This window comes from Cotesia glomerata, linkage group LG1, assembly GCF_020080835.1.
Source record: "Cotesia glomerata isolate CgM1 linkage group LG1, MPM_Cglom_v2.3, whole genome shotgun sequence".
NCBI classification, from domain to species: domain Eukaryota; kingdom Metazoa; phylum Arthropoda; class Insecta; order Hymenoptera; family Braconidae; genus Cotesia; species Cotesia glomerata.
This window is the reverse complement of record NC_058158.1, coordinates 36,984,655-37,228,447: the sequence shown is the minus strand read 5'-3', so window position 1 is coordinate 37,228,447 and position 243,793 is coordinate 36,984,655. Positions and strand designations below refer to the sequence as shown.

General features: G+C 30.9%; 3 protein-coding genes and 1 long non-coding RNA gene across 7 annotated transcripts in view; 1 reads left to right on the top strand and 3 right to left on the bottom strand.

Moving 5' to 3' along the window:
• Positions 1-251: 251 nt before the first annotated feature.
• Positions 252-45,614, bottom strand: LOC123262718. The gene is made up of 8 exons (XM_044725082.1): positions 44,105-45,614; positions 23,107-24,144; positions 8,676-8,957; positions 7,686-7,846; positions 7,189-7,435; positions 6,603-6,718; positions 2,500-2,640; positions 252-2,281 (listed from the first exon to the last, which is right to left on the bottom strand). Exons 1-8 carry the CDS (start codon positions 44,244-44,246, stop codon positions 1,304-1,306), a joined length of 3,105 nt encoding a protein of 1,034 aa, XP_044581017.1. The 5' UTR covers positions 44,247-45,614; the 3' UTR covers positions 252-1,303.
• Positions 45,615-50,155: 4,541 nt separating this feature from the next.
• On the bottom strand, positions 50,156-126,105 carry LOC123261850 (POU domain, class 2, transcription factor 1-like). Its single transcript, XM_044723710.1, has 9 exons — positions 125,391-126,105; positions 106,349-106,381; positions 80,501-80,728; positions 65,970-66,026; positions 54,169-54,305; positions 53,097-53,435; positions 51,295-51,611; positions 50,914-51,210; positions 50,156-50,539 (listed from the first exon to the last, which is right to left on the bottom strand). Exons 1-9 carry the CDS (start codon positions 126,007-126,009, stop codon positions 50,290-50,292), a joined length of 2,277 nt encoding a protein of 758 aa, XP_044579645.1. The 5' UTR covers positions 126,010-126,105; the 3' UTR covers positions 50,156-50,289.
• A 69,905-nt stretch (positions 126,106-196,010) lies between these two features.
• The window catches only part of LOC123259294, a 54,276-nt gene continuing 6,493 nt past the window's right edge, over positions 196,011-243,793 (bottom strand). For all 4 annotated transcript variants that reach the window (XR_006508210.1, XR_006508211.1, XR_006508208.1 and 1 more), the window contains 5 exons: positions 209,138-209,384; positions 204,442-204,492; positions 203,126-203,377; positions 197,777-197,932; positions 196,011-196,394 (listed from right to left, as the gene is read on the bottom strand). This is a non-coding gene — a long non-coding RNA (uncharacterized LOC123259294). The remainder of the gene's footprint in view (positions 196,395-197,776; positions 197,933-203,125; positions 203,378-204,441; positions 204,493-209,137; positions 209,385-243,793) is intronic.
• On the top strand, positions 236,678-237,944 carry LOC123259284 (mitochondrial pyruvate carrier 1-like). Its single transcript, XM_044719649.1, has 4 exons — positions 236,678-236,931; positions 237,021-237,121; positions 237,195-237,369; positions 237,450-237,944. The coding sequence occupies exons 1-3, from the start codon at positions 236,876-236,878 to the stop codon at positions 237,344-237,346; spliced, it is 309 nt and encodes a 102-aa protein (XP_044575584.1). The 5' UTR covers positions 236,678-236,875; the 3' UTR covers positions 237,347-237,369; positions 237,450-237,944.

Below are 243,793 nucleotides of genomic sequence, written 5' to 3'. Positions count from 1 at the left end.
TATAATTTATTATTTTTTTTTTTTGTCACAATTTAAATAATCGGGTTTTTGTTTTATTTATTGTTATTATTATTAATACAATATTAGTGTAATTACTTCTCAATAAAAAAATTGAGATCAACATTAAATTATCTTGTTTCTTCATATATTTTTTGATTGACAGACTGTTGTAGTAATATCGAAAAATTTCATTATACAAATCACTGGGTCTTAAATATTTGTGTTATAAAAATTTTCACAGTCATTAAAATTTAAATAATTTATTTTATTTATTATGAAAACTATTATTTTACTCATCGCGGTGATTTTATTATCTAAAAAAAAAAAAAAAAAGAAATAAATCTTAAAAACTTATAATTTAAAAAGTTCTGCCTCCGGGACAGCGATATGTATTTGTCTACACAATAATATATATCTATTAATATTAATATAAATATAATAAATAATCAAATTTATTAGACTCTATATATTTAAAAAAATAAAAAAAACGTGGCAGTGATGACTCGATGTTTAAAAGTCGTCGGATTGACGACTAGAAAAAAAAAAAAAAAAAAAGAATAATTAAAAACGATCAAGTTAAGTGAACTGTGCGTAGAGTTTAGTTGCTTTTGATAGAAAATCAATTATTCCTGAGTCTTCAATTATCCGCATTTTGTCTTGGGCACCTTCAAAAGGTAACAAAGCCTGGATGATTACGTTGAAAATGCTGCCGGCAGCTAAATCCCCCCTAGAAAGGTATTGACACACCAATCTCTCTTGTGAATGATCCACTCTCAGTTGAACCGGTAAACCAAACGAATCGATCGACTCCCGTTGGCCCATCACCATTGATTCCCGGTGAACTTTGTGTTCCAGTACTTTTTTTTTTAGGTATTGTCCGTTTAATTATCCTAGTAGGCCAAGTACGATAAAAATTATCCTGAGAACAGCGTTTAAGAAGGCAACAAGGCATCGTAGCGCGTAAATTACTTAACTGGGAATGCTGAACGTTGCACCCGCAGTGGCGCCAAGTATTTATCGGCGTTTGAAATTCTTCCGGTGGTTTGAGTATCAGCAGATCCTCGGCAGGTTCCAACGTACCATTTACACCAAGACTTTGCCCTTCGAGAGGCAATGCGGGGGTAAACGTGGATCAAGAAGTCATCAGCTGCTCCAAGGGGTACTTAAACTTTGTAAAGCACGTATCGTTTTCGTCGAGCGAGCTCTGTGTGCCGACGTTTATCAGAGGTACTCGCCCAGAGATATTGTATGACACACGGGGATGGCGTCTCTTGTACGGCTCCCAATCCCCAGCTTCCCGTCGTCAGTGAGTCGCAATAACGTCGGGGGCGCTTTTGGTGCTTTCTATGCTAAAAGGCCTCTTTTGGTCAATCTCGATGATCGCTTCTGCGCGATACCGCGGGTCCGAGAGCGGGCATTTCGGCGTGTCCGAGTGTTGAGAGCTGTTGGTTGGATTGGAGGAGCCGCGACCGGACCCATAGAGACTTCCGTACCTCTCGCCAGATCCGATGGTCGGCTGCCGGGAGAGAATCGGTTCTTTGAAACCAGGTGGTGCGCGTTCTGGTTTCGGACTCTGGTATCTGTGGTAGCTCGGGTACTCGGACTCTGTGGCTAGTTCCGTCGACTGAATCGGGGGCGAGTAGCTTTCGTGCTCGTGAAATGACCATCCTGGGGGAGCGGGTATCGGGGTGTTGTGTCTTGAACAAATAATTCCGTTGGTAACGTGACCTCGAGAATCTGAATTACAAATGGAGCAGGGCTCAGACGGAAAACGTGATCTTGGAGTGCTTGAGAGACTTTGCTTGGGGCTTTGCGAAGATAACTGACCTTGTGAGGGCTTACGAGAGGCAGACGTACCTAGCCCGTTTTGAGAGCTACCGCTGCGGTACCCAAAGGTCGAAAAACCCGGAGATACTCGGGGATCGGATATACGGGGATCAAAAAGGCTTTCACGGGTTTGACAAGAACTGTCGCACATTTCTGGCTCGTCGTTGGATTCTTGCAAACGTTCTTGCGTTGCGTTACTCATGTTATTACTCTGATGAATGTCGTTTATCTCGACACCGGCGTAGTTGATTTCTAGGACGTGTTCTTTAGTAGTGTAGTCGTGGGCTATCAGTGTTGCACCTGTTACCAGCTCTTTGCTTGGTTCTTGGATCTCCAGACTCGGTGATTTGCTATCACGCTGATGGATATCTGTTTGAGATTGGGACAAAGGACACGGCGTTGCTTTCCGACCGATTTCATCCAGCCGATTTTCCCGAGACATCCGAATATGCTCCTGTAACAGATTATTAACTCTTTTTAACTGTTAATATTTTTATTGTCAAAAATATTAGTCCAGATAAGAAATGAAAGTTGTTTTTATGGGTAGTTAAATTTTTGCGGTATTTAAAATTTTAATGCCTTTTATCCTGTATAATGATGATGTTATATGAAAAAATAAACCCAATAAAGTACAATTTTATGGAATAAAATTTATGTCAGGGAAAAACTTACTTTTATTATTCGATGATCACGATGGAGCTTACGAACGCAGTTGAATATAAAGGAAAAACACATCCCAAACATTATTAACGAGAATATTACAAGGATTATTATAATTCTCGTTGAGTCAAAGGCAATTGAACTTTTGTTAGGCTGAAACATGACATAAAAGTACTTTTATTAAAAATAGTCACACTATTTAATTTGAAATAATAAATAAAATTTATACATGTGGCTTTAAAATGATTTTAATAAAATATTATTTTTGTTGTCCACCAAACGGCTTTTGTATGGTAAATTTGAATTATTGGCACAAATTACAATTGATATTGGACTTGTTAATTAATGAAGTCTTTTTGCAGTAAAACAATGAAAAGGAAAGATAATTTTTATTTAAAACTTATTCTAAAGTTTAATTTTACTTCATCAGTCAGAACTTTAGGATAAAATAAATCAAATAATTTACTAAAACTATTTATAACTTACTAAAATAGTATTTATCTGAAAAGTGTACACATATTGTTTAATTTAGCTGGTTGTTTCATGAGCAACTCGTACTTAGCGAACAGTAAAAATAAAGGTGAAGAGAATGAAATTTATTTTAAAAAAGATGAAACAACTTTCGTTTTAAATTTATAATGTAGATGTTAATTTAAATAAAAAGCATTCAGACTATCATCTTTCCAGAAAATTGTTTATTATTTTCTTTTAAAAGCGTGAACTTTACGTTTAAATTGATAATTTAGCGGTTTTATAAATTGTTTTGTAATAAATGGACATGAGAGTAGGGTAAATGAATATTCAAATGAAAAATGAATATTAATAGACGAACAAGTGTGAATTAAAAATAAAATTAATTTCTCATTTGAAGAGAAATATCATATGAAAGGCTCACTGTCTAGTTCAGAGTAAGATAACTTTTATTTTGGATCTATACTTGAGGGTTCATATTACCACAATCGAAGTGAGGGCGTTCCTCGAATTTCCCGGACAAGAAGCATAGTTAAACGATAAAGCGGTAGGAATACCTCGATGAAATCATGAGATTTGCTTGGGGTTGAATCGTTATGAGGATTACACTAGTGGCTTCCCTACTTCACTGGGCGTTTCTCTAATGCAGCTATTGCAGCTATGAACCAGAAACGACTACTATGTACTATATATTTCAGACCTAAACCACTGTGTGAATTGTAGAACACGCTCAAAGTATACTAAACCACTAACTGTATTTAAATAATCCAACATTCCCATTTCATTCATTTTACAATATTGATTGAGTACATTACCAGATGTTGATTGTAAAAAAGTTAGTGACAAAGAGTATTATTTTTTGGCTTTTAATGTGACGCAGAAAAATATTTATCTGGAATAAACTCTTGAGAAAACTATTTTGAGTGAGAAAAGCCAAAAGCTGCGGTGTTTCGTGAGCTGTCAGACACTTTTTACTTTATTGTGTCTTTTTGTTTAGTCTATCCCGCTTTATTTATTTTTTATTCAGAGAGTTGATTACAATAGTGCAGGGACTTGAGGCAGTTTGCAAGGCGCTTGACTGAAACAATTCCTATATTCTACTCATGCCAGGGGCATTAACCGCAGTCGTAACCGCATGCCTGCGTTACAACTAGAGTCCATTTGGTCCAGGAAACTAAGACTAGTGACAATCTAAAAATTAAACCTTTCATTAAAAATTCTCTCTTGTTTACTCAAATTATTTTTTTCAGATGCCTGGCTTTAATCCCTTGAAATAATAATTTAATATTAACCGTAATGCAAATCTAGATGAGTCGATTTTCATGTTAAGACCATCAAATCTCAAACGTACAACGAATTAACGTATTCCACTGCTGTGCATTATTAGTTTCAAGCTGGTTTAGAATTTCATACGACAGCAAATCTCACACCGAATTTCTTCCCGTTAATCAATAATTAAGGGATTAATTGTAGTTTCAACAAGATCTCGTCAGTCTGCATCCGCTGTTGTAGGTCATCCTTTATAATCTTTATTAAATAATAATTCGTCCATTAGACACATTTGGATTTAAACTTTAATATTTTATCACTTTTAAATTAAATCCCACATTGAATTTAATTTTTGGATGTCTGAACAATGAAGAGAAATATTTCTTCTACTTAGCTTAACTAACCGGTGAGTTATCAAGATATACATAATTAGGTTGGTGTACTGTAGAAACGCTTATCAAGCCTCATATACCGAGAAGGTATGTCTAATTACATGGCTTTTTGGCATACTAATAGTGCGCCGTGTAATTTTCTAAAGCTTTGTTAATCGACTAGCTAACTTTAAATTACCATAAAGAGTTTAACTTTTTTAATAATAATAATAATTGTAAATATTAAGTCCAGCTGTAACTAGAATGAGGTTTTTTTTTTGTTTTATTTATTATTTGGTGGGCATACTGCGGTACACGGCTCAGACTTTGTTGTTGTTCTTTCGACGTTGTTGTTGCTGTTGTTGTTATTGTTATTGTATTTCTATATATTTGAGTTGTTTGTAATGTAACTTTGACTTGCATCCCGAGGGAAAAGTGAAATATTTACTTGTCGGATAATAGAGGTCTTTTCCCGATAGAATTGTTTGTATTTGTTGTGGCTGTGCTTTAAATCTGCTGTCAGGTATTGTCTTTTTACGATTGGTAATTCTCAGTATTTGTGACATTTACAAATTTTTACTGTCTATCAAATATAAAAAAAAAAAAAAAAAAAAAAAAAATGCGTTAATAATTTAATTTAGTATTTATCTGTAAATTTTTTGACGCAAATAAACGAAATAATCGAAACTGCAAACCATGTGAAGAACCAAAGAAAAGGAAAGAAATTCAAGATTCTTTTCCACTTACTTTGGTACGTGTGAATGAGTGTTTGACGATAGCTCCCGAAGTTTTTTTTTTATTTTCATGCAGCAGCGTTACTGCCGTACGGAAAGAGCTTTGCTGACGGCATTTTCTTTGATGTTAAAATTGAACATTCCGTGGTTGGAATGTTAAAAAAAAAGTTTGCTTCAAAAGTAACCCAATGCGTATTTATTAATAACACAAAATCTAGAAAACTCACTATTTTTTCTGCTCGCTATTGATAAGATTTAATATTCCTGAATATTTTATTCAGCATCACAGAGAAGAAGAATTTTTATTAAACTTTTAAATTATCACCACAGTCTGTTCAGAAGTTTGTTTAATAAAAAATCTTTTTTTTTTTTTTTTTTTTTTTTTTTTGTATGAGTAATCCAACTTGTGCATTACACTGGAAAGAAAATTTATTTGCAATCATCTCTAGCAGTGAATAAATACTCTTTTGCTTCAGATATTTGATTCTTAGGTAAATTTTGAGTTTATTTATTCACCGATTATTTTGAGAATAAAACTTATCGACTTTATCATTTTTTAATTTGAATTTTATTATATAAATTTTTTTTTTAAATACTTAAATAATTTAGAATAAACTGTAAAATCTTTAAGTTAAATAAAATAAAAGTACTTAAATTTAATCTTAACGCGGATTACAAGACTAATGCTTTACTTAATTTTTTATAAAAACTCTAAAGTTTAAATACGGATAAAGATCAATTTTTTTTTTCTCGAGTAATCGAGGGGCGAATTTAAAACTACCGTTGGCTTCACTACAAGACTGAATATAAAATAACAACATTTTATAACTATGAAATCCTTTTCATAAATTCTTATTTATACTTTAAATAAAAGAATTTAACGAGATATGAATTGAGAGAAAGCGAAATTTATTTAAAGAGTTTGTATGTAATACATATAAAATTAATATTCAGTCTTGGCGAACAACGGATTGTTCGGTGTCTTGTTCTGGTAAGTTGCCAAAAGTATGGGTATTGTGTATCGTTAACTTAAAGCTATTATTCGTTGTCAAGCATCTCTACATTCTCTCATGAAACAATCGAGAAATGTGTTTGCACATGGACAGTAACCAACGGGATCATTTGGGACTACCCCGTAATCGTAAATTTATTACACCTGGCTATAAAGTCTTTGCGTAGGCGAGCTATTGATTTAACTCTGGTAATTATTTTATTACATTAAAAGAGTATTTACGAGAGTTGTATTTATTAAAACCATAAAATAACTCACCCCACAGATTGATACATCTTCGTCCCATTTCAGGCGACAGTTTTCTCGCTTATTGCACCGTAAATGTCCAGCGATACATGTTGCGTCATCACAATCATATTCATCATCTTCACACGCTATTGATAAAAAAAAAAGTCATTAATTATTCTATTGATTGGAAAAAGTTATCAATAAATTCAATTTATTTAAATACAATCCTTTCATCTGAAAATCATTAAAATGATTGGGAGTTAATTTCTCTGAAAGCTTTAATGAATTGATGGTCCAAAAAAAAGTTTAATTAATTTGATTAAAAAACGGATGGCTTCAACAGTTAAGCTGCTTACTGAGCCTGATACACAAATAAAATAGTAATCGGCATTGGTCATACTTTTATTTCTCGTTAAACTTTAATTCTGGCTTTAAAAAGAGTTTAATTAGTGGGGGAAATAGTGAAGCCATAAATTAAGTATCATTGAATATATCGACAGTAGATACTATTATACTGTTACAGAAATATATACCAAAAGCTTATAGATGCGAGAGAACAGTGATAATGCTCCAGTATATAGTTAGTTCAGCTCGAACTGAGTAATACAATACTTACATTGGACGTTCGGCTCCTTGTCTCTAATGGCAGTCATGAGGGATTTGAAACTGCTATTGATCGCTTTGATTTCCAAGTAAAATCTCATATACATGACATTCGATTTAGTGTTTACTGTTTCCGCAATACTGCCGCAGAAATTTTTCACCAGCGAGTTCATCTCTGTTTTTTTGTCAAAGATAGAGAGAAAATTTGCGTCGCAGTCGTTTGGTTTTTCCAATTTAAAATACTCGAATGTCATTTGTATCTAAAACATCCATTCAATATTCCAATTTAGTAAAATAATTAGCAAGAGCCACTTTGTGATTCATACGCCTTTAAATTAAATTTGCGTTAGTTGGACTTTCGTGACTAAACTACGGTATAAAATGACAAAATAATATCATTTTTTCATAAGTTATTTCTATCTTTATTTCCCTTGTAATAAGTTTATGCTTTTAATTTATTAATTCTTGATATTTAATAAAAGTTTCGTGTTGTACAACAAACAAACTTACCCGCCATTTCTCTTTAGCCCTGATGATCCACAAGCAGTCCAACGGCACGTTGTTTTTCTGGGCTATTTTTCTCTCTTCTCCAATCAAGGTGTCGTTAATTTCTGCGTCGGCTTGTTCAGTCACGTATTTAATGCAAGGTTCCGGCTCGGGTGGTACTCCGACTGTCAAAATAATCTAGATAAATGATTCTACTTCGATATTTTTATTTATTATTTCTAATTTTCAATTTGCAGTTCTAATCTAACAACTAGATAAATTAATTTGACCAAGCCCATGTGTTTTACTTTTTACTACAAATTATCTGTTTCCAAAATGTCTCATAATTTCTATCCGCCGGAGGTAATTTACATTATTCTGGAGAACAAATTGCTCCAACCATTCGTTAATTACACGTATCAGGACGGCAGTCAATAGCAGGGTGAAATACCGTAAGGCATACAAATTTTAGAGAATAGCTCAGTAATAAAATATTTACAGTCTGGGTACTGTGTGTGACAGAAGAATATATTTAATTAATAAAATACTATTGTTTTTATTCATCTCAATCAGAATGATAATAAAGTTGTTGAAAGCGAGTTTTATCGGTTATCATTATCAGATATTTCATTTAATGTAATAAATTTATCGTTAAAAGCCAATTGTGGAATTGAAAAAAAATGATGATGTTTTTTATTGCAATTCATTTTACTTTTTCGTCTTTAATTACAGTATCAAAAAGTGATTGCAATATTTGGCAAGTTTCAATCAGCTTAAATATGATTTAATGCGCTCGAAATGTTAATTTAATATCTATGAGGATAGAATCCGAGTATTAAATCATCAATTAAATTATATAATAAGACCTTCAAGCTCATAACCAGAATCGATATCAAACTTTAAGAGCAAAACTATCGAAACCGGGTCGGTCATAAAATGCTATAATAACTTTCTAATATTATTATCTTCTCAATCAACAGGTGAAAATATATTTAGAAACAGTTGAATACTCACGATAAGTAGGCCGCGGTACTTGACTCCAAATGGCTTTGAACCCTTTGTATTCGATAGTATCGTCACTATGAAAATGTAGCCAGAGATAACGGGATCTGGATGTAATTTCAGGCGGGAAATTTTTATCACAGTAGTTGCCAACCGGAGTTGAAAATCCGTAGTAGCCGTCTCGTACCTCCAGATAATCAAACGCACACTCTAGTTCCTTGTCATTGGTAGGCATTGGAGCTTCCAGTTCAAAATAATCTCGGAAATCGAGTTTTATTAGCATCCCTTTATCCGCTGTAACATCAAAGAAAATATAAATAGGTGAGTGTTCAATTGTTCTCTCTCTCTCTCTCTCTCTCTCTCTCTCTCTCTCTCTCTCTCTCTATAAACACTCTCTTTATAAGTTTCCGCATTTTGCTACGACCTTCATGGAGCGGTCATTCCAATTGAGTGTAATACGATTGTGGGAAGAACTACCTGACGAGATTGTCAACTCATCTAGTCTCGAAGTGTTCAAAAATAAAATGTTTGACCATCTGTTGAATTTGGATTATTAATTATGTTATTGTAAAGTGACAAATTCTCTGAAAATTACTGTTAGATTCGAAGTGTTCAATTCTCCAACTTTGTTCTTTTATCAGCTGTTTTTAATTAAATAATTTATTGAGTTCGTTAGTTGAATCAGATAAAAATAAATATAAATTTTTATATTAGATTTATATTCTAGTTTATGTACTTATGTAATTTTGCTATTATTACTGTATTTGTAAATCATATTGTATTTAAAATTGCCATTTGGCTTGTGCCTTGGCATTAATAAATTATCAATCAATCAATCTCTCTATCTATTTTGTATCTCTAGTTTATTTAATTGAGAATTTTTAATAATTGCGTAGATAAATTGAAATGTATACTGTGTTCAGGTGATTGTAAATTTAGAAGTTCTAGGTAATGTAATTATAGCTTGAATTATAAATAGTATCAATTTCTCGAGTGGTTCAAGTATATCATAATCTAATGTACAGCCAAATCCAATTAATGGATCAGTTTCATGCCGTTATTTAATCTGCTCAGTAATTATTTTACGTTGTTGATATTAAATCAGGGATATTTAACAACTAATGAAGGGTGTCTGTGGTTTTAAAATAATTACATAAATTTTTAATTTAATTATTCATTAAATAAAATTTTAAACTGTCAGAAGGATGAATTTTTTGTAACCCTACTTGTAAAACAACGTTATTTTGGGGGAAATAAAAGAAAAAGTAAAAAGAACAGCAAAAACTAGTTGTACATTCTCAACTTACAACATGAAAGTTTATTGTAGAATTATTCAACTGACTCTGATCATAAGGATTCGTTTTACCTTTAGTTGGCGTACAACCAGAAATACTATTTCTCTTATAAAGGCAAATGGAATATACATATATAATATGTACTTGATGTAAATACTCTCTAGACAGAAGGGTGCATTGAGCTTTACGTGCTGTCAGAAGGAGAAACCTTGGAGAGATTTCGGTAGCCCCAGCACTAACAGAGGGTTTTGATGCTCCAAGTGATTGACGTATAGCTTGCTTTTCTCCTTTCAGCGAGAATATTACTACAAATACCATTTAAATAGAGTAACCTTCCTCACAAATACGTCTTTGGAATTATTTGTTAACAGTTGCAAATAAATAAGTCCTTGTTAGCGAAACAATTCAAAGCTACCTAATTGTAGAAAATCAAACCCGAAAAGCATGTTAAAGAAATTTATTTGGTTCTACATAAAATATATAAGAAAACAACAATAAGAACGTAACTTTAAAAAGTACTGTCTCGGTAAAATTTGGTTGGAATTAGCGATAAAATAGCTAGACTAGAAGGTAGTAACCAGTACACCGGGAATAGCCTTCTTCTTTTGTGCTCACGATTCAAGATAATTAATGACGCTGCGTATTATCGATAGCACTTGGACAGTTGCCAGGTTCTCTCCTACAAACACATCACTTTTCTCACGGACATTGTGCTTCCAAGTTTACCTCCCTATTCCCGACTTAACTTCTATTCCGTCCGAGCAACTATGATATAACTAAGAATCCGATCCTCGAAAGATATCGCGAGTTAAACGACGCTCGGAAAGCGCGTAGGAGATATCAAAATTTCTTAGACTACGACTTAAATTCCACCGGATGTTTATACTGTTTGCGAGTCATCGTGACAGTACTGAAAATTCTTGGACTTTCAAATAATTTCAGTGTTTCATTCTTTCACCATGCAATAATTTTATTGTTTCTTGTTGACAAAATAACAGTATACATTTAATATTTTTTTTTTGTATCTGTTTTGACAGTGGAATGTTCACAACAACTTAAACATTCTTTTCATAAATTTCAAGTGTATTGAGATTGAGATGCATTAAAAATTTACTCGCCAGATTAGTTCCTAAATTACTAAAAGCAAAATTAGTTCCGAGTACTGCTTTGTAATTGTTACTAAAGTCGACTTTAAGCTAAACTACGAGCTTAAAGTATCGAGGCTTTAATATAAAAGCTTTAAGCTATGTTTAAGTTCAATAATGTACATGAAAAGCTAAAAAGTTTAGCTTACACTATTAATTTCCCTTTTAACTTATTAACAAACTTTAAAATATTCATAAATATGCGAGTATACTTTCTTTGAACATTTTTGAGTTTTTTCCATCGACAGAAAAGTTAATAATAAATATTTCCATTCAAAATCAACGAACATATTTAATTTTCTATAACACAATGATTTTGAAAAAATATAAAAAAATTTAATAGTCATATTTTGCATTGTATATTGTAGAAAATAATGTAAATGATCTTACAATGCTCATTAGTTTATCTAAAATAAAAACATGAACATGCAAATATTCTTGTAAAAATATCAAATTTAGTTTGTACTTGACGAATTATTATTATTATTATTATATTCAATTAATGCGAAAATTCTTTTTCTGGTTGATAAAATAATAATTAAACTATTTCGAATTGATAAATTCTAAAAAATGAGGTATTAAATTAGCTCACAGATGAATAGACTTTATTAATTTATCCAAGATTAAATCTTTTATATAAAATCGAAAGACGTATTATATATTATATGGTATAAACTCTATTGACACCTCTTTGACCGTGCTGATTAAACTCGAGCTTTTTAATATAATCCTCTCAATCTCTTCTTACTGAGAACATTAATAATTTTCAATCCCTGCAATACATATCCTGAGCTTTCTTTTTAAAAAAATATAATTAAATATTATAAGGATGAGAGTGAAGAGAATTAAATAGAACATGACAAGTCTATGATAACTGAATTTACGAACGAAAATTTAGCTCACCGAGTGAAGCATCAATACGCTGCTCTATTCATTGAGAACACACAGGATTCCGTTTGTACAGATGATTCATGGTGATCGTGCGGTACAAACGAGATAGAGCTTTCCGTCATAAGCTCTGTGTTTGATTAATACAATAGAGGAGGCCAGAGTGGTGGGTATTCAAGAAATGTGAGGCAGAAGCATCATTTTTAGATTTAAAATTCAAAATTCCCCTATGTTTTCATTTAACTTTCAAATTTATTTACAATTTTTATTTTTCCATCTCTACCATACAATTTAATATTCAGATTATTATCCAAATATTGATTCTTAATTAACAAATCTACCATGCAAGTTATTCAGCGCAAACTTGTCTCTAAAATATTTAAGAGGTAAAAAGGTAATAATCAATAATTAAACGTCTATCAGCTCCTTTATAGTCTACTATTAGATAAAATTTTTATCGAATATTCATTATCTCTTTATTTTAATAACAAGAGGTAATTTTATTGACACAAATAATGCTAAAAAAATATAAGAATTAAATAAACATTGATATAGATAAAGTTGTACTTGGTTCGGATTAAATGTTAATCAAATGGAATAAGTGGAGGATAGCTTCGGAAATACCAGAGTAAGAGACTGAATCTTGAAACCGTTTCAAGAGGCAGTAAGGTACTCTAAGTACTCACAGTAATTTAACCATCTGCCAAATGGTTACTGAGCGTATCCAAGTGGTTTTTGATGCTCAACCTCAACAGTGATCAACATTTACTTCTTTATATTTCATATATACTCTCATTTATTAGAATACTAGCCGTTACCCACCCGCTTCGCGTGGCGTACAATATACGTGTATTTGTATATCTATATTCACAAATATAGGTATACAAATACATAGAGTGATCATATAATGGTACATGATCATCTATTATGGCTTTTACCTTATATAAAAATTTTTAATTTTTTCTATATTTAATGCCTTCTTATTATCCTTTAGGGATTGAATTTTATAATTTTTTAATTAACGCCCACGCAAGGATTTGTGAGGGTGGCATTTCATAAAATTCATTCTTTACAGCTCAAAAACTCCAAAAAAATCAATCTGGCCAAGTTTCAATCCTTTAGCTGCTATAGATTAAAAGGTACAATTTCTTTTAATTTTACGCCCACGCACGGACATGTGGGGGTAGAATTTAATGAAATTTATTCTTAACAGCTCAAAAACGCCAAAAAAGCATTCTGGCCATGTTTCAAAGTATTAATAGCTATAGATTGAAATTTACGAATTTTTTCTTAATTTGACGCCCACGCACGGGCACGCCAGGGGGGTGGAATGTCACAGAATTCGTTTTTAAAAAATTTCTAAATGTAATTTGAAACATTCTGACCAAGTTTTGAACTATTAAAAGCCATAATTGAAAAATATGAATTTTTTTTCGTGAACACCCCTGTAACCCCCCTTGTGGGTGGAATTTCGTGAAATCCGTTCTTAGCTGACCTCTACTTGGCAAAAGGAATATTCCTGCCAAATTTCAAGTCTCTAGGTCTTATAGTTCCAGAGATATCGTGATGAGTGACTATCTATATCTATAGAAAGTCTTCTATGTATATATTAGATATATAGATTAGCAGCTATTTAAGAAATTTATCTCAATATTATAAAAAACAAAAGTTATTTCATAACACAAATTTTTTTTTATTACATTTTTTTATATTTATTAGATAGTAGTAAGGATCTCTTTTCCATAATCATTAACCAAAAAATAATAATAATATGTCAAGAATTTTTTTATCAATTTAGTGTGTAAACTTTTTTTTTTTGTAAAGCAAATTAGAAAAAATCTAAGAAATGTCAGTTACTGTTTGTTTTCAATTAGAACACCCGGACTGGAATTGTAACGGTAGTAATTGTAATTCCTCAATTTACCTCAGATGTATTTATTGATAATTGGATACATAGAGACATAGAGACTTAAAGACATAGACATACATGGAGTTGAGTTTTGTCGTATAACATAAAGCGTAATTTAACAATGTGTGGAACATATTCTTGAAGCATAGCTCAGAGCATGGTAGTTAGTCAATAGTCACTCGACTATATAGCATAGTTAGAATGCTTTGTATTCGTGTATAGTGATTGTGGTGGTGGTGGTACAGGCTACCCTACATAAGATCTTATAATTTAACGTCAGCGTATAGCCATCGTGAGGGACGTTTGAAAGTTGGATGGAACTCTATTCAAAGACAGACTATATAATGTTCAGATTCCGGAAGATGCCTTCTTTGGCCGCCCAAAAGTTCAACCACAAAACTTGGACGACTTTTGGCAACAAACTACCATATTCCATCGAGACTCTCGTCTCGGAAATTACGTCCTCTGGTCAGTCTTCCGGAGTGATAAGTAGTATTGAAAACTCCCTTCTTCATACAACTAACATTTACTTACTTTACATCGTCTTCAATTTTCGAGATAACAATATCAATTTTATTTAAAAAAAAAATTTCATTTTTTATCTAAAAAGGATTTGAATTTTTGAATAGTAAATTGTTAAAAATGCATTGATGTATCTGTTCTATATATGTATATGTGTATTAAATATATTTGAAACTTTGGTCGCACTAAACTAAAAGCAATTTTTGTGAAACAATAATAATTAAGCTGATTTAATCGTCTAGCGAATGAGTTATTTTCGCCCGATATAAATATAAACTCAATACGGATTATTGCGAATGTAAATAAATAACGAAGATTATTAATAGCGATGATTCATACCCACATTTAAAAATATATAGATGTATTATTCCGGAATATTTATCTTACTCTTGTGAAAATATGTGTTAGTCATTAAACTTTAAATGACATAATAAATTTAATTGACATTTTTTTGAATGGATACATCTAAAACATTTTTCAATTTAATAAAAATTAAAAAGTTTAATTTATTTAATGGCTTGTGTTATTAACGATATTATTTTATTTTAACTTGTATAAAAATAATAACAAACTGAAATAATATGAACGAATTTTAAATTTTTATTTACAATGTTCCCTTGATACGAGAATGTGTTTTTTTTTTTTTTTTTTTTTTTATATTGCTCTCGGGATTACAGTACGTTAGTTGTAATCAGTTTTATGATTTTAATTTTACATACTATTCCTATTATCAAATGTACTTTTGGAATATATTTCTCTTAAAATTAATCGATAATAATTTTTTCGGTAGTAAAAATTCATCTGAATTTAATCAAACACAAATATTTAATGAGTTACAAAATGCATTGTGAGTTAACAAGTAAATTATTAGTAAAAATGAGGCTCAAATTTCATAATGATCAATGATTAACGTCTGCATGAGTTATTAACAATAAAAGTATAGTAATATATAAGCCGGTGATATTTTTTTTTTTTTTTTGAGAATAATTCAAAGCTACTTGAGTATAATGATTCCAGTGAACTGTGATGTCATTAACGAAACTACGAAACTTTCAATGGACGAGTATTATGTCGGTATATATATTTCATACTGGTTATATAACTAAATTAACGATGTACTAAGAGGGAGCAATTAAAAAGTTCCATCAGAGTACAATTAGGGCTCCTTGACCATGAGTCTCATCAAAGAACTCAAGATGACGGAGAACGATCGAGAAACTTCCTCTCAAAGGATTTTGCAAACTACTTTTCATTTCATCGTTATTATATTATGTCAAGTAAAAGGAGATCGACATTACTTAAAGGTACACTTTTAATTTCGTTCCCAATTTTTGTTAAGGATCCACGAACATTTTTTTTTATATGCAGTTTAATTACGTTTTAATAAATTCTGAAATTTGAACTGTGGTAACCCGAGTGTTTAATTAAACAATTTACTTTAAAGGAAATTTAAACATTGATTTTTCTATCTGAATATTGACTCATTTTTTCCACAAAAATAGGTAAAAAATATTTAAAAAAAATTACTGGGTAAAAAAATATTATTAATGATGATGATAGAATACTAACAAACAAAAATTCAAGTGTATCATCCCTTTACGATCAGTGTAAACCATACTACTGAGTGAAAACGGTCCACTCAAGTGGTATTGGATGCATAATTCATACACAGTAAAAAAATTTTCGTAAAATTTAACATAAAATTTTGTGTAGATGATTTTTTTACATAAAATTTATGTTAATTCTACACAAACTGTTTGTATTGATCAATCCATCCATTTCTTAACACACTCAAGTGTTAATTCAAATTAAAACTACACTTTTTTAATGTTACTGGCCAACCAACACAAAATTTATGTTAAAGAATACTCCCATTCGATTAGTAGTATAAATAACACTTTTTAAATGTCAATTAAATATAAAGGCTGTGTTGATGTTTTCTATAGTAACACAAATAATATGTTGAATTTACACAAAGATATGTTAAATTATGACGCCGCTCCGCTTTATTTTGCGCGGGATCTCGGGAGTACAAGCATAGTCACGTAGGGGAGAAGGGGGTCAATTGAACCAAAAAAAGTTTAGTAATTTTTTACTATTCGAATTAAAACTAAATAATAAATTTTTTTTTCTTGGAATGATAGTTTATTAAGTCTACTATCATTATCAATACATAAATTAGTTAATAAACAACGTGAATTTTTAAAAATTATTAATTTATCCAAACGCGTCGAATGGTTCAATTGACCCCCGCTCGGGGGCAATTGAACCACTGCTCGGGTCAATTGAACCAATGACATTTATAACTCAAACCCGAACTTTTAATAAATAACATATTAATTGTTACTTTCTAATATTACTGTTGCACATTTTTAATACACATATATTATATTTAATAAATTAAAAATCGATTTAAAAATAATTTTAATTACAAATTGAGTTTATCAAATTGTTAGGTTATTTCCCTGAGTATTTTTCACGTCGAGTCAAGATGCGCGCGCATGTCCCATGCTTCTCCGTATGGTTCAATCGTCCCCAGGACTGCTAGTTCAATTGACCCCGTATAATTTTAAAACAATTAATAGTAAATAATAAATAAATAAACCATTCTATCACTATAAACAAAGTTGAGGATTATAAAATATAAGTATATACAACTACTATAATTCAAATTTTATCAATTAATTCAAAAATTTAAATATTATTAAACAATTTGTCACCAGCCGAAAAGAAAGTTTGCATGCCTAAAAATAAGAAAATCTCAATTTTTCAAAATTTATCGATCGCAATGATTTCAAATTTTGATCATATCCAAGTTTAACATATTAGAATCTAATTCTAAGAGCATGAAGCGTTTTTTCAATTTTTTCGATTTTTTAAGTCGAGTGGTTCAATTGCCCCGTGGTTCATTTGACCCCTTTCTCCCCTATGCCACACAAGATATTTAGACATGTGAATGTGATAGCCTCAACGTCATTTTAATTTGGTGGATTTTGATTTGTGTCATTACGTGAAATACTTAAATGCAGCGTGAAAAAAAAATTATTTTCCATTAATATATAATTAACGAGTTTATTAATAATTAATAATTAGAAATTAATACATCATTAATCCTATAATCATCTATTGCCACTGACTTGTAGTAAAGTAGCAACTATTGATTAAAATTAATTAATCACTATTTAAAAATTTTGAATTCTTTATTGAGTTCTTTAACTTTGTATTTATGGGAAACAATTTATTTTTTATTCAGAAATTAAAATCTATTTGAATATATATTTAAATTATTAATAAAACTCACAAATTTGACAGCTGATCTGAGTAACACAAAGAAAATGTTAAAATCAACACTTTATTTGTGTTATGGATAACATTTAAGTGTGTAGAAATCCGAGAATCAGCCGATGAAAGTCTTAACATATTTTTGTGTTACTTTTAACACAGAATTATGTTGATTTTATCAATATAAACAGTATGTGTAGAATTAACATAAATTTTGTGTAAAAAAATCATCTACACAAAATTTTATGTTAAATTTTACGAAAATTTTTTTACTGTGTAAAGGACTACTGGATTACAATCGACTGAGTTATATACATCAAAAAATAGAATTGATCGTAAATTGATAACTCACGTGAGATGACAAAAAAATTTAAAATTCGATTAAAAATAAACAAAAGAATAATATGTTATTTTAACTTTGAGAAATTTCTTGCTCTTAAAAGTGCATTTATATGCTGGATTATTGATTCGATGATAAAGTTGAAAAAGCAAAAACTTGTTTGCGAGTTGTAAACTAAAATCCTTAAAAAGTTAAAAGCACGAATGGAAGTTATTGTTTGCACAAGAGACAAAATAAATCAATAATTTAAATAAATATTTCTTGCAGTGTGATTAAAATTTAATTATCATAGTTTAATATTCATGGTAGCATTCACCAGTAGCAATAACACTTACAATTTCACGGTTAATTTACTGTTCGTTACGGCAAAGGTTCGATTCTATCTAAATTTAGGAAAGCTTCAAGCACGTACTAGCCTTAAATATATACGAATCCGATGTGATATCTCTCGAGGATTTCTCCTAACCTCACACCAATCAACCGATCGAAATCGGACCTAATCAAATTCCTTCCGCATTTCTCGTGCACATATATCCACATGCTCCTTCCCGATATATATATATATATATATACATCTTGTTTCCTGTTACTATCCGGATTGTACCATTTATTTTTAAAACTATTTCAATTATACACTAAAAAATATTCTCTCTATTTTTCTTGCGGCTAGATATGTATGCAAAAATTTTTTTTTTTTTTTTTCAATTTATTATTAAATTTCCAATAAATTAAAACGATAGTCCGATTATTTGACCGCTGATTACAATCAATCATTGAGATAAAATTCTGTTTCAAGTAGGTTATATTGGCTCTGCGGGAAATATATTTTCGGTACTTTTTTCCGGCGGCATTAATCATCTTTTTTTTGAATAAATTTTATCACGGTTTTTTCTATTAAGTGAAATATTCCAATCATATTTTACGGCTGAGCAAGCTATTGATATTAAAAATGTTAAAACTTTACATAAGATTTATAAAAAAATTGATTAAAATTTTTTTATCAAAAGTAACATTAAATAAATTCTTCAAAGAGAAATTATAACTTTTTTTTTTTAACAATATTTAATGAGAAACCTTATGATAGTCAAGAGAGCAGATAGTGCGAAAATCGGCAGGTTGTTTTATCCTTTAATGGCTTACTCATCGTACAACACGGAAATGCTGAGCACGTTTCAACATCTCATGATCCGACTTCTCAGTTTCACCCTCTCATTTCTCATGAATTCTTGATACCTATTATCATTGTGAGTTTGAGAGGATTCTGATGATATATTTCCGATGATTATCCAGTTTCCACATTCAATACTTACCCAACTACCCAAACTTTATAAATTTAAGTGATTATTATTCAAACTGACAGTATATTCATACGCTAGATAAGCTGCTAGTTATATTGACCTCGAGACTTGGTAATTTAACAACAACTAGCAGTTAAACTTGCAGTCTGCGATTTATTTGTAGTTGCCAAAAGATTTGCTGAAAGAAGATCGCTCCTATTATAGCTCATCGACCCTGACTTACATTTTAACAATAACTATAAATATTACTACAAGTCTGGTAACAATCACGATGAAAGGTTTCATAGAATTTATATTTATCTGCTTTGATTTTTAAAAATGAATTTATGTCGGAAGATACATTCGATGGGAAACACAAGTATTTAACCGTTAGTTGTGTTATCTATTTTCTTTAGTGCGCGAGTTGCGATGGGGACCGATCGATTGGTGTGCTTTGCTTCTTCGATAGACTACTGCACTGAGAAAAGGTAAGAATAAAAAAAGATAAAATAAAATAAGGGGAAAGAGGATAAGAAAAAGAAAAAAAATAAAAAGAACCGAAGAAGTGATTTACGACTTTCCAGGGAAGCTTGCCAATTTTTTCGGTGACTTTCCTTTAGTCGTACTCTATCTTTATGCGATCAACGAGTGGACCTTGGGGATTAAATTGAGAGAGCTCGGACTAAATTGTCTTGTATGTGCTCTGACCTCTCCAAAATATTGCTTGTTTGTATTTTGAATAATCTCAAAAACAACAACAGTTTCATTTCAAAACACTTACATTATTTTTCTATAATAAACTTTATCAACAAACATCAGTTTTGAATTAATTACAGTATGTCTCTTTAATTAATCTCATTATAATCTGCAATATCACTATCTGCTTCAACTAATCGCTTCAATCACCATGTTATATATTATATATTATATTTGATATATATATATATAATTACGACTTTATGAGGTACTGGTAGTCATGTACAGTTGATTTAACCAGTTAACGTGGTTCATACCGCAATACCTACCTCCAATAATTTTAATATAATATCAAATAAATTGAGTTTATTTGGAAATACTATTTATATCAATTTCATGAGCTTTTGTAAAAATTGAAATACTCGTAGGACCTCTGGAGTTATTACAATATTTTTTTATGGAATCATTTTTGTATCAAATTTAGAATAACAAAAAATATTACTAAAGCTTCAATATTTATTTAGTTTGAAATTATGAATGGTAATATTTTAAGAAGCATAAAATAAAAATTAAAAATAGTATTCTTGAATTTGCAGAGGGATAATACCATTTATTCCTACAGGGTTTAAATTACTCCAAAAACAAACGCAATAAGCAAGAACAAAGCAGTTGCGTCTCGAGGGAAGAAATTAATTGTTTCAACTTGCTAACTTTTACATTCCACCAAAATTAGTTTGTTTTGACTTTTGAACACTGAATTTGGTTAAAGATTATAAAAATTTTGTGTAATAAACTCATTTTATTTTCAAAATATATTAGTGAGCCGAACAAATCTTTGGGCTGCAAGATAGAGATAAGTAAGCTCCACTTTTATTTTTTTACTTACAATTAGAGGAGAACTATTAAACACAGATGAGTTAAAAAAAATTAATGCTGAAGAAAGAAGCTTTTAGGTAAAAATATTCAAGAGCAAAAAATTCATTTTCAAATATTAAAGAAGAGTAGAGTAAATAGCAATGCCAAATAGTTATATATGTATAACCGGGTAGCTCAAATGGTAGAGTAGCTGACATGTCTTCGGAAGGTTCTGGGTTCGAATCCCAATCCGAGCTATCTAATAATTTTTTCTCGCATATTCTATAAACTCACATTAAGATGATTCTCTTCACATTCTTTTCTCAATCCTTTCCTACCAATATCCTGTTACCTGAATGTGGAACGCTTCACGTAATAATTACCGTAACTCCTATTCTTTCCCGCTTCACAGCATTATTTATGTTCGTAAAAATGCTTACCGTAAGATGGACGGTGTGGCTTAATGTATATAAAATAAGCGAAAGGAAATTTAGTATAGACCGGATAGCTCAAATGGTAGAGTAGCCGACATGTCTTCGGAAGGTTCTGGGTTCGAATCCCAGTCCGAGCTATCTAATAATTTTTTCTCGCATATTCTATAAACTCACATTAAGATGACCCTCTCCACATTCCTTTCTCAATCCTTTCCTACCAATATCCTGTTACGTGAACGTGGAACGCTTCACGTAATAATTACCGTAACTCCTATTCTTTCCCGCTTCACAGCATTATTTATGTTTGTAACCATTCGAATCCACTATATATATATACAATCTTGGACTTCAGTAAAAGCTGTATTGATAATATAGTTCGAGATACAAGTAACTACTTGACATTCCGGGGAGATTATTGATTATCAACTCACAGCTTAATGTAAAGTTTAATGTAAAAAATGGAAAGATATTCTGACCTTTGACAGCCAAGTAAAATGCAATAATACGAGCAATATGCTTTCTTAAAGTATTGTAGCAACAGCAGTTCATGTATCGTTATCGATAGACAGTTATGATAACTAAAAAATATTGTTATTGAAGTAATATATTTTTCCGAAATATATATCGATAGCATTAAAAGTAACTTAAGTTTTTTTTTTTTTTTTTTTACGTTGTTTTTGATTTACTTTCTACAAATTACTCGACGAACTTTTCCTGGAATCTTATCGTCATGTCTTCATTATAAGTTTACAGGTCACAAGCTGTAATACTGTCTCATCCTGTACAATTATTTTCAACTGAGAATTTTTTATTAAAATAAAATGAGCAATCTTTTTAGTTACAAGAATTTCCAATATAAAAGTTAATAGAAACTTGTTACTTTATTTCAATTAATAACAGTTGCTGAAGAAAAAAAAAATGTTATAGTAAAATACGCTTTTTACAACAGATTCAAAGCTCGAGTAAAGTAATCGAGCTTGGATAAGTTATCGATTTCTTATGCATCCGGTATGCAAGCTGTGACATCTCTTTGACGGGAATCAATCACCGATCGAAGAATTTTCTTTTATTCACTTACAACGGTAAGTTTTTTTCTTTAACTTTCATGTTTTTCGCTTAACACCGTTCTATTCACACAATAATATATACTCTCGTATTATATTAATACTTCACAAGCTCTATTACAGATATACTACTTTTTTTTCCACATATTATCGGTAAGTCAATTTTTCGCCTATGTGAATACTTAAAGGACTTTAATAACGTATTAACAAAGCATGGATTCTTACAGCCCGGTAAAAAATTTTTAATTAATTTATTGTGTGATATCATTAGCTACTATGATAATATTAACAAGGTAAAACATAAAAACTGTAATTTTTATAAACTTGCCAGGTGATATTGATAAACTTCATTATACGTATTATGTCATGTACGGCGAATATAATAAAGTATAAAAGTTAATTCTCAAATGTATAGGAAAAATTTTTTTAAACTAATAACAAAGTTATAAAATAAAAAAAAAATTGATTTATTTTTGATCTGATAATAACATTCCATTGACCATTAAACTTTGAATTTATTCTCGAGTTAGCGTTTAATCCCAAGTGTAACATTTAGCGGTTGAGCGGTAAACTGAAACGTTAAATGCTAGTGAAATTGAAACACATTCGCTTCGCGGAAAACATGTTATCTGTAGTATGTTTGTGAACATCAGACCGCAGATCGATTTTCGAAAGACAAATATCATTAGATCAGACATTATTCGGTAAGAGTTAAAAGAAGAAAAGAAAAACTCACCCTCGAGAATTCTTACACAGTCTTGGAGTGGTGGATAATTGAGTGGGTAGTTGGGGCTGTAGAACTCTCTTTTGGTTTCATCGCCAATTTCGAACTTGTCACAATTGGTTTCTGTTATGTCCCGCATGTAACGTCGAGGAAGACTGACCGCAGTGCTCGGCAGGGTAGTTTCTGAATTTTTATTCCGGGTCCATCGATTTACCGTTGAATGAATAAACTCATCTTTATCAATGGATCCTGTAGTCACAGAAGTGGAAATAAGTGTCACCTGTTTTACGGAAGCCTCTGATTGAAATCTCAATGGATGGCTGGAGACTATTTCAATGGTGTTTTCGATTTGTGAGTGATTCGTAGAGTCGTCGCTGTCTACAGCTGTGAGGACCAAGTCCATTTGAGTTTTTGAACCGAGCGAAATGGGGCTCACTTGGGTGGTTTCCGCGGTTTCCTCAGCATCGAGAGTCTGTCTGACATTTCCTCGGTGGCCCTCAATTTCTACGGATTTTATTCTCGGAAATTTGCTCTGTCCTAACTCCTGGAATCTCTTGCCCGAGTCGGTGGTCGCAAGGAAACCACTGAGACTCGTTAAACGGGCTTCCTTTCTTTCCGGAGTGGCCAATTGGTTGGGAACTGATTGGAATGAAACTCGATTCGGCAAACCCGGCTTGGTGAATGGGGAAATAGTCGTACCAAGCAAGACTCCATTAGTTTTATCAATTTTTTCCCCCTTCCGGAGCTCCAAAAGATCAATATCGTTTTCCATCTTGCGGTTATCGCTAAGATATGAAGTCCTTTCAGTTATAGCAGTCAATGCATTGATGTGAGCGGACGATATCATTTTTGCTGATGGGATATTGGGACTTGACACTTTCGGACGTTCAACTCTCTTTGGATGATCCTCTTTTTGGACTCCCGTTACTCCTTCCAGTGACTCGAATCTTGTCGATTCCTTGTCCAATGACGCTGTATTTCCTCGACTAACCATGTCACTCTGTTCCGGCTCTTTTGTTCTGTCGGTGCTTCCCGGAGTGACTCTAACAACTGCAAAAGTTCAATATTATTTTATTAGACAATTTTATTTTTTATTATCAAAAGTTTATATTTTAATAATTCATATTCTTTAAATATATCAATAATCTATTGAACTAAATTTTTTTTACTCTTTTAATTATATAAATTATTTAATCGAACATACTAATGTCAATCTCACTCATAAATCTTCTTACAGGATATTATGTACTAAATAAATATATACTGGGGTAATAAAGACGGTTCCATCGAAAGAGTTAATAACTTAGATGATCTCAAAGCTTTTAGCAAAGACGTCGAAGCTGTAGAAGTTAAATAAATATAATGAAAAATAAAAAAAGAAGTAAAACCATTGAGTTAAAAAGATAAACTTATGCGGTGAGAAAAGAAGCACCTTCTTCGAGTTTTTTTTTTAAAGAGATTTAAAGTCAAAAATAATTCAACCCTCTCTAATGTTACAATGAGGTTTATTTATTTGATATTAAATCAGTAAAGGTTGTTAATTTATTTTTTAAAAGAAAAACTTGCAACAAAATAATTCATAGAAAGTAATTTATTTATTTATGAGTGAAGTTTAATCCGAATAAAAAGAGAGTAATATAATTCAACTAGTAGAACAAATTTTCCGAGAGTCTCTGAGAGGATTTTGCAAAATCCGAGAAAACCGAAAAACGTCGAGAACCGCCTACTTGAAGACATAAAAGTGTGGATTTAAACCTGTACTACTTGAATAAATCAGACGGAACGCCATCTAACGTGAGTTTGCAAAGTCTGCAAATCTAGAAACTTTCCCGGTCGTTTTATCTCTGGCTTGGTTGCTTGCTTGCTTGCTTGCTTGTGATGATCCTACTCACTCGCCGTTTCTTTAATTCCACGCCTACGAGCACCAAGTCGTTGACACTTATATGATTAGTATAAAAATAAAAATAAAAATAAACTCAAGTAAAGTATTTGAAATACGATGAGTTAACTCCTGACGAGATAATTATGCAATTTTAATAACAGCATTTTCCACTGAACGTCAAAAAGTTTTTTTTAATTTTTCATATTCTTTACTCGGCATGTTCTTTCAACCGAAAAATAAGTGGTTCATTAACCATTCACCACAGTCTTCCCGTTAATTTTCTTCCTGTCTTAATACCAGTTCTAATGACTTTGATATCTCTGACATTTGTGGTGATTAAACCTCCGACCTCCAACCTCCAACAGTTTGACCTCAATTTTATCATCAAAAAAAATTTTTTTTTTCTTTTTATCATAATTTTTCTCTACCTTGGTTACCTGTTAGCCGCATAAAATAGTGAATGGCATAAAAAGCAAATAGAGTGTAATTTTATAAGGGTATTTTTAATCCTTGTTTCTACAGAAGTAGTCTTTTAATTCAATTAAGAAATTGTTTGCATGTTAAATAAAAAATAAAGTATTTTACCAAGCTATCAGTAAATAAAAAACATTCTACTTTTCAATTAAAAAATAGATGTTACTTTTAAATGATTGCGTTGTTTGAGAGAAAAAGTACAAACAAAAAAATATCCTGTTTACAAGTAAGGTTGACACTAATTAAATTGCACTGTTTTGTCTCCAGCTTTTAAAGAAAACTGTTTTATTAAAATATTATTTAGAGAAAAAAATATACGGTTTACCGCTGAAATATTTTCATTCTCTAAGACTTATGGTCAGAGGAAAAAAATAAAAATTTTTAGAAAGGTTGACATTTCACAAAGACAATGAAATTAATTTTTTTAATTAGCTGACAACTGCTGGCTCTATTTTATTACAATAATTTTACTTCTTTAATATTTTTATACTATAATGTACATTTATGATTTCCAATCCCTTGCTTATAGAAACTCTGTGTTTATTCCTATCCGTGCAGACAGGGATTTTTAAAGCTCCGGAATGTAAGGTAATGGAGAGGAAATTCACTTCCTATATTTTATAGAATTGTATTGTACAATCCAGCTATTTCCTGACATTTTTTATCAATATCAATAAGTAAGCAAATTTCATTTCTTCATTTTCAAGATTAGAGAAAAAAGTATAATTTATTAAATTTATATATAAAGATATAATTATTTTAGACATTAAAAGTATTCCTCAGAGGTATGAATTTTAATTCATTGTGAGCTGGTGGAAAAATACGGCAGAGAAAATAAATAATAAAATAAAAGATGTTCATTACTAATGCAAATGATTTATGTTAAAAAGTATACCCATTTTGGGTGAATTGTGATCGGCTATCAGGCATTAATATTTAACGTAAGTCCCTTGAGAGTTTCAAAAACATTTATTTTACCTTTTCGGAAATAGAGCGCAGGGTTTAATTGTTCGTGTTACATATGATCTCGCGATATTCATTTATAAAAAATACCAGCAGAGTTAAAGATAATGTATTGAATAAATAATTTGAATTGTTGTTATTTTGTAATTCTGGAAAATTTTAATAAAAATAATTTTACAATTAGAAATTAATTTTTAATACAAAAGATTTGAATAAGAAAATTTGCAACTGTGAATGCAAGTAAGCAAAGCTGAGAGAAAAAACTAATAAATTCTTACGGAATTGTCAAGAAGAGTAAGATACTTTTTTTTTTTTAATCTCGGGTAAAAAGTATTCATCCGAGAAAAAACAATAGCGCTTGCGCTAAACCTCGTTAAGATGCAACAATAAATAAATCAATAATATAATTTCGATATAATTATTTGTTAAGTTTTTTTCAGCAATATTACTCCAAAGACCGAAGGATCTTGTATTATAATATTCTGGAGTTTTATACCCGAGTAAAAACAGAATTCCGCCGCACCACCGCCGCACGGCTTTTTAAGCGCCGCACCACCGCTGCACTACAGCCGTGAAAATTTTGGTTATTTTACAAGTGCCGTATCACCGCCGCACCACCGCCGTGACAAGTAAAGAATTTATCTATTCGCCGCACTACCGCCGCACCAGCGCCGTGACAAGTAAATAAATTTCTATTCGCCGCACCACCGCTGCACCACCGCCGCACCATACCACTGTTTGATGGTATATACATTGAAATAATATATTCGTTGATCATTCAAATAGCTTAACTAAATTTTTTAAGTTAAGTATGGCTTGCAGTGCAGTTGGCAATGTTCGAGACTTCCATGCAGACGATCCAGGTTCGAATCCCATCACAGTTCAATTTTTAAAATTCTTTCAGAGTATTTCAATAGGCGTACCGCTTCTGTGCAACCCGAGGACGAAATTAAAAATCTACATCAACAATACGACTAAAAAAATCAATAATTTCGCGGTGCTTTGGCCTGATTTAAAAAAAATTTTTTTTTTTAATATTAGGCATTCGATTAAAAGGAGGTTGATCAATAGGTCTTACATAAAGATTTCTAGACGCATTATTTATTAATTAATTATTGCGTGATAAATGAATTATGATACCATTTTTTGTGAAATTGTAGGTATGATTTAGCATTGGTGCGGCGGTGGTGCAGCGGTAGTGCGGCGATGCTAGGGGGAGTAAATTTTTAGCGTGCGGCGTAATAGTCCGCCAAACGGCGGTCGTGCAGCGGTGGTGCGGCGGTCGAACGAAATTTATTATTTTTCCGTAAAAAATAATAATTTCATTTTTACTCGGGTAGGAAGCACCATGTCTCTAAAACACTTAAGTAATGGACATTTAATTAATTAATTATTGATAAAATTCACGTACTGTTGGAAGATAATTTTTTAGAACGAGAATATTTGACAAATATTGTTTTTAAATAAATAAATAAAAATGTGGACGGTAAAATTCGATGGTAGTTATAAGTACAATGACTTTTAGCCCACAACTCGGTTTTACCCACGAGCTTATCCTGGATTTGCGACTAACCCCAAGCGGCATTTCCACCTTGGGATACTCGGTACCGTCCAAGATGTATATTGTCATGGGCTACCCGTGGTGCTTTTCAAATTTCAGGTAATATTAAATTTTCCCGTGAATACCACAACTTTTTATCAGTTTATGCAATTCCATACTGAAATATATTAATAAAATACCTACATTGACATGGAAAGTTGTAATTAATTTATAAAACTGTCATTAATTTATATATTATTAATTAATGGACGATAAATTTTCATTGGATATAAATTCAGAGAATTTATGATGAAAATATAATTTTTATTTTAGCATTTCTAACTGATTTTGGGTGTGGAAGGAAGTGAAAACCGAAAAGATATAAATATTCGGATGATCGAGTGCAACAGGTTTATGATAATAAGTAACAGATATATATTTCATAAATAAACAAAAAATACGTGCGATAAATCAACAATCGGAAAAGGAAAAAAAAAAGATGGATTGTGTATCATGAAGACAGTTCCGAAAGCGATATATATATATACAGAGGGATGAAGAAATAAAATATTTGTAAAAATAGATAAAATATTATCCATAAATTGACATAACCCTTTAAACATAAAGTAAGTTGAGTGATGTATCCGAAATGTTTGTGGGCTTCTAGCCAGTAAAGTAAATGCTTTGCAAAAGAGGGGTGTAACATTAGATCTCTTCCGGTCGAGCCATCCTGCGGTGAGCTCTCTTCTATCGCTGGGGCTGGTGGCTTTTGCCATTTATCTTTTTCGCTGACTTGACTCGACCCCGTACTGACTCGTCGCTACGATTTATAATCGAGATCTTCTTTGAATATAAAAACTGGAAGAGATACAAAAGTATATCTTATCAAAAAAGTGTATGCCCAACTAGATATTATAATACAGAAAAGAAACACCTCAATTACTAAGTTTTTTGTAAATAAATCAATATTTCATCACAGTGTAATAGGAGAAGCAATTACGCTACAATATTATCTTCTTTAAACAACACTAATAAATTACCAAACTTCTTTTTGCTTTTTAATTTAAACAAAGCTTTTTATTGTTAAATCATCAGAAAAAATTGCCCAAGTGTTACCTTCGTTTAATGACTCGTCAAAGTGGGGTTGACAAATTTTTTTGACTGCTTGAAGACAAAGAAAACTCATTACAGTAGGAATCAAGAGACAAAGGACTTTGTTTTATAATGAAGAATTTTTATTACGTTAAAAATGGAAAAGAATTTTATTTATTTATTTATTTATTTATTTATTATGCCAAGGCTAATTGCCATATGGCAAGCTTTAATACTACAATGATTTTTTATAAAAATAGTTGATACATTGTGGTAACATAATAATGCACTGTGAGTACTATATCTATATTTGATAATAATAATAATAACTATGGTTAATACATATTTTACAAACAAGTTTTATACTCTAAGGCATATGTTAAATTTTAATTATATTTTTTATATTGGATTTTCTTAAAGCAAAAAATATTTTTTTTTAAATAATATATAGTAAAATAAATGCTGAATCCTTCGCATGGAATTAAAATTTTTTATCTATGTCAATACCCTTGTATTATTCATGTATTATTTGTATTAAATCCCAAAAGAGGAAAAATCTGTCTCTAAGTACTTTAGTATCCTTTAAAAATTTATCTAGAAACATACTTTGATGCTCTTTGTTGACTGCGATTTCTTTACATATTTGTGAGGCTACAAATCGTTTGATGTTTCAGTTTATCGCGCTTAACACTGTATTTTTTACTACAGAATTATTGTTAGATATTCTGTCATTGGTTTTCGATCAATAATTCTGTTTCATACAAACTTTAAAATTTTTTTTTATTTTAAAAAACTTTTTTTAATAATAGATATTGGAGTGGAGCAATAGATAAACTAATTGACATGGTTGTCATACAAACGTGCATTTAAGCGCTTGCTTTTATAAACTGTAAGCGTTTCCCTCTCACGATGATATTTAACCGACAGAAATGGAAAAATATGAAAATATACGAGCTACTTGCAATCCTTATCAATCAATGTCAACAAAAATTACTTAGATGTCATGAATTAAAATATTTTTTTATGGAAATTTAATTTTAATGGAAAGAATGATGGCTAGATAATTTATTTTCGAGTGAAAATATTTAATTATATTAGTGGAAATATAACTGAAAATGAATTTTTGATATTTAACAATAATAATAAATCATTATCATATAAATTGAAATTTTATATATTAAATTTGTAAAAAAAAGAGAATTTTGAATGAAAAAAAAATTTTTTTTTTAAAAAGTATAGGCCATAAAAATATAAAATAAAAAATAGCTTTTATAAAAAACCTAATTACTTCGATTCTGCATGCAGTGAAAAAACTTTTATAATTAGTCTACTAATTAAATCGTGAAAATTCATTAATGGCGTGGAATAATAAAAAAAAATTCCCTCTATGGAGACTCGCTGAGAAAAACAAACAAAATTCGCTCTATTTATTGGGAATGAACTATTGGAATTAAAAATAATATTAATCAAGTTCATAATAATAATAATAATTATTATTATTAAAAGTAATATCAATAATTTGGCAAAAGCTCTCAATTAATTTTTAAAATTGATTTATATTATTACGGTCGCAAAGATAGGACAGTATAATATAATATGATAGTTGAGTGACGACACAAAAGTTTGCACTTGAACGATACATAGTTTATGTAAGTGGTCGTTCTCGAACGCTTGAAATCCACTCGAACTGAAGGAGAATTCCAAGAGCTTTCGGGAGTTACCGTAATATGTGGACACATAAAAAAAAAAATAATAATTGATAAGATTTGACAAAATTTATCAACAATTCATTTTTAAAACTTTTTGAAAATTCTAATAAAATAAAACTTGACCACTTAAACTTGATGATGTATGACATCCGTAATTAGTAATTAGTAATTAGTATAATTACTTTCAGCAACTCAGTACGTGAGAGGTAAAGTTGCGGTTACGGGAAATTATATAAGTTATTTAGTCAACGTCAAAGGCAAGTTGTGAACATGACAAAACATGCTCAACCCATCACGTGTGATAGTCATGACGTTAATTTTGTGATGCGTCGCGTAAACGAGGATAATCAGGAAGGTAATTATTTCAGTGTGACACAGAAGCTTCCACTGCTTTCAGTCATTTGTTCTCTGAGTACGCCTTCACCATCTCTTTTGAGGAGCTCGCTGGAGTTCTTGTGCTACTTCTATTCGTATACACTGGTTAGCTAGTATGGTAAGATAGTAAGAAAACAAGACTCGACTGGGTAGGAGAGGATCCATTAAATAGAAGGGTGTACGGGGATGAAGGAGAGAAATCCAGAGACAAGAGCTTCCTCTTCCTCTTCACTAGTTTGTGACTTGATGGACTCTGTGTTATCTCCTCTCAAATAATCACCAGTCATATTTTAACTGCTAATGATGTTTTTTATTTATAAATTCGATAAAATTTCATTTAATCATTTGCGAAGACAGTGAGTAGTTTAAAAAAAAAAAAAAAAAAAAAAAGTATCTAAACACCCACTCGATGAAAACTTTCCAGAATATTTTCATCTCCATTCTCCGGGAGATTGAGAACACGATGCAAGTACTTATTTGTATTCTTTAAAACTGTGCATTGTTGAAAACTTGGGGCTTTGTCTCATCACTTTGTATAGGTAATGTCTAATAACACTTATGTACATCATCTCTTGGAGCCTTAACTTGTTTTTAACTAAAAAAGAGGTGAAAATTTACCACAATGCAACAATACTTGTGAATATAAAAGTAAAAAAGTTTGTTTACTCAAATTTATCAAACACAATGCTTCATTTTATATTTCAATGTACAAAAAATATATTGTATTGCGTTTACAATAATTTGATTCAAATTGACTGATAAAGAAAACACGATAAAAATATGTAAACTCTATCAGTTCACACAGAAGTTTTATACTCAGCGATAGAATTCCCAATTTAAACTTTCTTGCTATACACTTGTAGAGAAAACTAAACTTTTGATTCAACGATGATCGATGAGTGTTTAAACTTTTAGAGGTTTTATCAAATAGCCACTGGCTGCATTAAACTGGATGTACTTTAACAGTTATTAGCTGTACGAAGTACAGAAACTGAATTACCTCTAAAAAATTTACGAGATAATTCTATGCTGAAAACTACAATGCTGTTGGGTACACAGTAAAAAAATTTTTGTAAAATTTAACATAAAATTTTGTGTAGATGATTTTTTTACACAAAATTTATGTTAATTCTACACATACTGTTTGTATTGATGAAATCAACATAATTCTGTGTTAAAAGTAACACAAAAATATGTTAAAACTTTCATTGGCTGATTCTCGGATTTCTACACACTTAAATGTTATCCATAACACAAATAAAGTGTTGATTGTAACTTTTTCTTTGTGTTACTCAGATCAGCTGTCAAATATGTGAGTTTTACTAATAATTTAAATATATATATATATTTTGTGATTAAAAAAAATACATGAGCAATTGAAAATAATAAATTAAAGGAAAAATGCACATGTAGAAAATTAAAAAAACTGTAAGTTTATTTTCTAATAATTTATTAATTTCAATTATTTATTTTTTTATCTAATTCAAAAAAATAAATGAAAATTCAGTTAGCCGACATCTGAAAATTTTTACAATTTTTTAATGAAAAATTATTACAAAAAATTAAAAAAATTTCACTTGTAGAAAATTTGAAGAATTATTCGTGTAATTTTTTAAGTATTTTTAACTTGTAAATAATTTGTCAAAAAAAATCAACATGTCTGCTAGATTCATAATCATAAAATTTATAATTTTTCTTATTTTATTTATTTCCTCATAATTTAAAATTTATTCTGTCTTCTAGATTCACACTAGAAAGGACATTAACCTTGTAATGAATTTTAAGGTTACACAATTCTGTTATCGGATGTTTTAATATAAATTACCCTTTATTTACTTAGTTTTTAATTGCTATACACTACAATTGTATATTTATTAGCTGCATTTAAGTATTTTACGTAATGACACAAATCAAAATCCACCAAATTAAAATGACGTTGAGGCTATCACATTTACATGTCTATCTTGTGTGGCATACGTGACTATATATGAAGAATTCTTTAACATAAATTTTGTGTTGGTTGGCCAGTAACATTAAAAAAGTGTAGTTTTACTTTGAATTAACACTTGAGTGTGTTAAAAAATGGATGGATTGATCAATACAAACCGTTTGTGTAGAATTAACATAAATTTTATGTAAAAAAAACATCTACACAAAATTTTATGTTAAATTTTACGAAAATTTTTCTACTGTGTAATATTTAAACAATTAATGATAAATGAAATTTTTAGTGAGATAAATAATGAAACAATACGTCTTAAAATAGTTTACGGAATTGTCAACTTGTGAGTTTAAAATTATAATTATATCGAAAACATAATTCAATGGAGTATAATTATTTGAACTCGTAGAAAATTGCTGGAGGAAACAGAACGGGGATTTGTAAACTGTAATTAAGCGGGAGATTCATGCGAATATGTTCCCATATTTGCCATAACTTTCACGATTTCGGAGTTTCCTCTCACAGGCTTATTAAAGTTACTCCCCAAAGCGTTTATAGCAAACTATTATGTTTATTTTTTATCACAAATCCAACACGTGTTATTTAATTAAACTGCTAAACTGTGAAATAACATTTTTTTATTACTTTATTGCGCTTTCAGAGTCATATTGCTGCACAAAATTATCAATAAAATAAATCTAAACTATTTAGAGTTTAATTTTATTATATTTTCCCGGATGTACAGTCAAGTAATTCTGCTAACAAAGGCAAGAATATTACAAAAGCATTAAACCACAACTGTTAGTTTCCCTTCCAGGTTTCTCACTTTATATTGACACTCGAGCGTCAGCGTTGTGGTTGAGAATAGTTACAGAACTTGTATTAATTTTATTTTTCTAAACAATTATAAAAAATTCTTTATGGAGATATTTTATATTTTTCATGGCCGCAAATGGATGGTAAATAAATCAATACGACAGTGGTAAAAGATTACTTCTCTAAGCTCCTGATACTTAAAAGTTTTCTCATTAATAAATAAAGCGGCAAAATATAAAAAATGCTTTTTTTGAATTTAATAAATTATCAAGGGATTAGAGTCCATCAATAGTCGAAGCATAAGTTTGAAAAGCATCAGATGTTCAGCAAAAAACGATATTAAGTTGTGCGATAACGTAAAAAATTTATTTTTTTTTTTGATAATTTAAGATATTTTTTCTGTTTAATAATTTAAATAATTACTCAGTTCTCTGTGAATAAATTATTATGACTGTTGAAAAGTTCCGTGTAGAAGAACAATTACTGTTGTTCGAAAGCACTCCAATTTATAAAGTCTACTCATTGGCTGGTTTTGTATAACCACAGGGTGAAAAATTCACTCTGTTTTCGCCTCTGGCAATTAATTTATGTGTATATTAGTATAAATTTAAATTATTTAAAATTTTTTAGAGCGATTCATTGATGACAAAAAAATTTTAATTAACAAAAAAAAATATTATTTTTTCGGGAAAATTTTTCAAACTACATTTTCAATTAAAACAATTTTTACTCATCAAAATGTACTTATATATTAATGTATAATGTAATATTAATGTGTTTATATTTATCTACATGATCTCGAATGTCGGAATATGGTCGGTAGTAAATACACAAACTAGTGTGCTCAAATGTCCACTTTATGCTCCAATAAACTGTGAAATTTTGATTGAAATCCTCCAATCAAATTTACTCTAGCTCTAGTTTAATGTTTGCGAACATTTATGTTGGAAACATAGCCAACCAAATGGTGTAAAATGCTCTAAAACCCATGAGCATAAATGAAGATCATTAAAATAACTTCTCGAGTATATTTAAAGTAAAATAATGACTAAGAAATTTTCTTATATATGACATAATTTTGTTTTGAAAGCTCACAAAAGATAAAACGATACGAAACGCTTGTTTGTTGCTTTTGTAAGCTAAAATTTAAGCTTACGAGTGAATAAGTACATTGTATAATTGAAGTGAATTGTATGTTATGCGCCTCAAGCTTACGGAAACTGTAAAGATGCATAAGCTAAATAAATTCAAATAGTACATCGAGGTAATTATTTTCAAAATAATTATATAATTCTCGCATAATGTTAGTATAAAAAAGAATATTCAAAAATAAATGCAATTTATTCATCTATTTACTTGAAGTAAATTAAAAAAAAAAGCTCCTGACTGTATTTAATTATCGTTCTTCTTTTAATAATTTTTTACACAGTGATAACTTTTAATTACATAGTCTTGATTAAAGCTCATTTATACAAACTAACCACCCAGAAAAAGTAAAACCTTTCGTGTGGTTACGTATTTTATATTTATCTTTATATAAGATAAATATGAATGGAAGGATAGGTATACTTGATATTTTTATATCTACTATGCGGTATTATGGATGAAAGTAACTCGCTATTTTTATTCATTTGCTTCAATGCTTTTAAATATTCTGCAAACTGTGGAATATTATACATCAACAAATTCTATGCCTTTTTAAAATTATTTTATGGCTCATTTTCTTCAATAAAAATATAATTTTTTAGTTTAAAAAAAATCATGAAATCTTAGTTGTCAATATAAATAGTAATAATTTTTTAAATAATGAAAAAATATTACTTATTTGTTGAAATTTCTCTCAATTTTTCGTTATAATTACTCTTTAAAATAGATGAGAGATTTTGATTTAAATAACAATAATAAAAAAATTTTTTTGATAACATTGATACTACCGAAAGTCTGTACAATAAAAATTAAAACAATGAAACAAATAACATGCAGCTTAATTGTGAAGAGAACAATACATTTGAATGCCTCAAAGATATTAAATAATTAATTAAATTTGTAGTACGCATAGAATAAAAAGCTTTTCATTAATTGAAACAAAAATATTTTTTCTTCTTTTGTTAATAACAATTAAAATAACAATTATACGATTAAATTAAATTAAATACTAACAGCCAATTAGCAGAGAGCGTACATAAAATGTATAGAATATAAAATATCGAAAAATTGTATGGGTATAATTTGTAGTGCAGTTGATGAAAACATTTCTATTATATATAGCTGGTGCGATTGAGTAGAGGTTACAAAACTTTTCCAATTGATAGTTTGGCGGAGCATAGTGGAGCTTAATTCAGTTAAAAACGATTATGAAACTTCAAGACTGATCACATTGAACTAAAATGCTGCTCAAGTGTATAGACTAACAGGAATTTGAGTCTAATGTAGTTTATGCGGTAAATTACACTTTTCCCAGCAGGGTAACGGGTTAATAGTGCCACCTGCATTATCTTGTAAAGCTTTAATTATGTTCCAACATTGTATGGAAAATTATTTCAACCCTCTGGTAATTTAATCTTACAGAAATATAATATTATTGAATAAAAGCCCTAGTTTACGCGATGCTCTGTATCTCGATAAATTTAATAAAGTTTTGCTGCGAACACAACATAGTAATATTAGTATAATAATTGCATTAATTTTCGTGAATCTATGTGGGAAAAATTTGCAACCTTTGTCTCAAATAATAACAGAGAGCATCAATCAAAAATTTTTTGTAGAATTCATAAAAACCGTGAGTGGAAATTAACAATAAAATTCTATAATATGCATAAAAAGATATGTGTGAATAAATTTTAATATTCCGGGCTTTAATATTATTGGAATTCCTAAACATGAGGCTTGACCTGAATGGATATAAGGATAATTTTCTCTAGAGTATATTTATATGAAGGGTTTAATATATTATAGACCGACATTTTTGGATAAACAAAAGCCATACGTGTTTTATAAATATTTGAAGAATTTCAATGTAATATTCACCAGGTTTTAAAATAATATAATATAATTCCGCCGTATTTTTTACGAAGCAGACAGTGAGCTGAAAAAAATCATTTTTTTATAATAATCATGAATGAGGAGCGCGCTGAAGTAAAAAAAAACAACAGACTGGTATTTTTGTTTTGAATTATTTTGATATTTTTTTAGCTTTAACGTAACAATGTAATTGTCGTAGAACTGTAATCTAAAAGTAAGTGAAGCTAGCTTATTAACAGGTTTTTCCAACTGTAAATTTATGCTGTGAGCACTCAACATTCTTTTCCAACTTTTATTTTTTCGCCTTTGTTAATAACACAACCACACGATAGTGTCAAGAGACATGAACCAAGTGAATAAACACTTGGAAGCTTTTATGCTTTTTTTTTTTTTTTTTTTTTTTCCATTTATTTACCGCTACACATTTTATTCGTCGAGTAAGACGGAGCTTTGAGATAAATGATTAAATGGCGTGGTAAGTACACAGTGTAGTTAGTTGTTAGCAATTGGTGTGAATATTAATGTTTGAATGTATGTGAACATTGAAGATAACTCGGTTAAAACAGTCGATCAGTTGCCAAAAATCGCATGAGAATAAGGTCGATTCACTGGTGAGATGGACTAGATAGCTTATGTGACAAAGTGTATGCTTGTATGAATGTAGGTTGACGTATTAATAACATACGTCAGGTTAACTTGTGTGTGCTGCGGTGGTTAGGTAGTAACGTGCAAAGTTGTACTCGATTCGAATGAGAACAAGTCTCCGGAGGATTGCGACGCTTTAAAAACGATAATGAATTTTTAAATAAGCGGCGCTTGCTCTCATTCCTTAATTCTTGACTATCTCAAATGCTTTTTCGTTTTTTTATAAATTATTTAAGTAATAAATAGGAACATTTCTCAGAATGAATGAAAAAATAAATTAAGTTCTTGCACTGGTTTAATGACTGCTGAGCAATAGTTTTTCGTACATGTAAATATCGGCTTCTCTTTAAATACGCCCAAATCCCAGCTATTTGACAACACTAAGCTCGGTTCAACACGCCCGTGCTATGCAAATTGGACGAGTGGCGAACCTCGGAAAACCATACGAATTGCTAAGGGTTAATGACCAAAATAAAAAAAAAATTAGATCGATAACGTGAATAGTTTTAAATGTGAGTAGTATTTATAATTTTTAATAGAACTTATTAAAACTTGTTAATAAAATTGTCGTTTAATTTCCAAGTTCTAATAAATTTGTCTGATGTACTTTAAAATTGGTTTTGTTGGAAATTAATACAGAATAATCCAATTGAATTTTAAATTTCGTTGTCAATTTTCTTCGGTCGTACGTTCATATTTGTGCTCACAATAAAGTACCGAAGATGCAATAAATCAATCGAATTTTTATTTATTTATTTTATGTTTTCTCGGGTAAAACTTTATCGAGTATCGCTGCTTCGATTGAAACTGTTTTTACTATAAATAACAAATTTATGACACAATTTAAAGTTTAACTTTATATAAATAAATAACTTGCAGTGTATTGACTTTCAGAATATAATTCAATCATAACATCATCATTCAGCAACTTCTATCTATTAAGATTGATTGACTACATTTGACATAAGTAATTATCCAAGCAAACAATGATAAGTTGGACACTTGAAATTTAATCTTACATCCACAAGTTCTATCCAGACCAACTATGTTCGTAAACTTTGAACATTTAACCTTCATAGCTTGTCAATTTTCCCAAGTATTCCATATTCATGGTTATTTAGAGCTGTTTCATGTTCCTTGAGTATTCACTAACTTTCATTTTCAATCCTCTTATTTTATTGTTAATTAAAATTGTTTTTAACAAAAAAAATCAATGATAATTAAACTTATAGCTCATAAATTAAATTTTGAGATTGCAAGCTTTGAAAGTTTCCGAGTAATTTGTGTTCTGTAATTATTATTAAGCTCTCTTAAATTAATAACAATAATTGATAGAATCTCTGATAGAAACAGTAATGTGCTTAGAGACTAATTTAAAAGAGATAATTTATCGGTGACGCATTGTATTGATTCAATCAAACACTAATTATTATTGACAGTCGCAGATAATACCATTAATAACAATCGATAGCTACGATTGATTCGAAATTCCTGCGCAGATTAAAGAGCCAGTTGCTATTAAGGGAAGTCTCAGTGACATTTAGTTTAGACAGAAGATATTTTATAATTTTGAAGATTGTGTTTATTTATTTTATTCATCACACTTGATACATTTTTGGGAATCATTGGGGTGAGCGTTATACATGATGATTACACGAGAATAATCATTACAAAATTAATTATCGCAAGCTAATAATTGTTGTTATGCATCAATACATAATGAAGTAATCAAAATAATTTAAATACCAGCACAGTAATAATACAATTATTAAATTAACAAATTTCTGTTACGAGTATGTTCATCTCATCACAAATGCAATTTTCATAAAATAATTTACATGTCATGTAACGTGTAATTATCATAAAAGCATTATGCTTCAAGTAATTATATGTAATTTCAAAGGGTATAAATAATTACAAAAATGTTAACATCATTTATTTTCAATATTATAATAATAGAGCTTACAAATGTCACGTTTCTGTCGTAAAAAACTGCGTAGAAGAATTTCAACAGATAGGAATCTTATTGTTCCCTTTTCTATAGCAATATATTTTTTAATAAATATGTAGTTTATTTTTTATTCGAATATTTGTATAATTGATAAATTTTCATTATAAATATTTATTCTTTTGAAAAAAAAAAAAAAAAAAAAAAACTACTTTCAATCGTTGATTTAAATGAGCCAATTAAAATTAATGAAAATTGTCCAGATATATTGTTTAGATATAACTAAATTATTCTACAAAAGAACCAAAAAGTAAATTGTTTGGTTGGTGCAAAACGTATTGACAATAAATATTATTCAAAGTAAAAAAAAAAAGCTCACAAACTTGTTTATTAAAATCAATATAAAATGAACAGTACGAGCGTGTGCAATGGAAAATAATAGAGCGTAATTATGAATTGTACGTAGGTAAGATTGGATTTCCGCGAGGCAATTAACTGGATGTGTAATTATAAACGAAGGAAGCAAACGGAACGGGGTTGGCTTTGACTGAAGAAAGATTGTGCAAAGTGGAAAAATGGAAAATACCCAAACAAAAATAAGTAAAAAAGCTCGCGGTTGGTTAATTATTTTATTATTGAACAAAGCGTGAGCTAGGGGTATACATATTAAAGAAGTTCCCAGAAGAATAGAGAGAATCTGAAAAAAGTTTTTTTCACCGAGTTTTATGTATTGTTTGATAGTAGTGGGACTATACATATATTTATATATATACACCTATTTATGTATATATCTGTATACCGCAGTCAGCAGCATGGCCACGATAATAAAACACGGAAATAACCTCCCGGCAATGGGGTCTGGTCTTGAGAATGAAATTTACCGGTTGGAAGTGAGTTTTCACCGACGGAAATAAGGGTGTATCGAAATTTTTTTTTTTATTTAGACTTTTGCACCCACAGCGTGACCCCAAATGTTTTTTCGAGGTTCTCCTAAGTCAATTTCAACCATCTGTGTCGATATTCTTTCTCTTGTTTCATTTATTCAAAAGCATTAAGAGAAAATAAATTAAGAAAGCGAACTCGCTCTTGTATTATTATTCACGAGTGATGAAAACCAGGCAACTGGATACACCGGAGAATGAACATTGATGTATAATTTTAAATATTTCTACAAATAGAGTTCCCTTTGCCAACAATTCAAATAAAAAATTTCTTTATTATTTGATCCATGAGCGAAAAATGGAGAAAAAATTTTTTTAAATCACCGAAACCTCGGAAAATGTTTTATTTAACAAGGTACAATATTTTAGGGTGGATAGAAATAAAATTCGTTTGTATAAAAAATCCAGTGAACATTTTTGTTAAATATTGAGAGAATACACGGGAAATATAAAATAAAATTCAGGGAAAAAATTTCTCATACTTTTTTATTTAAAACATTACGTACATTTAGTGAAATTGGAAAATATTTTATTTAACTAAAAAAGTTGAACAAAATTTTAGAGTTCGAACGTTGAACAGCGCGGCAAGTGTGGGACGAATGAGAAAATTATTTCGATTCCGGAAATAGGTTAAGATATTTTCGTCACCAATGTAGCCTGCATCGAGACGACTTTCAAGGGCTTGACTTGTCTCGTGCTGTTTTCTAAAAATCTTCTGTTTCACTATTCTCATTCTAGATACTATTTTCTTTGAATATTTATTTTTTATAAAAAATAATATTACATTGAAACACAAAAAGTTTATTGAAAAAATTGTAACTCGAATAAGCTACACTTTTTTCTGCTGTTGTGTTTTACTTTTTCATACACAGCTTTTGTCTGTTGCTTTAAATAAAATTCAGTCTTTACAATACCAATGCGCACTTGTTACTTGAGTATTTGCAATGTTTACGCCTACTGTTACTCGCATCACCCGTTACTCTGTTGTTTATAATTAATAGAAACACAATATTTGTTTTTTATTATTGGAATACGTGAAAGGTCATGAGTTCACATCCAAAGAGTTAAAAAATGATGAATATTATTTCATAATTTTATTGCAAGGTTAAATAAATACGAAATTCAGTTAGATAGCCTGGAATGCCTGAGCATCTTGGTGGATAACGTATGCATCGGTTACCTCCACCGGTTAAATTCAGTGTTGGTATGTCTCCGGACCCTCTCGTAAGTTCTTGAAATTGCTTCGTATCTGTAGTTTCGGGTCAAAATTTAAATTTACTCAAACAGGAGTGAGAAATATGATGATAATAATAATGTAGGTAAAGTATTATATATTTGATGTTTTTTATTTCACTCGAGGATGAAATAACATTTTCATATTTAAAAGTTTTAAATATTTGGTTTTATTTAATTTAACTGTGCTTCGAATACTTAAAATATCCAGTAAATTATTGCTCATATTTTATTGTCAGAACTAAATTTTACAGATGATAAACGACGATACTTTACATAATTCATGAACACATTTACATCCGGCAGTGTGTGACATAAAAAATAACACACTTTACAGTTTAATTCGTTATTTATCTGTTGTTTCTCCGTTTAGTTTTTTTCCGATGGAAATTATTTTTAAATAAACCCGCCGTAAACTCGGTCATTGTTTGCCGCTAGATAGATAAATCATCTAACCGGCTGGATAACTAAATAATATGTTTACAGTCGAAATTATTGCATGACAAAATTAATTTTGTGTTGGACAGAAACCGATTGGCATGAATACCAAAGAAAGAATCAAATAATTCTCATAAACTGTTTTTGACACCTTTTGATGTGAAAAAATTTTTTCACTAATAAATCGATAATATGTATCGGAAGAGAATTCTCCGTTCAAACTACCAACAATGCTTTTTTAGTAAAAAAATATTTTTTTTAATTTAAACACAAGCTTTTTAACATGATAGCCTTTTGCGTGGACCGAAAGATTTTCCTTTTATTCCTTTATAATTCAATTTTTTGTTTTATCTCTGATTTTAAAAAAAACTATTATAAATTCCTGAACTTTACTGCTACACTGCTTGGAGCTCAATTCATTTTTCGCAGTATGTTTTATCATTCATTCTATTTTTTTATAATAAAATCGTTTTGTGTGAGATGATTTTATGGAAAGTTGAGCATGTGAATCTCTAAAGCTTCAATAAAAATTTTGATTAATAAAATTTAATAAAGATGTAAAAAATGTCTCTTTTTTCACATATGTACAAGATAAAACTCGAATGAGTTCTTTAATCTCAAATTTCATATGCAAAAGCTCGAAAATGAATACTTTATCAGCGTTTGATGTTGATCAATGCTGTGAAATTTATTTCAGAGAAATTTAATACACATTTTTCACGTGTGTTACGAATTGCTCGGGGTGGAAAAAAAAATGTTGTAAGAGTGGCTTTTTTTCAAGAGGAACGGAAAACTAAGACTAAAAGTAGAGTGTTTCATGTATGGACGCGATATCCGAGATAATTTATCCGAACGTCTACATGTAGAATTGGCTACTATACAGAAAAGCCCATTCAGAAGAACAATAAATCTTCTGGAACACAAAGGTTCTGAAAGGCTACCGTCTATTAATCGTCACCATTTTATCTTCACTTTGTGCTATCGAAAAAAATTCTGAAGCCATCTAAAACATTTTATTATTCTATTGTCATGATTTTTAGACTTTTTTACGATCCAGTTAAATATTAATTTATATTCACGTTTTACACTTTTATTTTTCGCCCGAAAATAATTTTTCAGAATACATTATTTGACTTTTACAAATCATTATTATTTAAATAAATTATAAATTGTAAATTTATAAAATATTGTCGGGAGATTCCAAATTTAATAAAATTTAAATTTACAACAATTGAATAAATTTCTATTGTAGTTTTATTGCGATGAAAAATTCTTAAAAGAAACGTACCTGAGAAATTGTATTTTATAATAGAATTTTAAAGTACAAAAGCTTTGTAGTGTATTGTTATGTCAATCAACGATCTTTGGAGTAATAATAATCGTATCAACGTTCGTACTCTTGATTTTTTTGACTTTTTAAAAAATTTTTAAGGATATTTAAAAATTTTATCCATATTTAAATCCTTTATCAATTGTATTTCTCGTAAAATAAAAAAAAATATCATAAATTATAAGCAGGAGCTTTAAAAAAATTTTTTTTTAAATATCGGAAAAACTAAAATAATTATTTCAACTTTGTTTGTATTGGTTCAATAAATAATTGACTGTTGAAAAATTTGATTCTCTCATTTTTGACTAAAAAAAATAAAACTTAGTAAATACAGCGAAATGTCTCCAATATTTAATTTTGATACATTCGAAGCAATAACAAATATTGAAAACAGCTAAATTGGAGGTCGAAATTAAAAAAAAAAAGCCGAAAAAGCTTCAATTTGATCCGTAAAAAAAAGTAAATGAAATTGTATCAATAAAAAGCAATAAATATGAAAATGATTAAGCTTCTGTTTGCATAAAAATATTGGTGTATCTATGTATAATATTTACTAATAGTTAATATTTAATACATAGCTCAGCGTGTGATATAGTCTAAATATAAATATATATAATAGTGTAAGACTTGGTGATATATAGAATTTCAGTATAAGACTTACCGAGCACGAGAAGCAGAAGAACTTGTTGCGGGAGCCGGGCCACCATTGTGGATACCTCTCGTACATTTATGTATTTAAATCGAGTACGCCTGCCGTCTCTCGATTTCACTATCACTATCACAAATGCCCGGGGCAAACACATTCATTTGACGTTGAACCCGGTTAGATTATACTTGTCCACCCCAACCAAAACCTCCCACAGCAAATCTCCTCTACTTGTCAATTTACGATACCAAAATGTTTTTACTAATTTTCGTTAAACGTTTTATCGACCACTATCCTATACATAATACATATTCACTTTAATTATTGTATTTAGTTAATTTTATTTACGGCCAACAGTACTCAATAATTAAAACATCATTTACGTTAATTGTCTCGTTATAACAACTACTCTATTTTATCATATTTTATTTATATTTTTATTTTTTTATAATATACATTGCATGTTAGAAAAGATAATATATCACGTGCATACGTGGAACTTCTTTTTACACCTGAGACTCAATAAAAGGAAAGAAAAATATAATCATGTTCTAGATATCTTGAAAATGGAAAAAAAGTATACACTGCGTTTGAAATATTATATTTTATTTAACGTCAAAATGGAAAAGATTTTCACGATATCTCAATGTCAAATATTGTGTCACATTTTGTAATATATCATATCATATTTAGCAAATCCATGAATTTTATTAAAAATTCCGATCGATTAAATACAATTATTACTTTTTTAATATTTTTATGCTTTGTTATGAAAATAGGAGCTCGTTTAGAGAGACGACACACACCTAGTGGAGAAATAAAAAAAATTTTTCCTTTCCAGGGATACATACGCCCTTTGAATATGTATGATCACGTGCGATCGAGCTTTTGAAACAGTTTGCATGCATTTATTTAAGCTACCAGCGCTTGATGAATTTACGGGAGATTGACAGGTGAGAGGTTGTTAAAAAGTTTCATGATTTTTCGTTTATTAATTTATTTCATGATTTAATTACCGGCGAATAAATTAAATTTATCGTCAGCTTTTATTTCAATAAATACAATTTAAGTTTTTTTATTTTAAGCCAATGGATATTATTTAAATATTCTTATCAAGTGACCCGATAAATATTTCACTTGAGTCCATTTGGCTTAATGCCGAAATTTTTAACGATTTATTTTTATCACTTGGTTCATCGGTCACAATTGTTTCTTCAGCGAGTTTGTCATTTTGCAGAACGATATTTAAGTGTGTAAGTTTCTAGACTTTTCCTTATTACTATTTTTATTGCAATTATTATAACTAACTTACTTAAAAAAACTACAAACTTTAGTCACTTTCTATTTTTAAAAACTGCGTATTTACATGTTTAAAATAATTAAAAACTTTAATAATTATTAAGATATTTGACTGTTAGAAAAATTTATAAATAAACTGAAGCACGTGTTGCAAAATAGTGTTTTAAAGTTATTAAGATACAACACAAAGATATCCGATACAACACTCGCGGAGTCCGGCCGCCGACTGACGAACTGAGCGACGAATGTGCGAACTGAGGATGGACTTAGTAGTACAGCCGCGTTGGTAATCAGACCAACCACCAGGCGCTTGGTTTACACCACTGTATGTATATTTGGATAGTAATTTATTCCATTGAAATTTCTATTCTGCTATCCATCACAATTTTAAGTCAATAATAAATTTATTATACTATTCTAGTGTCGCTCTGAATACACAAGGGGAAATTCGATATTGTGTCAGGACTTTAACTTTTTTGTTCTTGTAAATAAAAAAAATAAAAAAAAAATGTTAATTGACTTTGTAATTGGAAAAATGTTTTTGACGTTTAGTGAGAAATGAAAAACATATTTCAAAGGACAAAAAAAAAAGATAAGTTGACCCGCAGTAATGTTGAAAGCCAATCAGTATAAATCAATTTCTAAATTATTGCAATTAAAATTCGAAAATTTATCCATAATAAAAATACAACTCACGTGAATTAAATCGATATTGACCATAACTATTCACATAACGCCGCTATTTTCGTGTCATTCAATTACTTTTTTACTGGTCTATTCACAGTTTTCAATGCTGAATACTCGGATAAAAAATTGTCATTGTTTTGGTATAAACGAAAAGTTTATTTATTTTGTGATTCAAAAATGATGCTTGAATTTATCATTTGCAGAACTTTGTGATTGTTTTAAGTAAGTTAAGGACACTTGAGAAAGATTGACCATGATATAATTTAAAATTATACGTCGACATTTCAAATATTGAATTTAAAAGCCCATTCAAATTTCATATTGTAAATAACAATGAATCGAATGCTGGTTTGAGAGCTACAATATTACACGTTTGATGGAAAAAGTACGAATGTCACGCGAATGTTTTCCGATGTTGAATAAATATTGGACAATGAAAAAACGTTTTTATTTCTCAGAGTTTTCACATCAAAATTCAATGGAGTAGATCCAGTTTAAAATCACATCGCAATAAAAAAAGTTGATTTAAAAGCAATTATTAAATTCAAATTGAGTGTCTGGTCAATTATATATAAATGCAATCTGGTTAGTTTGGATGTGAGGATTTTTTAAAGGTCATTGACAGAAAAACATTTTTATATTTGCTCAAAAATTTTTTTAGAAAATCTATTCAAGTTTAAATCTACTAAAAAACAGAGTAATCTTGAGGTCCAGTTTTTTCGGTAGTTGGATACCAAGAAGTTGACATCAAATTAATTGAAATTTCCCAACAACCCTCTGAAGAAAATTTCCAGTTATCGGAAAAATTGTTCACTGGAATTAATACGCTTTCTTAGATGACAACCAAGTGTAATAAAGCGCTCTAGCTTACCGACTAGCACTGCAGTCGGAAAAATATCCGTTTGTTCTTCAGCTGGCTCGGTACTCTGTATTTTATTTCTTGTTGATAATAGAGCGTTTATAAATGCTCGATGTACCCTTCAGGTACAACCCTGTTCTGTTAAAAAAGGGGTCTGATGATAACATCCCTTGGAGAAATTTTTATAGAAATTACAATTATATTTTCTCGGGTGTAAATCGTTCTTTGAGAGAATAAATCATTATGAATCTAATATACAGAAAATTATATTTTTCCTTTCTTCATTAATTTATTAATTCTTTTTTTTATTTAATGAATTGAATAACTGAATGAAAAAATGTAGCATCGTTGCTATAAAATATAAATAAAAAAATTTCTCAGTACAATAAAATAAAATGAATGGGTTTTTTTTTTTATAATGATAAAAATGCAATTCTGTTTATAGTATTTTTATTATATAATTACATTAGATCGTACTAGTTTTATATTATTATGATAAATAATTATTAACCACGATGTAACTATATTAACATTAATTATTTACGATTGATATGACTTTATTTATACATCACCATCTCGCTTAAACCAATGTCTAAATAATAAATTGCACGCCTTTAAAGTGCATGCTACTGAAAAATTCAGTGAAACCTTAATTATTTCTTTTTTTACCATCGTACTTTTTAAGTAATAATTTACTACATTAAATTTCTAAAAATTTATTCGATACGTCATCATCATCATCATTATCAAGTAATGCTTATTATTAGTACAAAATATTGTAGTACTCCGAAATAATATTTTTCATTAATTCAGCGACATTAATAGATTTATTTTATATGTTAGGAACTTTACCGTGCTCTTCATACATTATTTAATATTTATGTCGCTAACAGTAAATGACATCAATATTTAAAAAATTATTAATTATAAATACACACATTTTTTTAAATACTCAGTTCTATATTAGCCCTTTGATTCTGTACATTTTCTCATGAAAATATAAAAGTTCTTCCGCTAAAAAACATAATTTGATATTTTTATCAATTAATTTTAAAATAAAAACTTAAAAATTTTTTATTTATTTTTAAAACAACCGACTTTTAAAATTTTTTTGTTAAAACTTATTATAATTCAAAGGGTAAAACAATTTACAGATCTTCAGTCGTAATTCGTTCTTTAAATTTTTAAATATTCGATAATCCGTGAGTACATTTGTTACTTTTTAAGTCTTTAATGTTTTAATTATTGGTACAACTTTTAAAATTTACGCTTAAATGATTTAGTATACCAGAAGTTGATTAATTAATATTATTTTCTAGTCTCTAATTATGATCGACTGATTTTTAATTATCTATCGAACAAATGTTTATTAAAATCAATAATATTTACAAAACTTTAAGGGACGGTGACAACGACGTTGATTAACTTAAAAATATAATTAATTATAAATCAACAAGCTCAATTTTTAACTAAAAATTTTTTTTTTTTTCAATATAACAATTAATAAAAACGAATAAAGGTAAAATAAAGAAAATAAAAACAAATAATAAAATCAAGTATATTTTCTTTTTTATTTTCAATAAATGTAAATTAAAATATAATGAAATAATAATAATATTAATTATAATAAAAACTCAATCAATGAAATAACTAACTAGTACTAATTAATATTTAATTTAACTACAAGCCGTAGCCAATTCTGCCTTTAAAGTTTTAAATTCCTTTTAAACTCTAGGGCAGAAAAAAAATATTACAACACTCGTTAAATATCTACAAGAGAAAATAAAATCTTCAATTTTAAGTTTTTTTTTTTTTTTTTTTTTTTTCTTTCCATATCACGAATTTTGGGATCTATTAGATAATTATCATCAATAAATAAATCTATTCCCTAATCCAGTAATTGGTTAATTATTTAATCAATTAACAAACCAAATACTGTAAGCTTACAATTGATAATTAATAAGATCACTGTTCAAAATTCATTTCCACTTTGAATAAAAATTTTTTAACTTGGTCCACGTCTCTCGAATTCGATTCATACGAAAGTCAAAATATTATTATTTCATATGTAATGTGTCCGCTATAAATAATTAAAAAATGCATCTAAATCATAAATAATAAATTGACTTTAATATTTGAAAAGTCTCAGTAATAATAAAAATTATAAACATAATAATAAATGTATTGATTATTATTAAAAATTCTCATTAATTTTTTTGATTTTGACATTTTTCGTCAATTATCGACTATTTACAATCAAAATAATATTTATGTCTAAATTTATGTAAAATTAAACAGTCGATACATATTCTTAAATTATTATTATTGATATTTACTCGCTACAATTTATATACATTTATTTATATTTATAAATCCATATGCGACTTTTATACATAGAAATAATTAAATATATATTTATATACTTTTTATTGGAATGGGCACATTATTAACTAAACAAAACAATAAATGTTTCCCTTTTCTCACTAGTAAACTCTATCGACAAAAATAAAAAATATTTAATCTAAATAATTATTTATATTTTACAATGTTTTTAAATTTTTTATACGTCACGATAAATCTCCGTCGGTGGATATTCAATAATAAATCAATCTCATTATTAAAATTCAAATTATTTGTCCATGTATATTGTACAGAGTAAATAATTTACCAGAAATAAATAATAATTATTTATAAATAATAGAGATTATCGCGCGTATAAATAATTTATTTGGTAGATAAACTAAAAATAAAAAAAAAATTGTATCGATAGAGTACCTAAAAATGTTTTTAATTTAATTCTTGTCACCGTATTAACGTCACAAGAATCTTTGGAACTGCCTCCCTCGATCCATATTAACAACAGTCATTTATCATAATCAATTTTGTTAAGTTAATTCTATTAATATTACTATAATAATTATTTTTAAATTATTCTAATATTTTTCACTACGTATTTACATCGACCACTATGCGAAGAAAGACTCAAAAGTCTGCACGAGATATTACTTCAATATTGTTTTGATATAAAGTACATTAATGACAGCAAACAGCCCAAATTAAACTTCAAAAATTTCCGATCGAAGTAACGGGAGGAATAAATAAAAAAAAAAAACTTGAGAATTATCAGTTTAATTTTTGATTAATGATAAAACTCGGGAAGATTGCACAAACGTCGCTGGTTCTGCTGATGAAGATTGTGGAATTGGTGATTAGATTGTTGTTGGCGGTGATCATGGTTAAGGTGATGGAAATGATTCTGGGGCTGTTGTGGCTGTTGGGGTTGTTGTTGTTGTTGTTGTTGTTGTTGTTGGTGATGGTAATAAATAGCGTCCCTTTGGTGGGTCGCAGGCTGCTGTCACTCGTGAGATTTGCTATTTAGACTATGATAATTCCCCCCCGCGGATGCCACCAGCGCCAACGGTAAAGGTGAACCAAGAGGCGTCGAGTGAGGGTGTCCTGACATTCCCGACGAGTGGGTGGTTAGTGCCAAGGGGCTTGCAGACATCGAACTCGCCAATGAAGCAAATACCGAGGGCGCCGATGATGGCATTGTCGGACTTCCCATTGCGGCTGTTGGTGGGTTGATCCGTTTTTCTTTTTGTCGCCTGTTTAATTAAATATTCCTCGTTAATTTCTTTCATAATAATAATTACGACGGTCTAATTAGCAATTTGTCTAACTTGTTATTTTTTAGAGGGTGATTTTTTAACTTTTTGATGTAGCAATAATCCAATAATAATAATATAAATATTACATCTCTATTAGGTATTAATGTTATTAAATGGTTTTTTAAAGTGATAATAAATTTTGAACTAATTGTTTTTTTCGTACAAATAGAAGATTCTCTAAAAATGGAGTAAGACAATTTGCTAATTAGAACGTCGATTATAATCATAGGTTGTACTGATAGAAGGATTTGTTATTATTTTAAAAATAATATTCGTCTTTCAGTAAAATAATTTATCTTAAGAATAATTACCTATTGCAAAACCACACTCTGACGACTTCTTTCTCCATGGCTAAACTATCGGCAAGAATAGTGATTTCCTCAGACGTAGGTTTGGGATTTTGCAAAAAAGCCTTCTCCAAAGCGACCCGAACGCTCGTTTCAATAGAGGTCCGTTTTTTCCTTCGTCTTCCGATCGCTTCGGGGGTTGTCATTGGATTCGACAGCGAGTTAGGGTTGTTCAGCGAGTTGTCGGCATCCTCGAGCCATTTTTGTAGCAGAGGTTTTAATTTACACATATTTTTGAACGAGAGATTCAGCGCTTCAAACCTGCAGCCGAAAAAATAATTCTCAACACCTTCCCCAAAAAAAGTATCAATCAAAAAATCAAAAGATCAAAAGTTTGATTCGTACCTTGAGATAGTCGTTTGAGAGAAATCGTTCCCGTAGAGTTTTCCCATGGCAAGACCGACGTCTCCTTGAGTAAAGCCGAGTTTAATACGCCTCTGTTTGAACGTCTTGGCAAATTGCTCCAACTCTTCGAGATCTGTTGTCTCTTCGGGCGACGGATCTAGCCTTGTAGTCGGCGGCTTAACGGCCGGTGGGGTACCAGGTGGCGGCGGAGATCTTTGCTGACTGACATTACGGCCTACAATATTGCTACCTTGTAGTGTCTGCTGTTTTTGCAATGCTTGAAGCTGTTGGGCCGCTTGTGCCACTGCCTGTTGTACCTGTTAACAAGTAAAAATTTGAACTTCTTAGTAATCAATCTTTAAAATTCGGTCTTAAAGGGTCTTAGAGGGTCTTAGAGGGTAGCTACCCCAGTAAGGAATTTAAAGTGAAGGATGCAACGTGTTGGATTGTACTGTTATTATAAACACAATCGATCGTAGGCACAATTATACGCGTGTCGGATAAATCAAGTGTCGGCACGTGAACAGGTAAAAAAAGTTAGCACGTGGGATTGATTTTATGTATATATAATCTAATCCATTGTACCCCTTTCTTATTCACGGTGGGTCTTATTTTGATTTGACTAAACGATTACTATATACCGAGAGTAACATACCCTTGGGTCTTTGGTATGTCGAATATAATATTACAAGTCGCGTGTCTTTTTCTATTCTCATTTTTTATTCTTAACAATAAAACTTGTTGTGGATATAAAAAATATTATTATTAAGATTATTAAGTTAATTTATTTGTTGTTTGTATATTCTACTTGTCTATCTCAACTCTTTATCATCACATTGAACTAGTTTTGATGGTTGATAAGAGATTGTGTCACTAAACATAAAAATTATTTTAGATAACTACTGATTAGATATAGTTTTATTTTTATTACCAGAATATTTGAATGAATTATAAAAATTAATGATAAATTTGTTCTCGAAAAAAGATAAAATAAATATATTTTTTCGAAACTTTCTCAGAAATATTAAATGTAAAATAGTTTTGCAATCTCTAATACCCGGTGGCGAAAATATTTATGGACAGAGTGAAGGAATGTGGTTGTTTGGATCGCGTGTCAAGGATCGTAGGTTAGAAACGATGATGGGTATTCGTCCATTGAGGTCGTGTGTCGCTTTATAACGAACCCGAGACAACGAATATAATTCGGTAAAGGGTTCTTAAAAAAAATATTATATAAATTTGTGATCCTTGCCACGTGTGAGGCAACAAAAGACGACGCAAGGTGATTTTTTGGTTTGAAAAGATACCAATATCTACAGAGATGCTCATTAACAAAAGAGCTATTTCCTTTTGGGTTTAGGTTTCTTTTTTTATTTTTTTATAATTGTTACTTATAAAATTTCTTTTGGGTCTCTAGTGAGTGAAGTGAACCCTATCACTTAGAAGAAACCTTCGTGAAGATTTAAAACGAAAAAGGGATAAAAAATTCTTGTTGAATCTAAACATCGTGACAAACCGTGACGTACAATACCACGGAAATATCTCAATGGTAATCAAAGTGAGTCGTCAGTGAATCCCAGTTAGAGGGATTGGATCTTTTTAACCTAATCTTGAATCTTTAAAAGTCTGGATCAGATAGGTGCGTCTTTGATGGAGGAAAAATATACACATCCATCCAGTGGGATATCTTAATCAGTAGTAATCTTGTAAAGTGCACTACAGAATGAGAAAAAAATGACAAAATGAGGAGTTTGTTGTGCGAATGGGAATGAACTTAAAGAGAACTTAAAGATCGGACAAACCTGATTTTGTAAGAAAAACTGCGCTTGTGCAGGAAGTTGACCCGTCGCCGGATTAGCTTGCTGGAACATTGCGATCTGCTGGAGATGCTGCTGCAGCGATTGCTGGAGCGATTGTTGCTGCTGAAGAGTCGATGCAAGTGCCTGAATTTCTTGGGAGCTTAAAGCGCCCAGAGATCCGTGCATCAGCAACTGCTGGCTGACCAGTTGGGCCGCCAACGCTGCCGGGGAATTTCCAGCACCAGCGTGGCTTCCGGTTAGCTGACTGCTCACCCCGGAACTCGGGGATGATGCACTCCCGCTGGTACCACCACTGCTATTCCGCTGTGACACATCTGTAACCTGATAAATTCAAATCCCGTTAATACACTTAACTTGTTGTGAGAAAATTCAATCCTCCCTTGAGATAAAAATCTCTGTTTAGTTTACTTTGTATTGACTTATGAATTTGTTGATCAAATATTTGATATTTTATTAGTCCCGTTAGTTTCGTACGAAAATTATTGAACGTAAAAAACACTCGATTTTCGAATGAGGGTGTACCAATTTTTTAAACGCCAGATGTTTCGTCTTTTTATAAAATAAAATAAAAACCCAACGAATTCTGGTATCTATTTACTCTATAACTATAACTTGGTCGGTATTTTTCTTACGATTTTATCGAGAACAAGCAAAAGAATAAAGCTTGTTGGGGTAACCAGCAATTAAATAAGTATAATTGTATGCACACGTCATATCAATTATACGTCTACGTCAAGCAAGAAGATTAAAATAAAAGATTGCGTATGTAAGTATACACTTTAACTATAAACTTGTACGATGTTTTTATTTTTTAATTTATAATATTTGTGGTGAGAATTTACTCAAAAGAACAGAGAACCCTGTCCCCATCTGTTCACCAATGATAATTAACCGGTTGAGGTTCACGATCGCACCTGTAGTATTAGCAAGGTGGCGAGAAAATTGTTTTTTTTTTAAGTAAATTGCTATCTACATTTCATCGCAATATGTCGAGTTGTCCACGCACTTTAGCGAATAATTCAACGGATATGCTTTATAAATAAATAAAACCCACCAGATTGAGAGCCCCGCGGTCAGAGTCCATGGAATCGTGGTCCAAGATAGCCTCGTGAGCATCGTGGACGTCACTTGCGATACTCCTGTCATCACCACTGAGATCTGGGGCATCGACATCACCGTGTAAGTCGGCATCTAGAATTAAAAAAAAACATTTTGTTATTTTATTTACAAAAATAAGACATTTTAAGATTAAATTTTTATCAAATTGTCTCGTACAATTATTATTATTCTGGGAACGATATTTATGGCGGTGATAACGAATGGGGGTGGTTGTGGGGGTGCTTGTGGCATGTAGCCGCATATCCGCAAAAATCATCCTCGGGTCTTCGATAAATACCATGTTTAAATCACTGCACTTCGACCCGTCACTGTTCACCTTCGTCACATGGATATTTTTTTCGAGATCCAGCACGACAATTTAGAGTTATCATTTAAAAAAATTAAAACAAAACCAAAAGTCTCTTGTCAGATAAATTAAAAACTAAATCACACCATTTTAATAAATATTAATGGTAGTTAAATATTCACAAGTTAATTTATTAATTATTCAAAGTGAATAAATTTGAATTTTAATTATTCACCGCAAGGGTTACGATGTGCGCGTTAAAAAAATAAAAAACTAAATGGTACCACTTGCGGTCTCGATCCGCGTCGAGGGATCGACGGTGAGTGAATATCAAAGTGACGCAATGTATATTCTAAACTGGAGAATCGGGCCCTTAGGGCAAACAATCCCCACTTAGGGAGCATAAGTCCTCTATTGGAGAATGTTTGAACGAGCTTGCACCCGATTGGCTCTCGGTAGAACCCTTTGGAGGACGAATTATCCCCCTCTACTAAAAAACAACCCTTCGTTACATCAATCATCGTGTCTAGTGACGACCTCCCTCGCCACCTCTTTCGATATTTTGTTGACGGCGTCTCTCTCGGTGCTTTATTCTCAACTTTCGTTGCACTTTTTCATTCTTCTGCTTTCTTCCATGTTATATATATTATACATTATACATTATTATATAACTACACACTACATACCACTACTATGATATTTTTTATTTCAAATTGTAATATGATCCTCGTATAATCGGTTGGAGCCGATTGAACAACCGATGGCGTCAAAAATTTACTACCAACGGTTTTTTTTTTTTTTTTTTTTTTTTTTTTTTTTTTTTTAATTCGCTACCAAACAAATCGATCTTATAATTTTAGTTTTATAAATATCCGTTAGGAACAAAAAATATTCACACCAAAATCTGAATATTTTATTGTATTCATAAATGTCGATGTGAGAAAATCAATATTGCATACAATTACGAGACCCCAACGAAGAGATCACTTATCCCCTCGACGTGAAAAAATTTAAATACTAAATTTAATGTTTGTAAGAAAAAAAACGTACAAAAAAATGCTTATTCAGTACACTACGATAATGCTTGTTGTAGCTTCCCATCCAACGAAATCCTGTGAAAAAACACACGGGAAGCATAAAAGTGAGGCACAGGTAAGCCGTGAGTCGGATAGAGAAAGACCGAGGATAATAATAATAATCATAATAGAAGAAAAAACCCCCGAAGACGCTATTTTTTCAAGCAACGTGCGTTTTCATTCTTCATCATTTTTCTCTGTTCTTCATGGGGACTTATAGTTTTTTTTTTTTTTTTTTTATTCTTCATATATATTTATTTCCTTCAATACCTGACTGACTATGACGCGGATTCTCTTGAAAAATGTAAAAAGCCCAAGACGAGCAGGTAGCCACTAGAAGAAAGGAAAACGCAATAGAGAATCTAGATTGGTGGAATCGCTATAAAATTTTTTTAAGTTGATCAACTGCGATCGGAGATGCGAGCACAATATCTATTCAATAACTATAAGTATGAGTATTTTTTTACTTTTTTATTCTTTTGGGACCCTCGAACAATTTCGCTTTTAATATTAAACGGGCAGGTACACATTACTTTCCTTTTTTACAGCAAATTTGCATCGTTAAAAGTAAGCTAGGGTACGTCGTCATTTTTTATTATTTTTCCTCTTTTTACATCAAAATTACATCTCATCGTGAGAAGATTCCGTGGGACTAAAAGGGGACCAATTTTGGGGTGAATTCGTCGGGTTTTACCATCGCAACGTTTTTTCCGTACCCTTTTCGGGAAAAAAATCACCAATTTTTTAAGTAAAAATCCGTGTGTAAGTATTTAGAATGTGTATAAGTGTAACTGCGACTCTTTGACGTCCCAGGTGTAATAATAATACACCTTTCCAGAACCTATCACCGATAACGCAAGGTTAAAGTGTAACCGTCACTTTTTTGTGAAATCCATGCCTTCTATACCTTTCATTTCACTCCTTTTCTACCCAAAAGACTTAATTCGCGATTTTACCTGGCTAAAAAAAAAAAAAAAAAAAAAAATGAACGTTAACTAAAAGTCTGGGACTGCAACGGCTTTTTCACGGCAGTATCTCAACACCATTATCGAATCCTTCAAGACCGAGAACGGCGTACCCATTAACTGCCATAGGTGCAGTGCTTTCTAACTCTCTTTTACAACCACGTGATACGCCATTTATTATTTTTTTTCCGCTATCCAAGCAAACTAAACTTTTGTAAAAAAAACGCACAAAGAAACCCGGGATTACGCGTTCAGTTCCAAAAACATTTTTTTTTTTTTTACCTGGATTTAAATATTATTCACAAAAAAGTTTGATGACTGAATAAATAATTTTCAGGATTTACATTTTACATTATAAAATATTACGCAACGTGAATTGGAAGCTTATTAGACGATCTGTGCCAGTGACACGGTAACCAGAATATTGACCTGACAATCCATCACCCCCGCATTTACCTATTATTCCCAAAAACCGTGTTCTATTGGTTCTTTCGAATTTCGTCTGGATTTAGGAATAGGGCCGTGGGTCATACAACAGGCAGCTGCCAGGCTATTTCTTTTATCTCTCTCGCACTAAATGCTACGTTGTGACTAGTACATTTGGGATAGATCACGAAGAACAGAATTTTTAGTCGGACCTGACCTTCTGCAATACAATTTAGGGGCATCGTCCAGTCACGCGTGTGCATTTTTTGTCAGGTGATAAAAACCACCTGAAATTCGCCTTCGAATTCTTCCACGTGCGTTAAGTACCTGCACTTTAATTAAAAAACAATTCTTGGAAAATCCGTTTAAAAAAAATCATCACATTTAATAAAAAAAAAAAAAAGCCCCGTGCATTGCTGACAGTGTTAGATCATCAATCGCTTAAACTACAAAAAAAAAGAAAACATCGTTATTTTCACGGTGGATCCTGATTTTGCGGTAACATCCTTCCTATTCTCGGTGAATAACTCCCGTCTACTAGATCTCCAGCATTTTTCTTCCCAAAAGTTTGAGTCTAACTAGAAATCGATTTATTATTGATTTAGAAACGCTCGCCGACGTCATTCATCAGAAAGAACATTTCTAAATGATTTTTGAATACAGGCCATCCCGCATAAACGTTTAGATGTATAAATTAAATAAAATAAAATATTTGAAGGTAAATAAAAATAAAAAAATGATATTTCTTAAGACATACTACACGTGATCTCGCAATAAGAAACATATATCCCAATAGAATGATGCACGATCGCATTAGACCGTGGAGGGTTTTTTTCTTCTTCACATGTATCAACTTGGTCGAATGCCTAAACAGCATCTGCTTCTTCCCCGCGTTGTCGTCATTCTCTGGCTCTCTTATAAATACATACATATACATACATATTACGCAATGGACGAACAAAGAAGACGTTAGACCCACCATACGTTATATACGGGGGAGGTACAGCATAACAACAAATGGCGGGGATCTTCCGCGTTTTATTCGTCGCCTGTCAACCGACTTACGATTTTATTAGGGCCTTACATCATTCGATTATATTATATATTTCTCTTTTTACACTCTTACATTATTATAAACTTCTTCCTTTCAAAATATCAACAGATCTATGCGTGTACCTTTAATATAATAATAATAATAATAATAATATTCTTCAAAAATTGCAATTATTCATTAAAAAAATTCAACAGGGCCTAAACTATTTTTCTAATTAAACTTTTCGGGCCAGATATGGAAGCAGCGACCGAAAGCTGAAGAAACAGAGGACTGAGGTTTCAGAGTGTATAAGGAAGGTGAAGACTGAAGATGAGAATAGAAGGAGAGAAAAAGAGAGTATATAGATACAGGGGAATACGAGCCAATAGTATTGGTATAGCTAACGTGTGTTCTCGTATGTTTTCAGTCTGGAGCTGGTAAAGGGTGAGAAGGGGTGGAGAGTGAGGACTGGTTTAGTTGGCTCGTGGGGTGAGTGCTTAAAACCGTTAGGTTAGTCGCGTGCTGGCTGCTGAAGGCACGTGGCTACTCTTTCGATCTTTATTTTTTTCATCCTCATACTCTTTCTTGCAACACACGCACACACCTCTCGATCCTTGATGTACATCCTTTTTAATTTATATACCACCGGCTATGGCTACTTAATATCTTTATCATTAGAACAAGGGCCCTATCATACTCGTATGACCAAAATAAATAAATAAAGACAAATTTATGGAGCTTTTTGGTGGGTAATGTCGACAGCGCACGAATCAAGACACATGGTTCTGTTATTGGAAGCAAACAGTAGTATAGATAATTTAATATTATGGTGATATTGGAAAGATAACGAAGTATAGTCAATGATGGAGAAAGAGAGAGTGAATTAATATCAAGGCAGATGCACTTTGGCTTCACTTGGAGAACAGTTAGACCTGGGTCTCAATTCTCGATTCTCCGTTGGGGTGATACTGTTATATATACTCTTATATGTTATTTTATTATGGACTAGTATGGATGTATAATAATGAATGTATACAGCCACCGTGTGGTTTAACTATGGTAAACATAAAATTTGTGTACAGTATGGTCTCTAGGAGAGTACAGTTATAAGTTATAGAACTAAAACACGATTTTGTCAGTAGTTTTGTTGGCCTCCGGCCACGTGCTGCAGCTAAATACATAAATAAATATATATAGACACGGTACTCGTATAATGTAAGCGGGTGTATTTAAGGTGTTTAAGAATCACGCAGATGTTTCTGTTCGGGCACATTATGTGTTATATATGTATAGGTAAAGGCAACTTTAAAATAAATCATCGACAGAGATAACGAGTGCCGATATGATGAAGGGTAGACACGATATAATCCCATTATGTATTTTATATTTATTTATGCTAATAAAAAACGTTTAAGATTTTAAAAATTTTGAGGTTTTCAGGAAAAGTTTAAATTGGAGAAGAGTACATATGTCGCTTGGACCTTTTTCACGGTTACGTGGTAAATATTCGATAAGGAAATGAGACTATGCATATAAAAGAAGGCGTTTCCGCTAGAGGGGAAGGTTGCTCTAGTCGAAATTTGCGCCCTCGGGGAGAGAATAGAAACCTATGAAAGAGTCTAGTTTATAGACTGGCCATGAAAGATTTAAAATTTTTTTGGTATTTTAAAAATAGAAAGTGTTTTTAACAGTTAGGTGCTCCGAGCAAAAAACTGTAATTTTTTTTTTTTTTAAATATTAAAATTTATTCTATAAGCTGTAATTATTCAGCAGTTTTTTTTTTCCATAAAGTTTGAAAATATATACTTGAAATAAAGGCAGTGGTATCGATCAGATTCGTTTTCCATATTCTGATGTAACAGCGGATGCATACGGAACGAGAAGAGTGTGCGAATCCGGCGAGTGGAACACGGAGATTATTTGAATATCGTACATTTAACATTCGTCCGGCGTAGTAGAGGCCAGTGATTGTCAGTTTAGTAAGCTAGTCACGTGGCTGGCACGTCATACGACGTCAAACCAACCCCGTGTCCAAGATGCTTACCCCAACTTATTCGGAGCTATTTTAGAGAATACCATCGAGGGTCAGCGAACACTTTACATTCTATTTTCACGCTGTACTGACCCTGAAATAACTGACTGGCTTTTTCTGTCTTTCCTTTCCTCTTTCCCTTTATTTTGCTTATAAGTTTATTGCTACGGCAAAAAAATCCGAAATATATGTCTGTTAATTATTTCTGACGAATTTTATACTAGCTGGTTACGATGCAAGTATGAATAAAAAATGCCAGAGGCTAGGAATCAGGATCCAAGCTGACACCCTATCTAACGGTGTTTCAAACGGCAAATAGGGTTGGTTTGCTATTTTATGCGTGTCACCGCCCCCGCGGTGTTTTCACGGGCCGACGAGCACCCCGGTTTTTTAAAGTGTGGTCTTACAATGAACCCAAGGCTGTTAAGATTCTCAAGCTACTGGTTATAAGAGCTAGAGGGGATGGTAACCGAGTTAAATAACGCTACATTACCGTTCTCAGCGATACAAGACTTGTCCGAGTGTGAAATACCCTCTGGCTTATCAAGAGTACGCACACTTTTTTTTCATCATCAAATCTCCTGCTCAATACCTTCTTTAAATTATTTTTTATTCACTGAATTTTAGCTGAACCTTTTTGAAATAAATTTTCATCAATAAATCCTAACAGCTATTTATTTTGTTTTATATTAATTTAGTCAATGAATTTTTAACTTTGGTGATTTTTTGATGAGTAAAATGTGTCCTTGCTATTCCTGAAGATCCAACCACGATTATTTTGCTGAAATTACGGTCGTCTAGACAGGGATGTGGTTTCTTGTGAAATGACAATTACATAGGACTCCTGAGGCAGCTTCTCTTTATTTCTGTTTCTCTACAACAAATCTCAATGGCCTCCATCACGGTTATATCATATATATATATATATATATATATAGTGGCTTATTACTGAGATTCATACGATTCTCGGTAAAATGTTTCGTCCATTAAAAATTGTATGCCGGTTTTTAAATTTCCATGTATGGATAAATTATTGTAATTGGAATTTTTGCTAAAGTATTACCGGCTTTGTCTAACTATAACAAAAACTACTGTTATTATTTAAAAAGAGGGTCATTTTCATTTTTTATTATTTATTTAAGAATACGAAGAATGAATTATTTTATTTTATATTTTTTATTATCCAATAACAACCGAGTGACATATTATATATTATATATATTATAATAAAAATGTTAAATCATTCCCTGTGAAAGCCAGATAAAACTTAACTACCGTAAAATAATGTATTGTTAAATTAAGAAAAGAATTAAAAATAGTTGACTTGATTTTAAAAATGACTTTTGAGAAATGGTGGATCTGGATCGCGATCCCTTATTGGTATAATAAAAATAAAAAGGGAGGTACTGACTACCGAGTAAGGATCTCTCTACTCATCAGCCTGTTGCAATGATCGTTCCACCCCCTAAAAGCATTTATATGCTGGTGGTAGGATAAAAAACTCGAGGGTTGGTTCCCCTTTTTAGGCGGAAAAAAAAAATTTTTCCATCGAACGTCGCGTGCTAGTAGATAATAGGGTGCTAATTGATTATAAAATAAACCGATGGGGAGTATACACTGATAGAAAAACAATCTTGATTCAAGAAATTTAATTGTCATTAATTTACTTATTTTCAAAAAATAATTTTTATTTGGTATAACAATTGAAGACTATTTAGTTTTTGAAATCTACTTTGATGAATTATTTTAAGTTTTTTAAACGATAATGTTATTTTAATTGAAAAACTTAAATGTATCGATTGAAGATAATATATAGCTCTTAAGCCAAGAAAATCTAAATCAAAACAAGAAATTCTTAAAGCAAAATAATAATTTTTCTTCCAAAATAAATTCTTAGATCAAGAAAATATCTCTTGAGTCAACATAAATTTTCTATCAGTGTATACACCAGATATTATCATAAAAACAATAACTAAATGACAATTAATGTTCCGTCTCCTGTCGTGCAATTGAATAATAAATTTTAGATGTAATTGACTGACTAAACGAAAACAAATTAATTAAATAACATTAACTTTCACCGACGAAATTGAAAATAAATTTTATTCAACGTGAATTATTGTGCTTATATATTATTATTAGTAATGAAAAAGAGGAAAAAAAAATAGCATTGATACCAATACGGCGGAGGCGTTCGATAATTTATTGGACTTCATTTGCCCGCGTTCATATTTACTGGGTCGTTATGAACAATATGGGATCTATTAATATATACGATGGAGTTTCACGAGAATACAAATAAATTAATCTTCTGGTCACAGCAGCGTGTCCATAAATATTGATTATTGAATAAATATATTGTTTAATAAAATAAAGATGAAGATGAAGATAATTAATATTAATTGCCTATAACATCGCCTACACTCGGATCAAGTTAAACTCAATTCAATAAATTAATATCGAATAAAATAAATTGTTTCATTCGATGTTTTTTTTGGGTAATTAAGTTGAGTTAATTAATTAATACCAAGTAAGGATAAGTAATTTCTCATTATGACGAAGATATTAAGTGAAAGATGGGAAAATAAAGAGAGTATACAAGTGTTGGATAAAAGCTTAAGTGAGTAAAGATAATGAATTAATGAGTAAAAGAGGGAGGGAATGTTTAAGAAAAAGAGTAGAGGCCCGGTTTAGTCTTGGATATTTTTTCTTCTTATTTCCTCTGTGGGAACGACACTCCATTGATGGAATCACCAATTGCACAGTTATTGGTTTAATTGCTAATTGCTAGTCCTCTTATTCGTCTTCTTGGCAAATGTAATGGCGCCGCCGCCGCCTACGATATAACATCGAGGATGCTGATGTATGTACACGACACGAATGCTTTCGTCTTTTCCCTTTACTTCATCAACGTCCTTTTGTTCTCACGCTTAACAACTCTTCGTGATAGTTAGATATTTTTTATGTTATTTATAATTTATTTAAAAGCCGTTTGTGCTCAATTATGTATAACTGTTTATATTTAAGTTAAGCTAGAAAAAATTTAGATAATTTATCAAATCATTATCTCTATTGAAGGATATAAATGTTCTTAACTTTATAATATTAATATATTCTTTTTTTCTGTGTGGGAGAAGTTTTAGATCAAGTAAGGAAGAACTTGTGGACGGAAGTGATTGAAGCAGTGAGAATATGTTGTCAATGAAAAACACAAAGTTTCAATAATCACGGTAAATATCTCTTGAATGTCTTGCTATTTGTTATTTTGCTGATCTTCCGAGAATTCGCCAGTATACTCGTTTTCATTTCCCCTTACACAATTAGCAAAATACTTGACTCTTCTTCTTGGATTGTGCAATGAAGTGTCAAGAATGAAGAAATAGATTGAGTAAATAGGGATTAAAAAATGTCGCTAATTTGGATGGAATGATTATAATTTTGAGCGGAGAATGTTGGTGAGGTAATTTATTCTTACATGTGAATACTTTCAAGTTGAGTGGTTGGGATCAGAAAAAGAGGTACTTGGATAAAAAATAGCAAGATGAATAAGTCAATTCTAAGCGGGCCATTGAAAAATTCACAACGAGTGAATTTGAATTCGTTCACCCGCGGGATTTATTCGGGAAAGGTTCGAGAGTAAGTGAGAGTCGATAGAAAAGCGTTCCTGGATTTTTGCGGTGGTTTTAAATTGAGAAAGAGGAGCTGAGGAATGAAATGCAGGAGAGAAAAAGAGGGCTAAGAAATAAAAGAATAAGAAATAAAAAATATAAAATGCTGAAGAACCGAAGAAAGAGCAAACGACATGGCTACTTTAAAACCTATTTGAATGACAAAGTCACCGAAAGTTATTCACTATTCCATTCCAAATTATTTGCATTCTCAATATCCATCCAAAACGGTTTACAATAATTCAAATCGAATTCCTAAAAAATTTAACTTCAATCTTCAATCAAGTAGGATGCATCGCCAGAAATATATACATACCTTTAGTTATGTAAAAAAAAAAAAAAAATTTATTCAATAAACTATCGATGACAAATATCTTTTGTTGTGAGTGATATGGAAAAAAAATGTTTTATTTGAATAAATCGGGGCCGTTTTACGAAATTTACCTAAAGTCGAGCGATCTAACAATAAATTCTCAATTGAATGGACAGGTATGCAGCAGTAAGGACTCTAATAAATCACCTTTAGATCAGAGGATGTATATTCAAAGTAGACGCGAAAAACTTTTGGGTAAATTCCTTCCGTAAGTTAAATAAAGTCATTTTTCATTTTGAAGGAAGAAATTTTTCTTAATATTGGTTGCATATACTTTTGTGAATGTGAGAAAAGTGAAAGGAGGATAGTGCATGGTGAGGCATCCTATCGGAAGTGTGTAAAATTACAGAGACTCGTATAGTATTAATGACTCGTAATGACAAGCTCCTTCTCATTCTCCTTAGGATGTAATTTTTGTTTTATTTGGAATTTTAAGTATTTATTTTATTATTTCTTGAGAGATATTTTTTTTAGCAGCTCAAGCGTTTTATTCGTTTTTAGTGGAGAGGCAAAAGCCCACCAGGAATTGGGATTCACAGAATGAACATTAAAATAAAAATACTAATTGACGAAGGCTGATACTAATAAGACAAACAACGGATTTAATGTTTTAAAGTAAAATACAGGTTGGTAATACTTTGTTCTCATATTTTGTTCCCTTTCTTGTAGAACATTATTCTTATGACGAGATATCGTCGGGTCCAATTGCAGACAGGTCTCGATCTACCTAGTTACGACCGACCGGTTCGAGATTTCCAGAAGAAAGGGTGGGAGTCAGAGAGAACAGAGAGAACAGAATATAACAAATAAAAAACTGGCTATGGATTTTTTGTCTGACTTGAGTCAAGATCCTTTCCAATTTTTTATTTATTTTTTGTTTTTCATTCTCTTACTTTTCAGTCGAACCGTAACAAGGGGGTGAAACGATTTACGCGCCCGAGCACAACCAGTCCTTTTGGTACACGTCGCCCGAGGCTTCGAGCTGTCCTTTCTGCGACTTTTAATGATCTTACAAAGAAAAGACTCCGCCAGGAATAAACTAAAAAAATCCACGATTCACAAAATGACGAAGGATAAACTTTTTAACTTTTCTCTCCTACTCCCACTAAAAATGTCATTGCAACATGCTCCTCTTCTTTACTTTTATCCGATCACTCTTCCATGATTTATTTCGCCTCTCGCCATTTATTTTATTAATTTCTCCTTTTCTTTTCAAAGCCCTCGTAAAAATTGCACCGGATGTAAACTCATCGCGACACCTGTCGGCAGCTTTAGAGCGCAAAAAAACCCAGATAATGATGATGAGACCGTGTAATAATAGAACAGCTAATCCTCGAGCTCTAATTCTACGGAAAATTGATAAGAAAAAATTTTCTTACAGAAATAATCTCTTTCTTTACAGCCAAAATTTCCTGTACGTTTAGCAAAACTGCCTAATTTCCAGCATTTACAGACACTTAAAATTTTTTGGTACGCCAAATTTTACCTTCGGAATTGACGAAACTTTGCAAATAGCATAGAATTATCTGGACGCGGTGATTTACTATTTTTTACGAGATCCTAATTTTTTTTACTTGGTATTTTATATTTTTATCTGCACCTGAAGCTGTGTTGGCTTGAAAATATTTAAGAAAGCAAACATCACTTCTCAGGATAAGTTACAAATGACAAACTGCGCCGCCCTACACAGATGCAACTCAGTTTATGGCTCGGAGTACGTGGAAATAATTAGCCTGACGATAAAAGGGCATCACGAAGGGCCGAATAAATATGCCGCCAGAGGAATTTAACTCAATATTATTTTCATTCATAAATTATAATTCACGTGGGAATTGTTGAATTTAAAGTTTTACGATTAAAAATAAAATTAATCTTACCGTTAATCGATTCTGGAGATTCTACATCTTTGTCGATCCGTCCAAGTGCGTCACTCGCTGCAACAAAAAGTGAATTATTTGATTAGATTAAGATTGAGAAAAGAGCGCAGATGTTTCTTAAAAAACAAAAATAATCGATTGGTATTTAAATGTATACAATCTATTTGACACCCTTGGCCATCAGGAGGAATAGAACGGAAGCAAGAAGATACCTATATAATAGTGGAAATGACCGTAATATGTCACGTGGGGGACTGTAGTGACCCGTAGGGCTACCACCTACTACCCCCTTGGGGGCCACTACTCACTTTGGACTGTATTCAGATAATCCTACCTTTCCTATCGCAGTATATCTTCCGGGACATTTCAATATGTGACTCTTTTTCACTACTATTTAGACCTCCGAGGACTATTTTTCTCTATAAAACCCTCTACTCTTTCCCAATGACATTTCATTATTTGGATATACCTTATTAAACGAGACCGAGTGATTATTCTCACTGAATTGAAAGCAAAAGAACCCCCATGATCCCACCCTGATAATTCAAACAGCTGCGCTGGTTATAATTCCATTGATTAATTATCCTAGTTAATACAATTTAATCTACCCGCATGGTATGCAAAATTATTTTTCTTTTCAACTAAAATTTTGAGGAGAGTAATAATAATAATAATAATAACAATAATGAATATATAAAAATGATATGGATAGAAAAAAGAAATATGAAACGAGGCTTTTAGAAGCGCAGTAAAATATTTGATCAGGAATGACGACATTGGACGATACTCCAATCGATGGTTTATTGGAGTATAGGAAATTCTCAAGAGTGTCGTAAAAAAGATACAGCTGGACGTGGAGCTTCTTTTCCTCGTTTGTGCCCGCAATGTACTGTCCTAAATATCTTTCTCATGATGTGCTAAATATATTGTCCTATCTTTAACTAAAAATGTATTAAACACTCTTATAAACAATATTTTATTTTTTTTTTTTAAATATATTTTAATAAAAAAATTTCTTGTCCTCAATTTTAGTATAGAGTTAAATTAGAAAATTTATTCACAAAAAAAAAAATCATAAATATTGACTGATCGATACCAAGAATATGGAATGCAATTATAGTTATTGGAAATGAGTATTAATAAGCATTCGTGATGTGACTTATTAGATTAGATTATTTATCCGAAATAGCTTTTGAATTGACAACCATGCAATTGCATGTCCGACAAAAGAGTATAACTCATCAGTATTCATAAAGGTCAGCGCATATGCGATCTACTCTTCTAGAAACAACAACAACAACAACAACATCGAAACACCAGGTGTCTTGTGTATGGAAGGTAAAACATACATTTTTCGTAATGCCTATTTAATTCTGTCGATCCAGATTTATTTTACTGCGAGTAATAATAATGTTTATTATTTCTTCAGTTAATCAATGAGTGTATTATTTATTTTCAGGAGGAAGGGAGAAAATAAAACTTAAATATTTGAAAAAGGCAAACAATAAGCGCAGAGTGACCTACCACCGAGTGTAAGCCTGAGTAAACTTTTGCTACGCGAATCAACTAAAATATTAATAATGACATTTGTAAGGGTTTGTGGTTAACTCTGTTGTGGCTGGGTATATTGCATACACATGTACAATATTGTGTGGTATCGGAACGGCCTCGTCGGGCGCGTAACTTATTGTAATCATATCGGGTCTACACCCGAGAGAGATGCTAAATTTTTTTTGCTGGTATACGCGATTGCCATGAATACAAAATGCAACTTTGAATCTGGTTTGCGTGGATGCCAGTTGCCGGACCATCAATTTTTAAAAGCTTAAACCATACGCAACTTGAATGGGCGATGGCTGCTATATATAAAATATATAAAAAGGTTTCATTTTTTTTTCTCTAGGTTTGTTACATAAGAAAATGTTACGTTTTTGAAACAATTAAAAAAAGTTTGAAACAAGATTTTGTTCAATAAATGATGTCATTAAAGTATAAAGAAGGTCTTGGAGAAAAGCGTATTTAAAAAAAAAAATAGAAAATAAAGAAAGAATAGAAAAGTAAAAATAAGAACATTTTCTTGCCGTAAGACATAATGAGTTGAGTTCAGTAAGGAAGTGCGATAATGGCGGCCGTTATGAAGAAATCAACCCCCGACCATTGTAACCTCCCCTACTTTATTCTCTGTTTCCATGGTGACCGCCTTGTTCAACGAACCATCTCCCACCTAAGTCACTAGTACCCAAGAAAGTCGGCGTCTTGAGAGTTGAGAGCTTTCGCATCCCCCCATCGGTCAAAAGGGTTTCTAAATATCACTAATGTCTTTTTTATCCTCCAATTACTAAAGAATAAACTCGATAAGAAATATCATTTTTATAAATTACTTACAATCCCATTTATATATTTTACTTCATCTTTTCCTGTGAAAATATTTCACTAATATCTTTAAATATTATTTTTAATAAGTCTTGATATTAAAATTGTCCTATACAATTTTTTTTATTAAAATTAGTGTTGAAATTTTTCAACAGAGGGCGAATGATCGCCAAATCGTCTCGATATTGGAGAGTTAATTTTAATTATTTATATTATAGAGAACTAATTAGTGGAAATTTATAAATTTGAAATAAAGAAAAAATATATTATAACAAAATAAAGAAAATAAAACACAAATTTATCGATCATTACTGTCTGTTAATCGGACTCAAACGCCGCTAATCCTCGACACGAATAGAACTGATGGATTCCAAAATAATTGCTGTCCAAGCTCGATGGGGTGGTTGCGATCACGCCCTTCGCAGATGGCTGAGACTGTAGTCGTAGAAAAGCGTCATTGTGACTAGAAAATTAAAGAATGAACGCGAAAATAATTGAAGTAAAATAGAATAAAAATACCTCGATGAGTTAAAGAAAAATTATGTGAAATTGATGAGGCTAAATTTCTGGATAAAAATACATGTAATATGCGAAAGGGTTCGGCGTGCCAATCGTTTACGGTCCAGACAAAAAGGGTCTTTTTCACCCTTTTATTAGTTCTCTCTTCTATGATTCGAGCTAGTGTCACCCCCATAGACTCCCATCTTAATACTCTGTCATAATCGTCTGTACCTCCGACATGGCGACAGATTTCTATGTAACTGGCCTCGATCAACACCCCACATGTATTTTTATGACAATTCCAAGTCTATTTTTTATTTTTTTCCTGCTATTATAATAATAAAATATAAATGAAAATAAAATCATTAGGTAATTATTTAATATATTAAATTGCTTTGAGTTTCTGCCCTAAATTTTTTTTATTCAATTATTCCCCCTCTAACGCCTGGCCTGGAGTTTCAATAAATCAGAAAACTGTCCAGCATCTGGACAATATAAAAATTATATTTTTATTAAATATATAAAATTAATGATTGCAATTATCAGAGTTGAATAAAAATAAATAATTGAATAAATATAAATACATTAGTAAATCTTTGGTGTTGGGTAATTTATTAATTATATAGATTAATATGAAAGATATTTAATTATGAAAATATATGTTTAAGTCATGTGAACATTCATAGTTTTATTATTAAATAATGTTTGATATTATTATTATATTATCCACGTGTGCAAGCGCAGCAAGTGAATGAAGCTTATGAAATATGCATTAAATGCAAATGGAGGGCGTGTGTGCCATTAAAAAATAATAACTGAAATTCGCGTTAATTGGCACAATAGACGGATACACTCGATGAGTATATTGCTTGTTTTATTTATTTTATTTACAGTAAATGCAACCATTATATGTTATATTAAACTTTTAAGAGAAGTTTACCAAGTCCTGACAATTAAACTTGATATAAGAGATATAATATAGATCCTGATGCTGCTGTTATACATACATACATACATACATACGTATAAGTAGCCTCTTTCTGGTTGGTTATAATTACGCGTTAATTAAAGAAGTTTGTCGGCAATTAACTTTGTGAATATCATCGCCTCTTGTCACATCGTTCTATCTCTATTTATTATTTAATAACAAACCCGTGAAATACGATAAAGATTATTAAGTTACGGAATTATTTGTCTTTCCAGAAAAATAATTAATTTGTTTTTGTCGTAGGAGGAAACTGTTTGAAGTAATAATAAAGGAAATTATATTTAGAAGCAGATAATTCTTGAAGCAAAAAATAACTTGCCATTGATGGAAAATTTATTATATATCTGAAAGCTCTTGTTGCTTACTCTTATGCTGGCTTTCTTGTAATTAAGTTATAAAAGAATTGCGAGAAACGGAAATAAATGAGTAGAGAGTACAAGCGAGTGTGTGCATGTATGTGTATGTTTGTGAGCATCTCGGTAAAAGAAAAATAAAAGGATGAAAAAAAAGTGCCAGCGGGGGTTGCGAGAAGTGGAAAACAATAAGGGTTGTACTAATTCGTACGATATATTATATCCATCGTGAGTGGTTTTGGCAGAAGGTGAGGGCTTGCTTCGTTGGTTAGTGTCGCAAATGCCTTTTAACAAACTATACACCCTGCACTCGAGGGTTAAATATATGTACAAACAATTTTAATTGTTTTCTTTTTTCTTCTTATAAAGAATAACAACCACAATAAAATATATTGGATTGCATTCGACCGCTCAATAACTCAATAGTATCAAATTAATTAAACTCTAATTGAAAAAGTATACAATTGAAATTCGATTAATTATCTGCAGGCCTGCCTCTGACGTAACAACAATAAAAATATTTTATACAGTAAAAATAAATTGTTAAAAAAAGACCGATTGCATCGTATATAATTTTCCCAGCGTAATAGAGATCGCAAATTTTCACGATTACCTCTTTATATATATATATATATATATATATATATATATATATATATATATATATATATATATATATGTATATATTGTATGTATGTATGTAGTGGACCCGCGTCAGGAGGAAATAAGGTATCCGGTTAACGAGGGCCCCAACTCATAACGCTTAATTAAGGCGCGGCTGGGAGACATGCGGGGTCGCGGAATACTGAGGAGAATATATACACTGGACAGACGGTTAGTCTTGGGGCCTGATCGTGACCGGACTGGGTCCAGGAACGCGGGCAGATCTCTCGATAACGATCTGATAAGCCGCCCTCCCAACGATCGCCACGAGTATCATGCTAAAACGCGTTCACATACGACCGTGATATATGATACAGTCAAGATCAAACCTCTGCTATATTATCCGGCCCCCGCTACATTACATTACATTATAACTATTATATTCTGCTCAAACATTTTTACAAGGGATGATACTCGCTCATTATCACTTACATTTTTTATATATAAATTTTAACTCGATAAATCGATAGCTAATTTTAATTTAGTTGATAAAATAGTCGATTACATTGTGTAAAGCTGACACTTGAGCCATTTTAATAATCCGCTTAAACTATTATTTATCAGCTTACTCCGAAACACTCCAAGTGCGAAAAAAGGAACAAATGTTTTTATAAAATCGATTATATTAAATATAAATTTTTTATTGATTAATTGATTGCTGAAATTAAGAGGGTCTATTCTTATCTTGAATGATAAATTTTGGGTGATAAAAAAAAATAAAACGCGTGAATTTATATAAGAAGAGTTATCGAATAAAAAGCGGCACTTGATCTAATCAAAAGTAAGAGGATGAACAGGAACAATAATGCTGGAGATATTTTTGTCTCGTGTACATAGGGTCGCTAAGTACCCAAGCTATAGACTCTGGACTCTAAATGTATCGTATGTATATATAATACAAATAAAAAAGAGAGTAAAAAATGGCGATTGTACTACTCCCCTTTGCTCCTAAGTAACCCTAATCCATTTGAAACGTTCGTCTAATCAAAATAAGTGGGTGGGTTTTACATTTTAAACCACCATTTTAATTCTCCTAGGAATAATTATAAATATTCTATTGATGTTATACTTAATATAATTCTTTGAATATTTATTACACTACACATAAATTCTGTGAAAAAAAATATCAACTGCCTTTTTGAGAGATGAGGGTCATAAAAATGTGGACATGTCAGTAGCAATTGTCAGATGTCACACATCTTATCACGTAAATATTATAAAATTTTATAATACGGGTATTATTAAAATCACAGAGAATAATTAATTTAAAATTAATAAATTTTTAAATAAAAAACACTTACGTATACGGAACTTTATTTTGGCATCCGCATGCATTTTTTTTTTTACACGAAAGTGACAAATTCCGACCACCATTTGAACGTATTTACAAAACTGTTAATTACACAAGTGTCATAACATTGATTGAAAAAAAAACACACGTGAATTCCATTGTTTACATAACATATAAAATTGAGACAAAAAATAAAAAAATAAAAAACACAAATGGGTAATTAATTAATTAATTATCAATCATTTTGGGAAGTTGAAAAATACACACAGTCCAGAGAGCTAGATATTATTTAGTTTGGAAAAAAGGAAAATACAAAAGAATGTCCAAGTTCGCCAGACGGGGGCAACTTGTCTACTGGTGAGCCAAGAGCTTGTCCGTTCGCGATGGTCAGCATAGCCCCTCTTCTCAGCTGGCCAAGGGTCTCTCTTCTCTCTGCACCCCCGCTTGCCACCCCGGCACCCCCCTTCACGCTATAAGGGTACATACATTATCCGCCCCTCACTCTGATCCTCACCCACATTTCGGTATAGGTATAAATGTAAGTATAAGTTCTATCTACTTCTGAATTATAGAAACGTTATTCCTGCTCTTTTTATTATCATTCTCATCTCTTCGCTCTTATTTTATCTGCTACCTACTGCTAACTTAAGTGAGCTTTTAATTTTACTCAAACTGTTTTGTTGTGAAACTTTACCCACTCTCTATTCTACAAAACTAGAAATCTCCACTCTTTTATTCGGTACTTTTGCTACTACTTTGTTTCTCTAACCTTACTTTTATGCCAGGGTTGCCGATATTCTAAAAAAAAAAAAAAAAAAAAAAAAAAATTAGGTAGACCTAGACAAGGATCAACGAGAAAAGTATTGGTTTAAATTATCCCGAGAATAGAATTTACAAATAAGTAAAACCTTTACATTTATATTTACTAAAACGTATATTTTTGGCCCGCAATATAACTACGAACTGTTAAGTCGTAAAGGAGAGGTTTAAGAACCTCAAACTAAAACCGAGTTTTTATTATCGAGGAAAAAATTCATTTAAATATTTTTTTGTTGTTTGTCAAGGTCCAAGTAGAAGGAATAGAAATAGAAAATTTAAGATAAGATAGTAACCTTTTATTCAAAGTACTTAAAATTTTCTTAAGCCTTTTTTTCAACGGATACAACTTTGCATTAATTTTCCTGTATAAGATTAACAAAAGAATTTTAACTCTGTCATAAATTTCATCTCTAGCAAATAATAATAAAAAAAAATTAATTTATCCAGACAATATATTTACTATTAACATCACATCGTGGTCAATTATTTTTTTACCCTATAATGTTAATCTATAAATTATCTAATTCAGTTAATTAATCAATTGCCTTAATTACACAACTGCCCTCATAGCTATTAATTAACTTTCAACATTAAACAAAAACCCATTTTTATTCTCAGGATTATTTAATTTATTATGTACTACTGTTTCATGTAGCTTGATCCAACTCGTCACCTAATTATCCAATAACACAATTTACCATTTAATACATCGGAGTAAAAATTTATAGAAAAAAAAAAGGAATTCTTTGAATGTTACAGTTTTAATGCTGATGTCAAGCCTCACGGACCCTTAGTGGACCAATAAAGAGGGTGAAGAATCGAGGGTTCGATCAAAAGAGAGGGTGAATTCTGTTAAAACAGGGAAACTGGCACACTGCACCCGGCAATCTTCATTCGACACAGTCTGTTATATACATTATAGCTTTGCAGTAAGTATATTCGCGTGTTCCTCAAATCTCAATAGTCAAATTTCGAGTCTTTGGTCCGAAGTAAATCCTCAAATCATGTATATATCGATTTTTGGTGTCTAATCATCCGCGAAACAGTTATTTAACTTGCACGCGTTCGACCAAATTCGAAATTCAAAATGTAGCCCGAATATTACAAATGTAAATCCATCCAGGATTCAAATAAATGAATAATAATAATGAATGGTGAATTTAGGGCCATACACCCACGCTTAGGGGTCAGCCGGCAATCCCCCTTGTTCATTTTCTACTGTTGGTTCTTCCAACTATTATCCTCGAGCTCACTGCATTTGACCGGAGCATTGTCCAGCGAATTCTCCATTGTAAAATTGAATCATCGGCGTGGGGTGAAAATATATTCAGATGCCCGATGGTCAGTGGTCGTCATTGTTACCTTCCAAACTCTGTATTGGCTCAACTTTTATTTATAAATTGTAAATCCTGATATACATACACACACATATATGTATAACACTTGAGAAGAGATTTTATAAATATAAATATAGTTTTTCAGTACAACTGTTATGCACATGCCGCTGGCCAACTTCCTATTTCTCGGTTATGTGAATTATTGGCTTAATTGTGTACTCTCTTTAATGGCGATGGCTACAAATTTCCGGACGGGAAAAGCTTACTTACTATGCTTCCTCTTTTACAATGCTTCGCCACGCGACTATTATAAAATAAATCATTCATTTCAATTTTATTTCTTCGATTTTTATTGTTGTGTTCGAGTTAGGTTACAAATCAAATTTAAATAATTATTCAAGCTTAAATTTTTCATTATTTTCTATAATTATTTTTTTTAACCAAGTTTTCAATTTTGCAATAACTTTTGTAATTAATCAAAAGATCTATTATCAAATTAGTTACACAGTTATAAAGGGTCAAAAATTCTTTTTACTCTATTCAGAATTTTCACAGTATTACAAAAAAATTTTGAATAGAAAAACCCGACTCAAAATGAGACAACAATTTTTTAAAAGCCTGGAATAAATTGAAACACCGTAAAATATTAGAACTGAGCCAAAAAATTTATTTTTTTTTTAAATTTTTTATCAAATTTAAAAGAATAATCGAATGAAATAAAAATTTGAACGGTTATACAAAAGTACCCAAACAACTTAAAATTGATTATAAGTGAATTTTCAGGTAGAATAGATGAAATATTAAATGTAGGGCGAGAAGAGATTGTTCGGAACAAAAATAGGAAAAACGAGGACCAGGGGTCAAGAAATATTTGTAAGGGGTGCACTGGACTGCATGTTATTGTCCGCTTTCATAACTATATAGTTCAATGTGTGTGATGATATTGCTTTTATAAGTCGTGTGCCATGACTACAGAGGTCGAGTCGTAGGTCAAAGGTCGCTCTTGATGATGACAGAGGGCACTGTATGAGCTTCATCATTCGGTACTTGACATTACCTTGTATATTTATATTATATTTTTCATTCTTTTTTGTCCACCAAAACATTACTCACGTATTTAAATCAAAAGCATTCCTTTCCACAAATTCAACAATCCGGTGTTTGATATTTTAGGGGTTTTTATTTTGCTCGAGCAATATAAAAATCTAAGGCTTTGCAATGTTAATATCTTACAACTGAGGGCACAACAACGGTGTATTATAATAAATATTAAGCAAAACAGCCCGCTTTGAATATATATTAACAAAAGAGTAGTGTAATGAGTTGGTATGAAAGGTTGAGCCTTTTTAAAATCCCCGACAATCCCTTACCTGAATCTAACAACTTAAGATATTTCTAATTCCTCGAGGTCTTGGCTGAATATACAGTGTATGCAAAGTAAAGTACAATCGGTTTACTGGGCAATGAAGCGTTAAACAGAGGGACGTTCATCCACACAAGTCAGCCCAAAAGTACAAAAGTAGTTGTTGAGTGACATGCTAATTTCGGGTTCTCGGGCTGCATTGTATTATTCGACCGCACACAGTTACTTCGTAAGTGTGAGTGACAATAAAATCTATTTAAGACTCTCATTACACTCTAACCCACGTTTTCGATGCGTGCTTAAACACATTGGTATTTTATTTTAAAAAATTACAAAAACTAATTTTCAAAAATTTGAATTTATGGTTAAACATTACGCCCAAAATTATTTGGCAAATTTTAAATTCAAATATCTTCCAAGAAATGTTTTACATATATTAATGAGTCACCATTTAAATTAGCAGTGAACAAACTAAGACCCGATGATTTTCCAAAAACATGAACGAGCGTTAGATGAACAATAGAGAGCAATTTTAGTGAACCAGCTGCCGCTCACTATCTGATTTATCATCCCGTCTATACTCTCTAACTCATTTCGAGTATTCTCTTTATTTTTTTTCTCCACCCACACTTCAAATGTACGGCCGGCGTTTCTCTAAACTCGTCTAACACGGAAAGATAATTAATAATGTTTCCGACTGTGCGAACGAATTAGCCTTTGAAAAAAAAAAAAAAAAAAAAAAAAAAAAAATTAATTATGGAGAAGAAAATTTTGAATCGATAAATTATATTTGTGTTCATTAAAATATTCAGCGTTTGAAAAAATTTTATGCATTATTTAATATTGATTATATTTTACGATGAAATGTGTCGGCGTTTGTTATTGATAGGTATTTAAATAGATAGCGACTTTTATCGTAGTAGAATAGCAGCTACTAACATGAGTAGTGAGTAGTTGTATGTCAAGTACATTAATTGATGCATACGATCATGTTTATTGCACCATAAACGAATCGCTAAACATTAATTACAGTTTGTAATAAAGTATACGCCTGACAAGCTCTTGGCAAAAAATATAATCTTCATTTCCATAAACATATTTCAAACTACGGATAATAATCTTGGACATGTTGGTTTGTAATTTATTTTCTCGCTAACTAGATAACTAGATTAGATGAGAAGTTGAATTAAAAATAATTTTTTAAATGAATATAGAATTTAATTTTATAAATTTAGATAAAAATTATATACCTTTTTTACAAGAATTGACAAAAATTAATTGACTTTAGTTTGTCATCTCAATAAAAATCACCAAAAAAACACACATAGTCTCGATTTAAAAGAATGTCAACCAGTAAAGCTAGTACTAAGCCCTCGGGAGAAAAAACAACTCCCTTAGTTGGCCCTCTTGACATTCCAGCCTCCCTCGCATCCCCCAGGCAATCTTTTAAATTTAAAGTCAAGTATTATAGTTTAAATTGCATTATGCTTTTCTTCTCCCTTGACTTCGATACCGGGCGAACCAGTCGAGAGAAAGCAAGAGAGACTGCGAAAGATAGAGGACGAGAAAAGTGGTAGATGGTAGAGCCCTGAAAGAAGCAGCGTAGGGCGGCTCCTTGTAACCAAGACTCAATCACGCCGTTTAACCTCTGACCCTTAAAACCACGCGCATCCAACTTTACTCTTTTCACCATACATACCAAGCACCGGATACTTGTTGTGTACAGAGACGGAGAACCTAAATGAAAAAGACAAGGATAAAGATGAAGATGAAGAAGCTCCTTCTTCCTTTCTCAATTACCAAACTTAACTGGTTCCTCAGCTTAAGTTAAGGATAACCTCAACCTGAACGTCTTCATCTGCCGGATAAATCGGCAACTAACTGCTAAAGACACTCCAATAATTTATTTAAATATTTCTTGGGGTCTAAATGATGAAAATGTTATTTACGATTGAGTTATCACACTGTCGGGGTTTTTGCTGTTGAAATATCGTTTGAGTCTGAATTGTAAGATTTAAGAGTGTATGGACATTAGAGGGAACGTAAAGTAGAAGATAACTATTAACTGGATAGAGTATGTAGCTGGTTGGGAGGAGGAAAGAGGGAGGAAGGAGATAGCAGATATGAGCTTAAATAAGTTTAAAGCAAGTACCGATAGTAGAGTGTACAGCAAAGCGTAACAGACTCCTTGGCCAGTACATATTACCGGGCTGTTAGAGGGCGGAGTCGGCTGATGAGTTAGCAACGTATTGACTTTATAATAATCACGTTAGCTGGTACACTGAGATATCCATGGTATTACGCGTGAGTACAAATTTATCTACCGGGTGAATTTATATCTGACGTGTTATTTTATTTATTAGATTTAGAAGTACCTAAGACCTTATTTTATTTATAAATTTTATATCTCTTACTTTAAATGCTACTTTGTTTGATGATTAATAGTTTAAGCACTAAAATATTTCAAAGGATTAATTTTGAGTAAATAATTATAATGAAGATGGAAATTAGATAGATTAAATACTTTTATGCCACCCGATAAATTGGTGAAGCTGAGCAGAGGATGCTTCAACGGTTGGCAGAATCCTGACCTCCAATCTCACCTCAATTTGCCTACACGCCAGCATTCCCAACGTCCAAAGTCTAAAGATCAGGCTATCTAAAATTATGATCTTTAAAAATAACTTATTGCGAGAAGAATAACCGTGTATTTTCAACGTACGGGTAATCGATTAAATCTTTTTACATGATTTATTTATTGTTAATTTATTTATAAAACAAAAATAAAATTAAAAAATTATTAATATTTTGTGCCAGTTCTGTTGTGAATTAGATAAGAGGATGTTTGAATTATTTTCAACTTGGATGAAACCTTGGCATTGTTACAAGTATACGATGTAAATCAGAATTCAATTTGGATCATCAGATCGGGACTTGAGATTATTCAACAAAGACTTTCTTCTATTCAATATTTCATTTTCCAGAGCGTTTTATATTCTCGTTAAAAATCAATACTCAATCTATATCTCATGAAAAAATATTTTAATATGATTTATTGTGTCCATATATAATTTTCTGTATATCCTCATATGACTTTTATGCTTCTAATTAATTTAGTACTGTCTTAATAATAAACTCTTAAAATTTTTTTTTTGATAGCCATTAGTGTTAAAAACTTCCGGTAGATGGCGCATGATAGCTTAATCTTCTCGTTATAGAAAAGTTAAGTTTTAAAATATAAATAATTTTTTTTTTTTCCTTATTTTTAAAAGCTTAAAATGTAGCGAATTTTTATATCAGAATATTTTTTCACGGGTTATAAAAAAAAATATATGTATCTGAAATATTTAAAAAGTTATTTTTCTGATGTCCAACTGGTGTTAAAACATAAAGTACTCCCTGATCGATTTAGCGCCAAATGTCACCGTGTTTTACACTCGGCAATAATAGTTGAAATGTATGTACCCAATATTTCAAATGACCCCTTCATTCCAGAATCCGCGTTCACCCTTCGTCTGTCGATTCGGACACTGAGTTTATGAAATCACAGGAAAAAACATAATATAAACTTTCGACATGTGTCTATATTGTCCTTGCAAGATTTTTTTTACAACCAAACCTTGCGGAGATTTATCGGTGATTTTTTTCCGCTGAAAAAAATTTGTTTTTGTAGCGAATCATGCAGAACAATGCACTAAACGATTTGGTGGTTTTTACTAAACATTTTTGATGAACCTTTATTATTTGGTGCAGGACTCGGGTGAAAGGGAGCGAAAGGATATAAAGGATTCAACGAAGTGACCATGCGTGGCCTTAAACAGAGTGGCAATCTTATACAACACGTGGCACGCGCGGCCCCACAGGAACGTCCTTCGCGTGTTCATATTTCAAGTGACCCTCTCTCACAGCATGCTTCCAAAATCGTTCGTCTTCTGTCCAGCGTGTAAATGAGAAACACACATGTGTATCGCTCGCCCATATCGTATAATAATAGTTATGTCTATGATCCTTTAAACACATTTTCTATTTTCCTATCTAATCCTGATAGCTGTTATAAGCCCAAATATAAATTAATATTAAATAATATTGATTTTTAAGTGCACAAAAGATTCAATATAAAATTTGAGTGTATTAAGAGTCGTCAATACATATGTATGTTTGACAATAAAGTAAAAGAAAGTAGTATGTATATAATATACATATGTGGTATGTAGTAGCTAGCAGCGGTGGTATTTATTCAGTGACAGTAGTGTACTCTTGGACACTGGGGATATGGGAAAGGTATCGATCCGCGCCGGAAGCACTGAAGAATCCAAAAAAGGCGGAAGGGCAGATAGAGAGCGAGAGTGTGTGTAATATTGGCGGATGGAAGACGAACGGCTCGATTCATTTGCTTAAATAAACATTGGTTGGACAATGGCCCGGTGAATATCAGACGAGTGCCGCGGATACTGCTTTCTTAACTTATTTTTCGAGAGAAGATGAACCCCAGTATATAAATAGATATAAATACATGTTTATTGGATGTTATGCTGATAAAGAAGGAGCTACTTATATTGTATACTATGTACTGTAGAAAGAGAGCAAAAGATTACTTCGCGGCATGTTTAATGCATCGTTCAGCATTTCCATGTCAAACATCGCTTTGACTCGTGGAATTTAAAACCAGTGGAAACCCGTTGAACGCTATAAACTCACTCCGGACATTCATTCATGTATTCGTATAAGGCCAAAGGAATATTATCCTTGATGGAAAAGCTGCTCTATCTTTATACATGCTATTTATTTTATTTCAACTCTCTAAAAGGTCATTTAAATTTATGATTTAGCATTAAATATTTACCTGGAGAAATACCCTGTTTAGCTTGTAATGAAATGGCAGTCCTGTGATCAGGAGTGGTGACAGGAGCTGCGATTGAAGGTGACAGGTGAGGTTGAGACGTGACACTGCTCGCGGTGGTGGTCATTGCTGCTGCAGTTGTTATTGCACAAATATTTAAAGGTGATGTTCTCTTGAAATTCTGCTGTTCACTTCTCCACGTGCTCTCGGCATCACCCCTCCACACTTTTCCTGAAAAATTAATTAATGACAAATCATTAGTTACAAAAATATCGACAATTAATGCAGAAGAGGCTGTCAAATAATAATAATAGTAATAATAAGTAAAGGGAAAATTCACATTTACGGTGGGGCATGGAATTAGTTTCGGCCTTGGAATATAATATTGACAGATGAAGTAAATGAGAAAAGTGGTGGATGTCTAGATGAGTTATATCAAACGCTAGAAGCTTAATGTAATAACACGCACGCTTTTATATATTGTGAACCTTATGCTGTGAATATGTATGTGAATACATATATAATGTTGCTTGTAGACTCTGGCAAAAATGGTTTTTCTCCCCTACATGCACACAGCCCACGATTTGTAATTAGCAACCAGCATTCCCCTCGTATAGATTTTTCTTCTTTTTCTCCTCTGTCTTTTTCATCTTTTTCTGGGCACCATTGTCAATTTCCCTAGCATCTTTTCTCTCATTTCCCTTAATTTCGGGGAACATTGACCCTCCTTTGGATATGTTGTTTCAAGCTAGTGTCTAATTACTACGGAAACTTCCATTGGCTCTCTTTCTCCGTGCAATGACTAATATACCAAAACCAACTCGGTAAATTTATATTGTATTGATTAATAACTCACGGAATAAATGATTAATTGGCTCATTATTCAAAGAAACAAAGATCGCTTGATTATATTTTTGTTACAATTTATTTAATTCAATGAAAATAATTTGATTAATGATTCGGTTCAAGGTATTGAGTATTATTTTTATTTTTACTTCTTTATTATTTTTATCATCAGCCCCCATGATGCTAATGCTCGTTTTTCCGAGGGTTGCTGTACTGGCTATGTGGGAAAATAAGAATTAGATGAAGAACAAGTGAGAGGGAGTGAGTAGTTTAACTGAAAAAGCGAGAAATGAGAAACAGGAGAGGACGAAATTACGGGGAGGGGTGTAATAAAAGGAGAAGATAAGACTGAGGAGAAAAAGTGGCGATGCCGCTAACTAAGGGTGCGGCTAATCAATATCTTCCATTGACCAAACTATAATGTTAATTTTTTCAAGAACAAATCAAGAGTTTTTATAAAATTCTTTTGATTGGACGGTCATCACTTTTATTGGAAATATCGTCTTAATTTTCTTCCGCAAGTGGGGTGGACCAAAAATGCCTCAGGCTAAATGTGAATCGAGATCTCCGCTTTTTTGGTCCCTGTACGTAACATACGTATGTGTATTTATATTTACAGAAACGACTGAATGGTTCCTTTAATCTCGTGATGTTTGCAAGCCTCACTTCCACCCTCGGTGAATAATTCAGACCTCTTTTGTGTCCCAAGCGATAAAAATCATTGCATTAATTTATTTTTTTGATTTGAACCAATTAAATTTTCCAACGATAAGAATAAGGATAAGAGAAGAATAAGAGCGTAAATAAATAAATAAAGCAGGGCAATATTTTAAAGAGACGAAGAAAAATCCGGCTATTTATTTTGGGCGAGACTGTGTTGCTTAACACCCCTGTAATGTAAGACCTAAATGGGATTGGGTATATAGTGATAGAGCCTACTGGGGTTTTTGCATTCTCGAGGTCCATTCGTCCTCAGTTCGCGTAACTCCATTCACGGGTTTATCACACTGTCCAGATAACAACGATTTACCTAGAGAGAAAGCCATAGGGTAGTCTCGAGATGAGGGGTTGATGAAGATCGGGTCTGTTGGTTGGTTGGTTGGTTGGTTGGTTGGCTAGCTGGTACAACGTACAAGTTAAACTCGGCGACGATAGCCACCTTGCATTCACGAGTATTTCACTTTAACGACCCCCTGGGGAATTGGCTGACCCAGCTCACGGAGACCCTTCACCAGTTCAACCTATAATGGACTTTTACATTACTTATTTGCACCAATAGATAGTCTTTGTGATAATTCCCAACTACTTTTAAATAAAAACTCGCTATTCATCCTGTTTAATGCTTCCTTGCATTGATAAAAAAATAAATTTGACTCTAGAAAAATTCTTTAACCAAAAATATAATTTTAATGATTAAATTAATTTGTTTAATTATTTATTTTGTGGTTCAATTTAAATCAAAGAAAATTATAATAAAAAAATAAATTTATATTTCCATTGTTGTTTGATGATTTCAATTTTAAAGAGTATAAAGTGTATGATAGAAAATTGAAAATTCCTTTTCCTCAGAGCTCTCAAGTCGGTGAAAGGAAAAAAAAAAAAAAAACGAAGTGGAAGGAGAAAGCAAGCGGGATTGGGATAAAACGTTCGATATAAGATTAATAGTAGAAGGCCTGGACTTTGGTCTAAAGATGAGGGTGCTTGTCGATGGTGATTCTTCTTTGAAGGTGGACCCAAGGGTAGTGGCTAAATTGAATCGTGTTTAGGACACAGGAGAAGTCGAGTAGATCCCATACAAGCCCTTTTTATCGCTAGATTGCAACACCTTATGTTTTTTATCTAACTTTACATTATTCAATTCATAAATTATTATTATTATTTTATCAATTTTTAATAATTACTTCCGGACTTTTGTTGTTAAATATTTCATTTGAATCTCGCCGCTATTAATTTATGACAATGAACCGTACTACCGTTTGATTGATAGCTATTTAGAATTTCCAAGTTATTTACCAAGGGCTAGAAGATTATTGAAGAAAGAAGACCGGATGTCGGTTCAGTTTGAAATCTTAATACTCGATTATGATAAGCTCAGAAATTAAATATGTAAAATGATATTTCTTTAATCATTGTTAAATTTAATTAATAAATTTTTCATCGAGGTAAATGAAATTTAATCTGATTGGATTTAAATAAATCAGATAAATTTAATCAGATAGCTTTATTGTTGATAATCATGAATAACTAATTTATTGTTTCATTAACTTAAAAAATACTTCAAAAGGAATAAAGTCCAGCTCCATTGTAGAATTCTTCAGCGCCAATGAAATGTGAATATTAAAATAAATTCAAATGCACAGGGGATGAAGGAGTAAAAAATAAGCGCCTGCGCGAAACGCCCTTTTCAGTACTAACTCTTCATCCCTCGCGTTTAACACCGTCTTTCAAATGACCTAACCAATCTGCATGTGACTCGACTCCATTTTGAAGGCTTTAAAATGCGAGGGGAGGTTTTAAAACCCTTTCATCCCTACTCGCGATTAACATATTTTTTTTTTTTAATTTATTGGTGAGTATGGATGTATGAAAATTCACGAACCACAAGCGGATGTGGAGTATTAATCCCTATAAAATTAAGGATCGATCGAGCAGTTGGAAAAGGGGTAAAAAAGGAAAAAGGGGCAACGGGGAAGTAAGCTTGGGTTTCAAAATTTAAAAATCACAATAGCAGGACACACGTCATCGGCATTTACCCATCCATTTGCTTGCTTCCGAACGAGCATCTGCGTTTGTCTCATCTGTATATATGTGCCTGCCTACATGGACACAATACAAGCTTAAATGGAAGACAAGAGAATGTAGTGCGTGCGGGGTTCGTGCCGCGCACACGCTACCACTACAAATCCTTAGTTGGGACACCCTCTTATACACAACCCCCACAATACATGTGTGTGTGTATAGTATAGCGAGCTGAACTCTCCCCAGTCCCTGAAACTGCGGGGACCACACCCTTCCTTAAACATTTTAAACTTTTCTCCGAGTACATTTTATATTATACGCGACTGTATGACAAAAGCCGTAGTTTGCCTTTACCGTTACGCAATTTTTTTCGTTTCCGTGTAGTGACAGAAGCTTTACACACACACACACACTATATATATCTGACGAAGAGCCAACGTCTCACCCTTTGTTGACGCGCACTTACGATATTACGAACAAGAGAACCAGAGAAAATATGTATTAATAACAATCATACAGGACTAAAAAAGGTTATGGGTAACTTATACTTATATTTGCTCTTGGATTATGCTTTTGAGCGGTACCAGCACTCGAAAATCCTCCAACCATTTTGGTATCACGAATATTCTTTCAAAGAGTTGGAAAATTTTTTTTTAATTTTAAACTTGTTTAAAATTTATTTCAAATTTTAAATTTATCCAAAAAGTTACAAAAAATACTTACTAAAAAATTAAAAATATTTTTTAAACTGTAGCTAGAAAAATAAAAAGTAATAAATGGTATAAGTATACACTTTTCTTAACGAGCAATCAGTTATGGTGATTATTTTACGATGATATTAATTCATGGTTGCAGTTGATGATCTCAAGAGAAGCTATCACGGTTTTTTTGTCCCTAACAACTTTTACGTGCAATATAATAAAATTGGCGAAACATAATAAAGCTATACAGAAAAAAATTGTAATTTTTTCTTTTTTAATAAACTTTTCAAGGGCTACTACTTGATTCGACCATAGAATTACAAATTTAAATAATTTATGTTGTATTTCTTGGTATCAACATGATTTGTACATATGCTGGAAATTATGCATCCACGATGAAACCTAAATACAAATCCACCTTCTACATTGTATGTTAGAAATAGAAATAATAATTCACAGTTTAGATTAACGTGAGACTCATCACGCAAAGAAAAAAAATATTTATTTAACCGCGTTTCTGTCTATTCATTCGTAATCACAATCGGGTAATCACTTACAAACCAGTCTCAGAATAATAAATAATATAACGTTGAGTAGTAAAGCTAGCTTTGACTAATTAATTTGCGCTCTTTAGATATTGTCTTGCTTTATATGATATACATTCATATATATTTATTATTATTATAACTCCTCAAAGATGTTCCCTTATATTCTCACGGAGATTTTCATTTCCTTACTTATTATAATTTATATTCATTAATATTTAAAACTTCCGTCTCATTTTTTTGCCTTTCCTCTTTTCTCCACACGTAGTTTTATCTTAAATTAATCTTTTATACAATCCGATTGTAGATAAAATTATTCATACTGAAAACTCATTCACATATTAGAAAATCTTATTATTTTATTTCGAGTAAAGGAAAAATTTTATTATTTTTATCAACAATTTTTGCACATAATAAATTTAGTGACATAAATATAAAATAAGACAAAACCCCTCGCCCGATACATGTGTAGGTCTTGAGTTTTATGATGATATCAAGGATGAAATTCTATTAGTGAAAAATAAACAAACGAAATAAAAAATGTCAGGTAATAAAAAGCAAACCGGCCATTTTGCGATGCGAAAAGTGAAACAACAGTGTAGTAGGTACATGAAACATGAAGCAATGAAGCAAGTTTGAAATAAACTCGGCACCCTTTGATTCCACCTTGAGTCTTATTGAGTATTGAGTCCCCTCTTGGCTACTGCTGGTCTTCTTTCTCGACGGAGTGATCTTCGCGCTGGTATTACGCGGGGTGTAGCAATACTGGACGTACAGCACACATTGTCGAGACGGATTGCAATGGATGAAAGATACATTGGAAAAAATGTTTAGCGGTTAAAGAGAGTACTGTTGTTTGTTGAGTGAGTACAAGTTTGCCGCTAGGTTGCTGGTGTGGAGGTTTGGGAGGGGTGGATTCGTGTCGCCCGATAACCCGATTGGCGGATGCGCCCGCCAATGCTATTCGCGATAGCTCATGCACAGAGCACAGAGAGCCATCCGTCGAGTGTATGGATGCGTGCAACGTGCAATACAACCAACTTTTAAGTGCGTACTTGTGAGATGAGATGAAATGAGATGATGATCAATAAATAAAATAAAATCCAGATATATACAATGCAATGATCGTCGATCGTCCCGGATGCGAGCCCGAGCCTGGAAATACGAGGGACGCGATGATGATGCTCCGCTCGGACGTCTCGGGACGCGCGGGCGAACAGAACGCATATTCCGATTCCCCGGCGTGCATGCGTAATGCATTATCGGCATCAGGCGAGTCGGACTGCGCCAACCCGGCCCCCGGGGACATCGCGAGAAAAACTGGTAGACCCGAGGACGCGACCAGTCCAGTCCAGTCATCATCTTTCTCTCTTATATTTTAAAACTGCTTCCATTCCCATACTCTTTCCTTCTTCATTCTTATTTATTTTGCTCAGTTTGTGGTCTTTCGTTTTCGAATACACTCGACCTCGTCACACGTCACTCGTGTCATTGGCATCTTCTGATTCTAAGGAATATAATCCAACAGCCATCAATTGGCTTAGAAGAATTATTGCCTCATAAGAATCTCCAAGATTATTCTCCTAAAAATACCTCGCCAATTTTTTTATCCTTCCCGGTATTTAAATTTTCTGTTTTGCAATAAGAATTCATTCTGTTAAATTATATTATAAAACAGAAAAAACGTTGCTTTAAATTTCTGAATAAATGCTACATACCTTTTTAAAAAAAAAAATTATTATACTGATAAAGAAATTAACTTGAAAAAATTTTTAATTCAAAAATAAATGATGAAATTCTTAAAAATATGCTCCAAATTTTTTTTCTCGAATCAAGTTAATTTTTTAGTCACTTGTAGAGCAATAAATTTGCTTGAATTTACAACGCATATCTCAAGCTGGAAGTCGATTCTTAGAATAACTGTCGACTTGATTCTCGATATATTTCCCGCATAATTTTTTATCAGTATTAGAATATACACATAATAAAAAGGACTCGCTCTAACCTGTTGGCTGACGTATAAGCGATGACTAGCGACTAGATAAAACTAATAAGAATGAAATAATAAATAATTCCGGGAATAAGATCTATCGGAAATAAAGTCTGTTAAATTAGCAAAACATAACAATTAATGTTACAAAATATATTTTTTTATTATCAGCAATCATTTAACGAGATTTCCGTGCAGATGCGGAAACGATCGTTGTCGCTGTATATAGCCCAGCTCACGTCGTGTCTCATGCGACGTAAAATTAATTACCGTGACGTTTTGTTATGTCAGGAAAAAGGAAAAAGACGAAAAATGATATGATTCTATAATGTTATATTCTATAATATAATGTAATGTAAGATATACATAATTAATATCTGAGATTTCCCGGACACGCAACCATCGTGTTGTGTTTCTGCATATTCGTAATTATAATTAGAGCTCGAGTTAAGCATCTGATGCTCGCTTGGCGTCATTGTTCTTTTTTTTTTCATGATAACACGGATAGCTTCCATCAAATCCCGGTAATTAACAATATAAAAATAATTTTATTTATCGCCCTTATTTTTTTCGCTTGTTAATATTTTTTATTCAACCATAATTGTTCATCAAATAAACTGTAATTATATTATATTATATTGGGGCCAAAGTGACAGGTTTGATAACGAGAGCACGCCTTGATTTTACATGCCCGAGAGTAAATAGTATTATCGCTGAGTAATATCGAACAAATCAAACAGTGCAACAGGTAAACTTTTAGTATTGATAACCTCGATGTAAGACGTTACATGTAGAATATATAAGAATATATGATTTAAAGGAATTCTTGGTAATATAATATCTACTGTATAATGTAATATTATTTAATTTTTTAGCTTTGAATAAATGAGATGTAGCTATCTGGTTGGCTAAAATAATATTAATTTTAATTTCAATCGAATTGCTAATTTGGCGAGTGGAGTTAAAGCAAACCCGAGTCGTATCGCGAGATATCAATCAATCCCCAAAAGTGGTTACCCGCTCGCTTATACAAAATACAAAGCTTGAGTTTTTCCCTTTGTCGTTGGATATTCTATTGGAACTGTATTTCTGATGGATATCGACGTCGTACTTTTTATATTGCACGATACTTCACTCTCTGGGGATCTTCTAATATATAAAAGGATATCCATTAATCGGACTGTCAAATTTCATACATGAATAATATTTATTTATAATCGTATTCCAGGTTAATTTCGAAAACAATGTTATTTTAATTCTCGGAGATGGCAAATGCAGTTACTGATGAAAAAATTTAATTTATTCAACAGCAAAAATTCTTCAACTAAAGTAAGAGTCAATTTTATTTTACTTTAGCTTTGAATTAATTTTTTTATCACAAAGAATATTAATTCAAATTTTAATGGAAAAAATTATTTACAAATAATAGGAAAAAATCACAGGTAATTGGAATTAATAAATGACAAATTAAACAATCGTATTATTATTATGCAGCGTAATCAAAATGCAGCGTAAAATGAACTCTTGTGTTAGATATATTTTTAAAGTATCTAGGCTGGAGCATGTCACGCCATATTATGCAAGATTAGGGTGGTTAAAACTTGATATCAGGAGAGATTATTTTATAGCTTGTCTTTTTTATAAAGAAATTGTGCTAAATTATCAGCAATTATTTAGGTATAAACTAGAGTTTTTGCCAGTTGCATTGCGGAGAGGAGATGTAAGAAATGATATTCTTAGATTACCTAGATCAAATTGTTGTATGTATGAGCGTTCATTTCTTATTCATGGCATACGTGTCTGGAATTCTTTGCCAGCAAATATTACTACGATAACCAATTTTGAAGAATTTCGCAATGCGTGCTTTAATTACTATACTGAGATTAGAAATTAACAAAATAATAAAACTGATAATATTGTATTGATTATTGCAGCATTTAGCTCTATACATAATTAGCTCTGAATTTAATTAGTTATCTATCATTGGCTATTAACTATTAACTATTGTCTGAAAAATATATAATATGTTTGCTATTATATTTTTCCCCACTTTATGCACTGTATTTAATGTACACTAAATGTTAAAATTATGTAAAATTGATGGTCTTGAGGGAGTCTTGACTCCAAGATCAAATAAAACTTATTTATCTATCTATCTATCTATCTATTATTATTATTATTGCGACGTTATAGAAACTTCGCAATAATAACAATAACATGATTGTTTAATTTGTCATTTATTAATTTCAATTACCTGTGATTTTTTCGTATTATTTTATGATTTTAGATGCGATAAAAAATGGAAATTATTTACAAAGGTATTTTTTGATCAAGAAAAGCATAAATTTGAAAACTACTATAATATTGTAAAAATCAATCGAAAATTGCAAAAGACTCCCTTCTTTTTGTTAATTCGTAGCGTAGCTGGATAAAAACTGTGTGAAAAAGCGTTATTTTAGGGTGAAATCTGACGCTGAGAATTTTTTTATAAACGAGTTCATTCGACCCCAAAATGTCGACAAGGTAATCGAGGACATGGGGTAGCTGTCGCAGTAGAGTAGACGCAATCCCGTCAAAAAAAATACAGAAGCAGGTAAATTTTTTCATGATTTTGGAAGATCACCGTATACATTATAAGCTACTAGAAAAATCTGGATAAAAAACATACCGTAGGGAGAAGAGAGGATGATGCATCCTGCATATTCACTAAATTTTGTAAATCGTCCGCAGGGGGACGGATCGGGGCCCTATCAAAAAAATATAAAACGCTGAAAAAAATGGAAAAAAAACGTCTATTCAATAAAGTAGTTTAATAAAAAACGTGAAGAAGGGTCTCGACAAGGGGTAAGCGTCTGTTTTTCAAGGCAAATCCACCGCGATTCTTTACAAATTTTAAATTTCTAGGTCATGGGAAGGTTTGTCTATGAACCACTCTATGTACTTTACCTCGATCTTGGAAACTGATTTCCTTTATTTCATTTTTTATTCTGTCCATCCAAATACTTGTTTATAAAATTTTAAAAATAAAAATAAAAAACAAAAAAAATTTTATTCGTTTCGATGAATTGATAAATATCTGCAGTAGATTTTTTTATTTTATAATTAATTATTTAATGACATAATTAATTAAAGTAGCGGATTATTTATTATCAGATACCGAGAAATTTATACGGATGAAATTAAAAAAAAAAAAAAAAAAGAAGTTTCTATGAAGTCTTTAGTGATCTTACCATTTGAAGAAACCGGCCTTGTACGGAAGATGTATGTACATATGTATGCGTTAATCCACAGGCATTTTAAGACGCAACATCTATGTATGTACTCTATAAAAATATCTCGAATAAATATACAACAAATCCTCGGTCTCAGTATATCAAGGGGAGCCGGGGGAAGTATGAAGACACGGAAGGCGCCGAAAGAGAATTAGGGGTGGTTTATTTTATATTTTTTTCATTCTATCCATTCTTGTAGATTATAATATGGATTTATAGGTGTGTGGGTGTGTGTAAGAGTATGTAAGAAGAATCATACGTATGTTAGGCGGGGGATGATGAGTGAATGACAGGACAATGAACCTGCTCTGATGCACGCGAGTGCTTTATGACGATTCAATATATCAGGCCACCGCTTGGTTGCACTTTCAATGCATCAAAACTGGCTCGAATTTCTTCGTACGGAAAGATGCCTTTCTTGAGCTGAGCAAGTACGAGTAATGTCGCCTGAAAATACACCACAAAAAATTCAATAAAGACTCCTGAGGCAAAAAGTATAAGGAGGTTCAATTTAGATAAGTTTATCGTGACCTTTCCTTTGGGTGGTTTTTAGTTCAGGAAAAGGAGAGTGATGGCGCCAGCGATCGAAGTTTGAGAGTTTGATTTTAAACTTTGGAAGAAAAATTTTATATTTTTTTAAGAAAATTAATTAATAATTGAAATGATTTTTTTTATGAAATTATTATGAAGAGTAATATGAAATAATGAGACTAATTTTTTTCTCGCATAAATTATACCAAGGATTTCTCGTTAAAAGATTGTTTGCTTTTATTACTCTGACATAAAGATTCCCATTAATGCAATAATCAAGAAAGTATTGAAATAACACAACATTGTTAATATGAATCACTGAATTTTAATTGTTTTTAAAATAATTTTTTTTTCTTTCCAGACAATTAATAAACAGGAATTCTCGCGGACAAATAATGTGGAATGTAACGTAAGTAGTGTCGTTGGAAAATTACAATAAACGTTCAATTAGATTCATCAATCATTCGCAGAGATATTTAACACAAGGACATTGAATTTTTTATATTTTATTTTAATAAAAAGATCCACGTAAAACTTTTTGTATTTTTAAACACTGATTTGGGGTGAGTTAAAAAATGATTCACGAGCGGGGCTAAATGTGCGCAGCTGCTAAGTCATTATCGTTACTCTCAACTCGAAACTCCTAACTCTTGCAGTTACACGTTACAGTATTGAAAAAACGTATAAAAAATTTAAACCCGACATACACCATGGGACATCCCAAGTTGACCATTAAAACTATCTCCGTATCAGTTTGATTGCACATTATTTAAAGTAACGCGTCGTTTTTTCGGCTAAAAAAAATTTTATTATTCTTTAATTTTTTATCGGGTCAATTTATCTTAAATTCATTAACAGTTTGCTTTTTTAAAAATTTATTTCTACATTATTCGAGCAGTGTGAAATAATTGACAATTAAAAAGTAATTAGAACAAAAATAAAAAAAATTAAAGTAGCGATAAAAATATTTAAAAATTAAATAATTATTATAGTTATCAGAAGAATTCGTAGAAGCGAAAAAAAACCCAGAGTTTTTTTTCTGTCAACTTTTATATTAGCCAGGAGCCAAGTGTGTGCAGCGAACACTCGAGTTTAGATCTAGCAGACTACATCCACGATGGGTAATCTAATAAAGGGGTTGCGACCACCACCGCCCTCGCTTCCGTTGCCTTCATTCACTTGGTCGTTCGCGAGCAGACCGAGAGAGAGTGTCTTGTCTGGACTCCCTACACGCCCCGTATGATTCTAAGGCAAATATTACCCTAAAAGATTTCCGTCGAAAAGGACCAATTCGAAGAGCAGAAGGAGGAGGAGACGAGGGTGGAAATACCGATTAAATTACTTTTATTTATTTATTCTTTATCACTAAAATAGCCCGACTACTTTGTCGAGTTAAATTTCTCAATCAAATTACGGTTTATGTTTTTTTATATAAAAGTTAACAGCAGTAGTGTGACAATTGTCATTTAAAATAGCGGACCGGGTGCAGGAGACTGCTGTGGAGTCGAGACTCGGCCAATGGCGAAACACAATCCAGTCTGTGGATTGCCCAGTAAATGCCACAGTACAACACCCTCTGCTCTACAACTTCTTGAGAACTGGGCTCAAGATGTGTAATTGAATTGGCTCCCGCCTTTCCATTTTTTTACTCTCATATTCTTTTATTTCATTTTTCTAGTCTCAATAATTAAAAAAATTTCAACAGTACAATTTTTAAAATGCAAAAAAAAAATATTGGATATTATATTTTAATAAAAATAGAAATAATTTCAATAGAAAAAGGATGGAATCAAATAATGGTTGGATGTATTAGACTAAATGGATTCTGAGGAAAACCTTAACTGGGATCCTTGCTCGGATGAGAAAGAAAGTCGAGAAGTATTAGTAGGAAGAGGGTGAAGAGGATGAGGAGGAAAAGAGGGAGCCATTTACGAAGTGAATGGAAAGAGAGTTCTCCAGCTCCTGATCGAGGTTTTCTTCCTTTTTCGTCTTTCGTCTTTCGTCTCAGAGCCCTGACTACATCGACCGCCAGAGCACTCCGCATTTTAAAGGGAAAATTTCCGTTTGTTCATCCCCTTGTCCCCGAAAACTCTTGTCCCCTTGTCCAGCTTCTTTAGATTATTCTACGACTGGACGCGTGTACCAGCTCGAACGGAAAATAACCGGGCATTTTGCTCCTGGCAGGTTCCGCTATCCACAACACACGAATGCTCTCGGGTAAATTCTTTTTATTTGCTGCCAACCATTTTGTGTGTCCCACCGACGAATTATCCGACCAGAGAAATCTTGTATTCCTTTTCTCAGATCCAAAGAGATAAGATCATTAGCTTATCAAATAATATTAATATTAATTCACTTAATTTAATGACGTAAATCATTGTTTACTTGGATCCTTTATTTGGAAAAATTCAACGTTAAATTTCAATCGGAAGTTTTGTAAAAGGAGGAAAATAAAATTGGTAAAGGGTACTGCTGAAATACGAACGACAGAATATAAACAAACGACTCTTCATCAGACGTTTCAGGCGCTTGTTTGCTTCCGAATTCACTTGTACAAAGAATAAAACGATTGAGAAAAAAAAATAATCTAAAGAAACCAGACGTGATGTCCCTTCTGCAATTCTAGACTTTTCAAGTTTTTCCCTATACTTTTATTTTATTTTATTTATTTTATTTTTTCTCGAGCTTTTCTTTGAACTCCTGCATCTTTTGTTTGTTCAACTCATTTTATCACACGTATACACTAAATCCAAGAGGCGTTAATTTTATTTACTTGAATTATTACATTATGTATTTACTATTTCTGAATTTTCTCAGAAAACTACCTTTTCTTTCCAAGATTATTGAAGATAACTTTTAAATTATTGACTGAATGCTCCGATAATTTTCAATTATTCCAAGCTTGCATTTCAGAGTAAAAAATGAACATATTTATTAAAATTTATCAGTATAATACATTGTAATGGATCCTCGTTACGCACGAGCGCTTAAAAGTGCTTCTGTGAATGATGTAGAGCAATTACATCTATATTTTTTCTTGTTTTTAATTTTACGCCGACATAGTAATTATAACTGCCTCTTTAAAATCGCAACAAAGTAAAGAAATTATCATAATTGTTTGAGGAAAAAAATTATTTAACATCGTATTTGAGACAGCTGCGATTATTTGAACCACACGATAGTTATTTAATTAGATCTTTCATAGAGAGCTTAGGTGTTGAGCATAAATCATATTGAATTAACTTTCCAATAACCCAACGCACTTGTTAAATGTATTTCTACTGTTTTTATCAGCAATGTCATAATAAATATACTGTTACGTAATTATATCTGTTAATCGACGTGATAAAATAATTGAGTTTATAAATACTTGGATTTTTTTTTTGTTAAAATACAAACGCAAAATAATCAAGTTATTTAATTTTAAATTGAAAAATTCCAGATCATTAGTAAATTACTTTGAAAATAAAAGTGATAACAATTATTATTAATTTTTGGTTATTGTCATTAAATTCAATAATAACAATAACAAAATAATCCATACAATTCCATCGATTTTTAAAGCATGAGCAAGTGTTTAGTAGCTTTGTGATAAAGCTCCTGACATATATTCAAGAAGAACCGGGTTCGATTCCCGGCTAGGTTCCGATCCTAATTTTTTTTCAAATTTATTCTTTAATTTTAATAAATTTTAAATGCAGCAACTGTTATTGAGTATGGAAATTTTATTTTCAAAGCACTTGAACAACATATCACAAAACAGACCGCTTTGGCAAGAAACCAATATCAATAATGATAATAATAACAAATAAACTGAAGTGAAATAGAAAATAAAAATACAAGAAATAAGAAAGATTATGTATGCATGAAACCGATTAGTAATTATCGTAATTACAAAAGTTTAAAGGTACTAAATAAATCCAGCACGTGATATCTTAAACTTTGCATGTCTTGGATATTTACTTGGAGTTATTTCTCATAATTTATCCTAATAATTATCTGAATTTCCTCTCAACTCAGCAAACGGAGCAGCTTATTGTTGGAAGATCATTTTAAGAGATACAATATATAATTTGCAAGTAGGCTTGTACGTTATATAGGAGTATTATAAACACTTGAGATCATTCTCACTCTTGGACGTCTCAATAATATAGCAGGATGCCAAAGTACAAGTAGTAAAGCTCTATATTGAGATGGAGAATAACTTTTGAGTGGCCAAGCTCAAGTAAAGGTACTCTTCCTCTCTTTTCGTGATATATGACTCTTAAATCATAAGCTAAAAGAGGAGATGCAACAAACGTTTAACCATAACATCACACATGTTACATGTTATGTACAGCATCCTCCTCCTTGTACCTTTAAGTATCATCCGTACTGCAAACTCTGTACAGCAAACATATCAATCTGAGGGAAGGAATATTCACCTAAATGAATCCACTTATTTCAAAACTCGTCAATCATAATTCGTAATCATTATAAAAAGATAAAAAATATATAAATGTAGCCATTACTAAATGACAGCGTGTCTTTTAATAGTTTTTAAAAATAATCGAAATAATTTTTATTGATTTTTATTTGTCGTCATTATAAATAATTTAGGTAAACCCCGAGCTGAATAACACGCCGTTTTAAAGATAATTTAATTTGATAAAAAATATTTATTCACAATGTTTGAAGAAATTAATCATTTTACTGACTTATGACTACGTTAATTTGAATTATTACATGCTTCAACGGGTAAAATATTATTGTTATTAACTTAATGGAATTAAGCGTGTGAGTAAAAACCTTGTTGTAATTTTAAAATTAATGAGACAAAACAAGATTAATTTTTTATTAAAATTGAATTAAAAATTCTCTTGAACTTAAATAATAATTGTTGATATTTTATATTTGTATTGTAGCTCTGTTATTTAATTTAATGGTATGTCAGAATATAAATATAACAGAGTAGCATTCTTCATAGATTTAATTCCTATTCATTACATTGATATTTACCCTTCAATTAGTTAAAATGTAACACAGTGATTATTATCAGAAAAATACATTGAATAAAAATTGTTCTTGCTTGAAAACAACTCGAGTCATAGAATGTATCTGGGTGAAATAAAAAATATTATCGAGACCATAAATAAAAATTCTCCGAAATGGTGTTTCATTTAGCCCCCGATAGACGGTCCCATATACATACCAGTGGCCAAAGAACAAAGTAATTATATAAAAATAAAATTGATATAATTAAGTATAATAAAATAAAATAAAATAAAATAAAATGAAATGAATAAAGTTAGTATTAATTTAGAGTAAAAATTCATCAAAGGCATTTGATATATAATTATCTTTTTATGGTTTGGAGAGACTATACCATCATTGGACGTTGGACGTGCGTTCAAAAAAGGATTGGACAGCGCAGTTGCGATAAAAGACAAGAAGAACATACAAATATTCTTCCGTTGTTGTGTTGCCCGCCGACGACGTGGCGCGGGCCCACAAGACAAGCCATGAATGTTTAGCGGTACGATTAAAACGTTTCCCGGGCCTGAAATCGCATTGGGACGAATGCCGATCGATCCTTTATCTCCAGCAGAATGCCGAGGACTCACGTTTGATTTATGCCGCGCTCCTCTTTTTACTATTTAGCTCACCAGCAAAGTAATACTCTCGATTGAGAGTTACTCGTTCTCATATCACAAATGATGACACGTTTTTCAAAATCTAATAAATATTATTTCCCATCGTCTATACAGATATCTCTCTAATTATTGGTTAATATCATACTACAATTCTGATTAGTAATTGAATTGAAAATCAAAGTCCAACTCTCAATCTATTTAATAACACACCAGATACAAGATAATCATTATTGTTATACTTTAATTTTTAATTACTTTTAAATAATCTACCAGAGTCGGTTCAAAACGTGATCCAATATCCAATCGAGTGTCAGAGAACGTTAGAAAAATCCTCAACTATTTCTCGAGTCGTTCAGAGCCCCGGTAACTGCAGCTTCGCCATATAATACTCCAGTCTCCAGTCCAGTTACAGAAAGTTCAAGAAAAAAACAAGGAAATAATAATTGAAATAAGAAAAAAGAGTTGAATTCCTTCCTACTAGTTTAAAGACTGGCCGCTTGGCAATGATAGAACCATTTTTAAATTTATATTATTAAGAGAATAAGAAAAATTTTGTGTCCAGGATAGTCATATGACAAAAATCGGTTATTTTAGTGAAATTTAGTGTCATTGCAAAGATCGAGATTTGAATTTGTGCCTTTTCAAGGTTTTATATCATTCTCATCAATAATTAATTAATTATGATGTATTTAGGCTGCATTCGAAAATGCTCTATCTCTAGATACATAATTAAGAAATGACCTTGTATCTCATGAACTATTGACATTTTTAAAAATATAAGCTCATCCTGATGTTACATTCATCAAGACCTTTCATTTAAGTACCCACATCAAATTTTCATATATTTATATATATATTATATATATGAACATATGAAAAATATATCAAAATGCATGAGGGTACTCAAATGAAAGCTCTTGATGAGTGTAACATTGGGATGAGCTTATATTTTCAAAAACGTCAATATTTAAGAAAGTACAGTGCAATATAACATAATTAAAAAACGACCTTGTATCTTAAGAACTATTGAAATTTTTAAAGATATAAACTCATTCCGATGTTACGCTCATTGAGACCTTTCATTTAAGTACCCACATAATTTTTTCATATATTTATATATATTATATATATGTATATATGAAAAATATATAAAAATGCATGTGGCTACTCAAATGAAAGCTCCTGATAAGTGTAACATCGGGATGAGCCTATATTTTTAAAAACGTCAATATTTAAGAAAGTACAGTGCAATTTAACTAGAGTCATTATTCAATAAAGCAAAATTTTGTTTATTTATAGTTCACAAGTCACGGCAATCACATAGTAAGGTTGCTAGTATTTAATAAATTTTATTAGCTGTTAATAAATTATTTTTAGAATTTTGAAAAAAAAATTGAGTGTTTAGGCATTTTTTATAATCTAATAATTTTAATAAAAAAATACAGCAAGTAAAATAAATGATAATGGATTAAAAAATGATTTTATTAACAGTTATTAAATTGTTGCATCAATGTGGAGATTGCGCATTGCCAATAGAGTGGGTGGCCGAGAGGTATCGATGAAAAAGAATCCCGAAGAATGTTAAAAATAAAATATAACAACAATAAATAAATAAAGTAAGGAAGAAAGAAGAGGATAAGAGGATGAGAGAAGCTGATGGAAGCGAGTGGGAGGCAACGCGAGAAATTACCATATAGCAGCGTGACTTGGTACTCTGCACGCCTCATCTGAATAAATATCGTATTATAATTAAAAGAATCGTCAGATTCATAAATCAATGGCTCTTAGTTTATATATCAGAGTTCTCTATAATATGTACCACGCGGCGAAGGGCCCAACCGGCCGCCGTGGGGGGTCTTTCTATGCTAATGGCGCCCTCTCACGAAGATATCGCGCTTTTACCGGCGTTACATGGACGTGAATGTGTGGAAAGACTCGTCTACGTCCGTCCCTGACCTACCCCCGATACCCGATACCCGATACCCGATACCCAACGCTCGATGCTCTCTTGGGTCTTGCTCGGATCTCAGATGTTGCCGACCGCGAACGCTTATCAATTTGTTACGGATACTGTTTGCTAAATCAAATCAAAGGCCCAAGCGGGGGGCAATAAATAATACTGTTTAATATGTGCCTACGTCGAGTAACTCTCGACTCTTTACTCTTTACTCTTTAGTGGCTGTCGTATCTTAGTGGGCCTGATGCTCTCCTCCCTCATCCATCGATGCCTCTTTATTTTTAGCTTTATACACACTCACAACAACATAGCAACACACAACATACATTACACATGCATGTATTAAATTATTATTTTTATATTTTTATTGTTTGTTAATGTTTAAGCGGGTTTTACCGAGCACCGAGCGAGAGTACACGCGTTTACATCCAGACATTATTGGCCTATCGATCATTATACTCCGACGCTTGAGCTTGGCTCACCATTTAATCTATTGGATGTCGATCCTACCAGACACACTGTGAGATGTTGTCTGCGGTAACTGAACTAACGACCCAGCGCTTCTGATTCATTAAATATTTATTTATTTTATTATTCATCTTCAGTGATCTATAATGATAAATATTTATTTATTTTTCAAAAATTCAACATTTTATCTACATTAGCAACCTTGGTCACTATGTGACTGCCGTGAGTTATGAATTATAAATGAATAAAATTTTGCTTTATTAAATGATGACTTTTGTTAAAATGCACTGTATTTTAACAACTATTGACATTTTTAAAGATATAAGCTCATCCTGATGTTACACTCATCAAGACCTTTCATTTAAGTACCCACATCAATTTTTTATATATTTATATATATTATATATATGTATATATCAAAAATATATAAAAATGCATGTGGGTACTCAAATGAAAGATCTTGATGAGTGTAACATCGGGATAAGCTTATATTTTTAAAAATGTCAATAGTTCACAAGATACAAGTTAATTTCTTAATTATGTTAAATTGCACAGTACGTTCTTAAATATTGACTTTTTTAAAGATATAAGCTCATCCCGATGTTACACTCAGCAAGACCTTTCATTTGAGTAGCCACATGCATTTTCATATATTTTTCATATATACATATATACATATAATAAATATAAATATATGAAAAATTGATGTGGGTACTCAAATGAAAGATCTTGATGAGTGTAACATCAGGATGAGCTTATATCTTTAAAAATGTCAATAGTTGACAAGATACAAAGTCATTTTTTAATTATGTATTTAGAGATAGAGAATTTCGAATACACTGGCCACAAAATTTTGCTTATTATCTTAATAATATAGATAATTAATTAACATTTTTAGATTGACAATTTTTACAATACAAAAATGAAATTTTTTTGTAATTTTAATAGAATTTTAAAGATTCATCTGAGAGTTTGGGAACAAAGAAAATGCGCGCGCAGTAGTTTGGATGAGTCGAGCGTATTATAATACATAATAATAAAGAGCGGCGCTGCGAGCGCATCCGGCGATTGGCAGTGTCTGGTAAGCGCACGGGACAAATTAACATGGACCGCGGCGTGATTAACAAAGGACGATACAAATTAGATTAAATCGCCTGAAGCTGGGCGGCATCACCAACTCCGATATAAAGGCGACTCCATTCGTATGATGATACAGCTTGATTAATAGACAAACGTCATGCGATCTTTAAATGTAGTCTGTCGTTACGGACAAATGAAACGTGGCCTATCAATCCTCGAGCAACAATTAGATCTTTTGTGTGCTGTTGTTATTATCGTACTTGCCAATTATTTTTCAGATGATTGGGCATTAAACCGTATTATCATTTTTTCACCAATAACCCGATAAAAAATATCCTTGATTGGATTTTACAAAGCGGTAATTAAATAACTATAAAAATTATAATCATATGTCGGCTCAAATGGATTATACATATATTTAAAACACCGGACACCCGCACAGTGGGAACAGAAGATAAGTCAAGGCCTCAAGAACACACCCCGTACCCACCAGACGAACTATCTGCTCGCTGCATGGACCAGCCGACGATGTATTTAATTATAGATAATTATTAGTTATATATTATAGGTATGATGCATTTCAGATCGACGGCCTGCCGTTTAATTGATCGTCTTTAAGAGCTGATTTGTGGGTCTGTTTCTGCATACATTATGCAATATTAAGCAAGATAAATAAAATAACATTTATATTTTCTAAAATAATATAAAATTAATTACCAAATATAAAATAGATCAAATATTAAATTATAATTTATCCTTTAAGTCTCATAAAAGAGTAACTCAATTAGTAATAAATATTTTTTATATATCACTAGTCATTAAGCCTATATGTCTTATTTCCTACCTTATGTACAGACAATCATTTTGTCTCTATTTACAATTATTTATGTAACTAGAAAACATAATGTTTATTATCGAAACTTTAATTAATCAATTTTTTAAAAAATTTTACTCATTAATGTTTAGCCGTTGCGATGATAACCATTGCCATAGTAACCGTTGCTATGGTAACCGTTGCCAAAATGGTCACCATAGCAACGAAAAGCGACAACAATGAAAACGTCACATCAAATTTTTAATAAAGGATTTTGGGAAGTAAATAAAATAAATAAATGAATAAATTTTAGGAATTAATATAATGAGAATCTCTGTTGATAATAAATAGCCGATTGAGTGAAGCAGATGAGGAGATTATTTAGCGATGGGCAATCGTTCTGCAAGATATCGTTAGGCCCGATCGTCTATTACATTATTATTACACCGGAATATTATTGAGACGTAGTTTCAGCACGTCGAGATCACCGGGCGTATTAAAATCTTAAACTGGCTTATATGCGCGGATAGGATAAAGGATCAGGATCGGAGAATCCAATTCTCTCGTATACTCATCGCTGGTTATGCTATCTATATATAATATAATATAATATACGAAAGCCGCAACCGCATTGACTTTTATAGTTTTTATTTTAATTCTACAAGCCTCATGCCGCCAACTTTAGTCTCAATTCTCTATACCCGATCCTTAAAGATCCTCAAAGATGCAGATCCGACACGAAACATCATTAATAGTCATTTGCCGGATCACCGATTCCTGTAATCGTTTAGTTTGTAAGAGACTCCTTTCTTAGATCTTCCGTCTCTCTCGCATTAATAATGTAACCTCTCTCGCTTCTCAAAGCTCGTTCGTTTTCTTTTTTCAGCTCATTATTAAAACCACAACACACATCCGCGATTTACCGTCTCCGAAATATCTCCCCAAGGGTTAATTTGACTATCGAATTAATCATTCCTCGTCTTGATGTTATTATTGTTGGAGTAAAAAATAAAAAAGTGAGTAATTAAATGCGAAACTTGTATGTATCATTGATTTGTTCTCTCAATTAGGTTAAGCTTAAGGCTGTGCTCCAGATAAATGCGATGGAGAGATTGTCCAACGTTTGGTTTGCGTCGTCATCATCTGTCTGTGGGAATACAAAGACAGCCGACAATTCCATGGCTGTACACTATACATATATATGTGTGTGTATAATAATATAATGCATGTACATGGCATATCAGGGTGCCTACCGAAGGAGCAGGAGCTGAAAAAGTGGCTATGCTAAATAATAGGCCTCCTTCTCGCATAGTTCATTCATGATTCCGGATTCAGTATTCCTTTTAGAGAAGGGCAGACGTTGTCGTGTTCCAATGTATATATACGGCTACTAACTTTATAATATTCCCTCGAGATAAACTCAAGACTTAGCTCCAGACTCTCAAGACTCCAAGCTTGACTCTGAATTTTATTCAGAAAACTACTCCAAGTTTTTCTTTTGTATCAATGCATAGTTTCTGAGACTTGGCCAATATTTATTCTAATAGTTAATTTTTCTTTTTTAATTAAATAATAAAGAAAAAAAATTTTTTTGTTCAATACTAGACTTGCGATAAGGTTCAAAAATATTTATCTCTCGAAATCGTGTGGGCAGTAAAATTACCGAGAGAAAATAACAAAGGAAGGGACGATTTTTTTTTCAGCTATTAGTGTACTCCTATATAGTTTTCCCTTTTTTTTTTTTTTTTTTTTAAATTGAGGGTAAGTGAAGTAGTCTTAATGGCCCGAGTTGGGCGAATGGTCATACGGCCATTACCTTTATTATTCTCGAAAGGCAGGAAATATGACATCGTACCTCGTAACCTCGGTCAGGTAACATTAAAACATTCAGAAGCAAAGAGTGAACGGCTGAATTGAACATTGCTCTCGCGGATAAGATAGTCTTGTTTGTGTTTATGTCTGTAAAATTCTTACTGAAAAAATTTATTTGAAAATAGTAAAGTCGGTTTTTGGTTTTGAAACGAGAAAGAGATAATATATAGATCGATGTTATATAGATTGTAAGATAAAAAGGACGAGATGAAGAAGAGTAAAGAGAAGTCGATAGTTGTATGTCCTTTAGACGACACTGGCGTTAACGTTTTTTCAAAGCTTGTGTATACACATCAGACGTGCTTCAGATGCCAGTCAAGAGTTCTCCGAAGTCGAGAACGAGCAACCGGGCTCTAAAAAAGATAGAATTGTAACGGCTTCAACCACCGGTACTTGCATTTTAATTTTTTATCTAAATTAAGGCTCATGATTATCCGATGTATGTACATATTAAAATCCCTCGGACATATTTTGTTAATTTATCTCGTTTAAAGTCTACAACAACAAATATTCTCACTTCCGTTAGCTTTTTTATCAATACACACGCTATCTCCAAATCAGGTTCACGTTTTATGTAATTCAAAATTTTTATCGATTATAATTAAGAATCCAAACTTGGAATAAAGTGTGATTTTTGATAATCTAATCGTTGAATGTCATCACTCTTGCTATCTTTGTCTATTGTAATAAATAATAACATTTTATTAATATCATTTTATCGAATTCTATGTCGCTTATCATTGTGTTTCGTATTTTTATAAAATAGTTATAATTATAACAGTTTTATTATTATAGTTACTCTGATAAAAAATAACACTTGATTCAAGAGGACAATTATTGAACCAAAAACATTATTTTAAATTGATAATAAAGCTTTAAAAAAATTTATTAAACTCGGAATAAAATGAGAAACTTGATTTTGTAATAAATGAAAATTAAAATAATTCTCATACTTGAAACATATAAATATTTTTCTTGTACCTCTGAAGAAACAATTTTTTTGCGTTAACTTCTAGTTGATGTAATGTTCCCAGCATTCTTCCACTTACACGGTACGGAGCTCTTAAAGAGTCTTGCATAGATAATGAAGCTATAGCAAAAAATAACCGCTAACGGGTTTATATGCACACCATCGAACAAACTTGGAAATTTTTTTCAATCTCATCACCATATTAAACCAAACTATTTTTATCTTTTACTTTTTCTTTTTCTATCTTTCTCTATCCATCTATCCATCATTACATCATTTCCTGTTCACAAATGCTCGCCACGATTATTGTAATTCTAAAACAAAATATATGTATTATAACTTATAACATAACGTCCATCTATAATCAACTCGATACAGAACACTGTGTTTTCAAACTCATTACAATAATTTATTTTATTTTTAATTAATCGAATCAGAATACATAACCGTTAAGTTAACTCGAGCTCATGACCATTAATTAATTAAGCCGCCAACTAATAAATAAATAAATAAATAAATAAATAAATAAATAATAAAAATAAAGTAGAGTTATTATATTTAAGAGTAAGCAAATGAAATGAAAGAAAGAAAGCTAAAAAATAATTGAATGGTTGAAGGTTGATCGGTAATGTCCAGGTGCGAAAGGACGTCACTTCCTCTAATTTCTTGAGTCGATACGTCGTGAATGCAAAGTACCTTGTATGTACTTGTACGATTCTCCTTGTATAAGCCAAAGACCGCCGGGTAGGAAATAAGAGACCCTGCCAGGTAGTCAGATGAGAGAATGATGCTGATGATGGTATTAGTGATATGATGTTCATGTTGATGTTACAGTACACGTGTTGGTGGATGAACAAGATAGAGAGCCTCGGAGGATCAGACCAGAGAGAAAGATAAAGATAAATCATAATAATACACGGAGGAACAAGAGTAAGAGTAAGACGCATAGCAAGTGAGGACGTGAGGAAGAGTAAAGGCTCCAGGCGAGGTCACCCACCGCCCCCACCTAACTCCATACCCTTATTAACCGCCGCCGGGGGCGGGACACGCTGTAATGAGCATCCAAGAGGTGCTCAACTTCAACACGTCCATCCTTAAACATTTCATTCCTGGCTCATTATTGATATTGATATCAAATATAATCTCATCGATGCTCCCAAGACATGATGTTGATGTCTTGTAAATCTGGCCGGATGAATGAGGACACAGGGAATAAGAAAGCAGGCGGTTGTCGAGCAAGACACCCGCTAGATGATCGAGCGATGTTATTTTAAGTTTTCCGTAGGGGGCTGTTGGCTGCCTCTTGCCCTAATCGGCTGTCAGCCCTCCTATGTCGCTTATTTATTCCTCATATCATCATATCTGTATCTAAGCCACAGCCAGATAACCCGCGAGTGAACAGACCCCCTGCAGGCAGCTCCCTTTCCCTTTTTTTACATATAGCTCGACGAATTCATACCCCAGAGCTGAGAGGGTGAATTCAAAACGCTTTACACTCTTATAACTTGGACCTGTTGATTCACCCTAAGGTAGTATACATACTCTAAACCAGAAGTTTGAATTTTTACAAGGGCTTTAACACCCTTTTTGTTGTTCACTACAGACAAGACGCGATTGATGACTTCAGACCACACTCAACGATTTCTTGTTTTATTTTTATTTATTATTGTACCTGCTGCCATTCATTGTATTGTTAATTGTGCTGAGAGTAATTACTAGGTTTAGATACGGTGAAAAGAGCTTCTGGCGAACTGTTATGTCGTCAAGGAACAGTTGATAAAATTCTCAATTGGCAAATTTAATGATAATGACTTTTATATTATTTTTAATAATGAAAATAATAATAAAAACACCACCGGATATAAAGAGAGTTTTTGCAACCCTCTCCGTTCCTCGGTATCTAAATGAAGATGAATCGTTTCTTGGATCATGAGCCGGGAATTCATATCATTCTACAACAGCAAGGACATTTAGTAAGTTAAAAAATGTAAAACGCTAAATGCGCGATGTCAAATGAAATTCGACACAGGAAAGACCTAAATAAAATTTTATAATTCCAGCGTGGTACATTTCCGAGGTAATTTATCATATTCACGCAAATTTTTTAAGAATAATATTTTTTGCCTGGTGGTCGCTCGTTGATGACGATACGCCTCGGATAACTTCATAGAATACGATCGTAAAAAAGAGACTGCAAAGGGGAAACAAAGGACACACCGCTAACGTTTTTACTAACTTTTGAAGCAACTTCAAGGATACATCTCCCTGAGAGAATGTTTCGTAATGGTTATAGTTTGTTATAAACGCTTTTAAATTATATGCATTGTTATACATTTTAATTGTAATTGCTTATTTACTTTTTTTTCCCCGTCTAATTGTCGATAAACAATAAAATTATTTTTTTTTAGCAATAAAATAGGTTTAAAAACTCACCGTAAGATCTATCTACGATAGTATCACAGGAATCTGAAACAAATGATTATTTTTTATTAGTTTTTATTTATAAATTATTATTCAAACTTTCGATGAAATCCCATAAAAATATATTATATTTTATTTTATGATAATTCACATTTTCTGTTTGATAAATTCTTTGAAAAAATAAACTCACTAGTAATAAACAATAATTGTCATGAAATCACAATGAGTTACATGATTTACGAGCGCTATTTTGTTATTATTATTTATTTGCGGTATGCAAAAGTTATATATAAATTTCGTAACCTTATAAATATTAATATAAGTAGGTATTATCGATTAAACAAAGTTATCTAAGCGATTGATACTGGGAATTAATTATTCAGGGAGAATAAGCGTGGTAATTGTTTGATATTTGTTGGGAAAATATTCTGTTGTACTGTAACAAAAGTAAGAACAAGCTAAGAGAAGAAGGTACGCGGTATAGGCACATCAGTTGTCATAAATGCTTGATGAAATCTCCGACAGTGCACAGCGTGCTAATGGCCTCATTAGATATTACAGCACCTGCAGGAGTCGAGGCACGATTAACTCCTCACTCTTTGCATGCACAATTTATTTTGTCAAGTGAAATTTCATTTTATTTATCATCTAAATCAAAACAATATTAATTTATTCAATTTTATTTTTATTTTAATTAATTCATTGATAAAAATTTAATTGACTAAAAATTTTTGAACTAAGCAATCGTTTTTGCTTTGAATTAATTTTACTTAATCAAAAAATTTTTTTTTTCTGTTTATAATAATTTTTTTAATAAAATAAAGAGTTAAATTATTAATATTCTTACCAAAAAATTAATTAAATATGACTTGGTTAAATAAAAAAAAATTTTGATGAATGAATATTTAGTTACATCTTAATATATAAGCAAATATATTTACATATAGGTATACGGTGATATTTAAATATTTTCCGTGAATTGAGAGTGACCACCACGAATCTTAATGTGAAATATACCGGATTGAGAAGTGCGAATAGAGGCCAACGATAGACAATAAATATTAAACAACTTTCCACCTGTCGTCTTACGTTTCACTTCCCTCTACAATAATATATATACTTAACAGCGTACGCGTTTAAACGATTGTTCTTCCTGTATTTCAAATTTAACAATGCAGTGTATATCTATATATCTACAATAATAAAGTTTTGAGGTATAATCGCACGACACTGAGCCGAAATAAAAATTCAGCAGTTCCTGCTTGAAACAACTCGATAAAATAACTGCTTTAAATTCGTTAATGCTTCTTCTAAATAATTAACTTGTGATAACAACGACGCACTAAAACATCGCTTAACCATTTACCTGATAGACCTATAGCCTGTAACTTAATAATTATACGGTCAAAAAAATAAGTTTTATCTTGGTTTTAATTACTGATCGAATGGAAAAAATTATTAAATTAAGGTCATTAGGAACAAAAAAATAGAGAAGAGTAATTAAACAAGAACTATATTTTAAATGGTTGAGGAATTAGATTTTAGAATAATCATTACTATCAACTATCATTTATCGGAATCATTTTTTACTTTTTATCAAGACTGTTTTGACAAAAACAATCGATACATTTGTTATTTTTTAAATAAAATTATCTATGATAAATGATTTTTTTCAATTTAATCCTTCGTCCGAAATATTTTTCAAGTTCCTGATAAAAATCTAAAAATAAATCATTAGTTGGTCATGATCATTATTACCTTTGGTACTATGAAGTTAAAAAATATGAATTAAAAAAATAGTATAGACAAATGAGAAGCGATGAAAAATAAAAATACATCAAATACTTCTCGTGTGAATTGTTTTATTGTCTTGAATTTATAGAACGTCTAATACCTATCTTATAAGCTGTGAAATAACTCGAGGCAATAAATACATCAACATTTTTATTCAATTTACAAATTTGATAAATCATTTATTAAGCTTATTGTTATTATTAAAAATATTTAGACATAAAGTTAATTAATTTAAAATAATTTTCTAGCAGAAAAATAAATTTTGTAAATGAAAAATAAAAAAATTTATTTATAGGGGAGGAGGGGGGGGGGGGGCAAAATGGGGTACTTAAGCAACCGTTATGATTTTAAGGACTTAAATATGCTGATTTTTCTCGTTTTCAGTCGTAATTGAAGGAAAATAATCAAATTTCAAGTTGCTGTAGAAAAAAAATTTTTTTTTTGCGGGCAAAATGGGGTACCCCCTGAAAAAGTGAAAAAAAAATTTCATAATCCGAAAATGAAATGTTGTTAAAAAAATAACATTTTCTTATCGATAAGTCTACGAAAGAACCCAGAGAGATGAACAAATCACCCAAAAAAGAAACATTGTTATAGTTGACGCAATATTAAATTCGCTCACAATTAAATCCAAAAGACTTTAGCTTGCTTTATGTTTAAGCTTCTAAACTCGAGTGAACTCAAGTTCCTTAGGAGTCTTTTTATAGAAGAACCATCTGATATCAGAAGATCTGACAGAATTGCAGCGAAATTTAATAACATTCTTTTCAAAATGCCAAATTTCTCGACTACAATCTACGAGCATTCATTTGTAATCTCTGCAATTCGAATCTGGAAAGAGCTACCCACTGAAGTCATAGAATCACTCAGCCTAGACTCCTTCAAAAATAAAGCTTTTGAATTTTTTGTGAAACTAGAACGAGAAAATGTACTATAAATGTCAAACAGGCCATTTAAAAATTTAAATAAAAAATTTACATTCTAAATTACTAAAGTATCTAATATGTTACCATTGAAAAATTAGCTTTCAAATATTGCTCATTGATTCTATTGTTGTTCTCATTATTATAAATAGTACAGTACTGTTGAATTTTGCAGCTATATTATTAAATCATTCAAAATTATTAACCTCCTTAAAATATGATGATGTTAGTCTTATATATTTAATATTGTTATACGTGTACTTTATTATAAAAATTATGTATATTATTGTCATTCAGCTAGATTGCTTTGACATAAAAATTGAATAAATAAATAAATAAATAAAAATATACTCCTAACAAAAATTGAGGTAGCAAAAAAAATTTTTTAATTTTGTAGTAATTTTTGACGGGTTTCGCTTGAGTAAAAATAATATCAAGATAAAAAAAAAGAGTTCCCTTGAGAAGATTCTAATTTTTGGATCTCCTGGTGAAAAATTTTTCAGACATAGTTCTCACGCAATTCCAAGCAATAACACGAAAAAAAACATTCGTAATTTTTTTGCACTCTCTTTCTTGGTTTAGGGATTCAGGAAAATTTTTTCAAGTTGAATGATCTTGTAGGCCTGAAGATCTTACTTTTTAAATTAAATATCTCACAAGCCTACCAAATGATTTTGAAGAAATTGGCGGTCTCTGACACAGTTTTCTGAGCATTGATAGTTAAATTATGACATCAAAAATTATCCGAGAATAAATTTCGAAGTTATTTGAAAAAAACATTCTTTTAGAATGGTTAGTTTACACAGAAAAAAAGGTTCACTTGAGCCAAGAAAATATTTTTCTTCCTAATTATTTCCTTGAGCGAAAAAAAAAATTTTCTTTTTGACACAAGAAATTTCACTTATTCCAACAAAATTAACTCTCTTGTTTTAAGAAATATGTATCTTGATCCAAGAAAATTTATTTAAGTCAAGAAAATCTTCTTGTTTTGAGAAAATTCAGCCTCTTGCTCCAAAAAATTAAATATAAAGATAGAAGTAAATTTTCATTAATATTTTTATTGATTAACATATCAAATGGGAAGATCAAATAATGTTGAATAATTTTTTTTTCATTTAATATGTATAATTGCACGCTAAAATAATATAAAATGGGTATCAAATATTCAAGACAAAAATTTTCTCAAGGTGAGAAAATTTTTTTCTCAGCTGAAGTAGGTGGCACTGCTTCCCTAAAGTATCTAAAAATGTTGATCAAATGTAAAAATTTATTGCATCAAGTATTTATGATAATTTGAATTAAGAAAAAATTACTTCCACCAAGAATAAAATTTCAAGAAAAATTTTTATTTCGGGCAACACAACTTCAGTCTTTCTTCAGGCACCTGAAAATTTTCTTGAGCCAAGAATTTTGTTCTCCAGTCAAGAAATTTTTCTTTCTGTGTAAGATTTTTCTTTAACACATTAGAGGTTTACACTCACATACACACACGCTGACAGGTATCCTCGTAAGAATATTAAGAACTAGTTCCTAGGACCTTAAATATGTGAAGATCAGATTAGAACTTGATTTTCGAAAACTGTCATGGAACCAATGACTCCCCGATTTTTTTTTTTTTTTAATCATTCATTTGTAAAGCGAGAACTTAAAAATTTAGAAAAAGTAATCGTAGATGTGAAAAAAAATTTATTACGATGCACAATGACGATAAAAATTACTGTAAGAAAAGTTAAAAAAAAAAATTTTTTTTGTTTTTTTAATTAAAAAATTTTTTTTTCTTTTAAATTGTAGGAAATGACGTTAAAATATATTTTAAGAAGTTGAAAGAGCTTTTTGGAAAAAAAAATTTCCTTACGAAATTTTGGGGGTACCCCATTTTGCCCCCTCCCCCCCCCCCCCAACCCTATTACAAATTTAAATTTTGAATTTCGATTAAATTGAACGTTTGATAAAGTGTAAATCGTTTGAGTTTCAATAAGTCGACAAGAGTTGATTACTAAGTAGCCAACACGCATAAGAAGTTGGCCATGACTCGTTTCCCTGATTCAATTTACATACTAGGATAACTTTAATTCACCATTTATTTACAGAGAATTTGAAAAAAATTTTTTTAAAACTCTGATTAATAATTTTTATTTTTCTATGAATCGACCATCAACTAAGATACGCCCCCACGGAAAAAATTTATAATTAGAGTATAAAAAAAATATATTTCATTTTATACACAAAATATATGTGAAATATATTTGAATTATATTCAAAATATACTTGCATATATTTTAAGTATATTTCAAATGTAAGCAAATTATATTCGGTTTACTGAACTTTTGGCCGTTTTTGGTATATGAGAAATATATTTCAAATAAAATTAAAATATATTATTAATATATTTATTATATATGATAAATATAAGTTATGGAATATAATCGAAATATATGAGAAATAAACTCACTGTATGTGAAAAATAAAAGTTGCTAAATATATTCGAATTATAATTTGTTTATATAACAAATATACGAAAATTATATTTGAAATATGTACTAAAATTTTAAATGTCTGAAATTTTTGGATGCACTAGAAACTGACCAGAACCATATATTTTAACTATAATTTCCATATATTTTCATTATACTTTTCATATAAAAAAATTATAATTCGGATATATTTTGAATATATTTTACAGTTTGTATTTTTCATACACAGTAAGTATATTTCTCATATGTTCCGGTTATATTTCATAACTTATATTTATCATATAAAATAAATACATTAATAATATATTTTACTTTTATTTGAAATATATTTCTCATATACCAAAAACGGCCAAAAGTTCAGTAAACCGAATATAATTTGCTTACATTTGAAATATACTTGGAATATATGCAAGTATATTTTGAATATAATTCAAATATATTTCACATATATTTTGGGTATAAAATGAAATACATTTTTTTTATATTCTATTTATAAATTTTTTTCGTGGAGGACGACAATACGTCACTCAATAAAAAATGAATCAGTAAAATAAATTGATAATATTCGATAATGTTTGAAGTAAAAATTGTGAATAAATGAAAAAATGAATGAAGGTTTATCAATAATTTAGAATTAACGCGAATCCTCGAGCTGCGGAAGCGCGTGAATAACTTTGAGAGTGAGTCACTGTTATCTAAGAACGTGTGGGTTTTGCATAAAATATGAGTATAAGCTTTAATAAGTGAGTTTATACGTGTGGTGGGTACAGTTGTTCCGAGTGAGAATTATATAGAGAGCAAATAGCTGAGAGTCGTTTGGCTAAATAAAGACTAAAAGAGTAAGAGTGTATGAGGATGTTGTGCGTGGAAAGGTATAACTATACACACAATTTAAGTGAGTGCAAAAGTGCCAGGAAGAAAAGGAAATGGCAAAAATAAAAGAGGAGCCAGAGATGACTGAGGCTGAAGATGAGGCCTCGGTTGTAAACTCAACGGTTGCCGCCCCGACAAAAAACCCAAATTGCCCGAAATAAGAGTTACGTATTATATAGTAGAGCCAAAGAAAAAGAACCACCGACTCTTTTGCTGCCTAAAAATATTATTATGAATTATAATATAATGATTTTATTATTTTTATATTCCTTGTAAATTAAGGATACATATTTTGCACGATTCATGATGCGAAGCCTAATACGTAGTCTAATTAATTTGCACACCATTTGATAGATCATTTAATGAAGATTAATTCTGTCACTAGTAAAAATCAATTTAAAATAATAGAACTAGAAAAAAATATCAAAATAGTTAAAAGAAAATTCGTGTCAATCAACTCAATTTTCTGTTATAAATATGATAACTTGCGTAAAAATTCATGAATTCAATCAGTTTTTTTTTTGTAATAGCTTGGCATTCCCTTTGCGGAGCCAAGGCATATATATATAGCCAAGCCATAATTTATAGCTAAATTTGTCATTAAAGACAAATTTGGAAACTGGGGAAATAAAGGATAAAGGGGGGGAGGAGGGACCTTACTCAGTAGGAATTTTTCGGTAACCGAAAAAATAATTCAAACAGCCCAGACCGGGACTCGAACCCGGATCATTTGGTTACGCGCCAAAGGCTCTACCAGTTAAGCTATCCGAGACATCGTCCGTAACTACCATTCCGTCACCTAATAAGACCTACCGAGTAATAAACACCACCGTCCATCTTACGGTAAAGAGCCATAATTTATAGCTAAATTTGTCATTAAAGACAAATTTGGAAACTGGGGAATCTATATTGGAGATGGTAATCTTATTTAATGTTGTTTATTTGTTATTAACGAAAAACTAAAATTAATAAAAAAAAATCCGTCTTTAGTGCGCATGATCAGTTTAAAATACCGCGCGAAACTTTAAATGAAAAAATAAATAAAAAAGGAAATTGTATTTAAAAGTATTTAAAAAAAAAAGTAGCAAACAAGAAAAAATAGTAAATTGCAAAAGTAATATTTAAATAAAAAAAAAAATAACATTTAAAATAAAATTAAAAAAAAATATTCTTCCAGAACATTAACTATTTTTTTTTTATTTACCAATCGAATGAGCATTATAAGTCGTGCACTTTTCGATTTACCAAACTTTTTTTTTTTTAATTGGAAAATGTTGAAATGAATTGATTATAAATGAAAAAATTTAGTATGGTAATGTAGGTATTGAGGTGCTGCCAATTATTGTTGCAAATTGCAACAAAGATAAATATTGATAAAGGTTAAAGAAGGATATATTAGTTGGATAGTAAGTGTGTATAAATATAAATGAGTTTCTCGATGATTCATAAAATCTATGTAAGAGTTTGTATACGGCATGGTATGCGCGAGATATCACAATAGCTGAAGCTGAGGAATCAAACTAGCCTATTAAGACTAGCGCTGAATTATAACGTGGTTACAGTACGCGTGTTTAGCTCACCAACATAACAGTCTGAGAGGGAGATTACAATATACAATATACATTTATATTGTTGATTGATAAAGTTGTGTGAGTGTACTAATGTACGAGGTTGTATTTGGTTGTGTGTACACTAGTGGTTGCGACACTACCCGGCGAGCCGAATAAATTATAGCTTATGGCTTTGCAAGAGCAACGTTCTCTCCCTTATATTGTCTCTCTGCTGGCTAGTCATCAAGCCTCGGAGATCATTTGAATATTCTCATCGTAAGTTTATTTTTCTATAAATAGACGGTCTGATCATTTTTATTGATAACTTTTCTAATCAATCATTTATTAATCAAGTTTAATTTAGAAAAAAATGATTTTTAATTTTATTTTAATTATTTTCATGATAAAAATGTAATAGTCTAATTGATGTTGGATAAAATTAATATTAAAAAAGCAATTCTCATAAAAGCGATATCATTTGAGATAATTTTAATTTAATTATTAAATTATGTTTGAATGATAATTATAATTAAGCATGTTAATACTGATGGATAATGGTTTGTATTAAATTTCAGTATACGTAATAATATTTTTTATCTTCCTAATAACTTGATACATAAATCTAATTAACTTATGCGTTAATTATATATATCATTATAATTATAAAATAAGTAATAAAATTATTCCGAGGGAAAAAAAAAAAAAAAAAAAAAAAAAAAAAACAAAATTGACAAAATCCACACTGATAGAAGAATTTGTTTATAGTTAAAAATATTTATTAATATTTAATAAATCATTTATTAAAGACCACTTTTTAGTCCTTAACAAATATTTCTTAGTATTTAAAAAGATTTATTAATATTTAATAAATGAACATCAGATTTATTAAATACAAACAAATCATTTTAAATAAATGATTTATTAAATATTAACAAATATTTTTAACTATAAACAAATCCTTTTATCAATGGAGGATAACAAAGAATTATCGATCGTCATGTCAGGATTCGTCCACCCTCACGTCAATTCCACAAGGACAAATGTATTATGTGAAACCCCTTTAGACCCACAAAACCATATAACATATAACAGAGACACCAGACAGAATTTTCCTGTATAAATTACCACAGCATATTATTTTTCCAGCTTCTTTTGTAATTCCCACGTATTCATCAGACTTTTTCGCCCCCGCACTATTATTCCTGATGTCATTTACTTGCAAGTTGATACATATCACTTCGGCTGAGTGATTCGTGGTTAACAATATCATTAATCTTGTAGCTTTTCTCTTTCTCTCGGATATAATATGCATTAGTGGTTGGATAATTTATTTATTTTATGTATGGAAATATAATATTGGATGAAAATTATGCGAAAAATCGGAATATCAAACATTCTCGCATTTATTTCTCTATAAATTAATGTTAGTCACGCCTACGACTTACAATCGCTTCCCGCATCTCAAGCGGAAGCATAATTCGATATACAAAACATTTGCATGTGTGGATATAATTCCCGTGAAAATTACAAGTGATAACATTGTTGTCTGTTCGCTCTTCTAATAATCCGAAGCAATAAAACAGTCATTTTTCCTGATGGATAAATTATTAAACAATAAAAATAGGCAATAAATATTATCTGTCAGAAAAAAAGGATCAAGTGGCTATAAAATAATAAAAAAAAAAAAAAAACTTAGTATCGCGTGATAAGTGTATAAACGAATTACTTGAGCCGACGAAGCGTTAACAATGCCAGCGCTTTTATAATGACAATCGTCATTTCGGAAGCAAAAGAAAAAAATTCGAGAGTGTGAGAATCCAGCGAATTTTATTCAAACAAAAATAAAGATAAAACAAAATAAATGATGATATAATAGTAATAATAATAATAATGATAAAATAAAAGACGAGTCTTGAGTATGAGATTTTAAGAAATATGTGTTAATGTTAATAGTGTATAGATTAATAAATAGTAGCAATTTAATATTTTAAAAGATGAATAATTATTATAAAGTAGTCTGTCAGCTATAGTAAAACGATATAATATTTAGAGATTTAACTATTTAGAGATTTAAATTACATAATATAATAACAACAATAATCAAAACGCAAGATCCTTTGACTCCCTTAAAAGTTTTAAATCTTAAGAAGAAGCCGGTCCTGGTGAACTAGAATTAAAAAACAATGCGCTCGTGGACTTTGATCGATGGATATAGACGAATCACGTCTGTGAAAGCCAATTAATCCTTTAGTTAAATTAATATTGCTCCGCCTTAACAGGTAATATCATAATAACCAAATAAAATACCTCGTGTATGATACATACATTGCATTACGTCCGTGAACTTTGTGAATTTAATTTATGCGCAATTTTTTTTTTTTTTTTAAGACGTTTTTTTATTTAATACCGACAATTATCGCGCGGCGATAATTACCAGCGATTTCAAAAGTCAATTAAAATTAATATGTAATAACTATTTTTTAAACAGAATGTCTCAATTAAGCGGAGTCTCAATCAAAAATATTTAAAAATAATATTATCGAGGTGTGTGATGTAAAATTTAATAGAGATGATATAAAAATAAAAATGTTTAATATAATAATAATAATAAAGGACTATTATTATTACAAGAGAAGAGTGAAGACGGATGGAAGTAAGACATGTAACTCTCTCTAAGGAGGCATTACACTGTGCTTTATCAAAAGTACTCATCGTGCCGTATCCGGATTCAAATTACGCTTGGTGCTTGCGCTTATGTTTATTTATCCAGTTATTAAAAGTACATTAAGGCCAGACCTTAATTATGCGAGGATGTGGAACACGCATGGCACCCGCTGTTGTTCTTGTTGTTGTTGTTGTTGTATTATAAAACTAAACCCTTACAAGATACAGTTGACTGTCTACATACTCATATTTATGCAAGTGTTTATATTGTTTAACGCCTATAAAAATAAAAGTTAAGAATTAAACCACAAAGAATAATAATGGAAGAGGAGCTCTGTAAATAAATATAAAAGAAATATATTTAATCGAGGTGTTAGCTGCTACCAAATGATATATGCCTACTTCTTATTTCTATTCACTCTTCTCTATTTTACAGATGACTTTTCGACTGTATATTATGCTTCAGTTCTTTTATAACCACCACCGCTCCAAAGAAAGTTACGGAAAGAATTATAAATGTCTATGAGAGACAACAAATGAGATCTTAATTGAGAGCCAGCTCATCACTAATGAAATATTTTATGCTTTCAATTCTTTTTTATATTATTTCTATTATATACTTTGAAAATTTTTTAGGTTATTCAACAAATTATTTTTATTTTTATATTACAAGTTTCAGTTTCTTTTTTGTTTTTTAATTACAGAAATTTTATTTGGAAATGCAGAGTCATTTTGTAATTGCACGTGAAAGTGATGATTTATTTTTTTTATATAAAAAATATTTAAATAATTTATTTAAAAACTTAAAATAAATTTTTTCAATCAATTTAATTAAAATTTTAATAAATACTTTGCACCAAATTGTCATCCGTAATAAAATAAAATAAAAAATTAACTAAACAAATCAATCTGTACCCAGACGATTAAAGATTGAAAGTATTGTATAATCTTATTAATAAATAATTGCGTAACTAATGCACATTTACCACAGTTAATTAATCTCAAGCATTTCCCTGTAATAATACTGAATTCTTCACCTTTTAATTCTAAACTGCAATTGAAATATAGTGTTTATCTGTTTGCTATTAACTATCACTCGGTTTACTCTCCTTTAGATCTTTAACGTTTTTTTAATAATTTTTTTATCTCACTCTAGTTGTACGTAATAAGTCACATCCGTCTGCGTCTGTACGTTACGGCCGTAATAGTTGTGTGAAAAAAGAGCGAGAGTGTTGTGTGTAAAAAAAAAAAAAAAAACATTATTTTCACCGCAGAAAGTAACGACGTCGCGGTTGCGTGAAATTTGCATATCGAGCATGTGGCATGCGACGAGTAGACAGTACAGTGTCCGTATTCGTAATCGTAACAGTAATAGCACATAACAACACCAATACTAATATAAATAAGAAATACTAAATACAAGGTAAAAGGTAGTGGATAGAATAGAGCGTGCCGTGACGCGAGAAAGGAAATTCATGCAGGATGCGCGCATTGTGTATACACTGTCAGGGTAAAACCACAATGACCAGCTACGAGAAATGATCGGTTGTGCGAGAGAGTCAGCTTACAGGCGAACGCTTCCGTACTGTCACGCCAAATTTACTTTCTTTTAGTCTTACCTTTGTTTTTTGTTCAATTAATAAAATATATAACAAGTTATATTGATAACAATTAATTATTTAGTCAATTCAATTTTTTATTTATTAAATATCACTCACTTTCTTTTATATAATTAATTTAACTTTTTAACAGCAATAATATTAAATTTTAATTCTTAATGTTTATATACGAGCTCATTATATCTTTTAGTTGTAGCTTTAATGCAGCAAAAGTGAAATTCACTTATTATATTGTCTAATAAATTATTTATTATCAAACAAATCTAGATTAATATTATTTACATTTTCAAAAGCGTTTAATAAATATTTTCTATTTATTTATTATTCTTATAATTATTAAAATTAAAAAGAAAATTATTTTTTAAATAAAAATTGGAGCAATTTTTTTAGAAATAAAATTCCAGAGAGTACAAAAGAATAAAAAGGTGATGAGTAAAAAAAATAGACAAGTAATGAGTAGCGACAATGGCAAACGGTATAAACTATAAAATTTCTCTTATTATGTAGGTATAAAATTAAAAATAATTTAACCGTTTAAAATAATGGTGGATAAAAAAAGAGTCTTTTGAATTAGTAAAATACTAACACGTAACAATGATCAAATGATTGCCAAATCGTGTTCGAAGGTGTTTCCATGACTCTTGGCCTCGAAGTCTTTTGTTCTCTCGCCTCATTAGGCTAGCTCTTACTTGACTCTGGTATTGGAATGCGAGTGGCAATGAGGAACGTATCAAAAGGGTATACACTGTATTTATATTTATATAAAAGAATTGAATAAAATATATATCCGCAAGGATTAGCTATGAGTTTACTTTTCGCAATAAACTTGGAATCCAAAGTGTTTTCCTGTCCTCACATTCTTAAACAATGACCCAAAGGGTACTGTCGATAAAATATACTATTGTCTATATATATATATATTGTATCAATTTTTCAATACATATCATATATATGTACATACTCAATGCTGAAATATATCGAAGCAAGTCTCACGAGTTAGATTTCGATCTAACATACTCACATGTGCATAATTCCTGTAGTTGGCGCGCAACAACACGCATTTTTATCATATATGACATACCTTTACAACTCGACAGTTTATACAGCACAGAGGATTTTAAATTCTTATTATAATAGAGAGTCCCATAATAACCCATACAAAAAAAATTATTCTTATTAAATTAATATTTTGAAACAAATATAGCTTTATGATAAATTCAATACAAAGTTATTTTAATTCCATGAAATTTGACTCATTGTTTTTATTATAAAGTCATATTTATTTTAAAATTTGAATTTCATTTAAAATCATAATAAATAATTTTTTATTTGCAAAAAAAATTATTCTTATAAATTTTATTATTAAATTAATATTTTGAAGCAAATATGGCTTTATAATGAATTCAATACAAAATTATTTTAATTCCAAAAAATTTTACTAATTGTTTTTATTATAAAGTCATATTTATTTTAAAATTTGAATTTCATTTAAAATCATAATAAATAATTTTTTATTTGCAAAAAAAATTATTCTTATTATAAATTTTATTATTAAATTAATATTTTGAAGCAAATATGGCTTTATAATGAATTCAATACAAAATTATTTTAATTCTATGAAATTTGACTCATTGTTTTCATTATAAAGTCATATTTGTTTCAAAATTTGAATTTCATTTAAAATTTAAAAAAAAACATTAAATTCTACTCACTTTTATTTCCAAGCAATTTTATAAAATAATTAAATTATTTTTACAATAAAATTACTTTTTTAAAAAATATAATTAAGGATAAAATATATCTTACAAATGAAAATTTTTTCCTTACAGGAGAATCATTAAAATAAATTTTGTTCAAATGCATAATAAAATTTTCCTCATTAGTTTCATAATGTCTCTGTAAATTATAACAAGTTGTATGCAACCTAGGGCTTGCAAAAAATATATTTGTGTTCCAGCACAATAACATTGCAAATTACAATAAAAATTTTCCCAACGGCAGCGGTGGTAAAAAATTAATTATCAAATAGGCATTACCTTTATATTTGTATATATAATAAATACAATAAACAAGCATCACTTAGTTACTTACAATAATACGGTGTATGTTATAACGTTAAATAAGTAGCGAGTAGTGAGCAGTGAGCAGTGAGTGTTAGCGATCTTTCTCAACAACGACAGCAAAGCAATCCATTCCCCCCGTTTATAGGATTAGCATGCGATATCCAAATACGGATGGTCGGCTCACCTGCACCATACCTCGGCAGAGCCAACAATCCAATGAATATGGTAATTTTCATCATTTATCCGGTTCGCAAATGCTCACAAGTTTTCCTTGAGGTCCTTGAAATGATATTCACCGCGCTACAACCGAGCCGCAGAACTATACCAATATACAATTATATATAAGATATAATATATCCATACATATGCAACGTACTCATCATTACACTAATGCATACATATTATATACAAACAATTATAAAACATGACAACCAGCTCGAAGCTCCAACGAATATACATATGAGTGTTGGTTATTAAAACTTAACGGGCATATTGTAATAAAGCAAATGGAAATCGTTAATTTACCTATTAAGCGAATTATTCCTTTCTATGCATATACCAAGGCTGCTAAATAATTTTATATTAAATATTATATATCTATAAAGGACTTGATTTTTCTCACGGCGATTTGAAACAAAGTATGAGAACGCATTAAACTAAATTATCTCATAAAATAATTTAATATATAATATAAAGATTATTGAAAATGATAATAGAAGGATAAATGTATGCAGAAATGTATAAGAGATATTGTTGTTGAGGAATCGGGCGCGTGGCAATCTGGTAGGTAAACCCTCTACTCACAATAGTGAGCCCTACATCCTACATGTTCTACATCCTGAATGTTTAAAGAAAGAGTAAAGAGAAAAGTCGGTCGCGTGTCGCGGTGATTTGTCGGATAGGGATTGTGTAGGACTCGGCGATACCAAGGGACAAGGGAGAAGGGTTGCCGTATACCTGGAGCCACCTCTGGCGCCCAAATAGACAATAACACACAGCTCACAAAAGTTTCAGGCACACATATGTATGTAAGAGGAAAGGTTGATGATGAGATGAGGATCCAGAGAAGAAAAGGAGAAGCCAGTTTAGCTTCAGCCAGTAGTTTAACCTGAAAAAAACTAAAATAAAAGGGAGAAAGAGATAAGAGGTCGCCACGTGACCCTATTCGTTTCTTATTGGAATCCGAGGGCAACCTGACCTATCCAAGGTGAGATTTATCCACCGGCTTTACCTGCGTTCTACCAACATGTTACTGTGTCTACACGTTCTTCACAACACACCCACACACCCACACACCACCGCACCACAAATCTTATCTACTCTCTTTTTATCTCACCCTTTTTTCATCCCTGGATTTTCTTTTCTTTTTTTTTTATCACGAGCCACCATCTTTATTTATTTGTTTTCTTGTCGTCATTACCGCGGCTAATCATTTGAGACGTTTTCAAGATCTTAGCCTATGTTGGGTAAAGAAATTTTATATTTTTATTTATTTATTTATCTATATTATTAAGAGAATAAGCGAAAATTTGTATTTATATGATAAAATGGGTTCTTATGGTTAAATTTGGTATCGTTGGAAAGATCTTGACCTAGAGTTGTACCTTTTCAAGGTTTCATATCATTCTCACCCATAGTCAATTTATGATGATAATTATTTAGGCTGCATTAGAAAATACTCTATCTTTAGATACATAATTAAAAAATGACCTTGTATCTTGTGAAATATTGACATTTTTAAAGATATAAGCTCATCCCGATGTTACACTCATCAAAACCTTTCATTTGAGTACCCACATCAATTTTTCATATATTTATATATATATGAATATATGAAAAATATATCAAAATGCATGTGGGTACTTAAATAAGTACAATGCAATTTAATAAAAGTCATTATTTTCTAAAGCAAAATTTTATTTATTTATAGTTTACAAGTCACGGCAGTTACATATAGTGACTGCAAGGTTGCTAGTAAATTATTAATTAAGAAATGCATTAATAAATTTTCTGAAAAATAATTAATATTAATTCCTTGTGCAATATGGGCGCTAAAATTTCGGGAATCAGGAGCAGGTATTACGCAAGAATTCTCAAAAGAAGCCTCGGGTGTTCTGCATAAAGGAGATGTCGTGGTCGTGATATATATTTTAAAATTCTGAGAAATTAGTAACTAACCCCGCTGGCATTCTATAATTCGAGGACGTGACCAAGAGCTTCCGGAATAAAAAAAAAGCAGGCCTTTTGTAGTTTAGTTATAGTTTATGTATATAACCAGGGGGAATATGTAAGTAGGTCGGCGCAGTCTGATTACAGGTTACCTTAATTACCTGGTACGATGGTGGATGATCTATGATGTATCAACCCAAAAGTTGGCTCTATACTCTATACTCTATACTCTATCTAAGGCGCTTTTAAGCATTTTAACATTCGACAAGTCATCTTTTCTTTTTATTTCTACCGAGGCTCTTATGAACTAACCGACCGACGGAAAGGATAGGCAGGATCTGTCTTCTCTCTTTTGTCTTCTTTCTTCAAATATATTTTATAACCAAATAAGAAATACTATTCATCGGCTACACGTGAATCGGGCTCATACTCTTCACTTATATACCGGCAATATTCAAAAATATAAAATAAAACAAACACTTCCGGCAGAATCTTGCTTTACTCGGATGTGTTAATATTACATACCGCGTTATCTTGGACGCAGCCAAGCCTTGGTTTTTCGAGTGACGTGGACGCGAAACGTCAACCCGCGCAGGTCAATAACGTCTTCGTCTTATGTATAGATAGAGAATAATATTAAACATACATTAAAAAATTTATTAAAATTTTAATTTGAATTTTAAGATTGGGTTTATTAAAAATTATAAAATTCAAAAATTGTAAAAATAAAATTTTTTGGTTAAATTAAACAAAAGTTTTTCTTTGTGATTAATGGAAGAATTTTTTAACAAAGTATATAATTTTTTGAAAGGCTAACGAAAACTGTGAAATGAAGACTAAAGATGACTAAGCTTGAAATTAAACCATTAAATGATATTTTAGTTTTTTTATTTTTCGAATCATAGGAATCTATTTGAATTTTTTTTCTTAACATAATATTAAAAATATAGTTTTAATTTAGTCGTATTTGCAAAATCATCATAGACTCATAGACTGTTAGGTATTAAAATCATTTGCTGGATATATATAATACGTGAAAATAAGATGACTAAGCAACGAATATGATTATACCGAATGGTTATTACCATCTTTTATGCTATATCTAGACATATATTAGTAATTATGTTCATTATCTTGTACTATAATATCCTACGCCATTAAAATAATGTTATAATAATTTAAATAGTCGATTGTACCAGTCTCCTACGATGTAATAAGTTGTGTAAAATTATCAAAAAAACAAAAAAAAAAAAAAAAAAAAAAAGAAGAATGTAAATAAATAATAATCTTATTAAAACAATAGAAATTCATATTTAGAATTCAGATGATCTTTACTCAACTTGGAGTCGTTTAAAATAAAACACCGTTCAAACAAACTTAATTACATGATAAACATCATTTATTAGTCATCTAACTATATGCTAGTTTTAAATGTATCACATTTCAGTGTAACAAGACCGCGTGAAAAAAGACATAAATCTTTGCTTAATAAATATCAAAAAAAGGTAAGAAAAAATTTTTAATGACAACGTCCGTCAAAAGATTAAAGAGTTATACTGTTAATACACTTTTGTCACAATGTTAACAATCTGAAACAATAACCGGAAGTTTGTAGAGTATATTTTCTTAATTTTTTTTTTTCGTAAACCAAAATCTAAAAAATCTTAAAAAATTTTCTCCCAACTGTATATTGAAGACAATACAAATAATATAATGACAAGTACAGTAATGATATCATTATTATATTATCTAAATGATGATAATTTCATGTACATTTATAAAATATATATTTAATAGTTGTAGATATCGTATCAGTATTTGCAGTATTTTTAAAATCTTTACAAATGCACAGTAAATTTTAAAAATAAATTATGTATCAATGTTAAAAAAAGATAAATATATGATTAATATTTTTAATAAAATTTTAATCCAGGTCTACGTGTATGTTCTCAGAATAAACATCGATTATTATTTATTTATTTAGTAGGAATGACTATCAACACTTGACTATTTGCTCAATCATATTTGCCTTTATGAGAAAGAGTGAGAAATTTTTTTTCTTTTTATATACTTGGATATTATATTATATTATCCGGCTGATAGCAGCGCGTGTCTTTCGTCAAGCATGAAAAGTTATTATCAGTTTTATTTATATTAGTATATGATTGAAATAATGATTAATAATAATGGACTAAAGTGCTATACAAGTCACACCTTATTAACTTAATTATGAAACCTAATAGATATCGTTATTTCGTTAAGGTTAATGCATATTCTGTAAATGTATTAATTAATATCTTTTTTCGTTATAATGACACCCTTTTAACTATTAAATTTACATTAAACACCCCGAGGCGCCGAATTAAAGCAAGAAAAATAAAAATTACTTATATTTACTGGGCGACAATGAAGTTTAAATATAAATTTGTTTCAATTTTGTTGCTTCAGATTGCTCAATTCCATTTAAATATCAAAAACTAACACCGGAATAATTTAATAATGTTTTTATCATTTAATGGATCACATTAAAATTACTTTACGTAGGTGTCAATCATAATAATAGTACTAATGAACTTTTATTTCTATATCTTAATGAATTTAATTAAAACACTTAATTATGTATTGATTTGATTGAAGTTTTCATTTAAGGAAATACACTTAAAAAAATTATATCATGTTTATTATTATGATAAAATCTTCCAATACGCCAAAATTTTTCGTCAATAATTGGTCAGCATTTCTATTACTTAATTTATTAAATACTAGAAATTTCAATAGCGCGCTACGCGCGCGCCTAAATTTTAACCAATAATGAATCGAGGCCTGTTTTTTGCGAGTTTCGACCTTTGACTAACTTCAAGACTTTCATCTATTTTATAATATAGGATAAAATATGCAATAAAATTAAAATAAAAAAAAACTTACCATTTTCAGCACCCCTCAAAGGACCCGAAGGACTACCACCAGTAGACACTCCCTCATCTTCACTGGCGCTGGTGCTAGCCTCACTGGGGCTGTTACTTCTTCTAGCACTGTTTACAATCTTAACAGCGGCACCCGTGGTATTGTTATTGTCATGCATCTTGCCCTGGAGTCTATCATGAATGGTTTGAACGCGGGAATGGAGCCTCTGCTGCTGCATGGAGCCAACAGAGAAGTCCAGGGGCTGATCAACGTCTGACTGAGCAGGTTGTTGCTGCTGCTGAGTTTGGGATTGCTGCTGAGCGGTTTGAGCCTGAACCTGAGCCTGAAGCCTCTGGACCTGGCTGGGAATGATGCTCTGGACCTGGCTGGGCTGGGAGATGGGAGACATTTCTTGGTCCTGATGAACGCTGCTGGGTGGACTCCACCACTGGTGTCCACTTTGAATGAGCCTCCAGGCGTCGATATTGTTGTTGTTGTTGTTGTTGTTGGTGGGACTGCTGGTCTGCTTGCCCTGGTGCTTTTGCTGGGCTGCCTGCTGCTGTGCCTGGTGCTGCTGGGCGATTGCGACTTCCATCAGGTTGTTGTTCTCCAACAAGTGCATGCTGGGTGTTTGTGTCATCGACGTGGGCAGGACAAACGGACCAAGTGACGAGGGACTGGCGTCGCTCGATGGACGACGGGCTGATTGCAAGGATTGTTGATGCTGTTGCTGCTGGTGCTGCTGCTGCTGCTGCTGCTGCTGTTGGAAGAGCTGGTGCTGCGAACTCGAAGGAACGACAACAGCTGGAGGAATTTGGCGGACGGATCGGGCAGCTTCCGCGACCCACCGGCGCACCGTTTCACTGTCGAGTCCCGCCAGCCCTGCAGACTTTATCTTTGACTGTCCGCCTGGTGATAAACCCTTCTCGGTTATCAGACCGGAAAAAGTCAAGACCCCGGTACCCGCCACCGCGATTCTGGAATCCAAGACCCTGCCGCAAGTAGTCGAGGTAACTGATCCAATTTATTTAACAATGTTCCGTCAATTATCTCTTAAACATTTCTTAAAAGTATCCAATAATATTTCCACTTAGAATAATTACAACCACCAACAATATTTCACGATAAGTTTCAATATCTCAGCACTGTAAAAAAAATAATTTCCGTCACTCACGTCTCACGATAAATAGAAACCTGCACGATCTTCCACGCACTGTCATCCTTTATTGTCATAAATTGAGTACACAACATCACGCGCCAATAATCTTTTAGGAAATACTAAATCAGTCACTTTTAAATAATAAAAATTAGACACAATATAATAATGATAAATCAGCAAAACACACAATAAATAAATAACGACACTAGATTGACGATAGGCAGTGTAGATCTAGATCGGTCTAGACTCGACATTGAGAAGGTAGGTACCACCTGTCATTAAAGCACACTTGTGCCCCGTGTCCCGGCTCCTGACAGGAATCAGGTTGGTTTAGCTCGTTGACTCGATAGCTGCTACCGAAATGACACACACCGCTACCATCAATCTATCCAAGCTTTGGCTCCCAGCCAATAAAATGTTGCTCGCACGCGCGGTGATGACAACACTCACAGAACTCCCCCTTTCTTTCACTAGTTTATTATCACCAGTTCAGTGTGTAACTAATATCTGCCTACGTTTGTTGGTTTTAAATCCCTCCAGTCAGTGTATCACCAGGTGTGACTGATTGATGACGATTATTATGACGTAATTAAAATCTTAGAACCACTGATAACGTCGCTGATAATCTTTGGGTTGGATTAGTTAACTAACAACGGAAGGAAGGAAGGAAGGAAGGAAGGAAGGAAGGAAGGAATTAAGTGAGTGGCTGTATTTATAGTATTGAGTATTGAGTATTAAGTGTTTAGTGTTTAGTATTTAGGATGATAAAGAATGATGATGCAGCGGCGGTGGATAGATGCTGTCGCGTGCATGTGTGCAGCTACACTAGGGTCCAGGCTGCCGGCGGCACACGGACGTTCATCGGGCGTCCAGCAAGCGTCCAAGTGGGGGAGTCGTTAGGTCGCCTGTTCTGTTGGAAAAAGAATAAAAGTGAATCGAGAATATAGGTAGTCCCTGCTGATGCTACGCTATACTACGTCTGGTATTAAACCCCGGCAGGTCCACTCAAGTGGGGACTCGAAGTTGCGTCGGTGGGGAAAATAACAGCCAATGGCAGCCACTCGCGGACTCCTGGAAACGCCTACAGCGAACATTTCGCGACCGCGAGTCACACGCGCTCCTTTTTTCCTCGTGCTGGACTTGCCACGATAGCCACCTTGGACTAAACTAGCTCTGGGACCAACGAGTACTGTCGCTACTCTCATTTACATATCTAAGATACTACCTTCGGCCAATCGTTACTCACTCACTCCCGCTCCCTCATTTATACATTATACACCAGCTTGTGTTTTGAATAATACACTCTCAATAAATATTCTTATCAACTTTCATTTACAAGCTTGAACATTAATTCTTCGGGTTTTGTTGGGAAATCGGCTTCGTAGGTGGGCTCTATCACTCCTCTGATGATAAATATCGTCAAACCATGCAAAAAAAATTTTATAATGAAAAATTTTTTATATAAATAAAAATACTGTCAAATTTTACAAAATTTCTTCTATAAATTAAATAAAAAATTATTTTAAGAATTTTGATGAATTTATTTATTTTTTTTGCATACAAAGCTTTTTAAATTTTTATTTCTAGTTTAAAAAGAAATAAAAAAGGCCACAATAATATCATTAATAATTAATTATATTCATATAAAAGTGTGTTGAGATAATTACTTGACCATAAAGGCCTATTGATGATACCAGCCGATCCCCATAATAAATCCCGCCGACGTTGTCAATTTTTTTCTTCCAAGGGACATCTAATCAAAGTACACCTGTCCCCAAAACCTTTATTAGGATTAAGCAGGTGGCTATAAAATTCTCTGAAGAATACAACAGGCCCAAAGTGCACCTAGAATAACAATATTTACAATCCTGGAAGCGAAAAAAAAAACCTTAATAAAAATTCAGCATGCGCAAAAAGTAAATTTAAAGAAGCTTCTTATTGGTCGTGGAAAATTTGAACCACCCTCGGCTCCCGTGAAGCATAACATGACCCAGAGTCGAGTTGGCTCTTTTTCCAATTTCTTTCTCACCTTATCGCACTATCATATTTCCATAAGAAGCTCGCCTACTCCCCTTGGGTAATATAGGTATAATATACACAATATACTTACGAGGCATTGAGATTTGAATCTGACATGCGCAGTTTCTCCGTAGATTTAAACTAAAAAAAAAGTATTTTAAAGTGGTTTCTATTGGCCATAGAAACAGCGCACATATCCCTACTACAAGAACCTTTTATACGTTGATATTGCGTGTATGTACCTAACCTCTCTTACTCTCCTCATTTTTTTTATTTTTTTATTTTGTCAACTATTTTCTTTCTTATACATACACTTTTTCTCGACCTCCCTTCACCTTTTCGCCATATACTTACAGCTACCCTCTCTATCTCGAGCGAGCTTTCATCCCCCTGAGATGCCCCTACACCTTCCCCCTCCCTTGCCCAGTGACTGACTCCCACGCCAAAGGTTCCACGGAAAGGAGAATACTTCTCGCAGTAGTAGGGCTGGTTTACTACTTTACTTGTCCAAGATAAACCAGGACGGAAAATACAAGAGCGAGGTATTGATTTTAATGACGCACTCCCACTGTATGTCCTCATGCAACACGGCCTGCACAGGAGAATAATATAAACCATCAAGAGCTAATATTATTCACCTAAATTTAATGAGCTTTGTTTTTTACCATCAGACTATTAGATAAGTATTAGTAGGGACGAATAGAGAGAGCCCTTTGACTGAAAAGTGACTCCAAAGGGGACGAAACACTTGTCTGTAAAGCAATCTGAGAGTGACTCTATCGCTATTCAAATAAAAGGTCGGAGGGTTTCTAATCTGAATACAACCCCTTGCACGCGAGCGCTAGACCCTTTTTTATTAATTCCTCAGGTGCCTATTTGCATCGGTACGCCCCGAGCACAGGTGGAACCATCACGGGCCTTTTTTACGATTGATAGGGTTAAGAGCCGGAGGGTGACGGAGCTCGGTATGGTAATTGACGCTACCTGTTTCTCTTGGGGTTTCATATAATGTGCATTTTAAACTGATGGGGTTTAAAGTTACCTTTTTATCTGATTACAGGGAGCTTAATAGCCGGGAAAAATATATAATTTAATACTTTCATGCATACTTCTATCTGATTGATTTGTTTGCTTAATATTTACCAGGGTAATTTTTGTTTAATGTGAATAAATTTTTATATTTATCCTTAGGGTGTTAAATTAAATAATACTGCAAAGTATGATCAAATTTTTCTGAACAAAATTAAATTAAAATTTAAATACGGATCAAGTTGAGGTTTTTTTTTTAAATAAATATCTTTTATAAAAAATATTGTTATTATGGGTGTCTTCAATATAAATATGTTAACTAATACTAATGTGTCTACGCATTTGAATGACTTTTGTAATTTATATAATTTATGCATTGTTTCTATTTAGTGCTACACATCATACTGCTAGATAAATAACTGTAATTACTAAAATATTCATATTACGAAATGTTCAAATTTATATTTTTTTCTTTTCTTTTGTTTGATGAACTAAAGTCATTAGATAGTAATTTAGATAGACTTTGCTTAGAGACAACGTTACTTTTCTTATTTTTACTGTCTTATTATTTTCATATCCATTACTGTTTAAATACTTCTATTATTACTATGTATTCATTTGTATGTAAGGCCCTTAGGGAGCTAAGGCTTCAGGGTCTAAAAATTGGATAAATAAATAAAATAAATAAATAAATAATTAAATTACTTTGATATTATTTATTAAAAAAAATTTTTTTGAATAAAATTTACACTCTACGAGTTTTATTTAATTTAAAAACTAAACAAATTCATAATATAAAGTGTTGTATACATTCTACTGGTACACGATATATACAATACACTTGAAAAAATAGACGAAAATGAAAGTAAAAGACGTTTAAGTGGACCTAACTGGCTTAGGGCAAAAAGTACCGTTGAGGCAATTTCCAAGATCCCGAGTGTTTTTTTAAAAAATTCGGATATTTGAAATTTTTATTCACTCTCATTCTTATTCTCAACTTTTTTTTTTTTTTTTGATTACTGTTCGTAAAAAATGACGAAATGAGTACCATCTCCCCCATGGATTTTATTTTAGTTTTTTTCCTTCAAGTACCAATGAATATTGTACTATTATGCACAAAATTACAGGTTTCCATCCCCTCGAGTACGCGAATAAGAATTGGGAGAAAAGGTGAATATAAAAAAAGTTTTTTTTTTTTATTTCCCTATGATTTTTTTTATTGCATCCACTCAGCGACGATTTTTTAGAAACAGCTGCGTACAATTTCTTCTTCAACAATCGCTTTCCTTACAATACTGTGTGGGTTAAGATTTTTCGGATTCTCAAGTACCCTATTCCTATATATTATTTTTTGTCAACTTTTATGTCGCACTAAAATATACAACAAAAAAAAAATAAATAAATTACTCAAATGAATAACTTAAAATATTATATTATTGTTTATTTGCGTATTATATTGCTTGGTCCTTCTCTCTCATTTCGGGGCGTTTATGACCGGCAGGTATTGTCCGAAAAGTACCGTAATTAAGTGAAATATGCAACGAGGACTAGAGAGCGTCGTTTTTTATTTTCTGTCTATTTTTTACTAAAATACTCTCTTTTTTACGATTCTTATTTGTTTGTTTTCTTTTTTATAAGTAAATATACACTTGTTGGATACTTTAGTACACACGGTTATCATGATTTACAATTTCTGTTACTGTGTCAGGTAGATAAACTTTACTATTGGTCTTTAGAAAGCTCCTCATTACTTGTACTAAACATGACCTTTTAAATAGTGAGTTTTTTAGGTATTTTTTTTTTTTTTTGATTTATTGACGTACAAAACAAATTTTATCACAAATTTAGCCGTCACGTTTCAAAATACTGAATCGAAAATTGCTAATCTTATTTTTCTCGGTAAATATTTTTCACAAGGCAAATTTAAAAAATTAAAAACACATCAGTCAATGTGATAATTGTCAGAAAATTGGACATTTAGTTTGAATAATTTAAAAATTTTTTCGACGTATATCTCTGGTGTTTTATGATGAATAATGTTCTTTGCTGCTAGATTATTCAGAGTACTTAAAATCAAGTGACTGCTCTAGAGTTAATTAATGTATCACAAAGGTCTCGAATATTAAAAGGCATCTGAAAGACTAGCATACTCTATTTTTATAAATAAAAATATTTTATTGAAAAAAATTCCAACAATATTTTCAAAAACAAAATAAAAAAAATAAAATAAATTAAGATACGTTCAATTGTTATTTTTTATTAATAATTGTGATAACTCGTTTGGTTCCTAAAATAATTCCCCATAATTCCCAATGACGAAAAAAATCGAGCGATTAAAAATCGGAATTCCCGCTAATTAAAAAATTGTTTTTTAAAATAATAATTAAATATTTTGATAGTTACATTTAAAGTTCAATCGGAAATTAAAAACAGATATTCGAGCAATTTTAACAGACTTGAGCGTGTAAATGTAGCACAAAAATAAAAAAAAAAATTTAATATCTTATTATTGTTATCATAATAATAAAACAAAAAAGCCTTAAAGGCTTCAAATTAATAGTCTGGTTTTTTACATTAATCATTCAATTTCGTAATAACTAAATAATCAAAGTATATTTTTAATTTCATAATATTTTTATTCTTCAGGGCGTTAAAGTAAAAACTATTAATAGAAATAAATATCTACGGAAAAAATTTTTTTTCCTAAAAAATATTTTTGGGCATTAAATTTTTTTATTTCAGTAAGTCATTAGTCACTACTTAGCTCATTGCTATACTTAACGCTTCATCAAGCAATAATTAACATTAATAAAAAATTTTTATCTATTACTGTCCGACTTAATTAATTATTAATGTCGAGGATAATTAACTAATAACATAATAATAATAATAATAGCAGTTAAAAAAAAAAACTGATAACTTTTCGTCAATTTATCAATAAACTCTAATTACAAATAAAAAACAATAAAAGATCAAATTTAAGCCAGAGTTTCTTTCTTATTGAGAACGTTTATTTTGATCATTATTTAATTCAATTAATTTAATGTCATTGTAGGAAATTATTTTTTTTTTTTTAAGTAAATATTTAATTAATAGGTTTGCTTGTTCCTTTTTTAGACGTTTTAATTTTAAAGACTTATTTTTTTTTTCTGTACTTAATCTTTTCGATTAAAAATCGCTCTTAAGCTTGTTATAATATTTAATTCGCCTACATTTTATTCGTTTATAACAAATGTAATTTTTTTTATTGACTGAGTTCAATAAAACTCAATAAAAATTTAAAAAGTGACGCATTTAGAATTTTTAAATTTATTTTCAAGGCAAAATATTAAAAAAAAAATAATTTAAAGTTTCAAAATTTGTCGTTTAATTATTGAAAGGTCAACTACCTCAAACATAAGCATAAAATCAAATTAAGCCAGCTTATTATACTATTAAAGTAATATTAAATGAAGCATGTTATCAATTAAATAGGGTATTTAATAGCGAAGAGTAATCTTGGAATACGACCAGAGAAAATGAAATTAATTCGAATCTGAGAGTTTGGTGTAACAATTAAACGGTTAAAAAAGGGTTCGGTTAGTTTGAATTGTGGAATAGCTGAATGAAATAATGAGAGGGCGCATTCCTCGCATGCATAATGTTCCGCATGAGACTCTGGAAGAGGCCAGCGTGACCTCCGCCTCTCTTATTTGCACACTTAATGTTTTCCACCCGCGATCTCAATTCTCATTGACTGCAAACTGGCAAACTGCAATCCATCCGAACGATCTTGGCCCCTGTCGCCCCCTCACGGAGCTCCGGCTCGTTGCGGCACTTTATACTCGGATATGCCTTTTATTCGTTGGAATATTCACGGGATTAGGGTAATTGACTGATTACCCCAGGGGTTACAAGAGGACGACATTGCGTGTGTCGAAAACTCCAACTACAATCCACAATTCTACAATTCTGCAATTGCCTCGCCTTAAGGGGACAGTGTGAGTAAAGTTAAAGAGTATTCATCATAATCATAATCATAATGAACATGACTAGGCAAAGCCTTTTTACGTGGGTGCGAAAATATACGTACGCTCGTGTGAGCACGAGCCAACTTAACTTTACTTTACTTTCAGAGCGTAACGATATGTATAAATACATTTGTCATTTTTATCAACTGTCAGGATGTACATGTCGATATGTGCAACCTCTTCAGTGTACATAGATTTTATTTGTTAATTAATTTATTCATATTAATATTACTTCCATGTTGAATTTTTGTGACTTTAAACTAAATTATTTTTATGAAAATTAAGTTAGCCGACACTCAACAATTTTTGATTTTTTTTATTAATTAAGAATGAGAACTAAAAAACTATTTTTAAAAAATTCCACGTACAATTTTTAAAATTTTCTACATGTGAAAATTTTTGTTTTAATTTTTTAAAAATTATTTTTCAATAAAATAAATTATAAAAATTTTCAAATGTCGGCTAATTTAATTTTCATATTATTTGTTTATATTAAATGATCTATTTGGGTTTCATTAACATTTAAAATTGAATTTAATTGTAAACTTTTAATTAATTAAGTAATCTTGTACTGAGTTATATTATATACAAATGCAATTTCTTGAGTAAAGAAAATAAATTATTGGAACAAGAAAATTTTCTAAGGCCAAGAATAATTTCTTAACTCAAGAATTTATTCTCTTGACTCAAGAAAATCATTTTCTTCAAAATGGCATTCTTGGTTCAAGATTTTCGCTTTTGCGTCAAGTTAATTTTTTTATCAGTTTATGTAAACCAATGTATCTTGAATATTGATGGCGCTGAGGGAGCTTAGGTTCCAGAGTCAAATAAAATTTTTTATCTATCTATCTATTTATAAAAATAAAATAAAATAATTATTCAAAATAATTTTTGGATGGTTCAAAATTATTTTCTTGCGTAAAGTTAATTTTTTTTTTTTTAGTGTACAACGACAATAATTCTCTCCTCGATCAGGGCGTTTAGTTTTAAGCTTAAGCACTAATTATACGCAAGATAGATCCAACGAGCACTCACGTTTCTCATGCATATAAATGTATAAAATGTATAAATATAAAAATACAAATGCAAGTGGCATTAAAGATACAGATAGAGTTGAAATGAGTGAATAAGTGTGCTAAAATGCGGCTTGCATCAAAGCGTCGGACTAGTTGAGCCACTTAAAGCCTTGTGTTTTCACATTTGCGTGGCAAAAGTCAGGTTTCCCTTTCCCCTACTCTACATTATATTTTACAGCCTTTATTATCATTCCGTCGAACGTCTTCACGAGAGCATTATTACTAGACAGATGCTTTATAGTCATGAGTAATTACTTTTTAAGTACAATTCGTAGAAGTGAATAATTATAAATTACAAGTTGTTTTTATATTTTTTTTTTTTATTCAATATTCCAGATTATTTATTTTTAAACGTTTATAACTAAACTTCCACTCTCTGCAATCATTGTAATTTATTTCCAGAAAAAATAAATTGTTTTTTTAATTTATTACTGTCACTTGTAATTGTAGTAATGCTGTTGTTGAAAGTTTTTATTTTTATCTTTATTTTTATTTAGGTACGAGATAACTTGAGAAGAATATAAATTTATCGAATAATTAGTGATGCCTGACTGACTTGGTAAATATTTTTCAAATATATACTTAAAATGGTTAAAAGAAAGATATTGAAATTAAAATAGCGTTGTTAAGGCCGATATCAAGTACCGCCAAGAGGAGATAAATATAACCTTAAAGTATATAGCATAAAATTATTGTTAAACTCGAGAAGTTGTTCGCATCAATTGGACTGGAGAGCAAAAACATTGTTATGCCCGAGTGGAATTTAAAGGATAAAGTTTAATAAATTTCTGTGAAAGTATTGACAGTCTAAGTAAAGTGAAGAGTGTTTCCACGAATTAAAACGAGCTAAGAATAAAAAAGTTTTTTTTTTTTTTTTTTTTAAATAATATTAATAATAATAAAAACAACAAACACATAACTATTCGACCCTTAAACTTTGCGTGACGCGTAAGCATCAGACCGTAGCACAAAATGAACTGGATTGGTATCTGTAACTCTTTTGTACATTACCAACATTTAAACTCCACTAATAATATAATCACTTTTTATTTTTCGTATCTTATTTTTTCCCTTTTATTTTACCTCGGTGGTTAAATGAAAAAAATTAACGTGCATTATCTCACGTTTCACTCAGCATTTTTTTATTTATTCTCGCCGGTTTAATGAATCAGTTCAGAAAAAAAAAAGTAAATAAATAAAAAATTTATCTCAGTCATGCCTGGTACGGGATCATAAAAATTATCGAGCATAATAGACAACAGAAATAGCATCTCCTGGCGATTTGTCACGCATTCTTGATCTCACTGACAGTTTTATGCAAATATTATACTTTCCCGAATCGAAAAAAATTATCCCATGATCCCATTGGGCAGTGTAAAAAATATTTTGGCCCCCCAGTTCTTTATGGGCATCTGCATACTTACAAAAATCATATATACAATGACTGTAGGGTGGCGTTACTGTTTTTTTATCACTTTCATTTGAATAGGGGACACATTTGGCCGGTACGCCCTTGGCGCTATAATTTACCGATTTACGGATAAAATAATCCCAAAAGTTGCCTCATTGTTTGGATCGTGAGTATCGAATGAAAGCATCGACGAGTTATTTTTGTTGACTTTAACATTATACATGCACTGATAGAAGAATTTGTTTATAGTTAAAAATACTTGTTAATTAGGGTGCGTCAAAATTTAATCTTCGAAAGCAACCTTTTAAAATTGAAATTTTGAGTTTGGCATTTAACAGGAGCTGTATTTGGAAATTTCCTGATATATTTTGGTGTGTCACAATTTATTTGATATTCACAGAATTTTTTAACAGGAGTTTCGTTTGGCCTAATTTTTAAATTTTTAAATTCCAGAAAAATTGCTTCAACAAAACTCCTGTCAAACAATTATGTGAGCATCAAATAAATCCTGACACATGAAAATATCTCAGGAAATGCCCAAACCTAACTCCTGCTAAAAGCGGAACTCAAAATTCCAATTTTAAAAGGTTGCTTTTAGAGATTAAATTTTGACGCACCCTATTGTTAATATTTAACAAATCATTTATTAGAGACCACTTTTTAGTCCTTAATAAATATTTTTTAGTATTTAAAAAGATTTATTAATATTTAATAAATGAATATCAAATTTCTTAAATACAAACAAATCATTTTAAATACTAAGAAATATTTGTTTAATACTAAAAGTGGTCTCTAATAAATGACTTGGTAACTATTAAAAAATATTATTTAATATACAAATAAATCCTTGTATCATTGTCTGATAAAAAAATAAAAAGGAATAAATATAATTTAAAAAGTGTTTGATGAACTGACAAACTTGTTAATTTTTTCGATCCATTATGATTAATACACGAGTAATATAAAAAGTAAAATAATCGTTGTCAGAATAAAAAGAGGATAGGGGTAAGGTGAGGTCGTTTGTAGAAGCTACGACAACTAAAGGGCGACAGAGGGCGGAAAACTGGTGGAAAAGAGGGTAGCAAACTTTCAGTCATAAAGACTCGTCGGTCAATTCATCTTTCTCATAAATTTTGTGTCAAAATATTGCAATAAATCACCAGAATGACGAGAAATGACCACCAGGAAGATATAGAGTGTAGATGCAACAATAAGAGCGGAGGAAAAGTTAAGTAAAGAAGCTCTAGATCTTCCTTGACCAGTTAAAAGACTGATGGCTGGTACATACATGTTGACGGCGTTTGTAATCCGGAATATTAATCTTGATTTTATTAACTCTTCTTGCAAACATTCCCATCACTCAATAAAAAAAAAGTAGCGTCGTATTAAGCAACACAAAACATTGTATTGTGCTTGTGAGTTTCGTCACAGTAATGTTATTTAAAACACCGTCAATGGGTTTAAAAAGCCGGAATAAAATTTACATCAGCAGCCAGGAGATGGAACTCGACGTATTTTCGATTCTCAATTCGCAAAGCAAACGCAGTGCAAAGCAGCTGAACAATACGGGGTGGTATATGGCCCTCGTAACCATATCTCATTTCATAGCTGAAAAATACTGCTGTGCTTAACGCACAATAATGAAAGCTAAAGCTTCAGCTCCGAAGAGAAAAGAACGGAAGAAAAGATGGGATGAGACGAGATGAGATTCAAGTCCCAGTCTCACAGTGCATGTGTTATGTTGTTATATGTTATATGTTATGTGTTATGTATTATGTGTTAAGACACCGTCGAACTCATGCAATGCGTAGCAGATTCGGTTCTCCAATCTCGAGTTTCTCTGACGCGCCGACGCGCATCGAACTGTCCGTGCAAATTTCAATTTTAACTGCTAATCTGCCAGCTAATAGCCCCCTACTACAAAACTACAAAACTACACAACTACACTACTACTCTCTTTAGTCCTTTCCTTTCTTACTTCTCCTTTTTTGACTCCCTGAGTTTGAGGCCTGCCAATATGCTCATATTCACTCCTGTCCTTCGAGTTTAATTTTATTCTCATAAAACCCACCACTATTGCTATTATAAATAAGTGAGGGCTATTTTCTCTGCTTGGGGCTTCCCAACGGAAATATTTCTACAAAGAATCTTTTCATCTTGAAGGGTGAAGTAACTTGATTTTTAAAAATACTGAAAAGCCTTTTATCCATCAAAAAAATAAAATGTTTCGTTTTATAAACTCAATTATATGGGGAAATTTTTTCTTCTTGCTGAGATAATTATTACTAGCAGCCTTGCAGTCACTATGTGACTGCCGTGACTTATCAACTATAAATGAATAAAATTTTGCTTTATTAAATAATGACTTATGTTAAATTGCACTGTAATTTTTTAACTATTGAAGTTTTTAAAGATATAAAATCATCCCGATGTAATACTTATCAAGAGCTTTCATTTGAGTACCCACATGCATTTTTATATATTTTTCATATATACATATATATAATATATATAAATATATGACAAAATTGATGTGGGTACTTAAATGAAATGTCTTGATAAGTGTAACATCGGGATGAGCTTATATCTTTAAAAATATCAATAGTTCACAAGATACAAGGTTATTTCTTAATTATGTTAATTTGCACTGTACTTTTTTAACTATTGACGTTTTTAAAGATATAAGCTCATCCCGATGTTACTTTCATCAAGAGCTTTCTTTTGAGTACCCACATGCATTTTTATATATTTTTCATACATACATATATATATAATATATATAAATATATGAAAAATCGATGTGGGTACTTAAATGAAAGGTCTTGATGAGTGTAACATCGGAATGAGCTTATATCTTTAAAAATGTCAATATTTCACAAGATACAAGATAATTTCTTAATTATGTATCTAGAGATAGATTATTTTCGAATGTAGCCTAAATACTTATCATCATAAATTGACTATTGGTCAAAATGATACGAAACCATGAAAAAGCACAACTCCAGGCTAAGACTTTTCCAACGATACGAAATTTAACCATAAAAACCCATTTTATCATATAAATACACTGGCCACAAAATTTTGCTTATTCTCTTAATAATGTAGATATTCAGCAATCTTTTATACAAATTGAAATAAAATTCTGTTCGTTTAATGATTTATAAAAAAAAAAATTTCTACAATTAATATTTTTGTAGCTACTAAAAAATTCTTTAAAGTTTGGACCGAAACAAATAAAAAAATAACCGTAAATATTAATAATATTTGTTGAGTTTTATTATAATCAGAGTTCTACCGTCGTGAGGTGAAAATAATTATCCAGATAATTGCAATTACCCGCGAGAAATTGTTTAGTTAATTATATCTAATTGAACACCAGCGACAGCGAACAGTCGACAGCCAACGAAGCGACATTTGTTACACTACAATGACTTTATTGCGCTCGGAATGCCGGCTCGGGCTCCAGTTACATTAATATTTAAAGTAATATACTGTTAGTGTTAGTACGGGTGCATAATGATGTTATAATTGGCATGCTAATTGTCGTAATCTTAACAGCGCTTCAGTCGGTATGAGCTGTGTAGAACAAAGTTTATCGAATAAAAGAACTATGGTAATGAGTTGTGACAGGAAGAGGTTGTTCGTTCATTACATACGATCCTTGTATAATGATATTTACCACGACATCTTTGTCAAGATCGACGAAAAGCAAGTTCAACGTGCGCGCGTGCGTGCGATTCTTTATAAGACTTCCGGTTTTATTTATTACGCCGCACTATGTCATTAAACGTTACAAATTAATAATAAAAAAAAATAAAAATAAACACAATGTATGTTTGTGTATATTTTAACAAGTTTTTCTTAGAAAAGTATATCTAGTGCACGTAAATAAAATCATCGCAGAGTAATTTAAGCAAGATTACGATACAGCCAATTAAAAAAAGTCTAATTGTTTGTTATATTATTTATCCATTAAAGTTATTACCGCAAAGCTTATTTTAAATAAACAACTCAGTGAATGAATATCGACATCCGGATTAATAAAATAATTAAGCATAAAAGTATAAAGAGAGAAAGAAAAAGTGAGCAATCGCGATTTCCTGTCGTACGGTGGATGCCTGAGCCTCGCGCTAAGAACGGCAGGTGCATGAGGTCACTGAGTACCGGCTAATCGCTTATGCACCGTAGCTCTTTTCTCCGACAATAAAATCGTAAAAGATACTTTTATTTGTATATGCGGTGTAGAATCCCTACACCTTGTGACTTAAATGCAATTTTATACGATACGGTGAAGAGTAGGGTCTCCTATATAATACCGGCACATACGCCTCACTGGCCATGCGTGTGGGCGTTGGAATTCATACCATCCGCAATTACGCATCCACTTGGTAAAACCATCTAATTTGCATGTAATTGTGTATGCCTAACGCCAAGATCCGATTGTTAACATAACCAGGGCTAATATTATTTTATTTTATATTTTATTTTACTAAATCATCACAGGGTATTATTATTTAATTATCAATTATCTACAGTAATATTTTCATTATTTAAATAAAGTTATTAAAATTATCTTTCAAATTTTATTTAATTACAGAATTATGAAAGAATTTTTTATAATAAAATTATTAAATAAATATTTACCAAGTATTGTGATTATCAGAATATAAGTCAGTTCAAGACCTATACTCTGCGCAGTAAACTATAATATATGATCTGTCACTGCCATCGACGTTTTAACACTAACAGTTAGTTTATTTGATTTATGCACTGGTAAAAATAGATTTCAACTAGTATTTATTATATTAGCTTGAAAAAAATTTATTATTACACTTTTAATTTTAATTTTAATTTGTTTTGTTAGCTTTATAAGTCAATTGATTTGTACCAGTAAAGTGAGGTTATAAACATCTAATAGTCTGTTACATTGGTATACTGATAATCAGTATACCTAGTTATTGTGAAAATCAGTATACTTATTGCACTGATAGAAGGATTTGTTTATAGTTAAAAATATTTGTTAATATTTAACAAATCATTTATTAGAGACCACTTTTTAGTCCTTAACAAATATTTCTTAGTATTTAAAAAGATTTATTAATATTTAATAAATGAATATCTGATTTATTAAATACAAACAAATCATTTTAAATACTAAGAAATATTTGTTTGATAGATAGATAGATAGATAGATAGAAAAATTTATTTGATCCTAGAGTTCTAAGCTCCTTCAGGACCATCAACAATACATAAATTTTATCATTTACATGTATACATTTGATACAGTGTTTTTAATACAATTTAAATATTTGATATTAAATTATTAAAAGTAAGAACATATTAATTCTTAAAATAATAACATATTAACAGAGAAATAATAACATTAACATTTATTGTAAGAAGAAGTCATAGCAAGCCTGTTGAAATTGTTCGAAATTGTCAATTAATGTAATTTCGGCCGGTAACGAGTTCCAAACTTTTATACCATGAATTAGGAAAGAGTTTTCATAAATTGCACAATTACTTCTTGGCAGACGTAGATAATCATTCCTGACGTCACCTCTCCTTAGCACAATCGGCAGAAATTCTAAATTCGATTTAAATAATTGACAGTAATTTAACTTAATTTCTTTGTAAAATAAACAAGCTATGAAATAATCTCTTCTAACATCAAGTTTTAACCAGCCTAATTTTTTATAATACGGAGTAGTGTGCTCAAATCTCGAAATTTTAAAAATATATCTTATACATGAGTTTATTTTACGCTGCAATCTATGCTGTAATTTGCCTGAGATGTTTGTATAAGCAGCACAGCAGTAATCGAAGATGGGAAAAATCAAGGTCGTAACCAATTTTATGCGTAACTGTTCATTAAAAATTTCATTATTAATTTTTAGTTGCGCTAGCGTTTTCATCGCACGAATACATACGCTTACAACTTGATTCTCCCACGATAGAGTATTATCAATTATCAAACCCAAGTATTTAACTGATTGTACATATGGAATCACATGATTACTGACAATTATATTTTGGGCACTTTTACAAAAATTACTGCTAACTCTCTGCCTACTTCCTAGTATAATAGCACTAGTTTTTGTAGCATTCAATTTCAAGCAATTTAAATTGCACCAATCAACAATTTTTCTATCTCATTATTCAACATAGCAACATATTCATTAATTTGCGATGGGCAACATGAAGCATATATAATTAGATCGTCTGCATAAAATAAATATTTACATTTTAACCGTTTCGCAAGATCAGAAATATATAAAGAATAATTGATACTAAAAAATGGTCTCTAATAAATGATTTGTTAACTATTAACAAATATTTTTTTAATACAAATAAATCCTTCTATCAGTGTGTGATAATCAAAATACCACGTATTCTTAGTAGCACAATACCAAGTATTCTGATTATCAAAAAAAAATATCCTTAGTAGCAAAATACTTTTTTCTCAGTGTATAATAATAATGAAAAATAAAAATTTTTTTTTTTTATACAAAATATATAAGCTGAAATAATTAAAAGAATTCGCGGAATGTATACATAAATTTATGCTCTACATTAGAGCAATGAATATAAAGACAACCGAAGCTTGAAGATTTTCATTAGATGTAAATGAGAATATGCAAGTATGAATACGTTTATTGTGAACGAATGATAATTACAATATGAGCAAGGTAACTGGGAACTTATGTTTAATTATTTAAATAAAGTAATGCCGTGACAGGGATGTTTATTGCAAGTGCAGGCAAATGAGTGAAACTAAACACGCGAGGACAGGGAAAAAATAATAATAAAACGGAATGAGGTGCTGATGGGGTAGCGGCGAAGGGAGAAGAGGGACGAAGAAAGAGAAAGAGCAAGAGCCAGAAGACTCTCTTTGTACTCGGTGTGTAAGTCGGCCCATTAGCATCGCTCACGATCTAACTGATAACAACGTTTTCTTGGAAACGAAACGCTCGTGCGCTACTGGAATACGTGCTTCAACAGTCGAATTTCCTTCATTCTAGTGAACCTCTGCCTCTTCCTCTTCCTCTGGCTCTGCACTAGTATATACACTGTAATGCCAACTTAAACTTTTAAAACTTGGCGAAAGATCGAACGAGTTTTATACATGCGATACTAGTTATGTACCCAGCCATCAGCTGCTTAAACTTAAACTTAACTTTAACCATGTGAATCTATTGAGGATTAAAATTTATTGTCCGATTAAATTCAATCGTTAGTTACCGATCGATTAATTTAAATAATACTTGCACATAAATCGGGAGTTTTCAATGTTAGGACAATAAATCCCGGGTAAGCTATGAAATACTCCAGGTCGTTATAAGTTATAGGATGGAATGTTAGACTGAGAAAGTTCCAAAAATTGGAGTCGAGTGTGCTCGATATATACGCCAGTGTGTAGTTGGGATAAATAATAGTGAAATACGTTTTTAGTTCGCGAGAAAGAGGAAGCGAGAAAATGAGAAAATCAGCTTGAGAGCTGGAGCTTAATGTTCTTAACTCGAGAAAGAATAAGAAGGAGTCTTGAGGACTGAAAGAGAAGCCAGAGTCGTGATGCAATAAAACAGCGCCACCCACTGGGCCCGTCGTTATCTTCCAGGGATCTCTGGCAATGCCTCACTTTACTCTCTGATCCTGAACGGTGCGCCAGGAAGTAGCCCCACGCCGAAGAGGCCGCAGGGTGCATAATGAACTCGTTAATTAACTATCAGGAAGCTACATCGAATCTGATAACTATTTCAGCCACACGACCTACCATCTTACTCTCTGTCTCCATCTTCATCTCCATACTGGAGCATTATTCCTATTTTTTTAGGTACATAGATTTAAATTGAAGTTATAAATTTTATCACCCGTGAAAAAAATTCATATCAGGTACAAATATTAAATTTAAAAATTAATTCTCTTGTTAGGAGACGATTTAGCGATCATTCGCCCTCTGTCGGGACTTTTCAACACTATCTTTAATTTTATAGATTATAAATTTTTTATAGTGGCCATTTATGAAAATATCAGATTTTTTTCACGAGCAAATTTAAATTATAAATTTTATCACTCGTGAAACAAATTTTATATCAGGTAGAAATATTAAATTTAAAACTTAACTCTTTTGTTAGGAGACGATTTAGCGATCATTCGCCCTCTGTCGGAACTTTTCAACACTATCTTTAATTTTATAGATTATAAATTTTTTATAGTGGCCATTTATGAAAATATCAGATTTTTTCACGAGCAGGTATAGTGATTAGATATTTATTGAGAAGAAACACTCGGAACTATCCACAAAATAGATCTTGGAAAGAAGTGTAATATAGAATGAAGAGAAGGGTACGTGCGATGCCCCAAGGCAATATGGTAACTACAACCAAATGACGTCGGGAGCCTCCTGGAACAAAAGCATATTATTAGACATTTACTGAGCGGTACGAGCCACCCGCAACTGGGACAAGATCAGTGGAAAACCCGCAGCGATAAAACAAAATTTAAGATTTGGGAATTATATTGATCTTAAAGTTATTCTAGGCAACACACGTGATGATCTAATCCTATTACCTGGATGTATGTTATTAAACACGTATCAATCAGAGTGGTTCTGATGCGCTTTTAAATACGCCGCTTCTGTTGATTTATTAGGCGCTGGATACTGCTCCGATCTCGGGTAAACGATTGCCTTCGGGGCATTTTACTTTTAGATTTTTTTAATAAAAATTTCCGAGCAAACAAAAAGGCTCTTGTGCTTCCTCTTCACCTTAAATTCATACGCCTCGGGCTCTAGATATATCTCTACCTTTATATGTATCCTCAGCACGGGCTGCTAACCAGCTGTATATTGCATTATTAATTAATTTCGTAGTTATCTAATTAAAATCAATATTCATTACAAGTGTGCGCTTGTTCTTTATAAATATAAATTAATTATCCAGCTTTAGCAAGTGTTATGTACTGTTAATTCGTATATTTGCTATCGCTATTACTTTCCAACTTTAAGCTATTAATAGGTTAGTAATAAATTTCCATATTGGCCTATCCTTTTATAAATATTTTATGTGTATGCCTAAACAATGAGCAAACCCAATTTAAAACTATTTTATTTCCTGGAAAACACAATACGTTACTTTCTACCTGACACATCAATCATTTTAGCTGACATGTAAGCTGTAATTTGGGTAACCCAAACCACAAAACAGCATAGATATATACATACATCTACAACAGCCTTATTCCATAGGCCACATCTTTCTTCCCTTCATTCACCCTTTGTCTCTCTGTTTGCTATTTCGAGCCGTTTATAAATTTGTGGTCTAAAACCTGCATAATTAGAATCCTTCAAAAAATTATTAAAATCGTCCTTGAAGTGTTACCGGCCAGCTGATTTATTGAAGCCTAATTCCTAATTGGTAAACATAATCTACGATACGCATAAAAATTAAAATTAGGCTTGAGACCTTGCCCAAAAACTACATTTAAAATAATAGATCCCAATTATCATTATTTTTAGAAACATTTATTCAAATTTTCGCGGTTAGGCTGAATAATAAGTTGGTGTGGGATTTAGGGAGCTTTGTTGCTAGGCAACGGTTGCTAGGGGGGCGTTACTATTAGGATTGCTTGGCAACGATTGCTAAGGGGAGGAGATTTTTTGTGTTAAATATTATTATATGTTCAATTTTTGCTAAATATATTTATTTATTGAACTGTATTACGAGTTAAAAGGTTGAAAAAAAAATTTAGAGAAGTAACGAGTACCGATATCGATAGATCAAAAGTATCCTTTAAGTGAGGAGCAGCGAGAACTCAATTTATCAAGTTCAAAAACACAATCCCAAAGTGAGGAAGTAGTGATGCCTTAAATGATCTTGATATCGAGCGATTTTATCCGTTTATATGGATAGCCGATCGATAGTACCGAGCGATAGGGAGGTAAGAAGGGCCACTACCTCTGGCTAAAAGTGCTGGCTGCTGAGCAGATTTAAGATTGCAGTTGGATCTGCAATCACAGGACGGGGATCGTGCGATCGTCAGGTGAGAAATATCGAGATCGCACTTGCTAGAACACAATAGTATACTTAATCCTTAAATATTGAGTTAAGATTGCTCGTTGATGTTCACTGGAGAGTCACATCGATCTTTAAACCTGGCTGATCGAATTTTCAAACTAAACCCTTAATTTGATAGATGAAGATCGGTTGATAAATATTAAATGTAATTGCCTTTTGGAAATAATAAAGTCTTCACTTTTCGGCTGGTGGGTTTTAAAGTTAGAAGTTAGAGTCGAAGAATCGGTGGGCAGAGCATCGTAATTTCTGTCGAGTGTTGTGTTCTGATGAATTTATGAATGCTACGGAATATTTGAATGTTGCCAAGAGGGACGTACCATGTCTAGCCAAGCCTGTATCTAAGACTAAAGATTTTAGAGTTGAGTGTGTTGCTCAAGCTTAATATTCTCTTGCCCGGCTTCGACAGGATGTAAATCATTTGAAACTTCTAGCGCCACCCTATAATCACTTGGTTGCGGTTCTGCGTTTTGCTGATCCGTAGAAAACATTTTTGAATTCCGAGATTTACTTTTATTGACTCAGTTCTTCTAATAATTCACTACTTTAATTATTTTCTTCTTATCTATTCTATATTATTAAAAAAATAAGCAAAATTTTATGACCAGTGTATTTGTATGATAAAATGGGTTTTTATGGTTAAATTTGGTATCGTTGGAAAAGTTTTGACCTGGAGTTGTGCTTTTTCATGGTTTTATGTCATTCTTACCAATAGTCAATTTATGATGATAAGTATTTAGGCTGCATTCGAAAATGCTATATCTCTAGATACATAATTAAGAAATGACCTTGTATCTTGTGAAATATTGACATTTTTAAAAATATAAGCTCATCCTGATGTTACACTCATCAAGACCTTTCATTTAAGTACCCACATCAATTTTTCATATATATATATATATATATATATATATATATATATATATATATATATGAAAAATATATAAAAATTGATGTGGGTACTCAAATGAAAGCTCTTGATGAGTGTAACATCGGGATGAGCTTATATATTTAAAAACGTCAATAGTTAAAAAATTACAGTGCAATTTAACAAAAATCATTATTCAATAAATCAAAATTTTATTTATTTATATTTCACCAGTTACGGCAGTCACATAGTGACTGCAAGGTTGCTAGTAAATAAATTATTTTATTTTTAATCAAATTTTCATCGTCAAATTTTCACATTCATTATAATAAAAATCAAAAAAGTCTTTAATGAATATTTGTAATATAAAAATTACAATATTGCTCCAAAGTATAGATCGAGAATAAAAAAAAAATAATTGGCTGGAATACTAGTAATCATAAAATATGAATTTCTTAAAATTACATATGCAAGATCCTTTTTTCTGTGGATTAAAAAAAAGTGTTTTAAAATTAAAGTTTAATGATTATATAGAGATATAAATAAACCTCCACCTGCTGATGCAGAGATTTAAAAAATGCTGATAGTCTTGAGGAACGGTGGAACATATCTGTTGATACAGAGGAAAAGGAGAGGAGGGTTGAGTATAAAGTTCAGCGCTTGAACAAAGTAATACAATAATAGGTGTATACTAATGATACAGGGCCCAGTTGCGCGGGTTAGGCCCACTGAATTCAGTCACGTAGTTGCATTAAACTTAATATAAATAATAGCGGTTTGTGGAGCGTGGAGCGTCCGAGTATCCGAGTATCCGAGTATCCAATACCATCCACCTTCCACCTATCTCCATCTTCTCTCCCGCGCGTTCAAGTCCGCGTTCGATACGAGAAGGACTGTAGAGTGGAGCATAATACACTACACCGCTGATTCCCTCGCCGCATAACCCTTTATATACTTTATATCGAGGCTCCACGTGTGGAGCTATACCAATACACGGAGATAACACTCGCCTCCACTTAATAAGCAGGATCATCCTCGGATCCTGAATCACCGGCAGCCAGCGAGCTCGACCCAACAGCATCCAGTGATCGTCAGTCTTCTTTTATCCTATATTCAACGACCCCTCTTTATCTTTTTTTTTTTTTTATTATTATTCTCCTCCATTTATTTTTACTTTTTTCTTTTATTATTTTTTAGTCATTACCCACTATTGAACTAATTATCTGTATATGATCGAACGGTAAAAATAACCGATACTTTTTAAGTTAAATTAAGCTCGTGATGATTAAATATCACTGAGGGTTTATTTAGTTATTAAAAAATTGCCGGTTGTGGGTTCAAATTAAATTTTTAAATTAATGGTTGAATTAAATAAAATTTTTTAAATTATTTATTAATTGATGCTATTAATTTTTATTTAAAAGGCTATGACTAATACTGGGAGTCTTTTTTCTAGGCCGGCCTCGGGGTGCAAAATAGGATCATCATAATTGTGCCAAACTGTATACTGCAGCATAGAATCACCATATAATTACAATGGTAGTGTAACATGATAATTATGCTTTGGAGTTGCCTTGTGGTTATTTCTAATTGACGAATATTATATTGGATTGCTTTTATTTAAATACATTTTTGTGTAAATCATTTTTCACGAGCTCTCACATACACATAATACCAGTGATTCCGATTTTTGCACCTTGTTATTAACAGATGAACTTTAAAACTTCTGTCAGTCACAAAAATATTATAGTCCTTTTTACTTTTATTACTTCTTGGCATTCTCTATCACAATTATAAAATAATTCACCTCACCAACATTGTAATTATTAATAATCAATCAACATTCCTCATAAAACAATTATAATTAACTATTTTTTACCCTCATAAAATATCAAATCCTGGTAATCAAATACTTGCATGTTTAATTATATATATATATACTCGTTTTTAAATTTTTTAAAAATTACTTGTGTCAAGAATTCCATTTAATTTGTGGAAAAAATTTTTGATAATTATTTACACCCTATTTTTGGCCATATTTAGGTGAAAAATTAATATTTTTTAATTTTACGTTTTTACGGCCAATTTATAATGAAAAATAAATATTTTGATAACTTTTTTGCCTTCAAAAGCTGAGAAAAAATTTTGGCCCTCATATTTTTGGATAAAATTTCTATTTTATCTTTTTTTGATAATTTTTTTTTGGAAAAGTACATAAAAAAACGAACAATTTAAAAAAAAAAGTTGAATATCACAATTTTTTAAAAAATTTGTAAATTTTTATGAAAATTTGTAAAATTTTTTAAAATTGTAGAAATCAATTTTTTTTTTTAAATGTTCACTTTTTTATATATTTTTCAAAAAAAAATATGTCAAAATTTTCTAAAAAAAAATTTTTTTCAAAAAAATGAAAATTAAAACGGTTCCGACTGGTTAATAATTACCAAATTTTTTAAATTAGCGAAAAATAATTCAAATAAAAAAAAATAATTTCTCTGTTACTATTGAACGCTGCTGGGCGATAAGTATCGCATATATAAGCTACCATATCTTCTCCCTCAATACAATACATGTCAAAGAAATACAATATCTTTTCTCTAATATGTTCCCTCAATTACCGTACCCAAATCCAGCAGCCTCGACTCCAGAATCCAAACAACAAATTTTGGAAAAAATAACAAAACCGATTTAAATATTTATTGAGCCGTAATATTTTATCTCTTGGCGTTCATTAATTCCCCAATAATTAATGCCACGTATCAGAGTTATTTTTTTGGTATTGAATCGTCGCCTTGGCTGACTAGATGTTACGTAGGAGATACGATAAGAGAGCGAATAAGAAAGACGCAACCCCTGGACAAGTTAATGAAACGGAAGAAATAACGGCAATCAGCAAAATATAAATGAGGAATGGGGAACTGAATCCCGTTTGCACGTCACGCGCACACCAGTTCATCTATATATATTTTTCTCATTCTTTTACCGTCTTTCTTACTCACTCTTACTTACTTACTTACTTCTGTATGCTTTAATTTTTTTTTTTTTTTATATTTTTACCCTCCTTTTTTCATCATACAGTGGCTCAGTGTGAGGTGAGAAATAAAGTTTAATTATGAGCATGAGAAACTGGATGCTCTCTTGAAGGACATTATCTTACGATGAGAATAATTATGAGCTCCTAAAAATTTCTGATGAGGATGAGACATTCGTGTTTTGTTCTCTAGATATTATAACTATAACTATATTTTTAACTACAACTATAACGGCTCAGTCACGAAATGAATAACGCGTATTTATATATTTATTTATGTCTCACGAAGAAACAATTAAAAAAAATAAAATCGGATTGTTGTAAATTCATTCGTTTGTTATTTTCTTGGAATGGATAATGATATTGTTTAAATAGTGAAAAAAAAAATAATAATAATGTTAAGTAAAATATAAGGAAGCGGTGAGTCAAGTCGAACGCATGCGATTAAATATATTTTTCTCATCAGTGATTATTATTTTCTACGCCACGTATTATATTTTTTTTTTTATCAAAATTTCTCTGAATATTTCGGAAAAAATTGGGAATTTACAAAATTGTTTTTATTTATACACTGAAAGGCAATTTTATTTAATAGTAATAAAAAAGTTTATTTGGACTTGAAAAGAAAACTTATTTAATATTAATAAAATTATATTTCATGTGAATAAAATTTTATTAGTATTTAATAAAATTTTCTTAAATACTAATATATGTTTATTAAAATAACCACGAGCGTTGCTTTCGTTTGCTGTCATTTATACGAATATTAATAATTTATAGCTAAATTTGTCATTAAAAAAAACAAATTTGGGAACTGGGGAAATAAAGGATAAAGGGAGGAGGAGGGACCTTACTCAGTAGGAATTTTTTCGGTAACCGAAAAAATAATTCAGACAGCCCAGACCGGGACTCGAACCCGGATCATTTGGTTACGCGCCAAAGGCTCTACCAGTTAAGCTATGCGAGACATTGTCCGTAACTACCATTCCGTCACCTAATAAGACCTACCGAGAGATTAAGTCATTAAAACAAATATAATCACAAAAAACAAATTGATATTCATCAATTAATTATAATATATTCAAATATATTTTCACAGTAAAATCTTTTAATAAATAAATAATATAAAGATTTTTCAACGAGACATCCTAACCTAACCTACTTGTTTACTTCCTCTTCCCATTTATTAGCCAAAATTAAACGTTTTATTAAATTTTATTACTATTAAATAAAATTATCTCTCAGTGTACAAAAAAAATTTATAGATATAGATTAGCTCATTAAAAACGGACAAAGAGATCGGATCTGGAGTGAAGAAATGAGATCGATTAATAACTCGCGTAAAGGGTTTCTCGCGAGTAGAAAATCCGAAGATTTTCCAGTCACGTTCAACTCAGGCTGAAGTTAATTTACGAAATAAATAATATCTTCTTGCACGGCGAATGGAGGTGCGGGTGGAAGGTAAGAGGCACATTGGTGTATCAGAAGAAAAAGACACTGCGTTACAATACACTTGTAGAGAATAGAATGAAAAGATGAGTGAGCTAAGAGGAAGAAAAGGAAAAGCAGGAGAAAGAAGAAGCCAACAAGGTGGAGAAGACTCATAAAGCTGCCTACGTGTCGAGAGTAATGAGAACCGGTGATTTTTCTTTTCACACTCACGTCTGCAGATACAAAAAAATAACTATGTACAATAACATCATAAGCATGTATGTCTGTATTCTTCAGCGCAACAATTAAAAATTGCTAATATTTTATTATTAATTTTTTTCATCCACCTCGCTGACATTAAAACTAAATATCTGTCATATAAATAAATAGCTGAGGTGAAGGATATTAAAAATAAAAATGAAAAATTCTGTTTTCCATCTTAATATATTTTCTAAATCGCTTTGGCAAGTTTAACACCCTCATACTCTTTTCCGTGCTTTCTGATTAATACCTCTGACTAATAACATTTTTCCTCTGGGGAAAAAGAGAGACGTGAATTTTATACGGACTTGTACAAAATTAAAACACACATATTTATCCGCAAGAAAAATTTTTACTTTTAAACATATTTGACTCTATAATAAATTAGGAATTAATTTTTCTTTCATGAAAAATTTTTTATAATTTAAACAAAAGTTTTTTGCAAGTAACATATTTAATAAAAGAAATTATTTTTCTTTATTTATCTTTCTATATTTAAAAAGAAAATTAAATTAATTCAATGTCAAATTAATCATAAAATTATATTAGTTTCAAAATCTGAAATTCATAATAAAATATTTTTTTTTTTTTGCACGAGTAATGTCCAGTATTAAGGCATTGAATCTGACTTTTACTCAGGACTCATCTTTTTTTGCTTCCACCCTCTGGCCTTTACTCTTTATCTTCTTACTCAGCTTCTATATCTAGTTCCAGTTCTTTTCTCGAGGCTTTGTTCTTCCGGATGGCCGAGCCGCCTTAGCTCTTCTTCTTCCGGCCGAAGACAAAGACCATTTTATAACCTTTTACAATAAAATTCCACTGGGTAATAATTTGACATTATGATTATCATTTTTCACTAAATTAAAACATAATAGCTGTGAATTTTTGGGATTTTTTGGTCACAGATTGGAGCCTGTGGTGGATATTCAGCCCGTTAGAATTTGTAACAGACGTGTCGTTGCGTGGATTGCATTTATAAAGTTGATGTTCTGGGTAATAATGCCGGCGTCACGGGACTTTTGATGGTAGAACGGGAGACAACGACGGTTTACCTTTTGTTCCTTCCTCCGGTTGTTATTCTTGTTGGTCTTAGGTTATCACCTTTTTGTTATACTTGTTCGTCTACTGATGTGTCGTGGTTTTTACTCTTATTCTCACGCGCCCTCTATTGCATTTTCTGCAAACCGGGTAACTATAAAATGGTGGTTTGTAGATGTCAGGCTCGTCACCTCGCCCGAGACCTGGCATTGATTAATCACCGTAATATTCCCCCGTATACGGAGGATCTTACATCGTTGACACTTGGCTGCAAATAACACCGCGGCGACCAGAGACCATCATTTCCACCGTTCAATTACCGAGAATCTTTCGCATTCCTGGAAATTAAAGAAATTATTTTCTTTACTAAAATTTAATATGTTTTATTGTTCTTCTGCAAAAACAATTATTCCAAGCTTTGTAACAGTCTCTCTTTAAATTCATTTTCTTTTTAATATACATCAACATTTTTAAATTGTACATAGAGAATTTTATAATAGTGAATTTTTAGATACAAATGTACAACAAAAAAAATCAATTTTGATAAAATTAATTGTTTTTTAATAGTGTAAAAAATACTAGTAACCTTGCAGTCACTATGTGACTGTGATCACTTGTGAACTATAAATAAATACAATTTTGCTTTATTAAATAATGACTTATTAAATTGCACTGTACTTTCTTAATTATTGATATGTTTTAAGATATAAGCTCATCCCGATGTTACACTCATGAAAAGCTTTCATTTAAGTACCCACATGCATTTTCATATACATTCATATATATATATATATATATATATATATATATATATATATATAAATATATGAAAAATTGATGTGGGTACTCAAATGAAAGGTCTTGATGGGTGTAACATCAAGATGAGCTTATATCTTTAAAAATGTCAATATTTCACAAGATAAAAGGTCATTTCTTAAATATGTTAAATTGCATTGTACTTTCTTAAATATTGACGTTTTTGAAGAAATAAGCTAATCCCAGTGTTACACTCATCAAGAGCTTTCATTTGAGTACCCACATGCATTTTTATATATTTTTCATATATACATATATATATATAAATATATAAAATATATGAAAAATTGATGTGGGTACTTAAATAAAAGGTCTTGATGAGTGTAACATCGAGATGAGCTTATATCTTTAAAAATGTCAATATTTCACAAGATAAAAGGTCATTTCTTAAATATGTATCTAGAAATAAAGAATTTTCGAATGTAGCCTAAATACTTATAATAAATCGACTATCGGTGACAATGAAATGAAACTGAATTTGTAATGACACCCAAAATCATTATAAAAACCAATTTTATCATATGACTATCCTTGAAACGAAATTTTGCTTATTCTCTTAATAATATAGATTAACACTGAATTTATTCAACTGGTTATTCCTTTAAATTTTATAAAGATAATTAGCTTTCATGTAAACTGCAAAAATAAATAATAGATTAAAATAAAAAAAAGTAAGTAAATAATACTATCAAAAGTTAGTTATAAAACTTGACAGCTTACATCGAATAAGACAGATATTTAGTGTTCAGAGAACCGTGACAGCTCGTTACTAGTAGTGCTTCGATTGGATCGCCAATCGATTAGGTATCAAATTCCAACTAGTTTTCAGTCAACCGATAAACTTAAGAGCTCTAGTTGATAATTTTCTTACCATACAGTTTATCGAAAAGTAATGATAAGCCATATAATGATGTCCAACTTTAGAAGCGATAGGTGATAGACCAAAATTAACGATATATTTATCAGCACTTTCTCTCACCAAGTGTTTGTAAACATTAAAACGCTTATAGATTATATCTTATGACAATTACCGATGAAAGTTTGCGGTGACATTGATAAATAACTCGTTAATTAATTTAATAGTAGCCACTAAAAGATCCTCATGGAGATCAAGTTCAACGTTTTGAGTAAATAAAGAAATTATGGTTCAATAACACTGATTGGAAGTTGGGAAAAAAATTTTAATTGTTAAACTCAATATCTGAATCTAGTTTATCACGTTGTAATGACTGACATAAAAGACAATCGACTTTAACCGTTATCAGTTAAGTCTTTTGTTGATCCTTGTTATTTTTTAAACAATTTCAATAGAGAAATAATGGCGCAATTATTTTATTTAGACTAATAGAAAAAATGTTTTGATATTAAAACAATGTGAAATTGATAGAAGCTTAAAAATGATAAATATAATCTGTGTGGGGGAAAAGGATCCGGTAATGCCCAGAACAAGGTTGGTGGTCCCTGGTTGGTTTTTGCGATGGGGAAGCAACTGGAGGTAAGGCTGATATGAGGAAAAGGATTGACGCGATCTCTATTAACCTCTAGCTTAGCCACGAGACCACGCGGTGTATCGCCGTTTATTATGTGATATTCTGCACAATGTACTATCTACTGTCTACTGTCAAGTTTAATTCTGGTAGCCAGATAATATAACTGTGTGGTAGCTCAGGATAACTAACGTAAAACACAAGAAAGAACCTGATTGCGGTATCATTAAACACACGTGTATAATCCATTTGATTCTCGTTATTACGACATCTGTTTTACGTTAACACTCTTTATCAGCAAGAAAAGTCTTCACTCTATCAATCATTCTATTTTATATTAATTTATATAATTAAGAATGAGAAAAAATTTATTTTTAGCGTATCTTACTATGATAAAAAATTTCTAATTAGTATTTTATAAATTTTTACACACCAATTAATCAATTATAAAAGAATAAATATTTTATTAAATAAAAAATCGATTTTAAATTTTTTACTGCTCAATAATTGTTAAAATTTAATATTTTTATTATTGTTTAAATAATAATTAAAAAATAATAGCTGGAAAAGTTGACAATTTTAAGTAATTAATTAATCACTAGCAACCTTGCAGTCACTATGTGACTGCCGTGACTTTTGAACTATAAATAAATAAAATTTTGCTTTATTCAATAATGACTTTTGTTAAATTGCACTGTACTTTCTTAACTATTGATGTTTTTAAAGATATAAGCTCATCCCGATGTTACACTCATCAAGAGCTTTTATTTGAGTACCCACATCAATTTTTCATATATACATATATATAAAATACATATATATAAATATATAAAATATATGAAAAATTGATGTGGGTATTCAAATGAAAGGTCTTGATGAGTGTAACATCGGGATGAGCTTATATCTTAAAAAATGTCAATATTTCACAAGATACAAGGTCGTTTCTTAATTATGTTAGATTGCACTATACTTTTTTAACTATTAACGTTTTTGAAAATATAAGCTCATCCCAATATAACACTGATTAAGAGCTTTTATTTGAGTACCCACATGCATTTTGATATATTTTTCATCTATACATATATATATATATATATATATATATATATATATATATATATATATATATATATATATATATATATAATATAAATATATGAAATATTGGTGTTGGTACTCAAATGAAAGGTTTTGATGAGTGTAACATCGGGATGAGCTTATATCTTAAAAAGTGTCAATATTTCACAAGATACAAGGTCGTTTCTTAATTATGTTAGATTGCACTATACTTTTTTAACTATTAACGTTTTTGAAAATATAAGCTCATCCCAATATAACACTGATTAAGAGCTTTTATTTGAATACCCACATGCATTTTGATATATTTTTCATCTATATATATATATATAATATAAATATATGAAATATTGGTGTTGGTACTCAAATGAAAGGTTTTGATGAGTGTAACATCGGGATGAGCTTATATCTTAAAAAGTGTCAATATTTCACAAGATACAAGGTCGTTTCTTAATTATGTTAGATTGCACTATACTTTTTTAACTATTAACGTTTTTGAAAATATAAGCTCATCCCAATATAACACTGATTAAGAGCTTTTATTTGAGTACCCACATGCATTTTGATATATTTTTCATCTATACATATATATATATATATATATATATATATATATATATATATATATATATATATATATAATATATATAAATATATGAAATATTGGTGTTGGTACTCAAATGAAAGGTTTTGATGAGTGTAACATCGGGATGAGCTTATATCTTAAAAAATGTCAATATTTCACAAGATACCAGGTCGTTTATCAATTATATATCTAAAGATAGAGAATTTTCAGATGCAGCCTAAATACTTATCATAATAAATTGACTATTGATGAAAATGATATGAAACCATGAAAAGGCACAACTCTTGAATGATATCAAACCATGAAGAGGTCAAGACTTTTCCAACGATACCAAATTTAACCATAAAAATTTATTTTATCATATAAATACACTGGTCACAGAATTTTTCTTATTCTCTTAATAATACAGATTACTTGTTAAATTCCAGCAACAATATTTTTATTTTATTCTATCGTTTATTATTATTAATATTTTTTACCTTTATAACAGAACAAGTTTACTAAAAAGGAAGTAGAGTTGTATAAAGAGCGGGTGGATTGAATATCGAGATTTATATCATTAAAAATATTTTTCTCAAAGATAAACCAACGTTTTTTACAGCAAGTTAAGTTAAAGTTATTTTTATTTATTGTATATAAATGAAATAGCGAGAAATAGTAAGGCATTAGCGGGCAGGATTCTTGCAGTGTACATAACACAGCGACAGAGACAGAGAATGGTATGAAGGATAAAAAAACCGATTGGTAATATCTTTGAGTTTAAAAGAGTCCAGCTGCCGTTGTAATCTCCCGGTTGTCGTTTTATCGGTATTAGAGAGTTAACTTTGTTGTCGACGTTGGGCTTGCGCCACAACATAAACACGATCAGATTTCCACGACTCCATCGCGAATAGAATGACGTCCATGTCTTTAACCCATTATAAGCGACTAATTACTAAACTGCTCTGTCTAGCTAATAAATTATTGCCGAGCTCACCGCCACCGCAATCTTTTGCTAAAGACTCCTCTACACTGAACACTGTCTACAAAAGAATTCATGCTCAACACACTACGCACTGGAAACCAACTTCGTCTCACGCGTTCTTTACATCTCCGTTTTTCCCCGTACTGAGATCGCTGACACTTCTTTTCTTTCTTGCTATCGCAAGGAAAATATACGATTATAAGTCATTTAAAAATTTTTTTCAATCGGATAAATTAACGTTGCTTTACTCGTTTAAAGAAATTATTTTTTATATTTAAAATTGAGGCGATTTTTCTTCATTTATTGTGACAGTAAAATAAGACATTTTGGAATTTTTATTTTATGTTAGCAAGCATTGAATTTATTACTGAAAAAAAAAAAGACTAAAATTGAATCATTTTTTAATATTATTTTAATTTAATTAGGTACTTTTTAAAAAAACTCAAAAATTAAATTAAAAAAAAAATATTTTAGAGCTAATTTTAAAAATTTTAAATTTGAAATCAGCAAAAATTTATCTCCGAAATGTTTTTCATAAAATAATCCATTTATAAAAGGGGTCTTTGCATGTTTGCTTTCAATATCAGTCATTGCACAAATCGACATAAAAAAAATAGCACTGTTAAAATATTTTTCTTACAAAAAGTTTGTTGACTTGTTGATAATCTTGAGACTGACCGATAAATAAAAAAAATACCTGATCCAAATCGAGATTTACTTCAAAATTTTCCAATAATATATTTTTAAACTTAAAAAAGAAGCCTGCTGCCTGAATTTCAAAGTAATCCACGTACAAAAGTGAGTGTAAAAGTAAAAACATGATTTATTTAAATTTTTAATTCCATTATTATATCCGTTTACGTGTGTTAAGTCCGAATTGTTACTCAGCGAGAACACTGAATAAGTGTTTGTACATAACAGGAGATTGTGCGATGAATATCTATTATATTACAAAAGGTATGGGATATATGGGTACCATACGGGCGACGGGTAGGGAGACTTTGGGAGACTATTATAAGGTATGCAAAGTATTTTGTGTTTGCCATAACAAGCACCTCATTGACCCATTGCATGGCTCGGTAGCCACGCATTCAATTATTATTGTCTTCAAGTGTGGTATATCGTGTTTCGTGGTCGTATAGGTGCAAAGAAGAACAACCAGTTTACTGAGTGGGTGGTAACTGGAATCCAACACTGATTTCAAGAGGATTGTGGAAATTTACTCCGATATGTTTTTCTGTAATGAAACCAACAAAAATTATTGTTAAATAATTTTATATTTATGTAGAAAAATTATTAAATTTATAAGAATAATCCTGTAAAAATAAAAAAAATTATTAAAATGTTTGTAAAAAATTATATAAGAGTTTTGGCCATTTATAATTTTATATTTTACATCGAAAACACAAAAAATTGTAAAAGAAGAACTGATAGCTTCTCGTTAGGTCAAGCCCTTAAAGAAGTAGCGTGAGGAGAGATCTGAAATCGAATTTACGTAAGCAATAAGGTGTTTCACGAGTTGAGACAAAGTTTATATAAATTTATGTTTATGTATATGTACATGCTGAGGATCGACGTGTATGAGGCAAATGTAGCGTACGCAGATAAGATCCTCTCGGGGCACTGGGCACTCTCAGGTTCATGGATAACCCGGGTGCGGTACCACTCGAGGTGGACCTCTGAAGAGGCTACGAGGATATGCGAGAGTACGCGCCCGTGCTTGCTGGGTGTAATTGGACAGGCCCTTTTGAGATCGTATCGCTTGTGGATCGAGATCCTCGCACCCGCACTCGCTACTTTTCTACACTCACCGTTTATCCTCTTCTCATACTAACTTATTTTAATAAGTTCATTTAATACTATGTTACTTTTGTATGATTTTTAATATTCTCATGCAAAAATTTTTCGCGACAAAAATTCTTAGCAATAATTTCTTGTTCAATATTTTCTTAAAGACTTTATTTTTCATTGTCAAAATTTATTCGGTATTATTTTCTCATACAAAAATTTATTTAAATTTTGAATTTTTGTTTCGAGAAATTATTACGGATTAATAAAAACAACACGCAGCCTTATAATATTACTGGGATTGATCTATAATCAATTTACTCAGACCAAGAAAAATTTATTAGATAAAAAGTTTTTCTATTTATGTATTAATTATTGATAATAAAAAATAAGAATAATTTTTTTTTTGCTCAAGCAGCATACAAACGACCTATTTAAGCTGCTTATACGTTTAAAAAAAGTGTATAAAACAGAATTTTTATAATATTATGTTGAATAAAACGATTTTCATGATATTAGCGTATTAAATGTACCCTCAAAGGTTTTATAAGTTATAATTAAAAATTAAAATAATGTTAAAGAGCAAAAATCGTGCGAACAATCAACAGGTGTAAAAGTATATATTCAAAGTGGATCGCGTGCATGAAGGAATAAAAAAAGAAATATGATGTATTCTGCGTATGCTAATGACAATGAAGTAAAGCGCTCAACTTTTCCTCATGCTCACATCAGCATCAGTATCTGCATAAAAGCGTTGGCGGGAATAATATTTTTCCACGAGTTCCGCGGGTATAAGCCAGCAAACACATGTGGGGCATATAATAGTATAAAGCGACCGGTGGATAGCGTGTACACCCGCAATGTATCACGTGTGTGTTTCATACAACACACGAAGGCTAAGCGACGGATACTCTCGTGCGAAGAGCTAAGGCAAGAGACGGTAATACGCTCTACAACTCTCCTTTTCTCTTATTTCTTGTCCTCCCCCCAGTTAAGTTCCTATCTCACTTGGATCGACTCGCGTAATTGGGCGCCTAAGAACGTACGATATTGCACCATGCAAATATCAAACATTCCCCGCCGAAAAATGACTAAATAAAAACCCGGGTTACTCTTGGGTGACCTACGCCTGCTTGTATTGTCCAAGAGAAATTTTTTTCACCATCTATCTTCGATCTTTTGTGTTATTAAGTGACACTGTGTTCATCTATGTTATTAAGAGAATGAGGAAAATTTTTTTAGTGAAATTTAGTGTCATTACAAAGGTTTTGACTTGTGCCTTTTCAAGGTTTCATTTTATTCTCACCGATTGTCAATTTATTACCATAATTATTAAGGCTGCATTCGAAAATGCTCTATCTCTAGATACATAACTAAGAAATGACCTTGTATCTTGTGAAATATTGACATTTTTAAAGATATAACCTTATCCCGATGTTACACTCACCGAGACCTTTCATTTGAGTACCAACACCAATTTTTCATATATATATATATATATATATATATATATATATATATATATATATATATATGTATATATATATATATATATATATATATATATATATATATGTATATATGAAAAATATATCAAAAATGCATGTGGGTACTCAAATGAAAGCTCTTGATGAGTGTAACATCGGGATGAGCTTATATCTTCAAAAACGTCAATAGTTAAGAAAGTATACTGCAATTTAACATAATTAAGAAATTACCTTGTATCTTGTGAACTATTGAAATTTTTAAAGATATAAGCTCATCTCGATGTTGTACTCATCGAGACCTTTTATTTGAGTACCTACATCAATTTTTCATATATTTTATATATTTAATTTATATATATATATATATATATATATATATATATATATATATATATATATATATATATGAAAAATATATGAAAATGCATGTGTGTACTCAAATAAAAGCTCTTGATGAGTGTAACATCGGGATGAGCTTATATCTCTAAAAACGTCATTATTTAGGAAAGTACAGTGCAATTTAACAAAAGTCATTTAATAAAGCAAATGTTATTCAAAAATTGAAATCTCCTTTCAATAAATTCAATCTCAAGCAATAAAATATTTATTTAAAAATGACAAAAAATTTTTTTGCACGGTCAGTTTGTGCTTTGAGATCAGAGTGAAAATAGTTGTGAATGTTGTTCAGAGTTTATGTTACCGGTGATTGCGTAGGTGTGTGTCTGATATGAAAGAGAAGAAAAGGAAAAGAAATTGGAGGTGGATGAGAATGAAACGGAGGAAGAGGTGAATCGAGTCTCGAATACTTAGCTTGGCTGCGTAAAGAGTCGTGTCAAAAGAAGTGCAAGGCGAAACCAGGTGCGAACGGAATGCGGTCCAATCCATTCGCGGAATCCGATCTTCCCTCAGTAAATCCCATCCTTGGAAAAAGCTCCTGGAATAATATGTTTTGAGTGTCGGCATTCGCTGCTACTGGTGATGCTGCATTTCAACCAAACTTACCACTGATTTTTGATTGTCTACATAGTTATTTTCTGTTGAACCAAATCTCTTTTCTCTCTTTGCCTCTGGGTACCAAAAAAATGTTTACAATCAACCGAACACTGCGACTTTTTATCAGAGTGTAAATCAAGTACAATTATAATAATTATTTATCTAATATTGAATATATATGTTTTTAACAATAATTACAATTCATGATTAATTTAAAATTGAAGTTTGTCCATTAAAGTGTCCACCATAGCGACAAGTTGTACATTCATACAAAGATATCTAAACATGAATGCCGGCTGGTGGTTGGAGTCTACTCGGTGGACCTCATCGCATACTTACAACGCCAACAATTTGTAGCGACGGATAAAAAGTAAGCAATTAACTGGGACTTTCGTGTTGGTTACTCTGTTGCTATTATGAGTTAGCTGCCTTTTAATTTCAAATTCTCGAGTATTATAACTTACCTTTCCTGGTGTAGTAATGGACGTTACGCTAAACGCTTTGTAAAAATTTTAAATGACCGCTAAGTACATGAGAAATTTTATCTTGCTTGTCAATTTTCGAATTGCTCGATGCTAAACTCCAAATGTTGAGCAAAAATTTCATCTAATCTTCTGAAAATTGAGCTTTCTAATTTTACAGAGAATTGCGTAAGATAATAAGTGCAAAGTTTAAATCAGTGAATTGTACTTGTATGAAAAAAATATGGAAAAAAAGCGACGGCGAAGAAAGAAGAAAGAGCTCTAAAGTATGGGAACATTACGTAGTGCTTATAAATATATGTGAATGTTGTAAGTAACTGAAGGAGTAGAAGCCAACGTTCAAAGACTTTGTACCGGCGGCAATACAACAGCAGCTGCACACGGAGGTAGCCCGCCCCCAGTGGTTCACATAATCGTCATCAAGATCAAGATTTGTGTCCTCATCTTAGATCCTCATCTAATTTAATGTTCTTCAATTAAAAATGGATGTACCCTCGCCATTTTTGTAGATAAATAATTTGTCTATTTTGTAAAATAATATTTTTGTCTATGAAAATAATTAAAACCAGTCGGCTAATTATTGGACTGATAATTTTTGTATAAAGAGACATTAAATGAAATTAATTATTGAAGTAGATCGCTGCGAAATGATGAGATTGATTTGAGATAGTGGTAATAAAATGATTTTGAATAAAGTTGATACGCACTGAGGATCACTGTTGAAGGACAGTTTCTTGCACGTTGGGTGCGTCAGTAAAAACAATCGTATCAACTCAACTCACTCATGGCTCATGGCTGACGAGTCCGGCTTGACGCTACGGAAGAAAGATAAGGATGGGGACAGAAAGAAGGAGGATGGAGAAGGATGAATAAGGAGAATGACAACGACAGCTACCAGTCAAACAGGAGACGGAAGATGGCCGCAAGCTCTGTCTCTCAGGATCTGAAGAGTGGAGTTTTAAGCGAGCAACAATCGAGTCGGCTGGATTCGTTTAACTATGCGAGGTATTTTCACGACAACTCTTTGATTCAGTGGCGACTGGTGAAATGCCCGTATCGGTTGGAGCCGAAACCCCGGTACCCTGGCACCCATATGTTTTGCTTTAGTCCCCTCAATCTCTTACTTTCTCCTCGGAACATTGTAAATTTTAAAATACATCCCCCTGTTTTCTTCATCATTACAATATTTTCGTAAATAACCCTCTGGGCACCTAAAAACATGTTCGATCAACGTGTTTGCCAGGGAAAAAATAAATCCTCCAAATTACTTAATTCCAGGTAAAATCAACAGGACCAAAAAGGAGTCAATGGGTTCCCAACGTGATGGAATGACCAAACTAAGGGGTAAGTTAAGGTACCCTGCTCCTCAGCTAAAAGCTATTCGACAACTTCCGAAATCCGAAACTAAAAGTCTGGAATTTGTATGAATACGGATACTATAGATTCAGAGAACCAAGAATGGCTGTCCTGGTGGTACGTGACCGCGCATGCGCGTGCTTTTTGCCCTCAAGAATGCTGGAACGGCGGGTCGTTTGAATCGAGCGCTGATTGCGCGCGAGCTCTCAGCTCTCAACGATTGCTGGGCATCTCTTTTTATCATTTACCCGACTCATCATTTCTCTCTTACTTTAATGTTCTTCTCCGCAAACTGATTTCGTATGAGTCGCGGCAATCGCCTGATCACTACGGAATTTGTAGCTCAATTAACTGTTCGCAGATGTGACTTTCCTTACTTAAAAACTGCTAACTCAACTTACTCCATGAATTCATTTGAATTTTATTCAATCAAAAAAAATTATTATCATTTTATGTACATTTATTACCAAGTTTTGTTGGACGTATTTTCATTTTCGTCGTTTGCATAATCCATACCAAGTAGCCGTACATGATTTTTGATAAGTTCTGATATCAAAAGTGGCCAAACATAATTTTTTCAAAAATTAGTTTTTCTAATTTCCAACAGGTGGCGCATGGTCGCTAAATTTTCTCGCTAGAAGAGAGTTAATTTCCAAAATATAGATAACCTTTTCAAACTTTTCTAGGAAGCTAGATTTTTAGTTCAATTAGAAAATTATTTCACAGACATTAATACATAAAAAGCATTCACAAATAAAGTTATCGAAAATGTATTTACTTAATATTCATAAGACGAGACAAGTCATCTTATGCTGGCAAACCTTGGGGTGGCGGGTTGATTTATCATTTGCACGGAATGCAGATACTTCATAAATTATATACAGAGGACATTGGACATCAGACGGGCTGGCAATCTACAGAGACTTAACGTCAGAGTCAGGCATGCCAAGTATGAGCCTATCAAATACCGTCTATGTCCCTCTTTTAATCCTCATTTTAATCCTCAAGGTCACTTTATTTTTGTCACAATTCAATTAATTCTCCTTTTTTAACCCATCACGTCGTTAAAGTTAACATCGCAAGCTAGATAATGTATAAAATAACAGTAAAACATTTCCAATTTCCCGATTTGCGGAATTATTCAAATCTAATGAGCCGACTTTAATGTCGACGCAAAAAATGGAGAGTATTTTTCGGATTAACAGCCTAGGAAACTGTTAGCTCTGAATCTAAAAGGGTAAAACGGGATAAATGCGCGTACTTAGATGCATTCAAATATGGTGTATGGTATGATGAGCGCATCTTGAGTATTCTGAAGATCGGGAATAAGAAATAAATAAAATATGTTATGTCCTCGGTAACCGGGGCTTGCCGCCATCTTTAATAACTACAAACACGCCATATTGCGGGTAGCGTCTTCTTTTTATCATAATGAGACACGGCCGTGAGGTTAAACAGGTTGTCAGGTGTCTTCTGGCAGTCGGAAAGCCATCCGAGACAAACATTCGGTATATACTCACCACCTTTTCTTTTTAAATCCCCAGAGTTTCGCACCGTCGATATCATTACACCGAAATTAAGCCTTTTTTTTATCAGCCGTCTTAATCTTCGAAATATGGTGTTACGCCCGTGTTACACTTCTCTTGACACTCTGTTTCTTGTAAATTGTTTCTTTTTCATTTAACTGGAGTTTTGGTAATACTCTCCTCGGAAATTGAATTAAAAGTAAAGTAAGAAATTAAATTTAACGTTGTAATTAGAATCAGGATTTATGGATCCGAGATTTCAATCATTTTTCCCAGCAGTAAATCTATGAGAAACATTATGTTAGCAATGATACTAATGAGCTCAGCATGTTCATCAGAATATAGCGGTTGTAATTGAATTAATTTTTTTTTTATAGGCACTAACATTAGATTTATAAGTTCATTTAGTGATTTAAAAAATAATTAGAATTTCTGATCGCTTCTTTACATTGTTTCAAGATTGATAAATATTTTAATCAACAGAAAATTTTTTTTAGCTAAAATGCTTTGATCGACATCACAAAGCTCAATATTATTGTGAGAGAAATTTATTTTATATAAACAGACAGTTCATAAAAATTACATTAAAAAAGTTAACATTTGATAAAATTATGTAATATTTAGTCAATAAAAAACTTCAATTAAAATGGCATTAAAAAAGAAAGAACAGAAAACTGAGAAAAATAGATTCAATGTATTAGCAAAGAATAAAAAAGCAAAAAAGTGTACCGGAAACAGACGTATGTCATCCCTGATGTCAATGACTTTTACTCTTACAGAATCGTTTCTTGCAGACTAGTGCCTGATCAGACTTGATCTAAGTCGTGGTACTTGGATTTACACTCCAAGCCGATACATCTATCCCGATCGACACGGGTACGGAATTTTAGTTGGCTCCTTCTTTCGCGTGGCGTTTAAACAAATAGACTCTGGTTGTTCTTCAGTCTCTTGCTGTGAACTCGTTGTTGTTGTTAGCTTCTTATATTGGAGTTGCATACCGTCTCGCGCCTCCGTGACACTGCACATCGAGTGTAGCTGCTAAAAAATTGTTCCCCGATAGGTCGATAAGTCACCTGGTTCATAATCCTCCGACTGTTTATCATTGTCAATGCGAACCCGGGCAAAAAATATTTGGTACTTTGAGCGACTGACTGGCGTGTATCCGCGGGTGGGACAAAACAATTATAAATTATTTAATATATCCTCTTGAACCACAGATATTCCTAATTGTAAGGCAAAAGTCCGGTTTTATTTTTTTATTTTCAATAAATTTTAGTCGGCGACCAACCACCAAAGTCTAATTTTTTTTTTTTTTCTTTAGTTTATATAAATTTATCAGATATAGTAGAAGTAACAATAATAAATTTTAGCGTGAGAAATCAATAATATAGAGTTTAAGATATTAATTTTATACTGGTTTACCAGACTATCAGAGTATTAAATTTAATAAATGAATAAATTGTCAAGTATACATACAAGAGACTTGAGAACCTGATTCTTTGATATATTAAAGACGCAAGAAAATTCTTGCAAGCGTGGGAAATAAAAAGCACTGTCCAGACGGTCCAAACCTTTTGTATATACATATATGTATATGTATAAATAAGTTTTTGTAAAAAAAATTTATAAGCTCAGGCTGCTATTCGATGACAGAGTTATAACAGAGAGAAAAAATATCTTTGCAATTATTATGTAACTTTTTAGTTTTCCGTGAAAAAAAAAAATTTATATGCCATATAAAAACATTTTGAGGTCCATATCTGGTCTGTCATAGTCATATATGCCCATATTTAATTTTTATTAAACTTAGTACTGAAAGTTTCCGCTAGGCGGCGCATGGTCGTTAAATTTTCTCACTAGCAAAGAGTTAACTTTCAGTATTTAAGTTTTAGAATTAAAATAATTTTTTTTTTAACAGAAGAGCTCTTCTGTCATTAATTTTTGAGTTTAATTACTTATTAAATAATTATTGTCTTCTACACATGTCGAATTTTCTAAAAAAAATTTTTTATCGGTTTAATAAATAGCTTATCATCGATTGAGTATTTATTTTAATATTATATTTTATATGACATACTAGCCATGAATTGTTGATACTCGTTGGTTGTTGAAACCAGTCGGTAGAATAAAAGCTGTGTCTCGAGTAAGAGACCCGCGGGTTCCAGCTCGGTGCTGGAGAGGGAAAATAGTGGGAGAGAAAATGTATGAGTGAGGGAGAAGGAGAGGTATCAAGATCATTGTGGACCAATAGAGGAGCTTCCTCTTATAACCGTATGCAAACTCTATCACCGCCTCTGCCTCTGAGGAGATTCATTGACTATGCAAAGTCCTTGTGCTAAACTACATGCTCCGCCCATAATCTGTAGCTTCACTGTCCACGCATTATTATTATTTAAACATCTATCAGACATTCATCTTGCCAAGATCCAGTCGCCAGATAAAAAGACATTTCTGCCAGTAAAAACTCCATAGGTCTGATTCCAGCAGAGTAAACCTAGGTCAGCTTTGCCATGGAAATTTTATCAGCAAAACCTGATTTGTTACGATGTTTTATGCTAATAACCTACTGTTTTATCTTTTAAATTATTCATTTAAAAACAAACAACAATTAGAGGTTCTGCTGCTTGAATTGATTTTTCAATTTTACTTAAGTGATACAAGTAAATAATAAGACGATACATTTTTTGAGTCGTCGGTAATTATTGACAAAAACTACTGGCTTGAAATAGAATAAATAATGTGGGAAAACATTTTACAGTGTTGCGTAATTTAAACACTAATTAATTGATCAATAATTTTAATTTTTAAATATTTCCATGAAGTTAAGGCTACATAATATTGAAAGAAATTAAAATAAAAAATCATGGGAAAATTTATCCGAATAAAATAATTATTTACGATGTTTAACAGATCGTTATCGAGAATATGCAGGCTGTGAAATTACCCTGGTGACTTTTTCCACTGGCTGGAAAATAAATACAACAGCTACTATTGCTATACAATTTTGTATCTAGCAGTAATTATTTTTTAATGCAGCCTAATATGTAAATCGCGCACTTTCTAGGTATGAAAAAATGCGTGGATTTTCCTAGAATACTAATAAATTAACATTGTTAAATAGTCAAGAATGAATTTATGCTTAGTGAGCTCGCTAATGATTTTCAGAGAATCACTTTATCTAATAAGCGCAGTTAATGATGTTGGATTATCAATGAAATAAATAAATAAACTGTTAAAAGGATTAATATATGATAATTAATTAATAATGCATTCAGAGATGGACAGAGATGGATAGACGAGGATCGTGGGCGGCAAAGCAATACGTTTAAATTTTTTCGAGAATACTGTGTGTGGGAGCGCCGTTTGATCTTACCGCTACTGGTTGCATTACACATATATGCTTGAGAGTGTGGAGACGCGTGTGTTCAGTCACGAAGTATCTACACACATGTATGAAGAGCAAAAAAAGTTTCCGCGTTAACCATTCGCAAAAAGTGTCCTTAAGATTTCAGGGTACTGACCAGCTTCGTAAAAAGAAAGGACATTTGTGGTAAATGTTAATCTCGAAGATTTAAATATATTTTGAGTTTATAATTTAACAATAAAAGGAATAATAAATAATATAAATGACTGGAAAAAATTATTACGTTAACGTGCAGTTGATAACCATTCGATCCGATAAGACGTTATACGCCGGATGTTTATTTCAAAAGCGAAATAACGACGCTGGAGAGACGCCAGCCATCGTAAATCCTAAGGATCGAGAAAAATGGCGTGAATTTCACTTCTTAGATTTTTACGTTACGTTAGTCATTTTTCTCATTCTTGTTTTTATCTTTTTTGTAACATTGATTTTTTCGGGCTTTGGTTTGACAATCGACCGAGATGACTACTTAATTTAAGGAACTTTTTTAAAATAGTAACCACAGAACTGTCACGGATACATTTTTCTGTAAATTTTTTATAATATGTTTATTTTCTTGTTTTTAGTTTTGCAGAAGAATAACGAATGCGCGTTGAGTCAATGATTTGAATAATTGACAATTTATAATTAATGTATAATAAGTAAACCAGTAAATTCAATAAAAAAAGTTTTAGAGGAGATCTAAAGCCACAAATTTTTTGTAAGTTGATAAAAAATTCGATTAAATAATCTATATTATTAAGAGAATAAGCAAAATGCTCTAGATACATAATTAAGAAATGACCTTGTATCTTGAGAACTATTGACTATTTTAAAATATAAGCTTATCCCGATGTTACACTGATCGAGACCTTCCATTTAAGTACCCACATCAATTTTTCATATATTTTATATATTTATATATATGTATATATGAAAAAAATATAAAAATGCATGTGGGTATTCAAATGAAAGCTCTTGATGAGTGTAACATCGGGATGAGTTTATATCTTCAAAAACATCAATATTTAAGAAAGTACAGTACAATTTAACGTAATTAAGAAATGAACTTGTATCTTGTGAACTATTGAAATTTTTAATGATATAAGCCCATCTCGATGTTACACTCATCAATACCTTTCATTTAAGTACCCACATCAATTTTTCATATATTTTATATATTTATATATATATGTATATATATATATATATATATATATATATATATATATTTATATATATATGTATATATGAAAAATATATGAAAATGCATGTGGGTAATCAAATGAAAGCTCTTGATGAGTGCAACATCGGGATAAGCTTATATCTTTAAGAATGTCAATAGTTAAAAAATTACGGTGGAATTTAACAAAAGTCATTATTTAATAAAACAGAATTCTATTTATTTATAGTTCACAAGTCACGGCAGTCACATAGTGACTGCAAGGTTACTAGTTGATATTATAAATAATAACTTTGGTCGAAAAATAATCAATTTAGGATTTTTTCCGTTAAATAAAACAGATAGCCTAACATCGACAATAAATTTGAAAAATACGTGAAGCATAAAGTGACCACATGTCGTTATCTGAAACGAGGCGAATTTAGTACACACACTACACAGGGGAATGTGTAGACCATAAGACGGAATTTTTTCCAATATATGAAATACATATCTTGAGCCACGCCTCGTACGTTTTATCAAGATGGCGCCACATTGTAAACATTTTCCCGGATTTTTTAATTATTCATTAATCGGCCAGACGAAAGACCATATAGAGCAGAATAATTTAATAATTTGAAACGTCAGCATGAAGAAACATGAGTGGTTACTTCGGGAAACGTAAGACCGAGTGAAAAAATATTACGTCAGATAATGAATTTCATAAAATGAATAGAGTTAAGAAAAATGTTGAGTATGATTAGTGTGAGAAGGTGGATATCGGAGGGGAAAGTAACTGTTGGAGCGCGTCGAGTGTGGGTAGCGATGAGGGTGGGCGAGTAGGTGGATGGAGACGTCGAGAGGACCGAGAAGCCGGAGGCCAGAGGGGAGGTAAGGGTAGCTGGGGGGTTGTACACCTCTACGATCCATATTTTACAATATGGCCGAGGGTGGCTGGCAGGTTAGAAGTAGCCTATAGGCAACCCCGCTGATGTACGCAGGTCTGCCAACGATTGGTCGATAACGCGAGGGTTCTATACAATTCTTCACGTTGTCTCGCGCTCGGAGCTGCGTATGCAGATCCTCCCCACTATGTTTTACGTAGGGATGGCTTTACTTTTACATTTTTTTCCTTTTTATCAGCAACCCCTTGCTGTATCAACGACCTATCACGTTTCTTCTTCACGCTCTTGCAAAACTGGAGGTGGATCTTTTTCACGTTTTACAGCTTTTAAATATGGCGGATGTTTATGGTTTTAATTTTTTCTGCAAGCTGTTTTCAATCTCAAGTCCCAGACATTTGAATTTTTTTTTAAGGATCTATTTAATAAATTAATTCTTCGGGGAAAATATTTTTTAAAATTACATCGACAATTTTTGAAACTTTCTTTGCGAAGGATTTTTTTAAATAATATTATTGAATGTAAAAATACAAAAATTGTCAGAATAAAATATTGATTAATTATATTTGTTGTTAAATTAAAAAATTTGAATGAATTTTGAGGGGGAAAAAAATTTGAATTTTTTTTTTTAATCTATTTAATAAATTAATTTTTCGTAAAAAATATTTTTGAAAATTTACATCGTCAATTTTTGAAGCTTTCTTTGCGTAGAATTTTTTAAAATAATATTTTTGAATATAAAAATACAAAAATTGTCAGAATACAATATTGATTAATTATATTTGTTAAATTAAAAATTTTGAATGAATTTTGAGGAGAAAAAATACTTGTAGGATTAAGAAGAATTTATTTTGAAATAATGATACTTTGAAATCAATATTCTGTCACTCGGACAGGAATAGATACTTTGTTGTATAAACAATGGGAATGGCAAACAAAAGCGATGGTGTGTAGATATATAATATGTCCTCTTGAAGTCATAAGAAAACGAGACTTGGAAATAGTAATGATATTATGTTTGCTTGAGCATTTCTGCTGGAGTACTGTGAGGAGAACTGCAGGGCAACTAACTGGAGAAGGATAAAGATAAAAGAGATAAAATATAAAAGAACGAGTGAGAGTGGGTGGCTGCAGGAGGGACAGAGGGTTGTAAGAGGGCGGAATCCATGGACTGGGCACTAGGAAGAGTCGTAATATCCCGAGTAAAACTTTTCACTCAACGCGAAAATAGAGGGAGCTAGGTTGCCTAAGAGGAGCGAACGAGAAGGAGCAAGAGTTTGAGAGATATGAGGACGAACGAGCGAGAAAAAAAATAACTGAGGTGAGGAGGCACCAGGGTAAGAAGAAGAGGCTAAATACAAAGAATGTAATGTCCTCCTTGGGACTCTGTACTGTCTACGGATTTTTCCGAGATATCCCGAGAAATAATAAGGATAACGATGCTGAGAACAAGTGCCCTACGACAAGGAATTCCTTTTCTACTTGTGGCTTCTACAGCACGTGCATTCTTATACTTACTGTCAGTTCAAGTTTACTAAACATTAAACTTGTGTCTTTCTATCGATTTAGATCAATATCTCGTCTAAGACCTAATTTTTTTATTTGTTTTTACGAGTACGCTCTTTATCAAAAATTTCGGCAAATAGTGTTTATTTTTTCTCTTGCTAATTAAACTAAAAAGAAAAATTATGTCCATATTAGACCACATTTAGTTTAATTTGTCTTTATACGACGTTTTATGTCCATATAATATTTTTTTTTAATTTTAGTGTCAAAAATTCCCAACAGAGGGCGAATGATTGCTAAATTCTCTCGCTTCAGGAGAGTTAACTTTCTAACTATAAGTTTTATAATAAAAATCACGGAATTATTTTCTACGGATCAATATAAAGTTTATAATACAAGGAAATAATTTTTCTTATTTTTAACTATTAATTAATTAAACATAAATTACAATTAACAAGATTACAAAATTAAATGAGCAATTAAATAAAATACTTTTCTCTGCACCGAGAAATGTCCATCAAACTCTTGCGCAATAAATTCAAATCCTTTATATAATTATTAATTACTACTTACATAAATAACTTAAGAAAAATAAAAAAAAATGATGATTGTTGGAACCAATCGACAGATAAAAATCAAAGTGTGGGGAGTAAATGGCCATAAAGGATACCGTGAGAATTAGAACTATAGCTGGGTATTAACTTAGCAAGCCAGAGTTTAGAATCTCCTCAACTAGGCTAGCTAACCGATAAAAACTTACCTTCATTATGCGAACGGCATCCGTAATAATAGTTAAAATCGCCGTAAATGGCTGTGACGCTCTTACACGTATTCTCGACGCGGTTGTACGCTCAGCATAAGTAGAAGGCCCCCGCGGTGGTTCGACAACAATCTCAATGTAATGTTAGTAAGTATAAGTATAAGTACACATTGAATAACTTTTAATACTTATCATGCGGCAGGATAAGGATAACCGAATGACAAATGAATACCGATCTCTGTTCGGTTAGGTTAGGTTCTTGCGACTTAACTTCAGTCAAGAAGCCCATAGATCTCGACCAACGGCCATTGGGTATTTAGCAATGTAAATGAGCCTCGTGTGCGTATATGTCGCAATAATTATGTTACTTAACCACCCCAAGATCTATAAACGAGATTTATAATTTTAAAGAAAGAAAATGTATAAATAAATAAATAAGTATAGTTAGTTACAATACTTTGATACTTTAATGCCAGATTGGGAGGCAAAACCCAAGCAGTTACTCCACCTGCGAGTCGTTTAAAAGAGTTATCACCGTTTTTTTTATCATCCTGTTCCCTGGTTCGCAGTTCAGTAAAGTTGGCATTACTGACCAAGGAATATCCATTAGAAATCGTCAACACACACTCGCTCGAATTCTCCTTGAGTTGTCTCCTCATAAAAGAAACTGTTATTTAGTAAAGCTCATTATCGACTGACATTCTTCAGCGCAAGACTACTCAACAAGCTGATGATGCCGATTTCAATCCTCATCCTCGAGTGTAACTCTTTTTAATTTTCATTCCCTGTAATTTTATGATCTTCGAGATTTCATCAGACGAAGCGCAATTTTCCTTTTAATTGCTCCTATCGGCATGCAAATATTTTATAAATGTAATTATCAGCGGCCCTACTAGTTGGCAACATCAGAGAAAGCGTGACTCGCCGTGGGGTCTTGCCCACCTACGTTGTCTTCACGTCACGTGTCAAGGAGGATGTGACGTCACGGTGTCACGCTACCAAGATTTAGAATTTATTTATGAGAATTTTTGGTGTGAAAATTGGGCTAATTTATTTATTAGATTGTAATAGCTCTTTAAATTCAAATAAATTTTCGATTTTTGATGTTTTAGAGGATGACCACTGACTGTCAAGCGACTCGCTAGAACCGTCAAGTGTAAATTTTAAAATTCTATTCGGTGACTTTTACGAAAATGTTAGAATAAATACGGCGATGGTAATAAAAATTGACAAAATGTAATCGAGTTAAGCGGATATTTGTCTAAAAATAGTCCTTGGTCGCTTACCGATTGACAAGCTGACTAATGGAAGTCATTTACAATCTCCGGGGTTACGGCTGTTAAATACTTAAGTAACGTTCGCTGATAAAAATAGTTGTGACACTATGAATAATAAATAAACAATAAATTTATGTTGGATATGGTTTTTTTGGTTAAAAAACTGTAGACAAGTTATGGTATGAGAAATAGCGAATTCGTTTGTGAATTTTTAACAAATAGAAAGTATGGAATTGATTGTCTTCTGGGTGAAAATGTAAATTGTAGAAGCAATCGGGTAGATTAGTTTCTTTAGCAAAAGTTTTATTAGATAATTCCAAGAACTCGGGCAAAAATATTCTGGTGAAGTTTATCTATATATATATAAGCGAAATACCACTCACTCATCACGAGATCTCTGAAACTATTCGCCCGATTGACTTGAAATTTAGCATAGTTACTCCATTCGTGATGTAGACGCTCACTAAGAACGGATTTTACGCAATTCCTAGCCAAAATGAATTTTTCGTCTACCATCACATATGCCCTCCCCTCCCCTCCCTCTCATTCTTCTCCTCCCCTCCCGTGCCCTATAATCTTTCCCCTTCCCTATATCTCTCTCTTTTTTTGGGAGCGAAATATCATTTTGACCCTCTAATCTAAGAAACCATCAGTGGCACCCGTAAATTATCGAACTCAACCCCCCTACAACCACCCACGCTAATCAACCGTTGCCATGGTTACCATTGTCATGGTTATCGTTGCCATGGTTACCGTTGCTATGGTTACCGTTGCCGTGGTTACCGTTGCCATGGTTACCGTTACCATGGTTGCCGTTACCATGGTTACCGTTATCATGGTTACCGTTGCTATAATAACTGTCAAAATGATTGATTTTAAATTTTATCGATTGACTGTTGGGACAGTAGGAATTCATAATCATACGTTTTTTAAGAAAGAATAGCTAAATCATTAATAACTGAAATAACTTATATGTATTGGAATAATCATGAAGGATGAACTCGATTATATCATAACACAGATAAATTAAACATAAATATTATCAAGTTGATATTGTTAAATGATTATACTGATTTTAATGATTAAAATTAAAATGGTAAATTGTGTCTGATGCGTCTTCTCTAAAATTTTACAACGATATCGTTAAATTATTATAAAAACGGTCGATTTAAGATAATTTCTAATAAAATGAGTAATAATAAATATATTTTTTAATACCACTTAATTTGTTATGAATTTATTAATAACTAGCTGATACCCGCCCGCTTCGATAGGAATACAATAAATTTTTATGGTGTAACCTAGATGAAAAATATAAACAAAATGGTTAATTTCAAAAGATAATGAATATAAATTTTGAATTAGAGAAAAGTGATTGTTTGTGATGACCGGTGTTAGCGAGTATTAAATATATGAGAAAAGTATTTTATTATTAACATTTTTTAAAATTAAAAAATTATTGACATTTTTAAAATTAAATAATACTATGAAGCGGAAAAGAATAGGAGTTACGGATAATTATTACGTGAATCGTTCCAACATTCACGTAACAGAATAATTGGAGGAGGAAGAGATTGAGAAAGAAATAGGAAGGACCTTCTTAATAAGAGTTTACAGAATATGCGAGAAAAAATTCAGATAGCTCGGACAGGGATTCGAACCCAGAACCTTCCGGTGACATGTCGGCTACTCTACCATTTGACCTATCCGGTCTAGACTAAATGTTTAGGATAACATTATTATAATGGGAACGCATCTCACTACACAGTACGTCATGGGTGATGCGGAAATCTGTCTAATGACAGATTTACTGACTAACTGACCCATTGATTGATTGATTATTAATAATAAAATACTTTTCTCATATATTTAATACTCGCTAACACCGGTTATCATAAACAATCACTTTTCTCTAATTCAAAATTTATATTAATTATCTTTTTGAAATTAATCATTTTGTTTATATTTTTCATCTAGGTTACAACATAAAATTTTATTGTATGCCCAGCGAAGCGGGTGGGTATCAGCTAGTTAGGGTATATAAAGATAGAAAATAAATTATTTTCACAATTAATAATATTTTTATTTAGTATTTTGTGAATAATCTATTTAAATTTATCCTAATTAGATTTTTTTTATTAAAAAAAAATTATTTTCGTCTCGGAAGTATATATTTTTGATTTAAATTCTCTGGTAACGAGAAAATTTAGCGACCATGCGCCACCTGTTGGAGGTTATCGACACTACAGGTTATAAAAAAATTATATATGAATATTTTAGGCCTTATATTGATCCAATTTTTATGTCTGATCATATATGGACTTTAAAAAAATTAAATATGGACATATAAAACAATTTAAAAAATTTTTTTCACGGTTACACACTTCAAGGGGTAACATTTTAAAATGATAATAAGATTCTAGCACCATCATTCCAAATAGTGGGGCAAAAATATTCTGGCAAAGTTTATTAGATTATATAAAGATATAAAATAAATTATTAATATTTTTATTTGAAAATTCATTTAGTATTTTGAGCATAATCTATTTAAATTTATCATAATTAAATTTTTTTATTGAAAAAATTTATTTTTGTCTCGGAAGTTTGTATTTTCAATTTCAATTCTCTGGTAGCGAGAAAATTTAGCGACCATGCGACACCTGTTGGAGATTATCGACACTAAAGTATATAAAAAAATTATATATGAATAATTTAGGCTTTATATTGATTTAATTTTGATGTCTGATCATATATGGACTTAAAAAAAATTAAATATGGACATATAAAACAATTTAAAAAAATTTTTTCACGGTTACACACTTTAAGGGGTAACATTTTAAAATGATAATAAGATTCTAGCACCATCTGATGGCACCCTGATAAAACATCTCGCCAGAACGAAAATCGATGGCCAGAGAATAAAAGTCTACGTGGGACCTCATTCCATTCTGAAAGGTCATCGACCTTTCCCAACACCACGGGCTACAGGACTAGAAAATCAACCAAGTGCTTTAAAAGTTCAATCAATCACTCATCATTAAACTAGTAGTTAAAAGAGAGAGAGAGAGAGAGAGAGAGAGAGAGGAGGAGGAGGAGAAAGAAATAAAGAAGGAAGGAAGGAGAATAAAAATAATAATATGACAGTGGAGTGTTTTATTGTAATTAAAAGTATAAATAAAAAGAGGTTAAAGAAGAAACAAAATAATCAGATCCTGAGAGTGGGACAGAATTCATCGGATTGTGGTTTATTGTTGCTGAGAAATTACGATGAGAGGAAGCACCAATCATTTGGTACAGCTGGACTAACGGGACCGAAGCGAAAGTCGATTCGTGCCGGTCACAAATTCAATTAAAAGTTGCGGTTATTAAGTTGGACAATGAGTCCCAAGAGGGTTGGAGAACTGGTAAAAAGACTCGATGACTCTATTCCTCTCTCTCCTTCTTATTACTAACTCCCAGTGACTTGGTCGGGCAACAACAAACCTAAGGGGTAATACTAATAGGGTCCTTGCTGATTCCACTCGGCTATGCCCGCCTTGATTAAGCTCCGCGCGACGCCTAGAGAAAATATAATGACTTTCGCTCTACTCTGCAAATTCCATCTCCGAGCCACCCTCGCTTTAGATCACCCGACTCTTTATTACTATTATTTCTCTCCCTCCAAGTCTATGTCTAAACATTTTTATTCTCAATAACACTTTCAATTTCTTTAATTAACATTTTTTCAATTTGAAACTTTTGGAGGTCGTAATGGCCAGCCCAATTGATAGTATACCGAGCAATCTCAAGTGAGGACACCAGTGTGCTGAGATTAAAGGAATAAATATCTCGGAACCGATAATTGTATTGGTAGTTCCGGTAACTAATGATCGTAAAGTCATTACTGCGGCTTCTTCGATCCTCAGATTGGTTATACAAAGGACCCCAACGTGTTACTCTTTTTTTACTACCTTACAGATGTAATTTCAACTAGAATAGAAAAATAAAACTAACCATGGCTTTCAGCCAATTGCTCAATGTAATTTAAGACAAAAATGATTATTTATTGTCCTTTCCATACAAATAATAATATTTATAATTATCTTTACTGTGTAAAATGTAAATATGACTATAATGTCGCATTACTAATGATACTGAAGTTAGCTGACAGCTATCAATTTTTTAAATTTTTATAACAAATCAATTACAATTAAAAAATGCTTTAGAAAATTTCCACTAATAACTTTTTTTGGTTTTCACATGAGGAATTTTTTTATTAAAATTTTGTCATAATAATTTCACTGCTATAAAATTCTAAAAAAATTTCTAAAATTTGTCAACTTCAGTCAAAACTATCTCTCGATACATAATTTATAAATGACCTTGTATCTTGTGAACTACTGACATTTTTAAAGATATAAGCTCATCGTGACATTACACTCATCAAGACCTTTTATTTGAGTACCCACATCAATTTTTCATATATTTATATATATTATATATATGTATATATGAAAAATATATGAAAATGCATGTGGGTACTTAAACGAAAGCTCTTGATGAGTGTAACATCGGGATGAGCTTATATCTTTAAAAATGTCAATAGTTAATAAAGTACAGTGCAATTTAACAAAATTCATTACTTAATAAAGCAAAATTTTATTGATTTTTAGTTCACTAGTCCTTACTAATGCCAAAAGGGCTTACAAAAATTTTTTTTTTCTTTTAATGACCTTAGAAATGTATAAATTTACTAAAGAAAGAAGTTAAAAATTTTTTAATGCAAGAAAATTTCAGTAAATTTGATTTTTATTAATTATATAATCATAAACTTGCTGGTCAAAATTTAAAATCTTAATAATTACAATTTTAAATTTATAACAAAGTCCTTTTGTTAAAAAATATATTTCTCGACAATAAAATAACAATATTTCATGTAGAACATTTAACTATTCGTTATAAACAACGGAAAGAAAATAGAGAAGGGATAAAATAATAAATTTTCTGTCTGGTATTTATATATATGATATGATATAGTGATTGAAAATAATCCAACAGTCGATACATACCACGATAAAATATATAGCGATAGGTCAGTATGCAAGGGTGCATTATTTCACAAAGTTTAACCTCATGATCCTTGAAAGTAAAGAGGACATAACTCTGGCGTGCATGTGCGCGCATGTATAGCGCAAAAGTCTCAACAACAACAGTAACAGCTAAAGCAACAACGAACATATCGAAAAGTTGCCGATAAATAAAAGTGCAAATACATGCGTGACGGGACTTTATATGCAGCTTTAAAATACGCAAGAGTAATACTATAACTTAACGATACACGACGAAGGTCAAACGATCCTGAGTATGTACTCGATCGACTCTGGTCATTCGTATCGAATTGCTTTAAAATAATAATACAATACCGAGTACAATACATATTTTCTCCTCATCTCGGAGATATTGAACACAACACTTCCACACGCTGCGGGAAGTCACCCGATGATGTCAGTGGCGCTTGTATGCGACACACTTGAGATGCAAAACAGACTTTTGCTGTGTACTGGGTACTGTATGAGATCTGAATAAACATTATTACTTTATTAATAATTCTAGCACGTTAACACAGCTGTTTTATTCACTTTCAATCATAACAGTATCGTTGCGTATTAATTTTCTGTGCGAGTTTTTAAATGATGATACGTAACATTCTGGAGAAATTCATTTTAGGAATATCTGGGCCCATAACCTGTTATGTAACCCATAAAGGCTTTTATTGGGTAAAAAATTTGATTAATTATTAACAATTCGTAGAAATGATTTATTTTTTTATAAATAGCCTGAAAAAATTGGGAATAATTGAAGAAAAATTACAATTTTTGGAAATTTAAAATCTATTTAATTTTTTTATTTAAACTTTTGATATTTTTACAAAAATTACTTTTATATTTTTACAAAAAAAATAATTTTCAAAATAAATTTCCTGAATTAAGAGTTTTTTCAATTTTTTATCGATGCAGATAAATTTCTCTAATAAAAATAATAAATAAAGCATCCTGATGATCAAAGTTTGATAAATGAAGCACACGATTCATTTTTCATATATTATTCACATGTTCTAGCATATGCTGTCTCGAAAAATAGCCAACTACTGAACTTTATTAAAAATCGTATTTCTTACAGATTATTCCACCATCAATCAAACGAATTCAATTGAATTGCAGTATGACCTCAAGTAAAAGACATACATTACAATTTATACTCGTATATATTTAATGATACATATTTCTCCTGATAAAATAACTAGTTTAATGATATTAAAACTCACTATTATTGATAACAATAGGAAATTTTTACTCAAAAAAAGAGATATAATAATGATAAACAACTCCTTTGAAATTGACAGATTTGATATATTAGTAGATAAGTAGTCGTGAGTTCTCACTTCATTTATCATGAAACTAGCCCACCTGTCGTCTCTCCTACTCCTCGCTTTCTCCTTCCACTTCTCGATTATTCTTTTATTCATTTTTTACATTCCTGTTGACGGATCGTGGAGCTGAAAAGCACACAAATTTTAAGTAAATAACTTCTTATCATTTCTCATGCTTTTCTTATCGGTTTTATTTTTAAATACGTGAGCGGAAAAAATAAATTAGTCTTAAAAGCTGCAAAACTACCAACATTTTCTAATAAAATAAGAAAAAAAAATTGTCAATTTAGAGCAGCAGGTGTTGAGTCTTGATAAAAACAAACTTGCTCACGAATATTCTGAGATTCTCACATGTACCTTGGAGATAAAGGTCCGCAGCATCAAAATTCACATGGACTCATCGAAAAATAAAACTACTTTGCTTATACTCCACACTATACTCCGTCAAAGCGCAAAGCGGCTGCGTAAATTATCTCAGCAGTATGTACTTACAAAAGATTTACAATCTAGCCAGCAAGGTTTGATTTACACACCCGCGCGTTCTTATATACTCACTGTGGACCACAGCCAGAAGGCCTTTTTTTATTTTTATTTTTATTTATTTATTTATTATTCATTTTTTTTACAAAGTGAAATATGCAACAGGATCCTACTTCAGCAGACGCGCTTCTTATCTCTCTCTTATGCATATCCACTCCCATCTACGACGATATTCGACACAATGCGCTAACAATGCTATAAACCTATGAATTACGATGCCTCGGTTGATCGGTGCTCTTCGCTCTTTACTCCTCTTGTTTATTCTCACAGTCAACATGATTGACTCGACTTTATTATTCCTTAACTCGAATTATATCGACGCTGAATAAATCATCAACGTGTGATGTTCAAATTATATATTTCTATCATTATAATTTAATATTAACTAGCAACCTTGCAGTCACTATGTGACTGCCGTAACTTGTGAACTATAAATAAAATTTTGCTTTATTAAATAATGAATTTTGTTAAATTGCACTGTACTTTCTTAAATATTGACGTTTTTAAAGATATAAGCTCATCCCGATGTTCCATTCATCAAGAGCTTTCATTTGAGTACCCACATGCATATTTATATATTTTTCATATATAAATATATAAAATATATGAAAAATTAATGTGGGTACTTAAATGAAAGGTCTTGATGAGTGTAACATCGGGGTGAGCTTATATCTTTAAAAATGTCAATAGTTCACAAGATACAAGGTCATTTCTTAATTATGTTAAATTGCACTGCACTTTCTTAAATATTGATATTTTTAAAGATATAAGCTCATCCTCAAGTTGCACTCATCAAGAGCTTTCATTTGAGTACCCACATACATTTTTATATATTTTTCATATATACATATATATATATAAATATATAAAATATATGAAAAATTGATGTGGGTATTCAAATGAAAGGTCTTGATAAGTATAACATCAGGATGAGCTTATATCTTTAAAAATGTCAATAGTTCACAAGATACAAGGTCATTTCTTAATTATGTTAAATTGCACTGCACTTTCTTAAATATTGATATTTTTAAAGATATGAGCTCATCCTCAAGTTGCACTCATCAAGAGCTTTCATTTGAGTACCCACATGCATTTTTGATATATTTTTCATATATACATATATTTATATAAATATATAAAATATATGAAAAATTGATGTGGGTACTTAAATTGAAGGTCTTGATGAGAGTAACATCGGGGTGAACTTATATCTTTAAAAATGTCAATAGTTCTAAGATACAAGGTAATTTCTTAATTATGTTAAATTGCACTGCACTTTCTTAAATATTGATATTTTTAAAGATATGAGCTCATCCTCAAGTTGCACTCATCAAGAGCTTTCATTTGAGTACCCACATGCATTTTATATATTTTTCATATATACATATATATATAAATATATAAAATATATGAAAAATTGATGTGGGTATTCAAATGAAAGGTCTTGATAAGTATAACATCGGGGTGAGCTTATATCTTTAAAAATGTCAATAGTTCACAAGATACAAGGTCATTTCTTAATTATGTTAAATTGCACTGCACTTTCTTAAATATTGATATTTTTAAAGATATGAGCTCATCCTCAAGTTGCACTCATCAAGAGCTTTCATTTGAGTACCCACATACATTTTTATATATTTTTCATGTATACATATATTTATATATAAATATATAAAATATATGAAAAATTGATGTGGGTACTTAAATTGAAGGTCTTGATGAGTGTAACATCGGGGTGAGCTTATATCTTTAAAAATGTCAATAGTTCACGAGATACAAGATCATTTCTTAATTATGTATCTTGAGATAGAGTATTTTTGAATGCAGCCGAAATAATTATCATCACATAAATACCCTGGCAAAAAAATTTTGGTTATTCTCTTAATAATATAGATTACATATAATTATTGATTTAAAGAATTTATTTTTAGGATAAAAAAATTTTAATTTAAAAAATTAATGAAAATTTCACTGATTAAAATTAAAAAATAAATTACTTTGAGTGTAATTATTTTTTCAATGCACGATATTGATGTAAATAAAATTTATTAACCTTTCCACGATTAGGGAAGCGATATATTTAAGCCTAACTGTCTTTAGACGTTTGTAAGTTTGCATGGTATTGAAAACAGGTGAAAAAGGATGAAAAAAAATGTAAAAAATCTTGGGAAGAAACAGAAGAGGAAGATGTTTAAGAAGAAGGTGAGGCCGAAGAAGAAGCACAAGAGCAAAGAGTATAAAAAATAAATATATCAGTGAGAGGACTTACACTCGTATTGCCAAGCTATGAATCGTCGAAGCGCGAGATCGTAAAGCCAACGTTATCATCTTCTGCATCTTAATGTAAGGTACGCTCCTTACGTATATAATATCTACATAAGTACGAGGCTGCGTGTATGTTACAAACGCACAGTATGCCAAGGAGCAAGGAGCAACAGCAAGAGCTACAGCCGCGATAAAAAATAAGAGGAGATTGTGTAACGTATGCAGAGCCCGTTGGCACAGGTGTCCGACGCCTCAAACAACATCTTTATGCTCAACTCTTCAAAGGATCCCCCCCCCCTGACACCATTCATCTTTCGGAAAACTATTTTTTATTTAAAATAACACCAAAAATGTGTTTAAATATTTTTTATTTTAATTTTTATGAGTTAATTTTCAGAATAATTATTTTTCCAAGATTTATTATTATGTATATTACATAGACCCGGTATGATTAGCTTACACGAGTGTAGAGATTAGATTAGATAGTATTTTTATTTACCCAAGATTATTTTTATATTTTATTTTAATGTTTGTTATTTATCCATGGAAAATTATTTTATCTTTGATATTATTTAACCTGTTTCAAATATTTATTCTTTTATTTTTAAAATATATTTTATAGCTGTTGAATAATTTTTAAGAACGATGATAGAAAGATTTTTTAATATTTAATAAGCTTTATTAATTGTTGAATATTTTTTTTAGACTCAAAAAAAATTTATTAATATTTAATAAACAAATTTATAAGCAGTTAAAAAATTATTTTATTGCAAATCAATTTAAAAAAAAATTTTAAATAAGTCTTTTTTTATTTTTTTAGACCTGAAAAGAATTAATTAATATTTAATAAATAAATTATTTTCAAATAAATAAATTTATAAGCAGTTAAAAAATTCTTTTATTACAAATCAATTTTAAAAAAATTTAAAATAATTCCTTTTTTATTTTTTAGACCAAAAAAAAATTAATTAATATTTAATAAATAAATTTATAAGCAGTAAAAAAATTCTTCTATTAAAAATCAATATCAAAAAAATTTTAAATAAAGTCCTTTTTTTATTTTTTTACACCAAAAAAAAAATTAATTAATATTTAATAAATAAATTATTTCCAAATAAATAAATTTATTAGCAGTTAAAAAATTCTTCTATTACAAATCAATTTCAAAAAAATTTAAATAAAGTCCTTTTTTATTTTTTTAAACCAAAAAAAAATTAATAAATAAATTATTTTTAAATAAATAAATTTATAAACAGTTAAAAAATTATTCTATTGAAAATCAAAATTAAAAAAATTTTAAATAAATTTCTTTTTTATTTTTCTAGACCAAAATAAATTAATTAATATTTAATAAATAAATTATTTTCAAATAAATAAATTTATAAGCAGTTAAAAATTCTTCTGTTACAAATCAATATTAAAAAAAACACCATTCGGCCACACCCGAAATGGAAGGTAGATTTCACTGTATGAAATTCTTGATAAAATGACGTACATAAGTCGGTTGTACTACACATTGCCTAAAAATGGTTCAATTGCACTCTTAAATTTGAAAAAATAACTAAAAATGGTCAAAATGTCAATGTTATAAACGTCAAATTGAAGGCGATTTTATGAGCTTTCACATGAATTAATCAAAAATTAGTAATCTCTTTTCAATCGAAAGTTATGCAACAATGAAGTCACCGAAAACGTGATTTTCACTATTTTGATAATTTTGAGGTGCTACCATTTCTAAACTTATTGACGAATTTCGCTCATTTTAGAGCTCATGCAAGCTAATTGTCCAAGGGATCTATATACTAAATTTCGTTAGGATCTCTTAAGAATTCTCGATAGAATAACATTCATAAGTCGGTTGTACTACACATTGCCTGAAAATGGTTCAGTTGCACTCTTAACTTTGATAAAATAACTAAAAATGGTCAAAATGTCAATGTTATATGCGTCAAATTAAAGGTAATTTTATGAGCTATCACATGCATTTTTCAAAAATTAGCTATCTCTGTTCAATCAGAAGTTATACATCAATGAAGTGTCCAAAAACGTGATTTTCACTATTTTGAAAATTTTAAAAGGCCGCCATTTCTAAACTAATTAATCGATTGTGCTCGTCTTTGAACTTGTTCAAGGTAATTACTCAAAGAATATGTGTACCGAGTTTCATCTAAATCCGTTAAGAATTGTAGACGCTATCGTGTCCACAAGCCACGTTATATTACATACATATCCACAGATTCGGTAGAATCTGGCGCCAAGTTCCGTTCAAATCCGTTGTAAACGGAGCGCCAGACTACCGACTATGTTTACTGTAAGCAGAACGGTTTTTTGAGGTTGCGAAATTTTATTTAATTCTACGGTACTTTTTTTACCCAATTCGTTTATCATAACAGTGATTCATAATTTATTTCACCGTATTAATTAATTATATTCACTTATAACAATTTATTTACTTGAAATTATTAAATTTTATCATCACATACTATAGCTCGCTCAGAAATTTCGATCCAGACTTTTTTTTGATGGAGAAAGGTCAGCGCCACAGACTAGATAAAATAAAAATGTGTAGTAATCCTCCTATAGATATGCAACTACAGTTAAAAAAAGTAATTCACAGCTTACATTTACGGCCGCCAGGATGCACTGGAATTATATCTACATAAGCTGTAGCTTCAAGGGGATAGTTTGCAGTAAAAAATGCTGCCAACGCGAGATTTAAGTTGGTACCAATTGTAAATTTTCATTATAATTACAAAAAATACTAAAATCCGAACAAAAACCGTTTCACTGTAAAAAGATCGCGCCAAGTCCACCTTCATAAGACTATTAGGAAAAAAAATTTTTTTCTTTACAAAAAGATACAAAATAAAAAAATTAAAAAATCTAAGTAACCGATATGATTGTTTATGATTTTCGGAAATTAAAAAAAATCTTATTGTAAATTTAAAAATTAAAAAAAAAATTTTAGAACGTACGTGGTGTGCATCATTGTGCATTTCAATTTTTTTAAAGTCCTAATAAATAGATTTTACGAATTTCATTAAAAGTAAAATATTTTGCAACCACGCACACTAAATACGTTCTAAAATTTTTATTTAATTTTTAAATTTACAATAAGATTTTTTTTAATTTCCGAAAATCATAAACAATCATATCCGGTTACTTAGATTTTTTAATTTTTTTATTTTGTATCTTTTTGTAAAGAAAAAAAAATTTTTTTTTTCCTAATAGTCTTATGAAGGTGGACTTGGCGCGATTTTTTTACAGTGAAACTGTTTTTGTTCGGATATATATATATATATATATATATACATAAATATATAAACTTTTGAACCAATGCTAATTTTGAGCTTTACTCGACTACATAAGAGATAAAATGACAAAATTCCGTATGAATTCCGACACAAGGACCAATGCAATAGATAGATTTCTACGAAATCTACCTAAAAAATCTAAAATAAGTCCTTTTTTATTTTGAACGACGCCTACGATTGTATCCTCAGGCGTTGCTTGCCGTTCAGCAGCCATAATCGCAATGACTTTTATGAGTTAGCAGTATAAAATAGGTGGCTCTATCTATCTACTATCCGGAACCGGTCACTATACTAGTCACAGCGAGGATCAGCAACAGGACTGTTGACTTGTTGGTAGACGAGAGGACTAAAAACAACAAGCCTGATACCTGAAGACTGAGGAGAACATTTAAATGATGTCGCCGGCTAAACTGTCGAGAAGGAGAATAGAACAAGGACTAGACATGTATACTGCTACTGCTAAAGAGCAGATATGTGTATTGCAATACTTCTACCCAGAGGAAACAGCGACACCGCGAATAACTCACATGTACAGGTACAAGTCTGAGAAGTAGTGGTTAGACGGCTAGACGGACTGATGGAGAAACGACGGACTTGGCTCAGTCACCGGTGACATCTTGGATCGCGGTGCCGCCTCTTTTCCTCTCTTTTTGACGTCTCCTGTCCTTTCCTCGTCTAATATAAACTCTTATCCTCCGGTCGGGTGTAATGGATAGACCAAGAGCAACAAAGAGGCTGAATTAAGAGTTGCGCTGGTGAGTACTGGATAGGAAAAGACTTAAATTTACGTCGACTTATTTCACGGGGTTACGGGAGGGGGTGGAGGAAGAAGGGATGCTAATCAGATGCCGACAACGCCGGCGAACATCAAAAGAAAGTAGCGTCGCGGCTCGTCACCGCACGCGCGGCCGAGCCTTTATTTGAATGCGCTATCTCTGCTCGGGGAGCCAGCCCACAGCTACGGGTCCCTCTTTTTCGGGGCTTTGTCGCTGCCCTTTACAACCCGTGGAATCTTTGCCAATTTCAAATTGGGTTACTTTTTTTATCAACTCGAATTTATTCATTTATTTATTTATTTCATTTAAAGTCGGTGAAAAATTTCCTGTCCATAAATGGTTATTAAATAAATTTGATATGTTTTTATACAGCTTTTGATGTGGCTTAATATTGAAATTTAGTCATATCAAACGATATATGAGCATAAAAAATAAATTATTATTCTTTTTTAATCCATATTACTAAGATAATAAGCAAAATTTTGTGGCCAGTGTATTTATATGATAAAATGGATTTTTATGATTAAATTTGGTAACTTTAAAAAAGTCTTGACCTGAAGTTGTACCTTTTCATGGTTTCATATCATTCTCACCAATAGTCCATTTATGATGATAAGTATTTAGGCTGCATTCGAAAATGCTCTATCTCTAGATAGATAATTAAGAAATGACCTTGTATCTCGTGAAATATTGACATTTTTAATGATATAAGCTCATCCCGATGTTATACTCATCGAGACCTTTTATTTGAGTACCCACATCAATTTTTCATATATTTTATATATTTATATATGTATATATGAAAAATATGTAAAAAATGCATGTGGGTACTCAAATGAAAACTCTTGATGAGTGTAACATCGGGATGAGCTTATATCTGTAAAAAATGGCAATAATAAATAAATGACAGTGCAATTTAACATAATTAAGAAATGAACTTGTATCTTGTGAACTATTGAAATTTTTAATGATCTAAGCTCATCCCGATGTTACTTTAAACTCATCGAGACCTTTCATTTGAGTACCCACATCAATTTTTCATATATTTATATATATTAGATATATATATATGTATATATGAAAAATTTATGAAAATGCATGTGGGTACTCAAATGAAAGCTCTTGATGAGTGTAACATCGAGATGAGCTTATATCTTTAAAAAGGTCAATAGTTAAAAAATTACAGTGCAATTTAACAAAGGTCATTATTTAATAAAGTAAAATTCTATTTATTTATAGTTCACAAGTCACTACAGTCACATAGTGACTACAAAATTGCTAGTTTTATTTATTGTTTAAAAAAATTTTATCCAGTTTATCAAATTTTATTTAATGAAAATTATAATAATACAAGTAAATTTTTTTGAATAAATGAATACAATTTATTTTAAATTCTTCGATTAAAAACAATATATTTTCAATAATTTATTAACAATACATTAATGCAAAAATTAGTTAAAAAATTGCGAAAATACTTAGGAGTATAAATTTATATTAATTTGATGAAAAAATAAAAATGATAGCCAGCGTGTCATATATAGAAGAGATTCAGAAGCTAGTGACGTTTGCATTCCAATTCGAGAAGAGCGATGTTAGGCTTGGTGGCGGTGTCCTTTACCAGCCAAACATACTCAACATAGAAGTTTAATAATATGCGACGCGGTGTCTCTTTGCTAAACAGTCAGCAGAACCAGCAGCAGGAACAGACCAGTTTCGCCCTCATTCTCTCTCTCTATCTCATTCTCTCCTCTGTTTCCTCTCGAGCTGTCTAATAAAACGATCGTCGATTATCGTGCAATTATGCCGTCTCATTAATCCACCAGCAATTATCTCTCCCCCTCCCTCGTCCCTCTTGCCCCTTTATTTCTCCGCTTTTATTCTTTCGTGTTAGTCCTTTTGGTTATTCTGGTTCCTTCATTTATAAGTTATGAACGCACCAGCTTCTTCACCGGCAATTACATCCCGCTGTGTAGACTAATGTTGATCACAACGATTCACTCGGACAATGACTCGGGATATAATTTAACCTTACTTTTAACAATAACAACCATAACAACGATTATAATTATAATAGTCACATTAAAAATGATTGCCATTCGGTGCATCAGTAGCTTCTTTGATTATTAATCCGTGAGGATTAAGAAAATTTGGAAAAAAAATAAATGGTTTATTTTTTCAAATTATCAGATATAAGCTCATATCGATGTTACTTACACTCATCAAGAGCTTTCATGAGTACCCGCATGCATTTTTGATATATTTTTCATATATACATATATATAATATATATATTTTAAAGATATAAGCTCATTTCAATGTTATACTCATCAAGAGCTTTTATTTGAGTACCCACATGCATTTTTGATATATTTGTCATATATACATATATATAATATATATAAAATATATGAAAAATTGATGTGGGTACTCAAATAAAAGGTCTCGATGAGTCTAACATTGGGATGAGCTTATATCTTAAAATGTCGATAGTTTACAAGATACAAGGTCATTTCTTAATTATGTTAAATTGCACTGTACTTTCGTAACTATTAAAGTTTTTAAAGATATAAGCACATCCCAACGTTACACTCATCAAGAGCTTTCATTTGAGTACCAACATGCATTTTTGATATATTTTTCATATATACATTTATATAAATATATGAAATATATGAAAAATTGATGTGGGTACTCAAATGAAAGGTCTTGATGAGTGTAACATCGGGATGAGCTTATATCTTTAAAAATGTCAATAGTTTACGAGATACAAGGTCATTTCTCAATTATGTATCTAGAAATAGAGCATTTTCGAATGCAGCCAAAATAATTATCATCATAAATTGACTATTTGTAAGAATGATATGAAACCTCGAAAATGTACCAATTCAAGTCAAGACTTTTCTCAACGATACCAAATTTAACCATAAAAACCCATTTTATCATTTAAATTACACTGGCTACAAAATTTTACTTATTCTCTTAATAATATAGATTATTAAAAATTAATTTTTTATTCTCATACATCCTGATAAGGCTTCAATGTTAAATTTTCCACTGGATTGCAATTTCAGCAATACTGACTACCCACGAGAAGAAAAAAGAAGACACTTAGCATCACCCGAGGATGCGATGATTGAAAAAATCTAAAGTAGCCCGGAGATTATTCTCGAGAGAATCGAATCTGGTTGCTGACGAGTGACAGGCGGCGGCTTTGCCACGATGTAGATTTGTTTGCATTTAAAAATCAAATCCACCGCTCCACCTCAACTCTCTTCTGTTGTCTTTTATGCCTCGATACCTGAACATGGACATCAGCCGAGGAGAAACAGAAGCAATCGCTCGTCACAGTAGCAGCAGGTCTCGCACGATCACGATACGATTTTGAGATGGTGTGTGGAAGTTTAAACTCTGGATCCTCAATCCTCTTATTTCTCAACATCAACACACTGTTGGTATGCACGGGTCTCTGAGTTGCTTCTTCACTCTGGTCCTTTCCTCTACAGGTCCCGGGACAATGCTCGCTAGTTTTTGCGGCGTTTGCTTCCTCAGAGCGGCAAGGCAGGGAAGGTCCAGCGAGGATTCGAGCAACATCCACGACCAAGACCGAGCAGGAGCTAACAACCATCCGTTTTCTGTCTCGGTTGTTCTTCTTTCGAGGGGAAGAGACCGAGGAGGCTTCCTCATGCCTCTAGGAACAATGAAACCAAAAATTCAGCCGGCACCCCAAGAATGCGATGCATGATTACCTACTTCGAGTGAGAAGTCGATCCAGATCCTTTGATCTTCTCTTCGCCACCCCAGAAGACGATCTTTGGAATACTGGACACCAAAAAAAAAAATTTACTTTTACGATCATCTTTTCTATGAATTGTCTTGCTTCAAGCTCTGGTAGATATAAGATCATCTTCATCGATGACATTTAATTGCCACACGCGGGGATGTAGTTTTAAAAATTCTTAATTTTTTTTTTAAATAATAAACTAATCAATTGTTTGGCCTAAAAGCTTTGTAGGGGATGCAAATACAATTAGATTAGTGTATAATAATTATTAGAAATAAATTTATCAAGAGTTTTAAAGCCTAGGTGACCTAATTTCAATTACACGAAAAAAAAAAAGTCGAAAAATTACATTATAAATAGTAATTAGCGTCGTTTCGTATAAAAAATTCGAAAAATTGTAGTTTGAAATAATATTTTTCTAAATTCAAACTTTTAATGTTAATTTTCAGAGCTTTCAATGTAATTCTTACAAAATCTGTAATAATTACAATCTGAAACTGTAATTTTTCTAGTTTTCATCACAGAGTGCTACGTCACATCCCCCATGGAAATAATATATATTTTTGATATATTAAAAATATATGTCATTTTATATTTTGAATACAAATAAAATATATTTATTTTATACGTGAAATATATAAAAATATACTTGAAGTCTCTAGGACAAAATTGACAGTCCGAGATTTTGAATTGTACTAGAAACTGGCCTAGTTTAAAGTTTTCCGGAACAAACATTGTAACCATGCCCTTGCAAACGTTCTCAAGTTAAATAAATAATAGTTTAAAAAAACTAAAAACACGCTTTTTATAGAAAACCAAACTAAAAAATAGAAAATAAATTTAAATTAAGAATAGTGTTAAAAATTTCAATAAATATAAATTAATAATAGTGTAAATAAAAAAAATGTATTTTATTTTAAAAAAAGCGTGAGGTGCATGGTGTCAATAGTTATAAATATTTTATTGACAGATATGAGTAGAGAGATTATCATTTTGATAATATCTTAAAAAGCACCCCACGCTTTTTTTAAAATAAAATACATTTTTTTTATTTACACTATTATTAATTTATATTTATTGAAATTTTTAACACTATTCTTAATTTAAATTTATTTTCTATTTTTTAGTTTGGTTTTCTATAAAAAGCGTGTTTTTAGTTTTTTTAAACTATTATTTATTTTTTACAAATAACTACCATGTTTGTTGAGGTAACAAAAATTTTCTATACTGAAAAAAAATGTCTGAAGATGATAATTTTGTCGGTTTTTCCAATGATATTACGTATGAAGCAATAGACTGAGACTGCTGTGGGAATTGGATCGATGAAAAAATGTGTAATGAACGATCTGCAATAATAAAAATAGAATAGAATAAAATATAAATTTATAAAGAGTATAGGAATTATTATGAAGACATGAAATAATATACAACTGTACCTGTACCAGGCTATTTCTTCCTAGCAATAATACATGTCCTGTGGTTATTTATGCAGCTAAGTAATTATGCGACTGAATAAAGTTTGTACTTGAAGAAAAAGATGACTGATGCTGCATTTGATGCGACTCGAGAGTAGAACAACTCCACCTTCTACCTTCTGCCTTGTTCTCTCCTCGGGTTTATCTTCATCCTTATCCTTCTCCTCCTCCTCCTCCTCCAGCACTTTGATCTCTCGCTTTAACTCTTACGCGCGATTCTCGCTGACGTTAAATATAAATTTCAAATTTTCTATGGCGTCGAATTTTTGTTGGAATTTCGTCGACTTAATTTCATATCCAATTACATTGCATAAAATCGTATAAGTTTGTAGTAAATATTAATCACTACTTCTACTTGTACATAAATATATTCCAATGAATTAATATATTACTCTCATTAATTCAATATAAGAAAGTTAAAAAAATATTTATGTTTTATTTTAATCAAATCACATTGAAAATTCAAACTTATTGCGGATAAAATAATTTTTATCGATTTTTTTTTTATTTAATTAATACTTGTTGATAATTTATTTAGTCTTTTCCTTTCAAACAAATTTTTTTTTTTTTTTTTACAAAGCAATAGAACCAATTTAACTCATTTTTATTTTTAAATATTCCTTTTTTTTATTTTAAAAATTTTATTAAATTTATTTATTATTATTTCTTCTGTATCTAAATATTATAATTAAAAATATTCAAAATCTTTCATATTAAAAAAAAATTTTATGTCAATTTAAAGTACAATTAATTATTTATCAAAAAAAATTCTAAAGATTAATTTAATAAAATAAATTATAAATAATTAATATATCTCGGCATTAAAAAATTTCAACTTTTTTTTTTATATTTACAAACTAATAAGACCAATTTCGTTCATTTTTATTTTTAAATATTCCTTTTTTTCATCGTTTAAATTTTTAAAAATTTATTTATTATTATTTCTTCTTTATCTAAATATTATAATTAAAAATATTCAAAAAATTTTATACTAAAAAAAATTTTAAGTCAATTTAAAGTGTAATTAATTATTTACTACAGAAAATTCTAAAGATTAATTTAATAAAATAAATTATAAATAATAAATATTTATTTGTATTAAAAATTTTCAACTTTATCCAAGATTTAATATCGATAAATAGATTAAAAGCGGACTAAAGAAAAAAAATGAATACAAATACAAATGAAGATTATAATTGTAATTATTTGAGTAAAGACAAAGATTAAGAGGATGCAGCTGGCGATTTAAAGTTATCGTCCGTTTCGAAGTTCGATTAGTGAGGTATCGATGAAAGAGTTGGCTGCAATAATAATAGGGCAGTGGATAAACTTCTTATGAATTGAGCATACAAACTAAAAAATAAAAAACAAAAATGTACATTTGTGTTGTTTGTGTAGACAAAGAGGAAGAAGAATAATAATATCGCAGGATGGAGGCCGTGAATGAACAGAATGGGGGGCCTTGGAGTTCACGCTAATACCAGCTAAGAGAAGACAGATTAAAAAGCCCCTATTTAAATATTATCAATGAAATTACAGTGCTCATCCAGCACAATTTCTCAGTCTCAAAGATTATTACTTATTATTTGTACTTATGCTTGCTCAATCGTCCTTGTCAATATAATCGGCCGTCCTTATGATTTAATTCCTTGTTGAAAATCTTTCGACTAATTTTATTGTCCAATAAATCTTCGGGTTTATTTATAATGCGGCTTCTGATGCTTTAAATATTTTTTTGCAGATTGAAAAAATATTAACTGTTAGATTTTAAAAATCAAAAGAGTTTTTATTTTTACCGCCCGGAGGTTTTGCTAGTTATTTATTCTTATAATATTTTTATTGCGATCCTTGGCATTGTTGAGCCATTTCAGTACAATACATAATAATGTAATGTATTAGATGTAATACATATAAAGAAGAAATAATTACTCTAGTATGATCAATATCTGAAGTAAGAAGTTGGCGTGACTCTGCATAAAAGCAAAACACTTGAATGTTCATATACACATAAACATATATTTATTTTTTTATATATATATAAATACACATGAATACCAGAGTCTGTCAGATTGTAGATTCTCCCGGAGGCGGGCATATAATTAGGTGAGAAATATTAATGTGAAACTAAGAGCAATAAATCCTCGTAGCCGCGAGGGAAACATTGAGTCAAAAGTGCAGGGAAGCGTCGAGTGACTTGAGTATTTGTTAATAATCATAACTATTTTAACACTATTTGTTAATCCTTAATATCTTTAATAACCACACCTTGTGTCTATATGAACTCTTGTTATGCAATTCTTTCATTTCTTTCATTTTTATTGCATTCGTTTTCTGGCTAATCGATAAAACGTTTCTATGTTAATTGTATATTTTATAATTTATTTATTACTTCAAATTATTTTATTTAAAAGATATCGTTTTTGTAATTAAATTTATTCATAATTTTTTGATAAATCTTTGAGTCAATAAAACATTTTTATATATCTTTACATTTACAATTTTTTAGTTTTTATTTTTTTTTTTTAACTTATAAACTTTTTTCTTTATCGAATACACGGAAAGAACAAGATGACACTGGATATCATCCCAAATTATACTGAATGAAAAAAAATTTCAGATAGTAGCTAGTATAATCCAGATTACAATGAGTATAATCCAAATATCACGCAGTATAATCTGGATTTTTTTAGCTACTATCTGAAATTTTTTTTATCACAGATATCAATGAGTATAATCCGGGATGATATCTAGTGTCATCTTGTTCTTTCCGTGTATGTTTAGAGTTTAGTTTTACAAAATTTTTTTAAATAATTATAATTTCATATCTTCTGAAAATTTTAAACAAATTTTTCATAAAATCTCTGTTTTTAATTTTTATACAAAAATAATTTTTTTTTTCGTTCTTTGAAGACAATTTTACAATATTAAAAAAATTAACTTGATAAGTCATCAAAAATCTCTTTAAAAAATAAAAAAAAAAAACATTATTTATTTTGTATAAATTTTTTTATCAAAAAAAAATTCTTGAATTAATTTTTTATGAATGCGAAAATAAAAATTACAAAGTCATAAATTTTCCAAAAATTAAATCTAAATACCATAATTGTAATTTTGATAAGTAAAAATTTTATCTAAGATAAAAAAATTTATTTTTCAATTGAAATTTAAAGCTACTTAACAAAATGAAAAACTTTTGTCACTCTGACTGAAAAAAAAAAAAAAAAAAATATATCTAAAGAATGAAATAGAAGTAGCCCTGAGTAAGCAACTCTGAGAGAACGTGTCGGCATGGTCAAAGCACAAACTTGGACTGTGAATCTAAGATGCAATCTGATACACTGAACCAACTCAGATTACTATATACGAGCCCCCGCTGAGTCCACGCACCTTAAAACATCATCCTCACGTGCCACCGCCAAAACACTCTGAATTTTAATCCCATCGAATGTAGTGTGCAGATCTGGAGCACTTTTCCGGGCGAGGATATCTGGAAAATGCAAGACAGTAAATTGATATGATTTTTCATTTTTAATTTGAACGATCGAGAAAAAGATAAAAAAGAAGAGAGAGAATTGCGGAGAATATGAAGGAGTTTCTTTGTTTGTTGCTCTCGAATCCCGAAGTGAAGTGTATGATGTCTCTTGTGTATTGCAGGCATTGTACGTATACGGTGTAGAGTCACGTTCGAGCAATGCAAGAAAGTACTATGATTATCTATAATACGGCGATGATCCGTATAGTAATACCAACCCACTTTCGAATTAATCGGATTGTTCTACGTCCAAGTGCTTATTAAGGAACCCGAGAGTATAAAACCATGCAAACTCAATATTGCTTTTACGGGCTGAGACCAGATACATATATTAATTTTATAAATTAGTGCTAAGAATAAACCCAATAAAAATTTAAATAACCGGTATCGGAAATTTTGATTATTAAAATAATTGTATCGATGTGATAATTTCGCGAATCAGGATTAATTTATTGAAAAAACTTTATAAAATTTAATTAATAATTATTGAGAGAAAGAAATTTTTTGTATTTGTATTGATTACTTAATAAATGTTCAGAAAAAGAAAATTAACTTGAAAAGAGAAATTTTTTAATCAAGTGAAATTTATTTAAACCAAGAAAAATTCTTACACTAAAAAAAAATTAATTTGAATCAAGAGAAAAATTTTTCAACCAAAAAAATAATTTTGAAGAATATTTTTGTTTTAAATTAAGACGACAAATTCTTGAATTAAGTAAAATTTACTCAAATTAAGAACATTTTTTCGGTTCAAAACTTTTTTCATTTAAATCAGCATCATATTCTTCAAAATAATTTTCTTGATTCAAAATTTTTTCTTTAGAATCAAGTTAATTTTTTTTTAATGTATGGAGAAAATTAATTCGCAATAAAGAGCTGGAAGTTTTCTTCTCAATTTTTAAAATCAAGCTTTTAATATTTTTTCATTTCTGTCTTAAATTATTAAATTAAGTTTTTTAGTTAAGTAGTTAAAAAAAAATAGTAAATTTATCAATTTATCTTTACAATATATTTGTAAAAAATTTCTTAAGGATTTTTCTACTCAAATCAAAAAGCTAATGTTGTTAAAAATTATTTACTTGATTCAAGTTAATTTTTTTGTGTGTGATAAATCGGCTATGCAAATAAACAGGTAATTATTAATGTCTGAAAATGCCCGTCGAAAACGATTATCTCAATAAACAACTCGTAACATCTATCAAGCCAATCACGAGATCTTTGATTTCTCAAATGATCTATCTAATAAAACACGAGTACAAAGTGCAGCAAAAAAGTAAATATACAGGTTAAGTCCGTTAAGTTGTTTTCCGTTAGGTTAACGCCCCTTAAGTACTTACCGAGAATTGTTTAATGCTCTTCTATGTTTTTAACATTCATATAAATGCTCCCTTATAAACACTTGTTCTGCTACTTTTCCTTTAGGGTTATCACTGCCAGATGGCTGTTTTCTTTTTATATGTATCAACAGTCTGCATAATTACTCATTATCATACCTGAAATTATTATCATAATTATTATTTTGTCTGATATTTATTGTAAAAATAAATTCAAATTTAACAAGAATAAATAAATAAATAAAATCCGTTCGACTTTCTTAAACCAAGCAAAGTAACATGAGACGAAATTAATTCGTGCGTATAAACAAAAGCACTGGTATTTTCTTATTTATTTTAATTTAACAAAGTAAATGTAAAACTATATGGATAAATAATAATATATTTTACAGAGTGGAACAATCAGACATTTTCAGGCAAGGATAGAATAACTTGCGGATTAAACAATAATATAAATATAGATGGAGTTTTTCTTTTTGTTAAACATCATTTTAAAGCATTCAAAGTCGTTCAAGGTAGGTGAGTGTATATATAGGAATATATAGGAATATATAGGAGCAGGATGGATATTATATGTCTTGGAAGTGGACTGTCTCAGAGGCTGATGCAAAAAAGTTCGGATGACTGTTGACTGTTGACGAGTAGAGCGAGAGTCGTCGTTTCAATTCCGTGCAAATAAATCCGTGACTCGTAACATCTCATGAGCCGTACCGTGATGCATGATTTCATGGAACTGGCCAGAAGACTTAAGACTTGCTCTCGGGACAAGGAGAAGATACTACACACTAGCAGTTGCTACTTTTAAGTTGGAAGTAGCAACGCCAAGTATAATATAAACGCGTGTGGGAAAACTCAACAGATGCATTATGTATTTATTGCTTTAAGTTAGTTGGGAATTACTTTGCCACTGTAATGACTTTCTGCCCCTGCACTATCTTAGGAATGCCATACAACTGATTTATCGTTTATACCTGCAATGTCTTATCCTGTTATTTTGTTATCGCCCGGCTATTTTCCTCAATACGTGCTATGACTATTAACTTCTATCGTCATTCTCATTACATCTTACATTTGGAAATTTGTTTATTTGCGTAACAATCATTTACGTCAATCTTGATGATCATCCACCAGAGAGGAGATCAATTGATATTTATTGTCGGGGTTTTTATTTCGAGCAGACCGATTAGTTGAAATTTTTTTTTAAACGGAGTTATTATTATTATTATTACTACTAGCAACCTTGTGAACTATAAATAAATAAAATTTTGCTTTAACAAATAATGACTTGTTAAATTGCACTGTACTTTCTTAAATATTGACATTTTTAAAAATATAAGCTCATCCCAATGTTACACTCATCAAGAGCTTTCATTTGATTACCCACATGCATTTTCATATATTTTTCATATATACATATATATAATATATTTATATAAATATATGAAAAATTGATGTGGGTACTCAAATGAAAGGTCTTGATGAGTGTAATGTCACGATGAGCTTATATCTTTAAAAATGTCAATAGCTCACAAGATATAAGGTCGTTTCTTAATTATGTTAAATTGCACTGTACTTTCTTAACTATTGACATTTTTAAAAATATAAGCTCATCCCAATGTTACACTCATCAAGAGCTTTCATTTGATTACCCACATGCATTTTCATATATTTTTCATATATACATATATATAATATATTTATATAAATATATGAAAAATTGATGTGGGTACTCAAATGAAAGGTCTTGATGAGTGTAATGTCACGATGAGCTTATATCTTTAAAAATGTCAATAGCTCACAAGATATAAGGTCGTTTCTTAATTATGTTAAATTGCACTGTACTTTCTTAACTATTGACGTTTTTAAAGATATAAGCTCATCCCGATGTTACACTCATCAAGAGCTTTCATTTGATTACCCACATGCATTTTCATATATTTTTCATATATACATATATATAATATATTTATATAAATATATGAAAAATTGATGTGGGTACTCAAATGAAAGGTCTTGATGAGTGTAATGTCACGATGAGCTTATATCTTTAAAAATGTCAATAGCTCACAAGATATAAGGTCGTTTCTTAATTATGTTAAATTGCACTGTACTTTCTTAAATATTGACATTTTTAAAAATATAAGCTCATCCTGATGTTACACTCATCAAGAGCTTTTATTTGAGTACCCACATGCATTTTCATATATTTTTCATATATACATATATATATATATAAATATATAAAATATATGAAAAATTGATGTGGGTACTCAAATGAAAGGTCTTGATGAGTGTAATGTCACGATGAGCTTATATCGTTAAAAATGTCAATAGCTCACAAGATATAAGGTCGTTTCTTAATTATGTTAAATTGCACTGTACTTTCTTAACTATTGACGTTTTTAAAGGTATAAGCTCATCCCGATGTTACTCTCATCAAGAGCTTTCATTTGAATACCTACATGCATTTTTATATATTTTTCATATATACATATATATATATATAAATATATATATATATATAGCATATATATATATATATATATATATATATATATAAATATATAAAATATATGAAAAATTGATGTGGGTACTCAAATGAAAGGTCTTGATGAGTGTAACATTGGGATGAACTTATACCATTAAAAATGTCAATAGTTTATGAGATGCAAGGTCATTTCTTAATTATGTATCTAAAGATAGAGCATTTTTTGATGAAGCCTAAATAATCATAATAAATTGACTATTGGTGAGAATGATATTAAACGTTGAAAAGGCACAAATCCAAGTCAAGATCTTTACAATGACACTAAATTTCATTAAAAAAACCAATTTTATTATATGACTATCCTCGATACAAAATTTTTCTTATTCTTTTAATAATATAGATTATTATTGTTATTATTATTATTATTATGCCGGACGTGGATAGCGTTAAAGAGATCTAATGTTTTTTTTAATGCAATAGTTTCACTAATTGCCTAGACTTGGTGTGCGTGCATGCGAACCTGCCATAAATTCAGATTAATTAATGCTAAAGGATATTTTATATGCAAGCATTGCAAATGAAAAATATAATTTATTGCCAAGTTAAGTCTCCTGATAATAATAACAATTTTTTTTTTTTATTCCGTAAGATTTTTAATTAAGAAATGATATGTAAATTCATAGTTATAATACATTGTTTTAGTTTCGCGTGAGTTTGCACTTTTATATCTATACACCTTCGGTATGATGAGACAACTTTTGATAACTTTGTTTTCCTTTATAAATATTTACACGAGCGTAGCGAATACACAAGTACCGGAAATATAAAACGTTAATTTTATTAGCTTTTCTCATTTTTATTTTTACTTACAGTAGCATTTATTTTACTTTTATAGCTATTTGCGACTTTTAGGAATTAATTGTTTTAAAAAAATTATTTTTTACCTTTTGTAAAATTAAATTAAATTAATTGTACCTAGTATTTATTGTTAACACCGATAAAAATTAATATTTATTGTTAAAAAAATACTTATTTACAAATTTAATCTAAGAAGATGACCATGAAGCGAAAAAACAATTTTAAAAGTGTAAAGTGTTATCTCCGACTTATATGCGAGCTGGTAATTGAATAAACATAATAGAGAATAAATAATCAATAATCATAAGCTTGTCAGTACGCTAATACACTGATATATGTATTTATAACGATTGATAAAATATCTACTCTTTAGCGTTAATGTTTACTAACTGACGAGCGTTTATCGTTATCGATAAATACATCTCTCAATCAATAGTTTTATTAGATTATCTTTATTCCATAATAAATCATCGTTATTTTCATGATAAAATATTAATTTTTCTCGAAACTCAGGTCGCTCTATTTGGATTTTTTCATATCGAAAAATCATCAAGGCTGAGATATATCCTCGATACTATAAAACGATAAATCATTTTATTTTTTAAATTATAAATAAATTAATTAAAAAAAAATAGTATGAATAATTAATCTGATTTTGTTGATTGTATTTTTCGCTATAAAAATTAACGACCAACTTTATTTATCTTTTAATAAAATTTAATTGAAAAGTCTTTTTATAGACTTGCTAGTTGGTAAAACATTCAGTGATTCAATAATGATATCTGTATTTAAAAGAAAACGACTTATAATAACAGAGTGCGTCATTAATTTGTAAATTATAAGTACGTCGAACGCATATAAATGTCTAATGACAAATAAAAATTGTTATTTATTTTTTGTTCTCATTAGACATAATACAAGTGTCCTCAATTTAAACGACGCAAGGATATAACGCATGTGTAGACAATTGTCGAGAGTCAATCGATCATTAATATTATAAAATCAAATTATGCCTCGATAGCTTGAGCAATATAATAATTATTATAATTACGTCAAATTGCATTAATTAAATCACCTTTATAAATTTTATGTGTCTATTATTGTAAATTGTAACAAAAGATCGGTTGTTTAAATTTAGTATTTTTATAGAGACGCAGATCACCTTCCCTAAGGCATTTTCCTCTGAGAATAAACGTTTCTCCGAACAATGATACATATTTATTTTTATTAAGAATAAGTTATGATTGTAGGTATACATCGACCTCAGACGATAGTTGAGTTAATTATCATTAATTACTGGCTTTAAATTCTTCGACAAATTCCGTTAGCAATATAAAAATACTTTTATGTCAACTCTCAAGACATTTATGTTAATTATGTTAACAACTAGGCGACTTAGCCGATGATGAATTGGTATTGCTCAATAGAAATTTATTTGTATATTACATTTGTCAAGAAAAATATTTTTCTGACTTTTTTAGGAGCTATGTCGTAAATCATTCAGAGGGTTGATGACAAACATTTTTTTTTTTTTTTCGATTTTATTGATAAATTATCCGATTTTTTTGTTGGAAAATAATTTTTTAGGGATATAATTACTAAATTTTTAATATTTTTAAATTATTAGTATTAGTATTTGTTTTTTAATTTAAATTTTGACTTTTTTCTTCTTAGCAATTTTTTTTTAACAACCATACATTGAAAAATTCATTTAATTAATAATTAAATAACATTTTAATTAATATATTAAATAATATTTAATAATTATCACTTTAATATTTTTTATATTAAAAATAATGAAATTATTTTTCGTCTTTTTATTTTTTTTCAAAATTTTTACTTCATTTAAAAATTATTTCAATTAAAAAAAAAAATTTTAACCCAAAAAAATATAAATTATTTTTGAAACTTTAAATAAATAACTAATAATAATAATATTTTTATCAAATTAATAATAAAAATATTTATAAATTTAAAAATTAAAAATTTTAATAATAAAACTCAACTCAAACTTTCCCAGTGCGCATTTGATAGCTAACAAACACATAATTTCTTAAGCGCAGCCGCTCTCCCCATCTGTAATATCTTGCGAATGTAAGTGAAAAGATGAGAGTTCCAGTTGGTGAAGTTATCCACCCCTTGCCCCGATTTCTCGAGCTTTTCACAAGCATTGTACACTGTTGAAGTTAAGGAGTGTTAAACGTACGATGATACCAGTGTTTCCGCCGCCAAAACATTCTCCGAGGAAACAAAACAACCTGAAAAATTATGAGAGTTTGTACCATTCGCAATAACTAAGCTCGGATATATAAATATATATATATATATATATATATTAGGGTGGCCCAAAAAAACCGACTATTTTTTTTTTTTGAGTCTCGAGTGAAAAAATGTTAGTTTTTGATGTTTTAAGAGCCCTCTCCAAAAGACAGCTCAAAAAAATTTTTACGAGGTCACCCAAATTTTTAAAATTTCAAAAATCGTCAAAATCGAATTTTTTTTTTTTAATTTTTTCTCGTAACGGTATAATTTTATAGACTAAAAAAATGAGATTCTGAAAATTTCAGTTCAAAATTTAAATTTTGAAAGGTTGCTCATAATTTTTTCAATTTATTAGTACATTAGTTTAGATTTTTCGAGCGACCTTTACTATTTAAATTAAAATTCCATGAATTTTTTTTTTTTTTTATTTAGTACCATAATCGATAAAAAATACATCACGAGATGAACTAAAATCAAGCACAATATAGAAAAAATAATTTTTTTTAATTTAATAATTTTATTTAATAAACTTCCAAGCGTGAATTCGAATCCCAAGCTGGTCTTAGAAACCAGCTTGGTTGAGATTTGACCCTTGCCGCGTAGGTTGAGATTTTTACAAACCAAAAAAACCCCACCGTACCACTCCCAACAGTTAAAGTCGGCGATATGACTAATTAAAGAAAAATAAAAAAATTATGAGCGACCTTTCGAAATTTAAATTTTGAACTGAAATTTTCAGAATCTCATTTCTTTTTAGTCTATAAAATTATACCGTAACGAGAAAAAAAAATTAAAAAAAAAAAAGTTCGATTTTTGACGATTTTTGAAATTTTAAAAAATTTGGAGTGACCTCTGAAAAATTTTTTTTTAAGCTGTCTCTTGGAGAGGGCTCTTAAAACATCAAAAACTAACATTTTTTCACTCGAGACTAAAAAAAAAAAAATAGTCGGTTTTTTTGAGCCACCCTAATATATATATATATATATATATAGTATATATATATATATATATATATATATATATATTAGATTTTTTAAAGCTCTGTTATACTTTTTCCTACCTATTCGCTGGGCATCGAGCAGCGGGGATGATTTGTAGACTGTCAGCCGATCTGAAAATGAAAAACACTTTTAATAAATGCGCATAAGGTAAATAATTGTAGGATAATTATCGTTATTACTATTTTTTATCGGATATTCATGCAATTTGCTATTTAAATAAAACTCGACATGCGTAAATGTATTATTTCATGGAAAAGAATTAAAAATAAAAGGGATTACTTAAAATAGCCCGATTATAATAGACACGAAATTATCTTGCGTGAAATTATCAAGAATAAATTTACATTTTTTTCTTTTTATTTACAGACAATTTAAAGTACTCAAGTTGTCAAATGTTAATAAGTTTTAGCGCAGCAGATTAACACATCGGGCTTACAGACTTTCCGGGCAATAAATTTTAATTCAAATGAGATTATTATATCGTAAAATTACAATTTAATCCTAATCAAAGAAAACTTTCTATCAACACTTGCAGGTTGAGAAATAAATAAAATAATTAATTTTTAATTGTAAAATCTAATTTTTAAAATCGCAAGATATTATTGTTACACTGAAAACAAAAATTAACTTGAATCAAAAGAAAAATTCTTGAACCAAGAAAATAATTTTGAAAAGTTTCGTTGTTTTGAACCAAGACAAAAAGTTCTTGAATTAAGTAAAATTTATTTAAACCAAGAAAAATTTGTTAGTTTAAGAAATTTTTTACTTAAATCAAGAAGATTAAATTCTTCAAAATTATTTACTTAATTCAAGTAAATTTTGTTTTCTGTGTACAAGTCATAGGCAAACAATAAAATGCATACGGTCTTCACTGAGCCATCAACAATAACTTTTTCCGTCAGACCTCATACATTATATTACAAAGAAAACAAGAAGAGCCATTGAGGAAGAAATGGATAAAGGTTTATCTTAATCCACGGCTGAATGAGCAGACGAGCTCTTAAACTCTTTTCCTTCAATTTTTTCATCATCACATGTCTTTATACTCATCTTTGCTCTTTACTGTAAATACATATGTGAGTTCATAACCTATCACACTTGACTTATCTCTACGTCTATCGCTATTTAGCAAAAAATATTAAAAGTTTTTTTGAGGAAACAAGTTAAATACTGTTTTTATAATTTTAATAAAAAATCCTCGCTATCTTTAAAGATGATCTTTGATTATAAACTGAGCATGAAATTTTCGATCGAGATTTACGATAACGATTAAATTGCATCACTGGTAATTATCACTCATTCATCAGTTATTGACTTTGCAACTAATTAAATAAGTACCGGCCTTAGTAATTATAATTAACAATTATTAGTAATAATAACTGGGTGGAAATCATGGTTATTAATTTTTATAATTAACCCAAATGGCAATTGAACATTCACGTCATCGCTGCAGTGTACTTTCTCAGTTAAGCAATTTCTTTTAATTCCATTCGTAGAAATCATGAGCTATTTTTAATGAAATTATATTATTAATTAATTATAATTCACTCAATTTCCATAGTGTTAAATTTCACTTTAAGCAAAAAATTCTTAATTTCCGATTGAAATAATAATGAGGCGTCCGAAAGTTTATTTTAATAATTTTTACAAATCCAGTTTTCAGAAAGCGGTTACTGAGAAAAAAAATTAATTTAAATAAAGAGAAAAATTTTTAAGCTAAGAAAATAATTTTGAAGAGTTTCATTGTTTTGAATCAAGATGAAAAATTTTTAAATTAAGTAAAATTTACTTATTTAAACCCAGAAAAATTTCTTAATTTAAAAATGTTTCTACTCAAATCAAGATTAAATTCTTCAAAATTTTTTATTTAATTCAAGTTAATTTTTTTTCTGTGATGGATTTTTATTTATTAATCTTGCACCCGAATCTTAAAAAATAAAAAAGAAAAATAATTTACTACCCAAAAAATATTAAATAAAAATAACCTCGCTAAGTAATCTCGATCGACTCGAAGTAATTCAGAAATTCTTCTCGTGTTTCACGAGGATACATGATACGTATGTAAACAGCATTACATTAGCACGACTGATCAAACACCTTCAGGGTGTTGATGGCATGATGACGCACGTTTTACTTCCGGTGGTAGGTAATATTATGCCCCGAAATTACCAAATTTTGTTTTCTTTTGTGTAAGCTCAAATTGGTTTTATTCCCAGCGAGACTTTGTTTGCATTAGGATAATTTTTGAATAATTTATTGGTTCCAGTATTCCGTGACAGCGGGTAAGTAATGAGTTTAATATTCCGATAACAATTGTACTGAAAGGGCTGCTAGAGGATAACTGCGCTGAGAAAAAAGAAAAAGGGTGAGAGTGGCTTCTGTCATTGACGTTTAGTTACATTCGATGCAAGGTAATAAGACAAATAGCCTAGGATCGCAGAGATCGTCGGTGGTCTGCTCGGTGTCGGGAAAATTGAAATTCTACTAGTCACCGTGACATGTTTACGTCATTCAGACTTATCAGTTATGTCTGTACATAGATAAATTTTTTTTTAATGTCATTCATGATTTTTAATATCACTTTCAATAATTTTGGGTAACAGGTCCGTGTCTAACAGTATTAAAATTTATTTATTGTAAATATAAATAAAAATCAAATCGTGGAAAATTATGAATTTTTGATGAATAATTTTGAACTTTTAACGAGTAAAATAAATTTGGAATGAAATTTTGAACTTCAGAGAGATTTGCATGGTCGTTAAGCTCGATCTGGTTCGGTTGAATCGTTGTATCGGTGGAATGGGGGCGTTCACTCTCGCTAATCACCGTATCGCCGGCGTCGATGAGAAAAAGAGGCTGTAACTCTTGATACTTGTGTATGCCTGGCGAAGAATTAAATGCACAAAAAGTGGTAATTTCGAAGGCGAACCGGGGACCGAGGAGCTAGAGGGGCAAATTGCGATAAGTGGTACCTGCACGCTTGCCGCACGTGGGAACATTAATTGTGCCACTATCATTTGAAGTACATGTATAGAAGTACGTAAACACGCGATATACTAGTAATACGCATCTTTTTTTACCTTTATCATTATTGTTGTTATTATTGTTAACTAATAATAATATCTGTAATGATAAACTACATTATTACTGAGAACTTGTTCAATTTTTTTAATCTTAATACAAAATCACGTAAAAGTATTTGCTGAGTATTTTTCACCATCTAAAAAAATTATCTGATCCTTTATATATTATTTTATGAATTTTTCTTTAGAATAAAAAAGAAAGTAGAATTTAAATTTATTTTCTAACTTTTCAAAATTATTTCAAGTCTAATTTTTTTTTTTTCTAATAAAATACTTTTAACAAATTTTCAAATTTTTAATATAGAATTTTTTTTCTGCACTGATAGAAGGATTTGTTTATATTTAATAAGCTTTATTAACTGTTAATAAATAATTTCTTAACATTATAGGATTTAATAAATATTTGTTAACTGTTAAAAAATATTTGTTCAAAATAAAAAGTAAAAATAGCAATTTTCTTTTGACACTTTTTATAAATCCTATAGCTGGAATACATGATAATAATTCAATTCACTAAATAAATTAACGTTTTTAATATTTAAAAATATAAAAGATAATTATGAGCTGTGATAGAATTTCGTATCTTACAATAAACGTTATTATAATGTAAATATAATTAATGCAAATAATTTATAAAGATGATTTTTGTTTATAAGCAATCTTGATATCATATGACATTGCAAGCGAAACAAATTCACTCAACAAAATATTTATTAACTATTAATAAATGTACTTTCCTTTAAAATAAATATTTATTGAATATTAAAAAATATTTATTAAAATTGAATAAATTAAATAATTGTCTTCAAATAAATTTAATTATTAATAGTTAATAAATGGTTCTATCAGTGTGGAATAAAAATTATTTTTAAACAAAAACAATAATAGTTTTATGTTAACTTGAATATAATGATCATTAATTCAAGAAAATAGACATAAAATAAAAAGTATCTTCACTTAAAGTAAGAAAATATTTACTTGGTACTATACAAACACACAACTACTTGGAAAGACTTTTTTTTATTCTCAGTCTCGATGATCCGGTATCTTTTATTACGATAGAAACATTCTGAGATGTTTAAAGCATCATTTACAGCCTAGTTGTTATTTACAAGGCTAGAACATTATTACATACTTTGATTCCGTACTCTGTTAATTAACTTTACTTTCAATTAAAAGTAAATTTAATCCACTATGGTTACGTGCAAAAACCCGAGAAATATTTTAAAATGTTTTGATCGGAAGAAATTTAAGGATAAATAAATTCGGTGGTTTACGGATTGTACCATTTGTCGATGGGAAGTCAATGCCCGGAACAGTTGCGTGACCGCAGCATAAACTGCTGTGCTTTTTTCATTTCTCTCTTTCATCTCCATTGAATTCTTTGTTTTCTCCAGCTCGTCTCCTTTTTATTTAATCTGCTGGTCTAGGTAGTGCCCCCCACGTGCCATGACGAACGTCGTTAATCCGGTTATCGAGAGTTCTCGCTAATTTATCAGGATCCATGCAGAGACGTGTGGAAGTAGGAGGAATAAAGGAGCACCACAAGTGACTGCTTTTTATTCTTTTTCCTTTCTTGTTCATTCTATCATCGACTGATTGTCAGTTCACAACACGGTGTGTGCAAAAAACTTTTTCGTTCTTACTCTAGCATACTAAATTAGATACTCACATACTTACTCAAAACTCCTCAGCAACTAGACCTTCCTACTGTGAATTAGATTTCACTTTGGCTTTTTTCTCACGGTTTACTTCGGTGGAGTCATCCTCTTCATTCATCCAATTGTAATTTCACTTCATATGTTATTAAACACGTCCTCAAAATAGCCAATAAGTCCGATACCTCTTTCATTCATTCTTTTTTTTTTATCATTAATAATTAATGAATAATGGCTTCTTATTAATCTCCAGCAAATATTCTGAAAACAAATAAATTCTCAATTCAAAATAATTCAATTGTAATTAAAAAAAAAATTTTTTTTTTAATTATATCGTCATTTTTATAATTTATATGTCATATTTATGCTTCTAAAAATTTTCACTGATAATTTTCTTTAATTTTTACATGTGGAATTTTTTTATTAAATTTTTTTCCCAACAATTTAATTGTTATAAAATTCTAAAAAAATTTCTAATGTTTGTAAACTTCAGTGTTATTCATATTTACAAAAAATTACTGTTAAATTTACCGAAAGGAGTATTTAAAAATTATATGGTTAATAAATTTTATTAAAAAAAATTTTTATTTTATTTTTAAAAATTTTATTTAAAAAAAATTATTTTTTTTTTTTTAAACTGCTAAATTTATAAAAATGAATCTTTAAAAATAACTAACCAGAAAAATTTTTTATAAAATTAATCATTGTTATTTAACCATTTTTTCAATGCAAATTAAAAATTTTTTGGATAATTTTAACTGGATTTTTTTTTCTATGTAGAAGAAAAAATAAAATATCCGAATCGTTAATTTTCAGACTTAAAAAAACTGATGAACGAAATGATCGACATAAAAATGTCGTTTGACATCACAAGGAAGCATCTTTGGAGGATCTGAGATGCTCTTCCGATAACCTCAAAGCGGTGAAGCAAGGTATATGCTAGTAAGACCGTATAGAGTCTTTAAGTCTTTGGGCACGAGACCACGGCGACGGAGACTTGGGAGATTCATTCTTATAGTTGCGGGATTACCCCTTTGCCCGGTGGTTGTTGTTGTTGTTGTTGTTAGTCCTCGCGGTTACGTAGCCACATACTGGAGAACTGAGAGAACCCATGGTGGTCCTTACTAACCAGGTGGATTATATACCAGAGGGAACTGGAGAGCATGCTCAACTAATTAACTCGCCAAGTTACTAAAAGAGACGGCGATCGTGCCCTTGCGGATTTTTTATGAAATTAATAAACCGGAACCCGGGGCCAGGGGTTCTCAAGGTCAATATTTAAATATCATAAATTATAATAATAATTTTTAATTTAATTTTTGGAAAGTTTGTTTGAGTTTTTATTAAAGATTTTGGGATTGACGAAAAAGCACGATGATTGACAGGAGCTAAACGAGTTTATATCCGGAATGGTTGGCTCCTTTCACTGGAGCGGCCCTCTGGCCTCTACACACAAAATAGCTGTATCTGTATCTGTATGGCAGGCCTATACTATCTAGATGCCTTGGATCGCAATGGGAATAAAAATGTGAAACTGTAAATTGTGCGTGGGAAAAAATTGATCCCTCGACGATCGTATATAGTGGTTTTGTGATACCTATAACAACGTTAGGTGTGTAAAGGTATAGATATATATGTTACATATAAAACCACCATCGAATCCAACATTCGAGGATTTAAATGCGCGGGCAAGCAGACTTATAGGCTAGGGTGAGGGTTGAGAATTTGTTATAAGTTATGTTGGATCACTCCCCAGTGAATATGGAGAAAGAATTTTTTTTAACACTTCTCGAGAAGCTAGGCGTGATGTGAGGCAAGAGGATACCGGAAAAAAAACACCGAGGTGCTTCTTCACGGTGTCTCGCGCGTGCTCGCTAGCCAAGGGAATGTTGCTAGACGTTGCCAAGAATACAAAGCTGGATAAAATATAAAAATTGAAGAAAAAGTGCATATGCCAACCCTCAAAGCTTTGACGCATTTCACACTTTCATTTTAATTTTTCTTTATTTTTTTTTTTAATTCCAATTTCTTTAAATGATCTCAAATTTTTGATATAGCCAATTTAAAAAAGTTAAAAAAAAAAATTTTTATTTCAAAACTTATACCTCAAACTTACAATCTCTAGTTAGGAGAAGATTTAGCGATCATGCGCCACCTGTTGGAAGTTTTTAGCACTATTTTTTGATCAAATGAATTAAATATAGCATATTAGATCCTATTAGAGCTGATATCGACATTTTAAGCATATATTTAGACATATAAGACTAAATATAAACATATAAAGCCATACAGATGGTCTAATTAGCAATTTGTCTACCTCCTTATTTTTAAGAGGGTAATTTTTTAACATTTTGATGTAGCAATAGTCCAACTATAAATTATTTGAATGATTCGAACCAAAATAATATACCTGTATTAGATATTAATGATATTAAATGGTTTTTTAAAGTGATAATAAATTTTGAACTAATTGTTTTTTTTTTTTTTTTTTTTGTACAAACAGAAGATTCTCTAAAATGGAGTTAGACAATTTGATAATTAGAACGTCGATATAATAAATTTTTTTTACGAATAATTGACAAATAACTCAGACTTGAAGAGAAATTCTAAAGCTGTAGTTTCCATGGAAACTCATCAGAGTGTTTTATTTTACTATCAATATCACAGGAATATTAAGAAATAGCTTTGCGGTATTCCCATATTTGCGGACGGCAATGAACCATTTGAATGAGGTGCTGTCTATGCATGGCACGCCTTATTTCCAGCAGCCCTCTGGCTAGCTTTAGTATAAATAATATTTTTCCTCTTTTCTTTCCTCGGTAATTCCCTTATTCACCCGCTCGCCTCGTGATACCTCAACCTCCCACTCGAAGGCGATTTCTCGGGATATTTATTACCCAAGCGTGATTTTTACGAAAATTTTGATTTGATAAATCCTACATAAGCCGAAAATATATTTTCGATTGGAAAAACTTGGCTCTGTTTCACAAAATTCATAAATTTATGATTCATTTCAAGCAAATTTTTTTTCAGATAAATCATTTTTTTGGAAACGTCGCTGTCATATGTGGAACAATTAAAAGATCGACCGAGAGCAATAGACGAATGAGTATTACTTGAGAATAAAAGAGGATACAGAAGGATGGGTGAAAGAAAAAACAAGACGTTGTCTTTTTGGTCTCGCTAGACGTGTGTTCTTGTTGGTGTAGCGACGCGGCGACAAAAATAGCGTATGATTGAGTGAACGCCGCGAGGGATTTACCGTCGGAGAGTTCGACCAGAGGGTGAGGATTCAGAGTGCCAGAAAGAACAATCGAGGGGGGATCGACGTCCACATTTACCCGCCGAGCTTCTGGGAACTGTATCGCCTCGCGGGAACCAACATTCGCAAAAATGACGCTGTCAAACGTTTTTCCTATCCCCTTTTTTATCCTGATTTTTATCATTTGTTTCGTTCCCGATAAAATATAAATTAAGACTCATCCACTATGCGCCAGTCAAACTACTTTTTGTACTTTCAAATAATGTGATCGCTCCAGTTGGGTCATTTATAAATGGGCACTTTTTCATTTATTTTAAGTGAATTTATCAATAATCGAAGGTTCGATCAAATAAACTAACCCCCTGATCCATTTGTAACTTCAAGCAAAAGTAAAGAAAACAGAGTTGAGAGACAGAAAAGGACCGAGATAGTCGACTAACATTTCCGTCGGTTATCGTATCGATATGACGACCGAGGGTTCTTTTAAGTCCTAAGTAAAATCATTAGTAATAGGATTGTCCTACCCTATTTTAGATTTCTTGTTTGTCTTTGGCTTTTAAATAAAATTTACTGACTTTTTTTATCAATTTATAGTCACTTAAAAATACGAATAATTTTATTTTTTAGTAAAAAATATAAAGAGTAAACTTATTGTAAGATATTATTGAAATTGCCATTACAAATTGACAAAGAAAAATATAAAAGCCTGGTAAAATCGGTCGGCAATGTAAGAAAGAGAAGAATTTGATATTTCGTAAGATTCGGTGAGATATATATCGAGTTAGTATAACCGACAGAATCACAGACATGATACAGCTCAAGTAGATATGGTGACACAGGTACACTCGAGTCATACTTACAGTTATCCACACATATATAAAATATGTATACACAGTTGTATAGAATTTTAGTGAGCGGATTCTGGTGGAGACATCTCAATGATAAGATATCGGTTGCAGTCGTAGAAAGATTTTCTCGATGGACATCATGAACTCAGTCACAAATAATTTCGATTGCTTTTGAGAAAACCGTTTATCGGGGAAAAATATACTTTTGAAAAGAGTCAAAGCTTGGAGCTAGGTCTGCGAAACAAAAGCAAATAAAAATAAATAAGCAAATAAAAGTAGGAGGAGAAAAGGGCAAAGGATAGTGTCGAGACGAAACAGCAATCAATAAAGAGGACGTTAGGAGCCGTTCGTTGGATTCCTTCAATCAAATTGGGAACATCAAAGCTACGGGGATGACTTGAAGAGTATAAGGAGTTCGGAGGATCATAAGAAAAGGACCCAAGAAGGTGGAAAGCATTCCTCAGGGGTAGAAGCCGGGAATTAGCTGCTATCTCGAACCAAGCTGGAACCCTCGAGACAAAGAGAACCACCACCACCACCACCATCACTGCTATTCTAGCCTGCTCCTTTGACCAACGACTCTCCGTCATCTCTAAGACTTTCGTTAAGCCAACCGAGCCAACATTTTCGAACAAAAGCTAATTAACGTTCTCTTATATACAATACTGGGATTTAATTCGAGTTCGAGCAGTAGGAAAATTTAAGAGCTAGACTAGACTTATCTCCTCTCTACTACCTCGAGCTCTACATGGAGAGAAAAATATGGAAATCATTCCTATAATTTTAATGAAATGTTTTCCTATACCATTTTAGGAGCGATTACTTAAATTATGGGAATTGTACCCATAATTTTTGGGAAATGTTACTATAATTATGGGAATGGTTCCTATAATTATAGGAACGATACCTATAATTATAACTGTAATATCGGCATGATTCCCATAATATATAGGAATAGTTTCTATAATATTATAGGAACCATTACTATAATATTATCGGATCCATTCCCATAATATTATAATGATGATGCCTAATAATATTGAGATATTTATCATTACAACTCAAATTATTTGCAACTTCGATGACCACTTTGAAGAATTTGAAATTATTAGTAATTTCGATAATTTTACTTGCTTCCCAATAACATTTGAAATATGTAAAATAAGTAATATTGTTCATATAAATAATAAAAGTTACATACCCAAAAGGTGGATTTAATAAATATTCAACGTATGTATTGTAAATAAATAATTTGTTTTAATAATAAAATGAAATTGTAAAAATAAATAATAAATTTCCATATCTACTTTGCTCCTCTAATAGTATGGTGAGAAAATATCCCTTTTATCAGAGAAACTTTAGAATTGCTACAATATTTTTCAATATTATCCAACACAATAATAACTGAGTTGGAATAAACAATTTAAGATTAAGTACACACGTGAATAAAAATTATGAAAAAGAAATTTTTTCACTCTAGTGAAAGATCAATTTTTATTTACAAAAAAAAATTTATTAGCAAAAAAATATATAATAATTACTTTATATTTTGGATGTGATTGCTTCGTTATTATGAACATAAACATTTTTCTATTATTATGTGCGTCATTCCCATAATATTATAGGAACCATTCCTATAATATATTGAAGCTATTCCAATATTGTATAGGAATGTTTCCAATAAACTAAAAGTATGGTTCCCATAATAAGTATAGTATTGATACACGGAGAAAATTTTATGGTAGAGTTTATTATCTAGTTATGTTAAAATCTATTAACTGAATTCGATAGTAGTAAATATTATTTAAATAATTAAGTAAACTATCTGAATTGTAGTATTTACCATCCTGATGGTAACTAATACTATTATGATGGTAATCAGTAATAATAACTGTTATTATTTTAATTAGTTACTATTATTATCAAAATCGTAATTCCTAATATAACCTGATAGTTGCAATTACCATCAGTAATAATAATAACTACTACTTAAGCTAGTAAAAAATATTAAAAAAATTAATTTTTATTTGTCTAAAACAATTTTCAACGCCAAATTTTTCAAAAAGAACTTGGAATTTCGAAAAAAATCAAAATTTTCAATGAATTCAAATTAAAAAAAAAAAATTAAAATTTCAAAAAAGAAATTTTAAATCAAAAAAATCAAATTTTCAAAAAAAAATTTTGAAGGGAATTTAAAATATTTTAATATTTCAAAGAAAAAAATGTACATTAGCTAAAATATGGATGTAAATAAAGGATTTAATTAAATTGATATTATTTTTTCTTTCAGAATTTTTACAATCTGAGATAATTACAGTTGCCATCTTTGATTGTAACAGTTATAATTTATAATAATTACAATTATTATTTTCGATAGTAATCGTTACCATTATTAATAGTAACTATTACAATTGTCAATGATGCCACCTATTATTTTTTTACTAATTAATTTTATTACCATTTCAGATAGTAGGAGTTATTATTTTTGTATAGTAGGTAGTATAATTAATTTTTCTCCGTGTACCTATAATGATCATTTTATTATAGGAACAATTCCCATAATTTTTGGAAAGGTTCCTATAAATTTCTCTCCGTGTAGCTTGTACGGTTGATAGAGAAGGGGAAGGAGGAATAATTAATCGGAAAAATTAAAATGATTTTCTGGCGGGAGGGGAAAATATGAAAGGATGAGAAAATATTGTTATCTGTGGGATTTTATGCAGCTATTCCCCTGAAAACTGCGAGATTGTTATCTCTGGACAAACTTATGAAGGCATCAGAGTAATTAGAATGAGAAATATCTCGGTCTGTTTGATCGTAGACGTGCACATGACGACTTGAATTAATACTATATAAACTCTCATCTACAATTGTTTAAATCGTGAATCGTGAGTGTGGAAACCCGTAGCACTTTAACTGAGGACGTTGAATAAAAATAATAAAATAATTATTTTGCGTGAGTTATGTGGTGCGTGGCATCATGACTTATTTATTTCTTATTTAAGATGCATACCATGCATATGCATTATATTTATTTACTGGCTCTAATAAAATTAATGCTTCGTTCTTCATTTTAGTTTTTCAAATATTCAATATCGCAATTATTTGCGATGATTAATCGGCTGAGCTTATTATTTATTTTATATTGTAGTACGTAATAGCATTTAACAAACTATTTTATTCATTATACTCTGCACAGGAAGCGGAAGTTTCTCCATGCCTAAATTTTCATTAATCTTATTTAAGAGCTGCATAATATGACAATTTATTCTCTTTATAAGCGTCAGAAGATTTGATTTATATTATTTGCTTTTTAATTTATTTAATTATTAATATTATTTGTAAAATAATTTTTTATAATTATAACTAGCAACTTTGCAGACACTAGGTGACTGCCGTGAGTTGTGAATTATAAATAAATAAAATTTTGCTTTATTAAATAATGAATTTTGTTAAATTGCACTGTACTTTCTTAAATATTGACGTTTTTAAAGATATAAGCTCATCCTGATGTTACACTCATCAAGAGCTTTCATTTGAGTACCCACATGCATTTTTATATATTTTTCATATATACATATATATAATATATATAAATATATGAAAAATTAATGTGGGTACTCAAATGAAAGCTCTTGATGAGTGTAATGTCAAGATGAGCTTATATCTTTAAAAATGTCAATATTTCACAAGATATTTGTTAAAATGCCCTGTACTTTCTTAAATATTGACGTTTTTAAAGATATAAGCTCATCCTGATGTTACACTCATCAAGAGCTTTCATTTGAGTACCCACATGCATTTTTATATATTTTTCATATATACATATATATAATATATATAAATATATGAAAAATTAATGTGGGTACTCAAATGAAAGCTCTTGATGAGTGTAATGTCAAGATGAGCTTATATCTTTAAAAATGTCAATATTTCACAAGATATTTGTTAAAATGCCCTGTATTTTCTTAAATATTGACATTTTTAAAGATATAAGCTCATCCCGATGTTACACTCATCAAGAGCTTTCATTTGAGTATCCACATGTATTTTGATATATTTTTCATATCTACATATATATAAATATATAAAATATATGAAAAATTGATGTGGGTACTCAAATGAAAGGTCTTGATGAGTGTAACATCGGGATGAGCTTATATCTTTAAAAATGTCAATAGTTCACGAGATACAGGGTCATTTCTTAATTATGTATCTAGAGATAGAGCATTTTCGAGTGCAGCCTCAATACTTATCATCATAAATTGACTATTGGTGAGAATGATATGAAACCTTCAAAAGGCACAACTATTCCAACGATACCAAATTTAACCATAAAATCCCATTTTATCATATAAATATCCTGGCCAAAAAATTTTGCTTATCTTCTTAATAATATAGATTAATTTTCTTTCATTATTACTAATAAATTAAATTTTTAATTAGCTTAAATTATTATTATAGTTTGACAATCTTTAAAACAATGGCCGTTCTTGTCTACAGTTTACGGCGAGGTTAAAGTCACGAAGGGTGAAGAGTAAAGGGATGAGAAAGTAGTATACCAGGAATAAGATGACAAGAAATATATATTCGCGCATGCGCCAGTGGAAAAAAGCGAAATAAGAATAGTCCGAGGGAGAAGAAAGAAAGAAAGAAAAGTAAACCCTCGAGGGCCAGTACAGTGTTCTAGTCGGACAGGGTGAGAGAAGGAACGCAAACGAATGGAAAGTACCCACCAGCGAATGTCGAGGGAGAAGGAAAATAGGGGTAGAGAGTGGGGGATGTAAATGCCCCTGTGATGTATCGGATCGATGCGCCAGCCAGCATCGCCAGCATCCAGACATCCCTGCTTTACTACGCAACCTAAAAACGTCCTCCGAGATGGATTGCTTGCTGAAATTTTTTATTTTTAAAATTTCCCGGATTAAAACGGCATTACATGGTAATAAGTTTGCAAAATATCCGATCTGCAGTAACTCCCTTTTGGATTACTCGCTCCTGATGACAACTTTGATAAATAGATAATGTTAGAGAGTTTGCTGGGCGTTGGAAAATCCAATTGAAAGCCCAGCGACTCGGGATGTTACGCAATTACTTGAGTTACTTCGGAAGGATAGCATTTACGGATAGAAGAGTGCCAAGAATTGTTGGAACTTTGAATTGGTGGAAGCAGTTGTCGCAGATTCGACTTGAGAAGAAATGAAAAGGAAAACATGAGCTCGTTTTTAAAAGTTATCGCAGTCGTAGCGAGTGGTCACCAGTCAAACTAAAACTACTGTTTGACTATGTATGTATCAGAAGATATATATATATATATATTTTTAGCAAGCTGACTGCACCACCCGCAGAGCGTACACTAGTAAGCACAACTTTTTAGTATAGGTAGATACATTTTCCGAGGAAAGCCTAGTTGTAGCTTAAAGTTACTTGGCACATACTTCTGCTCGCTGTCGGGAGCAAACTTTTCGTGGGAGGAAACTGCATCAGGATGAGAAGCCTAATAGAAATAGAAATAGAGACAGCGGTTAAGTTCTAAGTCAAAAGAAGACTCATGTTTTCTATTAATTGCCTGTGAAAGCTTCTTCTCAAGAAAAAAAAGCTCAATTTTGTTTTGTTTTAGAAAAAGTCTACGATGCACGGGTATTATTATTATTATTATTTATTGTTTTAAGGCCATAGAGTCGTAGCTCCTTCTGGCCCTCCAAAATACATTACAATAAATGTGAATTTATAAAAAATAATAGAGAATTACAGTCGTTATTAACACAATATAATAAATACATCAAGGCTGCCCAATTTTAAAACACAGTAACTGAAAATTTTCAGATTTTAAAAAATTTTTCTCATTAAAAAAAGTTTGCACGCCAAATTAATAAAAAATTTGATTTATGAATAGAAAATACTTGAATATAAATATTAAAAAAAAAAAATTACTTGAAATTAAAGTCTAAAACTTATAAGAAATGCAGCAATACTGAAAAAAATCAGGTATAAAAATTTTGCAGTTACTGTGTTTTAAAATTTGCCGGCCAATCATCAATTAAAGAGACATTCCATTAGAAATTGTGACCATATCAGATATTTTCCTCACTTAACAGAAACTCAAAGCATGCTTTACGGAAAGCAGGAAAAGTAGGCTGTAAGGTGCAGTACGAAGATAGCTGATTTCATACTCTAATCGCACTTACTAAAAAAGATTTGTCATATTTGGTACTGTAACAACTTGGTACAACAATCAAATCATTCCGCGTATCACCCTTGCGGGGACTAGACTCACATATTTGCAAATTATTGCCAATAAGTGGCTTTTGTTTTAAATATAGCGCTTAATACATGAGACATGACATAAAAAAAACTCCTCCTAGCTCGGGTACACAGAAAAAAAAATTACTTGAATCAAATAAATAATTTTGAAGAACTTTATCTTCTTAATTTGAGTAGAAAAATTCTTAAACTAAAAAATTTTTCTTGGTTTAAGTAAATTTTCCTTGATTCAAGAATTTTTCGTCTGGATTCAAAACAATGAAACTCTTCAAAATTATTTTTTTGGTTCAAAAATTTTCGTCTTGATTCAAGTTAAATTTTTTTTCAGTGTATGCTTTCAAAAGTTAACGAACTAAGCGATGAATGATAATAAATGAAAGATATGTTTGTGGATTTGAATTAAATTATTTTTATTGCATTAACATCACTAGTATGATTTCTTATTTCTCAAAGCACCGGTGGATTGATGTTAAAAGTAAGATAACTATAAAATTGTAATGACTAGTTATAAAAGTCAAGCTTACGTCGCTCATTAGTAAGGTTTCGTGTTAATTAGTTAACCAATATCAACATAACATTAGCATTCCAATGAGCTAAGAATAATATTATTTGTTCTTTCTCATATTATTTTTTTCTATATATCATAAACTCTACCGGAATCAGAGCACAAGTATTCCAGATGATACACAATTGTTGTATTATTATGTTGGTTTAACTATCACTGATACTAATCAAAGTCTAAGTTAATGTATGTGAATCTATTAAATGTTTGTTGGTTAAATTAAATTTTTTTAATTAACAAACTACAATGTTTAGTAACGAGATAATTTATTCTATTAGTGATATCAATTACGACCGGACATATTTTTATACAATCTTAATTTATTTTTAATTAAAAGTAAATTATAGTATTAGAAAATAATTTTTAATACTTGATAATCATTAATTTTATTATGATAAATTTTCAGGAAGTTAAACGATAAATTCTGAATGGATAAAACAAAGCTTAAGGCTTGCGCATTGGAATCTTTTTTCAGCCAATAGGACTCGCCGGAGGGTGAAAGTGATTTTTTTAAATTTAAAAGGGGTAGAGCACCAATCCGACAAGGTCTTCATCCCCATTTAATGCGAATATAAAATGAATAAGTAACAAAATTTTAGACATGCGCAGGTTGTATGCAAAGCAATCAGAGTATCAAAGGACCAATGGTAGTCTAACTTTAAAATTGAGTTGAATTTATCCCCCGAGCAATAGCCACGGACTGAACCAGCGAGGGACGTCCCACAAAGTTCACCCTTATTATATCACGTGTGTCAGAAAAGCTCGTAATAAATGCGCAAGTTAAAAAATGACGTAACCGAACGACCAATCACCCAGCAGGTGGTGGAGGGCGTTGTGTTTATATGAAACTTTTGTTCATTTATATTTCCATTTGATAAATAAATAATGTTGTGTTGAAAAAGATAAATTTAAGGAGGAAAAGAAAGCATAGTAGACTTTAGATAGAAACTTTTTGTGGAAATAAAAATTATAAAATTTACTGATAGAAACAAATTACTAAAAATTGTACATTAGTGTCGGGAGAAAGATATAGGGTTATATAAGCAGTCAGACACAAAGACTAGAAGCCAAGCCACGGGTTAAAATTGTAGAGGAAAAGGAAAAGTAAGAGTAAAAAAGAGTATAGCTAATACAAAAGATAAAACAGTGAACCACCCTCTTTGATCGTGTTGCTGTAAGGTAGTTGGCATCCATTTCTTATTTCTTTTAATCTTGCTTGCCCGCAAACGGGCAGCCGGGCGTTAATTCAACGGCATTGATTGCCACACGAATCTAACCTCTCCCCACTAGTCTTTTCTGTAACCAACCGGTCTTTTCTCCCTTTTCTTCCCTTTCTCGCGAGCTCTGGTAGGGTGTTTTCCACCTTCTCTGCTATTGCTTTTCGGGGAACTAATGGTCTTACATTTAATCGTGAAAATAAATTTCAATTCATTATTTTGTCATATATTTATTATCTAAATTAAGACTACAAAAAAAGAAAAACGGAAATAAATTTTTTGGAGGCATGATTTTAATGGAAAAAAAATAAAAATAATGATGAAGACATACTGAGGAAAATGACACCGAGCTCTCGTTCTCGTTCAATGCAAACGATCGAGATAAATGGTTAAAGAGAATGGTAAGGGCTGGAACATTGAACGGTGTGAGAAGAGCAAGAAGATCTCGAGGGGGTTTACGGGGAAAAAGAGGGAAAATTTAGACCGAAGGAGAGAACAGGACGGGATAAAAGGCCAGAACATGAATGTGAGGGTCAATCTATAATAAAGCCTGGCGCTATCTTGACTAGCTAGCGCGGACACGAACACTGGGGAATCGTAAAAAAGGAAAAGAGGATACTGCTTAAGAACGGATTATGGGGGTGAAATCGTATGAACGATAGTCTGTGCTGTAGACACATGTCTTCACATGTGGAGAAACTTTCTCTATTGATATGTTTCGTTGTATCTGTGATGATACTTTGATGTCACTCGGAGATAACTTAACTCAACAGAGGATACTTTTTTATTCAGATTCTGGGTGATAAGAAGATTAAAGCAACACTCTAAAGCTTTTTAAAAAATTAAACTTCTTAAGAAGAGTTATTAGTGTTTATTAATTTCTTGAATTTTAACAAGCCTTGAAAAATTTTCTGATATTGTCTAATATATCAATATATCATTTATTTTAATATGAATATTGACCATATTTGACTTAATATACCCATTTATAATTTTTATGTGAAATTTAGTTTTGAATACTTCCGATAGGTGGCGCATAGTCGCTAAATTTTCTCGCTGCAAGAGAGTTAAGTTCTAAAATATAGATAAATTTATTTTAACTCTTTTAAAGTGCTTATTTGTTTTATAGTTTAATTAATTCCTAAGCTAAATTTTATTTTATACGATAATTATAATAAAAATTTATTTTTTTTTTTATAATATTCAGCTTGATAAACTTCTTAAGACGAGTTATTAGTGTTTATTAATTTTTTGACCTCTAAAAAACCTTAAAAAATTTTTAATATTGCTTAATAAGTCCATAAATATTTTTTTAAAATGAATATTGGCCATATCGGGCCATATCTGGCTCAATATGCCCATTCATATTTTTTTAATGAAATTTAGTTCTGAAAACTTCCGATAAGTGGCGCATGTTCACCAAATTTTCTCGCATAAATTTTTTTTTTTTTTTTTTTTTTTTTTCAAAAAGGTTATTTGTTTAGTAGTTTAATTAATCACTAAGCTAAAATCTATTTTATACGATAATTATAATATTAATTTAATTTTTACTGGTATTAAATCATATAAAAATTTTTTTGCATGGATTAGTTTCTTTTAAATTTGAAACTTTGAATAAACAAGACATTAATGAACGTAAAAATCAGTCACGTGTTACATTAGTGAGTTGTACTAACATTAACGGCAGCGTAGGGTTGCTATAGTTACGTCACAAAAGTCACGTGAAACTAATAGTAATCCAGGAAAAATCCCAGACGGCTGACAAAAGAGGAGAAGAAAAGAAGACTTGTATCGTCTGTGTAGTCAGAGGGTGGTTAATGAACCTAAATCCGTTTACGATAAATGCGATGCGAGGACATACAGAGCACGTCGCTTCGTTAAATAGTTTGCATCCAATTCAAACATCATCAAATGATAAAACGTAAGATAACTTTGAAGTCTAAACTGAAAATAAATTAATCTTCGCTGTAGTTTTTTAATTCGAGTAAACTTGAAATTGAATTACCGAGTTTAGGAAAACTTTTCTGATGCTATTTTTTGCTTTCGTTCATCAGAGTTTTAAACTTTAAATAAATACAAAGTTATTAATGAATTAATGATTATGACAGATGGACTTGTAAAGTTTATCTTACATTCGATTTATATCCCATTTCAATTTCATTTGCCTGGTTTTTGTGCAATCACGTTTTATGTTCATTCATTCAGAGTGTACACGTGACCTCATTAAATACATGCACGCAAGCTTCGTTAGATTTCATTATATTTGAAGAATAATTAATGATACTTTGATGTGGATTATTTCGAAAGCCCAGATTGAATGAAATTTAATATTTCATTTAAATTGTCATATTTATTCCATAAAATTTAAGAAAATAATTCTTTTTAATAGTTCTTGACAACCACAATAATTTTTTTCCCACACAATTTTGTCAAAGAAGCCCAAAAAAATATCAATAAGCAAGCCTATTATAATTTTTCTCGTATTCAAGCTTGTGTAATTATTCCAAGTGATTTAATCCAGTTGTCAGTGATTGGTAATTCGAGGCACTAGTAAGAAATCGTTTTTCTGAAATACGAAAAAATTTATAGGGGAAACTCTTGTATATATTGTCTGTGCAATGTTCAGTGTCACGTACAATGAATGCAAGCTTGATTTAATGAAAAGACGTCTATTTTCTCCATCGCCGACTCCAAAAAAAAAATGATTAATTTAAAAGAAAAATAGTTTTGATTTTATGTATGCATAAAAAAGGTCGATGGACTTGTGATATAAGGATGAAGGGTGCCCTTGTGTTCACCAGGCACCTGTTGACCCTGTCAGGTACCTTCGTGTGAAGCGAATTATTATGCGAATGCACCTTCTTATGTCGGAAATTATAAACATTATGTTTACGTAAACGATAGTATCTTAATTGTAAAAATATCCAAATGAGTTCACACAATGTCTGGTCGGATGAAAAATAATATCTTAATAGTAAATATTTAAAAATTACCATTTATCGTTGAGTGTAATAAAGGGTGAAATAAAATTCCGAGCAATATTGTTTTAATTTCTTAGTTCTTAAGTTATTTTAACGTTCTTTTTGTTGCAGTAATTCCCGTTATTGAAGTTATATTTCACGTACTTTTCACATTCCTCCCCAGTATTTCCGCGGAATCCATAATATCACCGTCTTAGAGCGGGGGTGTGTTCAACTAGCCTATATAATACTAACAGTTTCTCGTGCTCGCGCAAACAATACCAAAATTATGTTCAAGAGAGTTTTCCTTCTTCGGGAAACTTAAGTTTTGCAATCTTTTCGAAATACTTTATTGTCTCTATATTATACGAGAACTCAAAACTTTCCATAGTTATTCAATATCCCTACATAGGATTACTCCAGACAATCGTATATCGATATTAAAAACTCGACAATAAAATCTAATAACTTTATTTCAATAAATCATGGAATTTTTTTTAATTTGTTCAATTATTTCTATGCTTTTCAAAACATTTAAATCAAAAATAAGTTTGCAATTTTTAGATTATGCACAGTAAAAAATACTGTATAAAATCAACACAATTGTTGTTTTAACACAAAATTTGTGTCATTTTAACACTAATTTTATGTTGACCGTATTTAACACAATATTTTTTACTGTGTAAAAAAATAACTTAAATAAAATAATTTGTCGATTTTTAAGATTAAAAATAAATTATAAAAGATAGTATCGAAAAATGTGAAGAAAAAAAAATTAATTGAAAGCGAAAAAAACTAAAAAAATAGTCGTTAGAGATTGGAGCATGAAAAGTTGGATTGTTTAATAATACGAAGCTTTTGGAGCCTATCTTACTCTCACAGATTTAGAGAAAAAGTAGACCTGGAAGAAGACATAACTGAGGGTGAGTTTGTCATAAAAGCAACCAACTCCACCTTTCTCCTTTCTCCACTCGGGTTGTCGCTTAACGAGATTTCTTTCAATTAAACTGTCTTCCCTCTTCTCTTTTCCGTTTTCCGCCCCTCCAAAAATCGAGAAATAACAACCGACAGTCGCGTTATCGGAACTTGCCAGAAGTCTCTTTTCTCCTTCTTCCTCAACTCTCTATTCTCAATAATCTTTCTTGAGTTCTCTCTCCCTCTGCCCATTTGCTCAACTTCGATAACGTTATCGCGATGCTGATGCGAAATTATCCCTCCAGTAAATCCTAAAAATGATCCTCATTGATCTTGCCCACTAAGATAAATGACTTTATTAAATATTTTTTAAAAATAATAATTTTCTTTTCTCCAGAGTAAATCGTAAAAGTTTATACTAGTGACATTTAAAAATTTTCCATTACTATGATTATCATTATTATTATGAGATTTTTTTTATTGTAAGCACCGAGACGTATGGTGTTATTTTCTTATAGGCCAAACGAACATAGAACGTTATGGACGCATGAACAAGGTGGAAGTTACGAGAGTAGTGTTACACCGGACGCTCGTAATGTCAACTGACGTCTAATGTTTTACTATTTGCTTCTTCTTTATCTATATCTTGGGTCTTGCTCTTTCGCTCGCAGGCTACAAATTTGTTATCTTTATTCTGGATTCTTATTTTTCATTTTTGATGCTCTTTTTCAACAAAATTACTTATAATATCTGGTAGTACCGGACAGACACACCCGGTAACGTCACGACCCGTCCAATTCCGCAGAGAAATGCCCTCTTTATTATCTATCACAAGCAATCTACCATCTAAAACTCCTTTATTACTTATTTCTTAACGTTTAACTTTTTTATTTTATTTATTTACTTATTATTATCGTCATCTTTTAATCTAGGTTACGTTTTTTCTATTTCATTCTATTTTATTCAGTCCAGTCGAATAAACTAAACACGAAGGATTCTCTTGTATAAACTAGTCAGCTAATTCAGATCGACTGTACCGTTAAATTACCAGAGTCAACGATGTAATGAGAGGGTGAATACGGAGGGTAAGAAATTCATCCCCTAAAGCTGATGCAACTCAGCTAATCACAGCGTCTCGTTTGGGACTTTCATACGTGCCGGAATTAAACTATAAGGAAGAATATATTCAATAGGAAGAATATACTTGCAATTTTTTAATTAATTTCAGCGTGAATTATTTTGGAGAAAAAAAATTATTTTAAGGCTTGATGACAAATTTTAGAATCTGGGAAGAAATTTTAAAAAATAAAATTTACTAGCAACCTTGCAGACACTAGGTGACTGCCGTGAGTTGTGAATTATAAATAAATAAAATTTTGCTTTATTAAATAATGACTTTGGTTAAATTGCACTGTACTTTCTTAAATATTGACGTTTTTAAAGATATAAGCTCATTCCGATGTTACACTCATCAAGAGCTTTCATTTGAGTACCCACATGCATTTTTGATATATTTTTCATATATAAATATATAAAATATATGAAAAATTGATGTGGGTACTCAAATGAAAGGTCTTGATGAGTATAATATCAGGATGAGCTTATATCTTTAAAAATGTCAATACTTCACAAGATACAAAGTAATTTCTTAATTATGTTAAATTGCACTGTACTTTCTTAACTATTGACATTTATAAAAATATAAGCTCATCCCGATGTTACAATCATCAAGAGCTCTCATTTAAGTACCCACATGCATTTTTATATATTTTTCATATATACATATATATAATATATATAAATATATGAAAAATTGATGTGGGTACTCAAATGAAAGGTCTTGATGAGTGTAACATCGGGATGAGCTTATATCTTTAAAAATGTCAATACTTCACAAGATACAAGGTAATTTCTTAATTATGTTAAATTGCACTGTACTTTCTTAACTATTGACATTTATAAAAATATAAGCTCATCCCGATGTTACAATCATCAAGAGCTCTCATTTAAGTACCCACATGCATTTTTATATATTTTTCATATATACATATATATATATATATAATATATATAAATATATGAAAAATTGATGTGGGTACTCAAATGAAAGGTCTTGATGAGTGTAACATCGGGATGAGCTTATATCTTTAAAAATCTCAATAGTTGACAAGATACAGGGTCATTTCTTAATTATGTATCTAAAAATCGAGCATTTCCTTTTTTTTATGAATTTAAATTAATAAGATCAATTAATAAGAGCGTCTAAAATAATAAAAAAATAATCACCCGCCTATATTTGCTCATTAACGAACCCTTGGATAAAATAGTGCCAGAAAAGTAAAAGACAGAGGGGAAGAAATGACGCAAGGGTCGCGTGCAAAATATCGAGACCAGAAACTCGTTACAATGCGCAAGAAGAACAATACGTTGTCCTCAAACGGACACAAATTACATTCGAGAATGGGCGCGATCTCGAGATTGTCCGTGTACGTTTCGAATTCAATTGGAACCCACGCACAGCGAAGATATATATTTATGTATATTGGTATTTATCTTACAAACTTTTCCGTTGGTTTGAAAAAATTTCGGGTTGTTGAACTCGTCGCTGTTTTAAGCGATATTGTTTAAATTTATTTTATTAACAATTACAAGTGATGGAAGATGGTCATTTGAGAAGAAATTATAAACAAAAAAAAAAAAGTGTTGGGAAGAAAAGAATTTGTCGGAGATGACCCTCGCTTCGGCATTACTTCTCGTACCAGAAAAGGAATCTCATGATGAGATACCCAAGCGTCAGAGCGCAAATAAATAAATCAATTAAAATTTAAATTCTACTGAAAGAATTAAATCGCTAATTGCTCCTGGTGAAAGAACGTGCAATGGATTTGCAATACAATGTCGCTTACGACGAAAAGGGCTTTGAGAAAAAGTTAAATTTTAGCCCATGCTAACAAAATTAACATTGCAAACCTTTTAAACACACCGGTTGTTATTTTTTTTTTACTTCAATTATAAATTTCTTCTATTTTATGCAGCGGAGGAGTTTTACTCCTTTAATCGACAGAAAAAAATTTGGGAAATGAGAAGCGGACAATTATTCAAATGAATTTGTTGTAACGAATAAAATAAATAAGATTAAATTAACCAACAGTTGTCAGCCCACTCAAGGATAAGTCAAACGAAATTTATTGTGACAAAAAGCTGAGTCTATTCATCCAGATGAGTTCTTCATTGCCATCGTACCAAAATAAGATCCGTTTATTTATTATATGAATATTAATGTCTACGAAATTAATGCAAAACAATTCTCTGGTTAAGTGAGACGAGTTGCTCTGCTCGGGCAATCGGTATGCAACGATACCTGCCACCCAGTTTTTTTCGATCACTTTCAGTGAATAATGTTTTTATCATTTATTTATAATTGTATATATGTTATGCTGTTGATTCCGAGTATTTAAAGCGTCACCTCGTGTTTGATCTGATTCCTGATTAATTATCCTGAAATCAATCAGTATGTACTCACGATAAAATTGCAAATAAATATAAAGATATATCAGTAGGAATAAATTTTATTTTTTTATTATTTATAAAAGCTTCAGGGTTATTTTTTTAAATGTTGAAGCTGTAATTTTATTTTTTTTTTTCAGGAAATTTTGAAGGAATCCCATTGAAAAAAAAATATATGTCGAGATACATAAAAAATATATTTTAAATATCTTAAAAATCTATAAAAAATATATATAAATTATGTATAGTAAATATATTTTTAATAACTAACTAAAATATATAAAATATATATGAAAATCGGCCAAAAAGTAGTTATTCAAAATATATTTACTATACATCTTTTTTGTATATTTATATATTTTTTATAGATTTTTAATATATTTAAAATATATTTTTTATATATTTCGACATATCGATGGTCTAATTAGCAATTTGTCTAACTCCTTATTTTTTAGAAGGTGATTTTTTAACATTTTGATGTAGCCATAATTAAATTATAAATTATTTGAATGATTCAAACCTAAATATCGACGTTCTAATTTGCAAATTGTCTAACTCCATTTTAGAGAATCTTCTATTTGCACAAAAAAAAAAAAAAAAAAAAAAAAAACAATTAGTTTAAAATTTATTATCACTTTAAAAAATCATTTAACATCATGAATATCTAATAAAGGTATAATATTTTGGTTTGAATCATTCAAATAATTTATGATTGGATTATCGCTACATCAAAATATTAAAAAATCACCCTCTAAAAAATAAGGAGTCAGACAAATTGCTAATTAGGCCGTCGATATTATATCTCTATTATATAATAATGATATTAACTGGTTTTTTAAAATGATAATAAATTTTGAACTAATTGTTTTTTTCGTACAAATAGAAGATTCTCTAAAATGGAGTTAGGCAATTTGCTAATTAGAACGTCGATATATTTTTGATATATATATTTTTTTTTTATGGGGGAATTGAATATTGAAGCTTTAATTTACTTGTTAAAGGCCAAATTATCAAAAAGATACTTGACGGTAAATATTGGAGGAAAAAAATAGTAAGAAGACATTGAAAGAACAAGTAGGATTGATACTAAAGAGTTTGAACCTCAAACTGATGGTTTGTGTTATAAAAGGGGTGTTTAAAACATCGGTGGTCTCAGGACATTCTTCGGGACAGATCGACGAGGATCTGAGCAAATATTTGGTTAGTCTTTGATGGGTTTTAGCTCGGAAGGACTTAGAATGAGGGAGAGACAAGCCTCTGACTGGGTATATCTATACTGGAGCGTCGAAGGGATGAGGGTGAATAAAAATAAAAAAGTTGAGAAAGAAACGTCGTGGCAAGAAGTTGGTAGGCAAGGGTGCTAGGTCTGATCCAAGATCGAGCATCGAACAAACGGATGAGCCGTTAGACTCCGGGAATGCCGAGCATTTTTATTGGATCCAGGTTAGACGGGCTAACCATTTCCTTCTGTCTTCTTTTATCGGTTTTATTCGTTTCTTATACTCATCGGGAATCCGATCAGCCAAACGGAAGCATCAGGATAAGAACACCTTACCCGTACTATAACATTTGATTTCGATCTTGTATGTACCTACTTCGAGAAAGAACAAGAACAAAAACAAGGATACTAGACGAATATCATCACTCAACGCGACCATATCCAAAGTGTTAAAGACTTATAAAAGTGTATTAGACCAAAAAAGATAAACAGAATCACACATTCCGTATCATCATCATCAATTCCAACTTTTCGAATTCCGTGATCTGATTTTTATCGCTCTTTCTCTTAGTATTGCTGAGGGAGAACTGAACAGAGGGTTACTTGAGGCCGACTGCTAGGTATTTTGAGAAATAAGATACCCTTTTGAACTAAAGAATGATACTCATTACTAATGTTGTGACGGGAATCCGTTTTAGGGTTCACAGAATCGAGTTACACAGCTCTATGGTGTTGGATTTCTACATAATATCAAATCATTCTTTAGATGCTTTCGATTTATTACTCGTCATTAATATCGTTTTACTCAAATCGTTTATTGTTCTAAGAAAACACCCATAAAATAAAATTTTCTAATTTGGCCTAAAACAAATTGTCATAAAAAGCTTTATAAAAAAATTTAAACTAATAAATATCTATTAAAATTGATAATTTTATAGAAAATTAGTTTAGTTGTTAATTAAACACAAAAATTAATGTCAAATAAGCTTTTTGTAAGAATTAAAAAAATTTATCTATATTTTAAAACTTAACTCTCTGGAAGCGAGAAAATTCAGCGACCATGCGCCACCTATCGGAATATTTTAGAACTAGCCAAATTTGTTTATTTTTGGATTAATATGGTCAATATTTATATAAAAAAATTATATATTGATTTATTAACAATGTTAAAAAATATTTTTACTATAAACTTGAAAGGAAAGTATATTTTTTTTGAAAATAAAAATCTAAAAAGCATCTCGAGCTGTAATATTCCTTTTAATATACAATAGGAAATTTAAAACTTAAATGGTAGACATACGTGCATGGTCTATATCTACTTAAGCATCGACCCGTCTTCTATCCACGTGATCCACCGTACAATAACATTGGTTCTCTTCCGCTTTGTATTTTGTGAGTCAATTCGAAACATGAATCGTATAATAATTCAGTAAAGCAAAGGAAAATACGGGAGATATTATTCGTCCCACCTCGTGCTCGTCTTGAATCAACTCCATATTTATGGTCAAGGCGCCGTTTTGAAATTCTCCGCTCAGACTCTCCCTATTATATATACACCTACATTTCCCCACTGCACACATCAACCAACTCAAGCTAAACTCCTTTGGGACCACATCATAAACCAGACATAAAAAACTATCACTTTTTTTCCATAAAATAAATTGCAAATGCTGAAAAAATATCAACTTTATTTGCAGCGCTAGTTTTTAAAAGCCCGTCTAGAATTCAAATCGAAGAAACATTTTATTCTTAATATTAATTGGGGTAAAAAGTGATATTAATTAATGTAATTAATATTGTCTTTACACGGTATGTAAGAAAGTGATCGATTACTGACGGTAACGGATCGTTTGCCACACATAAAGACTCCGTCAAAGCAGTTTCCACTTCCGTAACGTCTGGCAGCCTTTTTTTTTTTTATCTTTCTGTGGAACTCACGCTCCAACTCTCACCACCTCCGTTTGTCTTTCCTCCGAGTCTATCCAAATGGAATAGAATAGAAGCGTGAGCCCGTCTCTACCCCTACATACTTTACACCCTATTCTTACTATACTTATTCCTGCTTTTACTATTTACTGTATACCGTCGATCAAACAGTACCCAATGCTAAATAGCAGAAACATAATTTTGTGAGTGCAGAGAAATTGCTTTATCGAGTGGAATAATGGACCGTATTCATCGGCCCTCACAATTTCTCTTCTCTCATTTATACTTTTGTATTTTTGTTTTTTGCGTACACGACACTTGCTTCTACACCGAGAAAAAAACAATTATTATTACTTTGTGTCAAAAAATACTTTTTTAATTAAAAAAATTATTGTCTGTAAATAAAATTAAAACCTTAATAGAAATTTTGTTATAATATTATTATTAAGAGAATAAGAAAAATTTTGTGTCAATTTATTATGATAAGTATTTAGACTGCATTCGAAAATGCTCTATCTCTATATACATAATTGAGAAATGACATTGTTTCTCGTGAACTATTGAAATTTTTAAAGATATAAGCTCATCCCGATATTACACTTATCAAAACCTTTCATTTACCCGAGTAAAAACAGAATTCCGCCACACCACCGCCGCACCACCGCCGCAACACCGCTGCACGGCTTTTTAAGCGCCGCACCACCGCTGCACTACAGCCGTGACAATTTTGGTTATTTTATAAGTGCCGTATCACCGCCGCACCACTGCCGTGACAAGTAAAGAATTTATCTATTCGCCGCACTACCGCCGCACCAGCGCCGTGACAAGTAAATAAATTTCTATTCGCCGCACCACCGCTGCACCACCGCCGCACCACAGCTGTGACGCGCCCGGGTAAAAATAAAATTATTAATTTTGACGAAAAAATAATAAATTTCGTTCGACCGCCGCACCACCGCTGCACTACCGCCGCACCATACCACTGTTTGATGGTATATACATTGAAATAATATATTCGTTGATCATTCAAATAGCTTAACTAAATTTTTTAAGTTAAGTATGGCTTGCAGTGCAGTTGGCAATGTTCGAGACTTCCATGCAGACGATCCAGGTTCGAATCCCATCGCAGTTCAATTTTTAAAATTCTTTCAGAGTATTTCGATAGGTGTACCGCTTCTGTGCAACCCGAGGACGAAATTAAAAATCTACATCAACAATACGACTAAAAAAATCAATAATTTCGCGGTGCTTTGGCCTGATTTAAAAAAAATTTTTTTTTTTAATATTAGGTATTCGATTAAAAGGAGGTTGATCAATAGGTCTTACATAAAGATTTCTAGTCGCATTATTTATTAATTAATTATTGCGTGATAAATGAATTATGATACCATTTTTTGTGAAATTGTAGGTATGATTTAGCATTGGTGCGGCGGTGGTGCAGCGGTAGTGCGGCGATGCTAGGGGGAGTAAATTTTTAGCGTGCGGCGTAATAGTCCGCCAAACGGCGGTCGTGCAGCGGTGGTGCGGCGGTATGGTGCGGCGGTGGTGCAGCGGTGGTGCGGCGGTCGAACGAAATTTATTATTTTTCCGTAAAAAATAATAATTTCATTTTTACTCGGGTAAGTACCCACATTAATTTTTCATATATTTTGTATATTTATATATGATAAATATATCAAAAATGCATGTGGGTACTCAAATAAAAGCTCTTGATGAGTGTAACATCGGGATGAGCTTATATCTATAAAATATATGTTATATATATGTGTGTATATATATATATATATATATATATATATATATATATATGAAAAATATATGAAAATGCATGTGGGTACTCAAATGAAAGCTCTTGATGAGTATAACATCGGGATGAGCTTATATCTTTGAAAACCTCAATAGTTAAGAAAGTACAATGCAATTTAACAAAAGTCATTATTTAATAAAGCAAAATTTTATTTATTTATAGTTCACAAATCGCGGCAGTCACATAGTGACTGCAAAGTTGCTAGTAATAATTTAATTTAAAAGCAGCATAAGGCCGTAAAATTTTTTTATTAGAAAAAATGAGAATTTTGTGTAAAAAAAAATTATTTTGTCTCATAAAAAAAATTTTAATCTTTTTTTTTTGATAATAATAACAATAAAAAATTATTGTAGTGATAAATCTTATTCAATTTTAACAATTAAAATTGCTCGCTTTAAACTTAACAATAATATTTCATCACTGAGGACAATTGTCCAAGTAAAAATGATAAAAATATTTTTATAATTTTTTCACCACCAAGAATTGTACCTCTTTGTGAAAGCACTCAAGAAATCGCATTTTTTTTTTATATTTTAAAAAGACTAGACACGTAAAGTGCTGGAAAATTGAGTGTACTAGCCGGAGAATAGCAGCGCTCAGCGTGAGTATAAAAAGCAAAAATGTTCAGGCTCATTCATCTTGAATTATTATTCTATTTAAATCAAATTACTGCTAATTTATTCACCGTTGATTTATCGTTATTTTTTCTTTAATTATTTTGATATTAAATAACACATGTTACGAGATAACTTTTAATGAACGACAATTTGATAATAAGTGTTCATTTTCTCAGGTAAAAAAAGTATTTGTTATAATTTTATAACAGGGATAATTAAAAATAATAATAACAAAAAATAAATAACAATAAGATGAACACGCGTCGATTGCAACTCCGAAGAAACGGCAATTAAAAACTGAGATGCCGGTTGTGCACTGAAGAATTCCCTTCTTCATTCTTAATTCCTTATTCCGTTGATGTGCAGGCGTAGCGGACGGTTATGTAGAGTGAAATTAAGAAGAGCGAACGAATACAAAGGTAAAGGCTAAACCAAAGTGACTCTTTGAAGCGCCAAGAATCTTTTACTCAAATGGCGGCGCATCAAGAACCAGTCACTGAACAATTACACCGTCGAGCAGTGCATAAATAAGACCACAGTAGCTTTAAGCTTTAAGATAATCAGCATTCCCAATTTTTGACTTTTTAATCTTATTGCAAAAAATTAATAAATTAATTTTTTGTGTAAGAAAATTAATTAATTAATTTTTTGTACAAAAAAATAATAAAAAGATTAATAAATAAATTGTTTGTATAAAAAATTAATAAATAGATTGTTTGCATAAAAAATTAATAAAAAGATTAATAAATAAATTTTTTGTATAAAAAATTAAGACAAAAATTAATAAATGAATTTTTTGTATGAAAAATTAATAAAAAAAATTGATAAATAAATTTTTTGTATAAAAAATTAATAAATGAAATAGTAATTTTCAAAAAATCGACTAGTTTGATTAATTTCTATTAGTCATTAGTCATTTGAATAACAAAAAGTTCTAACACTTGAAAAGACTGAATGTAAAGCTTTCACATTTGGAAAACCCTTGATGCAAATGGTTCTATTCATTGGAGTTGTCAAAGGGCGAGAGAATATTTTCCTGTAAGTCTCGGGACACGAGGGTGTGTCGCTCTCGGCTTACACTTGATACTTTCTCGAGATGAAACGAGTTCTCTCGCAATCTTGTGACTTTTTATTGAGACCCGCGTTTTCTCAATGTGTATAAGGCATTCAAGTTAGGGACAGAAAAGAGACTACTTGCCGGACTTTGTTAGAACCTAAAAGTACACTACAGAGTTTATGCTTTTGAGGGAACCAAATGTGCGACGGAATATATGTCCAACGCATTCAGATAAGCTATTGTCAAACAAACGCTTGAAAATCTCACGCCGCTGCAAAAAAGTCTATTTTTTGTGATTTTTTTTTCTTATTTTTACAAATATTTTTTATTAATTCAATTTTAACTCACGCAGAAAATAATCAAGATACATAAAATTAAATATCTCAATATAAATTAAAACAGAATCTCTTAAATTCATTAAATAAATAAATAAGAAAGTTTAAAATTCATTAAAATAATTTTTACATAGTTAAAGAAGCTCAAAAAAAATAATATTGATTATATTGATGAAAGAAAAGGGACGATAAAAAGGAAAAACTAAAAAAACAGAGAGTCAAGGGCACAGAAGAACCTGGGCACGATGCTGGACCCTTTAGATTCCAGAATCCACCCGCTTGGATCAATAATACCACCCCATTTTAGCGCATGCTTACTTTACCCCTCTCGGTGGCTGAGTGGTTGAGGGTACACACTCGGTATTTCTCCCTCTACTCTCCAGTATGATCCACTCCCTAATATTGTAAGACTTCAAGACACCGTATATCGTATATCGTATATTGTATGTATTCTCCATGCAACATTCATACCGCCATCAATATTATATGTATAAAATAATAACCTGTGCATTTATTATAAGGAATGAGGGGTCGGAAAAATAAGACAAGAGAGCTAAGCGTGACGTTTGTTGTAGGCAAAAATCAAGTGTCAGAATACAGGAATAGAAATAGGAGCACTGGAGGAAAAATATAAATATATATCATTGTTAGCATTAGGGGATTTATGATCAATGATGCGGGTAAATGCTTATGCAAATGTATCAACAACTCTTATGATTGATTATTTCAACGACTTGCTGTAATTTATTGTTCGCCGTATGAATATCATTATAATAAATTATTTCCTTGTGAATTTAATTCATTAATTTATAATTAAAAAAATGCTCTTAATTTTTAATTTAAAAATGCTCTTATTTAATTAATTAAATCAAAAATAATTTAATTGAATTTATTACTCGTTACTTTGCGTAATACTTTGCGAGTACGAATCTACGTCTTATAAATTAAACATGTATTTGTATTTATATTTATATTTATATTTATTTATTATGAATAAAACTGTTGTGAAAGACATTATCATAATATAATATGCTAATCAACGAAAGCTATGACGACATTCGATATCAGACTTTAAACGAGTTCACTAGTTTGTTTTAGCAGAATACATGGTTAGTTTACTGCCAAAAGCCATTGACTACACACTCGAAATAATAAATTTATCATAACTTCGATTAATCATATTTTGATCTGTAATTATGAGGTAACTTGATTTGAGAGCATCGATTATTGATGAAGCACAATTTTCTATTTTAATCATGAGTGTTGCAAAAAAAATATTGAGTCAAAAAGAAACCAGGGAATGGTTAATGAGGTCAGTCGTTCTCATTATGTTTATGTTATATATTATTGTTATTAAATATGCTTTTAAGGAGTATTGAGCAATGTTATTGATAAATTTAGCACGCATTTTTGGGGCCCTGTGTTGAATTGGGGAATTCCTATAGCGGCAATATCAGACTTTAAAAAGAGTCCTGAAATAATCAGCGGTAACATGACTTTAGGTATAAATTTAAATAATTAATAATAAAAATAACAATAATAATGATAATTATATTATATTATTTTTTACACAAGCATTAATCGTGTACTCAATGGCTTTCTTGCGGTTCGCAGTCAAAGTTCAACCGAGAAATATGTTGTTATTTGGATGTCATACTGTTAACCTAACAGCTCAGATAATACAAGAAACGAGGTTCATAAATTATCACTACATACAAAATAAATAAATCAGCTATTAAAAACCAAAGAGGTTTGTAAATTTTCTAAATTAATTTGAAAAAGTGAATTTTTTTTTTTGAGATAAACTTATTTTTCTTTTGGTCTGCACAGTCGATCTCGATTCGATGTTTTCCCTTATCTCCGAAATCCAGAGAGCCAAATTATTCAACGTGCCCCGATTCGATGGACGAATATATAAGAAGAGCAATAATTTTGTGTGTGGAAAAGGCCAAGAGCCCGCGCATTTCAGGGGATCGAATGTAGTGTGTAGTATATAGAATGAGACGGACGATGGGATACTGTCGATTGTAGCTCAAGGGAGAGACGCTCCACCGACTGCAGGGGTCACTTTATAGGATCTGCTACATCGAAAAATATCCCATCGAATTCGTATTCTATTTTTATTTTATTTTACTTTTTTCGGAATGCTAAGCTACTTGGTTTACGTCTTCCATAGATCGACTCTTGTTTCCTCACCCTCTTTTGCCTATAAACTCCACCCCACCCGCCAAATAAATATATATCACCTTATTAAGCCCGAGCCTTTTCTCTCCCAGGAATTAATTCGAGTTTCCAAATTCTCAGGATTATACGGAATATTTTATGCAGAAGAAGAATTGAGAAAAACAATTAATATGGATCAATCCCTTAAAAAAAATTTATAAAATGTCTATTTATAATTTTTTATATGTCTGGATATGAAAATTTGGCTTAATATAGTCTAATACCTCCACAAAAAATTTTTAATAAAAATTAGTTTCAAAAAAAATCCAACAGGTGGCGCATAGTCGCTGAATTCTCTCGACAGTAGAGAGTTAATTCCTAAAATATACATAATTTGTTTTCAAAATTTCAAGAAGCTTCTAGGTCATTATTTTTTAGATTTAATTAACAATTAAACTAATTTGATTGACAAAATTTTAAAATAGAACAATAATAAATAGATATTTTAGTGAATGATTGGGATATTTGGATGAACGAGACAAGAGAATGAGAGTGAATGAGTCCTCTGGGACTGATTTCGCAAACAAATGTCGACGATTGAATCCTGGCAACTTGCAAGATGGATCGTTCTCTTTGAATCACAGATTACCCGAGCCTCTCTCTCGCTCCCTTGCTTCGTATCCCCATCAACCAGTAGTTCCATCAGACAACGTTCTTCACAATCGCCTGCCTTTCTCTCGTCGCTCCACGCTTTGCTACTGTCCAACAATTTGCCATTCCACTCACGCTGCGTCCTAGCAGTAGTCTCGTGTCTTTTACTTTCACTTATGGTGGGTAAATTTGACAATATCAATTTGTACTAGTGATATTTTAAGTAGACTAGTAGAATAAATGTCATTCAAATTATAACTACAAAAAAAAAAATTTGAAAATCTTTGGAAAAGATTCCCAATTTAATCGACAAGACAAATTGAGAAATGAACTGCAAAATATGACGGAGGAAGATTATAAAGCCGTTATTGATGAATGAATCTAAAGCCAAAGGGGCTTGAGCAACCCTCAGTCTATCAGACAACCTTCATACTCCCAAACAATCTTTAAATTGAGTGCGTTGGCTTATGACACCCGTGTAAACTTTTTTTACCGAGGAAAAAATTCCGTGGGTCCTTCCCCTGTTTTTTTTTATCCTCCTGAAACTCGATGAAATGCGTAAAGAATTTCGAATTACACAGCGAACATTGAAGAACATGGAACAGTATCAGTAGGGTAGCGTAGGAGGGTCGACATGAATCAAAAGCTCGGCTGACGTGAAACAGACATTATTTCAACTGCTGGTATTTCGGTTGCCAAAAAATGATTGTCACATTTACATTTGCCGTTCAAATTACAGTAATTTTCAAAGTATACATTATGTATTAAATTAATTTAAGCTTGAATTCGAATTCTTTTGTAGAAATTATTGATTCTGCTAACAAAGACAGCTCGAGATATTTTATGAAATTATTTGCCATATCGAATGACTCACATTTTCCGGGATACATAAATTTCTGCTCGCCAGCAGCGACGCTTGGACAGCAAAAAAAGACAGAAATGTGATTTTCTCTCTGCGTTTTATAAAAGGGCGAATATCTCATGGGATTGTCGAGGATTTATAGTTTTTATGGAAAACACCGACGCCTGCAAGCACATGAATCATGTTCTGTCTTACAGACAAAACAAAAGATTTTTACTGTTACTAAAATAAATATAAATAAACAGCGATAATACATTCAAAATTTCCCGGAGAAAATTGAGCCATAACTTTTTTTTGATAAGAAAAAAAAAGTGTAATATTATTAATATTAATCCCCTATCGAGTTTTCTCCCTTTTATTATTGTGATAGGCTTTTTTTCAAGCGATGTACATAGCATTGAGTACCACTGGCTATGTGTAATATAAAGATAAGATGTTCCCTGGTGTTTGGATGTGCCACGACCCTCAATCGGAGATTATGATGCCGGCCTCGTAGATACAGACGCACCCTCAACTTGACGTGAAAACACCGTATCCAAATATGACCCGTCATCAGTGACGAGTGACGAGCGTACCCTCGACCTCGACTCCCGCGCAAGTCTTGACTATCCACGATCTTGCCACCGGTTGTACCAACCTGTTTTTTTATGAAAGCCCAATTTATACCCGCTCCTATTTTGCTTTTGCCGCTGGAGAATTAAATTGTTCTGCTAGTTTATTACCAGAAAGTAATGTAAGGGCTCTTGAAATTGCTGTTGATTGGTAGTGCGGTTACTCGAATAGGACAGGTCCAAGGGGATCATGGTTATCATGATAAAAATGTTTTCCCTTATGATTTTTTAACGTTAAGTGCTCTTATATTTTTATGTATGGAAACTTTTAGTGAATTTTTTACAACTAAAACACGTGAGAAAAATTTTTGATTTGTCCAGATATTATTTTTTATATGTTCTAATATAATTTGATATGAAAATTGGTCACACCAAGCCTGATATAGTCATATATAATTTTTTTTTATAAAGTAGTAATAAAAATATCCGCCAGGTAGCGCATGATCGCTAAGTTTTCTCATTACTAGAGAGTTAAATTCTAAAATATAATAAATAATTTTTTTTTTTTTTAACTTTAAAAGCAAAAAATTGAAAGTTTTTTATAAAAACTTTGAATTAAAAACTATTTTAAATATATAAAAGTTCAAAATAATTAATATGAATTGAAATTTATTTTTTATGAAGCATGGTCTAACCATATATGACCAAATTATTTTATATGAGACCTGAATTAGTCTAATATGGAAATTTAGCATTTAAAAAAATTTTTCACTGGACTGAAGTCTTAAAAAATATTTATTTTCGAGTAAAAATTCAAAGAAACTAAAAATAAAGTACTCAATAAAAGTATAAGAATTATTTGACGAATTCAGTGGAATAGCTTGTGTGACTGAAGATGTTTTATGATCCGTAACGGCGCTTAGGAGGCAAAGCTATAAGCATCAATTCATCCCCTAAATTCCACCCTCGCCGGTACATAAAAAAATACTTTATTCAAGTGACAATATCACACGATTCATTGATATTTGAATATTTTCAAAGAAAATTGAATTTCCGGTGGTTAAAGGACAAGAACATAGAAGAGTATAAAAACACTATCGATCGACATTTTCATAAAAACTCGAGCTCCCGGTCTTTTACTCTTATTTTCCCATATGCACGTTCCACTCGACAGGGACCGGGAGGGTGACCGCAAACGCCCGAGCCAGTAACTTTGAAGGATTTTTTTTATTCATGTGACGTGTTCGAGAGCTCGAAAAAACACATTCCAACTATTTTACTGATTTCGAAGGATGCCGATACCGATCCCCAGGAATGGGTAAGAGACCTCTTGGCAATTTTAAACTACCCTCTGAGTCTAGCCTCTCACGAATAATACATAAGCATTCAAGAGCTACCAATCCTCCAAGGAAATGCATGAAAAATACGTCCGATCCCCGAATTTCATTTTGTCAATAAATTTTATAATAATTTCCATGAAAATTCATTTTCTTATTTATTTTAATCCAAAAAAAAAAATCTTATCCTTTTATAATAATTGATAATAAATTCTCTGGAGATTCCGGTGAAAACATCTCTTAAACTTTTCAAATATTTAATCCCTAAATTCGATGTTATTTCGTGAATTTTTTTTTTTCAGTAAAAATAATTTAGAATTTTTGTTTGTATTACACAAAATAAATTTTTAAAAAATGATAAATTATTTTTTAATAAATTACCTGTTTAATAATTTCAAATTTTGTCGATTATTTTAAGCTAATAAAAATAGTAAAGATTTAATAAATAAATAATAAAAAAAAAACTAAAGGACGAAAACAATAAATTAGTTACGGGAAAAAAAATGTCGTGGGAAGTAATTATCTGGCGAATAGTTATGTTATGATCACAAGATTATTTAACGGACGATAGGAGTTAAAGACCGGGAGAATAGAAGTTACCAGCAAACTTTGTATTTAGTAACTGCATTACCCGAGCTATTAGCTGGGAGGCTCGGACCAATAAAAAACTTTACAGCCTCATATTATGAATGCAAGAAATAATTATCTCATGAATACATTAGGGTTTTAGTATCCTCCAATAGGGAGCGAACCGTAAAGTGTGCGGCATCAAAGCAAGATCTCAACCAGGCTCGGATTTTCAACAGAGCTCTTTAAGCAATTGCTAATATATGCCTTCTTATTTTTATTATCATTATCTTTATTTTTTACAACTGCTACACTCTCGCTCATCCATTCATGGGCTCTCGGTGTTTTTTTATTGTTAATTCACATCGGGAAGAAATAAGACTCGAGGAGGAAGTGAACGAGGACTGTCACAAGGTGATTGATTGCTTAGCGACACCCCAGAGATTTTCACGGAGAGTTTAAGTAAAGGGTGAACATACTTCGGAAAAGCTCTCAATGTGCTTTGGAAAATCAGTCACTGAATCACACGTGAACTTGACGATACATCAAAGGTACATTAAATTTATCTTCAGTTTCTTTATTTGTTATATTTCTTCATTATTTTGGGTATTTTTTGTTGCAAGAAATGATAACGTGCACAGAAAAAAAAATTTCTTGACTGGAGAATAAAATTCTTGGCTCAAGTAAATTTCCGGGTGCCCGAAGGAAGACCGAAGTTGTCTTGGCCGAAGTAAAAATTTTTCTTGAAATTCTATTCTTGGTGGAAGTAATTTTTCTTAATTCAAATTATCATAAATACTTGATACAATCAATTTTTATATTGGATCAAGATTTTTAGATACTTCAGGGAAGCAGCGCCACCTACTTCAGCTGAAAAAAAAATTTTCTCACCTTGAGAAAATTTTTCTCTTGAATATTTGATACCCATTTTAGATTATTTTAGCACGCAATTATACATATTGAATGAAAGAAAATAGTTCAATATTATTTGATCTTCCCATTTGACATGTTTGTCAATAAAAATATTAATGAAAATTTATCATCGAGATATTTAATTTTTTGGAGCAAGAGAAAAATTTTCTCAAGACAAGAAAATTTACTTCTGTCAAGAACTTAATTTTTTGGAGCAAGAGAAAAATTTTCTTAAAACAAGAAAATGTTCTTGATTCAAATAAATTGTCTTGGATCAAGATACGTATTTCTTGAAGCAAGAGAATTAATTTTGTTGAGATAAGTGAAATTTCTTGTGTCAAAAAAAAATTTTTTTTTCGCCCAAGAAAATAATTAGCAAGAAAAATATTTTCTTGGTTCAAGTGAACCATTCTTTCTGTGTGAAATTCATTTGACTGGTAACTGGATTTTCTTTGCGATAACAGTATTTTGTCTCAAATAGTTCTTTACTTTAACTTGTATTCAGAAAGTAGACGGTGAAGTTTGAAGATAAGTTAGAAGTGACTTTGCCGATTCTTGTCAATCTCATTTTGTCATTTCTTTATGATATAACTTTAATAAAAATTATATACCGGCAATAACTCTATTATCGTTATCTTTGACAACTTTTTTCAATATTTTTAAGGGAAGAAATCCTTTTAAAAATTTTATTTCTTAATTTTTTAAAAATTTAATCCATTTAGATAGAATATATTTGCAACGAGAAAAAATAAAATAATCAGCACTGTAATTTTTTATCAAATAAAAATTAAAAACACAATTTTTTCAAAACTATAAAATAACAAAATATTTTGTAGTTTTTAAAGTTAAAATAATATAATCCCAAAACTTTAATATAATATAATTATTTTACTATCAAATTGACTAATTTTCAATATTTTTAAGGGAAGAAATCCTTTTAAAAATATTATTTCTTCATTTTTCAAAAATTTAATCCATTTAGACAGAATGTATTTGCAAGAAGAAGAATATAAAATAATTAACACTGTAATTTTTTATTAAATTGAAATAAAAAAGGCAACTTTTTCAAAACTATAAAATAACAAAATATTTTGTAGTTTTTAAAGTTAAAATAAAATAATCCCAAAACTT

Excerpts from the sequence above, each read along its gene's own strand:
- LOC123262718 (XM_044725082.1), bottom strand. The coding sequence starts at position 44,246 with ATGTGTTTGCCCCGGGCATTTGTGATAGTGATAGTGAAATCGAGAGAC. Across the intron at positions 7,436-7,685 it reads GGGCTAAAGAGAAATGGCGG|ATACAAATGACATTCGAGTA; the intron begins GTAAGTTTGTTT and ends TGGATGTTTTAG. Across the intron at positions 2,641-6,602 it reads AAGATGTATCAATCTGTGGG|CCTAACAAAAGTTCAATTGC; the intron begins GTGAGTTATTTT and ends GTCATGTTTCAG.
- LOC123261850 (XM_044723710.1), bottom strand. The coding sequence starts at position 126,009 with ATGACACAAACACCCAGCATGCACTTGTTGGAGAACAACAACCTGATG. Across the intron at positions 66,027-80,500 it reads TAAACAGGGTATTTCTCCAG|CGAGTGACGCACTTGGACGG; the intron begins GTAAATATTTAA and ends TTTTTGTTGCAG. Across the intron at positions 54,306-65,969 it reads ATCTCCAGAATCGATTAACG|ATGCCGACTTACACGGTGAT; the intron begins GTAAGATTAATT and ends TTTTAATTCTAG.
- LOC123259284 (XM_044719649.1), top strand. The coding sequence starts at position 236,876 with ATGAGTGTTGCAAAAAAAATATTGAGTCAAAAAGAAACCAGGGAATGG. Across the intron at positions 236,932-237,020 it reads ACCAGGGAATGGTTAATGAG|CACGCATTTTTGGGGCCCTG; the intron begins GTCAGTCGTTCT and ends TGATAAATTTAG. Across the intron at positions 237,122-237,194 it reads CAGCGGTAACATGACTTTAG|CATTAATCGTGTACTCAATG; the intron begins GTATAAATTTAA and ends TTTTTACACAAG.